At 38.2% G+C, this 220,183-nt stretch overlaps 3 protein-coding genes and 1 pseudogene across 3 annotated transcripts; 3 read left to right on the top strand and 1 right to left on the bottom strand.

Annotated features, from left to right (window-relative positions):
• The first annotated feature begins 15,949 nt into the window (after positions 1-15,949).
• Positions 15,950-106,945, top strand: LOC127650850 (recombining binding protein suppressor of hairless-like). The gene is made up of 11 exons (XM_052136487.1): positions 15,950-16,033; positions 56,700-56,738; positions 81,177-81,272; positions 95,656-95,821; positions 95,965-96,139; positions 96,729-96,866; positions 97,337-97,449; positions 98,991-99,131; positions 99,533-99,688; positions 101,284-101,387; positions 101,823-106,945. The coding sequence occupies exons 1-11, from the start codon at positions 16,014-16,016 to the stop codon at positions 102,157-102,159; spliced, it is 1,485 nt and encodes a 494-aa protein (XP_051992447.1). The 5' UTR covers positions 15,950-16,013; the 3' UTR covers positions 102,160-106,945.
• Positions 106,946-107,292: 347 nt separating this feature from the next.
• cckar (cholecystokinin A receptor) lies at positions 107,293-116,128 on the bottom strand. The gene is made up of 5 exons (XM_052134284.1): positions 115,681-116,128; positions 115,059-115,310; positions 113,648-113,906; positions 111,566-111,693; positions 107,293-111,153 (listed from the first exon to the last, which is right to left on the bottom strand). The coding sequence occupies exons 1-5, from the start codon at positions 115,805-115,807 to the stop codon at positions 110,582-110,584; spliced, it is 1,338 nt and encodes a 445-aa protein (XP_051990244.1). The 5' UTR covers positions 115,808-116,128; the 3' UTR covers positions 107,293-110,581.
• Positions 116,129-125,034: 8,906 nt separating this feature from the next.
• On the top strand, positions 125,035-155,324 carry LOC127645536 (TBC1 domain family member 19-like; annotated as a pseudogene).
• A 6,460-nt stretch (positions 155,325-161,784) lies between these two features.
• On the top strand, positions 161,785-215,162 carry LOC127651626 (stromal interaction molecule 2-like). The gene is made up of 12 exons (XM_052137562.1): positions 161,785-162,358; positions 192,732-192,862; positions 196,060-196,171; positions 199,747-199,858; positions 200,622-200,737; positions 201,070-201,247; positions 202,888-203,065; positions 203,394-203,555; positions 208,203-208,303; positions 208,420-208,658; positions 209,353-209,533; positions 210,815-215,162. Exons 1-12 carry the CDS (start codon positions 162,217-162,219, stop codon positions 211,347-211,349), a joined length of 2,187 nt encoding a protein of 728 aa, XP_051993522.1. The 5' UTR covers positions 161,785-162,216; the 3' UTR covers positions 211,350-215,162.
• The last annotated feature ends 5,021 nt before the right edge of the window (positions 215,163-220,183 follow it).

The following is a 220,183-nucleotide window of genomic DNA, read 5'->3' as shown; positions in this document are numbered from 1 at the left end:
CAGAATATAACTACGAGAACAGAATAATGCAACACTTTACTATTTGTGTGCAGTTGAGGAAATCTTTTTCAGCGTCTCTACTTTCTTCGAAGGCTGAGGAAAGCACATCTCCCAACCCCCATCCTCACTACATTCTATAGAGGGACTATTGAGAGCATCCTGAGCAGCTGCATCACTGCCTGGTTTGGGACTTGCACCGTTTTGGACCGCAAAGCCCTGCAGAGGATAGTGAGGACAGCTGAGAAGATCATTGGGGTCTCTCTTCCCTCCATCAAAGACATTTACAAAAAACACTGTATCCGCAAAGCAACCAGCATTGTGGACGACCCCACACACCCCTCACACAAACTCTTTACCCTCCTCCCGTCTGGCAAGAGGTACCGAAGCATTCGGGCCCTCACGGCCAGACTGTGTAACAGCTTCTTCCCCCAAGCCATCAGACTTCTCAATACTCAGAGACTGGTTTGACACACACACACACACGTGTCCTGAGTTGCACTTTAATTACTGTCACTTTATAACTGTCTGCTACCTCAATAACTGCTATGTGCATAGAACACTATCTCATAGTATGTTATGTTTACATTTTAGAAACTGTCATCTTTTTGCACTACTGAGTACTGGTCGGCGCTGCACTGTCTATTGTCCTGTTCATTGTCAGTAATTTGTTGTACTGTCCTGTACTTTTTGCACATGTTTGCACGTGCACTTTATATAGGTATATATAGGTAGTTTATATAGGTATTTTATTTCGTTGTGTGGTCTCATGTGGTCCTATGTTGGTCCTTTGTTGTTTTTATGTAGCACCATGGTCCTGGAGGAACGTTGTCTCGTTTTGCTGTGTTCGGTACTAACTGTATATGGTTGAAACGACAATAAAAACCACTTGACTTGAAATACCAATGACTAGGGCTGGACAGGACCAAAAAATCTAGAAACAGAAATCTGCTCCTTCAACTTCCAATAATCATCTCTCTCGTCCTATCCCTCTATTTTGATGCATATTGATGATGAACATATATGCAAAGTGCATCATATGAACATTTCCTTTATGCAAAGAATGCCTGACATACACTGGAAAAAACGTTAACCTTAAACATTTTCTTCATATGGTAACATCTAAATTAACTGGTTTGAATAAGGTAAAAACTGTTATTCAGCATCACTGAATAAGCCTAAAAATACTTACTCCAACAAAACATAATAATAGCCCCATAGAAATGGCTCCTTAAGATAACAGTGGCAGGTTATCACGTTACAGTGTGCTACATGCCAAAATGTGCATTACACTACAGTGCACAATGTGTGGCATACTGTATCCCATGCTGTATCTGTTTCTAGTGTGACAACTTATTCAAAAGTAGTAAAATCCATGACTTTTAACATTTCTTTCTTGAGATATTAAAAGTTAATCCATTTTACACAAAGTTGGATACAAAATACCCATCTTTATTTCTGACATGATAACTGGATGCCACTCACTGAATTACAAATTCAATGTAGTGAGGTCATGTGACAACTATGCTATGTAACATACTACTGTTTACTGTTTGTTCTAGTGTTTCTAGTTATTGTAATGTTTAAAGGTGCACTTAAAGTTCCAATTTTTTCCCCATTCAATAAGTTTTACTCTTAAAGAAATAAATAATAATTTTGAAACTTATGTATAAAATCATGACCACTCACGTGAGATGAGGACTCAAGTCATATCATAACCTTGTAAAATCTGTTTTATTCTATATGGGGCAGGGGTGTCCTCATGGGGACCGCCATTTTAGAATCATGTGACCAGTTGAATACTACTCACTTAATGTCTGTAACCGTCTTGTTATTGGACACTTTCACTTTTGGTTTAAAATGAATCATGGCTGATTGTGAATAGCGAATTTCTACAATGGCATCTGTAAATTAAAACAATTGATTTGAAATGATGCTGCATTCACACCACTAGGTGTCACTGTAAGTTCAAGATGCCACAAACAAAAAGAGTTCACCTTTAACATTTATTATATAATGTATACTTTAAATATATTAAAAAAATGGCAGAGGATATTTTCACTAAGTGTAAATAGCAACCAAAACATGTTCTTTGCAGATAGTGTAAGATGCTATTTGCACCCTGGTGCAAACAGTGGCAGATATTAACTAACATACAGTACAACGCCATTACTGCAGTGTGTTTATTGTGTTTATTTAGAGTCCCAGACATACCCTACCCCTACCCCTAAACCTAACTTTCCTTTAACCAAAATAACCATGTTTTTACTACAGTAACCATGGTATCACCATAGTATTTTGTAGTAAAATTATGATAACACTACCACACAATTAAACATGGTTGGTCTATTAACACCATATTACTGTAGTAACACCATGGTTTACATTTACATTTATGCATTTGGCAGACGCTTTTATCCAAAGCAACTTACAGTGCAATTATTACAGGGACAATCCCCCCCAGAACAACCTGGAGTTAAGTGCCTTGCTCAAGGGCACAATGGTGGTGGCCGTGGGGTTCGAACCAAGGACCTTCTGATTAACAGCCCTGTGCTTTAGCCACTACGTCACCACCACTCCATGGTTACTACAATATTACTATAGTAAAACCATGGTTAATTTTACCAAGTTCAAACCTTTCTCTCAACTCTTTGACCTTTACTGTGACCAAATCACTGTGAGGAAATCAACCTTTAGTATTTTTTATGTACTGTATTATTATAAGTAATTTAAAAGGAAACGTTAGGAGTGGGACAAAGTGGGACAAAAGGCGTATTCGAACCTGGGTCGTCTGGACAATAAAAACACATCCATACCATCTTAACACTTCACACCACTGCAGCAGCACTCGGGGATGCACATTGTAGTCAATTTCTGTTTTACCACCAGACTATTTGAGTGCAAATAGCCATGCTGTGTGGCAGGTGCGATTTACACCTAGTGTATATATTCCCTCCATTTAAAAATAATAATTAAGTAAATAATAAATAAAAACGCTAGGCATTATCCAGTGTTTCCTTCGAAGTATAGGCCTACAGTAAGCAACACTAAGCTAGTATTCCATTTCAGTATTCCAAGACACATTATTTCAACACCAATTTTTTTTTAACATACTGTTCTTTATACATGTGTGTGCTCGTGTTTTTATTGGTATGGCAGAGGGTATGTGTGTGTCTGTTTGTATGTTAGGTGTGAGGTGAGTGTTGGTTGGCTTAGTGCCAAGACGTCTCCTGGTGCTCTTCCTGCAACACTGGCACCAGATTGACACTAACTGAGCAACCTGTATTTGTGTGTGCACTGTGCACATGTAGAATCAAGACAGAAATGGAGCATGTCCACTGAGTGTTACAAGCTTTCAGATGGCATATGATGCAATCTCAAGTTTTTCCAATCTCACAATCTAATAAGCCAAATGATTCTATTTCAGACACTCCTCAACTAGACTTAATGGGAGCCAATACAGGAACTGAGCACTAAACTTTATTAAGTGGATCCAGGGAGACAAAGAAAATATTAAAGGAATCAAAACATTTGGAAAAACAAACAGGCTGTATCAGGACTTGGAACTATCCGACTCGTCAAGCTCACAATTTCCACACTTTGGATAACAGGCCGAGAGACCCCCTCCTGATCTCTCTCGCCCTCCCTCCCTCTCTCCCTTATAGACTTTCAGAGGATTGTTGACAGATAACTATTTTTATTCTTCCATTTTCTTCTTGTACTCCTCTTTTTCTTCATTTTGCAAAGAATAATATCATGCTCTATGCTTAATGCTCTGTGGATGGTTGGACTCCACATGTTATTGGTTTTTGTTCATGAGATTATCATCTCTAAAAGGAAGACATAGTGTGCATGATAGGTCTGTGCATCACATTAACCTCATTTAAAAATTATTTATTAAACCACAAAAAAACAAAAGGCTGCAGAAAAGGAGACAAGTTTTAAATGGTGGTAATCCAATGTTTGAGATGGAAAACTGGAGAGTAGAAGCCATAGAAGCATGAAGTTTTATTACAGAAGCATGAACTTTTCCGCAAACTGTCACGAATTAGGCCACCAAGCGTGTGCCTTAGTGGCAAGGATTGGTCTGTTCCAAAACCTGCCGACTGCTTACATAGGCAGCTGCATTCTAAGGCATTACCTTAGCAGAAATGCAATCTCATAAGTGGGTAATTTGGTCCGCTCTACATAGGCAGCAACTTAATGATGCTCAACTCGAGTTTTGATGAAGCTGGTCATTTTCATGCATACAGAAAATCTGCATAATGTGTGCATACTCTGTATACTACAGTACACAAAAAGTCAGAGTAGTATAGTAGTATGCTCATTTCTCTTTCTCTCTCTCTCTCTCGCTCTCTGTTGTTCAGCTGATCCACTAGCTGTTTTTGTGCTATACTGTCTTTAACCTTTTGCCCTTTGACCTTTCAACCTGCTATCTGCTCAGAACACACAGTGTTGATGCTCTTTAAAATGTATAGAGAGACATTTCTTTGAAACATGTCAAATGAAAGCACATGAACACAAACAAGTGCACATGACAAGCTCAATATTTCAGAACTTTATCTTGGTTTCAGATCATATTTTGAGATTGATTTAGGAAAGAAACATCTGTCAAGAAATCGACTATAATTTAAATCATCCCAAACATGATTTTTGAATTAATGTCATATTGAGTTATTGTCTTCGTTAAGCAAATATCAAGACAAATTCCTGAATTCTCCTTATCTTCACATCAGTGGGCAGTTCATCTTACTAATAGCTCAAGACATCAAATCAAAACAAAAAGCTACATAAACACCACTGACTCATACATGATTTCACTGAAAGCTTATTAAGAAAATTACTGTTTCTAAATGGTGGATACAGAAGGGAGGGCCAGACTGGGGATAATTTGTCCATTTTGTTTGTTTTGCCCTCCCAGACGTGGCCGCTGAGAAGATTAAGAGATTTAGAATGAGATTCCGTGGTCCGTCCTCATGCTCCATCAAATGGGCAAATAAGCAGTTTGGTAACAAGCCCACAACAAAGGCTTGCCAAAGATTTTAAATCTGGATGATGGATCGACATGTTTATGTGTTTGTCCCTAGATGGTAATCAGTCCTGTGGGGTATATGTTGACATGCAGGTACTTAATGAATAAAGTTTGTCCTTGAAATTTCTCCAGCCAAAGTGACAAGGCAAAAGCTTGTCTAAGGATGGTCTGATCCACATGGGTGGGTCGTTACATTTTGAGTAGAGTTTTAATTAACCTAAAATGCAGTTGGGATAGACACCCAAACAGTATCGTAAATCATTCTGATTAAGAAAGAGAGAGAACAACAGATGATGTCATTAATGTGGGGAATTGTATTTCTACACATACACATACACATACACATGCATATACACACCATTCCCCTTGATGTCCCTCCCCGCCCACACAATTGCCCTGCCACGCGAAGAGGAGCATGTGTTCATGAGCTTTAAAGAGAGGGATAGGGAGAGGGTGCCTCAAAATATAACAGCACTGCCTGCAACGGCAAGCTCAATTGTAAAGGTGGCTGGATGGCATTTGTAATGTATATTAACTTGTGTCGGTCCTTCACCTGATAAGGCATTGTTCTCCACGACTCGTCGGCCCTCCTCCCTACCTCCACCCCTTCTTTCTTCAACTAGGTTGAGTGTATTGTGTGCAGAGAGACTCACAGAGTTGGGCCATTGTCTGGAGGGGCGGGGTGGGCGGGAGTTACGAGGGTTGAGACGCCAAATCCAGCGAGTGGGGGTGACCTAAGCAGATGGCAGAACAGGCCGTCCACTCAGCCAGAATTAATAACGTGTGCCATGTCACATTGTCTAAGAAAGCACTGCCCCACTCACCCCATATCTGCTCCTGTCCCCTCTCTCTCTCTCCCTCAATTTCAATTCTGTTTAGTGAGCTTAATTGGTATGACAAAAATTTACATTTGTATTTTTAAAGTAGTGCAAAATTAGTAAAAGAACAGTGGTGCAAATAGAATTAACAAATTAAATAAAATAATAGTGAATAACACTAATGAAATACACAGAAGTTATTATATATATATATATATATATATATATATATATATATATATATATATATATATATATATATATATATATATATTTTTTTATATAGCACATATAATTAAAACAGAATAAAAATCTAATTTCACAAGACAAGCTCAATATTTTACAACTATCTTGGCCTTTAAAGCATTTTTGGATATTTCAGTTAAAAAAAACAAGTTGCTTATATAAAATAAATCTAAAATATGCACAAAATATGATAAAATAAAAAATGTATATATGTTAAAAATAAAATAAAACCCTAAGGGCACATGACAAGCTCAATATTTTAGAACTGAATCTTGGCCATTGAAGCTCATTTGGAGATTTCAACCAAGAAAGTTGCTTTAAAGAAACATATGGCAAGAAAGTGAATATAATAGGAATCATACCAGTTCATAATGTATTTTGTTTTAATGCACTAAATAAATAAAATAAAACAATGCACATGATAAGCTCAGTTTTTCAAAACTGTATCTTGGCCTTTGAACACATTTGGAGATATTGGTTAATTAAAAATAGCTTTAAGTAAGAAAATCTGTCAAGAAATTAAACACCTCTGCTCCTGCCTCTCCCCTCCCTCAAATTTAATTCAGTTTAGAGAGCTTTATTGGCATGACAAAAATGGACATTTGTATTGCTAAAGTAGTGCAAAATTAGTAAAAGAACAATGGTGCAAATGGAGTAAACTAGCAGTATAAAATAATTAAATAAAATAAAAGTGAATACAACTAATGAAACAGAATAATTAAATAAAATATAGAATAGTTTAATAAAATACAATTAAATAAAACAAAATTTTGTCTGTGTTTAAGTCATGTTCTTAAACCCAGACCTTTTGGTCAGCGATGACGATGCTCTCTAAAAAGATAACAAAAATGTCACTCCACTTCCATCCACGTTATTGCTATGTCAAAATGTGTTCTACTAGAGACGTTCCTGTTGCATAGTTATATTTCAGTGAAGTTTACTTTCCCCCATACTAGACAAAAGAACAGCTCAGCATCACAATAAAGTGCACAACACTTTCTGTAATCTGTAATCTTTAAATGCACAAAAATGTGTGTTGGCTGTTGATCTTTTTTTCAATAATTTTCTCTTTTCTTGGTTCTCTCTCTCTCCATATCTCAATTTAAGGGGATGTGTTGAATCCACTGTAGAAATTTCCGAGGCCTCATTTAGGATCAGCAGAGCTTCAGCCAGAAAGTACATAGATTGGGCCAGTGATCCTAATCAGCACAGCTCTTCCTGTCCAACATCAGGGTCAGGGTCTTCACAGTATGTGCCATGTGTGCGTGTTGACTTGTGGAAGAAAAAACAGAGCGATATGAGGTGAATGCATTTCATGCATGAATGTGGAAGACAGACATTGCAACAGAAAGAATGTGGTGAACTGAATGTGTGTCTGTCTAGAAATGAGATGACGGTTTTGTGTGCGTGTCTGTGTCAGGGAGAAAGATTTGGGTCAAGGTTTTGACAAGTTCTCTTGGCTGCCTCTTTCCCCACCCTACCTCCTACATGAAGAAATTCTGCTGCTGTCAATGATTTCATGCTGCCTTTGCAAACTCTCTTCTTCCCCCAAACAATGAAGACTGACAGCAACTGAAGAGAAATGCTGCTATAAATCTGGAACTGTAGCAAAACAAAAACTCTTGCTCTTTATGATCTAGAGTACAACATAACATACTGGTCATTAATATTTTTTTATGGAATAAATGCATATCATTTATTTGACTAGGGATGTGAAATGATGTAACAACTTGAGAAATAGAGACACAAAGTAAGGTTCAAACCAATATGATACTACAGCACATGGCACAACCAGTGTTGGATAAGTAACTCTAAAAAAGTTATTGATTACTAACTACTAATTACATCTACAGTGTAATTAGATTACTTTTCTAATTTCTCTGTCTGAAAAGTAATTGCATTACTTTCTAAAACACTTATCAACCTCGACCAGATGAAAAATACAAGGATACACATGAAACTATTCTTTTAATTCTTTCAAATAAATAATATAAAATCAAATATTATTCATGAACAGGCCAAAGAATTTAAGGGGTCAGCATTAAATTAGAAAATATATCTGTTAAAATTAGATGTTACATTTTGATATTAACTTCACTATTGTTTTATATAACATTGTTCTATAATCTGTAAAGTATTTAACACAATTACATCAGAAGTAACTGTGATAACTGTGAAAATTAAGAGTAATCCCTTACTTTACTTTTTCCCAATGAAAAAGTAATTTAATTACAGTAATTAATAACTTAGTAACGCATTACACTCAACACTGGGAACAACATGGTACTCTGAGCTTTGTCTCTCATTGTAATTTCACTTCCTGTTCAATTAATAAAGCAAAGCTTCAGTTAAATATGGAAGGCTTGCATTGTTTTAATTTACTACTTTTTAAGGATTCAATTACATCTAACACTGGTAACTGAATCATAGACTCTCACACTTTAACTTCTTTTTAATCCGTTTACAGAAGGTTAGATGGGAATGTATGATGGGTATTTTTAATGAAGCATCATAAATGCTGGGTTTCGCCCCCCATGCAGACTGATTTTGCAGACAGTGTGCTGTTAAAGAAATGACTGTAGTTCAGAGCATGATATGACACCAGCCTTATTGCACACTTGCAATAGGATGACAAGATAAAAGGCCTGTGCAAGCCTACTTTAATTATTGAAACAGGACAAACATAGCAGAATTAAACTTGCATTGCACAGCTATAACAGCACATTATTGCATCTATGCAAATGACAAAAGTATTTTCTGTACAGGCCTTAACAAGAAATGCTGAAACATTGCATCTGCAAAATTCTAATACAGGCCAATTCTGTTGAAACCTTTAAGATGACTCTTAAGTCAACAAAATCATTTAGGTTTTGACTTATAACACAAAAGATCCAACATTTCTTGGTTTGATCCATTGTTGAATTCTATAGCTTACATCTCTCTTCAAACTGACCCTGTAACCAAACACATAAGCTTGGTTTCCATTTCGCACTATTTTGTTATCGACAAAGTGAAAATGCTAAAAAATTTAAATTTGCCACCTTCAGCCCATTTAAATTCAAATTGACTTTTATCGAAAAAAAATGTTGTGCGTGATGATGTCATGCCTAAAAAAACACTTTGTCGCACAAGTTTTGGTTTAGCTTAAAATAAATCTGCCCTGAAGCCATTTCCATTCAGAAATGTGTGTTTATCGCTAATTCGCCTCCCAGATGTCCCTTATTTTTGTCAGAGTTTGAGTAAAATGGGGAGATTATTGAGACAATTCATTGAAATTACTTACTTACTTACAGCTTACTGTCATTTTAATTAAAAAGTAAAAGCAATCAGAAGAGGAGGAATTGCGATCAAAAGGAGCAGTTACCCTTCTGATAGGACTGTAATATTCTGTCCTGATGTTGCCCATATCGCAGGTTGGCACCGTTTCTGACCCGAAAGCGGATCGTCATGGCCCTGTTCATGCTGGCAACCTGTCGAAAAAAGTAGGGGGGACACTTTCTGTCTCTGTATAGCTAAGGACCATCAATCGATATGCATGCTGTGTGCACAGCTATTAAAGATGGTTAGATTCAAAGTATTTAAACGTTTTAAAATGTTCAAAAGCTTGTTTTTTGAAAGTGAACTCAGGATTGGACAAATAGTTCTGATAGTTTGTCTTGCAGAACATTCTGATAATGTCATTCAGCTGACTGTTTTCATCTACAGAACTTGGTAAGCTAATTTAAGTTTGTGAAAGAAAAGGCATACATAGGTCTAAATATATATATATTTTTCGTTTGGTAATTAATTTTTTAATGTAATGCTTTGTTCTTTGGTAATTTATTTTATTTAATAAAGATAATTTTGGCGCCATTTTTTCAAAAGTAAAACTAAACAATAATATAATACAATTGGGCTGTGTTCCAAAAAAAAAAAAAAAAAAGCATTGATGCTTTTCTCCTATTGTGTATTTATTCTTAATTTAAAACATCTTTATGCAAAGAAATTATATGATTTTGTACTGTGGGCTAATTCCATGACTGCCGTCTATTTTTGGAAATAAATAAACGGATGGATACTGCGATTAAATTAATCTCAAACAGTGGCCATTCATTTGTTCAATGTGAACGAAATATTTGAGTTGACACTCCTGGAAGTGTCACGTTTGCAGATCAATCCAAAATCTGGTACAATAAATTGGCTTTCAATACTGTCATCATGGTAACACAGGCTAACCATTGGGGCAAACTCTGTCATGTGACACTACATTTTATCGACAAAAAAGTGTTTCCAAACCAGTTTTTCGCAACATTTGATGCATTGACATATAGTTTATGTGCTATAGTTAAACGGAAAAATATTATGCCAACATTTGTGACATTTTAGTGATAATGTGCATTTCCATTAGCTTTATTTTAATGCACTAAAACTTTTTTCGCAAAAAATCCTTGGATGGAATCGTAGTTATAGATTTGGGCTGCATCGACCACAATACTGCATATAGATATTCTAACCCTGTTATGATGACAAACAAAATTACATCCACTGTCTTTGAGAAATAAACCATAGTGATTGTAAGCATTTACATGTATTCACTGAACTGTTAAGTTTGTTTTTCCTAAACATGAGCTTGTATTTACTAGAGCACGACAACAAACAATTTGCTACATGTTCTGGTTTTATTCCTTCAAGATACTTGGATTGAGAATTCTCAGTGTTAGCTGGAATCTCATGGTATCTGAAATTCATTGGTCCTTCAGAGCCATACAATGGTAAAAATAAAAGGATACAACATTTTGGAATTCCCTCAAGAAGAGTAGCAGCTACTTCTCTTGAATTAAGGTTTTGTTGTTGATGAAGCTAATCAATCAGTTCATTATCACCAAAGTGTGTAACACTCAACTCCCCCTTAGCTTCAAAAAGTTGCTCATGAATGACATTTTCGTATTTTTATTGTTATTTTTTATCGTTATTGCTTTTTTAATATACTAAAACCTTCGAGCAAGGGTCAAGCAGCTTTTATGGTTCATATGGACAGTTTTAGGGTGCCCCCTTGTGGCCCAAGAGGGAAGGGAGATGCACACTCAAAGTTTTTTTTTATCATCATGAAGCAGACCTACAAGTCTGGAGCGGAAAAAAGAAAATGGAAGAGGAGAAGAAATGCAGTCAGCCCAATGGTAATAAATTAATGTAAACCAGTGATCTGGCTTGATGGTGCTTGTTTGTTGCCATGCATTAAACTACAACAATTAATTAGCTAACATTTTGCTGTTGTGTCCTGTTTTTCAAAGGTATTTTCAGACATGTCTGTTAGATATATAACTAAGGTGTAGAGAATTGACATAGTGAAGCTAGCCAAGATTAGCTCACAGGCTATCTTTGTTTCACTATGTTAGCTAGCAAGCAGATTGTAGTTGCAGCACTGGAGATGATTCAATCAATGATTAAATTTGTCTTGTCTGCATTATTTTCTGGTGCAATGTTGAAATATTTAGGGGCATCAAAGGCAGCTGGGGATTCAGGTACACAAATTCCTTGTAAATAGTCATTTTGTATGTAATCATTAATGGGGGGTCTCCAAGTAGGATTTCACTTAGGGCCCTGATGTGCTCAGAAACGGACCTGGAAACAAGAACAATCCATGTACTTCATAGATGAAGGCTAAAATGCCATGACATTTTTCATGGTATCCAGTGTATAAGCACAGAATTTCATGTGCTTAAAATTTTCACATTTCACATTCAAACCAACATCATCAAACCATGTCCAACTGTTATCATGAACGCTGACCTCTTTTTGATCAAATAATTTGCTTGCAAATTGGCTTTGCCCATCTTCTCTTTGCCACATTATTTTAAGGAGCATCTCATGTTTCATTTCTCAGTGGAGTCACTGGTTTGTGCATCAGTGCTAGCAGCCCAGGGCAAACGTTAAATGCTCTAAAAATAGCTTTGGGTAGAATTGTTGGGAGACCAACCACAATCGTATATTTTTAATCAACTTTCTCAGACAAAACTCGAGACTACAGTCTCTAAAAAGACTGCTGTAAAATATATTTGCAACACGCACTGGGTTATATCCTCTGTGACTAAAAGTGGAAAACCAGACTTAATGCACTTGTAGTTATGGGCTTTAGTAATTGTCACTTTATTTATTTTTTCTGGTTTCATAAGATGTTTTGAAATGTTGGGCATCCATAAAATAGGATTATGATCTGTGTGTGTGAAATTCTCCTCGCATGGAGTCGTCTTAGCTCATGTACTCCCACTAAAAGAAGTAACATTCCAAATTTACATTCATGGATGTGCACTTGGGGACATCACTCAAAACCCACAACCTTAAACTCATCTTTTAATTTCATTTGAGTCTCACTAAACTGTTTTTAAGCTGTTCTCGGACCAACTACAATGATTTTTCCATTCAAATCTCACAATAAAGACAGAGAAAAAGTGATTTGGGCCATGGCAGATGGTAAGGCCTGTGACGGCTGGGTCTTTTGAAGAAGACTCCCTATTAGTCAAACTGCCTATTTCAGTAGGTTTTCCCCTTGTGCTTTGTGGTGTGTGTGCTCCCCCAAGGCGTATACACTCATACAGCTGACTGCTTGAACTTCAGGTCATTCCTGCCTAGCAAAATGTCAATGTGTCTTGTGATGCCTGTTGGCATTCATTATCAGACACAGGGATATTGTCTGATCTCAGGGTATCTGATCCCCTCACTCTTGAGATTATGGGGATTTTTATCTTGATGCATGTGCGATCACATGTCAATTGATGAAAAATATGAATAATGCCCAAAATAAATATTACAACATTTGGTTTTTGAATGTTGTCCCTCTCCACATTAGGAATGTGGCTATCCACATTACTTACATAGGCAGAGCTGAATTTGACTCACCTATCAAGTTAAACACTTCTCAGTGACTACTCAGAGGGCTGTTTCCATTATAAATATGTACTAAATAAACATAAAATATCCATAAGGTGCTGTATGAGCATCACAGGCCCGACCCCACACACTATTAAGGTCCATGGCTAAAATAAAACGTGCATCTGGTTGAGACCTGCCTTCTGAGACCAGTCTTTCTCTTGGCAAAATACAAAGGCAGTCATCAACACTGGATTTATGGGCGGCACACTCGTGGTTTAGTCGTGATTGCTTGAGTTGGCGGCACATGCTGTCTGCTTCATTGAGCTCCTGAGATGGGTCTCTTTCATTTAAAATAATCACTTAAGACTTGTAAGACAGATGAGAGAACAATATTGGAGAGGGAGGGATAGAGAATGAGGAAAAAAAGGTAAATGGGGGTAAAGTGAAAGTTAGAGAAAAAGGAGTGCCATATTCAATGATCGAGAATAAAGAAGAGAAAGTTACACTATTACGCTATGCAAACATATTAAAATTAATTATTTTTTAATAGCAATGTGAAAAATGGTTGTAACTTAGGGCAAAGTTTGGCAAGTTCTCAAACACTTTTCCAACAAACTCACAAGCATTCTGGACAATCTGTATTGTGTACAGGAAGAGAAATGTGTAATGGGGGATTCCTAAAGGAAACATTAAATCATATTTGTGTGTATCCATAAAACATGTTATTAGTTTTATTACACTTCAGGGTCAAAGTTTAAAACCAGTCGTTAAACTTGAAAACACTCGTCCCCTATCATCATTTTACATATCTTGAGGCTTTTCTTACAATGGTTATGATTTTTTTAGGAGGCGCTCAAAGCACTTATATAGTAATTTACTGATTTCATCTGTAAAAGATTTCTAAATCTTTACAGTTATTATAAAACTCTAAGAGTTACTGGAGGTTGCTTTCTCAGATTGTAAAAAGCCAGAGGAAAGGAATGGAAAAATGGCTTTAGTGCAGGAGGCCGCTGAATCCATTGGCTGCAGGCACTGAGCCAGATCGTGTGAAAGCTGTTTTTTTTATTATTTATTTCCAAAACGGTCTTTCTCCCTATCATTCACCCATCCTAGCACTCTTTCTTACCATCATCCTTCTCACATTCTCTTTACTACACTCCTTTTCCTTTCAGTCCATTTGAACTCTTTCCATTTTTTCCTTGCATCACTTTCTTCAAAGACATACATATAAAGCAAAAAATAAATAGAAAATGCATAATACAGCCCAAGGATTGGAAATGTGGATTAATGCCAGTCAGGGGTCAGGGGTAAGGTTCCAGAATCTAGAGAGTCAAGAAGCTATTTATTCATCTCGAACAGTGAACATAGGCCACAAATTACATCTAAATTTAAGTTAAATCTTATTATAGGGATAGATCACCCAAAAATGAAAATTCTCTCATCTTTTATCCACCCTCATGCTATCCCAGGTGTGTATGACTTTCTTTCTTCAGCAGAACACATTTGAAGAAAAAGAGAAATGTATCTCAGCTCAGTAGGTCCTTAAAATGCAAGTGGATCAGACCTTTGAAGCTCCAAATATCACAGAGAGTCAGCATAAACATCATTGATACGACTCCAGCAATTCATTAATGTCTTCTAAAGTGATACGATTGCTTCTGGTGCAAAAAAAAAAAAAAAAAGATTAATATGTAAGTACTTTTTAACACTTCCACTAAGCTTCATGTAACATCCAATATATGTGGAATTTCTTTGTTCTGCTGAACACAAACAAAGATTTTTAGAAGAATATCTCAGCTCTGTAGGTCCATACATTGCAAGTCAATAGGGTCCAAAACATTGAAGCTCTAAAAGCATTTAAAGGCATCATAAAGTAATACATACAACAGTGGTTAAATCCATGTCTTCAGAAGTGATACAATAGGTGTGGGTGAAAAAATATCAATGTTGAGGTCCTTTTTACTATAAATATCCACTTTTAAACAGCCCTCCTGAATGCTCTTCTCTCTTAAGACTTCTTCTACTTTTGTTTTGGTGATTCACAGTCTTCGTGCATATCGACACCTACTGGGCAGGTTGGAGAATGTATAGTAAAAAGGACTTGAATAGTGTTTTGTTTCTCACCCACACATATCATATCACTTCTGAAGACATGGATTTAACCATTGAAGTCTTATGGATTACTTTTATGCTGCCTTTATGTCCCTTTTGGAGCTTCAAAGTTTTAAACCCTGTTGAGCAGAAACATTTAAAAAAAATTTTTTTTGATCAACAGAAAAAATAAAATCATATACATCTGGGATGGCATGATCATTTTCATGTTTGGGTGAACTATTCCTTTAATTTAAGCATTTGACTAAGGAGGGGGTACATCCTAAATTTTAAAGATGCAATGTCCAGTTATATGACATTTGGATCCTAATTCAAAATGCCAGGAAAAGTACATTTTCTAACAAGTGCCCTACTTTATCCATTTTTAGCCTACTGGTCTTAGCTAATTTACCTGTTATGGTTTCTGATTTGTGGTGTTTATATGTATTTAATAGCTATTTTTAGAAAACATATTAAGTGGCAACTCCTGTGTTTCAGCACGCCATTGTTTAAATATGAAAAGTAATGGTCTGACAGCAGACCACGTATCTTGTGAGCAAAGCTTATCAGACCGGAGCCAGGGAACTCTCAAGCTTCCACGACCAAATTGCTTGCCAAATTCGTAGAGAGGTAATTTATAAACGGGTAAACATGTGGGAGTTTCTGTTTCTGCACTGTAAAACATCCATCCAACAGCGAATCACGCCAATCTCGCGATGACACGAGCGTCGATCACTCGGTCGTATGGTGAGAGTTTTCCATCTCTCGCGAGATCTGTTGAGTTTCCCACGCCTGTTGTTGTGGTGTCTGCCCTTTTCTTTCACCCAACCTGCCCCCCTTCTACTGTCATCGTCACCCGCCCCCTTTCTCTCTCTCCCTAGCTCCTCAATCTCCAGTCTGCTTGTGTTGTCTCGGCGGCTGGTAGGGTTTGGGAGAGAGAATCTCGCGAGTCTTGGAGTTTTGGTGAGAGTTTGTGGAAGATGGCGCCTGTTGTGACAGGGTAAGTCTGAGATTCTGCACTGGTGCTGCTGCTCCAGGAGTTCATCTGCTTTTATTTAAATGAATCGTTCTAGTGCAAAGCTCGCGGTTGTCCTTTACATTACGCATGCCAACTGACTCTGTACTTTTAACTCCGACGCTCGAGTTCTTTATAAGAGCATGTGGAGTGTGTATGTAATAATAATAGTAATAATGTATATATATATATATATATATATATATATATATATATATATATATATATATATATAATATAGTGCTCTGTTGTAGTGTGCGCGCACGTGTGTGTTGTGGGGTTGTTGTTTTTATTCAATAAACATCAATATTATTAAATCTACAATTATAAACATTAAAGATTATTTAATAAAGTATGTATAAACTACGTATAAAACGATAACATTATAAACAAGATAGGCAATTATTAATTTAAAGCACACATGTAATGCTTTATAAAATATAAACTTTATAAAGCGCCCTAGTATTTAATGTCTTTATGAGTTGTGGGGTTGTTGATTTGAGCCCATCGCGGACGGTGCGCCTGCATGGAGAGTTGATGGCTAGCCAGCTAACAGTTAGCTAGCCAGATCTTTTTGTATTGCCTTTCTAACCACACAACATACCAAAACATTATTGTTTTTTTTTATTATTATTTGTATTTATAACCAGCTAACGGGAACCCCCATAAACGAATTGTCCCCAACAGTGGCCCGACACATGGTGCAGCAGAGGCTCATTTAATGGTCCTAGTATTGCACAGAAACAGTGGCTTTGTTTCATGCTCGGTTTCGGTTGGGATCAAATTGGAAAACGCATCTACACTGAATATGTGCTTTTGTTGCTCTGTCTATGGTCAGATATTTTATTGATTGTCGGCGGGGAAATATCCGCGCGTGCTCGATAGTGAAGTGTTGTTTACCAAACAGTGCCGCTGGCTCTCCAGTCAGTCGCAGACAAATTATTATTTAATGCCAAGTGCAACTAAGGACATTAAAGCTCCCCGACTGTAAAAACAAGCACGGAAACGTTTAGCAATCGGAGTCTTTTTGTGAATTAAACTCTTGCACAGCAGTGTTTTGGTAGTACTGCTCTTTGGCAATAGAGAACAATGTGTGAGATTATGGACGCTCAGAGATATTCAGCCCATAGCCTGAAGACACTACTGTACAGACTCATTCCACGAGTCTGTGTTTTCGTTCAGTATTCCCCACCCCGTAAAGAACGTTCGCTGAATTACGCAGTGTAGCACGCGGATATATTTCGGGTTTGTTGAATGTCAGAAATGATTCCTCTTAAGCAAATAACTCAATTATTACATAGAGTTCTCTGAAACATTATGACGTGTAGAGCGCAGAGAATCCGGAGGTAATCGCATAATGAGTGTTTTTTGACAGATCGTGATTTATTTGGAAAGAATTTTGAGATTGTTTTCAGCTTTGTTAAATACCCACCTGCATGGGCCTTTTTGTAATTATTATTATTATTATTTTAATTTTTTTTTTTTTTTAACGATTATACACCTGCTTGCTTGCAAACAAAATGCAATTTTAATTAAATGATAAAGACTTAGAATTTTTGCTACCTTTTGCAATCTTTGTACACAGCCAGACAAGTAGGTGACAGACATCCCCTGGCTGGGATTTTTTTCCTTCTCTCTCTTCCTTGTTTTGGGGGGTGAAGGGCGGAGTTGGTGGCAGACTGTTTATTTGGGGGCTTTCCAGTGGACCTGAACAGCCGTCGTTTTGACAGGGAAGCCAAAGACTGGTTGACTGGCCACCTGTCCAGCCGATATACGCCATTGAAATTAGAGATAGCATTTAAGAGGGCATCATCATACCCAGTGGCTTGAGTGATTATGGCTGGCCTTTTACAGTTGAGTGCACAGTCATTGTGTGCTCCCTGTCTGACCCCAAACAGCATCTTCTCCTGTATGCCTGGTGGTAGCCTAATGGCAAAGGGTCTGGTGTGCCAAGGGTCGCAGATTCAATGTGAAACAGTGGTGACCCTTATAAATCACCAGCAAAGTAAATTCCCTTTGACTTCTTCATGGGGATTCTCCCTACAATTATGTACACTGTAAATTGATCGCCATGGTATTGACAAGGGGAATGTGTCATAAGTGTGACTCTGGCATTGGACCATGTTCAATGGGTTTGTTTTGGTCATCTGAAGTTTTACCCCTCGTATAATTTCATTTAGCAGCAGAGCAGATTCAGTTTCCATCTGATGAATACAACTTTTAAAAAACTCTTAATTCTTGGATTGCAGCAAAGTATCACCAAAGATCCCATGTGAGGTTTATGATTTTCTTTTGGTTTTGATCCCATATGATGTTATGGGTTTTAAGGTTTTCGCACTGTTCTCTATCATAAATAAAAATGCCAAAAGATAAACTTTGGTGCTCACTGAAATCTATTTGATAAATTCCATTGTGTTTGTCTTGAACAGAAATATCTTTGGTGTGTGCAGGAAAAAGTCCCTGTATCACATTGAATGATGGAAGCCTGAATCACCATTAGCAGCACAATGCAGCCTCCATCGTGCTCCAGGGAAGGTTTTATTTAACATTACACAGGTCAATCTCACTATCTATACTTTTTTGCCAAACATGTGAGGTAGACTTGGAGTAAAGCTTTACATTTTCTGCTGTGCGTATTATAACATAATAAAGTCTGTCCGCTTGGAACAATGAAAGGTATGTGCCTTGATAAACAGGTTGGTGTGTGTGTGTGTATGTGTGAAAGAACTGTTCCCCAGGGGCGTCTCTCCTTCCCTATTACCCATTATGCAGGCAAGAAGCTTTGCAAGGCAGAGAGAAGGGAAAATAAGGTTAGAAGGTAAGGGCAGACGTGCATTCAGTCTCCAGAGAAAAGAGACAGTGTGTATAGCATAAAAGAGAGCGTTCGTGCTCTCTCATCCACCTGCTCTTGCTTCCTGCCTTTTAGTTGTGCAAAGGTAAGCCACTAAAGACGGGGTTGTTATTACCAATACTAGAAGTCAAATGTTTTATTCTACCCTTCCTACAGAGCTGCCATCATTAATGTGTTGTAACCTGACATATTTAATGGTTGGTTATATAACACTATGGATGAAGAGAAGAAAAAGTCCTTCGGTTAGCATAATAAATTTGGCTGTTGCATAATTTTTTAATGTCTGAATTATATTGTCAAAGTGCACAAACACTTTTCACCATGTTCTGTCATTTGTTTGAAAAGGAAGATCATCCAATTCCAATATTATATGTCTTGGTTGGTTTGAAATATGGTAATTTGAGGTGGCTAAGCCTGGTGAGTTTTTCCTCAACAGCCACACCAGGAGCTTAGAGGATGAAATAGCAAATTTCCACGTAATGTAGCTTGGCTCAGGCTCCGAAACTTGGGAAATGTTTCAAGCCATTGGAAACATTCTTTCTCGATTGACTGGTCAGTTGCTTTACGGATATATCATTTGCAAGAGGCTTATCTCTTTGACATAAAAAGGCTCTTGATTTCATTGGCAAGCTAATGCTGGGAGAGCAAGAAATGTTATTTAGTTGTGTGAGCTTGGAATGTTTTAAATGGTCTTAGATTTGTCTTGGGGATCACATTGCCATTATTACACAGAGCCAAAAAAGCAATTATACTGACCAAAGCTGCTGTGGTTTTTTGAAAAAAGAAAAGAAAAAAGAAATTGGTAGAAAAAAGCAACCCCCTGTTGTGATTACAGCATAGCCAAGGGAACTTTGCTTTCTTCACCATCAGCATTTATTTTTTTTAAACATCCTGGATGCTTCATTCAGAAAACATGGAAGTGATCCCCATCGCTGTTTCGTATTTGATACCATTTCTAATCAGATACTACATGTACAAATTCTGCTGAACATTATGGATATTTCTGAATAAATTCAAAATCATTTAGGGTTCTAGATTAAGGACAAAATAAGGTTTTTCACCAGTGAGGTAAGATTGAATGTCTATGGACCTCTTGGGACTAATTTTCCTCCATATAAAAAATAAAATAAAAAAACTAGACAGAAAAAAATCTCTGATTCTCCATGACAGGAAAATGGCCCCTCGTTGATGAACTGTTTGTTTTGGCTTGGGGAAAGACATCAGTGGATAGACTGACTGACACTATTTACTCTCTAGGGGTCCAACAGTTTTTATGTGTGTGCCCTTTTTGTTGATTCATTTCAAATTGCTTGAATGTGTTGTTGTTAGCCACAAAAAAAGAGAAAAGCAGTCTAATTTAATATATTTTACAGGAATGCATGTACTGGCTGACGATTATTGATGAAATTAAAAGCATCTGCAGTCAGCCATATGAAAAACGGTTGATGGTTTATTAAATAATTTGGCACATTTATTGCATTGTAGAGGGTCTTTAATTGGCTTTTTTAACTTTTGTAATTTAATAAATAAACAAATAAATAAATACCAAACATGAAATCTGGAAAATGTAAAACATGATGTTTCATGCTTCTTGAAAACATTGTTTATTGTTGTGTTGCATCTTGTAGTTTTTTCAACCCAGTCTCATGACAAATTGTATTAATAGTATGAGATTTTTTAAGAAATTGCAAGAAATCATACAAGTTGACTGACTTGAGCACCAACGAACCATGAAATGCTGATTTTTTTTCAATGTTTAATTCCAAATCCGAACCTAAATGTTACCATAAAGTTTAATCCATACACAAACCATATCCTTACCAATAGGAAAAAACATACTGTTCTTTACAACAGATGGAAGAGAAATATTGGGCTTGTGAATGAGCGTTATTAAGATTTTTTCTAAGTTTAACCCTAAAACAACTATGATTTTAATGAGTAAATAACTTTTGTGTACCACAGAAGAAAGAAAACATCAGGGTTTGGGATGAGAAAAGGGTGCATCACACTGAAATGCATCAGTCATTTTTATTGCATAAATATGGAATTTGTTACCAAATTTGGTCACTGGTGTTTCCTTTCCTTTCTTTGAAGTGTTGGATAGGAGGCTAGCTAAAATTTGATGACTGCATTGTACCGATTTGTAATTTTGGTTGTTGATTGATTGGTTTCTATGAGAAAAAAGGTCATATATTTATTTTATTTTGCCATCTTGTACAAATTATTATGAGTGGTCATGAGACTACTGTTGTTTTTTGGCAACTAATAGGCTGCTTTCAATCGGTTGGCCTCTCAAAATAGAGGTGAAGAATTGTTTCTATTTGGGGTCACATGTTTAACATTTTAAATGAAATCAATATTGAGGGCAGTTGAGAGATTGTGTAGCGATAGACGTTCATTGTAAAGTGCAGTAATGCAAACAAGATTTTTGTTTGTTTTTATGAAATAAGGGGCGAGACAGAAGTTTATTCTGTGGTAAGTGACAGAATCTGTGATATGCTGTTGAGTAGCATCTATCTTGTGTTGAACCCTAAACATTCCTTTTAAGCTATGTATCTTTAAAGACACATATTTCTTCACTTTCCCCATATGATTTTTCCATTCTTTAGCCAGATTAACAACTCAAAAGACTGACAGTATCCAGCCCCCTACCCAAATTAAACCCCATAAATTTACATTTTATACTTTTTTCTGTTTTGTAATGACTTGGGCCATATCAGTCCTCTTCTAGTTTAGCACATCAAAAAGCAATCACTAACATTTTATTGAAGTAAACTGTGCAGTAAAATTCTGCTAGCATTTCAAATGTTCAGCTCAAGATGTGACAGCTGATCTGTTTGCTGAGCCTAGAAACACAATAGCTGTTTCCACTGACAGACGGTGAGGAAAGAGAAAATAAAATACATAAAAAACCCCTCGTGACCTTAAGCTCACTTGCGATCTGTAGCTGTGTGAGGGTTACAAGGTCCAATAGACAGGAAGGTGGCGGCGTTTTGCCTACACATGTCAGCTCTAACTCACTGTCTGGTTTCTCTATGCATGGTTGTATCAACAGAGGAAACACACACACAAAGTTTTACCTCTTGTTCCTCTTTCAGCTCACTAGCGTTCTCGCCCCTTCATTCAAGTCATCTGCAAATCTGGCTGAAAGCACTTTTGGAGAGCAGAGTACCATATTAGTCTTACTCAATAACACCATATAGATGCATCTTTCCTCTCTGACCTCATCTATCAAATGGCATGTCCCAGCTCATAACCAAGTAAAAAAAAAAATCAGATCAAGATGAATTGTGATGTTCTTTGATTACTTTTTCTCTAACTTACCTCTCAGTTTCTGTATATATTTGTGTTCTTAATATTATCAATATCTGCACTTGTAGTGGCCTCCAGTAGTGGCCTCCAAAAACTTTTAGAACACTTAAGCCACACCTAAAAATGGATGAATGCCTTTGCATCATGTAAGTGTAACGTGTAGGTGCTGGACCGTATGATCCAGGAGCAGAGGTAACAGTTCCCAAGATATTTATTAATAAAATCAGTAATGCGTCACCGCAAAGAGTAGGGAGTAGTGTGTTTGTCAGTGGAGTTTGTGTGTGTTGTGGAAGTCAGGAGGAGCTTGGCAGAATCCTCCGTAGAAGCTTGGCGATGAGAGAGATGGCCAGCGGACAATGCGAGCAACAACAGAAGTGTAGATCCCAGCACGCGGACATAGAGTGGAATTCCTTTGTGGATTGCCAGGCTGAACTCAGCTAAAATTGGAAGGCAAACCACAACCCGAACAATGCGGGCAAACCAACCGAAAGGCATAACCAAATATTATAAGTGCCCCCTGTGAGTGTGTAAAATCCCATCTTCCACTCATCCCCCCCAATACGGACATGGCGATAAGCATTGTGAAGTTCCAACTTCATAAAGATGAATGCCCCCTGCAAGAGTTCGAACAGTGTTGGTTGACCAATCAATGTGTGGGTTGTGCTTTACCAACCAAGGATGCCCCAATACTACCGGAGCTGATGGAGACAGGATAAGGAGGAACGACAACTGTTCCATATGATTCACAGAGATAAACGTGACTGGCTCAGTGGAATGAGTGCTGACGGACAGTGGCGTCCCGCTCAGGGTATGGCCGTTGATAGGTTCATCCAGCTGAAACGTGTAAAGTCGCCATTTGGATGCCAATTCAAGGTCCATAAAATTACCCTCAGCACCAGAGTCAGTCAAAGCAGAATCCGTGTGCCAGGCCAATCCTAAATGCATTCGACCAGGAAGAAGTGTTCGAAGTCCAGGGGATTTATCCAAAGGTGTTGCACATGCCAGTAACCCCTCTCCAACTGATGATCAATGTCTTTTATCGGACAGGTGGCAGCAAGGTGTGACCCGGGGCAGCACAATACATACACAGCCCATAAATAAGGCGCCACTGTTTCACCCTATGGGAGATTTGGATCCTGGCGACTTGCATGGGTTTATGAACAGGTCGAGTTTCAGGCGAGGAAGCTGGCGAGGCAGAGCGTGCAGGATGATCTATTGCCATAGCAGGTGGAAAGCGGCGTTAGCGGTGATGGCAACATAGAGTGAGGCATTGAAGTAGACAAATCCACCAAATCAACTCTCCTTCGTAGAGTCCAGGATAAAATCCTCACTGCCTCCCGACCTTGAGCCAAGCGATCTAAAACTTGGCGGTGCTCAGAAATAAATGTCTGATATGAAGTGCAGCAGGGATGTCGGTTGTCCCATTCACCAGCCCTACCGATGAGGATTGTAATGACACAAGCCACTTTCATGGTGTCTGAGGCGAACGTGGAGGGTTGCAACATTAAGAACAGAGAACAATGCGCTGCAGTATTCAGTCTCACCTGAATACGGTGTAGGATAGTGAATGTAGGCTTCAAAACGTCCAGAATACACAGGCGTAACAGGGGCTGGTGTGGAAACCTCCCACAGAGATTTAGGAGTCGGAGACGGGCGGAGCTGTTGCACATAGGAGGTGAGATCGGCGAGACATGAGGCCATCACCTCCAAAGCCTGGTTAGCTGCAGTGATCTGGTCTTGCTGAAATCCCAGCATAACTCCCTGGTGAGAAAGGGTGGAGCGAAGAGTGAAATCCTCCGCTGGGTCCATGTAGTGACAGATTATTCTGTAATTTATAAGTGCTGGACAGAATGACCCAGTAGCAGAGGTAACCATTCCAAATATATTTATTAATAAAGACAGTAATGCGCAGAGTAGAGAGTAGTGTGCTCGACAGTGGGGTGTGTGCATCATGGAAGTCAGGAGGAGCTTGGCTGAATCCTATGTAGAAGCTTGGCGATGAGAGAGATGTCCAGTGTGACCAACATCAGAAGTGTAGATCCCGGCACGTGGGCATAGAGTGGAATTCCTTTGTGGATTGCTAGATTTAACTCAGCTAAAATTGGAAGGCAAACCACAATGCGAACAACACGGGCAAACCATAAGAGTGACAAGACAGGACCAGCTAGACGAGAGTAAGTTTCATACTCAATTTAGCATAATAATCTGGCAAAAGATTACAGAGAAATATGAGGGCATATGTAGGGGGTGCAATCATGCTGGAACAGGTGTTGCTCGACAAGCAATCAGTTGCATGATCGAGCGTGCCAGTGAAACACAAGGGATAGGAAATGACATAACAGTAACACGGGCTTACCTAACCCTAACCACATCTATTTTAAAGACACAGTGCACATATTCTTCAAGCAAAACATTTGACTAAAATAAGTTTGTTAGTTTCAAATCATAAAACAATATATTTTTCAAAATGAAGATAAACTTTGTGGTTGTCAGAGTTTGTGGAACAGGACCATAAGTATTGCACTGAACACAGATGAAAACTTCGGTTGTCCATGTTGCTGATAGCTCTGCGCACACTATGTGTGACGCAAATTTCATCATCAGCACAGTCTGCACGGCTCAGATTTTCTAGAACCGCAGACGCAGTCCTCATTTGCTCATCGTCGGAGCATGTGCTGGACATTGACTTTAAGAAAATATCACAAAGCAGCTGTAGTGGGCATGCATTAAACATGTTCGTATTCACTCGCGGTCAGAAGAGTGTACTCCGAAAGGCAACGCTGTCGGCCAGGCCTGCAAAGGCACCTATGTGAACTTGAGGGAACTGACTTCCACTTAAAATCACATTGAGGCCAGTTGGTAAAATGTAATTGCAAAAATGTGAAGTTGGTTCTGAGAAAAGTTGTAGTATAATTTGTTTGCGAATGCCACTTGTTTTAATATTTTATCTAATTCAAGGATTGTCAGACGTATATAAATGTGACTTTAGTGTCCAACACAGTCCAAACACTTTTGGGCCACTGAAATATCAAACATGTCGAGAGATTGATGTGCTGCTATTATAATTCTAACCAAGAGATTGTATTGAGTACTGGAAGCAGCCATCTAAAATGAGTATGACCTCTTGAACTTAAAGTAAGTACAATGCATTTCCTTTTGTCCATTTGACTTTCGTAAGGTCATGCAGACCTTAATGTATGTCGTTCCTGTGTCGATTCCCTGAGGAACAGTGCTTAGCAGCAACCTAATAGATGGCCTTGTACAAAAGCAGAGTTCGGCTTGGCTGCGATGTTACCCAGTGCCTGCGTGACTCGCCATAGACATTAACAGAGAGAAGTAGCTCCGGCTACTGTGTTCTTCCGCAAGAAACGTGCAGTTTATTTATAAACAACGTACACGTCACGCGCATTGCACACTGATGGTGAAACGCGCCAATTCCGAATTCACGAATTAAAATGAAAAGGTCAATTGCTGAATACTTTAAAAAACAAAGAGGAACTCCCGTTCACAAAATTCAAATCAGAAATTATACTGATGAAAAAGAACGGGTTGAATGTTAATCCCACTTATGCCAACGACATGGCCTGTGCCCAATTTATAGGAGTGATAGCAGACAATCTGCGAAAAAAGACGGCTGAAAAAATTTCCTCTGGGGGTTGAACAGCTGTGAAGACAGTAAAATTATATATCAAACATTAAAAAACATAAATGTTTTTATAATAGTTTTTTTGATTTGATAGTTAAAAGATTAAAACATTTTGTTAACATGAGGTCTTGTGTCACTGTCAGTCTTTTTACATCAGTGCAAAACTAGGGTATGCAGATTAAGACCACTATTCATTAGCATGCATTGATTAATCCCATGGCATGTAGCAGAAAAAAAAAAGGTGCGACCAAATCATATGCTGGTGCGACCAACTAAGAAAGTTGGTAGCACCAGTGCAACCAGTGGAAAAGTTAGTCTGGAGCCCTGAAAAGAGATGCTGGTTTAACTGTGCTACACAGACCTTGACTCTATTAGTAGCAGTATTAGACTATACGTCTGACCGAAGATCTTGGTAGTAGTGGAATAAAGGTATTAGAAAGTAATAAGGTAATTAAATGTGATTGGAATTAAGAAATGTAATTACCAGTAGCCATATAAACAAACCTATGGGTTGATACATTCTGATATTTTGTAGGGATGCACTGATCCGTTACCTGGATCGGTATCGGCTCCGATACTGAAGCTTTTGACGGATCTGGTATCAGTCCAATGAGCCTGATCCAAATCCGATTCTCTGTGTTAGGCATGTTCGTTACTGTCAAGCTGCAAAAATTACACAAAAGAACCATTAAAACACCTTTTAAAGCCGTTCATATGCATTTTATTCAAAGCCAATTGAAGGCATGTGATAGCTCTGTGAATCACAAAAGGCTGTGTTTAATAAGTAAATATTAATATTTAATATAAGTTAATACATATAGTATGCGCATCTCCAGCACGTTAGTGAATTGCGCTGCTCTGTTTACACACACTCGCGGCTATTTTTAGCCTTCACAGCAGTGCGCAATATTTGAGCACTACTCAAGAACATCTCAGATGTTTATTACAGGCTTTAAGTGGGGTGCCACTTTGTATTCATTTTGAGATACAATGTTCTGCATTGATTTGGTTTTTGTATCTTTTAAGCCCAGAAATAGCTGTGCACTCAATTTTCTGAAGTGTGTCTGTGACTAGTGAGACTATTCTGCAATTGCCTAAAGTTTTGTATTGCTCTACAAAGGTAGATACTTTTCTATCAGGCATTAAAAACTGAAAGGCTGAGCTTATACATTTATTTTACCATCTCTACTTCCCTGTTAATTTATTATTCAATTTAACAATCAATTAATAAATATTTTTTTATTTATAGAACTTTTAATGTTTGTTGCAAAGCGGGCAAGTTTACTTACATTTTTCTAAAACATTAGCCGTTTACATGGGGTATTGGATAACAGGGTCATGATGCGGGTCTCCTCGATGGTTTGACTTTCAGCACACAACTGAATAACACAGACTACATGAATATGATAAATGAATACTGCAAGAGTTATATTAACATACAGGTGTGAAGGGACTTCAACATTTCTAAATTGCAGAAATAAAAAATACATTTACATATTCGTCTCTGGCTTGCTTTTGCTCGCATGTCAATGATGCAGAGATCTACTTTTATATTTAATTTAATCACTGAGAAGGTTTACCTGCAAAGTAGCACCAAACATCACAAGCAGCCTCAATAATGGACACAGAGTAGCCGTATAACACTTTTCCTTGAGCAGAATATTGCACTGCAGATTGCTAAATTTGTTCAAAGGGGTAAGCGAGATATAGAAAAAGTGCACTTGCGTGCATAGTTGCCAGATTGCACAAAACAAGTATAACATTAGGCAGAATATTTTCAATTTGCGCAAGTATAAATCTCAAAATAGGGGTGTTGCGTCTTGTATCTGGCAACCCTGAGCATGTTAAATGCTTTTTGAGACGCGTTAGGTCCCAATTCAAGTTAACTGAAATATCCAATGAAAAAAAAAAAAGGCTTTTATGATAAATGAGCCGCGGGCCACATTAAACCATGTGGAGGGCCTGATCCGGCCCGTGGGCCGTATGTTGCCCATGTCTGTCCTATAAACTGAGGCCTACAACTGAGTCTCTGATATTTGTTTCATTTGTTTCATTAATGTGAAGAGGAAAAAAAACCCATAAAAAACAAGAAAGCTAAACTGTTAATTCAGCCAACCCTAAGGATAAGTACGGATTAACAAGATATCTAGTTTAATGTACGTTATGTTAGATATTGTTTGGATGTATGGCTATAGATAGCTAGCTAAATCGATGCTCAAAATGCTTTACAGTTGACAGTAACGTACTAGTTATCTTGTTAAACCGTACTTATCCTTAGGGTTGGCTGAATTAACAGTTTAGCTTTCTTGTTTGATTTTTTTTTTCCTCTTCACATTAATGTTATAGCCTCTGCCCCTGCTAACCCTGGCATGAGTAGACCAGAAGGCTCAGGAGATGAAAAAATAAAACCAAGGTTTTTTTGAGGTAATGTTTGTAATCTTGTGGATTGCATAAAGTTGGTATAGAAAAAAAGTATAGTTTAGGAAAGTGTTTCCCAAAACTGTACCGTGGCACACTGGTGTGCCTTGAAAGATTGTCAATCAAAATGATAAAATTCCACAAAATAAATAAATGCATGACAAAAAGTATTTTGGGGATACAAACTCATACAAACCTCATCTTTCAAAGAAATCTGCCATTTTGGAAGCATAATCAGTCACTTTTGTGAATGTGAAGACATTTATACCTGTTAAGGATCTTTCACATGACTCGCGTCAGCGCTGCAGAATACATTGAAGTCTATGAAGTGACGTCACACCAAAGTGTTTGTCGTTTGTGCTTCACCAATTATGTCTTTGAGAGCACTAAGCAACTAGAAATATTTAAAAACTGTCCATATTTGTGAAGAGATTTGAATGTCTCATAATTTATTTTAATTAAATATTTTCTTATTGTTTACAATTATCAGAGACCCCAGTTATTGAACTAATTTAAATTCACCAAGAAAACACTTCGACCTAAACATAAACGAGTCATTTTATTACTTTTTTCTCTCTTCCAAATACATGTTTTCAATGTTTATCGTGCACACCTCACGCTTTGTTACGTGGTAAACTCGTAAAATCGCCCCTCTGTGAAGCTTTCTGCAACTCTTGTCATGTTGAGGGCAATGCGGTGCTTGCCGCTGGGTTCAGCCTCCAGAACCAAATTAAAACAGCCACGAGAAGATGCAAAATCTAATGACAATTGCCTCAACATCAGTCTCCCTTGATGCGTTTGATTGCGCAAAGGCATGCACCCAGTTAAAGTCGATGCGGAACAGGAGGAAGTTTTGAGTTGTTGATTGAGTTCTGTTCATAAATTTTTTACGTGTTTTGTTCATATTTTAATCGTATTTGTTTTTTGTAATTTGCGTTTTTCATATTTTAGTGGCCTCCGCTGTCACTGCGGGGAAAACATTCATCTGCTTTGTGTGGTGTCTCTGTTGTTCATCTGTTGTCTTCATAAATAAATAAATGCATAATCTATTATGCTCGTCCTGTAAGTTCATGATTAAAAATGTTAATGAAAGTAAAAGCTATTAAATGTCTTATTATAATTAAAATATGAAAATTAAAATGACAGGTAATAATAGATTATGACAGAATTTTTACAACCTTGTCCGTCAAAATGATGGACGATGAGAAAGTCTAACGCAAGCATTTTTTTTTTTTGCATAGCTGAATTTCAAACATTACAAGTAAACATGCTACTAAGATGGACAGAAAACATCGCCAAGTTCTTGTAAAGGAAAAATTTAGATGATGGTTAGCCTATGTGGGATAGTGGGGTGCCATAGAATTTTTTATTTACATTTTTATTATGTGTGGCGTGGCAGAAAAAATGTTGGGAAACACTGGTTTAGGAACCGGTATTGAAGTCAAGATATCGGTATCGATATCAAATTTTTTTAAACAATACCCAGCCCTACTTACAACTAAATTTAACAAAAAAGAGATGAATCATTTAAAGTCCAGATGCAAGTTGAAACATTAAAAAAAAAAGGCAAAAATAAAACACTGGTTTCTTTTCTACGGAAGACTTGAAGACTGGAATTACTGTTACTTTTGCTGCTACATTATCCAGTATACTACATAACAATAAAGGTTTTCTTAATAAGCTATATATTTATATTGAAATAATGTGTAGTTAGAGGTTTGTGTTTCATTACATATTAAAGAGTACTCTCAATTAGTTCCACAAAATAATGCAAAGATATTCTAAACTGATTATGTAAAAAACAACACTGGTATCAGCCGATACTGAGATTTCCGTAATCAGATCTGTAGAGAAAAAGTGGTATCTGCGCATCCCTAATAATTTGTCACTTTGCCTATTTAAAATGTTGTCATCAGATCACTTTTTTGCCTTTGAATTGTGTTTTTTGTTCTTATAAATAAACAATTCAATTGCACGCCTATAAAGATCTGCAAGAGCTATATATATTTGTATACTTTATTTATAAAACAGTAAAGGTCAGGGTTTAGGCCCTAGACACGGCACTGAACAATCATACGCTGTCCATGCACAACGTGTTTGCATGTGTTCAAAACAACCACGCACAGTGGAATGGAACAGAATGAAAAGGTTTTTAGTTATTTTGAAAGTTTAACTTCTTTTACTGTAATATACCATCTTAAAACAACCCTCATATCACAAGGGGATGACAAAGATGCTGACATTCTAAGATACTGTTACGCTCATAGACTTTTATACCCATAGAGACCAACCAATCAACAAACTGAATTTCAAATCGCTACAATACAGGCATCAAATTTCAAAATGATCACACAGGAAATTCTTAAAGTTTCAGAACCGCTGGATTGGCCACATACCATAAACTGATGTAATATGACCTGTAATATGCTTCCCTCATCTACAAGCCCTGATGTTGTGTTTCTTCCATGGTACACAAAAGTTATTTTCCTATTTAAATCATGGTTAAGGGTTTGGGTTAATGGTTAATCTTAGGAGAAATCGTTATAACATTGTTTGTTGGCTTGTTTATTTTTCTCAATGGGAGTAAACATCATACATCTTTGTATGCACCAACTTGTATGATTTAACATGATTTCACCATCTCGTACTAATTATTATGACTCAATTTGAGACAGGGTTGAAAGAACAAAGATTTCAAATTTGGATTGGTCTCTTAGTTACAGAGGCAGACTTATTTCTAATTTCATGTCTTCGTTCCTTAATCTTCTCCACTTTCCACTGGTCAAAATGCACACTTAAATTATTTTATACTGAAGAATTGGCACTTTGATTCTACCATGTTTTAAAAGGGGACACTTTTGGGCCAGTGATTAATGATCAGGCGTGTGAACACACAAGTTGCAAGTTCAATCCTAGGTTAAGGAAACATGTCTATTAGAAAGCTTTTTAGGGCCTGTAATTTATTTGTACCTTGGAAGTAGGCACTTAACCTCCAAGGAGTTCAGGTGCCTGCAATTAGCATACTTGACATTTGCTTTGGCTGAAAAACTTCCTCTATGTGATGAGTACATTATATGGTGTTGATGAAAGGTGGTGCTGGATCAAGATTATTCCATAATAGAACCAAGAGTGGCTCACTTCTTGGATATAAACACCAGCATACAACTGCCAGTCAAAGAACCTGCACTGTGTGCCTAGTGAAAAGTGTCCCAATACCAATAGGATATCATTCTTCTCCCTTGTGTGGTTTAGCTCTGGTTACAGCGTGAGGCAAACAAGACTCTCTGGCTACTCTGCCAGACATTTAAGGGGATGCTGTTTTTTCCTTCTACTGTGTCTAGGATGAACCTAAAGTGTACACATGCAGAGATGAATGTGTATATGTGTGCGCATAAGCTTGAATGATTGTTTTAGGCAAACTGCCAACTGCAAAACGGCTCTCCAGAAAGACCCATATGGAGCTTCTATGGACTCTGCTTGATGTTGGAAGTGGTCAGAACAAGAGAAAGGGTGAAAGTTTTCTTTGACTCTTTCCCTGTCATTAAAATATCCTCATGTCAAAGAAAAAGCTGGCGTTGAGAGAGAACCATATGCTCCTTGCCCGAGGCGACCCAACTCAGCCCAACCCAACAACCAAACCAGAGTTACCCTCCCCTGTCCCTCTTCCAAAATGCCTCTCCCTGGTGCTATTTTTGGGCAGGCATTAGGGCCACATCTCAATAGCACCCTTCTCTTAAAACAGGGCCCTCCTGTTTATGTGGTGCAAGGCAATTTTTATTATGTAACATCTTGAAGTTTTGACAAGAGTGATGTAGTGAGGATATTTCTCAATTAGTGAGACGGTTGCTGACATTCCATCTCTCAGCACAGCTGCAATCTCAAAAAAAGTGAGCTCAGGATTCTTTCAAACAGAGGTCCGATCACCCACAAGCGCTGTCAATAATTGGTCCTTACTACTTATAAAACAGTACTGTTTTTATTAAACACAAAAATATATTTTTGTCTTGTTGCTCAAATTCTGAAAAGCTGTGCAGGAAACCCTGTTTCCCACTATGAACCAGACTTGCTCAGTCAAAATAGAATTAACCATGTGTACAGGTCCAATTTAAAAGCACGTTATTCCTGTACATATGGTGTACTTAAAGGAAAGCATATGGCTGGCTTTGGCTCAGTCATTCAATTTTACCACTGTTATCCCTTTTATATGCCCTTCCCCTTTTCTGTCATTTACTGTCTCACTCGTTTAGTCTTGGATTTCTTCTGCCGTTCTTTCTCTTTCTTTGTGCAATCCAGATTTCCTCGGAGGCTTGGCAAACAGAGAATGCTGTGAGAATGTTTCTGCAGAGTCTTGTATCCTCACTAATTTGATGGTTGGCTCCTGGTTCGATAAATTTGGCACATCTCAGGCCTCTCCCTTTACTGCGATGCCACACCACTGGAGCTTTTCAGAATCCTTGTTGTATTTGTACAAGGGTAGCACAATTAATCAAATGAATAATCAAGATTACAATTACGGCTGCCAAAATTATTTAATCTTGAAAAGGGTTGATTTCAGCATTCCATTTAATTATGCTCCTGTTGTGTACATTTTCTTTTTTAGTAGGGGTGGGAGAAAAAAAATAGATTCACTGATCATTGCGTTCCTTTCTACAACGATTCTGGATCAATTCTCAAATATTCTGAATCAAGTCTAAGTTCAATTTAAACCGCGGTAGCATGGTGGCGCTTCTGTGCATGCCAGAGACAGAGTGACATGGTAGAAACGCATATGTTTTTTTTTTATTGTAATCAAATAAACATGTGGATTATGTATAAGAACAGTAACATTGCCCAATTGGATATGATATCCGACAGTGGTGTCTTAAAATGTATTGTTGACTGCGATGAGTTTGTACAAAAGTGGCGCTTTAATGGCTGTAGCAGCAGTGCATTAAAGTACTAAACTTAAAGAATTAAAGAGACTAAATAGATTTTTCATCAGGGAGACCATTTATATATCATTTATCTCAAGAATCGCAATAAAGTCATTTACAAAATCACGGGATAGCCCATTATGGGCAATTGTGATTTTATTTTATTTTTTTGTCATAATCTTGCAGCCATATATTTTACTATTTGAAGATGACACAAATTAATTTAGAAATGACCTCGGCTCTCGGTTACCTGCAGTCAAATGTCAATGTAATTTTGTAGTTTGAGGTAGCTGCTATCTTGATGCAGATGACTTCTGCTAGTTAATATCTTTCTGTTTTCTTTATCATGTATGACTTGTATTTTGGTAGAAAGGAAATCAAAGCCTCAATTGAGCGTTAACTAACAGCAAGCCCATGGCTGACTCTCTTAACAGTACATTAATTCTAAATGAACTACTGGTTGGTGCCACGTTATATGGGAAAGTTAATCCATATGTTCTAACAGGCTGGAAGCTGATCTTCATAGAGGAAGCACCCTTTGTGGGAATGGGCATAGCAACTCACAGACACTGAATGGAGATGATTCAGAACATGCAGTGCTGATTGGGACTAATGGTTTGCCTTTGGACTGTGGTACACCACTGGCATAATGCTTCATCCCCAGTAATAACTAATTGAGCATGCAGCATCAAATAAAACTGGAATACTAGTTCAATTGAATTAAAATGAGATGGGATTGGATGTTAACTTTTAATTTATTGCCAGGTTTTTGATTTCAGTTACACACTGTGGCACAGCAACTGCTTTGGTTATAATATTGTGTGTCAGAGCTCTATAGATAAGGTTGTTTGCCTCTGGTCCTGTCGGCACAATGAGGTTGTTCAGTGGTGTGGTGTGACTATTGTTGCTGTTACTTCAGGAAGATGGGATTTCTTAATAAGCAGACACTGTAAATGTAGTCGTGGGGTTCAGATCTCAGAAATCTATCTGTCTGCCTTGCAGGCACATCAGTGTAGACAGGACACACACACTTACACACCCACACATAGACTAAATTAAATGAAAAAGATGAATCATCACTGTGGTTAGGTTAGTGGTTGTAAGCTTTACAGAAAGAAAGAAATCCATTGTGTTAAAGGTGAAGGGTGCATTTTTTTTCTGTTAATTAAATACTTTCTAGAAGTAAGCCTAATAAGTAGGTTGACTTGCTGATAGCATTGTTCCTTTTGTTTTTAGCGGCCCGACATATCAATATTTAACTGAGCTATGTGCGTGCATGCATACACAGCATAAAGAAATGGTAAAAGTGCAAATCTCAGTTAGAGAACGCCAAAGGCATTGAAATGGTATCTTCACTTTAAATCCTCTCCTGTCTGTTATTGATGATATCAAAGCCTGCAGTCCTGAGGCTATACTGTTGTGCAATTGCTGGTGGTTGTACTTTAAAATAATTGTTTTGAATTTAGATCGTGCCATGTCGTCCACCAGACATGTGTGATGTGCTCCCCCTCTACGTTACACTGCCACTCACATTTTACTAAATTTGTGTTTAGAAATATGTTTGAAGAGACAAAAGCTATTGTGCAACGAGTAGCCCTATTTATATTTTGAAAAAATGCTGATGTAGATTGATATATGTTCATAAAAACACAGTTCATAGGAAAATGAGAAAGAGGTTAAATCCAGGCAGATGCTCTTGAGAAACATGGTTTTAACATCATATTTTAAATTAAAATATGATTGCATGGAGCATGTTTGCAATCCAACAACAAAATAAATAAATGAAACAAATGTAAAATTCAAGTCACTTTCAGGGGCAACCTCGAGTTTAGCAGTCCAACATAAAAATTTCTCCAAAGTAAAATTAATGTTGGACTGTAAATGTTGGAGATTACCAGTTAAGACAGGGCTATTTTTGTTGCAGAATAATGCCCTGCAGTGCACACTTTGTTTCTTGTACATTTGTTTGTGTTTAAGAGAAGACAATTTATTAAAATATTGAAATATTAATGACAAGTTGTTTATATTTATTTTGGGTTAATTAATTGTTATATTAATCAAGAAATAATCTTTAGAAAAATCAGCAAATTAGTCATTAGACATTTCAGTCCGATTCGATTTCGATTCGATTAATCGACTTGTAACAACACCGGTAATACGGTTTCATCGGAGGTGGGGGTGTATAAAATGTTAAAAAAAAAAACATTTGCCAGGAGTTTGATTTACTGGCGATCTGATCAATCAATCATAATATGCCATTTTTGTCCGACAAAGTAGTCAGGAGAGAGAAGATTAACGTCGGTGGATTTGAATTTGAATAATGGATTGTAGGTTACTGTACTGACAACAGTCCTTCTGATGTAGGCTACATTCATGTTTAGCCTATTTGATGCTATAAATTAACCAAGGAAAAGATGATCGGTTCACGAGCAGCTTTAACTGAGGCAATCTGTCACGACACATTAAAGAGCCACAAAATAGTAGACCTATTTATGGTTTAATTTTCTTTGAATGTCCAAATTTGAAAGTTGAGACTTTATTAAATGTTACCTGCTTGGTCCTGTCTGTCAGCGCGTTGTCAGTGTCCTCTATGTATTTTTCACGACATTCATAGCTATAAGCGCATTATTAATAGCTATAGCTGAAAACTTTAGGTGTCGACTAACGTATTATAGCCAACTCCAACATCGAGTGCAAAGTGGGGAGTTGAAAAAAAACTTACGGTGCTCTGTCATCTGCAGCTGCAACCGGGTGGCGCCTCTTCAGGTGCTGGTGCATTGCCGTGGTGCTAGAATGGAAGGCCATCTCTATTTTGCAAAGACGACATATCACGGAATTGTTTCCTTTTAAATTAAAGAATTCCCATACTTTAGAGGAACGAGTGCATGCCGCCTTGCACTTCTGATAGTCTGAGGAGCCACTCGTGTTGCTACTATTCGCCGGCGCCGCCATCTTTGTTTTGGGTCCGACGAATCGACACGCATATTTTGTGTCGACATCATCGATGATGTCCCAGCCCTACTTGCCAGTGGCTAATAACAGATGTTTTTGGTCGCATAGTGCGAAATGTACTCGCATATGCAAGTGATTTACTCGCAATGTAGAGGGCTGCATGGCCGTTAAAGTAAACAGAAAATATAAAATGGCCAAATAACAAAATTAGATGAGGCATGGTGTAAAGTTACATTAGCAGCGGTGCAGAAATTACTTTTAACATGGGGGTGATGAGGAAACATTTAGAAAATATATTTTAAGTGACTACTACTAATAGAATCACGTGTTGTAATACTATATCATGTTTGGGTGGGGACAAAAAGTAAACAGGATTTACGGTGCTGCCGTCTTGACAAGCGATCCGGGATGCTTTCGCTTCGTGTTCATTCATGGCGGTTGTACGGCTGTGATAAGCCATTTCCTATTTGCATATCTTACACAGCACCACATCGTTGGGTCTCTGGCTAAAATACTCAGACGCTTTAGATCACCATGGGCAAGTTTTTTTAGCTGCAGTTTGTTCTTCGGGGAATCCATGCTTAAACCGTGCGATGCATTTTAATTATTCCATTGCGACGCACCGACGCATGTTATGCAAATCGATGTATTTCTGTAATCGATGACGTTGATTATGTCGATTAATCGTCCCAGCCCTAATTGATGTGAATAACAAAAGACATAGGGAAAGCATTTGAACCTCCATTTTCAAAAGTTTATAAACCTATTAATTTGGTTATGATTTATATGGTTAGTTGCCTTCTACTACTTGCATTTGCATTTAGCATTGTTTTTTAGCTGCTGCCCACTACCAAATCATTGGACCTGTGTTCCATATTTTGGCTGCGACCCACCAGTTGAGAAACACTGTTTTATTTGGACAATCCGCTATGTAGTCTGCTGTTAGTGATACTGTGTCAGAAGCATTATAAAGTTGTTTGCTGTTCGTGTTGGTGTGCATTTGTTGCTTCAGGTTTTACACATTCCCCCGTATGATTTCAGTTGGTCAAGGATTCTCAGAACCCATTACTGTCACTGTGGCTTGTGGTTTGTCAAAGAGAAGGGGAAAAATGCTCAGCTGTCTTTCATGCTGTCTGGGGAAGTCCACAAAAACACTAAACGCTAAAGACATTTCTTTTGCATAGCTTCATCTTTATTTTTCTCTCTCTCTAGTCATTAGGCAGCACTTTGGAGTTGAATGATGGATAGATTTGTGGGATTTTCACATTTAATGTCTCATACATTTGCTTTTCCCAGGCCGTTTGCAAAAAATAGTTTTTAATTTAATTTGCAAAGTAGCCTGGAAATTAAAGTTATAATTTAATCCCAAGACAGCTATACATTTAAACATATACTTGCTGGTAAACGATGGTCTAGGTTTTATGTTTGTAAGACAAAAATATGTACATAAGCAATTAACGTAATATGTATCGGCAAGGTCCAATAGGCCAAGGGGCATTTCCTTCAGCTGACCCAAAAGCCTTTCAAAAACGCAGTTTCAATCAATCAAAATGTGTCCTTTTTTGTATCAGTGCTAGTGGTCATGATAATTTTCCTTTTCTGAAAATATACTGTAGCGCCAGGCACATCCATTCTGTTGCATAGAAATGTGTGGCTGCCTGCAGTGTCTAGATTAAAATCCCCACTGATGACTGATGTACTCCATATTGATGTAAGAAAAACCCTCCCTGCTGCTCTGGCTGATGAAACCATTACATCATTCACACTTCCTTTTGGAAAAGAGGGTGGCAATACCTCATCTTTTACTACTTAATAAAGACACTTAGCTCGTCAGCACCTCTCTCCGGGAGTTTTGCAGGGTTAATGAATTCCAAGATACATTTAAATGGATAGTTCACTCAAAAATGAAAATTCTTTTATTTACTCACCCTCATATCATTCCAAACCAAATGTCTTTCTGTTAGGGAATGTTAACAACCTCAGTCACACATTAATTTAAAGGAAAAAAGATGCAATGGAAGTGAATGGTGACTAAAGCACAAAGTATACTTTGGTCAGAAGCTTGGTGTCTGTGTACAGAATGTGTGATGCAAATTTTATCATCAGCAGAGTGCTTGAGCACTGAATGCATGCAACCCGATTTTCTAACTGTGCAGAATGTTCATGCGCCTGAAATTATTTGCACTAAAACCCAAAGTATACTTTGGTTTTGACACGAATGCTTAGTGTCCAGCATGGTCTCATGAAATTTATGTGACCATGACAAAACATTTACGTTCTGTATTACATATTTGGCTGCAGGTTACCAGTGAAATGTCCAGCGGGGGGTGACAAAAGCCAGATAAATGGTGTCATACAGACAAAATTATCCAGGTGGATGCTGCACACTGGTGGTGGTTGAGGAGATTCCTCCTATACTATGTAAAGCGGAGGGCAGGGCCGGGTTGTGATCCTACACACCCGGTCCCGTATTAGGCTAATCAAGCCTCTGAGGGATAAAGGTCGACTGCAGAGGATCGTGCGGGAGAGAGAGATCGTTAACGGACATGTCCGTCATGTGTGTGTTTGTCTTTTAATTTATCATTAAAACCATTATTTATATCGTCAAGCCGGTTCTTGCCTCCTCCTTTCCATTGATCCCTTTACACTGGTGCCGAAGCCCGGAAAGGAGGAGGGATGCCCATCGCGGAGTCCTCGACACTGCCGTCCACCCAGGGGAGCGCCGCTGCCATCCACCGGGGGAGGGAGTAGACCGAACGCCCGGATGCGGTGAACGGCTGCCGTCCGCGAGGCGAGTGGGGACTGGACTCCCCGACAGCCTGGAGCGATGGAGCCACTGCCAGGGTCGGAGGAGAGCCCTGCCATCCCCAGAAACGCGGAGGGGTCAGAACAAGACCGCCGTCTGCGAGGGGAGGAGGGAAGTGTTCCCTGACCGCCTGGAGCGGTAGGGCCACTGCCAGGGGCGGAGGAGTGTCCCCACGAGTCGCCGAGAACGCGGAGGGGTTTTCTGACCGCCGGGGGTCGTGAGTCTGACTCCGGTCCGCCCAGGGAGAAGCGGCTGTCATCCGCCTGAGGGGGTGGAGGAGTGCTCGAGGACCATGCAACGGTGTATTGGAGAACCGGCGAGTAAGAGTTTTTTTTTTTCTCATCTCTCTCTCTCTCTCACTGCCGCTCTGCGTTGGCATTTTCCATCTTTTTTAATCATTTTATTAAAAACATACCTCCCTAACATAAAACTTTTGCCTGAACATAACCAATAGTGTTTTCAAATATAAATGAGATATTAAAAAAGACTTCCTTACCTAATCAATGCCTAAACTTAACCTGTAGTGTTTTTTTTAAATGCAGAAGTGAAATGGTGGTGGCGTAGTAGGGCTAAAGCACATAATCAGTAATCAGAAGGTCACTGGTTCGATCCCCACAGCCACCACCATTGTGTCCTTGAGCAAGGCACTTAACTCCTGGTTGCTCCGGGGGGATTGTCCCAGTAATAAGTGCACTGTAAGTCGCTTTGTATTAAAGCATCTGCCAAATACGTAAATGTAAATGTCATCTTGAGTTCATGGCTGGTCTTGAACCGTGGTCCATCAAATCCAGCCATGGCACTTGCGTTTTAAGTCTAGGCATTCAGTGCGATTCATGCCATTAAGAAAACACAGTTTCGCAATGAAAAAGATGGCGTATGCACATCATACATTACATGGCAGGTTATAAAACTCCTGATGTTGCTATAACTATGCAAAAAGCACTTAACAATTTGCTTGAAGTGAAAATCAGTTCTCCTTTCCTGTTTAATAAATCAATTGCACGATCATGCAGAAAATCTCATGTTTTTAAATCCATAAGGATCTCTTTCTAAACGGCAGTACAAGCAGTGATAGCCGACTCATCAGCAAGATCTCCCACTCTTCGCTTTAATATTACGTTAATCACTTAAAGCGTGATTGCCTCACTCAAGGCCAGCTAGAAGGCCTGGACTGGGACATATCCTAAAGACCACACCCACAAGAACAAATAAATCAATCTGATTGGCTGATGAATCTGACAATCTGACTTTAGATGCTTATTCACTTACACTGTTGGGGGGTATTCTGTGGAAATTCTGAAGGCCTGATGGGGTGGAGCTCAGACTCATGCGCTGCTTCGTCTAAGGAGCATGGCTTCAGGCATTGGACTATTTCTTTTCATGAGTTTAGACCCATAAATATGTCTTTATATTCCTTCAGACTCCAGTTTTACAAATTTAGGTATCTCCTGACCTCCTCACACCCACATTTTTTAATTAATTTTCTATTTCCTCCGCTTTTCTCCCCAATTCCCAATGTGCTCTACGTCCTCATAGTGGCGTAGTAACTCACCTCAATCTGGGTGGCGGTGGATGAATCTCAGTTGCCTCCGCGTCTGAGATAGTCAATCCGCGCATCTTGTCACGTGGCTTGTTGAGCGCGTTACTGCGGAGACGTAGTGCGTGTGGAGGCTCACGCTGTTCTCCGCGGCATCCATGCACTCACCACGTGCCTACCGAGAGCGAGAACCACATTTTAGTGACCACAAGGAGGTTAACCCAATGTGACTCTACCAACTAGGGCTGCCCCCTAATAGTTGATCAAAAGTTAGTCGATGAGAAGAGTCTTGGTCAACCAAGTTTTGATTGGTCGGTTAGTTGCAGAAAAAAAAACTCCACAGGAAACCGAAGAACTATTACTAGGGATGCACCGAAATTTCGTCCGAAAATGGCACTTTCGGTTTTTGGCTGAAAGAGAAAAAAGGCTGAAAATATGAGCCGAAAATATATACCTCCTCGCCCCGCCCCTCAGTGCTCAGATTTAGCCCTTATCACAGCGTTACCAAACAAAGGCCGATCATGTCAGCGGTGTGGAAATTCTTCAAAGTTTCTGATAAGGACATCAAATTTGCGATCTGCAGTGTTTGTTCAGCAGAAATTTCAAGATATATATATATACAGAGTACAGCAAGAGATTCTTCAGGAAAGCGCCCCGATCCACAGCAGTGCCACAACTAGCGCTGCTACACCACAACTTAAGACGTATCTAGCTGAACTACCCATTGCCAGAAGCGACAATCCCCTTGACTACGGTCGCATAAACAAAGACCGCTTTCCTTTGCTTGCGCGGATTGCGCACAGGTATTTATCTGCCCAAGCACCAGCACAGAGAGTGAGAGACTGTTCAGTGCAGCATCTCATGTTCTTGATGAGCTTTCTGACGTTAAATGAAAGAGAGACTGTCAGAAAGTTGAGCAACTTTTGTTCTTGAAGAGAAACCTGTCACTTGTACTTAAATAGAAAGCGGTCCAATTTGATGTGTATAGCAATTACATTACACTTGTTCTTCACTCGAGGATACATCTGTTGTTTACAGTTGAGGTTGGATTTAGTTCAATTACTGCTCTTGCACTGTTGTTTTGCACAATAATTTTCATTTAAAGTGCACATGCGTTTACATAAACAGAATAGAGCACTGATCTATATATATATAATTATATATTATAGTTATATATAGATCAGTGGAATAGAGGCCCTCTGCCATTCTGTGTTCTGCCTTTTTGCATATTTAAACTTTTTGAAAGATGCAAGCTAAGTTCATTACTTGACTGTTGTTTTGCATATAATAGTTTTCTAAAACTTTACATTATTTGGATAATTGTTAATAAAATCTGTAAAATTAGATTTTTACAGAACTGAATGAAGAATAATATTTAATATAGTTTTAATATATTTTTTGTCCAATTTTGGTGTGTTACTTTCAATAAAAGTGTGATTTATTTTATTGGTTTGTAGTTTTTAAATTCAGATTCATTAAATTAAAATTGTCGACAAACATTTTCATTGTCGAATAGTCGATTAATCCGCGACTTATTGAATCATAATATATGCCGCTGTGCATATATTATGTATATATGCATGCTCATTTTTATCATGAAGACAATTGGCAATAAGCAGCATTATTAATAAGAGAGAGTTTGAGTTAAAGATGGATTGAAGTGAACAGAAAGGTGAGAAAGGTTGTCTTCACCCCATTATACACTGCAACAATATATGTTTATGATTTGTTTTGGCTTGTTTTCCAATAAAAATATCTAAAACTCATTAAAAACAATGCACATTTTCTTTAAGAACTATACTGCTGAAGAAAAAAAATAGTTATCTAAGAATGTTGAATATAATATAAAAAATACAAATATTTTTAAATATCTAAAATCCTTTACATATAGATGCATTCACCTGAGAAGCAGCATATAATATATTTAGACTTGCTTTTAGAGAATAGATATTGAATATAAATATAGTTTGTCTTAACTGCACTCGCAGAAGTATAACCATGTGAAAAATACACGTATATACAAAATACACTTACTGTATATTTAAGATAAATTCACTTAAAGCAAGTCTAAATATCTTATATGTTGCTTCTCAATTAAATGTATCTTGTTTTAAGGATTTTTAGACAATTTTAAATGGAAAAACAAGACAAAAACACTTGATAACAAAAGGATTGTTTTTTGCAGAGAATTTCTTTACTGAATTAAACTTAATAAAGAATTTTTTTCCTTTAATTCAGTGAATGTCATTTAGAGGTATTTTTAAAAGATGATTTTTTTCCTCTTTAATGTTAGTAAGCACATTTAATACAACCTTTTAAGTCGGGGCACAAGCCGGATAATCGGTTAAGAGCTAATGATTAATTGTTGCAATAACCGCTGAATAGTCGAATAATCTTTCTAATAATCGTTAGATTAATCGATTATCAAAATAATCGTTAGTTGCAGCCCTACTACACAGTAAAGCAAGACACCTTGTTTTCAAACTATTGACTTTATTTTTTAACCAAAAATTCTAATGAAACTGGAAAAAAATTAAGTGCAATTAAAATGTGTGTTGTTCAACGTTTTGAAAGATGGCTTTACAACAGATGTGAAGGACATCATCTCTCTGGCAAAGAACATAATTCATCCGTGCATTCTCTACCAGTCAGGTATTTTGTTATCCGGATGTGTGTGAATAAATTAATTTTGTTCCATCCTTCACAATATATATATCGTTTACATCAGAAACCCCTGGGCTGAGGGATTGGTGAATATTCTTGCTTTAGTGATTTTGCTTTGAAAATTAAATTATTTAAAAAACGAAAAACTTAAATCAAATAAATTTCTAAATTCAAAGTGCACTCCAAACGAAAAATAAATTAAAATAATGAAGTGATCAAAAAAATAAGTAACCACCTTTCCATTTACCATCAGGCAAGTATCTGTCTAAACATACAGGCAGAAAATTACTTACACAAATGAAGACATAAAAACATTTATTAAGGTAAAAATTACAATTATAATGATGATAATAATCACTGAAATATAAATCATGGTTCGAGGTGTTTTTGTTTTATTGTATATATTTTGTATTATTTTACAGTGTGATCACAACGAACTGCTCTGTGGAAATAAAGCGAAATGTACTCAAAGCACCTCCTGAGCTGAGATGTCTGAGGTCTTATGCAGCACTCATAGATGATACTGTTCTTGCAAAAAAGAACATGCGTGTGTTACACAAGACTGAACACCTCTGAACAAACAGTGCATCAAACATGTGTATAGACAGCTTTTCTGTCATCTGTTCTTAAAATATAATAAAGTGTGTTTTTCAAGTGCTTGTCTGTGTGTCTATGGGCAAATTATTTGTAATAATAATTGCTGGTTTTTCGGACACATTCAGAATCATTACCGCTTTTGCGCTGTGGCTCCCTTCGTGCATGCACTGTTGTGGTTAGTGCCATCTCTGTGAAAAATCGCTCTCAAAGACTTGGAGTTTTTGATTTCAGAAGAATAGACTTTATTATCAGACAATAAAGCCGAGGTGCCTGCAGAACAACTGAAGCATCTCTGGGTTTTTGTTCACTTAAATACATGTCCTCTAACAAGGTGGGGCTAATACATTCCAAAGGTGTCACCATTATCCATCATCCTATTCTTTGACTCCGGTCTAATTATTTTAAGAAGTGGACAGGAGACACCTGTGGAAGAGCCTCACCATATATTTTCTCAGCAGTCATGAGAGCACATATGTGTTAGGAATGCAGACAGCGAAGGCAGACGAGGAGAGCAGATCTAAGTGCAGCTTTAAACTTTATTAGAACACAAAAAACACAAAGGAAAACCCACAATGGGGAAATAAACACAACACCGAAAACACAGGCAGGGAACGCACACCGGGCTAACAACATTCAACGACTGACAAAGACAGAACAAAGAACCAGGGTATAAATACACAAGGACAGGATGATTACAAATGATGAACAGGTGTGAACAATGACACAAAATGGCAGTGATGACGGCAGGTGGATTGTGGGAAATGTAGTTCTAAACAATAGACTGATGAGACACAGAACACAGTGCAGACAACAGGGGAACGTGACATAGCCCCCCCTCAAAGGAGCGGCTTCCTGGGAGGAGGCCACAGGACAGGGACTGGGAGGAGGCCACAGGACAGGGACTGGGTCAGGGGCCCTGGGAGGAGGCCACAGGATAGGGGCCGGGTCAGGAGGCCTGGGAGGAGGCCACAGGACAGGGGCCGGGTCAGGAGGCCTGGGAGGAGGCCACAGGACAGGGGCCGGGTCAGGAGGCCTGGGAGGAGGCCACAGGACAGGGGCCGGGTCAGGAGGCCTGGGAGGAGGCCACAGGACAGGGGCCGGGGGCGGAGCTGAGAGGGGCTCTGGAGACAATGCTGAGGGAGGCTCTGGAAGCTCAGGAGGCGGAGCCGAGGAAGGCTCAGGAGGCAGAGCTGAGGAAGGTGGCGCCGTAAGAGGTTTCAGAGGCGAAGACCTGGCAGTCTCTGGAGTCTTTGGGAGTAGAGCCGTAGGAGGCTCTGGAGGCGGAGCCCTGGGTGGCTCGAGAGACTTGAGGATCGGAGTCCTAGAGAGCCCGGGAGGTGGAGCCGTAGGAGGCTCGGGAGGCGGAGCTGTAGGAAGCTCTGGAGTCTCTGGGAGCAGAGCCGTAGGAGGCTCGGGAGGCGGAGCCGTAGGAGGCTCGAGGGGCGGAGCTCTAGAAGGCTCTGGAGTCTTTGGGAGTAGAGCCGTAGGAGGCTCTGGAGGCGGAGCCGTAGGAGGCTCTGGAGGCAGAGCCGTAGGAAGCTCTGGAGGCGGAGCCCTGGGTGGGTCGAGAGACTTGAGCGGAGTCCTAGAGAGCCCGGGAGGTGGAGCCGTAGGAGGCTCGGGAGGCGGAGCCGTAAGAAGCTCTGGAGTCTCTGGGAGCAGAGCCGTAGGAGGCTCGGGAGGCGGAGCCATAGGAGGCTCTGGAGGTGGAGCCGTAGGAGGCTCGGGGAGAAGGGCCATGGAAGACTCGAGAGGCTCTGGAGGTGGAGCCCTGGAAGGCTCGAGAGGCTTGGGAGGTGGAGCCCTGGAAGGCTCGAGAGGCTTGAGGGGCGGAGCCCTAGAAGACTCGAGTGACTTGAGGGGCCGAGTCCTGGGAGGCTCGAGAAGCTTGAGAGGCGGAGCCCTGGAAGGCTCGAGAGGCTTGAGAGGCGGAGCCCTGAGAGGCTTGAGAGGCAGAGCCCTGAGAGGCTTGAGAGGCAGAGCCCTGGAAGGCTCGAGAGGTGAAGCTCTGGAAAGCTTGAAAGGCGGAGCTCTGGAAAGCTCGGGAGGCTCAGAAGGAGGAGCTCTAGGAAGCTCGGAAGGTGGCGTTCTAGGAAGCTCGGAAGGCGGAGCTCTGGAAAGCTCGGAAGGCGGAGCTCTGGAAAGCTCGGAAGGCGGAGCTCTGGAAAGCTCGGGAAGCTCGGAAGGCAGAGCTCTGGAAAGCTCGGAAGGCGGAGCTCTGGAAAGCTCGGGAGGAGGAGCCCTGGGAGGCTCGAGAGGCACTGACTCTTGGACGGGCATGACCACTGGTGCTGGCTCTTGGACGTCATGGCTACAGGCGCTGGTTCGGGGACGGTCGAGGCTACAAGCGCTGGTTCGGGGACGGTCGAGGCTACAGGCGCTGGCTCAGGGACGGTCGAGGCTACAGGCGCTGGCTCAGGGACGGTCGAGGCTACAGGCGCTGGCTCACTGACCTCTGAAGTGACAGGCACTGGCTCACTGACTTCTGAGGCGACAGGCTCGCTCACCGTAGCTGACGAGGGCTCTGGCTCGTAGACCGGGGCAGGCGAGGGCTCTGGCTCGCTGACCAGGGCAGGCGTGAAGGGACGAACCACGGGCGAATGGAGTACCAACACTGTGGGAGGAGTGGCAGCATCATCCTCCCGTATGTCCACAGTGAGTGGCGATCCGCTGACTCGCAAGGTCTCCTCCACGAAGCTGAGGAGTGTCCAGCAACCATTCGCCGGCGGCAACAGTTCCCTCAGAGACTCATGTAAGTTACCCCGGAAGAATGCCACCAGAGCGTAGTCGGGGAAGTCAGAGATGCGTGCCAGCTCCAGAAAATCTAGGACGTGGTCCTCTAAAGGGCGGTCCTCCTGCCTGAGGCAAAGGAGCCGGTAATTCGCCGAGCAAGCTGCTAGATCCATGTGGTGGTCTTTCGTTCTGTTACGAATGCAGACAGCGAAGGCAGACGAGGAGAGCGGATCTAAGTGCAGCTTTAAACTTTATTAGAACACAAAAAACTCAAAGGAAAACCCACAATGGGGAAATAAACACAACACCGAAAACACAGGCAGGGAACACATACCGGGCTAACAACATTCAACGATTGACAAAGACAGAACAAAGAACCAGGGTATAAATACACAAGGACAGGATGATTACAAATGATGAACAGGTGTGAACAATGACACAAAATGGCAGTGATGATGGCAGGTGGATTTTGGGGAAAATGTAGTTCTAAACAATAGACTGGTGAGACACAGAACACAGGGCAGACAACAGGGGAACGTGACAATATGTGAGGGTATTCCTGTTCCTGCACAGGCCTCTAAAAACACACACTCACATAGTAAAAGACCTGCTTGACCATCAGAAATAATTGTAGAATAAAATGGCATTGATTATACTTGATAACAATACACCACAGGGCTTGTAAAATTAATATTTTAAAGGCTCTTTATTACAGTTTAGTATTTCTCGGTAATGTAGAACTGTATTAGCAATGTTACTTATAACATTCTTTCTCAGCCCTGGAACCCATTTTCTGATGCCCCCCCCACCAAAAATATTTGGTCGAGGGCAGCCCTACTATCCACCCTAGCAACCGGGCCAGTTGGTTGCTTAGGAAGCCTGCCTGGAGTCACTCAGCAAGCCCTGGATTTGAACATGCAACTCATGGCGTGGTGATCAGCATATTTTTGCTGAGCTACCCAGGCCCCCACACACGTGCTTGACATGCACATCCACTCTTGTTGTTTCTACCTTTGTCTCTTTATGTTTAGCAGCGATTACACCTTCTATTGTTTCTTCGTGACAGCAACGGCTCAACTGTGAGTGTTGCCACCATGTGGATCCACTAATTAGTGCAATGAATTCCAGGTGCATACGCATTTTGCAGAGTATATGCAGTTGGAAAAGTCGGGCCGCACGCTTTCAGTGATCGGGCACACTGCTTATTATAAAATTTGCGTCACACATCCTGTACGCAGGACTGTAACCGAAGTACACGTTGAGATTAAGGCTAGCATTCTGCCTTGCGCCACCTTTTGTGTTCCATGGAAGAAAGTAAGTTATATGGGTTTAAAACAACATGATATGGTGAATAAATTATAACAACATTTTCATTTTTGTGTAAGCAATCCCTTTAAGTGAGCACTGGGGACTGTGGCTGTCTATCAGACAGTTCTCAAATAACATCAAAGTCATGTAAAGTGCATCCTCTGTAAACACAGACCACGCCTCTGTGTTCGTGGTAATGAAATATAGGTCATCTTTGTGCTTATCTATGTAGGATAAGAGATTAATCACTTTTTACATATACAAACTGTAAGCAAAAGTAACCACCAGCAGATGAAATGTAGAATGCAAAATGTCATGCGAGTTCATAGGTTGTCTTGACTAAAATCCTTCATTGATTCAGCCGACCTTGAGTCATAGTGAGCTGTCATGGAACAGACAGCAGTGAAAGGAGCGGAAGGATAGAGGGAAGGAAGCAAAAATGGATAACATGCAGAAAAACAGATTAAAACAATTGTGACACCACTTCCTTTTCATTTATTGATCCCCTCACAGGCGTTTGAAATAATTCCTTGAACTTATTCGTTTTTTTTTTATTTTTTTTACATTGCTTTTATCCCTTCTGCCACCCACACGTTGCAGCAGACATATAATAAATTTAAATTTAATAAAAACTTATATTGTTAATACCCCCTTCTTTTTTTGTTTTTGTTTGTTTGTCAGATAGTTTGTTCGTAATATGCCACCAATGCTGTTAAGTGACTGTGACTAGATGGCTCAAGTTTCTAATGACCCAATAGCTGTTGTTTACAGATAAACATGGGCAGTCTTGTGTTAATGTATTTATTTGATATTGTTATTTTGTGGAAGTTTGGAATGAGCTGTGTTTGCAGCTTTGTTTTTGAAAGTTACAGTATACTACACTATGCTTTCATACTACACTAAACTCTAATTTCCAAAGATCATGGAAAAGATTATTTAATTTCTCATTGTATCACCCCATGGTGTGATCTTGTTTTCCACTGTAGCATTGCTTCATAGGGGCCTTCACTGATCATCTGTCAGTGAGCCAGTCCTGTGAGGATGGACATTGGAACATCCTTGGGTTTCATGACCTCACTGAATAAATAGGAAAAGACTCAATCTGAAATCTATTTCTAATCACTGTTTTGTTTTTTTTTTAAGCTGAAAAAGTTGTTGGTTACAATCAACCTTTCCTTGTTACACAAGTAAAATGGAATAGCCCTTCATTTGAGTCATATTCTGACTGACTCATCGTTTCCCTGGGATCAAATGAACATAAATATTGTCCAAAATGATAAAATCTTTGTAGTAAATCCTCTATTTGTTTTCTTATTATATCAAAAGGCATGCCGAGGATACTTTCAGCATGTAGAGTAGTTGGTGCTTCAAAAACATCCAAATTGTGATGGTGTTTTTTGGGCTTTGTTTATTTGACATGAATGACCCTTAGATTCACTGGCTCGTAGTAACACATCTCTGAACATGCTTAGGTTTCTCTCTCTCTCTCTCTCTCTCTCTCTCTCTCTTTCTCTATTAAGAGTTCAAGGAAATGCTGGTGGTTTTTAGTGGAAATTGTTTCTCTTTCTTTTTATCATTCTCACCCTTATTACGCACACTTTTTCTCCATGCGCTGTCTTGTGACCACTCTTTTCCAACATCTTGACTTGTGGCAGGATCTAATTTTGATTGACTTCTAAAGCCTTCATGTTTGTTCTTGTTGTCAGTTAAAGACTCTCTGTCTTGGAAAAGTGATTATTTTTTTTAAATGGTAGTGTTCTCGGGACCAGACACGAATAACCTGATGCATAGTGCTTTTTATGACAAAACATTTTATGGCAAATTAACTCTATAAATCGTAAATTCCCTTTTTTTTTTCTCCATGTTTCCACAACTTTAAGGTTTAAGCACTAGTATGAACTCAAAAGTATAAAGTAGTCATTATTACACAGCATACCATCATGGCATTTCATGATGGAACAATCCTGAAAGTGCAGGGAAGTTAAACGGTAGCTTTTGTATTCATATTGACATTATCTACGACCATGTTTATAACAGGAACATGTTTAACACAATCTCGGGAAGGGTCGAATTCCTCTACTGGTGGACCATAACTTAGGTTAAAAGAAAAATCAGGCACCTGAAATATGCATACTCTATGTATAGCACATTTTGTGTATTAGGCACGGATAATTGTGAAATTGAGTTTTTGCGTTTTTTTCTGTTAACATAATTGATTTGTCATGTAGTATTTCGAAACGTGAATTGTCTTGAATTATGACTGAACAAAGATAAAATTGCTTGGTATTGTTCTGAACTTCCATCACACACACACAAAAAAAAACTTAAAATTAAGCAGTCAGAGAATTTAAAAATTAATTTGGTGATCAATAGTCAATAGAAAATTTTAAAAAAGTGAAATGTAAATAATAAAACTTTAAACCTTTTAATAAAAAAAATGTATGCAATGGACCTCAATTGAAAACAGTTGAAAACAAAGTCCAATGCTGTGTATGAACGCTTCTTACTTTAATACTGTACGTATTCTTGGTCTATTGGTCTATTCTATTTAGAGATACGCCAATACCACTTTTTCTCTTCCGATATCGGAAATCTCAGTATCGGCTGATACCGATCCAAAGCCGATACCAGTGTTGTTTTTCTTGCATAAACAGTTTAGAATATCTTTACATTATTGTGTGTAATTAATTGTGAGTACTCTTTAATATGTAAAAAAAACACAAACCTCTAACTACGTATTATTTCAATATAAATGTATAGCTTATTAATAAACACTTTACATTTACATTTATGCATTTGGCAGATGCTTTTATCCAAAGCAACTTACAGTGCACTTATTACAGGGACAATCCCCCCGGAGCAACTTGGAGTTAAGTGCCTTGCTTAAGGACACAATGGTGGTGGCTGTGGGGATCGAACCAGCAACTTTCTGATTACCAGATTACCAGTAATGTGCTTTAGACAACTACACCATCACCACACCAACTTTATTATCAACTAATATAGGCCTACTGGATAATGTAGCAGCAAAATTAACAGTAATTCTAGTCTTCAAGTCTTCAGTAGAAAAGAAACCAGTGTTTTATTTTTGCCTTTTTTCCACCAAAGATGTTTCAAGTTGTATCTGGATTTTAAAGGATTCAGATCTTATTTTGTATTTAGTTGTAAGACATCAGTCGAATTTTCATTCACACTGTTATTTCTTGGAACCCATTCAACTTAAATATTGTTATAAATTGTAAACAAATACCAATGATGACAATAATAATAATAATAAATGGTTAGTACTATTATTATTATTGACCTTTTAGTTTAATTATAAATACAACAGTAATATATTTAAATCGTGCACTTTTTAAACCCTCACGCTTTTATTTTGACATTCTGAACTCTCCAGGAAGTCCTGTATGTGTCCGTTTGTAGGCAAGTTCACAGTAGTTTAATTCTCTTCTTATTCAAATTCTGGTAAAATGCTCCTCCGGTGCCATTTTAAATGCATATTATAAGTGAACCAAACTATTGAGCATCTGAGATGTTGTTCTTGAGTAGTGCTCAAATATTGTGCACTGCTGTGAAGGCTAAAAATAGCCGCGAGTGTGTGTGTAAACAGAGCAGCGCAATTCACTAACGTGCTGGTGCTGTGCATACTATATATTTACTTATTAAACACAGCCTTTTGTGATTCACAGAGCTATCACACATCTTTAAGTGGTGTTGGTAAAATGCACGAGTCATGTTAACTACTTTAATGGTGTTTTTATGGTTCTTTTATGACATTTTTGGAGCTTGACAGTAACGAACATGCCTAACACACAGTATCTGATTTGGATCAGGCTCGTCGGACCGATACCCAATCCATCTAAAAGCTTCAGTATTGGAGCTGATACCTATCCAGGTATCAGATCTGTGCATCCCTAGTCCTATTGTGCACAATTAATTTAAAGAAAATATAAATCACTTGCTCCTCTGAAACATCTTTCCTTTTCGGCTAATGTAATTTAGATGAGGTACATTTATTGTCATTAATTCATTCAGTTCCTAATTTAATGCTGGTTAACATTATGTAATAACGATTACTGCAATAATGGCAAATTGCTATCTTTAAAAAGAGAGTTAACCTTTAGGTGTATCTTAATGCTCTTGAAGGTGAACTTGACCGTCACCCTCCACATCCCAGTGAAAAAAAAGACCTCATAAGGAGGTGTAGTAGTCATCCACAATCAACTGCAAACTTGCATTCAGGTCTGGCCCCATTTCGGTATGGAACATCTTCCTTTCATGATCCAAGTTTTGCTAATAAGTCCCACTCTACATTAATTTTCTCATAAAATATTTTGTTTAATTTGGAAATATGTCACAATAAGGAAGTCTAATGGGTTGCCAATGCTGTTTCCTGTTAAACCGCTGTAGAGAAAATATTAATTGAGCACAATGCACTGGTGGAAAATAATCTGTTAAGCCTGTAGAAGTTAGTTGCTTGGCATCAATTTATCAGACTTTGCGGTCATAAAGTAATGGATTTAAATGATGGTCTAATAAGGTTATGTGTGATTGAAGTACTGAAGATCCAGGGTAGGTGGCTGGCTTTGTCCTGCAGTGCTGTGGCCCCAAAATGGCCCCTGATTGCGGACCGTGTTGAAGCAGCAGTGTGCTGGAAGCGGGCTGGTGTCCATTATCCTCTCAAACATCAGCACTTCACTCTGGGAAACCTTATTGATCTACAGCTCTATAATTATTCTACTAGCACACATCACTGCTGTACCCCCCTTTATCTATCTGCCAAGCTCCTGATCCTCTTTCTCGCTCTTTTTTTGTTCTCCTTTAATTGCTTCTTTGTCTCTTTCTTATCGTCCTCTTCTCCTCCACACGTGCCTTGTCCCTTTTCCTAATTCCAGCCCTGTCTGTCTCTGTTCCCCCTCCCTTTCTTCCCAACATTATTTGTGCAAAAGTTGGAATTACCTTTTGTGTTCTACTAGAACACAAGGCTTACTCATTGTTGTTTTTATTTAGTCATAAAATGAATAATAAGAAACTAATTTCTCTGATTATGCATTACAGCAGAGCAATTATTAACTCAAGTTTTAACAAGTTTGCAGGTTAACACTTGCACTTTATTTTAGAATGCAACAAAGATCCATCTCCATCTCCAACTCCAACTCCAAACATTATGTTTCCTCATCAGCAGATCAGCAGTTACAGAAATACTCAAACCAGCCTGTCTGGCACCAACCATTAGGCAGGTGGTTTTAATGTTGTGGCTGATTGGTGTATATGTGCTTGCTGTATAGAGTGCTCGTGTCGTGATGACTGTAGCTGGGCACATGAACAGTCAAATGGGCTTTTTGGTCAAAATGCTCCTCTTGACACCTTATTAATTTAAACACAACCTTTAATATACAAGAGTGTTGGCAGACGGGACAAAAATCTTATATCTAAAAAAATATGATCTGTGCGATGTGTAAATGCAGCCTAATAGACCATAATATTAATCAAACAACAATACTTACAATAAAAAGAGAAAAGCACTCATTGTTCTTGGCTGGATAACTTTAGTCCAATACATTTCAGTCTGCTTATCAGTCAGACTCTGACTGCATTGAATCAGTATGTATATATTATAATCACACAGTAGATTATTAGATCTATTAGGTCTACTGTGCAATAATAATCATTTGAAGAAACTTGATTTGAAGCTAAAAGTATTGCAAATTTGGCATGCGTATGAGACTGTTGCTGCGTCCGAAATCATGTACTGTCAGAGTATGCTCTGCATTTGATGAAGGACGCACTTCTCAGATGGTAATAAAGTGTGTTCTTTAGGTATGTATGTGAGTAGTATGAGTAGATTGTGGACATACTTCATCCGGGACGATAGCCATTGTCCTGTGTCCTTAATGTACAGTATGATGAATAACTGGGGCTGTTGATTTAATGCGTTGAACTGGTTATTCTCTTCTGCTGTTGTGATTTTGTTGTGTCCTCTCTCGGTCTGCAGTGGTCTTCTCTGGTCTCGTGGCAAAGGCAGCGTGATTGGATTCGAGATCTTCCTTTAACTCCCTCTGGTTCATTGGGGTTGAATCGGAAAGCTCCAGCACATTCTTCTTGTATTTTAAACCCTCCACAGTCAGTGTCTCCTCTCAGCTTTAGCCTCAAGGATGCTGTCAGTAAAGCCCGAGCCCCTGGGGATCAGCAGGACTGTAAAAACTACACCAAGAGTGCAACTCGCCTCAGAGCTCCTTTTGGGCCTGTTTTGTTTTTAGTCAAAAACACAAAAAAAGCTTATCGCGAAATACTGTCAGTAATGACAAAACATAGTATTTTTCCCTAAATGAAAACACTGATATATTGCTGGTTTATTACACGTGATTCTAATTGTTCAGTTGCATGATTATAAATGGTCTAATTGTTGGTAACAATATTTCATGTCCCTTTGTTGATTTACTAACAAATTTGGTAAATAGTCATGTTTAAGCAGGATAATGTACTTTCAGCCGGTCATTGTTGCAAAAATAAAATAAAAAACCATCAGGTTGATACAGGACTGTCAAAGTTTATGACAGGCCATCTGTAGTACATTACCTTACATATTTGCTCCAAATATAGACACATTGTCATTTATTAAAGGAAAACATACAATATTGTCTTTGCTACCAAAGTCATCTTCTTAGATTTGAAGTAATAACAGTTGTGAGGTCTCTATAGTAACAGCTTCAAACAGATGGGGTCATGACAGTCTTCAGGTTCTTCTGAAATGAGACAAAGGTTTTTCATTCTTTGCCATCTGATGTCACAAGCAAAGGCGAAACCATCTAATCAGTATTCCACATATTACTGTACTCTGATTATCTGTGACTCTACAATTTACTCTGACATTTTGGAAGAAACAAGCCTTCATCTGCCTGACATGAAATATGACATCTGTGAGGACTGGCAGCCACCACAGGGCCTCATATTAAAATTTTAAGGAGTACTTTAGAACTGTTGTGTAGTTTTTCGGATGGGGATATTTTAAGGAATGTTCTGGATTTCAAATTTAAGCTCATATTTCTGATCAAAATGTTTTTTTCTGTGCTAATTGACAGATGATGTTGATTACCATAGAAAATCATTTTAAATCATCCATTTAAATTTGTTTACAAATGTTTATAAATCTCACTTACAATAGAAGTCTATGAGGGTTTAAAAGCAGAACTGTGAAGCTTGTATTTTATTTAAAGCACTTTTTGAACAAAAATGTGTGTTATTTGATCTATAATGTTTTCTATATTCTCCTTCTAGTGGCGGGGCTGGATGGACTCTTGGTTATGTGTTACCAGTGTTCTTCCTGTGGGTGGAGTTTGCTGCTCCATGTAAATATTACTTTAGTAGAAGTTAGTTGTTGACCGATATATTTCCAAGGCTGATAATTCGTCTGATATTCTGACTTTTTTAATTATCGGCATCGACCGATACGACTGAGACATGTAAACGACCAGTCATGGTTCGTTTTGTTGTTATGTCAGCCTGATCTCACATTCTTTAGCTGAAATCGGTATTTATTGACTGAATTTGATAACACCGCCTCGAGGCTAAAGCTGTAAGTGTTTAAGAGCATATAAACAAGTGTGACATCTATTTATATCGAGGAGAGTTTGCCAGAAGCCAGTTAAAAAATAATTGTTTTCAGCTGAACAGTGAAAATTAATGCTTATTTTATTTAATCTATTCTCCAACCAAAACTTAAATCTTACCCTAGCCATTAGTAGAGACAAAATGCAACATTAGGGACAAAAATGCAACCTTCTTATCATGCTCGTGATTGTTTATACAAACGTGATTACTTCCTTGTTTGATTGGTGATTGAACTGTGGTCTCCCATGAAACTGATCCAATGCACAACCACTCAAGCCACGAGGGAAGGTAATTGTTGTTGAGCTGTTCCAAATATGTCCAATGGGAGATAGGGCATGTCAGTGAGTTGGCATACTATTGCTGATCCTAGGGTAATGGAACTTTTGGAAACAGCATGCCGAATTCCCATGTGATCTTGTTGGATATGTGCCATCATGTTACTACATTAGTAGACCGGTGTGCAACACAGTGTCATTTAAACAGTTCACATATCAGAGTCGCTTCAGATGCGATTGAGCTCATAATTTTAAAGTGCTCACCTGTTTCATTCTCCCTCTCTCTCCTTAGCAGTCTGCAAATATGTGCATATCTCATTTAAACAGATGTAATAAACCAACCCCACACAACTTCAGCAGATCCAGCATGCCGTGGAGTACTCATTTATATTTTTTAGCTATTTTATGTTATTTACTATATTAAATTGTGTGATTTATCAGCATTTTATTGGCCTATTGGCCACCCTGCTCTCTAGATATCGGCATCAGCCATTAAAAACCCATATCATCGACCACTAGCTGTCACATTGCTTACTGGTGTCATTTTGCCTAAAATGGGAAAGTCAAATTTATTGTCTGTGCCATAACTTGTATTGAATCAGGAAAATTCCTTGAAATCCCTGAAAAAAATCAATTGAAATGCATGTTTTGCAGCAGGTATTGCTAAACAGTGCCGTTAGACTACTCTTCTGTGTTAGTCTGGTGGATGGAATCCGAATGGGAAAGTGGTGCCGTTTGGCCACCTGTGTGTTTGTACACATGGCAATGTGAGCGTGCTTTCACAAGGTCACTTCAACAGCTGCAAGCCTGCTAATCTCAAATAGTAGGAAGGTGTGTGTTTACTAACCGTTGCGTATTTGAGTGTGTGAATGTGTTTGCTCCAATTGACTGATGGGAAATGGCAGTGTGTGTTGTTCAGTAGCAAAGTATAATACACAGGTTTACCCTCAAATATTTTTTTTGTGTGTAAAATGTTATTGTGTGTATTGTGGTTAACTTTCTGCTAAAATGTTTGTCTCTCTTTACAGGAAGTTTGGGGAGCGCCCTCAACCACAGCGCCTGACAAGGTACGTTTATTAGCTTCACATGTTAATTACAAACAAACAAGCAGTAAAACACTAATAGTTTTCTCGCTCTCTGCTACGGAGGAAAAGTTTTTATGAGTTTTCGGTTATTTGCTATTATTTTATTTGCTGACAAAAGCAGAATGCATTGAGCTTTTTTTTTTTTACAAATATCATGAATTTTTAAGTAAAAAATAATATAAAAAATAAAGTTTTCTCATGGTTGCACCAAATTATCTGAACAAAATTTGCCTTTTCATTCAAATGTAAAAATATTGATATTTCATGATATATAAAATTATCATCTGTTTGAAATCTTCACACACAGTCTTGTGGGTCTAAAGAGATCTTCTCTGTTTTATGATTTTTTTTACTCTGTAACAAAAATTCTACCTACATGTTTATTGCACCACATGACTTTTTGATTTGTTGGACAAACGTTTTTGAAATATCCCATTTTAAAATAAAATTCTTTCACTGCATTTAAAAAATAAATTATTCAAAATTACAAGATTATTCAGCACAACTTTTTGTGAAAATTTTATTTTTTCAAGAAATTCAGCTTGTTCCCTTTACAAAAGGCTTCACTACAATGTTGCGCTGCTAAGCGCTACGGGGGAGACACGTCTTAGTGTGACCAGCTGAATATGTATGCAACACGTCAATGAACATTGACTGGAATTTATAACCTCTGCTGATGTAATCATTGGACGCACCTGGCGCAGTGGCTATAAATAGATGTGTCACCGGTGCATCATCACACATTTCGGTCTTCAGAGCCATTCTGTTATTTGTGCTTTCACAAATCTGTCAAACTTTCTTTCCTCTGTTAGGAGTTAGATTCCGTTAGGCAGTGTGCAGTTGATACCTTTTCTCCTTTCTGTTTCCTCTGAAAAGAAAAGAAAATACAAATATATATATATATATATATATATATATATATATATATATATATATATATATATCGGTCATTTAAAAAAAAAAAAAAAGAGAGAAATGACTGAGAATCAGGGTAAACGATGGGCTTTCACAGGGCTTTCTCCTGAAGTTATCGAGACCATTGCAAGTGCTAGGGCTCCCTCCCTTGGAACTGATCTGGGTAGATTTTACAGGGCAGAAGAGGACCTCTTCGCCTCTGTTGATAGCGCAATGTCTCCTCTACTTCTCCCGAGTCACCCAGTCCCCCTCGGGGGTGCTGTTCAGTGGTGCCGCATACATGGCACAAATCGCCTGCATGCGTTTCCTTCTAATAAGTTCAAATTACAGAACCAGCTAACTGCCAGTTTGCTTCAGTTCTGGATTTTCTGTGGAAAGAACTGTCAGCGGGCACTTGCCTCGCCACTGCCAGGTTCTATGTGGCCTCCACTTCGGCTTGCCACGCCTTGGTGGGCGGGGTGCCCTCTAAGAGGCATCCTTGCTAGGACCTCTTCATAGGGTAAGACCCCCCTTTTTTAAAACCTCTAGAGTCAGCGTTTGGTAGACTTCTGACTCTCAAGATGGTTTTTCATATGGCAATTACGTCTCTAAGGAGACTTGGGTAACTACAGGCTCTGTCTCTTTTGCCGGCCTGTTTTGAGTTGTCCCAGGTAGGACCAAGAGCATTCTTTGCACCCTCACCCTGACTGCCTGCCCAAGGTGCCTTTCTCGACCCTTGGCCAGTCATTCTCTAAGCCTTCTGCTCCCTGCCGTTTGTAAATGCCAGAGCAGCTAAAGACTACTCAGACTTTGTCCAGTCTGTGCCCTTCAGAATTATGTCCACCGCACTTGCTAGTGGCGTAAAGTCAGGGCAGCAGTTCTTCACTTTGAAGCCGTGACCGGGTTGTCACTTTGGGTGAGGGACCTTACTGCCGGGCCTACTAGGCGCGTGGTCAAGCTTAGCCAGTAGGTTTTAGGGCGACTCTACCAGAGGGCTCTCCTCCTATAAAGCCTTTGCTAGAGGTCTCCCTCTGCAGAACGTTTGTGGTCGCGGCAGGTTGGTCCTCTCTCGCACATTCATTAAACTTTTATGGTCTGGATGTTCTTGCCACTCTAGGTTCTTACGCCCTTGAGTTGACACTGAACAAGTCTGTGATCGCGGAAGGCTGGTCCTCTCTGCACACATTAATCAAATTCTCTTGGTTTAGATGTTTATGCTACTCCGGGCTCTTACGCCCTTGAGTCGGCATCTCAAGCTCATGTCTGAGACCTCTGGCGTTTTTGTGAGCACACCACAACCGTAGGGGTCCGGACAGCCCCAAGTCTGGCGGCGTGGGTATTGCGTTCCCGTAGCGCATAACAGCGCAACATTGTAGTGAAGCCTTTTGTAAAGGAACGTCTCGGGTTACATGTGTAACCCTTGTTCCCTGAAAAGGCGGAACGAGATGTTGCGCTGCTTTGCCGCACTGGGACGTCCCAGGACTGCTCTTCAGACGAAATATCTGATGATGCACCGGTGACGCATCTATTTATAGCCACTGCGCCAGGTGCGTCCAATGATTACATCGGCAGAGGTTATAAATTCCAGTCAATGTTCATTGACGTGTTGCATACATATTCAGCTGGTCACACTAAGACGTGTCTCCCCCCCCGTAGCGCTTAGCAGCGCAACATCTCGTTCCGCCTTTTTCAGGGAACAAGGGTTATACATGTAACCCGAGACGTTTTCCAAGCGCCCCTTGTTATGACAAAAATTACCAGCAGTATTAGGCAAGAACAAACAAAATAAGTTGATTACTGGGTGAGAAGGATAACAAAGAGGTATCTAAATATACACACAAATAATGTTTTGTAATTATGTTGCTGATATTAAAGGGGTCATGACATGAGAAACCAAATTTGCCTTGATCTTTTGGTATATAAGAGGTCTTTGTATCATTAAAACGTCCTGCAAGTTTAATATTTTAAGATGTCCTCCCCATTCTAAACGAATCATTTATTTAATCAAGCTCAAAATACAGCTCGTTCTGGATTCATGGTTAGAAGTGACGTGACGGTTAGAAGTGACGTACCAGCGTTTGCATATGACCGCCTCCAGCACAAGATAACTACGCTTTAAGCGCCAAGACAACTCACGCTCATTTCAGTATCGCCGTCGCCTCACAAGTGTTCAGTCGATGGACAGCGAGCTCTGACAGTGACTACTTGTGCACAGGAAAATTACGATGCCACACAGATGTGCTGTTCCTGGCTGTGGTCAAACAAAACCTCTGAATAAGCTGCCGAAAGATCCAGACGTCAGGGAAAAATGGATGCAGTTTATTTTTTGTGGACGTCCCAGTCACGGCAGTGTTAACTTAAGCGTTTGTTCTGTACATTTTAAGGATGACTGTTTTGAGAACAAATCTCAATATGATGCTGGCTTTGCCAGAAAACTGTTGCTCAAAGATAAGTCCGTGCCGACTATTCTGAGAACAACGACGACGCAAACTGTAAGTAATCTATTTTAAACTTTAAACTACTTTTTAAAGCGCAATTTCATTCATTATGAATAATCACAGTGTTTTTACTTAGTTTACTTGCATATTGTTCTGGCTGGGAGCGTCAATAATTGATACATAGGCACTGACGTTAGCCAATCATAACAGTGGGCGTTAACACTGAAGTCTTAAAAGGAAAACGCCCCCAAAACAGACTGTTTGAATCAGAGGATGAGAAACAGGGTGGGAAAAGGTCATAAATCACTAGATTTTAAAAGTTTTTCTTAAAAAAAAATATATTAATACTATAATTGCACCTAAGGGAACATAATAATACAATAACAAAACCCATGTCATGACCCCTTTAAGTCATTCTAAACACGTTATATAATGAATAATTTAATTTATACTAAAATAAATAAATGCTTCACTTACGTTTCACTATCTGATTATAATAAATAACTTATGTTGTGAAGCTTCCCTTGACGTTGTCATGGCAAAAATGCACTGATCACTCGGGTGGGCGGGGTTTGAGCTCCTGAACGTGATTAACTCTGGATACACTTAGCCTGAAAGACCGCTCTGAAGCGGTATTCGCGCTAGTGTGGATTTAGTGTGGGTTAAGTGCACTGTGCTTTGGCATGTTTTAGACATGGAAAACTTCCTGTCGTGTGCATGCGCACTCAAGTGGCCAAGACCGCAAGTGTGGGTATTGGGACAGGGCCATACTCAAAATCCAATGGATGAAGTTCATCCCCACATTGTATTACAGGCATAATTGTGGTCTCTTTTGAAAGGAGACACTTGGAAGTTTGCTGTTAAAAAGTAAAAATTAATACAAGTTATGAAAATAAATAGTTAGAAAAGTGCTCATTTAATGTAAAGTGTTCAGCTATTTTTTTTTCCATAAATAATTATATGAAATTATAAATGCCTCTGGCCTTGTTGATGCATAGAAGCATAATGGGGTGAAGCCACAAGTTTGATAATGTTCCATTTCAAATTTGAGGATGATAAATTTAAAACTTAGTTATATGGTTATATGAATCATTTTCCAAGACCATGTCTTGTGATTCTGGCAGCAAATAGCATTAGCCTATATATATTACTAATATCTATATACAGTATATATATATATATATATATATATATATATATATATATATATATACTATATATATATCATATGATATATACATATATATATATATATATATATATATATATATAATCTTTTATTTATATAGATCAGTAATTCCAATCATATAATGAGGCAGAAATCAGATTATTGGCAGGTGAAGATGATAGCAGGTGTACACTGTTTCCCCTGGTTAGGGGGAAGGGCACTGGGTGCAAGCGATTCACCCGGTCAGATCGTGGACGTTCCACAGAGTTCTACAGGCTCGGTACCTGAGAGAACACGGGACGATACTGACTCAACTCGGAGATTGTAGAATCTCACAAAAGTGTTAGGTGTTGCCCAGCCCGCTGCTCTACAAATGTCTGCTAGGGCAGTGCCCCTAGCCAGTGCCCACGAGGACGCAACACTCCTGGTGGAGTAGGCTCGGACCCGCAAAGGGGGGGGCACGACCTGGGTGTGATAAGCCAGGGAAATGGCGTCGACAACCCAGTGGGCAAGTCTCTGCTTGGAGACAGCATTCCCTTTCTGCTGTCCCCCAAAGCAGACGAAGAGCTGCTCAGAGCGTCTGGTGCTATGTGTGCGGTCCAGGTAAATACGTAAGGCACGTACTGGACACAGCAGTGAAAGGGCTGGGTCTGCCTCCTCCCGGGGCAGCGCTTGCAGGTTCACCACCTGATCCCTGAAGGGTGTGGTAGGAACCTTGGGCATGTAGCCCGGTCGCGGTCTTAGGATCACGAAAGTGTCCACCGGACCGAAATCCAGGCAAGCGTCGCTAACAGAGAACGCATGCAGGTCCCCGACCCTCTTGATGGAAGTGAGCGCGATCAGCAGGGCGGTCTTGAGAGAGAGGGCCCTGAGTCCAACTGAGTCAGGCGGCTCGAAGGGGGGTCTCCGGAGTCCCATAAGGACGACCGAGAGATCCCAGGAGGGAAACAGGTTAGGCCGGGAGGGAGTCATCCTCCGGGCACCTTTTAGGAACCTGACGATTAAGTCGTGCTTACCAAGAGACTTGCCGTCTACCGTAGTCGTGGTGGGCCGCGATAGCGCAACATACACCTTGAGGGTGGAGGGGGACAGCCTCCTCTCCAGCCTCTCCTGAAGAAACACGAGCACTGACCTAACTGCGCACTTCTGCGGGTCTTCGGCTCGGGAAGAACACCAGTCCGCGAACAGACGCCACTTCAGGGCGTAAAGATGCCTGGTCGAAGGGGCTCTGGCTTGGTTAATAGTGTCTATGACGGCCGAAGGTAGGCCGGCTAGATCCTCCGCGTCCTGTCCAGGACCAGACGTGGAGATTCCAGAGGTCTGGATGCGGATACCAGAGCGTGCCCCGTCCCTGAGAAAGAAGGTCCTTCCTCAGGGGAATTCGCCAGGTAGGGGCTGTCATGAAGATCGTGAGATCCGAAAACCACGTCCGGTTGGGCCAGTAGGGGGCCACCAGAGTGACTTGCTCCTTGTCCTCCCTGACCTTGCATAGCACCTGTGCAAGAAGGCTCACTGGGGGAAAAGCGTACTTGCGCAGCCCCGCGGGCCAGCTGTGCGCCAGAGCATCTGTCCCAAGGGGAGCCTCTGTGAGGGCATACCAGAGCGGACAGTGGGAGGTTTCCTGGGAGGCAAACAGGTCTACCTGGGCCTTGCCGAACCTGTCCCAAATCAGCTGGACCGATTGGGGGTGGAGCCTCCACTCTCCGCCGGGCAAGTTTTGCCTTGACAGCGCGTCCGCTATCACATTGAGGTTGCCGGGGATGTGAGTGGCGCGCAGTGACTCCAGTCGCTGCTGACTCCAAAGGAGGAGACGACGGGCGAGCTGTGACATGTGGAGGGAGCGTACTCCGCCTTGTCGGTTTATGTAGGCCACCACCGTGGTGCTGTCTGTCCTGACTAGGAAATGCTTGCCACGAGTCAACGGAAGAAATTTGTTCAGGGCAAGAAAAACGGCCAGCAGCTCTAGGCAGTTGATGTGCCAGCGCAGCGGGCCTCGGTTCCACCGGCCTGCGGCTGCGCGCCCGTTGCACACGGCGCCCCAACCCAATTTGGAGGCGTCGGTTGTAACCAGAACGCGACGGGACACCTGCTGCAAGGGTACTCCTGCCCGTAGAAAGCAGAGGTCTGTCCAGGGTTTGAAGGTTTGGCGGCAGGCGGGGGTAACTTCCACGCTGTGCGTGCCTTGGCGCCATGCTCGTCTCGGGACTCGAGTCTGGAGCCAATGCTGAAGTGGTCTCATATGCATCAACCCCAGTGGCGCGGCCGCCGCGGAGGATGCCATATGCCCCAGGAGCCGTTGGAAATGTTTCAAAGGGACCACGGTGCCTGCGAGGAGGTCAAAATGAGCCAATCGTCGAGGTAATTGAGTATGTGTATGCCCGCTCCTCGTAGCGGGGCAAGAGCCGCCTCTGCGACCTTCGTGAAGACGCGAGGGGACAGAGACAGGCCGAAGGGGAGGACCTTGTACTGATACGCCTGGCCGTCGAACGCGAACCGTAGAAAAGGTCGATGTCGAGGGCGAATTGAGACGTGGAAGTACGCGTCCTTCAGGTCTACAGCTGTGAACCAATCTAGATGCCGTACGCCAGATAGAATTTGTATCTGGGTAAGCATTTTGAACGGGAGTTTGGACAAGGTCCGATTGAAAACTCGCAGGTCCAAGATCGGTCGTATGCCGCCGCCTTTCTTGGGTACAACGAAGTAAGGGCTGTAGAAACCCTTCTTCGTTTCGGTCGGAGGGACAGGCTCTATCGTGTCCTTGATTAGAAGGGAGGCGATTTTCTTGCGCAGGGAGTGGGCATGTTCGCCGTGCACTGTGGAGGAACGAATGCCCACGAAGGGGGGCGGAGACCTGGCAAACTGAATTGCGTAACCGAGTCGGATGGTCCGGTGCAGCCACCGTGACGAGCTGGGCAGTGAAAGCCATGCCTCTAAGCTCCATGCTAGGGGCACCAAGGGGACGAGTATCTTTGACGTACCCGGCGGGGCTTCGCAGCGGTGCAGAACAGATAACGCGCCGTCGGGAGGCGCTGTGGTGTCCCGAGGCTCTGGTGCTGAGAATAAGGCGGGTTCGTGACTGAGGAGGAGGTCTGATGCTGGCGTCCTCTGGACTCGTCTGAACCGGCCAGCCGGGGAACAGTCGTGGGGCTGAGGGCGGAAGCACCGCATCCTGGGCGCCGAGACTGTTGAGGCCTGAAAGAAAAGTGCCGTGAGAACGGCATTTGCGGGCCATGTGACCCAGAGGTAAAGGAAATAACTCTTTTATTGAGAATTTGGGCAAATGAAAAAACAAAAGATTCTCCTCCCAGCCCTCCACCGGGGGACGGAGTGGTCTTACCACCTCCAGAGCTAACTTCTCGTCCTCTGGGTCCGCTGTCTCAGGGACACTTGGGAGCCTTCTGGGTCCTCGAAGGGGTCCGAGGCAGGGGGGCGTACGCTTCCTGCGGTTTGGAAGCTGGGCCCAGGTTGGGGCGGAGCAGAAGGTTGCGGCGCGGCATGATGTGCGAAATGGCCTCCGTCTGCTTCTTCACCAGGGAGAACTTCTGGGAAAAGTCCTCAATGGTGTCGCCGAAGAGGCCGAACTGGGAGACAGGGGCGTTGAGGAAGCGAGTCTTGTCAGCTTCACGCATCTCAACCAAGTCCAGCCATTGCTGACGTTCCTGGACCACCAGAGTGGCCATCGCCTGCCCGAGTGCCTGCGCTGTGACCTTCGTCGCTCTCAGGGCGAGGTCGGTCGCTGAGCGCCAGTTCTTGCAGCGTGTCGGGATCAGGGCCACCCCGTGCATGTTGCGAGGTGCCTTGGCTTGGTGGATCTTCAGGAGAGCCATGGCATGCAGGGCGGAAGTGGCGCGTCCGGTAGCGCTGTAGGCCTTCGCGGTGAGCGAGGATGTTGCTCTACAGGACCGGAAGGGAGTACAGGGCGGCCCCGCCAGGTGGTAGTGCTTCGGGACATAAGTGGAGCGCAACAGCTCTATCCACCTGGGGATCTCCGTGTACCCGTGGCGTGCTCCGCCGTCGAGGGTGGCGAGGGCGGATGAGCAGGTGGCGGTGCGACGAGTGGAGAGGGTGCTCTCCACGAAGACGTCAGCTCACCATGCACCTCCGGAAGAAAGGAACCGGGGCGAGGCTGTGAGCGGCGCCCACGCCAAGAACCAATCGTCCAGCCGTGATGGCTGTGGGGAGGATGGAGGGTTCCAATCCAGGCCCACGCTGTTGGCTGCCCGGGAAAGCATATCGGACATCTGTGCGTCGGCCTCCTCCTGGGCGTGCAAGCCCGAAGGTGGCAGCCCAGAGGAGCCCTCAGCATCAGAGCCCACGTCCTCCGATGTCACGGCGAACTCATCTGCTTCCATCGCAAGAGGGTAGGCAGACTGGCTATGAGGCGAGTCGCCGCCACCTCGAGTGGGGACTGGAATCAACGAGCTTGCCGGGGCGCGGGTGGTCCGAGGGGGCGTACCCGGCGGAGCTGCACCCACTGCCATCCCCGAATCGCCTCCATCGCCAGCCGCATCGTCCTCAATCCCGTGGGAAGAAGGAGCGACGCGGGGGGCGGCTGGAGTGGCTTGCTTACGGTTGTAAGCAAGCCGCGACCGCAAAGTTGTCATGGTCATGTTCTCGCAATGAGAACATGAACCATCCACAAACGCAGCCTCAGTGTGATCACTGCCCAGACACACGAGACAACGCCTGTGGCCGTCGGAAGCGGAGAGTACTTTACCGCATCCAGGAACAACACAGGGGCGGAAAGGCATCTTTATAAAGACGCGTCCTTAAAAGGACATTTAACGCCGCTGTGTTTTTTGCTCTTTTAGAGGAAATTACTCTTTTAAATAAAATCACTCTTTTATGAATGAAAGAATTCGTGAGAGATCTTTCTTATCTGCATCTGTCGATGCGCTCAGGGGCAGGAAGTGCACAGCCGTGCAAACAGGAGAAAGCCGCTGTTGTGCGCCGTAGAATCCAACAGCATGCAGCAGAGGATAGCAGGAACTCAGTGTGTAAAACGCAGCAGTCTGCAAACACGACCATCGGCTCCGAAGAAATTTTCTGAATGAACTCCCGTATTTGCGCCGCTTAAATACCCGTATGTCCGGAGCGGACATGCAAATACTGGTTGCCAACTCTCATTGGCCTTTTTTCATAGTTCAGAGGTGAATATCGGCGCTCAAGAGAGACCCCTAGTGTCGCTTCTCTGACACAACGTGGAGAGAGCGACAGAAGGGGAACATATAGTTTTGTAATCATCTATTTATTTACGATAAGTCTCAAATGTCAACTGATTTGTTTTATGCTTGATCATATTTCCGCTTCGCTTATGTTTGAAAATCACCATATGAAATTATTACAGTGTGTCAGTTGATCGTATCACATAATTTAGTGGAAAATTTACAAATTATCATTCATATTAAGTAAATATGATAATATGTCACTATTTCCGTAAATGTCACACTGTTGGACTAAATGTTCTATTGGATGTTGTTCTCTGAAACACATAAGGATTTGACATAATTGAATAGGTCTTTATAACAGCTTTTTCATAACTCTCTATATATACAAATATTTAGAAATTACTCCTGCAGTAACATTTCTATTGTGAAACATTGGCTAAATATCAAAGCTGAAGTATTAAACCTTTCTTATGGTGTATAGTTTGTCACGATTAAATAAGAAATGAATGTTAATAACATACAGTTAATGGAAACAATACCGATCATATAATCGGATGAGTTAACTCCTTCACTGGCGGGGATCGCCGACGTGACTTTGAATTTTTTTTACTGTCTCCGGACGGTAGCACCACATGACATTTTTTACTTGAAGCCCCAGAAAAAATATAAAAATTTAAAACTCAGTAATTGAATGCATGTTCTTCATAGAAGAGGTGTATTCATCTATTTGTATTGTTTGAACTGAATTTGTTAATAATTTATTATATGCGGACCAAAATATTTGTGTCACGTCATTGACCCTTAAGGCCGAAACATACTTCAAACAAGTACACAAATGCAGACTCAAGCGCTTGGCCAATACATGGGCTACGTATGGTCCTGTTATATTTTATGTGCGCTCTTGCATTGGTCTGGCAGAGTTTTTTTGTAAGCCTCCATGAAACAGAATCACGAAAATGTGACTCTGTGGTCCCGTGTTTTATGAAGTCAAAAAGCCATCCCCAACATGTCCAAAGTGACTAGATATCCATAGCTAGTTGTGGCATCTCCGCTGTGGACGCCTTTCCATTTCTTCCTGGCTTCGACAAATCGGTCCTGTAGTTGTAGTTGTTTCCATTTTTTTTTTTTTTACAGTGTTGTTATCAGAATTTAGGGAAGCTGCAATTTCTTGCCAAGCATTTTCAATCAGAGTTTTATTCGAATGGAGAGGGGACGAGGGGTCGTAAATATGTTTGCATAATCTAACTTATTTGGCAAGACTCTATTCAAATTGCTGCTCCACCATGACAGAACAGAAAATCCATTCTAGCTCCCCTTGCTGCAACGCAGAGCACCATCTTGGTTCCAGATGTACTTTTCCTATTAATAAAAAAAGTCTTTCATAAAAGAGTTTTAAGCCATGAACCAGCTCCGAGGAGAATCACACCATTACAAACTTTGATTTGAAGCAAAAATGTATTTGAAAATCAGACAAAAAGACAAGAATGTGTACTTACCATCTTTCATGACAGCATGAGCTAGTCTCTCGAAGCATTGCGAATGACAAATGATGGAAAAATATAAAGCTAAATATCATAGAAACTTGGGGAAGTGCTCTTTTGACTTGGGTCAATAAGTAAAATGACCTAGCAACAACTAAGAACACCCATGTCAAGGTCCTGCCCTTAGTTTGCTTTTGTTTACTTTTGTGGCAGAGCCCTGACACTTATGTGTTTGTTTCTGTCTTGTGTCTGGATTCAGCTGTCCTGCTCCAGCCCAGCACGTCAACATGTTTGTCGCCCTGGACTGTGTTCTGCCCCCTTCGGGGTAGTGTTTATTGTTATATTGATCAATAAAAGCCCATTATTCACCATCCATTTGGGTCCTCTCTCCTAGCTGCTAGTGATCCTGACAACCTTAGCACCCTCATAACAACATCCTAAACAGCACTCAAGACCTTCGCATCAACATTCTGGTAACCGACACACAACACCCTATATAGCGTTGTGGCGGCAAGTTTTACATGGGCAATGTTTCTTTTCAGAAAATAAAAAACGATTCCCCATTTTTCTCAGTAGGTTGTTATCCAGAGAACATAAACTTGGTAGTTCTGAAGTTTCTTATATCCTTATTGTGTGATTTAAAAATTGGATCTTTGGCCGAGTTCTTAATTTTATTTTTGGTCTAAAACTAAAAGGGCTTTTGGCCCAGAACAGTCCAAACCATAATCCCCACTGAGGTTTGGTTTTAGTGTCCTAAAGTCACAGCTGTGGAAGTTTTCCTTCGTTATTGTCCCCTATTTGTCACTTTCTCTCTCTCTTTTGCCTCTGTGTTCACTTGCTTTCTCCCTCACTTTCTTTTTCCCTTTGTCTTCGTTTTTCTGTTTAATTATCTTCCATACATCCTTCTTTGAAGAGTCAAACTTACAGTTTGAGGTTCACTCAAGAAACATGGACTGAAAGAGAAGGTCCATTCTGTGAAGCAGCTCCCATCAGTGGCTCTTGTTTTCAGCAGGGGAGTGAGGGATATGGAAAATGATAGAGAGGAGAGTTCAGTGCTGCCCGCTCAGCCCTGGCAGAGCTCTGCCACTGCTTCACGGCCCCTGTCTGTGTGGTGTCCCTTCACCTGTGAATCTGAGTAAACAGGAAAGAGTGCAGTATAGTTAGATAAAGCATGATGTGTGTACAGTGGCTCTAAACATTTTTGGATTATTAAGCCACCCTTAAAAAGGTTTTAATGTCTTTGTATTATATAACAAAAGGTAGCAAAGTAATATAGCACAGACGCACTTTTCAATCAGTTCAGTTTGAAACAGGTTTCATACCATAAAGCAATAGTCTGTTCAAAATAAAGATGAAAATATTTGGACACTTTTTGGTTGTCATATTTTGTGGAACATGTTAATGTGATGAAATATACCTATGGTTAATCTGCTAGGACACCTGTTTGAACATTAGGGAAACTGACTTCATACAGCCACTGAGAAGCACCTAGACACCAATTGGTGAAAAGCCATTTAAAAAAAACAAGTTCTAAAAAAAGCTTTAGCATTGTTTGTATACAGATGACACTTGCTTTGATATTTTATCTGATGCAATGACATTGAGACAATTTTCAGTGCAACCGAAGCATCTAAATACTTTTGGTGCAGATGTGTGTTCTCATTTAGATGTGCTTGATTGTTGTTCAGTTACAGTTAGGAGCAGATTAGTCCAGATTCATTTGGACTGAACTGATTAAGATGATGCCTCCTGTGTACATCGGTTATTTTTAAAGAGGCGTGCATCGTGGTGAGTCTCAATTAACCGTTGTTTTTGTCCACGTTTTTTTTTTAACTATTGAGTACTATCCAAGCTCTCTCTCTCTCTCCCTCCCTCTCTCCCTCACTCTCTCTCTCTTTTCCCGTGCACATTCTAACATGCAGCCTTGGCACAACTAACCGTTTTACTAATTCTGCGAAATGTGGCATGAACTAACTTGAGCAGTGTCTCATTCAAATGCAGTGTCCTTTTGTGTTCTGTTTTCGTTAAGTTAGCCCTCGTTTAGTTACCTATCTGTCATTTGATGCTTTTTATTGGCCATAGTGATTTAACGGCTCACTAATTTCAGGGACAATCATCAGACGAGATCCAGGGGTTAAGCTACTTGTTCCAGTTATGTTTGAGCAGTTGACTAATTACATTCCTTGCGACACCCCTTCCTAGGTCTTTTGGAAAACACTTGGTAACACTTTACAATAAGGTTCCACTAGTTAACATTAGTTAACAATATTAGTTAACATGAACTTACAATGAACAATACTTTTACAGCATTTATTAATCTTAGTTAATGTTAATTTTAACATATACATTTTTAACATTATTTGTTAACATTACTTAATACACTATGAACTAACATGAAGTAATGGACAGCTGAATTTATATCAACTAACATTAACAAAGATTACATAATGCTGTAAAAATAGATTGTTCATTGTTTGTTCATGATACCTAATGCATAAGCTAATGTTAACAAATGGAACCTTATTGTAAATTGTTAAAATGTTGTTTGTTTTTTTAACCATTAGTCTCTGCAAGGGCTGGGCGATATATTGATCATATCCAATGTATTTAATATTACTTTGGTGATATGTAAACAATCAACATATCTTGTTTCACGACTAATTCGTATGAGAGCTTTAAGACAGATATTTTAATAGCATGTCTGATTATTTAAACCTCAGTTGCAAAAATGCAGAGAAGTTTTAACAAATCTGTTTTAAAACATTGATTCAAATATTAGGTTGGCTTATCCCTCAAAAAGTGTATTGCTGAGTGTTTATATGCACAATCTTAAGCCAATTATGCTTAAGCCGACAACATGTTTGGTCTCTTAAATGTCTTAAACCATTTTCCTTTATTGGGGTAAGCTCAAAAATGGTTTTGACATAAACCAATCAGCACACATAGATTTTTGCCCATTTCTCACGACTTTGCTCTGCAGTCTGTAAAAACCATTCCAGCTTATCCAGTGTGCACATGTATTGTTTATGTTTTGATGTCAAAAGCAAAATATAAATTAATGATTTCAAATCTCATGCAAACATGTTTTTCTATGCATTGTCAGATCTTTTGATTAAGCTATTTGTTTTGCATATAAACACACTCATTGTGCAATTGGTGCAGATATTGTAAATAAAACTGACTAAATATAATTGGTCCTTCATTTCGTGAAAACACTTGAAAACATGCCTTGAACACTACATTTTTACTGCTGTACTTCTTACTTTAAATATTTTAAATGTACTCTGTAACAGTGACATGTGGATGAGAAAAAGAGAGATCGCTGTACAGATTTTTGTCTTTAGTTGCCCACTTGTTGTCATTTTTGTTCTCCCAACATAAAGTCTGTTTGTGTCTCTCTGGTCATTGTATTTAATTTGTCGTTTTCTCATTCATGTCCTGTGGTTTTATGATTTATTTTATGTGTCTAAGCATGTTCATTTGTTCCTTTACGTGCAGGTGATGACAAGTATGTCTCTGCTGTTGTGTGATTAGAATGTCAACAGTGGATGCATGTGTGTTGTGGGTTTGCTGTTTCGTGTTCAGTGTTTGAATGCGTGTCAAAAGCTCTTCCTGTTGAAGTGTCCATATTTGTCATGCTCAAAATTTGTCATGCTCAAAATTGATGACTCACTAAAGCTCATTCACTGCTTCCCGCTATGTGTCTTGTACAAATGTGTGTGTCATTAGTTGCTTGTGTTAAAATGTAAAAAGCGGATCTTCTGTTTGTCTCTAGCAAAATGTAATATTTTACATTTTTGATCAGAATTTTTCCTGTTGCACTAAGGCCAGGTAAATTTGCCTTGGATATCTATTTGAAATGAGATCTTTCTCTTTCACTGCTGTTTTCATTTCAAACCAAATTTAAATGAATCTAGATTTATAACCTACGTTCTTCATTCATACATGTGTGTGTGCATGCAGGTGTGAGTGTGGGAGGTAAAGCCCATCAAAATGTTCTGCATAAGATATTGTCCCATGAAGTAGAAACTTCATATATTTTCCATTTTATTTTTCAGGTGGCATTGTGTTTAAAGCTAAAATATTGGATCATTAGTGTTTGATCCTTAAACACTTTTTATATGCACGTCTTGGAGAACCATTAGTTGGTAGGAGGCATATGCAAATATATATATATATATATATATATATATATATATATATATATATATTTGCACTTTTTCCACATTTTGTTATGTTACAGCCTTATTCCAAAATTGATTAAATTCATTATTTTCCTAAAAATTCTACAAACAATACGTTTGGTTACGTATGTAACCTCCGTTCCCCTGAGGGAGGGAACGACATGTTGTGTCGGAGAAGCGACACTAGGGGTCTCTCTTGAGCGCCGATATTCACCTCTGACCTATTGAAAAGGGCCAATGAGAGTTGGCAGTCAGTATTTGCATACCCCGCCCCCGCATATGGGTATTTAAGCGTGGCAAATACGGAAGTTTAGTCAGGATTTTTCTGAGGAGCCGGAAATGGTCCGGCCACAACAGTGGCTCGGTTCAGCGACATGGCGGAGGAAAGACACAACGTTTGGTTACAAATTGGGACCATTCCAATCTTGCCATGTGCTGAACCGTGTACGTGAACTGCCGATACAGAGGCGGGCAGGGATTCATCCAGTGCCGCGCATCGTCTGTACCTGGCTGCACGTACCCTTCCCCAGTGCCCCATATGAACATCGGGATCCTTCTAGTTACCCTGAGAGGGGAACAAGGCGATGTTTGCCAACATGGGAATGGGCCAGCCTGGCTGGGCCTCTTTTCTCTCTATGTTTCACGCATAGAGCAATCACGGCCGGGGCCCTTACACGCATATAGGGAAGGGGGTCTTACCCAGACCCTGCGGAGACCACACCTGCCCTTTTTCTTGGGGAGGAAAAGTGGTAGACACGTCACACGGCCGTCTTAGGGCTCGTGTGGAAAGTATGGTGCGGTGGTAGATCCAGCCTCGAAAGGGGGGAGTTGCTACAGCATGGCGACCGGGGCAGCTGTAACTGCCTAAGGGAGACACGGGGGTCCGCTCGTAAGGGGACAGAACCGTGGAATTACACACAGGGGGAGTCCGAGCAGGAGGCCTTACCTGTGGAGCACCTATACCAGTACAGGGTAGCCGTCAGGGTACCCGCAGTGGCTTGGGTCGGCGAGTTCCTCTGCTGAACCGCGGACCCGGAGGGCTGGGGAGGAATCGACCAGGGTCCCGACTCGGAGTGGGACGCCCTGGGAAAAAAGGCGCACTACTTAACCTTGACGTCAGGAAAAGGGCGCTGGGTGCAAGCGATCCACCCGGCCGGTCAGTCTACGTGTTACCGAGTTCTATGGGCTCGGACCTGACAAAACACGAGATGCCACCGACTCAACGCGGAGGTTGTAAAACCTTGCGAAGGTGTTGGGTGTTGCCCAACCCGCGGCTCTACAGATGTCTGCTAGGGAGGTGCTCTTGGCCAGTCCCCACGAGCACGCAAAACCCCTTGTTGAGTGAGCTCGGACCCGCAAGGGTAGGGGCACGGCCTGGGTGTGATAAGCCAGTGTGATGGCGTCAACAACCCAGTGGGCGAGCCTCTGTTTGGAGACGGCATTCCCTTTCTGCCGTCCCCCAAAGCAGACAAAGAGCTGCTCAGAGCATCTGGTGCTCTGTGTGCGGTCCAGGTAAATGTGCAGGGCGCGCACTGGACATAGCAACGAAAGGGCTGGGTCTGCCTCCTCCCGGGGCAGCGCTTGCAGGTTCACTACCTGATCTCGGAATGGTGTGGTAGGAACCTTGGGCACATAGCCCGGTCGCGGTCTTAGGATCACAGACGTATCCGCCGGACCGAACTCCAGGCAAGTGTCGCTGACAGAGAACGCTTACAGTTCCCCGACCCTCTTGATAGAGGCGAGCGCGATCAGCAGGGCCGTCTTAAGAGAGAGGGCCCTGAGTCCAATTGATTCAAGCGGCTCGAAGGGAGGTCTCTGGAGTCCTGCCAAGACTACCGAGAGATCCCAGGAGGGAACTAGGCCTGGCCGGGAGGGATTCAACCTCCGGGCGCCTCTCAGGAACCTGAGGATCAGGTCGTGCTTACCCAAAGACTTGCCGTCTACAGGATCGTGGTGGGCGGCAATGGCGGCAACATACACCTTGAGGGTGGAGGGGGACAGCCTCCTCTCCTGTCCAGCCTCTCCTGTAGGAACAGGAGCACTGACTTGATCGTGCATCTCTGCGGGTCTTCAGTTCGGGAAGAACACCAATCTGCGAACAAGCGCCACTTTAGGGCGTAAAGGTGCATGGTAGAGGGGGCTCTGGCTTGGTTGATTGTATTCACAACGGTCGCCGGTAAGCTGGCTAGCTCTTCCGCATCCCGTCCAGGGACCAGACGTGGAGGTTCCAGAGGTCTGGGTGCGGGTGCCAGAGCGTGCCCCGTCCCTGAGAGAGGAGGTCCTTTCTCAGGGGAATTCGCCAGGGAGGAGCTGTCGCGAGAAGCTGGAGTTCCGAGAACCAAGTCCGAGTGGGCCAGTAGGGGGCCACTAGCGTGACTTGCTCCTCGTCCTCCCTGACCTTGCACAGAACCGGTGCAAGAACGCTCACTGGGGGAAATGCGTACTTGCGCAGCCCGAGGGCCAGCTGTGTTCCAACGCGTCTGTCCCGAGGGGAGCCTCTGTTAGGGCGTACCAGAGCGGGCAGTGGGAGGTTTCCTGGGAGGCGAACAGGTCTACCTGGGCCTTGCCAAACCGTTCCCAAATCAGCGGCAGGGCATGATATGGGAGATGGCCTCCGTCTGCTTCTTCACCGCGGAGAACTGTTGGGCGAAGTCCTCGACGGTGTCGCCGAAAAGGCCAATCTGGGAGACAGGTGCGTCCAGGAAGCGGTTCTTGTCGGCCTCACGCATCTCGACCAGATTGAGCCAAAGATGGAACGTTTTAATGGCGTGTAACTCGCAGCAAACTGCAGACAGACCATGGGCTCCGAAGAAATTTTCTGACTAAACTTCCGTATTTGCCCCGCTTAAATACCCGTATGCGGGGGCGGGGTATGCAAATACTGACTGCCAACTCTCATTGGCCCTTTTCAATAGGTCAGAGGTGAATATCGGCGCTCAAGAGAGACCCCTAGTGTCGCTTCTCCGACACAACGTGGAGAGAGCGACAGAAGGGGAACCCCATAATAACAACGTGAAAGAAGTTTGTTTGAAATATTTGCAAATTTATTAAAAATAAAAAACAAAACAAAAATCACATGTACATAAGTGTTCACAGCCTTTGCTCAATACTTTGTTGACGCACTTTTGGCACCAATTACAGCCTCAATTCTTGTTGAGTATGATGCTTCACACCTATTTTTGGGCAGTTTCTCTCATTCTTCTTTGCAGGACCTCTCAAGCTCCATCAGGTTGGATGGGGAGCGTCGGTGCACAACCATTTTCAGATCTATCCAGAGATGTTCAATCAGGTTCAAATCTGGGCTCTGGCTGAGCCACTCAAGGACATTCGCAGAGTTGTCCTGTAGCCACTCCTTTGTTTTCTTGGCTGTGTGCTTAGGGTCGTTGTCCTGTTGGAAGATAAATCTTCACCCCAGTCTGAGGTCCAGAGCGCTCTGGAGCAGGTTTTCATCAAGGATGTCTGTGTACATTGCTGCATTCATCTTTCCCTTGATCCTGACTAGTCTCCCAGTCCCTGCCATTGAAAAACATCCCCACAGCATGATGCTTCCACCACCATGCTTCACTGTAGGGATGGTATTGGCCAGGTGATAAGAGGTGATAAGATAATTCAGGCTAAAGAGTTCAATCTTTGTTTTATCAGATCAGAGAATTTTGTTTTTCATGGTCTGAGAGTCCTTCAGGTGCCTTTTGGCAAACTCCAGATGGGCTGTCATGTGCCTTTTACTGAGGAGTGGCTTCCGTGAGGACATTCTACCATACAGGCCTGATTGGTGTAGTGCTGCAGAGATGGTTGTTCTTCTGGAAGGTTTTCCTCTCTCCACAGAGAAACGCTGGAGATCTGTCAGAGTGACCATCTGGTTCTTGGTCACCTCCCAGACTAAGGCCTTTCTCCCCTGATTGCTCAGTTTGGCCGGGCAGCCAGCTCTAGGAAGAGTCCTGGTGGTTCCAAACTTCTTCCATTTACGGATGATGGAGGCCACTGTGCTCATTGGAACCTTCAATGCTGCAGACATTTTTCTCTAACTTTCCCCAGATCTGTGCCTGGATACAATCCTGTCTCTGAGGTCTACAGACAATTCCTTGGTCTTCATGGCTTGGTTTGTGCTCTGACATGCACTGTTAACTGTGGGACCTTACATAGACAGGTGTGTACCTTTCCAAATCATGTCCAATCAACTGAATTTACCACAGGTGGACTCCAATCAAGTTCTCAAGGATGATCAGTGGAAACAGGATTCACCTGAGCTCAATTTTGAGTGTCATGGCAAAGGTTGTGAATACTTATGTACATGTGATTTATTTATCGTTTTTTATTTTTAATACATTTGCAAAGATTTCAAACAAACTTCTTTCACGTTGTCATTATGGGGTATTGTTTGTAGAATTTTTGAGGAAAATAATGAATTTAATCAATTTTGTAACAACAAAATGTGGAAAAAGTGAAGCGCTGTGAATACTTTCCGGATGCACATATTCATTCTACGAATCTCCCATTCTACCACATCCTAAAGGTGTTCTACTGGATTCCAGTCCAGTGACTGGGAAGGCCACTGAAATACAGTGAACTCATTGTTGCTTTCTTGAAACCAGTTTAAGATTACTTTTGTTTTGTGACATGGTGCATTATCATGCTGGAAGTAGCCAATAGAAGATGTGGCCATGAAGGAATGCTAATGATCGGCAAAAAAAAACTAAAATAGGCTGTGGCATTAAAGCGATGATTGATTGGTATTAACAGGCCCAAAGTGTGCCAAGAAAACATTCCCCACACCATTACACCACTGCCTCATGCCTGGACTATTGACACAAGGCAGGTTGGGTCTATGGATTAATGTTGTTGGTACCAAATTCTAACCCTACCAAATGTGTATCTCAGCATGTGTCCCGTTTTGGAGTGGTTATCTGAGTTACCATAGCCTTTCTGTCAGCTTGAACCAGTCTGGCTGTTCTCCTCTGACCCTTTCATTAACAAGCCGTTATTGCTTACAGAACTGATGCTCGCTGGATGCTTTTTGTTTTTGGCACTCTCGAGTAAACTCTTGAAACTGTTGTGTGTGAAACTCCCAGGAGATCAGTAGTTACAGAAATACTCAAACCAGCCCATCAGGCACAACAATCATGCCTTTGACGAAATCACTGAGATCACATTTTGCCCCATTCTGATGGTTGATGTGAACATTAAATGTAGCCCCAGACCCGTATCTGCATGATTTTATGCATTGCACTGGTGCCACATGATTGCCTAATTCGATAATTGCATTAAAAAGTAGGTGTACAGGCATTCCTAATAAAGTGCTCAGTGAGAGTAAAGTTTATAAATGTAGTTAGACTGGTTGCATGGTGATGTTCACTAGACACTTATCCGATGCATTTTTCAGTAATATATGGATGCCAAGTGAAGCCCATCCATAGGGTTACTGACAGATATTCAACCTATTAACAGGCTAAATAATTGTTAGATTTTATTCACAAAATTGTCATAGTCCTTAAACAAACCAATATTTACAGATTATGGATAATAAATATTAAGATAAACTCACTAGTCTACCTCACTAAATTAGACGAATAATCAACCATTCCGACCCATCTCTAGTTGGTAATATAAAGAAACAAATGGCGTTGTGGAATTTATTTAGCTAATGGCTATTCTCTCAGATCTTTGATTACAGCGCCAACAGAAGATGTGTTATGTTTTTTTTATAGGATCCCTTCTAATCTTGGAGGCAACCAGCAAACTGCCTTCTGAGCTGCTTTATAAACACTGCTGGTGTGTTTGTGGATTTTTGGGTTGCTGGATATCAAAGCTGAACCCTGTTGACTCAAAAACATTTGTGTATGCAAGGAAAATGTCGAAAGCCTCGACTGTTCTTGCTGTGGTGCCAGTAATCAAGAATCGATGTGTGCAGCTGATTTCATGTGCTTTGCACATGCTCTTATCCGTGCTTCTGGGTGCTGTGGGAATTCTATGGTATTTTGTGAAATTACTTGATTTTATACAGGGGTAGTGGAGGTCTCTGCTCAACTTAAGCCCTCCATCAGTCTTCTGTGAGGTCCACAGTCCAAATCATTGTAGGCTATACAGAAATCTGATAAATATATCTGGAAATATATGTAAGAAATATATGCAAGTAAGTATGCTCAGTTCAAAATACTACAAAAATTACTGGTTTCATTCATGTAACATATTTTCTCAAACAATTGTGGAATTTGAATATGTACATATACAGTACTCACAAATGTATAAACTATAATTTGTTATATCTGTTCACATATGGCCATCTATCAGATTTCTGTATAATTTTTTTTTTTTTTGGAACATATACTGTACACTTCAGGTTATTAGAAGTATCAAAGCTATCGGATGACATGGGCCTGAGGAAGATGACCTCATCAGATCTGCAGGAATCCAGTGAGGCCAGGAGGTGTTCAACACTCGACAGTTCAATATTCAGTTCAACATGGTTCAATACTCATTCTGTTTGAGAAAAATGTCCTTAATGCAAGATGTTAAAGAAGCTGTTGACAATAAAACCATTTGACTCCATAAAGGAACCTCAAAGAAATTAAATGTTTTTCTTTTAAGCGTTATTTTGTCAATTTAAATTTGTTTAGCGTCAAGAAAAACAGATTAGGCAGTTTTTAGACCTAGGTTTAGACCTAAGACTCCTCTAGTTTTGATTAACACTGTATCTTAACCAGGTTTGATGTGATAAAGCAGCAAAAGCTATCTTCCATGACAAGGGGCACTCACACTGACATTTGTAGCGACAGAGCCTATGGAAGTCAATAATTTTAATGATTTAGTTTAATTTCTCAACCCATTGAGTAGATTGAGTCTAATTTCTCACCATTGATGATGCATCAACAGTTGAGCAGAGTGCTTTAGCAGAGTGCTGGAACTACACTATATGCACATAAATATGTAGACCCCTGAACATCACGCCCGTGTGTCTGTTCCAAAACATAGTGAGCTGTCTCCGGAGGTAGTACTTCAAGACATTATATGCGCGATGCCAATGCAAAGGCTGTTCCATAAGGTAGGTATCTGTATTATGCTGCCTAGTAAGATATCTCATTTTGGCAACATTTTAAGGTAGTAAAAAAAAAAAAAGATCTCTGAATGCAACATAATGAGTTTGGTGGAAAGATAAATCCTTTTCTATATCTGTTAGCCGCTGGATGTTCCAATTTCTCCCATTCATTTTAATACAAGTGGTCCATCTTTGCTAAACGGTCTCGTGTGTTGCACAAGATCAGAGAATGATGCATGGAGTTGCCGCCTTTTGTAGAACGTTACTTCAGTTAGGATGCTGCTATAGAAGTCAGCTGCCAATGTAGGTTAGAGACAGCAAGGTAGCTAGCTATGTTTTGGAACAAATATGTGCTTCTTAAGCATTTCATTTCAAAACCACTGGCATTAATAAGGAGTTGGTCCTGTCTTTACTACTACAACAGTTTCCACTATTTTCTGTAAAAAACGTTTGCCCCCATTCACACACCAGAGCATCAGTGAGATCAGTCACTATGGGGTGATGGGGCCAGGCTTAGAGTTGGTGATCCAATTAATCCCAAAGGTGTTCAGTGGGGTTCAGGTCTGAGTCATGAGCAGGCTAGTAATTTTTTTCCCTACCAAACTCAGTAAACCATTCTACTGAACACTTTTGGTGAATGTTGCCAGAGACTATTTAGCAGAGATGGACCACTTCTATTAAAAATTAATGGAGGAAATTGGAATTCCCAACGGTCAACGGATGTAGAAAAGGAATTCCTGCCTTAAAGGTGAAAGAGCCAATCACATTTTAGATGAAGATATCACTTGCCATAACATCAATTATATTTGGATTGGCTGTGACTGTGTGCTGTCACACAGAATTGTTCCTCTCAGTGTGGACGAACAAATTACTTACCACTTGAAACTTGGAACACAGTAACATTTATTTTGAACGTCAGTCCTCCTTTTCATGTGAGATTTTTGTCAGAGCACAACCCTTTCACCTCTCTTTCCCTCTCATCCTTCTCCTCCCTCCCTTGCAGGACCCCATAACAAAATCTAACTTGAGCGTGTGTGGGACATTTGCCTGGCAAAGATAAGCTGTGTGTGTGTAACCTGCCCCCAACACTGACTCCATCTCTGTCTCCCTCTGAGCATTTTGCCGTGTCAGGTGTCACTGACATCTGTGCAAATTGGCGTTTTTTGTGTGCGTGAGTGTCTGTGTAAGTGAGCATTTTTAGCTAAAATGTACAGTCTGTTACACATCATGACCATTTTTTTTATCCTCCTGCACACTTCTGTTAAACATTCTGTCTGTACTATCACATATTACAAAAACCTTGAAGCAAAGTTTTTTTTTAATGTTTCCTTAAAATGCATCCTACTTCCACTGCATCCACAGTTTCTGAGCTTATTTAAGTTTGCACTTGCTGGGATATTATTTGTTAGCTAACTGAGGTCATTGGAACACTATCACAAAATTCTTTGATTATGAGCTAAGATAATTTGTGATTTTTCCTTCATACACACACACACAAACACACAATTATGTCCTTTTTCCCTTTTTCTAACCCCCCTCTCTCCCCTTCTTTTTTATTTTAAAGACCCCCAGCTGGAAACTTTAGTTTTTTGGACACAGTGTTTGTGTGCTTTTTTGCAAACAGCACAGTTGCACTCACCAGAGAATTGGCTAATCAAACTTGGGCCTGTGTTTCTAGTTGAGCTCTGGAGATTTTGGGTTTGGGTTTTAAAGCACATACAGACCTTCAGCAGGCTTTCTCTTTAAAGATTCACACACACAAGTGCTATCACCAGGGTCCTCTACAGTAGTGCTTTTAAAGTGGTTTTACAGGTCTGAAACATGAGGGCTTGTGTTTAAAAGCTCAAAACTGCAGCATTGCATTTAAAACAAAAGTGCAGTGCTGTTTTATAAATGTTCATATATCAAAAATTGCAAGTTTAAAAATAAACTTGCCTATTTCAGTAATCACATTTAGATTTTTGATTTTCTATGATAATGCAATACTGCTTCATCAGTTTGACGTAGACACATTTTTGATCAGATATATTTTCCTCCTTTTATTCTGTTTTCAGAGAAGCCATGCGGAATTACCTGAAAGAACGAGGAGACCAAACTGTGCTCATCCTACACGCTAAAGTTGCACAGAAATCATACGGCAATGAAAAAAGGTAAATCATAGCTGTGAATGTTCTGAATTCAAATGCAAATGAATTCAAGAGCTGAAAGAGGAAAAAAGCCTGAAAATCTTTTGAAATTTTAAACAGAAACTGTTACTTTAAAATTCAGTCATAGAAACACTGACATGGAAAAAAAGAAGTGTTTAAGTGAAAAGATCCTGGTTTACTTGCATTAAATGTAAACCACGGCTGATGGTGATATATTGACTGTGACAAGCTTGTGCTTACAGTTGAGATGCATGCACCATTGTCATGGAGCTTTTTGTTCTGTAATGATTTGCATATATTAGCCAAAATTCATTTTTAGAGTTGTGCTATATTCTAAAGTAGTTTGAGCCTAAATATTATGCAAATTAATATAATATAATAGGATTAAGAAATTAAGAACTTATTCCAAATAAAGTACAGTATTATTAAAAATGATTATTTAATTTTTTCCAACTGTGTGGAGAATTTTAGGTTTCGGCCAAGAATGTTTATTTCGTGGCATTACTTGCTTTTTCAACTCTTTGAATTTCACACAAACCTGTCAGGAACATGTCCGAGTCACTGACATTTTGTTTTAAGTAAATGAAGCCTTTTGCATTGTGATATTAACTATTTGACTTATTATTATTATTATTATTAGAAAACTTTGTTTGTAATACAGTCATTATGCAGATTCTAATATAAAAACAATCATAGTATTACAGTACAGTAAAAAAATACTTTATTATTGCTGTATCTCTGAATCTCAAATGTAAATCGTATTATGCAGATGTAGTAAGATGTAAAAGTAAAGCTAAATGACCCATGTGAATGAATAAGTTTAATTTTCTTTTAGCAAAAATATAACTGATTTATTTATTATTTATGTTTGGGATAAATTTGACCTGAAGTCACAATTTTATACGATTGAACTAGACAAGAACATGAGGTTTAAGGGAATAAAGAAGAGAGAAAAGAGATGAGGTGAAAGTAAAAGAGAAGGAAAAACATTTACAAATAAAACACAGTGCGAACGAGAGAGGGGGAGGAGGATGAGCTTGATAAGAAACCAAATAATGAATGGAAAGGAAAAAAACTAATGATTAAGGAGGAGAGTTGATATGAGATAGGGAAGTAAAGGAGAGAAGGTCAGCGGAAAGAGAGAAGAAATGATAACTGTTAAGCAGAGATGAGGGAGGGAGAGGTGATCACAGAGTGTCTGGGGAACTGATGTAACTGCTACATTTGGCCGGGAGACAGCACTGTTGTTCGTCAACACCACAGACAAAACCTGGACACACACCAAGAGCAATAAAATGCCAAATGAAAAAAAAGTGTGCATTTCATGAAATTATATACATGTGTTCTGTAATCAGAGCTGAAGTGGATCGTTTATCTTAAATTGAAAATGAATGTGAAGCACTTGAGATTATTTAGCATAGATGGGCCATTTCTATTAAAATGAATGGGAGAAATGGGATCACTCAACCAAGGAGCTCTGAGCGGTCAACGGATCTAGAAAGGAAGTCCAGGGTTCCCGCGGCTCTGAGCGGTCAACGGATCTAGAAAGGAAGTCCAGGGTTCCCGCGGCTCTGAGCGGTCAACGGATCTAGAAAGGAAGTCCAGGGTTCCCGCGGATCCTTAAAAGTCTTAAAATTTCTTAAATTCAGTTTCCCAAAATGTAAGGTCATAAAAAGTCTTATCTTAAATGATACAACAAAAGTCTTAATTTTTATTTAAAGGGGTCTTAAATTTGGGGGCGGAAATACGGGAATCGTGATATGACCTAATGTGATTATTAAACTTAAAAATAATTAAATGTAGTTCATTAAATGCATGCACTGCGTCCTGCAGAGTGAAAACTCAGACATTGTTGTATTTCTCCAAGCACGTAGGGGCTTGAGAGTGTTTTCAGCTTTTGCAGAGCGGTTCACAATCATTAGGCCATATCAGAAATTTATGAAAAACTATCACTTAAGATTAACTGTTGATGATGATATAGTGTTTATAATATATGCCAATGTTTACTTTATATTGTATACATTGTAAGATGTAGATTATTGTAGGAGTGCACATTTTATATCCCTTATCTGTTGGAAAGCGCAGCTGGAAACAGACATCGCCTGTCAATCAACTCTAGAATGCATTATCTATACAAGTTGGGAAAATTTTTGTTTTTAGTGTAATATGAGGTTAAGTATCAGTTTATGATACCAGCGTTGTCAGATTTTATTGCTGATTTGAAATATGTTCTTTGATTATAATCTTTAGATTTTGGTCTTTTCTCCATTTCACGTATATATGCGCTGCACTGGCATGACTGGAAAATAGCCTCCTGAGGCCATTCCAAAGATGGCTGACAGTGGACTGACTTGCTAGAAAGATTTTAGTTGTTGCACCAGTTTCTTCTTTGAGTTACCTTGTGACCCTGTTTACTTTTAAAATAATTAAAGTGTGCTTTTGGAATGACTGCTGATTTTGGCTGTATGTAGAGTAAGTAGATCTCTATTGTAGCGTCTGGAGGAATCAGTGAAGGATAATCATTAACTCAACCGGTCCCGAACAATAAAGAACCCACTGTTAAAACTCCCCTAATTACTGCAATAGCACTGACTAGTCTCCACAGCACAATGCGCTATTGACAAAGAGACAATGAACTATTGACAGGAAATCCTAGTGCCTGCTAAGCCCCCCCTTTCCCATACGACTCGCCTCACACCGCATGTTTTACCATGTGAGATCTTGAACGTAAAACTGTGTGTGTGTGTGTGTGTGTGTGTGTGTGTGTGTGTTTCAGTTTTAAACTTAGAAATGTATGTCTAATGAAATATGTTTTAATCCCTGTGTATTTGTCTGATGTTAGATCAAACTAGTAAGACTGTTTAGTTGTGTAGTAAAACTCGGAGGCCGTATATTTAATAGCCTCATATATGCTTCTCATATATGCATATATGAGGGTATATCCCCTTTCTAAGTGTACTAAATACACGTTCCTTGGTATCAAATTAAACCTTACGACTTGTCCTAGCTGAATATAAATATAAGATTACCTTAGAATGGTGTTCTGCTAGGTATTACCATCTTTTGAGTTATTCAAACCAAAGTCCTGACCCCGAGTCATAAAGGATGCAAATGAGCCTTGACAGGACAAAGGAACTCTCTCATGCCCAAATAAAGTAGACTTTTATGACCTCCAAAGGAATGTTCAGAGAGTGCTGAGCCTCGTGCTCTCTTACTGAGAAGGAGAAATGAACCCTTTTAATCCTATATATTCTATCCATGGGATAAATGTATTGACATGTATCTAATGTGCCATCTCACGATTTCCCTTAAATGTTGTGTGGTCTATGTTTTCTTGCAAACTCTAATGGGTTAATGTTTCAGACTTTGCATACTATGGTTAACCGAAATCATATGTGTGTCATGTTTGGTCTCTATAACTTGGTATTTTGAAGATTGAAATGACTGTGTACATGATATGTCGATAACAACAACATATTAGTATTACAAGAATATTTTCTAGTTTCTTCATCAGCTACCACCCCTCCAGGGTGCACATGCAATGAGCAACCTGAGAACAAAGGGCAATAAACCAAATTCCTGCTTGGAACTTCCACCCTTCTTATTGGTCGAGCCAATGAGAGGTGGGACATGTTTTCTAAGGTTATAAATTGCTCCTCTCTCTCTTGGTTCGCTCTCTTGCTTCCTGTCTCTCTTGCTTCCTGTCTCTCTTGCTTCCTGGCTCTCTTGCTTCCTGGCCCTCCTGCTTCTTGCTCTCTTGCTTCTTGTCCTCTTGCTGAATGATGCTGAACTAGAAGGCCCCCAAGGACTCCCAAGCTTGCGCCAGGCTACGGCCTTGTCTTTCCATTCACCAAAGATCCTTTGACTCCCACTGGTTCTCTCTCATCAAGACAACATCATCAAAGATCAACTGGAGCCTCAACAAATTGCATCAGGACAGTTTAATTCAAATGGGACATGCAAGTATCAAACTTAGTCTCATTATTTGATACATTAAGTATCCTTACCCCTTTCTAAAAAGGGCGTGTCAGAACTAATATGATGGTTTGCTCAGGCTGTTGATCTGCTGAACTTCAAACAATGCTATAACTTCTTGCCTTCCTGTATTCTGCTTCAGCCCTCTTTCCCTTGGTAAACTGTATGCATGTATGTATATGTATGTTAGAGTAGTTTAAATGTTTAGTCTAGTTAATAAAGTCTTGTTCATGTCACACGTAAAGTTGTCTGTGTCTCAAGCTCATATCTGAAGTCACTAATCATAGATTTTGACTACTTGCTCTTAATACTTAGTAAGAAAGACATTTCCCATGCCCCGAAATGTACATTTCTATTAATTAATTAATTAATAACCAATATTGAGTGTTCACGGGATGAACCGAGTATTTGGTTGTAATGTTAATGTAGCTACATCAAGTTAACCCGATTAACTGATCCAAATATTCATAATCGATTATAACAAGTTATGATTGATTATTAATATTTCATAGAGCTGATTCGCTACATAATGGTGGAGAATGCGGGCATGATTAAACAAAGGTTATAAGCTTGAACCACTGTCAACCTAAAAGTGTGCATTGAATAATTCCGGTCAGAATAGGACACGACATGCGAAACGGCATTTGCTTCACTGGTTGCTGGCTTGTTTGGATGCGGATAAAGTGATGGCTTGAATTGACATCTCTACTGTAATTGAAAGAGTCTTAACACATTTAAGCATATTTTCAAAAGGTATCAGTGTACGAGTAATATGATTTTAGCGGAGAAACCCTAATTTCAGTATTAAAGTGTAAGTCTGTTTTGATGAAGGAATCTCAGCTCAGCGGCATGTAAACTGTACCAGAATTGATTGCTTAACCTGTTTCTGATGAAGAAATCTCAGTACAGTGTTATATAAATGTAGATTTGGGTGATGCTCCCCTTTTCACAGTATAAAGGCCTTACAAATTATAGTTAGATTGATGTCCTTCATCTAAACTATCTGTGCATCTAAGAGGCTTAGCCCCCTGGTGATCAAAACTGTGTTTCACTCACTGAAACTCTGAAGTGCATTGGTTCCCATGACAACGACTTGTCACAGGAAGTGCTCACTCCAGATAGCACATGTCACCTTCCGACGCCATTTTGTAAACAAACCAACCTAGGTGGCTAAGCTAATCCAAACTTAGCAGCCCCTCAGCTTAGGCTAAGCTAACTAATAGCTTCAACAGTTAGCTGCTAGCACAATTTACATGAAGCCTTTATCTACAGCTTGTGTGTATGCAGAGTGAAGTGATCTAAACCATTTTCCTTTAACCCCATTTCTGGTTTCTGAATTTTCACTTTCTCTTTCCTTAATATTAATTCTTCTCATCTAACTTCACCTGCACCTTTCAGGTGCATCCCTTACTGAACGCTGTTCAGCTAAATTTGCAGTTACTTTGTTAATTAAATCTAAAAACTTAATTACATGTAAACTGTTTAGATAGAGAATAATTTTTATAGTTATTGGGAACTTTCAATGGCACGTTGACTAAACTTTATAGAGGGACAAACACATTGTGTGGTCTTGAACACGTAACAGCTGTGACCAACTATAGAATGATGTCCAAAGCAAATCTAATTGTTGATCATAAGTGCTATTGATTATTCCCAATACAAGGTTATTCTGCTATTTTAATCACTTCTTCAAGTCTTTTTATTATTTTTACTAATATAGAAGTCAGCTATTCATTTTCCCATTTAACCCTCTTGGTCTAGTGTGGTTTTATTTCCCCATAAAACTGCAAAAGTAACTAGACATACTTTTCTTCTCGATTTTGTGTTTATTTGCAACAAGTTGCTTAAATTTTATGAGCCAGCTACACTAGTAATCTAGACGATTTCTATGGCATAATTTTGAGCACCACTAATAGACACAATCTAATAGGAAAGCTCTTTTCTTCCTCTTTCTTTCTCTTCTTCATGTGTTCAAAGATCAAGCCTGTTGTATGCTATCAGTAAGTGCTGATAAATAATTTGACCCAAAGAAACATCTTAAGTCATTTATTAAATCTAGGCTCACGCTCTTTTAGCAAAGCCACTCAGATCCACACAAATCTGAGCATCCTGCTATTTGCAGCTAAGATAGTAATAATCAGGAACACATTTCACTTGTTAACCACACCTAGCAAAACCTAGCTGTACATTATACACCTTGCTGTCTCACTTTGCCTTTAGCTCCAAATTCTGTTTGATCTTGCATTAGTCTCTTGCCCTTACTCTCACCAGAAGTGTGCCAAAATGTTGCAGATGCTCAGCCTAACTGCCCAGATGAAAGGCCAAAAGGACTGGCTAGGTGTTTTGAGGAACACCCTTTTATCCATGGCTGCTGACGACCTTCAGCAACAGAACAAAAAGCAACTGGAAAACGAGGAAAAGAACTAATGACAGGCGACTCAAACCAGAGGTATGAGCACAAATATCTGACTGAGGTTATCGTCCTGGCCCACAACCTCACAGGTTTGAAACAGGAGGTAAACAACCTCAAACGCCAGATCACTGAGTCCCAAACGGAGCTGACACATGCTAAAAACCGCATAGACCAGCTAGAGATGGAGGCTCAGGACAGACACAAGGACCCTGGCAGAATGGAGTCACAGGAGGTAATCCACAGACTTCAAACGGCTCTGACAGCTGCTAAACAACAAGAGCAGTTGGAAAAGACAGCCAGAGAGCACCTGGAAAAGGTACTCTTTCACAAAGATTCACTGTTAAAAACAGCAAATTCTGAACTCTTGGACAATGATGCCAGAATCATGGCCTGTGAAGGTCAACTGAATGTGTCCAGAGCTGGAGTTAAAGCGCTGACCCAGCAGCTGGACAACACCAAAGATGAACTTGACATGGTCCAACGAGAACTGAGACACTCATACCTGCTGCAAAAGGAACCACAGCAGGAGAGACATCTCACTCCCCCACTTGCAATCAGCAGAGAAACCTCCCACAGCCAAGCACAGAGTTACAAAGGGGGGAGACAAACCCCTCTGCTTAACACGTCATCGGACAGTTTCCTTAAAGCGTCTGCAGCCGCGGAAGGAAAAGGATTGATTCAGACGAATCTTGAAACGACACGTGTAGCAACACTCAAAGACCTCAACCGAATGGCCAGACATATCCCTGCATTTACACCAGAGCTTGCAGGAGACCACGACGTCCACGCTTACCTGCGAGACATTGACTTTCACCTGCAGTCTTTGATGAGTGTGAACCATCAAGATAGACTTCATCTGATCTGGATCACATCCAGCCCAGAGTTGCGACGCTTTCTGGCTCAACAGCCAGAAAACATCCAGTCTAACTACCAGCAGCTGAAACAAGCCATCATAAGGGAATTCTCAGAGTCTAAAAACGGACTGATCGCTGCCCTAGACACCAAACAGGGTCAGCACGAAACTCCCTATGTTTACTACCACAGACTCAGACAAGCTTACTTGAGCTGCATAACAAACCTGGGATGGAGGAGGACACCAGCTTCAAGAGCCTTTTCCTCCGAAACCTCCATCCTATGGTAAGTCACCATTTAGGCATTATGGCCTGCCCCACACAATGCCTATCCAACAACTGCGTGACCTGACACAGAAGGCCTTTAACAAACACAAGGCCTCCTCAAAAATAGTTTGTAAGACCCCAGTGATTCTGAACTGCAAAATCCAGAATCCAAAGCTGGTACAAGAAGGCACCCAGCATTGCCACAATGCAAGAGCCTTCAACGAAACGTTACTAGCCAGCAGAGGGCAGAACCTTCACCATGGCCATAGATCTAGACACAAGATCATCCGCTGGGAGAAGCCATGGAAAAGAACATCCTCACCCAGCAAACACCACAGGACGTCCCACAGCAGTCTACAACAACATCCTCCTGTACACCTTTCAAACAGGTGCCAAACAGAGGCTGCACAAAGACAGCTAGAAACGCCTGTTTCTGAGTTACAAGAGCTGCTAGCACTAGCAAAATAGCTCCTGGAACAGAACTCCCCTGAGGAGTACTGGGAAGAACAAACCTCTGACTCTTGCCCAACACCACTCAGGCAAGCTCACGTCAGCACTGCTGCCAGAGCAGAGTATCACTGCAGACTTCAGACACCTGGTGACTGGGTGCTGAACCAAGGGCGAACGGCCACCTGCTGCCCTTTTTCTACCAGTACTAGGTCAGTCTGAAACTCTCTCCACACTACACAATGCCCATAACCACTCCCTGCAGCCACAAACAAGCACCTGCCTCAAACGAACTGACTTCATAATGACAGGTGACACACTGTCAAGGCACCTGCTGCCTCTGCACCTGCTGCAGAGACCTGGATTTGGCTACTGTCTACATCACCCACCTACAAAAACCTCATGATTTACCTGCCATCCGCCATTGTGATGATTTTCGCCCGATGATGTCTCCAACAGGGACATCACCTGGCGAAAAGGGGGACTGTAGCGTCTGGAGGAATCAGTGAAGGATAATCATTAACTCAGCCGGTCCCGAACAATAAAGAACCCACTGTTAAAACTCCCCTAATTACTGCAATAGCGCCGACTAGTCTCCACAGCACAATGCGCTATTGACAAAGAGACAATGAACTATTGACAGGAAATCCTCGTGCCTGCTAAGCCCCCCTTTCCCATACGACTACGCCTCACACGCATGTTTTACCATGTGAGATCTTGAACGTAAAACTGTGTGTGTGTGTGTGTGTGTGTGTGTGTGTTTCAGTTTTAAACTTAGAAATGTATGTCTAATGAAATATGTTTTAATCCCTGTGTATTTGTCTGATGTTAGATCAAACTAGTAAGACTGTTTAGTTGTGTAGTAAAACTTCGGAGGCCGTATATTTAATAGCCTCATATATGCTTCTCATATATGCATATATGAGTGTATATCCCCTTTCTAAGTGTACTAAATACACGTTCCTTGGTATCAAATTAAACCTTACGACTTGTCCTAGCTGAATATAAATATAAGATTACCTTAGAATGGTGTTCTGCTAGGTATTACCATCTTTTGAGTTATTCAAACCAAAGTCCTGACCCGAGTCATAAAGGATGCAAATGAGCCTTGACAGGACAAAGGAACTCTCTCATGCCCAAATAAAGTAGACTTTTACGACCTCCAAAGGAATGTTCAGAGAGTGCTGAGCCTCGTGCTCTCTTACTGAGAAGGAGAAATGAACCCTTTTAATCCTATATATTCTATCCATGGGATAAATGTATTGACATGTATCTAATGTGCCATCTCACGATTTCCCTTAAATGTTGTGTGGTCTATGTTTTCTTGCAAACTCTAATGGGTTAATGTTTCAGACTTTGCATACTATGGTTAACCGAAATCATATGTGTGTCATGTTTGGTCTCTATAACTTGGTATTTTGAAGATTGAAATGACTGTGTACATGATATGTCGATAACAACAACATATTAGTATTACAAGAATATTTTCTAGTTTCTTCATCAGCTACCACCCCTCCAGGGTGCACATGCAATGAGCAACCTGAGAACAAAGGGCAATAAACCAAATTCCCGCCTGGAACTTCCACCCTTCTTATTGGTCGAGCCAATGAGAGGTGGGACATGTTTTCTAAGGTTATAAATTGCTCCTCTCTCTCTTGGTTCGCTCTCTTGCTTCCTGTCTCTCTTGCTTCCTGGCTCTCTTGCTTCCTGGCCCTCTTGCTTCCTGGCCCTCTTGCTTCTTGCTCTCTTGCTGAATGATGCTGAACTAGAAGGCCCCCAAGGACTCCCAAGCTTGCGCCAGGCTACGGCCTTGTCTTTCCATTCACCAAAGATCCTCTGACTCCCACTGGTTCTCTCTCATCAAGACAACATCATCAAAGATCAACTGGAGCCTCAACAAATTGCATCAGGACAGTTTAATTCAAATGGGACATGCAAGTATCAAACTTAGTCTCATTATTTGATACATTAAGTATCCTTACCCCTTTCTAAAAGGGCGTGTCAGAACTAATATGATGGTTTGCTCAGGCTGTTGATCTGCTGAACTTCAAACAATGCTATAACTTCTTGCCTTCCTGTATTCTGCTTCAGCCCTCTTTCCCTTGGTAAACTGTATGCATGTATGTATATGTATGTTAGAGTAGTTTAAATGTTTAGTCTAGTTAATAAAGTCTTGTTCATGTCACACGTAAAGTTGTCTGTGTCTCAAGCTCATATCTGAAGTCACTAATCATAGATTTTGACTACTTGCTCTTAATACTTAGTAAGAAAGACATTTCCCATGCCCCGGAAATGTACATTTCTATTAATTAATTAATTAATAACCAATATTGAGTGTTCACGGGATGAACCGAGTATTTGGTTGTAATGTTAATGTAGCTACATCAAGTTAACCCGATTAACTGATCCAAATATTCATAATCGATTATAACAAGTTATGATTGATTATTAATATTTCATAGAGCTGATTCGCTACACTATAAAGTAGAGATTGGCTGATCTTGTTTATTTCAGACCTAGAAGGCTAACCATTACTTGAAGACTTTACATTACAATAATGTTTTATTTGTTAACATTGGTTAACACATTAGGTATCATGAACTAAATCTGAACAATCGTTTATAAGATTAGTATGTGCTGGAAATGTATTAATCATTCTTAGTTTGTGCTAACTGATGTAGTTAGCCAATGTTAATGTATACAACCTTTAAAGTGTTATAAATTTGAAAGGAATAGTTCATCCAAAAATGTGTATGACTGTCTTTTATCTGCTGTCTTACCATGCAGCGTTCCATACAATGCAAGTGAATGGGTGCCGAAGTTTTGAAGCTCCAAAAATCACATACGTCAGCATGAAAGTAATCCATAAGACTCCAGTGGTTTATATCAATGTCTTTAGAAGTGATATGATAGGTGTGGGTGAGAAACAGATCAATATCCAAGTCCTGCCTGCTCAGTCAATCTCCACTTTAACTTTCACTTTCTTCTTTTTGTGTTTTAGGTAATTCACATTCTTCATGCATATCGCCACCTACTGGGCAGGCAGAAGAATTTCTAACAAAAAGGACTTAAATATTGATCTCTCACCCACACCTATCATATCACTTCTGAAGATATGAATTAAACCTGTGGAGTTTTATGGATTAATTTTATGCAGCCTTTATGTGTCTTTGGTGCGTAACATTTTTGGCACCCATTCACTTGCATTGTAGGGACCTAGAGAGCTGAAATAGTCTTCTAAAAATCTTTGTTTGTGTTCTGCAGAAGAAAGAAAGTCATACACATCTTGGATGGCATTTGAGTGAGTGAATGATGATAAAAGTTAATTTAGTTGTTGACACCATTGTTTACTTATGTTGTTAGGTGGCTGCTGTTCTTTAGCGACCCATCATATGGCACCAGTAATATCGGTAGACCTGGCATAAAAAAAACAATAACCGATTAAATAATCCATGAAATGACATTAAAGCAAGTGACACATTTTCATTGCATCATCTCAGTAACAAATTGCTAAGAAATGAATCTTTCACTAATAGGATGTGAAAGTAGACATCACACAACAGCAAGAACCAAGTTTAGAGATACATTTTTCCTTTTTCAGAACAAAGACCATCAATACGGAAAATTCTAAACAAATCACAACTAAAAACGTGTCATACAGCCTGATTCGTGGGTGAAACTTGATTGGGGTTAGGTCTGTCCCCCTCACCCGTGTCTACAGCATATTTCAGTCTGACTGGATGGTGTGTGTGGGTTTGCTTGGATGTGGAATTGCAGTTTTTCCCCTTTGTTTTGCACCAGTTACATGCTTTCTCAATTATTAGTTGCAATTTCTGTGTCATGATTATTCCCCAGCCTCATGTCTTGATTAGCATTTTTTTGCATATGTGCTGTGATCTGATAACGTTACCCACAGACATCACAATTTAATGTCAAGTGCAGATTTCATGCTTCTGTGTTCAAGGTCGTGCTGTTCTCTCCAAAATCACTTTGCTCATCTGGGCCGCAAAACGCATAGATTATGGAAAAGATGACAGAGGCCTCAGAGTATGATGGGCCCTTGGATGTGGTCTAAAAGTGTTCCTTAAGTGTTGTTCTAGAGGTGTTTTGTAATTAGATAACTTAGTGAGGTCTGTGATTTTATTGGCTGAGTTGTTGGGTGTGCTTACTTAGATTTTTTAAAGTTTGGATTTAATGGGCCGTCTGTTTCTTGGCTTGAACTTGTAAGTTTAAGCTGTTTAAACCATACACGTGTTGTGCTGTCACCTAGTGCTGAATTTAAGTATTTCACATGGGACTAGGGATTCCTACATGGAAATCATTATACATTTAATGTCATTATACAGTACATACAAATGGGTGGTTGATGTTGGTTGAACAATTAAATCTATACACACAGTGTGTGTGTGTGTGTGTGTGTATATATATATATATATATATATATATATATATATATATATATATACACACACACACACACACACACACACACACACACTGGCAGCCAAAAGTTGTACAGATTTTTCTGTTTCGGAAGGGAATTGGTACTTTAATTCACCAAAGTGGCATTCAACTGATCACAAAGTGTATTCAGGACATTACTGATGTAAAAAGACAGCACCATCTCTATTTGAAAAAATTCCAGCATTTTCAGCAGCCATCACTCCAACACCTTATCCTTGTGTAATCATGCTAAATTGCTAATTTGGTACTTGTAAAATGGAAAAAGTGGCCGCATTATGCATATATTGTTTATTTTGCACAGACGCGTTTCGGCGTGTGCCTTCTTCAGTGTGCAACAAAATCACAATGTACCAAGTCTTATGTTGCATATAACCACACCCATTACCACACCCATATTAACACCAGCCTATAATATAGGATAATAATCAGACCAATAATACCAACAGTACACAGATGAGGCTGTTATACATTTGCAAAAATATTTAAAAAAATTAATACAATTGTTCCAATTATAAGAAACAACTTAATGATAGATCATCATTCATCCCACACGGGATACATGTGTTTAAGTTAAAGATATACCAAGCTTCTCGTTGTAAGAGGCGGTTCTCACGGTCTCCCCCTCTTGGAGCCTGATCAACACATTCTAAGCCCATAAATTTGAGCGTATTGAAACAATATATGCATAGTGTGGCCACTTTTTCCATTTGATATGTTATCTTTTAGGCCAGCACTCTTAAAATTCATTATATACACTGAGTGAAGCCTGCTCTCATCCTCACTTAATTTGGTACTTGAAAATCACATTGTGTTTGTTTTTGAGTTGCCACAGTATGCAATAACCTGGCATGTCTTAAAGAAACAGCTTTCAAAAAAGAAACAGCTTTCTCTAGAAACTCATCAGTCAATCATTGTTTTGAGGAATGGAGGCTATACAATGCTTGAAATTGCCAAAAAACTGAAGATTTTATACAACGGTGTACACTACAGTCTTCAAAGACAAAGGACAACTGGCTTTAACAAGGACAGAAAGAGATGTGTAAGATAAGATGTACAACTAAACAAGAGGATAAGTACATCAGAGTCTCTAGTTTGAGAAATAGATGCCTCACGTGTCCTCAGCTGACAGCTTCATTGAATTCTACCCGCTCAACACCAGTTTCATGAACAACAGTAAAGAGAAGACTCAGGGGTGCAGCAGGCCTTATGGTAAGAATTGCTAAAAAAAAAAAGCCACTTTTGAAACAGAAAAACAAAACGAAAAGGTTGGAGTGGGTAAAGAATCACAGGCATTGGACAACAGATAATTGCAAAAGAGTGTTATGAATCTTAACCCCAATGAGCTTTTGTGGGATCAGCTAGACTGTAAGGTGCATGAGAAGTGCCCGACAAGACAGCCACATCTATGGCAAGTGCTACAGGAAGCGTCTGGACAAATTGCCAGCTGGAATGTCAAGTACCTGCAAAGCTGTCATTGCTGCATGTTGAGGATTTTGTGATGACAACTTTTTGAAGTAGTTTAAGAAGTTCTGATATTTTTTTTTCAAATTGCAATATAAATTTTTCACATTATTAATGTCCTGACTATCCATTGTGATCAGTTCAGTGCCACTTTGGTGAATAAAAGTACCAATTTATTTCCATAAGAGCAAAAACTGTACATTATTCCAAACTTGTGTAGTGTGTATATATATGTATGTGTGTGTGTGCAGATATGCATATGAGTCGACACATGCAAATAAAAACTTAAGGCATTCTGGATCACCTTTTGGTGGTAAATTTTAATTTGAAAATAATTGCTTACATCAGATTTAATAAAAGCAGTTCTTAATGAAGATTTCAGCTACAAAAATCAGTTTTATTGACTTGCCTAAGCCATTTTTTCCTCATAATTTGTGCATATTCTCTATAGAAGAATTCTTATCTAAGAAATCTTATGTTCTAACTTTGTTGTTCTGTGTTTGTGAAGGTTTTTCTGTCCTCCTCCATGTGTTTATCTGATGGGTTGTGGATGGAAGAAGAAGAAAGAGCAGATGGAGAAGGACGGCTGCTCGGAGCAGGAGTCCCAGCCCTGTGCCTTCATCGGCATCGGCAACAGCGACCAGGAGATGCAGCAGCTGAACTTGGAGGGGAAGGTAATAGACAGATGCACAGATGTGGTGTTAAAACTGAAGCCAAAATGAAAAAAGGCGAGGAAATGTAGCACACAGAGCCAAAACAATACAATTAGCATGCCATTCATTTTCTCATGAATACACAAATCATGCCTCCCCTACAGAACTATTGCACAGCTAAAACATTGTACATCTCAGACTCGGACAAACGCAAGCACTTCATGCTGTCGGTGAATATGTTCTACGGGAACAATGCAGACATCGGAGTCTTCCTCAGCAAGAGGATCAAGGTCATCTCCAAACCCTCCAAAAAAAAACAGTCCCTCAAGAATGCCGACCGTGAGTCTGTCAAAAATCAACAGTTTACGTAATTAATAAACTTTCATGGGTATATATTAATCCATGATGTGGAAGATGTCACAGAATGAATGATGTTGTTCTATTATTGATGATTTATTTTTCCTGGAATGGGAAAAATTGAAGGGATAGTTCACTCAAAAATTTAAATTTTGTCTTTTTTGACTTTTTTCTGTTGAACACAATAGTTTATTTAGGGGAATGTTTACATTGCTCTTGAACATGAGAAAAAAAAGCACCACGAACAACTTTTGCTCTATGTTCCATGACTCCATGTTCCACAAGATTCTTTATTTGCTGGCAAATAATGACAGAATTTTCATTTTAGGGTGAACTTTCCCTTTATTTAATTTACTTATTTTGAGTTTACCTAATAAATATTGCGGTACACTGAGCATATCCTGAGAACTGCATTAACATCCATTTTAGAAAGTATTTAAATGGATATTTATGTACTGTATGCGTTTATCTTGCACTTTAATATGCACTTTGAAAGCAAAAATGTTAGACTAAAGTGCCATTCTACCTTTGTGATTACTTTGTGAGAGTTTTGTCTCTCTTTTGTGTACAGTTTGTATAGCGTCAGGAACAAAAGTGGCATTATTTAACCGGCTTCGCTCTCAGACAGTCAGTACACGTTACCTGCACGTAGAGGGAGGAAATTTCCACGCGAGTTCACAGCAGTGGGGAGCCTTCTTTATCCATCTCTGTAAGTTTAACATGCACCTCAATTAGATAGTCACACTCACACTTACACCTCTGTGAGTTACACATAGTTGCACACATTTGTTAATAACTCTTATTCTCTATGCTCTCGTACACTCTTACACATTTATTCACATGGTGTAATGTAGATTGCCTAATGGTTTTGGAACTGTGTTGGTAGATTCAAACATACTATTTATAAATATGCAGCTGCTTTTATCTCTTTTGATCATTCACAATATGTATGAGTAGGCCTGTATGGCTTTGTGCTCTCTATAATATATAATCTTAAAATATAGTTATATTCTTTGGATTACAAAGTGCAACCAATTTTTTTTGAGCAGGATGTTGAGAGAAAGCCCTTGTCATTTCTATGTGCAATATGCATCAAATAGTCCTTGAACAGTGTGGGCATGCCATCTGAGGCAAAGACTAAATACCAACGTAAGCAATTGTTTTACTGTTGTATTTCAGTGGATGATGAGGAGTCGGAGGGGGAGGAGTTTACTGTGCGAGACGGCTACATTCACTATGGCCAAACTGTCAAACTTGTGTGCTCTGTGACAGGGATGGCTTTGCCTAGACTGGTAAGACCCTGTCATTGCATGTGCTCTGTTCTAGAGGTCGAACGGAGCATAACCGGATTAATCGGCTTATAATTTTCAAAATTGATTTATAGAATGTAAAAAAAAAAAATTATTTCCTTACTATGACAGCACAGACATAGAGGATACAAGAGACCAATATGCATAAAATCTAAGATGCAGTTTATTGTTCAGCCAAAATCCCAATAATAATCCAAAAAAATATTTGGTGCATAATGCAGGTCTTTTAACTGCAAACAAGCCCAAAGCACTCTTTATTTTGAAATGACAGAGACTTGGCTCCGTTATATTGCATTATATTTCAGTTTTTACCAAATTAAGCTTTTTATAGTTAATATTCAGTATATACACCAGATAAATGTTTCTGTTTATACAGTACTGTGCAAAAGTCTGTTTAAGATAAGTTTACATAAGATGTTTCTCAAAAACCTTTGTCATAAGATGGTTATTTATCTGCTTCTTTAGTGTGTCAATAGGAATTATAAATGTTAGACTCCCAAACATTCATTTTGCGAATCGAATAGAAGAACAGGGAGCCCTGCAACATATGGCATGACACTCACAGAGCTCCCCACTGAACATCGGGTCAGTCTGGGATTACACGTAGAGACTGAAGTTATTGACAGTCTACATAAATAAAAGATCTGTGGCAAATTCATCTGCCAACAACCAAGAAAAACTGTGTTGAGGTGTAAGTAGGAGAATTGGTGCTGTTTTATAGGCAAAAGTGTTCACACCAAATATTGATTTAGCTCTTTTTCTGTTTACTGGACTTTGTATGACATTAATTGATTCACATAAATTTTATGTCATTTGTTTTAAGTAATCCTCATTTTGAAAATTTTCCACAAGTGCCTAAAACTTTTGCACAGTACTGTATATACAGTATTTTTTTTCACCAGATGAGGCATATTGAGGAATAAGGTGGAATACAGGGGGCATTTTCATATAGTTGCATTTTGGTTTATTCCTCAATACAGGAATACAGGGGGCATTTTTATATAGTTGCATTTTTCCTTGCATGCACTTGGTTCAATTAGAATACTTGATCTAATCAAAATAACAAAACATGCATTGAAGTGAGGATAAAAATATGGATGAATATTTTCAATGATGAAAGATTCTGCAAATGTATTGTTTTAATTTCACCTCTAGAGGCCACTGTTTTATTGTATAACCAAGCTGTTATAGCTGAAGAATCCTCCAGCACCGACCATAGAGAACATAGAGAAATAATAATTGTATTACAAAAAACTATCGGCATAGATTTTTGCTGATACCCGATAGTTTAAAAAAGCAACTATTAGCAGATATATTGGTTGATATATAGGTCTACCTCTATTCATTTGATAATTTGCCATTTTATCATGTGTTTTTTTTTTCTTTTCTCTGTCAACTTTATGAAGAAACACTGCTTAGAGTCATAAAAACAAATAATTCCTGATGTTTATGTCATTTTTGTGCTGATACTCTTTTCAACCCTCATTCCATTTTATTTCTCACACTTTTTTTTTCATACACAGATCATCCGTAAGGTGGATAAGCAGACTGCCTTGCTGGATGCAGATGATCCAGTCTCTCAGCTGCATAAGTGTGCCTTTTTCCTGAAGGATACGGAGAGGATGTACCTGTGCCTTTCTCAAGAGAGGATCATCCAATTTCAAGTGAGAGATGTACACTTAAATGTACATAAAATTGTATTATAAGTGATAAACCGATATATGTGCCAGGCCAATATTTAGCCATTTTGATATTTAAATGCATCAGCTTATAACGGTGGCTGATTGGCCGATTACACAAGTGGTCATTCCGACTAGTGTCTTGTCAGTAGATAGTGCACATTTTCTGTTTTCAAATGTTTTGTAGTAAACATTGTTAAGTAAATAAGTGTTTATTTAAATTCAGCAATTCTGTGTAGGTCAAATTTGCTCTCATGAAATTGTATTATTTATAAGATTTAAGATACAGTACCTTTTATCACTTGCAGCTTTATGTAAATGTTGGTAGATAAGGTCATGTGGAAATGTGTACCCTGTAAAAGTGACTTATATTTGTGCTCTTGTAGGCCACTCCATGCCCAAAGGAACCAAATAAAGAGATGATTAATGACGGTGCCTCCTGGACAATCATCAGCACTGATAAAGCAGAATACACCTTCTATGAGGGCATGGGCCCAGTACACACACCCGTAACACCTGTGCCTGTTGTCGAAAGCTTACAGGTAACACACAAGTTTAGCTATCTACAGGAGGACATACACATACCTTCATAGACCACAACATTCAGGATCCAGAAGTAAAAATCCCATTTAGATTTTAGTGATAACTTATAAACCTTTAAAGACAGACCTACCATGAGCTCCAAGGCTGTTTGTTCTTTGATGGTACAGTATATGCTCCTGTTGAAGCCATCTGTCAGCGTTATTTCGTAGAAATCGTGTTTAATAAAGGAATTCCTTATGAAGAACTATGCTACCCATGACCCAACAGAAAAAATCCACCAATCAGAGAACCAACAATGCCCACCAAACGAGCCCAGCAGTGAATGCCCACTTCTATGATGCACTGTGAATGACGCAACTGAGTCTCTGTTCAGGCTCAACCTACTAGCACTAGCTAGCTCCTCTAAATATTGCTAAAAGATAATATAGAATAAAATTAGCCTTCAGTTTCAAAGCTAGCTAGGTATGGGTACTCTATTGCTAGTAACAAAGCCAGTTACTGTATAATAATCAATTAAATGAAGTACGACACAAAGCCATCATAAATACAGAAATGTTTTTGTTATACTATTATTATAATGATATGAATTAATAGCGTACACGCAATAAAAAGTTTGCTGCAAAGCCGTAATCAGTCCAGTCAGTTCTGTTGATGGAATCTGATAAAAGTGAAGCCCTTGGTTTTTGCCTTTTCCTTTCTGATGTTTTAAATGTTTTATTTATTTATTTACAGCCAAGAGAGCAGCACAACATTTCATTTCGCTTAACCAGACAATCTAAATGTGTATACTGTATACTTATAATCAACAACCACAACGCTTTTTGAATGTCAGTTGCTTTTTATTCTTATGTAAAGGGGCGGATGTTGGCTCAGGTGGTAGAGTGGGTCGGCTGCCAATCGCAGGTTTGGCGGTTTCGATTCCCGGCCCACATGACTCCACATGCCGATGTGTCTTTGGGCAAGACACTGAACCCCAAGTTGCTCCCAATGGCTATCGCCTTGCATGGCAGCTCTGCCGCCATTGGTGTGTGAGTATGAATGGGACACAGTGTAAAGCGCTTTGGTAACTTCTAAGGTTAAAAAAAGTGCTATATAAGTGCAGACCATTTATGTCATTCACAATGCTTCATGGGCTTGTAGTTTGTGCTCTCATGATTTTTTTGCTTCAAATCAAAGTTTGTAATGTTTTGATTCACCTTGGAGCTGGCTGGTTTGGCTCATTGCTTACAACTCTTTTATCAAGTACTTTATAACAAGTCTATTGTAATAATAAATAGGAAAAATACTTTGGGAAACCAGCTGGATGAAAATGTGGGTGGGCACTCTATTGTTTACCTGTGAAGCTAATATACATTCTGTACACCAATCCTACCCCTAACAGTAAACCTGTTCCACTTTTAGAAAAAAAAAAAAATCCTAATGACGACGACCCCAATTCTTTCCAAAGAGGAGGTTTTTATCTGATTTAGCTAACTTCCCGAGACAAAGACACATTTAAACACTGAAAAACACCCAGATAAATCTGGCAACTCTTACTCACATTATCATGTCTACAGCTACATCTGAGAATTTCTGTGTGTGTGCATTTGAGCAGTTAAATGGTGGAGGAGATGTAGCAATGCTGGAGCTAACTGGACAGAACTTTACTCCAAATCTGCGGGTGTGGTTCGGCGATGTCGAGGCTGAGACCATGTACAGGTATGATACCAATTTGTACTCACACATTACAATAAAATATATACATATAGGACACTGGATTACGTGTCCAGGAGGATTGGTATGTGTAATTGTTCCTTCTTATATCATTGTGGGGCTGAATACACTTGCTCAACATGCTGTATTTATATCAAAGAGTTTTAGATCTTTGTTTATAGGCATGATTTAGATCTTTGCATAAGCATGATCTTGAAGCCACATAAACTTGTTTGATGCAGCAGTAAATGACTGTGTTCAGTGAAGTGCTTCAAGCTAGTAAAAGCCAAGTGAACAGGACCCCACACGTACTGTTTAACCTGAGCCAAAGCCTTTTGCGGTCGTTAAAAGCAAATATATACTTTCATTACCAGCGTCAGTTAAATATATTGCAGGCATTGAGACATACTGAAATATTAACAGACAATATTTCCTCGGTAGGTGCGGAGAAAGCATACTCTGTGTAGTTCCTGACATTTCAGCATTCCGCGAGGGCTGGCGATGGGTGCGACAGCCAGTGCAGGTCCCGGTAACGCTGGTCAGAAACGACGGTATCATCTATTCCACAACGCTCACGTTCACGTACACGCCCGAACCCGGTCCACGCCCACACTGTAGTGCAGCTGGGGCTATCCTACGATCGGGCAATGCCGGTTTGCTTTCAACGACTGGTAACAGCATGGGAGATAACGGAGAAACAGCACCTTATGGCACCAACAGCACGTCCAATGCCGTTGCAGCAGCGTCGTCTAATGCAGCTGCAGCTATGGTGTTATAACAAATGCAGCAGTGCTCACAAACTCGCAACATGCTATGTGTGAAAATAAATTCAAAAAGACTACATTACAAACTTTGTTTTTAAAAGTGCTGCATATTGATTTCAAGAATAAAATCCTTTGACAGAGGAGACAGAAATCAAGGATTTTGCAAATTTACAGGGGAAAAAACTGTGGCAAGGACAAAATATTTGGTAGAAGGTTCTCCTGTTTCCTCTAGTGGATTTCTCTAAAGAGGTGGTCTGGTGCTAGCAATACAGTTGACAATGCCTGAGAGCAAACTCCATATTGGCAGAACACCAGAGAAGAGACCACAGCAGTGATGCATCAGCAATGTAAAAATGTTCCATTTAGTCTCATGTTTCTTCCTTCTGGTCTGTATGTGTGATTGGGTGAGACCTATCATGAGCTGGGAGGTCTGAACACTTTGAAAAGGGTCACATTTAAATTGTGAGAATAACAGTTTTTATGGACCAAGGATATTGTATAAGCTTTAGTTAAGGTACATTTTTCTCCATACCTTTTTTATATCAAACATATAGTACGCTGTTTTTACCAAATAAGTTCTATTCCTCCTCTGAGCTTTCACCTTTGTGTTCTTTGTCCGTTGTCTGTTTTCTCGACTTCTGTATATAGCTGATTTCATGTAGTTTGACAATCATCAGTTGCTCAGACTCTTTCCGTTTTGATACTTTGTATTTTGTAATACCATTTTTTGTGTTTATGTGTGTGTGTGTTTGTGTGTCAGTTTGGTTTAGTTGTTGAAATTTTGCATTTGGGAGAAACTCAGAGGGCCTATTTTTTACCATTGGTTTTATGAAGTCTTTAAAAGAGCTTTAAGCAATGCCTCTGCCTTGCCTGCATTACATTATGCGCTATGCTTCCATTAAGCATTTCTTCACATCAAGATCTCACAAAAGGAACCTGCCATCTTCCTATGTCTTATGTGGGAATCTAATCCAGAAACCATGATATACACAATATAAAGGCCTTTTATAGGTATTTCATGCAATGTTCCATCAAAACGGTAGCAATTGTGTAGTATGTCTTGTATGTTACTTCTTTTTGAAAAGAAAAAATAATAATTTTTGTCTTCCAAACATCCATTTGCGTTTTCTAAAATAGTCTCAAAAACGAGTGATTTGGAGACATGCTCTACCATTAGATGTGGCCTTAGTGTAAAGGTTCCAGGTTCAGCTTACCCCTTAAAAAGGAGGTTTTCGAACATGACCGGTGGAACCAAGCCTTGCATTTTGAAAATTTGACATGTGATTTTTGATATTTAAACGTTGCTCCCTAAATGTTCGTTCTTTGTCGTTCAAATTTAAATGCATTATAGAAATGAACATACCCAAAGATATTATATTGCATTGTGTCTCTTTTTTAATATTTGAAGATTATGTAGAGATTTGTGGCCTCTCGCATACCAAACGTAAGAAGCTTTACTCCTTTGGTCATTGATTTGTTTATCATGGCCTTGGTGTCTCACCAACTTGTAGACTAGTAATAATGACAAAAAGAAAACTAGCCACAGTTAACTCATCAACCAGCACTAATAGTGTTTTGTGACTTTCTTGTTTTATGTACAGTAATTTAACTTGAGGATTGTATTCGTCCATTTGTAAAGAAGAAAAATCATAAAAGAAAGAAAAAGAAAATCCAACTTCAGCTATTTTGTTATTCTTTTTCGGTGTGTTTGTGTCTATGGCTCTTAACACAGTTACAGTATGTCCTTTCGGTATACTGTGTCTTCTCGAAACATTAGGGTGTTTGATGTCCAAATTTGTATTAACTTTTATGTTACTGTCCTTATAGTGAATGGACATCGTGAGACTAACATTGAAGATAAATGCATAGTTCACCCAAAAATGTAAATTCTCTCATCATTTACTCACCCTCATGCCATTCCAGAAGTGTATGACTTTCTTTCTTTTGTAGAAGAACATCTCAGCTCTGTATGTGAAGGTCCAAAAGGGACATAAAGGCAGCATAAAAGTAATCCATAAGACTCCAGTGATTAAATCCATATTAATATTTAAGTCCATTTTTACTGTAAATCTACACTTTCACATTCAGCCACCTACTGGTGGGGGCAGGTCAAAAGTGGAGATTGATAGTAAAAAGAACATAAATAATGATCAGTTTCTCACCCACACCTATCACATTGCTTGAGGAGACATGGGTTAAACCACTGGAGACATATGGATTACGTTTATGCAGCCTTCATGTCCTTTTCACCATTCACTTGCGTTGTGAGGATCAACAGAGCTGAGATATTCTTCTAAACATCTTCATTTGTGTTCAGTCATACACATCTGGGATGGCATGAGGTTGAGTAAATGATGAGAGAAATTTCATTTTTGGGTAAACCATCCCTTTAATGGCCTTTAAATGTGTGTGTCTCTAAAAGATGTAAGCATACAGCAATACTGTATAGGTCACTTTGTGTGGAAGTAGCCACTGATTTTCACCAGCCTGATCCACAATGTATGTGGTCATGAAGAACAGCTGGCACAACTGGAATCATATACACTTTCTATACACTTGTTCATATTCATTTAATTAGACACCTTTTTGGTAGATTTTTAGACCTACACTGTCTTCCTTACATGGAAAATCTGTAGTGTAGTACATGTAGGTGACCCGTCTAAAAGGCAATACTCCAGCATTGTATAATGTTGTACATTTCGGGAAAAAACTGTAACGTGAATGTTTTACAAAAAAAAAAAAAAAAAAAAAAAAGTTCACTTGTTGCCTCCACTAGACTTTTATTTTCAATGTAATTGTCTGACTTTCCTGCTAAAATGTCTTTATCCTTGGTGGCTTCTGCAAAAATGTAGTTTTCACTTCTGAAGTTTTGAAGATGCCCTAAAACTCTTGCACTCGGTTTGCCAGAATTATTTGCATAACAAACCATTTTCAGCTTCTATTTTATCATATACTCACAATTGAGTAATACCAATTGCACGCTTCCATTTTGGGGGAAGTTTGGCATTTAGACTGAGCAAAAGAATGGACACATTTTTACCTGTGTTTTCCAGTTATAGATCATTTGTCAGCAGTGAGGAGGATTGTGTTTTGTCATTGCTTACCATACAATGTGGTATTGTATTTTTCTATTGTTTTATTTTTTTAATCATTATGAAAATGATTATATGGTGTCCCCACCCAAAAAAAAGAAAGTAAAAAGTGCTTTAAGCCTGTCCGCCTTGAAATGTGACAGCATTGTTGAAACATTTCCTACATAAACTAAAGAAAGCTATTAGTCTTTTTAAACCCATGTATGCCCTTTGAATTCATCGTGTTTTTGTTTGCATAGCACAATATATCGTCATTTCCACATTTATAATGAGAACATTTCTGAACCGTTTGGTCACTTTGAATGCTGCCTCTGTTCCACATTTTGTTTACATTGTGGATTTGCTCCGCTCTACTCTTCACTTACTATAGTGTTGAAGTGGTTGTGTGTTTTGTTGCTCTCAGAACAAACCAATTGACAATCTTGCTGTTTTTTACTGTTTACATTGATTTTTTTTTAAGGTGTTGAGCTTTAGAATGAAATATTTGTTCAATTCCATATCTGAAACTGACATTGTTGAAATTTGTATTAATTTGATTGGATGAAACTTTCTAACAAAACACATGTGTATAGGGGTTATGTACCAAGCCTTAAAACACATTGAATGGCAAACCTGAGTGAACAAATAATCTGTTTTTATATCTAAGTGTGTGATGGATTTTCAGAGTCAGCTGGTGTCCTTTCTGTGTTTCTGCTCTTTTATATCTATTGTTTAACTCTGCTCTTCCAAAAGAATTATGTTTTGTCCTTGATGAGTTCTGATCAATGAATAGGTGATGATAGGTGGATGTCTTCTTATATGCCAAATGTCTTAGATTAACATTATCATGTTCTGCATATCAAACTTGGCACAAGAGGCAACTTTTCAAAGATATCAAGGGTATTACACTGAAAGCTTACACTGTACTGTAGCAGTACATCCTTGTAATTGCAAACCTATTCTTTTACAGAATTTGATATCCTGTTCATATTCCATACTTCAAGAGCTTGAATTGGTCATACACTCAAAACATATTTTAACCTATTTTTAAGATATTAATTCAACAGTCAAAAATTGTCATTCAATTAATTTAGTTAAAGATTACCTGTTTTAATTTGATGGAATTTGCATATGAAAATGCATCATTTTATAAATAGGCTAAAATATATTTTTGAGTGTAACGTTATCTTGCTTTGACTTTTGCACAATTAATCAGCTAATCAAAGGCTTAATTAGGTCATTACTTTTTCCTGTTTGCCATGAATAAATTATTGTTACTGTTGTGCAGAGTTACCATTTCATTGCAAAGTTAGTATCCCAGTAGGGCAATTTTAGTTCAGTAATTCACCGTCTCTCCACTGGCTTTGCAATTAGAGAAAAACAAATTTGTCTACAGTAGATCAGCTGCTTAGTGTAAAGTTCACTTTTCATGAAAGCAATCCTGGTGTGCCTAATTGCTTTATCTGTAAGTCAGTCATTTGTTTGTATTTCTTTTTTGCTCTTTTCTTTGTCCTCAGTCTGTTGTAGTTATATTATTCAGAGGTGTCTGTATAGTATGTCCTTCATGGGCCCTGACGTTATGATCATGTGCCCTAACGTGAAACAAGGGGGCAGTTTTTTTAGTTTTTTTTTTTTTTTTACATAAGATCTGTTTCATTTTCTGTTTGATTGATTTTGTACATATTGCACCTGCTCAGTTCCATATGTCATTAAAAAATAAAAATGCAATATTGGCATAAACACTTTATTTCCTTTATATTTCTTCCTGTTCTGTGCTTTTACTACAGCAACCTTCTGATGACTTCATGCTTTAAGGCTGTAAAGTTATTTGAAAGAAAAAAAAAGAAAAACTTATTAATAATAATAATTATATATATATATATATATATATATATATATATATATATATATATATATATATATATATATATATATATATATATACAGGTGCATCTAAAAAAAAAATAATATTGTGGAAAAGCAAAAGGAGCCCCACCCAGTATTGAGTGCATAAATGAACATACTTTTCAGAAGGTCGATATTTCTGTATTATAAATTCTTTATTCTAATAATTTGATATACTGAATCTTTGATTTCCATGAGCTGCAAGCCATAATCATCAAGGTTACAAAAAAAAGCCTGAAATATTTCACTTTATGTGTAACAAATCTAGAATATATGAAAGTTCCACTTTTTGAATTAAATTACGGAAAAATATGTTTTTATAATATATAATATATATATATATATATATATATATATATATATTAGTCTTCATTTCCTTAGGTTTCCAGAAAAAAAAGTTATTTTCTAGGTAAAACTTCACTCTTCACAAGAATATACAGATAAAATATGAAAAAGTAAATTTTGGTTCAACCCCCATGGTGTATTTTTGTACAAAGCACTTCATAAATATTAATATGATGTGAAGACATATGTCAATCTCCTCAGGGTTATGTCATGGAGCCATCTATATTAAAACATATTTCTGTTGTTAGGAAGTCAAATTTGTAATATTTTATGTGGTTTAGTGTACAATTGTATACAATTAAATTTCCTGCTATAGACATTTGACAACTGATGATGACTTCACATAATTTAATGTTTCATTCATTGCCAGCAAGTATAGACAGCTTGTCAGACGTGTAATCTCACTGTCTGAATAAAAAAATAATGGAACACATGCTGAATCATCTTATGAGTGTGCTGTTAAATTAAAACAGATTTGTTAATTTTAAAGAAAGCTAGAAATACAAATGGTAGTTTGCTGTATACAAAGGCTATAAACAAACTTTACAATAGTCAATGACCTACTATGTGTACTAAGGTGAAAATATCCCAGATGTCAGCAGCAGCCTTGGGTTGGTCCTTTGAAGTGGGCAACAGGTGTGAAAAATCCCATTGCAATGATAAGGATAGACCCTGTGTAACAGCATACAAATAGTACAGTTGGCCTAAAACACAAGATAAAGAAATGACTTTGTGCATTTATGGAAGAAAAAGATTAATGCTACATTGAAATACCCTAACTGCTTATGGAGGTCACACAAAGGGACAATTTTAAATTCCAAACTGAGTTTACATATTTTTGTATAACCTGAGCCGAAGAGCTCAGTCATGGTAAAGATCTCTCAAAGCATGAACAGAACTTTCTCAATTAATTTGGACAATTGCTTTGTTTGTGCCACACAGAAATAAAGTTAAATATAAAGCAAACCAAAGGAATCCTTCTCTCACAGGGAATAGTAGGTTGGCCAGAAAACTGGAGGACAAGATATGTCTTGTGTCTTATTGTAATACCCAACATTAAAGGGACAGTTCACCTAAAAATGATAATTCTCTCATCATCTATTCACCCTCTTGCGGTCTCTTGTATGACTTTCTCTCTTCTGCAGAAATCAAACAAGGATATGTTGAAGGATGTACAGTGTGATGTGTTTTTGTCCATAGAATGCAAGTCAATAAGGTCCAAAAATGTCCAGCTCCAAAAAGCACATAAATGTAGCATAAAGGTAATCCATAAGACTCGAGTTGTTCAATCCATTTCTTCTGAAGTGATATGATCACTTTGGGTGAGTTACCGACCAAAATTTAAGTCCTTGACATCTGACCTAATTGGAACACAGTGAAGGCTTCAAAACAATGATTCTTTGACGCTGCACGCGGATGCCAGGTACTCAATCCCGGTATCATTATACATCAAAGTTGCATTTTTATTTTCTAGTGTTTATCATCAACCTTTTGGCAACCACCGTACATTACAAAAGTATGCCAAATAAACTAACCCCCAATGAAATTTAACTTGCGTCTGCATTTTCAAAATACCCCCAACTGGCTGTGAAATCTACAAACCTGGCAACACGGTGTGTGATTTGTGTACAGCACTCTGCGCATGCATCAGGGGTGTGGAAGTGTGTGAACGAGGTTTTCTCATGACAAGCCAAGGAGACTGCGGATGTCAAAATTTATAGTGAATAAGGACAAATTTTGGTCAGTTTCTCACCCAAAGTGATTGTATCTCTTCAGAAGACATGGATTAAACCACTCGAATTGTATGGATTACTTTTATACTGCCTGTATGTCATTTTTTGAGCTTGAACATTTTTGACCCCACTGACTTAGATTATATGGACAAAACACCTCAAACACCCTCATTCACATGCCTGAAGCCGAAATAGCATGTGAGTCTGAGCTCCATCCCATCAGGCCTTCAGAATTTCCACAGAATCCCCCCAACAGTGTACGTGAATAGGCATCTAAAGTCAGATTCATCAGCCAATCAGATTGATTTATTTGTTCTTGGTGGGTGTGATCTTCAGGATATTTCCCAGTCCAGGCCTTCTAGCTGGCCTTGAGTGACGCAATCACGCTTTAAGTGATGCGTGTAATTTGAAAGAGAAGAGTGCAAGATCTTGCTGATGAGTCAGCTGTCATGAGAAAGAGATCCTTATGAATTTAAAAACATAAGATATTCTACATGACCTTGTGATTGCTTAATTTATTATACAGGAAAGGAGAACTGATTTTCACTTCAAGCTAATTAGTTAGTGCTTTTTGCATAGTTATAGCAACTGGAGATTTCTAAGTGTAAATTATGCTGCTTGAGCATTCAGTGTTGGATCAAGTTTTGAAAAGTAACCGTGTACCCAGACGAAACAACATTTATTGCAAGCAACATATAAATCGCAAATATTATATAGCTTTGTCTTTATATTAGACCTCCTTGGTTCCGGCTTTCTTGCATGGACATGTTTTTAAAATGTCAATTGGTATTATTAGTTGACTGCCACATAATGTATGATACGCTGTCTTATTCATTGAGAAACTGTGTTATCTTAATGGCATGAATCGCACTGAAGGCCTAGACTTAAAATGCACAGCCCACCGCTGTATTTGGGTGAACCATTCCTTTACGTCAGAGCCATAATGGGGACTGGAGTCTCTCCCAGTGCCACATTCCTACTCCTGATTATTAAACAGTGACGAATATCTAACATAAAGCACTGAATTTTGTCATCAATTCCTTGCTATTGCCAACCTTCCTCTGTATGTTTTGTACTCATTTGTCATCAACAAATCTCTTTCTTCAGATAGGGAACTGGTCATTTGTTTTTCTTTTATACTATTTGCAAAGGCTTCAAACTATTCAAACCCTGACTGTTCACAGAGGTTTTAAATTATTCAAACCAGCTTGGCACCAGCATGCCAAATTTCTCATTCATATTTTGTTACTGATATCATATTTTTCAGACTTTACCCAAGATAAAGTCCTTGTTAGAAGATGTCCTTTCAACTCAAAATGGGTTCCTCGCTGAGAACTTTTTCAGGGTTCAAAATCAGGGTCACTTCCCATTGCTTTCTTTAATTATGATTGTGCAGACCCTCGAATATTGGAATTGGTCAGCCTGGTAAGTGTTCCAGAGGTTTCTGTAGTCCCGTTAGCCTGTCTACCTCCTCCTGTCCCAAACAGAGTTCCCAGCCCTCCAGCTGCTCCAGCACTGCGCCGGCTGCTGCCCCTGCTCACCTCATCGTGATCAGCCCTGCAGCAGGGAAAGGTCGCCAGCACACCTTGTCTGAACCGCTTGTTCATAAAACAGTAGACTATAGGGTTGACACAGGCGGAGGTGTAGGACAGCAAGTGGATGAAGGATATTGGTGCTCCTGAGAGGAGACGATCAGCTGAACGTCTGTCAAAGGCCCGCCAGGCGTTAACTGCAAAGATCGGCGTCCAGCAGAGAAAGAAAAGCCCTACGATAACTAACAGCATGCGTATGACACGTTTCTTGGCCATGAGATTTGCCGTAGGGCTGTTGCTGCAAACCCTACTGAGTTTGTTTTTTGTGCTGCTCAAACCGGAATCTGAGCGCTTCCTCTTGGACGCTTGGTAGCAGCCATCACTTTCTCCATGTTTTAGACTTGCAGTGCTGTATTCTTTGTCTAGAGAGCAAAGAAAGGATGGAACTATGATTATATCATTTCACAATTTAAAAGGCTCACTTTTTTAAAGGCGATGTGTGATGTTAAAATACTTTCTATTTTCCCAGCTTAATATGCAGAGAAAACTAAGTAAATTGTAGGGAGATTTGCCTGAACAGTGGCTCTGTGACACTGTATGTTTGTTTGAGAATCCCAACGGTCTGATATAGCAACATTGGCTCAACCAATGGTGAGAGTTTTGGGTGAGACGATCTGTTTGTCTGATCAATAAAATATAGGGGAGTGTTTGAAAACTGTCCTAATTTTTGCAATTCCGTTTGGTGATGCCAGTGGTGCAAAAATGTCACACTTCACCTTTAACAATTATTCCACGAAAATGTTATGGTTAAGTAGTCTGGATATTTTTCCATACCTCTGCTTGACCTCCTATTAGCCATTTCAAATTGAATTCCTCTGTAAAGTTCGATTGAGGTGAGGCCATAAGCTGTCATCATTATGATCCCGGGCACAAGGAAGAGTGTCAGCAACAGGAAAACATACCTAAAAAACTCAGAGAAGTCAGATAAAAAGTTGAACTTTGGATAACAGTGAAGTCTTATTTATAATTCTGCATTGAACCTACGCCGTAGCCTCTATGGGGTGGTTTCACATTTATAGTTCGTCATTAGTTTGTTTGCCTTGTTCTGCAAATATGCTGCCATAGTGCTAGTGTATTGGGAGAATTTGCCTTCACCTCTGAAAAAAATTATAATTTTAATGTAATTTATGGATTCAAAAGTACATAAACATTGTTAGTAGCATTAAAAAGCGAGTTCATCAAAGTACATGAACATGTTGAGATTTAGGTAAATATTATGTATGTATTATACATGTTGAATATATCAGGCATATACTGTATGCTTGCTTTTGAGTTGCTTAATAATATATACATATTTTGGCATATTTTTACGTTTCACATACAAAAAATAGTGATTTTACATATATCCTATCTGACAAGGCTTTTTAATTTGCTGACAAATAGAATTGTCCCACTTGTGAAATATGATTAATGAACAGAATATAAAAACAGCAGATGCTACCGAAAACAAACAGCAGATGCTACACAAATACAATTTGATATAATACATATTTAAATATAATCTTGAAGAAATTGAAAAGCTACCTCAGATATCTTTTTAATCATTCTGGGGCACAGTCTCTGGTTACAAAGTGGACCAAACACACATGTTGTGTTCTTGTGTAGACGCAATGCATAGTTATATTTTTGGAAAGGTGCACATCGTGCTACGACGACGGCTACACAATAGTCTACAGAACAGGTTTGACACAGAAGTATAAATCAGCCTTAAAACCCCAAAAATCTGTAAAACAAAATATACATTTTTCAACATGCATAACTCCATTTACAGTATTAGTGTCTATTTTAAGAGCATGAGTAACTATAACTATATTTTCTAAATATAGCTTAAATTAGGTTACATTTTTTCATCCCACTGGCAATTTTTTTTCTCCTTTTAATTATATATATATATATATATATATATATATATATATATATATATATATATATATATATATATATATATATATATTTATTTATTTATTTATTTATTTATTTATTTATTTATTTTTTAAATCAAATTTAGACAGGCCCCATTTCTATCAGCCATCACCTCAAAACTTATCCTTCAGTATTCATGCTAAATTGCTAATTTGGTACTAGAAAATCACTCGACATTATATCAAACACAGTTGAAAGCTATTTGGTTCATTAAATGAAGCTTAACTTTGTCTTTGTGTTTGTTTTTGATTTGCCACAGTATGCAATAGATTGGCACGTCTTAAGGTCAATATTAGGTCAAAAATGGCAAAAACAAGAACATCTTTCTCTAGAAACTCTTCAGTCTATCCCAGGAATGAAGGATATACAATGCTTGTTATTGCAAAAAAACTGAAGATTTCATACAAAGGTGTACACTACATTCTTCAAAGACAAAGGACAACTGGCTCTAACAAGGACAGAAAGAGATGTGGAAGGCCAGATGTACAACTAAACAAGAGGATAAGTTCTCTTATTTGAGTCTCTAGTTTAAGAAATAGACACCTCACATGTCCTCAGCTGACAGCTTCTCTGAATTCTACCCGCTCAACACCAGTTTCATGCACAACAGTAAAGAGAAGACTCAGGGGTCATTGCTGCACATGGAGGTTTTTTTATGATAACTCTTTGAAGTAGTTTAAGAGGTTCTGAAAATTGTAATAGTAATTTTTCACTTTATTAATGTCCTGACTATACATTGTGATCAGTTCAGTGCCACTTTGTTGAATAAAAGTACCAATTTCTTTCCATAAGAGCAAAATCTGTACATTATTCCAAAGTTTTGACCTCAAGTGTATATTTATTTTTTTTATTTTTTTTGCAGTATAGCTTGTATGTTTAAAAACTTAGCACCTCATCCCCAGAATAAAAGATAATAGTCTTAACAAATCTTACCAGGCTTGCATAACATCACTGGGCCAAACCAATCGACACATGTTACCAGTGCTATTGTTATTGCGCATGAAAGGCACTAGGGTGCTGCCTATCGGATACGGCAACATAAGCAGAAAAGATACGACCCAAGTGGCTGTGATGACTTTTGCGGCGTGGGACTTTGTCTGCCAGGTGCGGGACTTAAAGGGGTTGCAGATAGCACTGTAGCGTTCCAGAGAAATTGCCACAAGGTTAAATGTGGATACGCTCACTGAAATACCTGTGAATTTGAACAAACAGAAATATATTTTTGGATTGGTAAAGCACTGATCCTCAGGAGTTATGATGTATATGCTTCCGTAAACATCAGTAAACACAAAAAAGGAGCCCTGATAACAAAGGTGTAAATTGTTTGTAAAATTCATTGCTGCTGGCATAGTTTAACATTGCATCCTTTAAGAATACTGCAGCAAGACACAGATTTAAGCCCCAACTCGTCTGAATAATCAACACAATCTGGTTCTTATAACGGTTAACATACCCACGCAGTAATGACAACAGTCTGTAAATTAAGCCAGCTTTATCATGAGCAAGTATTACAGAATAGCACATTACAAACACATAAAACATGCTGAGGCATCAAATATGAAGATACCACACCGTGGCATCGTCTCATTGTGTTTAAACTTCACAATAGCTACAACTGCAATTGGGCAACCAACATGGCAATAAACTGTCAATGTTAAGCTTGGAAATGGTCTATGGAATTTAACAAGTCATAAATATGAATGCAAAATACAAGTGCCATGCAATAAATGGTTTAATTTTAATGGCCTTGCCCGTAAGAGTTAGGATTGAAACAGGTTGCCAACATGTATACTAATAATAAAATGCATTTAGTACTGTTAGTGCAATCTACTCTGTCTGTGGTCTGTAAAACAAACAAGGACAGACTGTTATGAGCTTTTAGCCCCTTTTAAATAACGAGTATCTAAATCAGCTTTCCTTTTTATTAGCCAAATTCAAGATGGGTATGCAACTGTAACATGAAGCATTGGCCACTTATACATTCTTGCATTCTAACTCTCGTTAAATATATAATATATATATATATATATATATATATATATATTATAACATATTGTAATGTCATTAGTTTTAATATTTCTAAAATATTATATCCAGACACACAAATGTTTGTCCCATCAATGAATAATATGCAGGCACCCCCTTACGAGCTATGGAACAATGTTCACTTCAGAGAACAAATTGTCATTACCAAAAACAGAACTTGTGAAGCCTGTGTGAAGAAGAAAAAGAAGCAAAAAAGAAAGTTCTTCTACTTAATGGAAGAAGGGGGAGATTCTAGCTCTCAGGAAACTCTAACACACTCTCAAGTGAAGTGAAAACATTAAACATCATTGTGACTCACCCATGAAATAAGTGGCAACTTTGCACACGCCATTGCCGAAGATGAAGTCCTTCATGAGGTTGGGGATGAGGGTGAAGGGCATGCAGAAGAGACACAGCATGAGATCACTGATGGCCAGAGACAGCAGGAACAGATTGGTTACTGTACGCATACGTCGGTTCCGCACCAAGACAGCAATGATAAGGCTATTGCCTATGACACTCAGGAGGAAGATGATAATGTACATCACAATCCGCACCGTCTGGTTTATATCTGAGACAAAGGAGAAGAAAACCACAAAAAGTTATTTCTCATGATGTACCAAACTAACATGCATACTGAGTGTATTTAAACAATCACTGAGCAGCTACACAGAGCTGTACCCCAACTAAATATATCTGCCAGAGAGTTTTTTTTTTTATTATTATTTTTGTTTTTATGGAAATAGAATGTTTTTTAAATTGTGCACAATGGTTCCACTAACGTTCCTCTTACAATTCCTTAACCTATACATTTCTACAACCATAATGCAACATTAATTAATTTTCATTATGGGAAAATAGTGCAAATTCTTCTCAAAGACTATATTATACATTATAAAGAATACATTATTTCACTCATTATTAAAAATATGAATAATTACCTTTCGGTTCGAATGTGGCGTCACTGTCGTTTTTGCACTCAGACATATTCCCGATTCCCAGTCCACATAATATTTTATATATATCTGTGGAATTGATGAGCATATCCTGAATGGTAAATGTCTCCATGTTTGCTTTTTTTAATCTGATGGCTTCTTACTTTCCTTCACGATATTGATATAGCCTACAAATCTTTCCAAATGAATTCACATTAATCTCTTTCAGGTAAAAGAACAGCAACATTTGCTCTGCCATAACACGACAGTGAAGCAGTCTCTAATAAAATACATGTTTTTATCTTAAACCATAATAAACGTTCAAGACAAAACTGTAAACGTTTTGAGATTACAAAAAAGTATCCTCAGAGAAAATAAATGCTTAAATTACATCCAGTAGCCTATATCAAGAAGTCTGAATGTTCATGAACGAGAGATGTGAAGCAATGCACTAGATCAGCATATTCTCTCCAGCACACATCCACAGACCCCGCCTTGACGTTCTCACTTACTCTTTTTATTCCTCCTTCACTGACACACACAACCAACTGAGTGTATGAGCTCAGACACATAACAGACCTTTTCTCGCAATTGTAAGTAACCCCAAATCACCCCCAGTAGGTAGGGTTTTGAGACTTTATAGACAAAGATGAATTTGTTGTGAATTCTCTTTTACAAGTCATATTGTTTGGGTACTCTTGGATACCCTTTACTGTGTTTGCGATCTTGACTACATGGGATACTTCATGTGCCACTGCTTGAAACTTGCACTTAGGATCGACCCCACCGAACCTCACCGAAATGACCTGCCGGTTGAACTGCGATGCACCTCATTGATCTCTGCAGGCATCATCTTTGTCTATTGATGGAATACACTCTTGAAAGAGACTATCAATTAATTGCCAACAAAACCCTTCATCAGCTTACTAACAAAGGACAATGCATCTATGTGAACTTCTGCAGTTAATCCAGGATGGACTTCAAAGACATTGGTCATTAATCTTACTGTTCAAACAAAATCTTTGTTTAAACACTGACTCTTAACACTTACTTAGTTTAATAATTTTAAACCATGACTTACATTATATATAAGTAATATTGCCATTATATTCATGATGTTAGCCAGAGGGGAACTGGCCCCCACAGTGAGTCTGGTTTCCCCCAAGGTTATTTTTCTCCATTAACCAAAATTTTATGGAGATTATGTTCCTTGCCACAGTCAACTTCAGCTTGCTCACTGGGGTTCTAAAGACAATTATTATTGAATTATTTATTTTGTATACACAATTTACAATCATATTTAATCAAACTACACAATAATTACTCTAAGACTTCATAGATATTACAGTCTCATTTTCTGTTAATGCATGAGTGTTGTGAAAAGCACTATACAAATAAAAATGACTTGACTTGGCATAGGTTAATTCTGAGAGAGAGATACTTTTAATGTATGTTAGGTCTATGTTAGGGCTGTTTAATGACCACTTCACTGAGTAAAGCATTCACACATTCAAAACACCCTGACATATGCTTTCTGGTTTTGGTTTGGCGAGAGGGGACTAACATATATTTGACCTGCACACGTAGCACGATCATAAAATGCTTATAAGCATTTGTGTAACTTGTAACTAAGCATAAAAAACCATAACTTCTTGAATAATTCCATAGTGTTGTTGTACACCACAATGCAAGAATGCTCTAAATACTGTGTAAAAGCTGATAGAAATAATAAGCAAGAGGGTCATATCTGTATATTTAAAAAATATATTTTGGTCCATTAATGACATTCTGTGTGAATCTCTCCAAAGAGAAATGAGAGCTTAGCCTTCATTAATCTAACACATCTACACCGCAAGCAAGTGGTGCCACTAAAGAGCTGAATATAATTGAAAAATGTGTATTTAAATTGCTGTCTTTTTTGTAACCCCTGCCATGTGTATTGTTCTGCAATCAAAAATAATTAAATACATATTAAAAAAAAATAAAAATGTGACAACCTATTCACATTCTTTCCATCAATTAGTTTAGCTTTAACTCTATTAATTGATATTCTTACATTTCTTTCTTTACAATTACTACTACATTATTGTTTTGACCATGACAGGTTTTCATGTGTGAAGAGGGCAAGAACTCAGATGTTACATTTTTGTGACAGTATGCAATTATGAACTAGAAATATGTGGAAGACAACCCCTGTAGCCAGCCTGGTTTGTCCCATTCTGGTATAAATCAGTAGTCGTGCAGCATCTATAATGTGTATTAATATTTTGGCAAGTGTTCACTTGTTTTTACTTTGACAATAATGCTTATAAATAAATAAAAGATGAAGCTGAATATGATGATCACTCTCAGCTACCCTAAAAAGCCTTGTCAGTAAAACATAGTAGGCTTCAATTGGTATGTGATAAAGACCACACACGTTTTGTTATTGTAACTAAGAATAAATCTCCACTGGCAGAAAGCTTAAATTCCTGCTTAAACTGATTCTGATTACTACAGTACGTTCAGACAGATTTGTGTATGATAAATATTGTCAGCAATCCTGCAGAGAGAAACAGAATCTGCTCTTGTTCATGTAATTATGTTCTTGTTTAACCTGTTCAAATCTAAGCAAAATATGAAGGATTACTAAACTTTTTACATAGACAATGAAAGGGTCACAACCAAGACCATGCTAAGCTGGTTCAGCTGGTGACAGTTTAAGTTAAAGCAAGTTGTGCAAGTTATCCATGCCATGGGCACTGACACACACCCATACCATGACAGACACAGGCTACTGGACCCGATGCTGATAACGGCTTGATTGTTTTGGCCTGGAGAATTTTTTTTTCCAAAAATCTATTTGAAATGTGCCACATACAGGATTCCACTGTTCTACATTCCATCTCAGATGAGACCTAGCCCAGAGAAGTCAGCAGCGCTTCTTGACAGTGTTGACGTATGGCTTCTGCTTTGGATGAAAAAGCCTGAACTTGCATCTGTGGATATAGGGGCAAATGGTGTTGAATGACGAAGGTTTCCCAAAGTATTCCCGAGCCCATGTCAAGACATCCATTACAGAAGAATTATGGTTTTAAGACGTCTGAGGGATCCGAGATCATGCGCATTCAGAAGTGGTTTTCGAGTAGGACAACGCCAAACCACATACTGCCCAGATTACAAGTGTGTGGCTGTGTAAACAGAGATCGCAGGTGCTAGATTGACCTGCCTGCAGTCCAGACCTGTCTCCAATTGAAAATGTGTGGCACATTATGAAGCGCAAAATGCGGCAACCAAGGCCCTGTACAATTACACAGCTGAAGACCTGTATACTGGATTAATGGGGGGTAATTCTGCTTCTAAATAAACTTGTGTCTTCAATGCCCAGACACTTAAAATGTGTTATTAGAAGAAATGGTGGCGTTACTCTCGACTGACCCAACTTTTTTGGTGCAACATGCTGCAATCATCTGATTTTATATGAGTGCATATCTTCACAAACAAAAACTAAAACAATTCAATTCACAAGGTAAAACATCAAGTAATGTGTATTTGTAGTGCTTACAATATAGCACAGGATGAGTAGAATTTACAAATTATTCCATGCACTTTCTTTAAATATGTTGGGATATAATTATGAATTCAGAAATGTAACCAGGTTGACACTTTTCATGTTCAGTTATACATTACTAGTTATGCTTATTCTACAAGGTGCTAAAGAATTTAATGTTAATATTTATACCAATATCCACTTTTCAGTTATCGATTCTTTAGTAGGCCTAAACAAAACAAAATATTATAACAGGGTTGACATTATACAGTTGTGGCCAAAAATATTGGCACCCTTGGTAAATGAGCAAAGAAGGCTGTGAAAAACATGTCTTTATTGTTTATCCTTTTGAATTTTCATTCAACCTTCCTTTGCCAATATAACAGCTCTGAGTCTTCTCCTAATGCATAAAGAAGTTGAAGAACACATTACAAGGGATCTGAGACTATTCCTCCATCCAGGGTTCTCCAGATCCTTCAAATTCCAAGGTTCATGCTGGTGGACTCTCCTGTTCATTTCAACCCACAGGTTTTCTATGGGGTTCAGTTCAGGGGACTGGGATGGCCATGGCAGAGCATTGACTTTGTGGTCAGTGAACTATTTTTGTGTTGATTTTGATGTGTGTTTTGGATCATTTTCCTGCTGGAAGATCCAACCAGGGCCCATGGCAGAGCCAGTCAGGTTTTGGTTTTATATCTTTTGGTGTTTGATAGAGTCCTTTGGGGGGATCTAGGACCTTTGGCATAAAAAACAGCTCCACAATGTTAAAGATCCGCCATCATATGCAACCATGGGCATGACGTACTTTTCCATATGGCTATCTCTCTATGTGCGCCAAACCCATCTCTGGTGTTTTCTGCCAAAAATCTCTTTATTTTTTTTGTTTTATATGGCCATAGAAATCGGTCCCATTTGATGTTCCAGTAGTGTCTGACAAACTGAAGACATTTGAGTTTGTTGTTGGATGAGAGCAGGGGCTTTTTTCTTGAAACCCTCCAAAACAACATGTTGTGACGTAGGTGACGTCTGACTGTAGTTTCAGAAACCCCAAGACCCAACTAATTTCTCCAATTCTCAAGCTGTGATCGTTGGAGAATGTATGGCCACTCGAACCATCCTCCTCACCAAACGTGGAGACCATATAGATTCTTAACATCTCCAGTTGATTGGAAATTCTTAATTATTGCCCTGATTATGGAAATGGGCGTAATCATAGAAAAAAGAAATTATGATCCAATGTGAATTTTCTTGATAAAAGAATATGATTGTGCCTGGTAACGTGCATGTAAAATTGCTAAAAATAGCATTTTAGCTTAGCGTAAAGCTGACAATTTACACAAGGTTTATTTCTATTTCTTCTGCTCCAAATTTACTTCAAACTTACTCCTCTGTCTGCTCGTATGAATGTAACACATCATGAGAAATTGTTTCACCGCTGTTCAAATGCACTTAGGATCACATCATTTATATGTATGTTTTCCATCTGAAAATATTTAATATTAAATGAAACAAATGACAATAAAATGCAAAGTAATCTCTTCAGTAATCAAAATGCTTTTTGTATTCTAATTAACAATAATTTAAATTGTTACTGTAGTGGAATACAGTTACTTATATTTTGTATTCTGTTACTCCCAACCCTATATATATATATACAGGTGCTGGTCATATAATTAGAATATCATCAATAAGTTGATTTATTTCTGTAATTCCATTCAAAAAGTGAAACTTGAATAATGTATACATTCATTCCACACAGACTGATATATTTCAAGTGTTCATTCCTTTTAATTGATGATTATAACTGACAACTAATGAAAAACCCCAAAATCAGTATCTCAGATAATTAGAATATTGTGAAAAGGTTCAATATTGAAGACACCGGGTGCCACACTCTAATCAGCTAATTAACTCAAAACACCTGCAAAGGCCTTTAAACGGTCTCTCAGTCTAGTTCTGTAGGCTACACAATCATGGGGAAGACTGCTGACTTGACAGCTGTCCAAAAGACGCCCATTGACACCTTGCACAAGGAGGGCAAGACACAAAAGGTCATTGCTAAAGAGGCTGGCTGTTCACAGAGCTCTGTGTCCAAGCACATTAATAGAGAGGCGAAGGGAAGGAAAAGATGTGGTAGAAAAAAGTGTACAAGCAATAGGGATAACCACACCCTGGAGAGGATTGTGAAACAAAACCCATTCAAAAATGTGGGGGAGATTCACAAAGAGTGGACTGCAGCTGGAGTCAGTGCTTCAAGAACCATCACGCACAGACGTATGCAAGACATGGGTTTCAGCTGTCGCATTCCTTGTGTCAAGCCACTCTTGAACAAGTCACAGAGTCAGAAGCGTCTCACCTGGGCTAAAGACAAAAAGGACTGGACTGCTGCTGAGTGGTCCAAAGTTATGTTCTCTGATGAAAGTAAATTTTGCATTTCCTTTGGAAATCAAGGTCCCAGAGTCTGGAGGAAGAGAGGAGAGGCACAGAATCCACATTGCTTGAAGTCCAGTGTAAAGTTTCCACAGTCAGTGATGGTTTGGGGTGCCATGTCATCTGCTGGTGTTGGTCCACTGTGTTTTCTGAGGTCCAAGGTCAACGCAGCCGTCTACCAGGAAGTTTTAGAGCACTTCATGCTTCCTGCTGCTGACCAACTTTATAGAGATGCAGATTTCATTTTCCAACAGGACTTGGCACCTGCACACAGTGCCAAAACTACCAGTACCTGGTTTAAGGACCATGGTATCCCTGTTCTTAATTGGCCAGCAAACTCGCCTGACCTTAACCCTATAGAAAATCTATGGGGTATTGTGAAGAGGAAGATGCGATACGTCAGACCCAACAATGCAGAAGAGTTGAAGGCCACTATCAGAGCAACCTGGGCTCTCGTAACACCCGAGCAGTGCCACAGACTGATTGACTCCATGCCACGCCGCATTGCTGCAGTAATTCAGGCAAAAGGAGCCCCAACTAAGTATTGAGTGCTGTACATGCTCATACTTTTCATGTTCATACTTTTCAGTAGGCCAACATTTCTAAAAATCCTTTTTTTGTATTGGTCTTAAGTAATATTCTAATTTTCGGAGATACTGAATTTGGGATTTTCATTAGTTGTCAGTTTTAATCATCACAATTAAATGAAATAAACATTTGAAATATATCAGTCTGTGTGTAATGAATGAATATAATATCCAAGTTTCACTTTTTGAATGGAATTACTGAAATAAATCAACTTTTTGATGATATTCTAATTATATGACCAGCACCTGTACAGGGTTTCTGCATGTTTTAGGAAGCTAAATTTAAGACTTTTTGACCAACTAAAAAAAATAAAGGAATCAATTTTTGTGTGTGTGTGTGTGTGTGTGTGTGTGCGTGCGTGCGTGCGTGGGTGTGCGTGTGTGTGTTTAAATGAGGGATCATAAAAATTGCATTTTGTTTTTATTAGTAGAAGAAGCTATTTGACATAACACATCCTCACATATATTATACATGACAAAATATTAACTGAATTTACACACTTAATAATTGTTCATGAATCCTTGCTTTGTCCTGAGCAGTGAAGATGTCCAGTAGATGTCCCAACTACTGTAAAATTATTTGGTTTCTCAGCATATTCTGCAGATTTGAGTTCTTTCCAACAGTGACTATATATGAGGTACAGATTTTGACAATTGAGGGACTAATACACAACTATTACAAAAGGTGCAAACATTTATTCATACTCAAGAAGGCAACATAAGAAAAACCAAGGGGTGCAACATTTTTAACAGGATGATTTGTTTAAATAAGAGTACATTATGTGTTATGTAGCTTTTGATGGGCAGTACTACATAAAAATATAATCTCTTATAGGCTATTTTTTTTTTTTTTAGAATCCTTTATTTTGGTCACACATTATACACACAGTTTTTTTGCATATATACAGTGAAATGTATTTGTTTTCACATATCCCAGCTAAGCTGGGGTCAGAGTGCAGGGTCAGCCATGATACGGCGCCCCTGGAGCAGATAGGGTTAAGGGCCTTGCTCAAGGGCCCAACAGTGGCATCTTGTTGGTGCTGGGGCTTGAACCCCGACCTTCTGGTCAGTAACCCTGAGCCTCAACCGCTGAGCCACCACTGCCCCCTATTTGTATACATTCTGAAAGGGGTGTGCAAACTTCTGCACTTAACTGTATAGGCTATAGTTTGTGAAAATGTATATTTTATTTTAGATTTCATTTTTCATGATTTAACCACATTTACCTTTTTATAATGTACAAATTCCATGTAGCCTATTTTATCCATATGATGTCATATTGCATGTGTTATTATGAAATGACTTAACAAAAATTCACAACATTGTAACCAAAAATTCAAAATACAACCCCCACATCTGAAAATACAAGTGCTTGTTCTATGTAAAAAGTGTCTAAATGTGACATTGTCTGATTTACTTCTGTGCTCATGGGGAAATGAACATTCACAGCAACAGAAAAATACTCGCTTACACATTCACGTACTGCGTGAAGAGATGTATTGGCTTCTTTCAGCTCATTGATTTTATTTGTGCTTTTCTACTTGTGCTGACTGACAGGACGACAAAGAGTGCGCACCAAGCATATAACGTCATTGCCATGGTAACCAGATACATTTCAGCAAATTTGCAGAAAGACTTGAATGAAAGTATCGTCAAATCAACATGCAACACTTCGAAATTGCTTCTCTTCTCTGTAAACGATTCCAAAGACAATAGCAAGAAGGAAAATTAGTACATCAAATGTCAGTAGAAAAACATCAGTGCAAAAAAAATCCCCCAAGCAGAGATGCTGTCAGCTGTCTGAAGATCAGCTTTCTCTGTGGAAAATTAGCTGTCCAAGTGGGGGTATTTCTCCCTATTCCATGGTAGCCGGTGCACAAGAATCTTTCACTATAGAAACTGCTATGTTTTGCACTATTGTAAACAGTGTGTCCACTCCAATGTGGAAAGTCTGATAAGAGGTAAGCACCTTCAATTTGTGTAATTAATCAGTCTGTTGTGTCTCTCAGCTGTGATGAGCAGTAATACTGAAGTTGTTCATTTAAAACCATTTAAAGCTATTTCCTAGCTTTAGTAATATAGTAGTAATACAAGTGCGCTGTATGTAAACACTTGCTGATGCTGATTTCACGTCAACTAACTGGTTCATATTATGCATAAAAATGTTTTTTTTTTTTTTGTCACCACCTGCTGGCTAACATATATAATGTAAAAAAAAAAAAAAAATACTAACAGTAGGTCTTAACACATCTGCACTGCTTATACACTATCATTTAGAATGGCATGAACACAAGCGGAGGGATACACACAGTGAAGCGTAGGAGTGCTGATGGTGTCAGACCATCAGTGCTCATGGAATGTCTCTCAGAACTTAGTACATATTATATACATATATATATATATATATATATATATATATATATATATATATATATATATATATATATATAAATAATAATTACAATTTCTAATTTCTCTTTTGATTTTGGGGTGAAATATGACTGGTATATACAGTATTCTTGTAGGTTTTGTGGTGCTGACCTATAAAAATAAATATTTTTAGGCTATGTAAAGTCTGGCACCAAATACGAACATGCTAATGCAGTTTATTTGCCAATAAAATTTTGTAGCACTCGTTATTTTCAAACGCTTCCATAAAGGCTAAATAAAGCTTGGACTCTCGGAACCATGTGGTCAGGATCATGTTTCCTGAAGGGTTTGTTGACATTTGCCTGGAAACCTTTCTGATGCTGCGCTAACAGATGATCACATGACTACATCACTGCTATTAATGGACATTCAAGTGTGACAGTGATGGACAAGAGAACAGACGCTCACATAGTACAGTGGCTCAAAGGGACTCATTTACACTCTCAGCTGGAGAAACAGGCCAAGGTAAGTGGCTACAGCTAACAGATGCTGCAGAATGTGCAACACACGGTCAGTAGTATATATAGGCCTATATATATCACCAGGTTGCGTTTTCTCTACTTTTTCATTGCAGACATTTTCTTTTCTTTGTAGGAATATTTGCACAGAGATTGCACGGAGATTAAACTAGAATCCCTCAAAAAAAATGTGAGGAGATTGTTAAAGTCGTTAGGTGAAAACACTGAATTACTGTCATATGTCTCTAGAGATGCATTGCTGTGTGTGTTACTGGTGAATTAATTTGTTTATTCTTTTAGGTTGGGAGAGAAAATTTCAAAATGCAGTTTACAGGGAATTGCACATGTAAGTGGAACGTCTATCATTCCATTTTATGTACATCGTGTTATTCTTTTTGTTGCTCATCATTAATTTTCTTGCATTTTCTTATAGAAAATATATGTCATAATTCCTGTCATTTTCATATTGTTCCTACAGGAACAAACTGAGACAATCAGCAATAAAAAAAACAAGACATGAGATTAGACAAGATGAATATGCCCGCTTTCACACATGCATTTAAAGTGTCCAGATTGTTCCTTCCTGTGGTTTGTTTATACAGTTTTATGGCAGGAACTCTTTTGGCAAAATGTAAAAATGACAAGAGACAGAATTCATTCATTAAGCTACAATGATCCAGGCCCAAATACTTCCAGGAGTATGTCCTTTAAGACAAATCATTTTACAGAAGAAAGGCCATAAATCTGTATGAGCTGGACATTGTCACAGAGAAAAAAAACAATGAAACTAAATGTATAACTTTTGAACATATGACCCTTGTCATATGTTCAAGTCAAACCACTTGACTTGACTTGACTTGATTTGAAAATAGACAGCATCATCCTTTGTTTTGTGGATACAGGTTCTCTGTCATCTTTGAGGTGATGTGTTTATCCTAAAGTTGGGTCATGTGACTGAAAAGAGGTTCTGAAAGGACTAGTGTCATAAAGTTTGATAATTACTAAATAGATGAAGTTGATATGAAGTATCTGGCATGGATGAAGTCAGAGGATGGTTTTATGGTACAGCTGTCCCTGCTAAATGTCTTTTTGTGTAGACATTTAAGTGAAGGTCTGGTGTATGTCTCAAGTTGAGAGCGGCAGAAGCCTTTAGAGACCTTAAAAAGGGTAGATGGCATATTTAATGTTTCCAGGGTGTAATCTGATTACAAAATAATTAGTTACAGTTACATTAGTACTTTAAAAAAAGTAGTGTAACACATTGCATTGTATACACGTTGCATTGCATACACACTAAATATAGCAGGAATGATTAAGTACTTTTAATATTGAATAAGTTAAAGTATGAACTTGAAAATATTAAGTAAATTCTACATTTGTACTCAATTCAAACATGTAAAAATGAGTGCTCTTGCTTATAAGTATGTATTATTTAGGATAGTTTGTTGTCTTTAGAATTCATACATCATGACGCATTGTGAAGTAGAAAACCTTCTCGTATTAATTTGCTATAGTTTGAGTACATTTCACAGATAAATAAGTCAATGTTACTTAACTTCGCAAATAGAGTATTGCAAAATAAACTTTACTTGTGAACTTCTAATGAAAGCCATCAAGAATTGTGTTTAGTCTTTACTTGAAAATATGGACTGTTAAATTTACTCAACTACAGTTTTTTTTTCTTTTCCCAGTGTACGGTTACGTTTATTACTTTGAAGTACATTAATTTGGGTTATTTTTAATATTATTTATGTAGGATACATTTAAATTAAATATTGTTAATATGTAAGTCTGATTGTGTTTCTGTGACTGCTGAAGGGACAGAGATGATGAACAAGGAGGAAATATAGACATTATTTTTGAAATTGTTGAGTAGAAAAACTAAAACTTTTCTGTTAAAAGCTTTTAGAAAGTAATGTAAAAGTAAAATGATTAGTAATGTGGTTACTTTTTCAAAGAAGTAATCAGTAAAGTAATCTTACTTCAATTTTAGAGAAGTAATTGGACATGTGTAGTGGATTGCTTTCTTTTGAGTAACTTTCCCAACGTTGAATGTTTCATGGAGGCTGTGAGGGAAACATTTATAGTCTGTTTAATGGATTGTACTGTTTAATACCTTGGCGTTAAAACCGATAGAACACATTGATCTATCCCGCACAGCCTCCTTTACAGTTGCTATTTATGGCATCTACCCTGACTAAGATCTACAGTATATATAGTTTGAATACAAATGTTTAGGTTGAAAGTGGATCAACCGACAGTAGTTACTTTCTTGTCTTCACCCAAATAAACTGTTTAAGTAATAACTTGTTTTGACCGTTGCTTGGGTTTTTACATTTGTTAAGCTAGAATAATTCAATTTGTTCTAAACCCCTAACTATTACACTTACACTTACACTGCAGTTTAATTTAATTCAGCCCAAATCGTTTAACGTACTGGGTCCGTTCCGACTTTTTTGTAAATGATTTCATCCTGATCTATGCTGTTTTGTTTTTTTAAAGTAAGCTTTATACTTCTAAGCAATCTAAGATTTAAAAATCTCCCTTGGTGACTTACCTTTAGACCTGTCGCAACTATTAAATAATTTTCTGATTATTTGAGATAACAGCGACTATTGTGGACTTCAAATTTGAATGCCCAAATAAGAGAATTCTAAGCCAAAAGATAAATGCCATCAACAATGCGTTTTTGTGCCATTCAGTTGAACTCCGGGCGTCACTGAGTCACACCGCGGATATCAACCAGAGCTTTCAAGAAGAGTGCGTGAAGTGCTTCACAAGTGCTCTGATGCACGCACCGGCACCAAACTCCTGTAAAAATGTAAATGATCCAGCCAACCTTGATAGTGAATGCAAAGCATTCCTACATCTCTTTAAACGATTGTGTAATGTCAAATATTCCAGATCATAGCAGGTTTGTACACCCAGTATTAATGACACGCAGTGACACAGAGGAGAAGCATGCTTACTCTATTTCTTTGGAGTGATAAATTATGAAACATAATTCCTAAGGTTTTGCTTCCTGAGAAATAAGGGTTTTTGGGTTTAATCAAAGAGCATTAAAATAATGTTTGAAAGTGAAGAAATTAGTACAGAAATATTTTACTACATCCTAATATAATATAATATAATATAATATAATATAATATAATATAATATAATATAATTTAAACTGTAATATATACACACACACAGTTGAAGTCAGAAGTTTACATACACTCAGGTTGAGGTCATTATGACACATTTTTTAACCTCTCCACAGATTTCATATTAGCAAAATATAGTTTTGGCATGTCGTTTAGGACATCAACTTTGTGCATGACACGATATATTTTTCGAACAATTGTTTACAGACAGATTGTTTCACTTTTAATTGACTATATCACATTTCCAGTGGGTCAGAAGTTTACATACAGTAAGGGGGCTTTCACACTTGGTTCGATTGCCTGTTCCGGACCCGAGTTCGATTGCTCCCCCCTCCCCCCTGCCCCCGATGGACTGTGTTCACATTATATATTTGTATCCGAACCGCGGTACGCTTGCGTCATCAAGCTGCAGATGGTGCGTAATCGTGTTGCTTGATAACCGCGAAATGAAAAGGCGTCAAAATTCAATGAATAGACTTGCTCGGTTCACATTTGTTCTTCTTTTTTTTAACCTTCGGTTTTGTTTTCAACATCAAGATACAGAAAAACACTTGCGTCTGTCTGCCGCAAAAATACTGAAATCGTTCAAAAGACAGCGGGCTGTCCGCCGAAGACAATTTTTGCGAAGGCAAGCAGAAATCATCTCTCTGCTTGCAGTGCGTGTGAGTGTGCGTCAATCCTGCTTTTCGTCAAGGTAAGTGTATACACACACGCACGCACGCACGCACTGCGCTCATTTTGAAAGTGACGCGTTTGAGACTGACGACCACATTATACGTCATCAATAGCGGTTCACTTCCGCGGGTTGGTTCGATTGCGTTCATATCAGCAGCGAACCGTACTGGAGTTCACATAAACCGTACCCCAGACCACCTTTTTAAGTGCACCCGAGTTCGGAAGACAGCGTTCACATCATCCAAACGAACCGAACTCTGACGTCATTCGAACCGGGGTGCGCACCAAAAGTGCTAGTGTGAAAGCCCCCTAAGTTAACTGTGCCTTTAAGCAGCTTGGAAAATTCCAGAAAATTATGTCAAGCCATTAGGCAATTAGCTAATTAGCTTCTGATAGGAGGTTTACTGAATTAGAGGTGTCCTGCGGATGTATTTTAAGGCCTAACTTCAAACTCATTTCCACTTTGTTTGAAATCATGGGAAAATAAAAATAAATCAGCCAAGACCTTATCTTTGGGAGCAATTTCCAAACACCTGAAGGTAACACGTTAATCTGCACAAACAATAGTATGCAAGTATAAACACCATGGGACCATGCAGCAATCATACCACTCAGGAAGGAGACGCATTCTGTCTCCTAGAGATGTACGTAGTTTGGTGCGAAAAGTGCAAATTAATCCAAGAACAACAGCAAAAGACCTTGAGGGGGATGCTAGAGGAAACAGGTAGACAAGTATCTATATCCACATTAAAATGAGTCCTATATTGAAATAACCTGAAAGGCTGCTCCGCAAGGAAGAAGCCACTGCTCCAAAACTGCCATAAAGCCATACTACAGTGAGCCTTCTTGCACGGGTGCTGTGCAGGGTCAGTGAGGACGTGAAACAAGTCATCCCCCTACTGGCCCACTCGGACTTGGTTCTCGGATCTTGTGCTCCTCGTGACAGCCCCTCCCTGGCGAATTCCCCTGAGGAAGGACCTTCATTCTCAGGGACGGGGCACCCTCTGGCATCTGCACCCATACCTCTGGAACCTCCATGTCTGGCCACTGGACGGGATGCGGAAGATCTAAGTGAAAAAACTGAAAAAAGAAAAATGTGCGCATTAACCCAGTGCACGACAGTCCCAACTGGCGTCCATCCCTCTAATCTCAAGCAGTACATGTATGCCTACAAGAGCCCTGTTACAATTTAGCCATCAGATTGCTCAAGTCTGGTGCTTCTATACAAATTTTGTGAGACAGAATTACAAAACATAAAATAATCTATAAATCAAACTCCAGACAATGAGGCATAAGCACAAAGAGCGTGTAGATTTATCCACATAACTGTACTGAAAGTGTATTCCTCCACAAAACAAGCTCCAGCCGCTAGTGGAACCAGCATACACACAAAAAAAGCCTTTGTTTTTCCTCAGGCAGTCTAACAAATGTTCAGTGAGCCGGCTCATTCGGCTGTTACATGAGTGCAACAATGACCTAAGCAATCCTACATGAAATATTCCACAAAAAAAACTCCAACTGATAGCAGGCATAAGCACAAAGAACGTGCAGATTCATCCACTACAATGTCCCGAAGAAGTGTTATTCCACAAAACAAACTCCAGCCGCTAGGCAGACCCAGCACAAAAAGAAACAAAAAGGCGCTCAGTTCTTGGGACAGTTAAGTGAATGTTCAGTGAGTCAGGCCCACTCGGCTGCAACGTGAGTATCACACAATGATTTATTCACTCCATTGACTTTATGAAGGACTATGCTTGTTGCAGACATGTAAATAATTTGTGGCCATGCTTAGCATGTAAGGATTCTCAATTTGGCCAGGATCATCAGTGCGACCTTCCGTTTATGTAAGAGGTTCTTGCATTCCTTGAATCGATCACGTTTCTCTTGTCGAATTCGCAAAGTCTGGGAACATGAAAACACTGTGGTTCATCCAAGAAAGCCTTCCTTTACTCCTCGCCTTGTATAACACGAGAGCTTTATCAGATTATCTCAGTAAACTGGCCAGAACTGATTGAGGCCTGTCTCCCTCCACTGATCTCTGATCCGGAAACTCTGTGAGTTTGCTTGATTTCCAGCTTATGGCCTGTTATATTCGAGCAGACTCTGGAAGAGCCCGTTTACGAATTTCACCATATCTCTGCCTTCTTCGTCTTCAGGAATTCTAACAATTCAGATGTTGTTTTACCAGTTACGATTCTGCATGTCTTCCAACTTTTCCCAGATGCACTCCAGATCTGCCTTGGTCGCTAGTCTTGGTCAGGTTGGCAGCTAATTCCTTCTCCAATGACTCCAGATAATCACACTCTTGTACACACTCTTGTAACAATCTCGGTGAATTTCGTCTCCATGGCAGTGATCGATTGATGTATTACAGCAAGATCCTCCAAGTCAGCAAAGACCTTCGTCAGCATTGCCAACACGTTCATCAATTGATTCCGAATTTCCTTCACTTCACCGTCCAAATTGAATCCTGGGGTTTCGGACCGCTGCTCTTTTATGCAATCATCTTTAGCTGCTGTGGCCTTTATCCCTCACGGAGGCTTAATTAGCCTAATACAGGACCGGGTGTGTAGGATCACGACCCGGCCCCGCCCTCCGCCCTGCCACAGCTGCCTTTACACTGCAAAGATGGCGTTGCATAGTGTGTTGACACATACTAAGTATTGCGACAAGCACAAATCCTAAAAGCTAAAAATGAACACTATTCCTTTGGTGCCTTGCAAGCTCTGTACTACTTTCAGGAAATGCAAATCTAGTTTCCTCATGCTTTTTCTCTTTTTATACATTTTCTCTTTCTTCAGTCTTATACAGTATAATTATTGTATGTGTGTTGTAGGCAAGCTGGGAGAAGAGGACCTTGAAGAGTTTGTGTACAGAGTTGGGAATCCCACTGGCCAGAAAGGTAAAAGATTTTATTTGTTGTCCCATGTTTCTCAGAGACCGGCCCCAGAGCAGAAAGAGCTGACAAATAAATGGAATGAGATGGGAACCGATGAACCAGGTGATGCACACACTCACAGTCTGTATACAGATTTACACCCTGACTGATGTGTATTGAAGGCAACGCCTGTTTCTGTGTGTGTGTGTGCGCATGAATTGCAGATTGTTTACACACAGAGGTTTGGCTCGTTCACAGAAATCCTGAGCAGTATAACAGCTCCATAACAATGCTATCAGTTTGCTGTGTGTATGATAACATTTACCGCTTTCTGCAGGACACTGGCATAAACAGCCCTTCCTGTGAAACCAGAGCATGTCCAGACCCTTGGATTGCATCCCTATAACTAATGCTAACACCCCACATAGCTGCCTGCCTCTTTCTTTCTTTCTTTCTTTCTTTCTTTCTTTCTTTCTTTCTTTCTTTCTTTCTTTCACTCTTTTTTTGCTCTTTCACTCTCTTTCTCTTGCTCTTTCTTTCACTCTTGCACTTTCTTTTGCACTTTTGTACTTTTTATTCTTTTCTCTTGCTCTCTTTCTTTCTTTTGGACTGACTTTCGCTCTTTCTTTCTTTTCTTTTGCTCTCTTTCTTTCGCTCCTTCACTCTCTTTCTTTTGCACTTTTGCTCTTTCTTTCACACTTTTTTTCTTATTGTCTTTCACACTTTTTCTTTCTTTATCACTTTCTTTTGCTCTTTCTTTTCTTTCGCTTCACTCTCTTTCTTTCTTTTGCTCTTTCGTTCATTCTTTCTTTTGCTCTTTCACTCACTTTCTTTCGCACTTTCACACTTTCTTTCGCTCCACTCTCTTTCTTTCGCTCTTTCGTTCATTCTTTCTTTTGCTCTTTCACTCACTTTCTTTTGCTCTTTCACTCTTTCTTTTGCACTTTCGTTCATTCTCTTTTGCTCTTTCACTCACTTTCTTTTGCTCTTTCACTCTGTCTTTTGCTCTTTCGTTCATTCTTTCTTTTGCTCTTTCACTCTTTCTTTTGCACTTTCGCTTTACAAAATGTTTTATTTCTCACTGTCTTTCGCACTTTTTCTTTCTTTCTTTCCCTCTTTTGCACTTTTTCACAGTTTTTCTTTCTTTTGATCTTGCTTTTTCTTTCTTTTGCTCTTTATTTCACTCTTTTTCTTTCGCTCTTTTTTCTTTTGCTTTTCGTGTCTTTCGCTCTTGCTTTTTCTTTCTTTTGCACATTTTATTTTTTTCTTTCTTTCACTCTTTTTATTTTGTTCTTTCACACTTTGCTCTTTCTTTCGCACTTTCACATTTTCTTTCGCTCTTTCCTTGCTCTTTCTTTCTGTAGCTCTTCCTTTCACAATTAATTTTGCTCTTTCTTTCTTTTTCTCTTTCTTTCATTCTTTATTCCGTTATATCTTGCTCTTTCTTTCGCTCTTTTTTTTTCTTCATTTTCTTTCGCACTTTTGCACTTTTTCTTTAGTGCTTTCATTTGCACTTTCATTATTTCGCACTTTAGTTGGGAAATTATCTCACTCTTTCTTTCACAAATGTATTTTGACTTGCCACCCCCCCCTCTTGTATAGAAACAAGACATAAGGAATATGTGTTAGCATGATTTTAGTGTGATAAAATCACTTAACCTTTTCGGTGTAAAGTTATAGCCTGTTACCACAACTAAATTGTCATGACAATGTAATGTCAACATGCCCTAAAACCCTTAAACGACCGTAAATATGACAATTTAAACAACTTTACTGTACAAATAACACATGCGTTTTAACAGAAGAATGAATGTAAGTTTTTGCATGCTTTCTTTCTTACACACTTTCTTTATTTAATACTTTCTTTTATACTTTCTCTGACCCCTACCTCCTTTATTCCATTCTTTTATATCTTTCTTTCTCTTTTGTTCTTGTTCTATTTTTCTTGCAAGGTTGGCATGATATAAATTTATAGTACTGCCAGGAACATTTCACAAAAAAATTATAACCTTGTAATATTTTAATAAAATCATTTAAAAACCCATATGTCACAAAAGAAGTGTTTAGGAGAATGTCTGGCTGCTCTTTTCTATGCAATAAATGGATTGTGATTTTCCGTCAAGCTTCAAAAAAGCATCATCAAAGAAGAGTGTTGTGTGGGGAATAAACTGAAATTTAAGTAATTATTAACTAAAACAAGTTTACATACTCCATTACTTTATTTATTACCATTTTTGAGCCATCTGTACGTTGTCACTTTTGTTCCAAAATTTCTATTACCAAATGAAGCCAGAAGAAAGGCAACCTTTTAAACTGCTGTTTATCAATATCAATCACTGTGGCATGCTTGGTGATTTAAAGGGATAGTTCACCCAAAAATGAAAATTCTCTCATCATTTACTCACCCTCATGCCATCCAATATGTGTATGACTTTCTTTCTTCAGAACACAAATTATGATTTTTAGAAGAATATTTCAATTCTTTATAGTAGTTCCTTTCAATGAAAGTGAATGGGTGCCAACATTTTGAAACTCCAAAAAGCACATAAAGCTATCATAAATTAATCCACACGACTCCAGTGTTTTAATACATAACTTCAGAAGTGATATGATAGGTGCGGGTGATAAACAGATCAATATTTATGTCCTTTTTTGCTAGAAATTCTACTCCTTGCCCAGTAGGGGGCAGTATGCATAAAGAATGTGTATCACCAAAAGCACAAAAAGAAGAATGTAAAAGTGATCCGTTTCTCACCCACACCTATCATATCGCTTCTGATGATATAGATTTAACCACTGGAGTCTTATGTATTACTTTTATGCTGATTTGTGTGATTTTAGGAGCTTAAAAATGTCGGCACCCATTCACTTGCATCATATGGACCAAAAGAGCTGAGATTTTCTTCTAAAAATCTTAATTTGAGTTCAGCAGATGAAATAAAGTCATACACATCTGGGATGGCATGATGGTGAATTAAAGAAGAGAGAATGTTTATTTTTGGGTGAACGATTCCTTTAAGCCCAGTGAGTGGATAACAGATAACAGTTAAAATTCTGAGGTTGTTTATTAAACCTGCTGTTTCTTGCAGAGCTGGTATTGTATGTCCACTATATTATCAATATCGTGCAAGCAGCACTTCATCCATGCAGTGTTTAGAATATTCACAGCTCTTCCACTTTCCTCCATTGTGCTAACGCAAAGGCTTTATTATCTGAATACTGGACCCCACACACCCCTCACACAAACTCTTTACCCTCCTGCAATCTGGCAAGAGGTACCGAAGCATTCGGGCCCTCACTGCCAGACTGTGTAACAGCTTCTTCCCCCAAGCCATCAGACTCCTCAATACTCAGAGACTGGTTTGACACACACACACACACACACACACACACACACACGTGTCCTGAGTTGCACTTTAATTACTGTCACTTTATAACTGTCTGCTACCTCAATAACTGCTATGTGCATAGAACACTATCTCATAGTATGTTATGTTTACATTTTTAGAAACTGTCATCTTTTTGCACTACTGAGTACTGGTCGGCGCTGCACTGTCTATTGTCCTGTTCATTGTCAGTAATTTGTTGTACTGTCCCGTACTTTTTGCACATGTTTGCATGTGCACTTTATATAGGTATATATATAGGTATTTTATATAGGTATTTTATTTCGTTGTGTAGTCTCATGTGGTCCTGTGTTGGTCCTTTGTTGTTTTTATGTAGCACCATGGTCCTGGAGGAACGTTGTCTCGTTTTGCTGTGTACTGTACTAACTGTATATGGTTGAAACGACAATAAAAACCACTTGACTTGACTTGACTGGACAAGTTTTAATGGCATTTTAGGGCTATTTTAAAATGTAAATATTTGCCAGCGTATTCTTCCTTTCCTCTCTTTTTCTTCATCTAACTTGAATATAAATCTTGTATTAACCTGACATGTCATCTGATTGATACAAAAAGCACAAAAAGTAAACAAGAAAGCTTCTCCGTAGAAATCTGTTATGTTACCCGTGTCAGATCTCAACCAAGTTCTGGTTTTTAACTCTAATCGATAGGACACTGTTCTCGTATATCTGTTTTTTGCAGACCTAAGCAAATTCAGGCCTGTGTATGCACCCAAAGACTTCCTTGAGGTAGGTTCAGTCTTGCTTACATAATCTAATCAGTTTATCAAAAACATCCGGTCCAAATGAGGAAGATATGAAGCAGCTGATTGGATTCTCTCAGGAAATGTTCGGCTAAATTACCAGAATTGTCCGAGAGGTTGTTTAAGTGATTTACATGAGCTGATGTTGATGCTGATCTTGATTCATGATCAGCACAAAAACCAGTCAGCCCATGTCTTCAGCACATCTTTTTACCACTTTTAGTGAGTCTCCTTTGTAATTTGCCAATTACACTGAGATAAATGCAAATAAAGAAGTGACAGTGAGAGTATGGAACTTTTCATAGGTTTTCAAATCTATTTTGGAGTCAATGGTTAGTTGTTAGCCCACATGCTCTAGACATATAGAGCATCGATCATATATTTAACAAATCTGTGTTTAAAAAGTAAAGGCTTTATAGTGGTGTGGTTTGTGTAAAAGTAATTAAAAAAGTTTGATTAGTTAATTTTGTTGAAGGTATTTTACAGTGTGAATTTTGTCTGATTTTATTTCTGTCTTTGCCAAAGGAAATGAAATATTGTTTATATTTGGAAATGGAAAACTGTGTGAAGAAACGGTTTTTATTACATTTTGATAACATAAAGTGCATATTCCCCCTCATATATATGAAGTGAAATGTTTTCTTCCAGGTGTTGATTGGTTTAAGGAACTCTAATAATGAGCGTAGTGAAGAACTCTCAGTCAGATGGCACTGGGGATTAATCCAAGTTTCCCTCAATGTCTGTGACATTCCATAAATGGTAAATCTCTTCTGTGTCTCCCTCTCCTTTCTTTCTCTCTCCCAATGTTTTTATTTTCATGTCTAGACATGAACAATTTGTTGATAATGATCTATAACATTTTCTGTCAACAAATTAAAGTAATTAAGAGTTACTGTGGTTTAAAAAAATGTAAATGACAAATTATCTTGGTGCTCAACCACAAAGTAACCTTCATTTAAACCATCTTTTGGCTTATTTTAAAACCTCTGCATCACATTTTATGGTTGTCATCCAATTACATGTCAAAGTAGTAGTTGTGAAACCATGAAAATGATTTATGTTAATGATTGAGGCCTAAAAGTTTCCATTAATCACTTCATTATTTTATATGACTTTGAATGGGTGAAATATCATTGAGTTAATCCACTTCGTCTATTAGAAATATTTATATTCTGTCAATTGTCTGGGTTGCAGAAAGAGACGTATCCAGAATTAGGTCTTTCTTATGGGCAACTTGGTATTGATGATCACACACACATGTTCCTCCAGGTAGTTATTTACTCATTTCATCTAACCCTGCATCATTAATGGAATATTATGTGGTCTAAACTCTACTTGTGCCAGATGTAAGATTCCAAGGTCATTCCATGCTGTGCGTATGTGTGGTCCAAAGTGTTGGATGCTCCTGTATTTCTTTTTTTTTTTAACGGTGGCTTTTCTCCTTCCAACACGCTGGAAGTAAACAGAAGTTTCACCCCCACTCACCAAATGTAATATGTTCCAACTCCCTAAATTCTGTATTAGAGACCAGTTTCAACCCAGTCTCATGACAAGTTATAATTATAGTATGGGATGGCAAAATAGTAAGAAATCGTACAAGCTGGCTCAGACAAAAACGTTCAACTTTTACTCCCATAGAGAAAAATAAACGAACCAATTAACAATAAGATTTTTTTTTTTTAAAACCCGGACCCAAACCTAACCATGTTTGTAATGGGAAAATAACAGTTATGTACAACGTAAAACAGAAACTGTGGGGATTTACAGGTTTTTGACACTCATCAGTAATTTTTATTGCATAAAAAAATATGGAATGAGTAATTAAATTTGTACACTAACATTTCCTTTCTTAAAACAAAGTGTTGGAAATTCTGGTTGTTGATTGGTCTCTATGGGAATAAAAGTCATACCTTTTTATATGAGCCAAGTCATTCAATATCTTACAATTTTGCAATCTCATATAAAATATTACGAGTTTTAATGATACTGTGTTGACCAATTTAGTGCTACTGATAGTAAGAGTCTAACCACTTATTGTTAAGTTATTTGTGTTGCATGCTCTGTTTGCATTGTCACGCTCTTATACTATCTCTCACTATGTTGTTCTTTTTCTCTGCTGTTTCAAGAGATTTGTTTGAGAGCGAGCACGTTCACATTGGAAAAAAGGTACTTTTTTTTTTTTTTTTAGCACTGTGATTTAGTTCCATCTCGTTATCATGCTTTCTTAACACCTCTGTATCATTATGTCTTGAGGAGAATACTTTTTTACTGTCTGCTGTTCCATTTTACCTAAATAACATAAAACACGATTGAAAAGTATTAAATCATCTTTTAGTCATTATGATCCCAGACAACCTGCAACCAGTTGAGTCATGTAGCACTTATAAACAAACAATCAGAACTATTTAAACACTGTAACAAAGAAATTTCCCCTGTGTGGATGATTCTATTCTAAAGAATTTCATAGCACACTAGTTTACTAGGGATTTTCCTCAAGCAATTTAATTCTCTAACATTGTAATTTCTCAAATGATTTTCATTTCTATTTATTTTCTTATTTCTGTCTTACTCTTTTGTTACTATTTGCTTGTATCACCTTGTATATGTGCATACTGGATATCCTTCAGAGACCCAAGTATAGTGATTTATGATGTAATTTATTTTTCATCCTTGAACATATTGTAATTCAATTTTTTATAAAGCCACTGATTATAATTTTTTTAATTTTTAAGCATACTTTGTTTTCAGAAGTGACACAAAATTTACCACAAAACAGTGACAATCCACTGGAAAATTGTGTGTGTGTGTGTGTGTGTGTGTGTGTGTGTGCATTTTATAAAAACAAACAAACTTTTAAAATAGAAAAATTGGGATACCAATAGATCAAAATTATTAATCTCATGATGTTTTTAAATTAATCTCGTGTTTGTAACTATGTAAATATATTGGGGTACAGCTTTGCCTTTAAAACAGTTACAGGGTTGACAGTTTTACAGCTGACAGTTTTACAGCTGTCTTAGCCGTCACTAGATTAATGCTCAAGGTTATGACACTACAAGGTGTTTATTAAAACAGAATTTAGTGCTGATTTTTTTTTTTCAAATCAGACATCCACTTTTTAATTTGTTGAGTTGTTTTCTCACAGTAACAAGGATGACAATTTAAAATCGTCCCCCTTCTGAAAACACCTAACAAAATATAAGATAAAGTGATAAAAGGAGACATGTTCTTGTATTTGTAGATTTCACATCCTGAGAGTTTTTTTTTATTATTGTTATTTAAGTAATTGTACAGTTTATTAATAAGTGAGCATTGTGTAGTAACATTGTTGACAAATGACCTGGGGACTCAACTTAAAATCTTTAAAAATGATCATGTCCAATAAACAATTAAATATATATGGCATCTGGAGAGCCCATTTTGAAAGTCTGTACAAAGACATACCAATAAATGAAATAAATCCAGATCAAAGCATTATAAAAGATAAACACTTAGGAAGAATTGACCACCCATATAAATTGTCTCCAGCCAAAGAAAGCTTGTGGTTCAGACAGCATCCGGAATGAAATGCTCAAATGCAGCACCCCACAGATGCAGAGGGCCGTGTTGAAGTTGTTCAACATTGTATTACAGTCAGGATACTTTCCTGACATCTGGTGCAAAGGACTCATTTCCCCCATCTATAAGAGCGGGGCCAAATTAGACCCTAAAAACTACCATGGCATCTGTGTTAACAGTTGTCTAGGTAAGCCATTCGGCAGTATTCTTAACAAAAGAAAACTTAATTTCCTTGACAAACACTCCATCTTGTGTAAAAATCAAATTGGCTTCCTTCCAAAACGCCGCACCACCGACCATGCATATACCCTTCACACTTTAATTAACAAACATGTACACCAAACAAAACATTTTAAAATATTTGCTTGTTTTATTGATTTCAAGAAAGCTTTCGATTTTATTTGGCATGAAGGGCTATACTATAGACTTCTGCATTGTGGTATAGGTGGCAAAATATATGATCTGTATGAATCAATATATTCGAAAAACAGGTGTGCTGTTAAAATTGGAGACAAACAAACTGAATTCTTCACCCAGAGAAGAGGTGTCCGTCAGGGTTGCAATTTAAGTCCAACTTTATTTAATGTATATATAAATGAACTTGCTGTTCAGTTGGATCAATGTGCTTCTCACCCTCTCCCCCTCCTAGATAGAGAGGTGAAGTATCTGCTTTATGCTGACAACCTTGTTCTACTGTCTCCTACTGAACAAAGACTACAGCTGCAGCTGGACATAGTCGAAAAATACTGTCAAAACTAGGCTCTAGCAATAAACATGAAGAAAACTAATGCCATGATTTTTCAGAAACGGCCCAAGTGTCAAGAAAACAAATACCACTTTACTATAAATAATCATATAATTGAACACAGCATGAGTTATACCTACCTTGGTATAATAATAACAGCATCAGGGAGTTTCAGCATGGCAGTGCTGCCCTACAAAGGCAAAACGCCGTAACATCATGTTTGGTCAAAAATGAGTTAATGTCATTTTTGGGGTATTCAAGACCTCCTTTATCATGTGAATAAATATCGTGAGTCAATTTGATTGTTTTAACGAGAAATTAAAGGGCTATGACAACCGTAACATCCAAAACCATACGAGAAACCACAGCAGAACGCCGTAACAGTTGTTACGGCTCTTAGCCTTTGTTCCGGCACGCTGAATTTGAGTTTAAGGTGTTCTGACTTTGTTTCGCCGGGCATCAAGAGAGATGTTACGGTGCCGCTGTGATGTTACTGTACTCTGGCTTTGTCATACTGTCAAAGATTACCGCTCTTTTATTGTCACCAAACCGCGTAACATACACACGACACATCCATACCTGCAAACTTGTCGCTTTTCGGCGAAAATCGCCGTTTTCTTGGTCAATTGGGTCATTTACGTGAATCGCGTAGAACCGGAGAGTTTTTTTATGTGGGGGAGGGGGGTATGCTGCCCGCCCTTCATCTGCATGCCATGGAGGCTAGAATTGAGAAACATTATTGGATAATTCTTATAATTGACATTTCTCTGAGCCAATCGGAATCTTAGCACTTTTTCTCTTGGCCAATCGGAATCTTAGCACTTGCGTCAGAATCTTGAAGCACACAGCGTCAACCACACGAGTCTGATGGAAACTCATAACGTGTAGGAATCGTATGTGAAATTCGAGGTAAGTCAAGCTTTTTGGAGCAAAAACAAAAGCTATTTGTTTGCTTGATTCAAGTAACGTTAGCTACCGCTTTTTATGTGATATAATTTACAATAATATTGTATTGTCTATGGGTGGAACGGTACATGTAAGTTATTCGTATTGAACCGAAACTGTACGGGTGTCACGGTTCGGTGCACGAATTTGCACAGAGAATACAAGGGGAAAAAAATAAAAATAAAACTCTAGATAGCGATAAATTTAGCTCTATTTACGTTTGGTGTGAACGCAGCATAATAAACAGGCTGCGATGTCAAGATTGTAATGCTGTAGTGTGTGTGTGTGTGTGTGTGTGTGTGTGTGTGTGTGTGAGCATGTATTTATCACTTTGTGGGTACCAAATGTCCCCATAAGGATAGTAAAACCCGAAACGTTTGACCTTGTGGGGACATTTTGTCGGTCCCCATGAGGAAAACAGCTTATAAATCATACTAAATTATGTTTTTTGAAAATGTAAAAATGCAGAAAGTTTTCTGTGAGGGTTAGGTTTAGGGGTAGGGTTAGGTTTAGGGGATAGAATATAAAGTTTGTACAGTATAAAAACCATTATGTCTATGGAAAGTCCCCATAAAACATGGAAACACAACATGTGTGTGTGTGTGTGTGTGTGTGTGTGTGTGTGTGTGTGTGTGTGTGTGTGTGTGTGTGTGTGTGTGTGTGTGTGTGTGTGTGTGTGTGTGAGTGAGTGAGTGAGAGAGAGAGGCGCGCGGGCGCGTTCGAACATTGGAAACAAAAACATACTCCATCATTTTGTTAATACAGGACATCATTCAAACTGCAAAGTGTTTACTTATTTGTGTACACTCGCAATCAAATACAACATTGTGCTTTTGTCACACTCTAAACTCTTGTCAAACTGTAACCTACAACTGTCACCCAACCAAAAACACACACACACACACACAGTTTTAAAAGCAAAACATTTATCCAACCCCATTTCAAAACAGTCTGTGGGTTCTATCTTTTGGACATTCATCATATCGCATTGGTTTTCATTTCTTGTCCTCAGAGCACTAATCTGTTTATTTTTAAGTTACACATTCTACGTTGCTTAAAAAAGAAAATCAAATGTGTTTTTAATGGTAGTATTATATTATACGGAAATCAATTATTTATAATTCAGATGAGAATAAAGTTAGGGTTAATTAAAATTAAGGAAAACAAATATATTGATCTGAAATATAGCAAATTAATTTTAAATTCATTCAGGTACAATTACCAAACATATCTCAAGGTCTTTTTATTAATTTTTATTAATAAACTAATTGTATAAAACTATTGTCAGTGCACTACAAATAAACTGGTTCTAAGCCTTTATTAATAAAACTCATTTAAAAAATACAAGGCTTAAGACAATGATAGGTGGAAAAAGAGGTGGAAAATGAGCTTAATTCCCCAAATGGTGGAATATCCCTGTAACGTTAGCTAGGCTTATCGTTAGCCGGGTATCCAATCATCCACCCCCCAAACATTTCTTCTGTATAGCAACTAGTTGTGAAATTTTGGGAGTCCTACCTATAATACTTTTGTCTGGACAAAACAGAAACTTTAAAGTCATTTTTCTCAGTTTCACACTCTAGTGAGTTAAGGTCTTTTGCTTTTGCAGGGCAGTGTGAATGCACTAAAAGAAAAATCTCGAAGAGCCCAGAAATGCACTTCCTCCTAAAATGTGAAATATTTATCTGAATGTTTCACATTTTAGGAGGAAGTGCATTTCTGTCTCAACCTCACCTGTCCAACAGTGACCACATATTCTGTTTTCTTTTGGTTGCCATGATTTTTTGTGTCTTCCTGTTTCAATTGCCAATGTGTGGTCACTGAGCCTGTACTTGGTTAGGGTCTGTCTCTGTTTTCTATTAAACAAGTTTAACTCTGAAACTTCAGACTTTAAAAATCTAAATGACCTCTAAAAATTACAAATACTCCTAGGAGGAGACAGGGCTCATCTTGCTGCCCAATATGTATCAACATGCCACAACCCAAGGGACGGTGAAAGACTCACAATGTGATATGGTCAAATAAATAATAATAACAATTTATATATTGCTGTTATTTATATATTACTAATAATTATATATTATATACTGTCCAAGTTATTGGACAAAATGTATTTTGCTTTTATTTTATTTATTCTATGTGATGCTTTGGCAACATTGTTTTTGAAACTTTCATGCCAATACAGCCAATAATTAGAGAGAGAGAGAATGTAATACTAAATACTAGATTTTATCTCAACATGCACATTTGCTCATACCCAAGAAGTTGAAAACACAGGCCAAAAGGTATCCTCGTGAAGAAAGATGTAATACAAAATAAAGTTACAAAATTTTTGAAAATGACCGATAATAACATGTTATTAAAGTTGGCCTTTACTATTCATATTTCACAAAATTATCCTTTTGTACATTGGTATATTACATTATTAATGATAACATTAAATTATATTTAGTCTTTGGTACACATTTTTGTTTGTGTTAATAAAGGGTTACTTTTGGTGCTGTGGGAGTACTTGTGTCAGAAAATGTTGGGAAACACTGGTTTATAGTGTCAGCTATTCATTGCTTTTTTTAACCATATTTAAAATAAATAAATAAATAAAAAGGAACCATTTAATTGCTATAAACAAATGTTGCAATTCTGCTGCACTGGTTTTGTTTTGATTGTTACATGTCCCCTATAAAGTACTTTATAAACACATTTTTAAAAGTATTATGCGAGTAGATTTTTACTTGCTTGTTTTCTTAAATAATACAGTCCTTTATTGGTTACCAAGATGAAGACCATTTCTTTAGAAAGAGGCTGCATATCATGAATGTCATTGAGCTGTGAGTAAAACTCAAGGAAAAACATAAACTGACCATCAGTGCTCTGACGGAAGTCTGTCTGGCCTCCTGTGTGACAAATGTGTTTGGATTTAGCCATTCTGAACGTGAGCGAGCATCTCGTCTGTCTCAATGTCTGTGCCTTTAAAAGCTTTTATACCTGCTCCAATATTGTGAAGCATACGAAACTAACGTACAGTATATGGATTAGCTTTGGAGGTTTTTTAAGTCCCTCTGCTGTTTCGGACAGCACAGCAGTACAGTAGACATGGCTGTCCCACAGATCTCCGAGCCCAGATATTGACTCTCATAATGAACTCAACGGACGATCCTGAGGTAACATACACTCTCTCTCTCCCTTTCACACACTCGCAGACATACACACATCCTCAGATATACATAAACTCACCATAAATATTTGTACATCCAAACAAATGAAAGTATTTGTGTATCTAAACATTTATGGCAGTTGTTGTGTACATGTCCCAGAACCAACATTTAATGGTTATTTATTTGTACTTATCAGACACACTCACTGCAGAAATGTTCCATATGCTGTGCATAATAATACACTGTGGTAAAATAGGTAGTAAAAGTGCTGTGTAGCAGTTTGGCTCTAGGTTTGAAATGGTAACCAAAAGAGAAAAACAGATGGCTTAAAAGGTGCAAGGTTTTAGCTAGGTACCGCATAGATGTAAAAAAAGTGTTAAGTTGTATAAAAATTAATTTAAAGCTGAAGTGTTACATTTCTGTCACTGGTGCCATCAAATGGAATTAAAAAAATAAACATAGTTTTCAAACAGCTTAAATCTTATAAATCTTATTAAATATTATAATTATTAAAGATTTATGAGACAGATGCAATATGTCAGAAAAACTGTATTTTAAAATTAAAATGCAGTGTCAAAGCATTATCAAAATGACATTAAAGCCCAGAGACATTGTTTGAAAATGATAGAAATCAAAATCAGTAGTGCAGTATAAAAACAATCCATACGACTCCAAAATCCATGACTTCAGAAGTGATATAAGTGTGGGTTAGAAACAGATCAATATTTAAGTTCTTTTTTTTTTTTAAATAAATATTCACTATCTTGTGAATTATCGCTAACTACTGGGCAGGGAGGAGAATTTATATTAAAAGAAAAGGACTTACATTTTGATCTATTTCTCACCCACACTTAATTAGATTGCTTCAGAAGACATGGATTAAACCACTGATTCATTTCATGCTGCCTTTATGTGCTTTTCAGATCTTCAAAGATCTGGCCACCATTCACCTGCATTGTATGGACCTACAGAGCTGAGATATTCTTCTAAAAATCTTCCCTTGTGTTTAGCAGATGAAATAAGTCACACATCTTGAATGGCAAGAGGGTGAGTAAACAATGAGAGAATTTTCATTTTTGGGTGAACTATCCCTTTAATACAGTTTTGAGCTTCTTGTGTGGCAGAAATGATTGAGCACCCATGTAATTATGCACCCAAGACGTCTTCTGGCTGGCGCTTTCAACACTAAAGCAATGTCTCCTAGTTGGTTGATTGGTACTTGTGCCTCCATTAAAGCAGTGAAACGGCATCTGGAAAGTGTACCCTCTCCATCTGATAACAAGAGGACAAACACTCGATGTGGGGCGACAATTTTAAAATAAGCAGAGTAATCTTTGACTCTTTGAGCTAGTGTTATAGATGTGAGCAGGACAGGAGCCAATGGCATGACAGAGGGAAAAAGGGGAAATCGGAGTCGGTTTAAATTTTCAGGTGGAACAATTATGTAACTGCTGATAAAGTGTTGATGACAGTGACCAGGCCAGTTCATCCCCTTGTCCTCCAAAAACATGCCACAAATTCTCTTGGACAGAACTCCTGTCCCTCTGGAGAGGAGAATGGGCCTTAAGAAAGGCTACTGATCTGAGTTTGTTTTGTGGTGAATGTGTCCAAATGGGGAGGTTAATAAGAGTTCATTAAGATTGAGTGTGACTGAAACCTTTCTTAAAGTGACTGAACTGAATTTTTGATTAAAATGTCTCTTAATGACAAAGAAAAGTTGTCCCCATGCCAATGATGCTAACTTGACAAACTTTTATTTATTTTATGCATTTGGCAGACGCTTTTATCCAAAGTGACTTACAGTGCACTTATTACAGGGACAATCCCCCCAAAGCAACCTGGAGTTAAGTGCCTTGCTCAAGGACACAATGGTGGTGGCTGTGGGGATCGAACCAGCAACCTTCTGATTACCAGATTACCAGTTATGTGCTTTAGACCACTACACCACCACCACTCCACAAAATGGTCATATTACAATAGAAAGCAATTTAAGTACAATTTAATTTTTTTTTAGTGAATTCTTAATTTTAATGCAAGTATATTGTTACATTTTGGGAAGGATTCGCTAACTGTTCTTGTAACTGCCATGAATAATTCAGTGACTATATTTCATAATTTCATAAATATTTTTTCGTTGTTGTCACATTTGATCATCTTCCTGCCACTGAGTATAAGTTATAAATATTAATAATGAAAAGGGTAAATTACTTGTGTTAATTTGATTAAACTATGATGTACATTCAAAATATGGAAAGAAATGTTTAAATGGATGAAATAGATCATGATGATAGATGATTTGGGCCAGATGGGTGTAATTATCATCAGTGGTTTGTTACAGAACAGTGTTTTACTTTACTTTATTAAGTTCTGATTTACAGAGACAATGTACATTAATAAACATTTATGTAAATCCACCAGACAACTTTAACTAAGTTTCCACTGTAGTAGTCCCAGATATTGCAAAATGACCCAGAAGAAGACGAATCCCATAAAAACAGAAATGAGAATTTGAAGTTAAAGTGTGACATTTCTGCACCTCATGTTTCACCAAACAAAATTGCAAAAATAATATCTGTTTTTAAACAGGTTTCCCAAACACCCCCATCTTCCATTGGTCAGACAATCTTCAACAGACAGCGTTGATTGAGCCAATGTTGCTCAAATAAACAAAGAAAAGTTTTTCTGTTACGTCCAAAATCGCAAATGGTCAAATTTTATTCTGTATATGATAAAGGATGCACTTCTCGACCCGTAAAACGGTACGTTCTTTTTGGTATGCATGCGAGTAGTATGAATAGACTTGGGTGTTATCCCCTGACCAGAATATATGATGTAATAACAAGAACCGCTAAAATAATCTACACTGGTTTTGTGAAACAAGCACCATTTAAGCACAAGGAACACATTTCTTGGTATATAGCACTAATAGTTGAAAAGAGTTGTCCAACTCGCGGTTCAATGCCGTTCTTTTCAATCCAGCATCTTGAATGTGACGTCACCTCAGCTCCTTAGAGATTATGGGATAGTAAAGTGTCCAGTCAATCCGCACTTCAGAATCTCACTGTAAACAGTAGGTCTTCCGGGTATTTCTCACTTACTCTTTTATGAATACTGAGGATTCTAACATACTGCTTCAAGGCATTCGGTTTATGGCATACTATATAGGGAAATCTGGATATTCGGATGCAGTGAGTTCTTAAGGAAATCATCCTAAAATGGCTTACTTGCCCTGCACGTTAAACTGGGATGGGAGAATGTGCTGTGTTTTACACACTTTAAAGCTTTTGAACAAGACATTATCATACAAACATGCACATTAATAGCGATGCATAAAGCCACTTTTGACCCAGACACTTTCAAGACTCATTCCCCATGAGAACATGAGAAAATGATTCCCAGAAAGTGAAAAGTGATCCTAGTGAAGTGCTTCTTTATTTTCAATAGCAATTTAATTCGCTTATTGATTAATATTTTTTTTTGAAACGATAATTGAATTTGCTCTAATAGCCTGAGGTAGTTTGATCTATGTTCCTAAGTGTCTCTTTATCCATTTATCTTTTGGTTGATTCAATTCAGCTGACTGAGATGAATTCACTTTTGCTGTTTTTGTCAATTTATTTGTTTATGATTTATGGAACAGGAAATAACACATTCCGGACAGCTGAAGGCTAGAGTGATTCACCATGCCCTACTGGTGGAAAACCAAATATATAAGGTAAATGCATTCTTTATACACAGATGTATAAAGAAAATGCAGTTAATTTAAGTAAAGCTCTCTTCCAAGATCTAGCTGTCCTTATACAGATTAAATGAAAAGAGGATCAAAGCATTTTGTTTGCAGTTGTTTATACAGTGACTCCATTTGGTTTTTGGACACCTGAGCCACACTTAAAAATTCTGTGAATTGCATTGCATTATATATATGAAAACATATGATGTTAGATATTGTCTCAGAACTAACATCAGTTTTCTTAGCCATTTTTATTTGCTATTACTTTGAACCAACTGGTCTCAATATCATTTTATGTGGATGTATGAAATACATTCACACAGGTGTCGTAGCAGAGAAAAAACAGCTGTAGTTCATCAAATTAACTATGGACATGTATCAGTGTTTGATATTGTATAATTTAAAACCTAACAAACGTTTTGCTTTATGTTTTGTTTGAAATGTGCTTGTGCTGTCTTTAAAATAAATGCCGTTTGGTCTGACATTTTTGACATGCAATGACATTCTTAAATTTTAAAGTGTGGCTTAAAATATTAGTCATTTAAAATGACTCAATTCAATTTGTTGAAATTTGTCATGAAATGTGTAAACCGTACAAATATCTTTGGAGTGTCATTTTTTAAAAAGTGTCCTGTTTTTTTAGTACATCTAGTGCACCTTTAGTGCAGACTTTCCAATGCACCTGTTTCTGATTAAAATGCCTGTTTTTTTGTAATTCTCAGGACGTGAAGCTCACTGCAAGTAATGCCGATTATTAATTTGTATTTGAGGACTATTCGAATGCTAAATCTAAAACATTTACAAAACAACCTTTCAATCAGCTGATTATGATCAAGAATTGTTCTCAATGAGTCATAAACAAAGTAGATTCTCAATGTAGATTCCCGATGTTATTTTGGAAATTACAGTGATTTGTCTTTTAGTAGACTAAACTATTGCGAGAGCATTGCCCTTGCAAACTCATGTTCTTTGGCTTCATATACCGTACCTAAACCAGATAGATACAGAAGGGGCTGAATTGTATAGTCTCACAGATAGACCTCTCTAAACAACACTCCTTTTGCAAGGTATTTATCATACTCATTTCTTATTATATAAGGGTCTTGTATTTTCAGAACTTGATATTCAATTCTTCAACTTCATCATTGGACTCTAGACTCAAAATGTTCCTGTTCATCATTTCATTTTTCAAATGGTACAAAACATGCTGAGATACACTTCTTTTATTAGTGGTCATTATTAGATGTTGTTTGCGAAGAATATTCTCTTTCTCTTCTACGTGCAGAAATAGCTGTAACCAACATCAGTAATTTAGTTTTTGAGAGGCTCCAAACCACACTTTAAATTTCATAGTTGTTTTTTCACGTTGGTGTTTCATTGGCTGGTATCCCCTGGACGACCATCAATGTTCCTCTATGCATTCTTTCCTTGGGCCGTTTGTGTCTGCGTTTTCTCTGGATTTTTATGAAAGACAACTGAAAAGCCCAGTGGTTTTTAGCTTCACAGGAGCACATTATTTCAGCACGATGGAACTGTGATATGGGTTGCAGGTGTGAAGTGATAAAAGAAGCCAGGTTGCTTGTAAATATTGTTTTAGTGTGAACTCTCTGGGCAGTTCAAGAATTTCACTGTCTGAGGTGTCCGACCTTAGACACTAGGTGGTCGTACTATGTTGATTAGAAAGCTGAATGTAGTAGAAATAATAAAAAAGAATAGGTGAATGGTTTATAATTTATAATACTATCAAGGGCACAAACCTGTTGTAATTAGAAAGCTAATAGAGATCAGAGATGTATTCAGACAAGATTCCATATTTGGTGTCTTGTTATCTTATTAGGGTTTTCAGTGCAGTGTTTACACTCTTCATGTGAATCAACCTAGCTTACATGTATACATGTCTTAGTTGTCTTTTTTGTCTTTAAATAAAAAAAAAAAAGATAAGTAACACTTCAGCTTTTAAGTACTTTATTTGTATTGTATTATTTTGTATTATGATAGTGTAAAGAAAAATACAAAACAATGATCATATTTGAATGTTTGAAATATTATTAAACATTTGAGCAACATCCTGAAGTGACAGATGTTAATGCAATCTATTATTTTAGAGTTTTTAGGTTGCTAGGATTGTAGTTAGCCAATTACGGTTGGAAAGGAAAGCTTTCGAAATCCATTAAAAAACAAATTAAGAAAACAAGGTTACAGAGAAACCTGCATCATAGGAAGCAGATACAAATACATTGGATTGCTTTTCTTTTAAAATGAATTACATTTCCATTATGGGAATCTGTAATAAAAGAAAAAAAACGCACCTGTTTGTCCATGGCATGCTGTAGCTCTAAAGTGGCTCTTCAAATGTGATTGTACCAGGATGTAAGCAGTTTACCAAAGATACAGATATGTTTTGCAATACAAATCTGTGTGGCACTTATTTGTGCATTGTTTTTCTCCCCAGGTCTTGCTATGTTTCTCCGGAGACACTGCAGTCCTGGAACATTTCAACTACAACAGTGCTACACCACCTAAATCTTGCATCCAAAGTAACGTCTTTTCATGTCTTTCTTTGCTGCTGTTACAATGTCTCCCTCACCTTCTCAAGCAAATCTGGTTCAGAGCAGTTTGCTGTGGTTTACCCCCCAAATGGTGAGAAAGCAACATTCCAGCATGCACCAGTCAGTATCTTCATTTGTTGAATTCTCTAATTTTGAATCTTTCAAAATCCTCATTCCTTTTTATTAGTTGAAAAGTATCACTGCAACACTTTCGTTCCAACAGAAATAGTGTGCTGTAAATGTATATACCCTCTCTCTCCCAACGTGTCAATCCATTCCATGCTTCTCAATGTATAGTGAGTTTGGAACATAAAGAATACAGCACACAACCTTATTTTCAATGGACAGTTCAATCTCTTTCTCTTTTTTTAACAGTCAAATGAGACAGTTAATTAACATAGATATAATTATCTCTTTTAGTTGACGCAAAGGCAAAATAACATACAACAACATGAAATTTTGAAACATGAAAAACATATTTTATGTTTTAAAATAGCTGGTATACGCACACCTGCCCACAATTAAAATGGATTTGTATTAATGCTTTTAATCTTTTTCATTGTTGTTTGGCAACTGTGAAACGCTTACAGTTAGGCTAAGGAAATATATAACTTAGTTGAAGAATTGTTTGTTCAGATTTTTATTAGTATTGAATGTAACAAGCCTTGGTAACTAATGAACATATGGTCTCTTTTATCATATCACTGTTGCCACAGTTTTATTAAAACAATAAACTGTCCCGCACGGAAACTGTCCATGCAGAAATCGACAGAAACTCAAACCCCTGTTATTCTCTCATCCACGAACCCTTGTGTTTTTACAATCCTACATAATATTCCCCCAAAATTAAGTGAAGAAAATTTTAAAAAGGTCTGCAGATTCCATCTGAGCCTAAGCCACAATGTGAAGCAGAGAACATAAAACCCCCTAAACCATGGTCAAATCACACATGGCCTACGGTGTCATATTGCTTTAATAATTTCCTGAGAATGTTTTTTTTTGTGGTGCAGTGGCCCATGTATTTGTAATATAATGAGCTGTCCATGTTGTACAACGTGTTCAAGGAGATGTATATTCGCTACTTCTTCAAAATGCATTAAGTCTCCTCACATCCGTCTGTAAGTACATTTGTTTGTGTGATTCGACATAACATAACAGATTGCCTGAGTGCCAGTTTGTGCAGGATGATGGTTGTCTCTGATCTTACCAAGCCTGTGTGCGTGCGCGTGCGTGTGCGCGTGCGTGCGCGCGTGCGTGTGCGTGTGTGTGTGCTTGCAATTTCAGAGGTTACTGCAGACCCACCTTCAACCTCAGCTTTTCTACCATCTACAGGAGATAGGAGATTTTTTTTTCCCCTCATATTTATTGGTTATATATCATTTAGTTGTCTCTTAAAATTATGTTGCTCCTGGTCACAATATGTTGGTAGGTGATCTAATGTATGTAATTCTCAGGGTATTTTTTTATTTATTTTTTTCGATGGGATGCCCCAGATCTGGTTTCGCCCCTTAGTCCAGCGGACACAGTCTTTTAAGTTAAGAAAACCTTTAGTGATAATATAAATATTAAATTAAAATTATGATTAAATTTTTTGTTTAGACTTTTGTGTGGTTTGGTGCAATTAGGCAAGGATCATTTACCAATTCACTACATTACCACTCACATTTGTAAAGATCTAGTTGATATTGGAGTTTTAATGAGTTATTTTCATGTGCACATGTTTGTTCAGACCACATTTATAATAGATACTGGTTATGTTGCTTTAGCTTCTAGCTGAAATTAACTTTTTATAAAGTCACTTTCAGTGCATATTGAAAGTTCCATTATGTGTGCTGTATTGTTATAGAAGAGCTCCATCTAGTGTCTGAACTATGCACATAAAAGTCTCACGATTCAACATTTTCATATAAGCAGACAATATTATTGTTTAAAAAGGACCTTAATGTGTACTTGTGGCACTGTGTGTATGGTTTCGTGTCTTTTCCTTAATGTGTGTGTGTGTGTGTGTGTGTGTGTGTGTGTGTGTGTGTGTGTGTGTGTGTGTGTGTGTGTGTGTGTGTGTGTGTTCATCTTCCTTAGATTGCATATTGCCTTTAAGTGGATTATCCGAGCCTTCTCTGAATACCTGTCCACCAATCAGCTCTTGTTGTTATGGGACCGTATCCTTGAATATGATTCCTTAGAGATAGTGGCAGGTGGGTCTGTCCTCCCTAATGCATGACCTTCTGCCAACTATTTTGAACATGGAACAAGGAATTAAGTTACTTAGTCAATTCACAGTTTTAGGTCACTGTTTGATTACAGCTGAAGTCAGTTCTTAATTACTCAGTATGTAATAACTGATCATAGGAGATGTTAAACTGTAACTAAATTACCATCAGTGTTTCAAATTGACTCCTTAATTAAGAAGGTTAAAGGTCAAATGATTAATTCCTGTGCCAACAAATGTAATATGTCACCAAATAGAATTGCAAAAATAATCTTTTCAGACAGGTTTCCCTGATCACTTGCCCCATCTTTAAAGAGATAGTTCAATCTCTCTTAATTTACTCACCCTCATGCCATCCCAGATGTGTATGACTTTATTTCTTCTACTGAACACAAACTTGATTTTTAGAAGAATATTTCAGCTCTGTAGGTCCATACAATGCAAGTGAATGTGTACCAAAATATTTAATCTCCAAAAAGCACATAAAGGCAGCATAAAAGTAATCAATATGACTTCACTTATTTAATCCATATCTTCAGAAGCGATATAATAGGTGTGGGTGAGAATCCTGCCAATATTTAAGTCCTTTTTACTATCAGTATCCACTTTCACTTTCATATTCTTCTTCTTTTGTTTTTGGTGATTCGCATTCCTCGTGCATATCGCCTCCTACTTGGCTGGGAGGAGAATTTATAGTAAAAATCACTTAAATATTTATCTTCTTCTCACCCACACCTATCATATTGCTTCTGAAGACATGATTTTCATATGAATAACTTTTATGCTGCCTTTATGTGCTTTCTGGAGCTTCAAAATGTTGGTACCCATTCACTTGCATTGTGAGGACCTACAGAGCTGAGATATTTTTCTCAAAATCTTTGTGTTCTGCAGAAGAAAAAGTCATGACAGGGAAATGCTTTTATAAATGGCTTAGTTGTCTCTGCATTTTAATCTGGGATGGGTGAAAGTATTTTAACATTAAATAACATTTTACCTTTACATAAGTCATTTGTAATATAGAAACTTCCTGCATTTGATGCATCTGTTCATTTGTTTCAGTCCTGGCCACTGCAGTTTTTGTCTTCTCTGCCGAAAACCTAATTGAAGTTACATCATTGGCATCGGCCAAGGTTGTTACATACAAGCATGCATGCATGTGTGTGTTTGTGTACAGAAATACAAGAGCCACTTTTAAAAGTGGACCACGTTCCCCACACCCCACCCCTAAAATGTTTAGACTATGTGATATCAAGTGTGATGGGAACATTAGCATGACAGCTAACTGTAGGAACTCTATGGGTATATGTGCTATTGTTTGCATTATAGTTTCTAAATCATTACTTAAGCAAAATCAAAAGCCCTTTATTGCACTTCGCACATGCATTGTCCGATGTTATATAGTTTACTTGGCATATTGCGGTAAGATTTCACAGTGTAGCAATTTTATATGCATAGGCCCAACATATTCACAGTTTATTTCCATACTTCCAACTTTTATTGAAGCATCCTATGTCAATTAAGAGGATTGCACTGTTGGATGCTGTTGCATGCAACTGCATAATTGACAGCTGTAGTAAAAGCGCATATGATCTGCAGGCTTTAATTCTGGCTGAAACCCGCAGTGACGCACGGCCTGGGCCCAAAGGCGCTGTGAAGATGCTGCTGGACAGTATCTGCTTGCTTCTGTACCACCTGGCCCCTACTGGAGAAAATATCATAACACGTTGTATTTTTAGCGGCCTGGCCTGGTCATGAAACGTTAGAGGAGACGTGCTAACCTGATAGGGGCCTCTATATTTATTTGCTTCCAATTCTATAAGGACAGAAGCTTGAGAACACTTGATTCCCTCTGAGGGCCCCCACTCCTTACAGCTCCTGTGAGACAGATGCACCTTCCAAGATATTGAGTTGCATCAGAGCAGGCCAGCGTACGCCATTTTGAGATTAAGGATTGGTGATCATGCATTTTTTTTGTTTGACTAGCTGTCCAGTGCTTTTATTGCCAGACAATCTAAATGGATGTGAATATTTACTATGACATGCCCAACACTGCCCTGAATCTACTTCCATCTTAACAAAAGATCCTTCTGTTTTCATTTCTTCATATCTTGCAGGCTGTTCTTGCTGATCTCTCAACCTTGAAGGTAATGCCCCTGCTGCAGAACTTCCTCTTTGCCACTGCCATCTGAGGAGCTTGCCTTTTATGTTTGTGTGTTGGTGGCTGGATGCCCCAGTCCAGCCAGATTGCTGATTAAAAACCCCTTTAAATTAATATAAATTGACTTTGGTATCTTTTTAGTCCATGTCTGTTAACTTTGAGGACATCTCTATTCTAGTATTCTGTTCAGGGGCATATACTGTTTACATTTTTAATAATACCTCCTGAAACTAGCTAGCAATAGAAAACCGTAGTTCAATCATGGCTGTGATGTACACCAAAGCCTGTTGGCTGTAAAAAATGTAGGATGACCCCTTCTGCCCAAACCTTTTTCAGTAGGAAATGCTTCAACACAGGAAAGAAAACTGCACTTGTTAAGTCATTTTATGGGGTCTAAAAGGGAAAATTCTTTCATCATTTTCTCACCATCATGCCATCATTTCTTTCTTCTCCAAAAACAAAGATTTTTGAAGAATATCTTAGCTCTGTAGGTCCATACATTGCAAGTGAATGGTAGGTAGAACTTTGAAGGTCCAAAACCTCCAGTGTTTAAATCCATATCTTCAGAAGCGATTTGATAGGTGTGGGTGTGAAACAGATCAATATTTAAGTCCTTCTTTACTATCAATCTACTTTCACACAGCCCTCCCATGTTTAATGAGATTTCTTCTGTTTTTGCCAATTTGCATCCTTTGTGCATATCACCACCTATTACACATTACACCACACATGTATTACATCACTTCTGAAGACAAGGATTAAACCACTGGAGTCATATGGATTACTTTTATGCTGCCTTTATGTGCTTTTTAGAGCTTTAACATTTTGGCCTCCGTTCACTTGCATTTAATAATAGACCAAAAGAGCTGAGATGTTCTTCTTAAAAATCTTCGTCTGAGTTTAGCAGAAGTCATACACATCTGGGATGGCATGAGGGTGAGTAAATAATTTGAAAATCATAATTTTTGAATGAACTATCCCTTTAAGGCTTACAACTGTAACCATGGCAAAAGGGGAAAAACAAGATTAGATATTAGATTATATGGGAGTTAGGAAACTCATATATGCTGTATCAATTTGGTCTTTAGTAGCCTGACTTTTAAATATATGCCTTTTAAAATACTGCATATTCCTATTTATGAAAGTGAAGCATTTGCTGATGGCAATTAGGTAAAATATATTAGTAGATTTTAATGGTATCTGTACTAGTTGAAAATATTGTGTATAATGACATTTGTAGCTGTAGTGTAAGTTTTTCGAGATTCAAAGATGAGACCTTGCAAGGATCTTGGGGACAATTGTAGGCTTGAATTGAATGATAGAGGGGACATCTACTGAATGTCTGAAGATTGAGTCCATAACTGTCACAAGTGGGGAGGGCTGTTAAAGTATATTCGGTGACACTTTACAATAAGGTTCCATTTGTTAACATTAGTTAACATGAATTAACAATGAACAATAATTTTACAGCATTTTTAAAATCTTAGTTCATCTTAATTTCAACATATACTAATAAATTTTTTAAATCAAAGTTGTATTTGTTCATATCAGTTAATGCATTTTGAACTAACTGGAACTAACAACTCTTAACCAAAATGAACAGAGACTAATAAATGCGTAAAAATATATAGTTAATTATTTGTTCATGAAAGCTTATGCAATGTGAATAAATGGAACCTTATTGTAAAGTGTTAGATATTATTCTAATTCTAAATAACATACAGCACCCCAAGTTGCTCTGAGGCCCTTCAACTGGCTTGTGCCAGTAAATTCGAATGATTACGCTCATGAAGTGGTTGCAGCATTGATGGATATGCGTTTTGACTTCGTTTCCATATTGGATGCTTTGCCTAATCCATTTAATAAGCCCAGATATAATTACACTTATCAGGATAAAATCATGCATGTGAGATAAATATTTGAAAAAATAATTGATTATCTTAAAGATACATGAACATAATTTTGTAATATCTTAAACGCACACCCTCAAAATGTATTGTATTACTTTGGCTTTGGATTGTATCTCTTTGAATTGAACATTTGGGCATGCTGATTTAAGTGTGAAGGACACTTAGACATATCTGCATGCATAATTATGTAACACAGGCTGACATTTCTCTATATGGTACCATTTTGTACTTCAGATTGCAACTATTTGATGTTTCTTCTCTTTTGATTGCTAAAGATTAAGATGGTTTCAGCTACACTATAATATGTCTTGTAATTCTTTACTTGATAGTAAATTGTAATCTGAAGCAGATTAATTATACATCTATTTTAAAACAGTAAATCAGAATATTCAATAAAACAGTTCAGCCAACAAATTGTTTAATGCCATAACTGGTGAGGACAGTAATGCCCTAGGTTCATATGCATCACACGATTTTGCTTTAACCTCCATAAATATTCCTTGCATAATATAGATTTCATTACTATATAATTATATTTCAGATAGATTTTTTTTTTCATATGGCCATTTTGTATCGGTTGTACAATGCATTGAGCCCCGTGAATATCAGCATCATTCATGACCCTACAGGTAGGAACTCCACCGACCATCTGACATCTGCTCTGTCTATCCGCCTGCCTCTCTCATTCCCACAGCTCCTCAGATCAAATTATGCCTCTCGTCAGTTTTCTGCCCTGTTCTCCCTATCGCCTCACGCTGGTCTCTCTGTATATCTGCCATCTGTTTACACTGCTTCCCACGCCCTGTCCCAGTTATTATCGGACTTTCAGTCACCGACTTGCGCCAAAACTGGGGAACAATAGTCTGTTTGATGGGGGGAAGCAAGGAAAAAGAAGGGGGAGGAAGGATGAAGAGGAAAAAAAAGTGGAAAAGGAGAAAACAAAATGAAGAGCCCTCTGCAATTTTTATGCAATTTTGTTAGACAAATAGTCATATTTTACTAAAAAAACATATTTTTTGGTTCATAGCGAAGGTTTTAACGCAGACAAGGACAAGGGTTCGAGTCACACCAAACAAAAACACAACATTGAAATCACAACTAACAATATATATATATGCATATAAATAAAAATTATTCCGATAATTAAAATGCATTACATTCTTGTGGCAGAAGAGTTAATTATTGATAAGACAACACAAAAAGCGGCTTTAGAGTACAATGTATTGTTTACTACCATAAGCCAATCATTGGCATACAGTTCACAGCAATCCATTTCACAAGGGAATTTGTCAATCAGTTGGAGATTTATTATGAGGGCTTGTTTAAGGACCCGCCAATGTACACCTGCGTCAGACATGCTTGTGTAGCGTCTCGGATGCGTTGCGTCAAAAACATAAAATTTGTAGGTCACTGTGTCAAGTTAAATACAGTTAAATACTTAGAACACATCTTGAGATCCCTTAGTTCGAATTTGTACTCCATCAAGTGTTTTGAACGCAAGAACATAACGCATGTTTGTGTTGTGCTGCCTGCTGAAGGGTTGTTTTGTTCACTGTATAAACTGTGCGATGCTCATACAGCTGAAGTTTCAATTACTGCCCTCTGGAGTAAACAGGTGGTACTACAAGCATGCATTTCTTAAGAATCTTCCTTATGACTGTCCGGGGGCATTGCGATTAATTGCGTAAATTTTTTTAACACGTTATTTTTAATCAAATGAATCGCACTGAATTAACATGTTAAATCAACAGTCCTAATATATATACAGTACTGTGCAAAATTCTTAGGCACGTAAGGTGCTTCACAAAAACATTTGTTTTTGATGGTTATTTGGTTATTTATATCTTCAGCTTTAGTGTGTCAACAGGAAAAATACATTTTAGAATCCCAAACATTACTTTTGCAAATAGAATAGAAGAACAGGGAGCCCTGCAACAGATGGCATGGTCCCCTCAGAGCTCCCAACTGAATACTGAGTCAGACTGGGATTACAAGAAGAGACAGAAGCGTGTATTTAATATTTTATTCAATTGTTTACATTTACATTTGGCAGACGCTTTTATCCAAAGCGACTTACAGAGCCCTTATTACAGGGACAATCCCCCCGGAGCAACCTGGAGTTAAGTGCCTTGCTCAAAGACACAATGGTGGTGGCTGTGGGGTTCGAACCAATGTCCTTCTGATTACCAGATTACCAGTTATGTGCTTAGACCACTACACCACCACCACTCACCCTACACCACCACCACTCACCGTTTACTATTTGTTTACTATTTGAATTATTAGATCAATGTCATTATGATTAATTTTCAAAATTTGACTAATTATTTCTATTATATTTATTATTATAATGTATATATACTGTATATGCCTGAATGGTGCTATACAAAAGTAAAGAAAATGTTTTATTACCCAGGCTCACAGAGGTCTGGTTACTGAAAAAGGATGGTGACAACATTAGCAAATGGATTACCTACATGATCAATCATTACAAAAAACATACACCTACATAATATCATATACTAAATGATACAATGTTATTGATACAAAACTGAGTTAGGTATGAATTAATCACTGTTTGTGTATTTATAATTGAAACGTATTGCCGAGGATTACTCGAACCCCAACCAAATATACTTTTGACTGTGAGTACATACAGTACAACAACAATTGTATTCTATATTTAAGATTGATTTTGTTGCTTTTCCTGTAGGCAATATATTTACATTACAGTATAACATTTATATAATTTTTTATATGTAAGATTTACATTTGAAAATTATTTGAGATTTACCATTTAAATATTAATGCATAGAAATTATATATATATATATATATATATATATATACATATACACACACACACACACATAGTGGGGCAAAAAAGTATTTAGTCAGCCACCAATTGTTCAAGTTCTCCCACTTAAAAAGATGAGAGGCCTGTAATTTTCATCATAGGTACACTTCAACTATGAGAGACAAAATGAGAAGAAAAAAAATAATTTGGTCAATAACAAAAGTTTCTCAATACTTTGATATATACCCTTTGTTGGCAATGACAGAGGTCAAACGTTTTCTGTAAGTCTTCACAAGGTTTTCACACACTGTTGCTGGTATTTTGGCCCATTCCTCCATGCAGATCTCCTCTAGAGCAGTGATGTTTCTTGGCTGTCGCTGGGCAACACAGACTTTCATCTCCCTCAAAAGATTTTCTATGGGGTTGAGATCTGGAGACTGGCTAGGCCACTCCAGGACCTTGAAATGCTTCTTACGAAGCCACTTCTTCGTTGCCTGTGCGGTGTGTTTGGGATAATTGTCATGTTGAAAGACCCAGCCACTTGCTGATGGAAGGAGGTTTTCACTCAAAATCTCACGATACGTGGCCCCATTCATTCTTTCCTTTACACGGATCAGTTGTCCTGGTCCCTTTGTAGAAAAACAGCCCCAAAGCATATGGTGCAGGTGTACAATTTTGTTTCTGGTGTCCTTTGACAGCTCTTTGGTCTTGGCCATAGTGGAGTTTGGAGTGTGACTGTTTGAGGTTGTGGACAGGTGTCTTTTACTGATGACAAGTTCAAACAGGTGCCATTAATACAGGTAACGAGTGGAGGACAAAGGAGCCTCTAAAAGAAGAGGTTACAGGTCTGTGAGAGCCAGAAATCTTGCTTGTTTGTAGGTGACCAAATACTTATTTTCACCCATAATTTGCAAATAAATTCATTAAAAATCCTACAATGTGATTTTCTGGATTTGTTTTCTCAATTTGTCTCTCATAGTTGAAGTGTACCTATGATGAAAATTACAGGCCTCTCATCTTTTTAAGTGGGAGAACTTGCACAATTGGTGGCTGACTAAATACTTTTTTGCCCTACTGTATATGTTGTTATAACATTCTTATTTATGTAAATCTGGGTATAAAATGTACAGTTTCTTTTCTTAATCTGACAAAAATTGATCAGTTTTTATATCATGTTTTATTTTACAAACGCCTTTGGTGTGTAGGGCATTCCACGTCCAGAAAAACAACGAAACGCTAATGTGCTGCCTGCTTGTGTTCTCCCGCGGTCCGCCTTTTCAAAGCTCACATCGCGCTGCCGGTGTCAGCCAATCATATCCTGCCATGTTGGGACAGTTCAACCAATCACTGTCCACAGCGAGGAGGAAAACTTGGATCACTTTCGGCTGTGAATTGCGTGTCACCATGGGAGAATTAAAAGTGGGAAGTGATGAACAGTAGCTCGGGCCGTTTCCGGGAGGCGCGAGCATTCCAAACGAAGAACTTTCTGGTGGTTGCTCTGCTTGTGCATGCTGATAGTCAAACACACGGCTCACTGTTGCTTTAAACAGCCTTTTCAGTCAGCACTGTCTGCTGACTTGGTAGCTGCTAATAAAGAGACGTGTTTTTGTGTCAAATGAGAATAGACGACAGCGCTAAAGCGCGTCTTTACAGGAGAATAACACTGCCAGCGTCCTGTTGTTAAATGATTTGCATACGGATTTCCGCCCCCTGAGTTTAGTTTCTGCATCAACTACCAAAGGCAGTGGGCAGACGTGAGCCCTCATGCCAGGCGTAGTCATGCGGACTTGACATTTAAACTCGGTTTAATATTTGGACATGAACGGCGGACGCGTTTGTTTGGGGTCGTCCGGATGGATTTGGATTAAACGGCACATTGGGATCTGACACTTACATTCTCAGAGGTGGTTCACTATACTGGATATCTTCCGACTGTTTGTGGATGTACCGTGACGGTTTTCTTTTTCATCCGGAGAAAAATTGGGATATGGCACCTTAATAAGCATTGGTATTTTTCACTGGGGTGGGGGGGGGGGGGGGGGGAGGGGGTGATTTAAAACAGGGGATTCCTCGTCAGTTTGCACTTGTCTCTTTGGATCCCAAATTAGGTTTCAGCCTCACGCGATACAGCCACATTCTTCAGTCCACATTATCTGATTTCTAAATTGTCAAATTAGAAACACCGGAAGAGTTGACCATCTCTTCTGGATGGAGTTTTGCCTCTCAGTCTTCTTTTGACGTCTCGGACAGCCTTGGTGAATATTTTGGATCGTTTTTAGTCTACAACGGTTGGATTACCTCTTTTTGAAATACATTTTATGGTATTTTTTTTTCAGGGCATTTAAACTCTGTGCTTTACATGTAACCACTGTTGAAATCAGACGCTGAATTCTTTCTCGTGATATTTTCATAAGGCACCCGGCTTTATCCCTGTGTGAAAATACTGTGATATCTCTCTATTTATTTGTGCTTCTTTAAAAGGCAGTTCACAGTTTTTGCACACCATGACTTTCTTGTCCGGGGCAGCGGTTCTGTTGCTGCGTGGACTCGTCATCTCTGCGGTACTGGTCTTAGAGAGTTCATACACGAATAATCTGTCGAACCGAGTCACTCCGAATCCAGCAGCAGTAGCTGTTCCTCCTACAGGTAAGCTGTGCCACAACGCAAATATACCTGTTTTTTTTTCGTTGTGGATTAATAAAGAATGTCAGACACGTCCGCTATTGTCATTGATGTTTTGGTGAGTATTAAGTGGAGAATATCTGCACGTATGATGCCCACCGTGGGTCCTGCTGCTGGGCATGTCATACCCACCGTCACATCACTTCTGGATGATTCAAGAGAATTCAGCCTTTGCCCATTAGAGTGACGAAGGTAAGACGAAATTCAATCGGAATCCCCACTGTGACACCAATAAATGCTTGGCAAAGAGCTGGAGCCAGGAGGCACTTCTCTTTTAAAGGAATAGTTCACCCAAAAATGAAATTCTCTCTTCGTTTACTTACCCTCAGATGTATGATTTTCTTTCTTTCGCAGAACACAAATTAAGATTAATAGAAGAAAATCTCCGCTCTGCTGGTCCATGCAATGGAAGTGAATGGTGGTCAGAAGTTTGAAGCTCCAAAACACATATAAAGGCAGCACAAAAGTAATCCATAAGAACATGGACTAAAAACAAATGTATTTTCATTTCGGTTCGTTCTGAGCAAAAACTGTATTTTTTCGTTCCGGTTCAGATGTTCCGCAGCCTCCTTTCCCAATGGTTACCGGTTAGAATGAAATAAAAGAAGGGTTAATAATGTTCTTTCAAAAATAACAGTACTCTACGCTAAGGGGTGGGTGAAATACCCATTGCTGTGTTGCCAGATCTCGCAAGAGAAACAAGCAACATGGTCTGGAAAAACAAGCCCAAAATAAGCCACTTGCTAAAATAAGTGAAAATTCGCAATTATTATTTCTTTTTTCCTGTGTGGTGGATATATCAACATAGAAATCATAACTGCATACAGTTAATAAAAGTTAAGTATAATTTGAATTACAGATCTGCTTCTCAGTCAAAACCCGGCAGTATTAAATCTATTTTGATGCATCATATGTAACAGTAATTCAGTGAAGACTTTGAAACAACTGAGACATTTTCTGTTAACTTTTAATAATGTTTAGCTTGTATTTGGATTAGCTGTGCATGTATATGTAGTATTTATGCAGTTATTAAAAGGTCATAATTCAGAGAATACGACATCCACAACAGGGAATTAGGCAAAGACATGTGTGATGCAGCAGGTTCCTTTAAGCACGTATCCTTTAAGTTCAAAGCATGTTTAATTTTTTTTAGGCAACATGAAGTGGTTTATTTCCAAAAATGTACTGTGATCCCTATAAAAAAAATATTAGAATTAAATTAACTGTGTGAGAATTCACGTTCGTGGGCAATGAAGGAGTCATGAGACAACAAAGCAGGTTCAAGGTCAGTCACATGTAATTGCTTGTTTTCAGCACACAATCAACGGTAACCGGCGATAACATAACATTACTTGTTAATAAATGAAAGCACTCTCAATTAATGACTTTCTTAGTCCGGGCTGTCATTCTTTCCGGTCACTCTCTCCTCCACACTGATGATCTGGCATCACTAGAATTAGAGACTTGTGTTAGTGTACTTACAACCCATGTGACAAGCCTTACCCCTCTCCCTCTCCCACAGACCGGCACATGACCACGCACCCCCATGCACAAACCGGTTACCAGCATTAAAAACTTAAATTTTCAATCCGGAACAGTTGAAAAAAACTTTGTTTTGGTTTTCGGTTACATTCTGCAAAAAAAAAAATTGTTTTTTTGTTGCAGCCTTGGTTCTTTTAATCCATGAGTGAAAGTTTACAAAAACAGTGTGGTTAATGAGAATAAGCAAGTATAGTATTTGGCTGGTCATGTGATCCTAACATGGCAGCCCCCATAAGGGGACCCTTTCCATGTAGAATAAAACAGCTTTTATAATGTTACTGATATGACTGGAGTATTTCTCATGTGAGTGCTCATTTTATACATGGTTCAATATTACTATTCTTTCTTTAGGAGTAAAACGTTTTAATGAGAAAAAATAACCGAGTGCACCTTTAACCACTGCAGTTGTATGGATTACATTTACGCTGCCTTTGTGTTTTTTGGTGCTTCAATGTTCTAGTCACCATTCACTGGCATTGAATGGCCCAGTAGAGCTGAGATATGTTTAAAAAAAAAAATCTTATTTGTGTTCTGAAAAAGCAAGCAAGCAAGTCAGTCATACAAATCTGGGATGGCGAGAGGGTGAGTAAATGATGAAAGCATTTACATTTTGGGGTGAACTATCTCTTTAATACTAGGATCAGCAGGCAATGAGAACTACCACCTTATTTCTAAGTTTAACTAATATATACTAGTGGTTGACCGATATGGGGTTTTCCATGGCTAATATAAAGCTGGTTGGCAGAAATACTGATATTGCATATAAACTGTACACATAATGCAATTTAATGACAGCAAATGAGACATACTGAATTTAAAAGAACCATTATGTTACTCAGTATTTCCTAAAACATTGAAAACCCTAGGATTTTGTTTATTATTTATTGATGGGACTGTCAGTAGACTTTGGCTCTGACAAAAGGAGGAAGTACCGCTTCTGTGTATTGGCCAAATTGGCACCACCATCCAATCAGTTCAGGCCAGGTCAATTAGTCATCAGATTTTGAGATTATCTGAGATTATCAACCTAATTGGCCTGCCGGATATATAGGTCTATCCCTACTGTATACAGTAGAAATCTCTAAGAGGACACTACAGTAAATTAATCTTGAATCACTTTACAATCAGGTTGTAGTGTTAACATTTGTTAACTATATAAATTAACATGAACTAACAAAGAACAATAATTTTACAGCACTAAATCACAGTTAATGTTAATTTCTTAATATACTAATGCATTTTTTTTTAATTAAATGTGCACTCACCTAAAGGATTATTAGGAACACCATACTGATACTGTGTTTGACCCCCTTTCGCCTTCAGAACTGCCTTAATTCTATGTGGCATTGATTCAACAAGGTGCTGAAGGCATTCTTTAGAAATGTTGGCCCATATTGATAGGATAGCATCTTGCAGTTGATGGAGATTTGTGGGATGCACATCCAGGGCACGAAGCTCCCGTTCCACCACATCCCAAAGATGCTCTATTGGGTTGAGATCTGGTGACGGTGGGGGCGATTTTAGTACAGTGAACTCATTGTCATGTTCAAGAAACCAGTTTGAAATGATTCGAGCTTTGTGACATGGTGCATTATACTGCTGGAAGTAGCCATCAGAGGATGGGTACATGGTGGCCATAAAGGGATGGACATGGTCAGAAACAATGCTCAGGTAGGCCGTGGCATTTAAACGATGCCCAATTGGCACTAAGGGGCCTAAAGTGTGCCAAGAAAACATCCCCCACACCATTACACCACCACCACCAGCCTGCACAGTGGTAACAAGGCATGATGGATCCATGTTCTCATTCTGTTTACGCCAAATTCTGACTCTACCATCTGAATGTCTCAACAGAAATCGAGACTCATCAGACCAGGCAACATTTTTCCAGTCTAAAATACACCCCTAAATGCATTGAAGCAACTGCCATGTAATTGGTTGATTAGATAATTGCATTAATGAGAAATTGAACAGGTGTTCCTAATAATCCTTTAGGTGAGTGTATATGTTTGCATTAATGCATTATAAACTAACGTCAACTAACAATGAACAATTACATTTTCCTAAATGAACATTAACCAAGATTAATAAATGTTGTAAAATGTTGTAAAATTATTGTTCATTGTTAATTCATGATACCTAATGCATTAATGTTAACAAATGAAGTCTTATTTTAAAGCGTTTTACAGAATCTTGTATTAAAGATAAAAACCATCAAACAAGTACATGATAAAAAAAAGTTTAAAAAGGGCTTTTAATCTGTATCACCATACTGATAGTTTTGTATAAGCCAACGGGACTGATTCAATCAGCAGGTCAATTCAGTTTCATGACCCCACAGCTGTTTTCGCAATATTAGTCATGCATTTAATGACAGTGTATCGTTTCTGACAGGCAGCAGTCTGGTCAGAGCGCTTGCTGAGGACATGGATCAGGGTGAGATGACAGAGTGCTGTCTGTACAGACCTACAAAGCACTGTTAAGATAAATGCAATCCAGATCTGTGGGCATTAAGGAATGCAAAGTAATCAACAGGTTATAAAAAAAACCTCTGTGCAAATGCTGATTGACTCATCAGAAATTAAATCCCTTGGTAGCTGGACAAATTATTTCTGGTGTTGTTGTAGTTTAGTGAATTCAGATAGACACTTGGAATGTTTTAAATATAGCATGCTTGCTTAAAGACAAGCAAGTGCACTTGGAGTAGCCCATGTGAGCATAAACAGATTTTATTCCTCACTAACATATTGACTAGAGGTATATACAGTAAACCTGATTTGGTTTATATACACTGTATTCAAAATAACTTTGCATTCAAAATAAGGCTCAGAGCTGGAGGATTTTCAGCATTTAGATTGACATTCATCAAAGTCACATTTCAGCTTTCACTTCTCTTAACTTATAGCTCATATAGTAGGTAACAGTGCAAACACCATTTAAAATGCTAATAGCATCCAATACTGCACCTCAAATATGAATATTATACAGTACTGTGCAAAAGTTTCAGGCACTTGTGAAAAATGTTGCACAGTGAAGATTTTATCAACAATAATGGCATAAATAGTTTTCATTTGTCAATTAATGCCATACAAAGTCGAGTAAACATAAAAAAATGCTAAATCAATATTTGGTGTGACCACATTTGCCTTCAAAATGGCACCAGTTCTATTCATTTCTATTTGGAAAGGGAATGTTGAAATCTAAAATTGATATTTCCCTACTGATACACAAAGCAGAATATATAAAATATAAGTTTTAAGACAAATGTTTTCTAAATGAATGTTATTGATCTTATTGTGAACCCCATGCATATGTTTTATATAAAAAAAATTGGATCTCTTAATCTTTAATCAAAATGTAATAACTCGATCTTGCGGTGAAACGACAGACTTCTCTCTGGTGATGTATGCAGGAATTCTCCCAATCATTTGGTCCACTTAAACCATGTCCCTTTCTTAGAAATACCACAAAATTGAGTAAAGTTGAACGAAGCATCAACCACATGTTGGTGAAGATGGCAAGGTGTATTTTCGTTTGTTTGCCTTCAAAACTACAGTTCCTTAACTCAATCTTCCTTGGTTACGGTTCAGCTGGCTTAAGTTGACATCGATTGAGGAGGAATGATAGCGAATTCGTGGTTGTGTTCAAGACATTTCATGCCTGAATTGCTGAGGTGATCACCAATGCCTAGGATGCTCCTGGAGTTTAATTATTTTTGAATGCAGTTATCGTAGGATGCACAGCAAGAGTAAGTGTTTTTTTTCCTATATATTTAGTGTATTATGATTCAAAACATAAAAATATGATTAACTTTTACTCACTCGTTTTTCAACTATACAGCCTCTTCGTATAAGCAAAGACTGTGATGTGCTGGTCCGTTAATGTTGTCAGTTTGATCATAAATGTGTTGAGAACACATTGTACAGCACATTGGTCAACTGCTGTTGTTTTTAAATTGTGCTATATAAATAAAATTGAAGTGCAACAGTGGGTGAAAATCTTAGGTGCGGTTCAAAGTAACATAGCAGTATGGCAATTACAATAAACACCTGATTTACACATAACACAGTTTACACATATGTTACACAACACAATATACACCTAATAATATACAGTACACACAAAATAAGAAGAACATATACAATAAAAATACACTGTGTATCAGTGGACATAAATATGAAGGATCAACTCTAAATCATGCTTCCGGTGAGCTGTGGTATGCACATGTGGTGTAACAACATTGGCATTTGAAACGCACGAGAACTGACGCATGTGTGTCAACCGGAAGGGCAGCACTGTTTACAGGTGAGAGGGAGGAACATTGTACAGTAGCTTGGTTGGTTTTGACTTAGATCTGTTTCTTTACTCACAATGGAGCGTTTGTGTGCTCACCCTGGATGTCTCAAACGAGCGGAGAACGTGAGATTACATCTTTATCCATGGCAACACGAATACTTAACACGAGTGACCGCTTTGACTCCACCCTCTCGTGGATCATTGAATTATAGTTAAAAACTACTTAAATATAGATTTTTTTTGGCACCAAAAGCAATAGTATTTTTCTATTTTTCTTCAAAAGTGTTAGGGTGAAGAAAGAAAGTAATACACACCTGGGATATCATGATGGTGAGAATATTCTTTTTGGGTGAACAATCCCTTTAAGACAATAATGCACTGCACAAAACATGCTGTGGTACGCACAAATTATGTTTAACCTCACATTAATTGAACCCATATTTTATGTAGTGTGGATTGACCAATTTGCTGTCTTCACAATGCAAAATGATATGCTTAGTTGCAGTTTAGTATTTGTGTTAGCATATTTTTCCCTGTTGTCCATGACCCTATCTGAACAGACGTGTTGAGTGATAACAACATAAAATTATTTTTTTTCTAAGAGCTGTCTGACTGTCAGACTCCAAATGTGCCTCTGGACAGACATTTATTATGAGGATATGAGAAATGAGTTGGCAGTATGTACAGTATTGCTTTAGTTTAATATTAGTCAAGTTGAACTGAAAGTTAAATGTCGTTACTGAATATGTAGTGGTTTTGTGCCATATTACTTTTAAGTCCAAGTAAATATTTGTGTGGTTAGAATTGCTGTCTCATACTTAGAATGATAAGCCGAGAAGTGGCCAAGCAGGTATTCAGATGCCAACACATGAAGTGTGCAAATTGTGTTTTGTTCATTAGCTTACATGTACAAACATTAGTGGAAATCACATTAAATGGCAGCACTCAAACCTGAACAGCATATCCGAGGCCTTGAAAACAACAGAGATATTCTACCTGCATCCAGTGATGGGCAAATTCTTGAGATCTGATTTCTCAAAAAATGTATAGTTATAAATAAAGTAATTCATTTAATACATATTTACACAAGTTGCATTTAAACAGTTGTGTGTACTTTGGTGAGCGTTCACTATATCAATAAGGGTGCAGTCATGAGGCATTAGCTTGAGGAATATTAAGGCTTGTTGGTATTCTGTGTGCTGGTTGGTGGGAGACCGTGCACAGCTCTTTTGTTACAGTTCTAAAGTCTTAAGACCACTTGTGGGGAAAAAATATATATATTTTACAATTTTTGTAATTCATTTTCCCCGCCCCTCTCAGATTATATTATTAGCATAACAATTTGAATGAAAAGGTGAATTGAAAAATGCTTAATGAATTTCAGAATTCCTTAGTCTTTATTATGTACCACTTTTGCTTTATTGACAACATGTACAGTACTGTGCTCGATCTAGCATGGACCCAACAAGTTTGTGCCAAACTTCAGTGCATCTTGTGTGCTTCAATGGAAGCAAAGACATTTTACCTTTTGTACAATGGATTTAACATGGTGGTCAGTGTCATTTTTGCTTATTTAATTAAATTATCTTAAATATTTCTTATTCCTTTAGGACCAGAATGTTTTAAATTTGTCAATGTTAAAAATCATTTGGGGTCTTTCTCATTTCCAGGTTTAAATTAGATTTTGAATGGCATATTTTCGATGCAGACTCAGAATTTTGCACGACAATGTTTTTGAAAGTTGGATTGTGATCGGAGTGTTATTATACTTTTTCTCAGGGTGGTTTCAGACCATTCTGACACCCTTGCATGTGTGCAAGCAAGACTAAGCAAGATGGTGTGAACAATGTTAAAATATATCATCAAGAGTCAGTGAAAGGAAAGAGCATTGCAGAAATGCTCTAGGAGTAGGAGAATGCTTCATGTGTACATGAGAGTAAAGCCCTGCTTGTGGTTGTGTGTCGAGTGTGCATATGTTAGGTTACTTGTTCAGTGAAGGGCTCCCAATTGTAAGCAATGATGGAATTTCCTGTGTCACAGATGGCTATCATAGCAAATGTGCTCTGAGTGAAAGGTCAGTCATGTGTGACCTACTGGTATATGGATTTGTGTGTCCTTTAGCTGACTCTGTTTGTTTATCAGCCGTTTTGGACTGTCCTGGCTTATGGGCTCTCATATTGGATGCATGAACTCGTCACTTCAGGTCATGCAAAAATATTTCAGGCTTGGGGTCTTTCTCTTGGTAAAGCCAAACTGAACTCATTGACACAAAACCATAATACTTCACCACCCTGGTTGGGACAAAGTTCTGCCAGAAATAGCAATAATTTCTTCTAAGTATTCTCATTTTGGTTGTGTCCATCCACAATACATTAATTCATGCCTGTCCGGACAAACTTGAAATGAGTGTTGCTGTTTTCTTTGGAGAGCATTGGTTTTCTCCTAGGTGTCCTCCCATTCACATCACTATTGTGGTGTGTTATTATTATAGTAGACTGTCAAACACTATTATCCCAATCGGATCCAGTACCCATTATATACTATGCGATTCTCTGTGAAATTTGTTAATTCCTACTGGCCCCAAATCTGCAGATTGTCGTGCAGTGTAATCCAGCTTTAAATCATTCATTATTGCCATCCTACTGACGGGCCACCCACATTATCCGCAACAATTAAAAAATGTATATTATATTCTCTGAGGTCCACACGTTGCACCAAAATTATCATAATTTAGTAACATGCAAATTTTTCACCTTGTCTCTGGCCCTCTGTCTGAAATGCTTGGTTTTGGCCTCAGTGTCTCCTTCAAAATTCAAAATATAAAAGACCACTGCTATAATTGGCTAACTTTGCAGCCCCTCAAATACAGAGATATGTATTTTAAACTCAATCAGAAGAGAATGAACCATTTTCACAAACATACAAAACTAAATTTCAGGATTTACACAAAGCACATCCAACACTTTGCATGTGAATGTATCAAACTGTTTACTCAAGCACATCTGCACCTTAAATTATAAATATCAAACAGTCATGACATTTCAAACATTCACGAATGGTATTGGTTTCTTACAGTGTTGCTGTCAGGTCCAATAGTGTTTTTAACGGCCCCATCCTTCTATAAATGTTCATTTGCAAAGCTTGAAGTATTTTGTGACTGGATCACAAGCAATTAATATATGCTTAAATAAGCCAAACACACATTCAATCCACACAGAAATGTTGTAAATATACAATCCAATGCACAGTGAAACATAACGCTTAGACATGTCATCACGCCCTGATACGATCAGGAACAGTGGCCAATGCAGATGTGCTGGTCTTCACAGGCATGACATATCACATCTTCCATTGTCTGTTTTCTCTAGACGAGACTTGTTTCTCCCAGCCAGCAGCAGAAGTGGAAATGTGTAGAACAAACCCGTTTTTATAAGTTGAGCTTGTTTCACTCTTGAAACGTGTCACCCATTGCTGCAAATGCATCAACATTTTAAAGACTTCCATTTAGTGTGTTTACATAGTTAAAAATAGTTAAGAAAAGTGCAAGAATGCGTCTATCACACGTTTAAAATCAAAACTGCCAAGACACAGAACGGTGGTGTCCTTGTAAGATTGTATTCTTATCTGACGTGACAAAGAAGGGTAAATCCAAATTAGACTTTTTTTGCAGCTTGTTTTAAATAAATGCTCTTTTTGAATTAAATGAATATTCCTGGTTCAATACAAGTTGAGCTCAATTAACAGAAGTTGTGGCACAGTGTTTATTACTTAAAAAATAATGTAGACTCATTCCTCCTTTTCTTTAAAAAAGCAAAAATCTGGGAAAGATGTGTATATTCATTATTTTAGTGTTGTAAAATTACTTACTAACCTTTACTTTGTAAAGTTATATCCGATTTTACAACTTCATTGCCATGCTGATTTAATGTAAACAAACCCTAAAACAACTGTAAAAATATAATATTAAACCACTTTACTGTTAAATAAATATGTGAGTTTTGGCAGAAGAATTAATGCAAGTATAAAATTATAAGCTTCAAATTTCTGCTTTTAAGCCTTCCAAAAATGGTCCCCATTCACTTCCAGTATAAGTGCCTTACTGTAACCTTGATTTTTGCTTTTTTTAAAGAGAAGGGACTAGTTGAAATTATTTTTTTTGTGGAAATCAACATTTTGCCACAATTGCTGTCAATTGAGCTTAACTTGTATTGAACCCAGAATATTCCTTTTAACATGCAGAGCAAGTAAGCCGTTGTGGGCTAACTTCTTTAAAAAGTGTAAACACTCACTGCGAAATCCATTATAATGACATACATGACAATGGATAGGCTTAAATTATATATTTATTTGACTCTCCAAACACAAGTCTGGTGAAACCAAGGAGTTCTTGGGTGAGTTGTACCTGTCAATCAAACATGCTAAAACAAGATTTGTAAGATTTATTTATTTTTATTAAGATTTTTGGTATCTTGCGGAGGTAAAAAGGAATTGATTGATTGATTTATTCAACAATGATCATAAACATATACAATCATGCCCGAGGCAATTCATATAGGCCTACATTTAAATACAATTTGTTGAGGATAAAATACACAAAAAAAGCCTCAGGCTTATTTCCATTGTGGTCCTCTATATGCATAAAATGAACGAACAGTTCCAGTGGGAATAAAATCAAAAACAAGCAACTCACACCTTACAAATTCTTATGTGATCCTAATTGGAAAGCCATTTTTTAACTTTTCTTCTAAAGGGCCATGCCTCTTGTAATTGTTTTAAATGATCTGGCAATTCTTTCCAAGCAACTGCACTCGAGTACAAAAACGAATTCTTCCCAGCTACACTTTTAAACCGGTACAAATATATATTATTTATCCTTGCCCTTGTAGAAATACAATGAACTTCTCTCACAAAAACATAGTAGTCATACAAGTATTTAGGAATAGTTCTCTGAATTATTTTGTACACCATCATAATTTTAATAAAAACTACTCTTTTATCCACTTTTAAAATACCCAATTCCCTGAAATGGTTATTATTTAGTTGCATACGAGGATGTAACCCCAGAAGGATTCTACACAACCTGTTCTGAGCAGTCTGTAATTTATTTTGAACATGTTTTTTAGAGCCACTATACCAAAAGGTTACTGCATAGTCGAAATGTGGTTGCACTAATGCACCAGCTAACATTATCATTGTTTGTTTATCTAAATAAGCAGCCTGTCTTGCTAAAAATTTTATTCGCTTATTTATTTTCGATAAAGCTACAGCTGCCATGCTATCCCCAGTCATTTTGTTATCAAGAATACATCCCAAAAATTTCACTTCTTGTTTAAAAGTAAAATACTCATCTCCCACCCTTATTTCTGAATTTGGACATTTCTTCAATTTTGCAGCAGAACCGAATAAAATAACCTCAGTTTTCCCTAAGTGCAAAAATAGCTTATTTTGAAAACACCAATTGGACACTTCTACAATTTCTCTTCTTAACTTGTTTTCTATTGTTTCTTTATTTTCATCAGTAACTATTATTATGGCATCATCCGCATATAAAGATAAGTGGCTAGAACAGGCCATCTTTAAATCATTTATATAAATTAAAAAAGTAAGGGCCCTAATACACTACCTTGTGGTACTCCACAAGAGATCGGCAAAGAGTCTGAGCACACTCCATTTATATCGACCATTTGACACCTATTCGTAAGATAGGATTTGATCCATTTACATGAATTGGAGTCGAAACCCATAGCATGTAATTTTAACAACAGAATACTATGGTCAACTGTGTCGAAGGCTTTTCGTAAATCGAGCAATACCATCCCACTTAATTTACCTTTATCTATTCCTTTCTTTATATAATCTGTCAAATATAGAATAGTTGTCTCTGTGGAATGCATCCTTCTAAAACCAGACTGAAATTCATATAAAATATTAAATTTGGAAATAGATTCTTCAATTTGGTCAAATAATATTTTTTCTAAAATTTTAGATAATCGAAGACAGGATTGACACAGGCCTATAATTATTACACTCTAGCCTACTCCCTTTTTAAAAAGGGGAAAAATTTTAGCTTGTTTAAATTCAGGCGGTACCTTATTCTGGCAGATAGAGAGATTTAAAATATGAGTAACCATAGGAGTTATAAAATTAGCAGCGTCTTTAATAAACTTAGCCGGAATGTTATCCAACCCTGTGGCTTTATTGCTCTTCAATTCACTTAGTTTCTTATAAACTGTCATCTCTTTTACTTTATTAAATGAAAAACCTCCTAAGGCAACACCACAATTATCATAATATTCTTTAACCAAATTATCATCATATAAGTCTGATTGTGCTGGAAGCTCTTTTACTAAATTTTTGCCCACCATAGTAAAAAACTCATTAAAACAATTTGCTATTTTTTTCTGATCTGTCATCAATAGACCATTAATTTTGAGACTGATTCTTGAATCTTTACTTTTAACCTTTTGCCGATAGCCTAAACCACTCAAGATTCTCCATAGTTTTTTAGAGTCTTGTTTAGCTTCACTAATTTCATTCGTCAAAAACATTTTTTTAGCCTCTTTAATCTTGCATCTTATATGATTTCTTTTACTTTTAAATTTGTTATAATTATCATTATTTCCATCTTTTTTGAAAGATTTTAAACTATTATTGCATTCCTTTATATCTTTTAAAATACTATCTGTCATCCAGTGTTCTGTTCTTTGTTTGATTCTTATTTCTTTGCAAGGTGCAACTTTATTCAGAACTTGCACAAATCTCTTTTTAAACCCGTCCCAAACTATATCCACATCATCAAACTGCATCACTTCTTTCCAATTAGCCTTGCTAAGTTCTTCAACAAAAATTTGTGGACTATATCTTTTAAGCGATCTAATTTTTAATGTATTATGATGACTTATAGCCTCTCTCTTTAATTTCCTAAATACATATACCATATTATGATCACTTAAACCAAGCTCCCAAACACCACTTTTATATATCCTAGAAATGTCTGAAACCAATATAACATCAATAATTGTACTGCTTTTAGAAGTAATTCTGGTTGGGTCACTGATAATTTGTTTCAATGCATATGATTTACAAAATGAACGGAACTGCTTAAACACTGATGAATCTTTCTTCAACATATCTGTATTTAAATCGCCCAAAATAAGCAATTCTTGACCTAAAACATAATTTGACATATTTAAAACCTCATCCAGACTCTCATAAAAATCACTTTGATCCGGAGGACGATAGCAAATACCAACCAAAATCGGTTTACTCTTTGGCAACAAAACTTCAAGCCAAATCGCCTCCACTGTAGAGTTTATAAAATCTCTTCTCTCATTACACCCCAAATCTGACCTTATATATGCACACACACCACCTCCTTTCCGATTTCGATCTCGTCTGAACAAACAATAATTGTCAATTTGAATCTCTGCATCCAATATAGAATCATCAAGCCATGTTTCACTGCAACTGAACAACGCCACTTTAGATTCTTGACATAAATAACGTAGTTCACTTATCTTTGGAAGAAGACTTCTGACGTTGAGGTGAGCCATATGCAAACCTTTCATTGATCTAAAAGTTCTATAATCACTTATCGTGGATGTCGTCGCATCCTTGAGTAACATTTCTTCCACATCCTTCACAGTAGATTTAGTCAATTGGCTCCTCTGTTTCATTCCTTCTTTCTCCGTGATCGAAAAAATCTCAGACACACCGTAGTCCGTTTGATACACATCTCGTGTTTCTTGACAAGGATGCAAATCACTCCACTGATCCGCCATCAGGTTCCATGCAGTCACAACTTCCGAACGCCGACATTGCTCCATAACCATGTTCCGACGATTCTCCTCAACAAAAATCGCATTAACTCCTTCACCACCTTCACATGACCCCGGCCCTGGACATTGATGTATGTCTCCCGACACCAGCAAACACATTAAAATGATTAACAATCACTCAAGTGTCTTTTATAGCCGTGTCTTTGGCTGCGTCTTGATTTTTTAGAACATGTGATCCATGGGCGATAGATCAACGTATAAATAACGTTCTTTCCAAAACCAAGATGTTTAAATCCTGAGGTAGGTTGCTGAATTTCATTATTTAAAGTAAAAAAACGATTTTCAACTTCATTAAAATGCCATAAAAACGTATAAAATTGTGTGAAGATGCATAGTGTGATTAGCACTCCACACCTGCCTGACGCCATTTTTATTGGGGTCTGGAACGAAAAGAATGTCTAATCAGAAAATATGAATATGCACATACAGTACAAGCATGCACAATTTCATATAACTTTTTCAGTGTGCTTAATTAAAAAAATTAAGTATTACAGATGGCATTAACCCTCTCCTCGAAATCCAACTACAACTGGTCAAAAAAGAGACTCGTATATCACCAGGTGTTAATGGTCATGCCACCTGTTAATTGGCTATACATTTTAATACCAGGCATTAAACAGGGCGCACACACACACACACACAGTGGGAGTGTATGTGTGAGAGTCAAATTTGAAGCACTACGTTAAAATGTTTTTCTGAATTATTTAGTTTTTTTTGGTCAAAATTACAAAAAGCGTTTAAAATGATCTGTCAGTGTTTCAAAAACTGGTAGATGACGGACAATTTACTTTTTATGCAACTCCTGGTCATGACCCATTTAAGAGACTAAAATTAAAAAATGGCTGACGGCTAATTTGGCTAAACTAATTTAGTCTAATTAGCCACATTCACCAGCACCCAGTGTCACAGGAGTTAATCAATTAAAGTAAATCTCACAATAGGAGGCAGATTCATTGGAAATTGTCTGTTTGGGGCTGTGTCTCTTGAATGGGTTGGCAGGATAAATCCCCTCAGTAATACAGACGTTCACAGGAATTGGCGCATGCGCCTGCCATTGACTGTACCAAAATAGTATCACAAAGCAGTTGTAGTCTGCATGCTTCGAACGCATACCTATTCGCTCTTGGTTAAGTGTATACTTAAAAAGGCTGAGAGCTTGTGTTTGAGACGACCCACAAAGCGGAAGAACCAAGAAAAGTATACCCATGTCTTGAGACTAACATAATTGCAAACATATCTTTGTTCCATGGAAGAAAGGAAGTCATATGGGTTTGGAACAACACTTGAGAATAAATGCAGAATTTTAATTTTTGGGTGAATTATCGCTTTAAGGATTTGAAGGGTCACAGTGACAGTGGTTTATGTGATCCACATTATATTGTAATGTACATTTACATTTTAGATACAGACATTCTTTGTGTGTATCTAATGTTTATAGTCCTATAAATATGTGACTTGTCAAGGACAAATTTTCAATAAAAGTGTGTAACATACTTTTTGACACAATATGTTTCCTCTTTGTACTTATGAGATTTTGGGTTGCAATAAATTATTTTAGCAGAAGTCTATAGTTGCACTGTAGTGTTGAGGACGTCCAGTACAATCACATTTAAGAGCAGAACTAGACTTGTGCTCTAGAGTGCTCTGACAGTATTTTTATGGGACCTGGTAAAGCTTTCCGATTAGATCTAGTGGAACATACTCACGTAGATCTGCTCAGATGGAATACCAGATGCCATTAATTCCATTGGTTACTCAGTCACAGCTTGGGAATTTTATTTGCGTATCTGCCTCCTGCCATCACAGCGAGATTATGACGAGTACATTCTCTCTTGATGTATTAATTAATCTATTATGCTTTGGTGGATGACATAGTGGGCTAAAACACAGAACTGGTAAGCAGAGGGTTGCTGGTTTGATCCCCACATCCACAAAAATTGTGTCCTTGAGAAACACACTCCAGGTTGCTCCGGGGGGGATTGTCTCTGTAATAAGTGTATTTTACTGTAAGCCGCTTTGGATAAAAGCATCTGCCTCATGCATAAATGTAAATCTGAGTTGAAAATAAGCATATAGCAACCAATAATATGTTTATGTATTGGTTAATGGTTTGACATTTGTAATGGAAGTGGTGCTTGACAGTGCAAAACTATCAGCCATGAAACTAGGGTGTAGTGGGTGGTTGCCAGCAGTGCTGGGTGTATTGATTATGATTAATAATAAAGTTATTAATGATGGTAATCTAATTACTATTTTAGTACAAAAGTAGTTTAGCACATTACATTTCAATTTCCTTTAATCAGTTACAGTTAATTCATTTTAGTTACTTTACTTGGGCTAGTATTACATTTCTAAAATAATACTGTATGTGTAGAATATATTCAAAACATGAAATATATTAATATGTACATCTGTTTGCATTTTGTGCCAGCTGAATGGCATGCACCCCCTGAAGATTCAATGAACAATGAGGAAATATTAACTATTTTGAATTAATTTAATGGAAAAACAGAATCTTTTCTGTAAAAAGTCTTTTAGAAAGTAACTTTAAAGTAGTTAGTAATGTGATTACTAAGATGTATGTGCTGTAATATGAATGTCAGTATTTGCCGTGGAATTAGTACTATCGGGGTGTTGATCTATTTCTCTTGGGCCCCTGAAACCTGTCCCCTTTTACCCCCTTATGGGTGGCATGATGGTAATAGTGATGTTTGCCTTAGCTAGCACAACTATCAACATTCATTTAGACCAAGGAAAAAAAATTCCTTTATTAGAAGTAAATGTGGAAATATGAAACAGCCAATGAAGTATGTTCATGTAGCCTGCTGTTTACATATTATTTAAATTACACTTAAGAAATCCGAGTATCGGCATGTTCCTCTTAATACATGTTTTAGTTAAATGTATTTTGAATACATTTAGGCTTTGTTTTAATTAAACCAGTCACCAGCTGTTTTGTGTGCTGGCCACCCAGCAAGGGAGGCTAGTGTGCTGGTTACCCTACCAGGCTTTTCAACTAGCTTAACCAGCTTCATCGGAAAGACCATGTTGGTCAACCAGCTTCAACAGCAAGGTAACTGCATGCTGGTTAAGCTGGTGTCTGAAGGTCTTTTTTGCTTCAAAGGAATCTTAAAAAAAAAACAAAATCTGTTCTTTTAATTGAAACAATTGTCTGAAACCCTGCATCGTCCAACTGGTATCTGAATTCAGTCAGAAAATTGTAACCAATGAAAATCTACTTTACTTTATTGCGTTGGACTGCACAGCTTGTTTTGTGTCTGACTGAAGGAGTTCATTTGATCCACTGCATGTTGCTTTGTTTTGAGGTTTACTTGTCATTTCTAGTAGACATTTTGTGTGTCTGTACATACTGACTACTTAAAAGAGGCTGTAGCCACATTTAAAATACTTGATGACTGTAGATACACTTTAGTACAATTACCCATTTTGTAAAGGAACAAAAAAAAGATTTGATGAGAAGTGAAAACAGAAAACAGAAACCTGATCTAAAGACATGGATAGGTTTTCAGCCGAATAAACGGATACAAACATGCTTAAGACAGGATTTATTCACAGGTTCTATTTGCAATGTAATTTCGGAGATGCTGTACATATATAGGAAGGCTACTTTTTCATTATTGTATACTGTGTGATATATTTACCACAATATATCACAGGTGTCACAACAGGGAGCCAGACGTCCAATATGCTCAAATATAACTTATGTTGGTATGGTGCTAAAAAGGGAGTCACACTGAGGTGCTAAGGCCATCTATAGAGCAGAATAAAGCCACACATAGCCCTTTTGTTCCACGAATTTCCACTGTAGAAAAGGCCGTTCCGGGGCCAAAAACCTGGTTCCGCACCAGCACCGAGAGCTTGCTGGTCTCCACACAGGAACCAATAACGCCAGGGGACAGAGGGTGGGATATTGTTTCATCACCAAGGCAACAAAACGAGTGTTCTACTTGCAAAATGGTATTTATAAAGATCTGAGAGAAACTACTAGAGAGATCACAAAGAAACAAAAATACTCTACGAGAATGAAGCTACAGCACGAAATGATGCACAACGGCTTCAATGTGAAAATTTACCAAATCATAAAAAAAATTTAAAAACACTTAAGTGAGTACAGGGACCATAAAAAGGATATAAGCAAAAGTAACTGTGGACTGAGCAATGATGTTTTGGACTCGGACACTGCCCAGCCTGCTAACTAACTGGGGTATAATTCAGCCAGTATCGCTCGTGATAAACAGTGAATCAACAGTAATAAACAGTGTCCTCTGCAGCTGATCTCAGTAAGCTATTATTTTTGCCAACTTTGTTAGCTTTTCTTACACTGTTGTCATCTTATTTTTTGCATTATTTTGTTCAGTAAGGAGATTTTTAACCAGCTACTCACTAAGTTTGGATGATCGTGGCAATCTGTTAAGTAAAATATTGGGATTCTCAATCAATAATATTATATGCCATATAAAAAATCTAAATATAACCATTTGCTACACCAATGTTAGCCATGATTCCACTGTAATAGATTACAAAATTTGGCAAGTTAAGCCATAGTTCATACAATATACATGTGAAACTCGAAAAATTAGAATATCGTGCAAAAGTTCATTAATTTCAGTAATTCAACTTAAAAGGTGAAACTAATATATTATATAGACTCATAAAAAGCAAAGTAAAATATTTCAAGCCTTTATTTGATATAATTTGGATGATTATGGCTTACAGCTTATGAAAACCCCAAATTCAGAATCTCAGAAAATTAGAATATTGTGAAAAGGTTCAGTATTGTAGGCTCAAAGTGTCACAATCTAATCAGCTAAACACCTGCAAAGGGTTCCTGAGCCTTTAAATGGTCTCTCAGTCTGGTTCAGTTGAATTCACAATCATGGGGAAGACTGCTGACCTCACAGTTGTGCAGAAAACCATCATTGACACCCTCCACAAGGAGGGAAAGCCTCAAAAGGTAATTGCAAAAGAAGTTGGATGTTCTTAAAGTGCTGTATCAAAGCACATTAATAGAAAGTTAAGTGGAAGGGAAAAGTGTGGAAGAAAAAGGTGCACAAGCAGCAGGGATGACCGTAGCCTGGCGAGGATTGTCAGGAAAAGGCCATTCAAATGTGTGGGGAGCTTCACAAGGAGTGGACTGAGGCTGGAGTTACTGCATCAAGAGCCACCACACACAGACGGGTCCTGGACATGGGCTTCAAATGTCAAACGTCTTACCTGGGCTAAAGAAAAAAAGAACTGGTCTGTTGCTCAGTGGTCCAAAGTCCTCTTTTCTGATGAGAGCAAATTTTGCATCTCATTTGGAAACCAAGGTCCCAGAGTCTGGAGGAAGAATGGAGAGGCACACAATCCAGGATGCTTGAAGTCCAGTGTGAAGTTTCCACAGTCTGTGTTGGTTTGGGGAGCCATGTCATCGGCTGGTGTTGGTCCACTGTGCTTTATTAAGTCCAGAGTCAACGCAGCCGTCTACCGGGACATTTTAGAGCACTTCATGCTTCCTTCAGCAGACAAGCTTTATGGAGATGCTGACTTCATTTTCCAGCAGGACTTGGCACCTGCCCACCCTGCCAAAAGTACCAAAACCTGGTTCAATGACCATGGTATTACTGTGCTTGATTGGCCAGCAAACTCGCTTGACCTGAACCCCATAGAGAATCTATGGGGCATTGCCAAGAGAAAGATGAGAGACATGAGACCAAACAATGCAGAAGAGCTGAAGGCCGCTATTGAAGCATCTTGGTCTTCCATAACACCTCAGCAGTGCCACAGGCTGATAGCATCCATGCCACGCCGCATTGAGGCAGTAATTAATGCAAAAGGGGCCCAAACCAAGTACTGAGTACATATGCATGATTATACTTTTCAGAGGGTCGACATTTCTGTATTTAAAATCCTTTTTTTTTTATTGAATTCATGTAATATTCTAATTTTCTGAGATTCTGAATTTGGGGTTTTCATAAGCTGTACGCCATAATCATCCAAATTATATCAAATAAAGGCTTGAAATATCTTACTTTGCTTGTAATGAGTCTATATAATATATTAGTTTCACCTTTTAAGTTGAATTACTGAAATTAATGAACTTTTGCACGATATTCTAATTTTTCGAGTTTCACCTGTAATGTAAGTGCATTACCTGTCATCTTTAGGGTAGATGTTGTATCTGACAATCTTGTTGAGCAATGTAATAATGATGTATTGCATTGCTCCGTATTTTTAATTATGTCCTCAAAAAGACGTAAAATCTGTTTACAAACTCACGTGAAAGTAACATGTAGACGGTAACGCGTTATGTCTCCTTTCGGCACTCATGTCACTGGAAAAATGCGGCCGGTTTACGATAGGCTCCAGATTTCTCTGACTGTGAACCAGCAGAGCACAGGCTCGGCACGAGAACCATCACAATTTTGGTGGAAAAGGGCTGACATTAGTCTAGCTGTGGACACTAGATTACGTGCCCTTGATCTTCTTGCACTTAAACACACTCCTTTGCACACTCTCACATTTAAACTTTGCTTTAAGTGTTTGTTTTATGTAGGCCCAGATGGAATCTGCAGATTTATGCACTGATTAAAGGGTTAAAGGTTGGGTGTTAAAGGGAGCTGAGAGTATAAACACTCTTATTGGTAGCAGAAAGCAAACTGTATCAAATTAGCAAAAATATTAAGTAAATAAAAATGTGACAAATTAATGTTACGTTCATGTCACATTAATCTCCACCCATTCTTTTCAGTATTTACTGGTGCAACAAAATATCTCAAATATTAGTCTCATGCAACGTCTCTTGTTGTATTGTTATACCGTGTTGGCCAAACCAACACTTCTGAGTTATTGTTTTAATGTACTATAGGTGGACAATGACATGGTATTTTGGATGAAAGGTTCTAAATACAATTATTATTTAATCATTTATTTTTATACACATTTAACACTCATATTTAATCGAACTACACAATTATGACTCATAAGACTTTTTATAGATATAACAGTTCAATTTTCTGTTAAAGCATGATTTTCTGTAAAGCTGCTTTGAAACTATGTGTCGTGAAAAGCGCTAAACACATACAAATTAACTGACTGAATAGCAGCAGCCTGTCATTTCAGGGACTTTCCCTCTTCTTCGGAGAGAGAGTTGGAGTGTGCACTTACTCTTGCTCTGCAGGTCTTGCATAGTGCAGCTCTGAAGAAATAGAAAGAGCTCTTAGGATGTTTTCTTGACAAGGAAAAAAAGCTTTCACTTTTCTGTCTCTAGAAAAACAAGAGTGTGAAAATGTCACATTGGCATGCAATAAGATTTTTATCTCTCACAAATGAGTGCATCTTAGACATCAATTTCTCCTGCTTTTACACTACACAGTGTTCTTCAAAACATCTTACATTTTTCTTTTACTGCCTGCAGGAGTGGCTCTGGGGTAATCTTGACTCTAAAAATGCATACATTTGCACCTCAAATGGAGATAATTGCATATATACAGTATACACCTATATATTGAACTCCTGTGGTTCAGCAGTTCTCAATGAGAAAAAGTAAATCAAGTCATCATTTATTGAGATTACTGTGCATTGAGGGTCAAGTGGGCTGAAGTACTAGATGAATCAGCATTAGCTGTGAGGTTAGTGGTAATCCAGCTCTGTAGGCCCCCAAAACAGGTGTGTTCTCAATAGATGCTTATCTGGATTCACAAACCGCTTGAGTTACACTCTCTGTAGATGTAGAAAAATGCCCTCTGTTGTTATGAGCTGCAGTTTTGGTTGAACTTTGTTTGGATAATTGATTGTGGATAGAGGGAAGAGCTTAATATTTCCAGTGGTCCCTTTAACATGACCTCAGTGGTGGTCTAGGGTTGAATATAGCATTCTCTGAAGTCATCTTGTATGGTGGTGTTGCGGTTTGCACCATTGATCACATGCTTCTATAAAGCAGAAGTACTGCATGTGTCAAAGTGACGCTTTATAAGTCAGATCAATCTACTGCTGTTTTCATATGTACTACTGTACATGTTACCTACTATATGTGTAATCTGTAATCTGTGTACTGCATTCTGTTTTTAAAGTATTAAGATCTATGAAAATGCATGTACTGCAGTACACTGGATACTGTGTCGCAGTCATTTAGGTTACAACCTGACCCAGTCACATTCCCATTGAATTAACACTGTCAGATATGTATAATGCTGTTTTGGCACATTTACCTGCTCATTAAGCTTTAAATGTTGTGTTAAATGTTTAAATGTTGAGGAATACTTGCCATCAGGCAGCTGATGAAGTCGTTTAGATGAGTGACAAAACAAGTCTTCAACAAATGGAAAATAAAGCTCACATGCTCTTGAGGATACCTTTTTACCAGACATTCCTGGGTGGAATCCTTGTTTTAAAGCTGAAATGGAAATTTGGAAATAGAGTTTCCATTTCTCTTGTTTGGACCGTTTAGTATGAGAAGTACTAGTTTAAATTTGAACACCTCTTACTTTGCCTATGCCATGTGTGTCTTATTTTGTAGCTTTAACATTTTAGAGAACCTGTAGGAGAGTGAAGAGGAGGTAGTTCCAGACAATCAGGAAATCAGAGATCTTGTACAGGATGTTGAGAGGGTACTCACATATGCATGATGTTACTGAAATCAGCAATTATGATGCTATTTTCAGTAGGAGACAGACTAATGAAGAAGATTTGTATCTTTTATGGTATTTAGTTTGGAGGAATGTCCAGAGACCAATACAGTGCAATGCTGATTTGAAGGCAAATATCACAATAACCAAATGGTTTCATTGTTGGCAAACATTTACCAGATTTTGAAGCTGATGATTCTTCTATTTGAAAATAAATTATTTCTGGTATTCCAGCTTAATTTGCAAAGTCAGCTGTAGTAAGCCATTTGTTGGTTTTAAGACTAGTTTACAGTACTAGTCCCAGATGCTTCAACAGTTTTCAAAACCGCTTTATATCTACACGTCTTGAAATCAGGTGTGCATACAGTCCCTACAAGCAAGAGCCCGATAATGAGCCACAGCCAATTAAATATACAGAGAGAGTGCAAGAGGAGGGCAAGGTATTAGGAAGCAGAAGACAAAAAATAATTCTAAAATAAAATAAAACCTCAAACTCATCTCCCTACTTGTTGTCTTTATTATTTTCAGCTGTGTTATATTTTTCCCTCTGTATATTAGCTCAAGTAAGCGTAAGAACTTATGTGAGCCATTCTTTCATGTTTTTTTAAAACATTACCACAGGAAAGATCTCTGTGTCTGAGCACATCAAAAGATGTATATTTTACAATCAGCTCTTTTTATAGCTGATAGCGGTTGACATGTTATCGAGATTAAACTGTGTGAGTTTGTGAAGGAATTTCATTATCATAATTTTAAGATTTGTTTTGGGGGATACATTTGAAATGGGACGACACTAAAGGCAGCTGTAGTGGCCAGTTTTTTGCCTGTTATGTGCATATTTAAAGGGAAATAAGCATACAATCAGAAAATAAAACAAAAGCAAATGCATGAACATACAGTGAATCCGGAAAGTATTCACAGCGCTTCACTTTTTCCACATTTTGTTGTTACAGCCTTATTCCAAAATGTATTAAATATATTTTTTCCTTAAAATTCTACAAACAATACCCCATAATGACAACATGAAAGAAGTTTGTTTCAAATCTTTGCAAATTTATTACAGATAAAAAACAAAAAAAATCACATGTAAATATTCACAGCCTTGGTTCAATACTTTGTTGAAGCACCTTCAGGACCAATTACAGCCTCAAGTCGTTTTGTGTATGAAGCTATAAGCTTGGCACACCTATTTTTGGGCAGTTTCTCCCATGTTTCTTTGCAGGACCTCTCAAGCTCCATCAGGTTGTATGGGGAGCGTCGGTGCACAACCATTTTCAGATGTCTCCAGAGATGTTCAATCGGGTTGAAGTCTGGGCTCTGGCTGAGCCACTCAAGGACATTCGCAGAGTTGTCCTGTAGCTACTCCTTTGTTAGATGAACCTTCGCCCCAGTCTGAGGTCCAGAGCGCTCTGGAGTAGGTTTTCATCAAGGATGTCTGTGTACATTACTGCATTCATCTTTCCCTTGATCCTGACTAGTCTCCAAGTCCCTGCCACTGAAAAACATCCCCACAGCATGATGCTTCCACCACCATGCTTCACTGTAGGGATTGTATTTGCTAGGTGTTGACATGATGCTTGCCATTCAGGCCAAAGAGTTAAATCTTTGTTTCATCAGACAAGATAATTTTGTTTCTCATGATCTGAGAGTCCTTCAGGTGCCTTTTTGCAAACTCCAGATGGGCTGTCATGTGCCTTTTACTGAGGAGTGGCTTCCGTTTGGCCACTACCATACATGCCTGATTGGTGGAGAGCTGCAGAGATGGTTGTTTTTCTGGAAGGTTCTCCTCTCTCCACAGAGAAACACTGGAGCTCTGTCAGAGTGACCATTTGAAATTTGATTGGCCGCTGGCGGACATTTTTGTTATTTTGTCAAATACATATTTTAAGAATATGTTAGCATTTGAACCGAAGTAATATTTATTTTGAACTTTGTCGCTCAAATCCTTCAAAAAGTGATAGATGGAAATGAAATCAAAGATATACATTTTGTAGGGCTTGATTCAAGGAATCAGAGGAAAAAAATCATTTGAAATATTCTATCCCTTACGGTTGCAGAGATATGAGCCAAATCTTTAAATTGTTTAGTATAGCGCCACCTAGGGTCAGATGGTTGTGCGTTTGTGCGCATGAGTAGTGGAGGGATTTGAGATCATCCTGCCAAGTTTGGTGTCTCTACAATTTACGGTTACTGATGCCCAGACACTTTATGCCAGGAAAAAAAAGAAGAATCAGAAAAAGATGAAAATCAGTACAATTACAATAGGGTTCCAGCAGCTTTGCTGCTTGGACCCCAAAAAGCACTACAAATACTATAGGGTTCCAGCAGTTTTGCTGCTTGGCCCCCTAATTAGTCAACATTTGAGTGTCAGTGACACTACTTCTGCTTTTGTCATTAAGCCATGGAGACAAGTAAGTGGACCTCCTCCCCTATTTCAAACAGTAATCTTATCAGATATGTTCCCTCATAGACATTGGGGTCCTTGAAAGGCCACTGGATGTCCTGTCTTTGTATTGGATTTTTCCTAAGTGTATAAAAAAAAAGCCTGTTATAGAACCACATCCTGCTCTACAAATATCAAGACGCCTGAGCAATTACTTGACAAATGTAGTAATTTGTGCAAACAATTAAGTTACATTTTAAAGAACTTGTTAATTTATCTGTGACTGTGAATTAAAGGACCTTTACTGATATTAAAGAACAAATAACTGATTAAGAGTGAATATTGGTATATTATTTGATTTGTAATTTAACTCTTTCCCTTGTCCAAACACTTATCGCTGTTGTTCCTAGATGATTATCTGCCCTAATTAAGACACTCATCGACTCCCTCTCGACTTTGGTGGTTGCCCACTCATGTCTTGAGATTCAGCTTCAATCTGCACATTCCTACTGTAAAGGCACACAAGCTCTGTCTCCTTTTCTGGAAATCTGAACTTCTGGTTTGTGAGCCTTGTCAGATTTTGAAGCAATTTTCACACACTTATGTAACATAATAAGTAAAGGATTCTCTGTGCCCCTGTCTGTGGAGGAATAATATGACTTTTTATGGAGGTGCAGAGAGACAGAAGCAAAAGGTCTTTAATAGAATCTGTGAATTGGTTTTTAAAGCCACATATTCAGAAGTATTTCCATGTGCTGTTACAATTTCGTGATCCTGCTGATATGAAACAGCCAGCCTGGGGATCTAGAGAAATATAAAACAGGTCAAGATGTGCAGGTATATCAGGTAATATGCTGTTGTTTTAAAATCAGAACAATAATGTATTTGTGATCATGCACATATGGTCTCGCTGTATACAAAGACTACACCTTTAGGACATGGATAAGCATCTGTGTTTACGTTACTAGTGAACTTAAAAATCAGAAATGTGTCAGATACAGTATGATGACAGTACGATGAGTGTGGTGTACAAAGTCTGTGGCGAAGTCAAAGTGATGTGCATTTCAACAAACATCATTATGTTGTGGTTTAGAGTATGTATTCTGTAAAACTAGGATGCAAAAACAATGCAAGCGAATGTACTCAATTTTTGGATGATCCAAAATGCATATTTAGGGTGCCTCAAAATAATCCACACAACTCCAGTCGACAAATAAAGTTCTTCTGAATGCAAACAATTGATTATTTTGAGCAACAAAACAATACTTATATACTTTTTAACTACAAATGTTCTCTTCCGTATATCTCTGTGATGTGCGCGCTCATGAGAGGGATGATGTAAGCTCGTTGGTAAGGTCACATGGAGTAGGAGTCAGGAAGCACGTCAAAATAAATCAAAAGTGTGTAATATTTTAGCATCTTCAAAGTAGTCACCCTTTGCCTAGAAATTGCAGACATGTACTCTTGACATTTTGTAAAACAAATTCTTCAGGTATCACCCTGGGATGCTTTTTAAACAGTATTGAAGGAGTTCACATCTATGTTGGGCACTTATTGGCTGCTTTTCTTTATTACTTGGTCCAAGTCATCAATTTCAATAACTTTTTTTTATTTTTTTTTATTTTAGTTTTATAATTAAATTTATATGGTGGCAGAAAAATTTGTTTTGTCTACAAAACGAATTTTAAACATTTAAGCATACGCCTTCAGATCAAAAGATTTTTAAGATCATGAGAAATATTTCAGTCAAGTGTTTCAAAACTTTTGAGCGGTAGTGTATTAAGGAACCTGTTCATTCACATTAACTATCAGAAAGAACTGATTCACTGAATTTATTTAGATTTTCCAGCTCTACAAGAGAGAGATGATCCATTGTTGAACAGTTATATTTTAGTTATTGACTCTGCAAAAGGAAAACAATTTAACATGATTGTTTTAGTTAGGATTGTTTTAGTTAGACTTGAACTAGCCAACCAGGACACCATGTAGCTTAGATTGCATGCTTCAGTGTCCTTTCCAATTGTGGCAACTCTCTTTAAATGCAATAAATAAATAAATACAAATTCTATTTTATTCCATGAAAAGTAGGTGGCTTCTCTCTCTCTGTGTGTGTGTGTGTGTGTGTGTGTGTGTGTGTGTGTGTGTGTGTGTGGTGTTTCTGGACATTTATACAAATTGTAAGCATGGCTCTGATATAGAGATCGAGAACTAATAGAGATGCTGGTATTATGTTAGTACCATGACAGCATCTTGAAGCAAATTCTATTGCTTAAAGCAAATTAACCATTCCTCTTTCTCTTAGGAAAAGTGTATCTGAAGGAGTCTCTTTCTCTCTCTTTCTCTGAGGAAATGTTTGCACCTTTTAGCCTGATCCTCCTTTGTACTTCGTTCTTTCTCTTTATTTCTTATTTGACTTTGCTTCTCACATTCTCACCTTACAGTGTCCAGAGGCTCAGCATAGGTGTTGGACAGGGAGACACTGTCTTGCGGTAGCCCACCAGCCTCCCTTGGCTCACATTAGTCTACACACTCATAAATTCATAAGGCCAGAAACATAATTTATTGCAAGGTTTAAATGAATATATCCCAGTTTTTCCATGTGGTTTTGACTTTAAATCCCACTCTATGATATGCATGTTTGTAATTGTTAGACGCTCATTCTTGTCAAAGTGTTCCTGAGGTGGTCACCCATCAGCACAATTTCGTTCTATGCAAAAAGCCACAGATGGAAATGAGTGTGGACAGGGACATCTGGTACACAAATATACTTAGGTAATCAGATGGGAAACACATGCAAGTCATAATGCAAATACTAAGAGAATACCATCTTTTGTTTAATGTTGTTTAGCAGCATTTTCAGCTTGTTTTCAGCCATACAGGGACAGAGTTCAGTCACTTTCTCTCTTTGGTGATACCCTTCTCTAGCTACACCTGATGGATTTCCCTTTAATTTAACATACAAAGTGATTCTATTTGATTTAGAAGGGTTAGATTTGCCTTTTCAAAATTCAACATTATGTAAGAGAAGCCAACATAGCAGATGGAGACCGAAGTGATGTGCTGGCTGTGATGTTTCGTCCAGTCAGGGCTCTTTTCCAATAATAGTTTTGTTAAGACTGGATGGATTCTTCCCTCACACTTCTCTTCTTATTTAAGAGCAAGTATGTGATCCAAGCAAATACCAACACCATTTGCCATACCAACAGCCTGCAACATAATAAGCTTGTCAATACTGGTCAAAGCATGCCATTGTAAACAGACCCCTAGATGCCCAGACACGCACACACACACTCACACACACACTAAAACCTTGATGAGTAACATTTCTTATTAACCAATTTTAGGAACACTTGTTGACATACTGTAAGTAAGGCCTATTTTGTTTTATCATCTGTGTGGATATTTAAGACTAAGGATAAGTGCAATTAGCTGTTGGGGAGACCTATTGCAAGTGTAACAATTTTCGATTTAGTTTTCACTTTGTAAGACTTTTCCAACACAGTGATTTTAAGAACTTAAAATATTTTTTGATGTCTGGTATTTTTCTTCTGCTCTCTAAAGTTTTGTTGTCTTTCATTTCAAACTAATATCTATTTTATCTCAAGATTGTTGGTTAAAAATAAAAGAATGACTCTGTATTTTTACACTGTTGCTGGTATACCATACAGAATTTATTATGGCTGTAAATTTGGGAGCAATTGGAACACTAGATATGACATGAACATTTTATGACTGAATTTAGTTTATTTGAATTAAAATAATTATAATGTTAGCACCACACAAGCACCACTTGAGTTCTGCTTTAAACACATAGGACACTATTTTAAGAGCACTTGCATTAAGCGCAGTGCTATTTCACAAGTCATAAGTGCAAAGTCTGGGCATGGCCATGGAATTTTGCCATTTTCGTGCAAGCACACACTAAGTCTAGGTGCAAGTAGTTTTGTCGAAATCGCAAGTGCAATGTACAAATGGCTGTATTAAGTGCAATTTAATTCTGAGGTTTTCTCTTGTTATTCCACCTTCTGCATCCTTTTATATAGTCAGTTCCCTCAAGCACCAGCGATAAAAACCAAGACCGCACATTTGTAAGAAGTTGGTAGTGTAAATGGACTGTATGCAATGAATTAGAATTTAAAATTATGTTCTTTGGTGATTATCTGAGTCCTTGATGATTGTCAGGCACATTTCTATGACACACAAGGAAAATGTGATTCTTGTCAGAATTTTAATGTAGGCTCCATTAAATTACAGAGAATGTAAGTATTATTAATAATTTTCATCTACTGACACCAATAATTGCGAGTATTAACAGTGATTGTATTGGCACACAAACTTCATTTCTGAAAATATAATCAAAATAATGAAGTGGTAAAAAAAAATCATAGCCTACCAATTCCAAACTTTTTAGTCTCTCTCTCTGCCTATTTTGCAGTGACTTAAAAATCACTACGACAACAGGTGGAAAAATACCTTTAGGCCTACAAAGTACACCATAAACACAATTGTAAATTTAAACATAATAATAAATATATATATATATATATATATATATATAAATATATAAATATTTTATGTTTCAGATAAGCTGGCTACAACTCTGATCATCAGGGACATAATTTGATGTACCACTATATTTTCAGAGTCTGGGCATTAACTTTATTTCCACCTGCTGGTGGAATCTCCAAACTTAAAATGTAGGAACTGAATTAAGACTTTACGCTGAAACCAGAGGTGGTATTAAAACTTCTAGTGCAATTATCTATTTCTCAAGAAAATAGCAAATTGCTCTTGGCACCATTTCATTACCATACAAAACAACCCTCAGTTTGCGTGCATACACCCACAATAGCACAGACACTCCTACCCACGGCCACTTGCGCTTTGCCCTGGCATGAAAATTGCACTTAGAATTTGCACTATACACTATATACATATAAAAGTTATCTTTTGGTATAAAAAAAAATGTATACTGTATGTATGTATGTTTGTATAAATGGTAGATATACACCGATCAGCTACAACATTAAAACCACCTGCCTAATATTGTGTCAGTCCCCCCTCGTGCCGCCAATACTGCACCAACCCGCATCTCAGAATAGCATTCTGTGATGATATTCTCAGTACAATTGTACAGAGCGGTTATCTGAGTTACTTTATCAGTTTGAACCAGTCTGGCCATTTTCTGTTTACCGCTCTCATCAACAAGGCATTTCCATCCACTGAACTGCCGCTCACTTGATGTTTTTTGTTTTTGGCACCATTCTGAGTAAATTCTAGAGACTCTTGTGCATGGAAATCCCTGGAGATCAGCAGTTACAGAAATACTCAAACCAGCCCGTCTGGCACCAACAAACATGCCAACAAATATTTTTTCCCCATTCTGATGGTTTATGTGAACATTAACTGAAGCTCCTGACCCATATCTGCATGATTTTATAAATTACACTGCTGCCGCACTATTGGCTGATTAGATAATCACATGAATAAGTATATGTAAAGGTGTACCTAATAAAGTGGCCGGTGAGTGTATATACAGTATATCTAAATTTTTCTTATACTAAAAGATGACAGATAGATTTGTGAATTATGGAGAAAATGCAACAATTGTGCCCGACTAAGGAGAATTGATTGTGTCTCTCTCTTTGTAGATCCATGTTCGACAGTCATCCCTCCATGTGTGAACGAAGCCGACCGCTTCAGTTTAGAGGCACTGCGGCATATTCACAAGCAGCTAGACGATGATAACGATGGAGGAATTGAAGTCAATGAGAGTGTGGAGGTGAGTTTTTAGTTTTGGTCTGGGGGGGGGGGGTGACCAAGGACCTCAAAGGGCAAAGTTGACGGTTGTTCTTCCTTGCAAAAGAAAGAGAGAGAGAGATATGGAAAGAGAACATTGATGAGTACTTCTCCCATAGGGCTACTCTATTACTTGTGAATGTGCAAATGTGTGAGTGTTGGTGTATACATAGCAAGACATCTAAACATATTCATCTGCACAGATCAAAGCATATGTTCATCATTTGTTGTTGTTTTGTATTTTGATTAAGTTGTATGCGTGGCCCAACAGGTGTTTAATAGTGTGAAATGCATTTTTGTCTAAATGTGTTCAAAACATGCAATGCACGCTATGCCTAAGAAAATCTTTAGCTGTGAATTGATTTTGGTGACTATGCTTGCTATTTGCCATTTTTTCTCCAAAAGTACTTTGTGTATTATTATCTGGTATTATTATTGTGTATTATTGTATAATGTTTCATAAAACAAAGAATATTCATGTGGCACTAAAAGATTATCTGAAGTGTTTTTGAACCGTGAACGAGGAGTGTTTGAAGTTTTGAGGCTTGTGTGTGTTTACGTGTGGTGATGGGGTCAAGTTTGACATGTCCTCTCCCTCTCTCTCACTCACTCACTCACTCACTCACTCACTCACTCACTCACTCACTCACTCACTCACTCACTCACTCACTCACAAGTGGAAGGTTCCATCTTTTCTGAAAACTGACACCACCACAAAAATGTAAATCCCACAATGCACCTCTCAGCCAAAATCCCTTGCCCCCTGTCCTACTGTAGCTGACACATTTACTGTTGAACTGTACTGATAAAACAAAACATATTTGATGTGTTTGTTTTATTGCTATTAACATCACAAATACTATAAAATTATTATAATAGTAATATGTTGTAGTAATTGTATACCTGTAATAACTATTGAAAATCACCATCAGCCTGTTATACCACAACATGCTCATGAACCATTGTCCACTACAAAAAATGTTATGAACTAGCACAGGATCTCTGTTGGTTTTGCTTCAGGACCCATATTTTACATTGAACATCAAGTGCCAATCCAAGATAGTAGCAGAATTATTTATTGTACAAAAGTAAACAAATTGTTCTTAAAATTAAACACTGAAATGTATATTACTATGAACTTCATAGGCAAACTATACAGTATGCAAAATCATTATGAAATTTGATAAATTAGATGTCTGTCTTTTGATTTTTCAATGGCTTCTTCATGCTTCTTTTAGCAGCCAAAAATGCACAGCACAACAGACATTGTGGTAGGCACAAACCATGTTTATCCTTACTGCATTTGAACCCTTATCTAATGTAGTTTGGGTCATATTTTCTTTCACCTTGCATAGTTTTGTTTATAATTTTCGAACTAGGTGATTCTCACAAACCCTAACAAGAAAACCTGGTCATGTTTAACCCCAAATCAATATGAAATAATAATAATAATAAATGTATAACATTTTTCACAACAAAATTTGAAGCCGACATTTAGGACCAGTAAGAATTTTTGCATTGTGACATTATTTTTTAGGACACAAAATTATTATTAAGCAATGTGTCCAGACGTTTCACTTTTAGTAATTATTTTATTTTCAAAGATGATTCTTATTACAGTAATACAATTTTACTATATTACATTAAACAGTGCTATTGTACAATAATTGAAGAGAGAACTTCTAAAAAGTAATTTGTTTAATGTTATGGTAATAAGAGGATCATAATTTATTTTATTTTTTTTTTGCATTCTGGTAATGAAAACTGGGAGCTAAAATGTGTGTAACTGTCATGGAGATAATGTCACAATCTTAATGGCCCTAACAATAGGTTTTGTTTTCTACATGCAAAATATTATTTCTTATTGTTTACATTTTTGGAGTAAAACAGGACCAGGACATTCATTTGGCCAGCTTCTACCAATTGACTGATGAATTTGCCTTGAAATACCGTTATATTTGGTTGAACAACAAAAGATGTCTGAAGTGTTTTCTTGTCTATTTAAAGTATTTATTTTGCTTTCCTTACTGTGCTCAACTATTTCGTTTATCTGGCCAGTGACCCATTTTCTCAACCCACCAGTTGAAAAATCAGCGATCTAGCAAATGCGTCCTCTGACACACATTGTTTGCCCACACGTTACCTACAGACGTCACCATCGACATAGAGTGGGCGGAGACCCTCACTATTTCCTTTTGATTCACCCGCTACCTCAAGACTGAGTGAAACTGCCTGTATAGCTATCCAGTGCCGCCATCATGGAGGTTCAATGTGATATAATCTACTCGTTGGGCACAAGGAAGGCAGGCCCACCCATACAACTTTTGTCCCGGGCCCTGTGAATTTAGCGATTCCCTGCACACTCCTGTTCTGTTAAGATTTGTTGCACAGGCAACTTTGATATTTCAAATGGGTGTTTGTACATATATTTATTCTTTTGTATATTTTGTGTATATGTGTATGCTTAGTTGGGTCATGGTGTGTGTTTTGAGGATTCTTTCTGGTCATGGCAGGTGCTTCTGGTCCCAAGAATTTCTCCTCCTTACCACCACTGAAAGTTGGTGTCCTCTTTCAGGACACAGCAGATTCCTGTGTGTGTGTGTGTGTGTGTGTGTGTGTGTGTGTGTGTGTGTGTGTGTGTGTGTGTGTGTGTGTGTGTGTGTGTGTGTGTGTGAGAGAGAGAGAGTTGCTAAGTAAGCCTACACGCCTTCTAAAATGCCTTATCCCTCATTAGTTGGATAAGACTGTTGAACACAAGGGCCATTTTTACAAAACCGGTTTGCTCCATTATTTATGTACTGCATACAAATCGGAAGAATCACAGATAGATATACTGTTTATACAGACTTTACCACAGTGAGCCAAGCTTCATTCTTATCTAGAATGCTTGTAATATTCTTCTAATATTTTACTGTGCAATAAAACCCTACCTTGCATTTGGATGTAAGCATCTGCTTAATAAATACATGTCATGTGATGCAGTAGCTCTAATATGCAAATTTGATAAGAGGTTTCCCTTCTGCTTTATATATAAATATGTGCATGGTATTAAAAGGACATTTTTGAATCTATTAAAACCTCTGTTTGTTTCTGAATGCCATGATATGACATGAGCCGAATTCATTAGAAGTCATGTTCCTGTGGTGTGTGCGCTAATGTTGTCTTGGTGTTCATCTGCAGTTTATTATAGAGGACATGAAGCAGCACCAGACCAATAAACACAGCAATCTTCACAGAGAGGACCAGCACATCACAGTGGAGGAGCTGTGGAAGGGCTGGAAGAAATCAGAAGGTAAAGTACTAAAAAATGCTAAAAACAACACACGAGCATGTGTGCGACTGTGAACAAGCTTCTCTTATGTACCAATGAACACGCATCGGAAGCGTGTGTCTTCTAACAACATTTACATCAGTAGAAATGTTAATATAACTCCATGTGGTGACATATGTGTAATATTCCTCACAGTAAGGCACCAAAATGGAAACATGAGGAAAACAAGCACTTGTGTCTTCACATTTTTGTGAAGAGAGTGACTCATCTTGAATAATTCTGCCAGTTACACAATGACCTGTGCTGTTTGCCACACATATGCAAGGGAAAAGAGCTTAAGAAGCCCATTGTTATACGGACAAGGGAAATCAAATGGAAAATGCAGTTTCATGGCCAGTGAGAAATGTACAGTAGTGTGCAAAAGTTTTAGGCACTTGTGAAAAACAAGCTGCTAGCATACACTAGTGGGGTAGTCCTAAACAGTGGATGATGTCATAGATTGTATGAATAGTGTTGTCACTGAAGTAGCCAAACTTGCACACAGGACTCTAAACAAAGACAGTGTGTTACCCATTGAAATGAAGTGATGACATCTCACAGCATCATGCACTGTGAGTATCTCTGAGTAACCTGAGAAGACACTGGAGCACCCCATTGTGTAGATTACTATTAAGTAGTGTGCATGCTGTTGTTTGGATCTGGTTTAATATCAGTTTGAGTAAGGAACATTATAGCAGAGTCATTAAATATTGTTTTGAAATGGATTGGCTATAACTAATAAAAGTAATCGTTTCATTCACCATGAGTGGGCACCTGCATACTGTAGTTCCCTGTACAATACCTGTGCAAGGTCACCCTGTTTTTTTCATGTGTTTGTCAAGTCAAGTCAAGTCAATTTTATTTGTATAGCGCCTTTCACAACACACATCGTTTCAAAGCAGCTTTACAGAATATCAGCATTAACAGACGATAAAACTGTAATGTCTATAAAGTCGATTTATCATCATTGTGTAATTTAGATAAAATACGATTTTTAATAGTGTTTAAAAATAATTAAATGATAATTGTATTAATAACCCCAGTGAGCAAGCTGTAGGCGACTGTGGCAAGGAACACAAAACTCCATAAGATGTAGATTAATGGAGAAAAATAACCTTGGGAGAAACCAGACTCACTGTGGGGGCCAGTTCCCCTCTGGCTAACATTATGAATGCAATGTAAATATTAATTATGTATAGGTAAAATCATGTTTGTATATGAGTTGTGAAAATAAAATAGCCTCAAAAATTATTTGGACACTTAAGTCACTATTTAGTCATTATTTAGACACACATTTATTTGTTTTTATACTTCTTTGTAACTCGTTTAAATATATATGTGTATATATACCACAGTTAGTTCCGGTCCTCGAATCTGATTGGACGAGAAACGTTCCATGAGCACTGATGGTCTGACACCATCAGCACTTTTTTCGCTTCACTGTGTGTGTGTATCACTCCGCTTGTGTTCATGCTGTTCTAAAATAAAGTGTAAGAGCAATGCCGATCTGTTAGGAGTTTCTGTCTTTTTTGTTTTTAATTAGCCAGCAGGTGGTGGCAAAAGATAATTTTTGTGTGTAATATGAGCCAGTTGGTGACGTAAAGTGAATCCGTTAGTCATTGTTTACATAGAACAGCGCTCCGTAATCGCTCATATTTCTAGTACATTACAAAAGCTAGGAAATAGCTTTAAACGGATAACTTCAGGATTAAGGCTCACCACAGCTGAGAGACACAACTGATTTATTACAGAACTCAAGGTGCTTACCTTTTATCAGAGTTTCCACATTGGATACATACTGTTTAAAATGGCGGAGAACATCGCTGTTTCTATAATGAATGATGGCTACTGCGAAATAGGGAGGAATATTCCCGCTTGGACGTCTATTTTCCACAGAGAAAGCTGACCATCAGAAAGCTAACGGCACCTCTGCTTTGGTGTGGCAACAGATGATCGCACACGCGCTCTCTCTCTCTCTCTCTCTCTCTCGCTCTCTCTCTCACAGACACACACATCCATCCGTCTATCCTTGTTTATCCAATGACTTGTTAGAAACAGCACAAGCCATGATTCTATTTCTGAAGTGACATTTTTGAATTACTAATGAAGGCTTGTTCGCATCATTTGTTTTGAACCAGCAACGGCAGATTCTGATCTGTCACGTAAGAAAGTAGTTCCATGCACAAATGCGTTTTTATGACTGTACTAGGTTTTACCTAATTTTTAAAAATTGACTTGTTAATTTAACTGTTTATACAAGCAATATATTTTGCTGTATTCATTTGCATTATGAAGCAAACTTGAGTTTGTGAAACATGCTATAGAAATGAAAATATGTTATTGTTATTATTATTGTGGATATGTTCCTCTAAGTTTGACAACCACAAGGTGTCCAAAACTTTTTTTGTCTTCATTTTGAACAATAAGCCGATAACTATTGTTTAATAATTTTCTTTATTTTGCTTGAAAAGTGTACTTGTGCTATGTTTCTTTAGAATAAAGGTCACTTGATTTGATATTTTGCTAGAGTATCTAATGCAATAACATTTATACATCTATAAGTGTGGGTTAAAGTGATGGTTCACCCAAAAATTTTAATTCTCTTATAATTTAATTGAACTCAAATGAAGATTTATAGAAGAATTTCTCAGCTCTTTTGGTTTATACAAGGCAAGTGAATGGGAACCAACATTTCGAAGCTCCAGAAATCACATAAGTCAGCATAAAAGTAATCCATCCAGACTCAAGTGGTTAAATCTATAATATCTTCAGAAGCTAAATGATAGGTGTGGGTGAGAAAGAGTTCAATATTTAAGTCCTTTTTTACTATACATTCTTCCTGCTCAGTCAATCACAATTTTAACTTTCATTTTGATATTCTTCTTTGTGTGTTTTCATATTCACATTTTTCATGCATATCACCCTCTACTGGGCAGGGAGAAGAATTTCTAGCAAAAAAAGGACTTCAAAATGTATCTGTTTCTCATGTATTCCTATCATATCACTTCTGAAGATATGGATTTAAACATTTAAGAGTTGTGTGGATTACATTTATGATGACTTTTTGATGGTTTTTGGAGCTTAAATATTTTGGCACCCATTCACTTGCAGTTGTATGGACTTAAAGAGCTGAAATATTCTTCTAAAATTCATAATATGTGTTCTGCAGAAGAAAATCATACACATCTGGGATGGTATGAAGGTTTGTAAACGATGAGAGAATTTTCATTTTTTTGGTGAACTATCTATCCCTTTAAGTGTTCAGCTTTTTGGGGTCACTGTATAAATACATTTTTCACATATGTTTTCACTTATTACACTGACCAAAGACATTGAAAATAAACATAAAGCTGATGTGTGTATCTTTTTCAATGTGAATTAAAAAAAAATTCACGTCCATCTGAACATGTTCTTAAAGCTCAATAGCCATACAATGCTTTTTTCCCTTTTGTGTAGGTCGTTTTATAGGCACGTTTATAAAGGTACAGCTCAAATATAAAGAACCAACAAGTTTTGTTCATGTACCTCCTCTGTGTCTCTGTCTCTCTCTTTCTTAGTGCATAACTGGACAATGGAGGATGCAGTCCAGTGGCTAAAAGATTCAGTAGAGCTTCCTCAGTACGAAAGAAACTTCAGAGATTTTAAAGTAGAAGGCAATACGCTACCTCGGTAACCACACACACTTATTATGTGAAAGCAGCAAATTGTGATATGAAATTAATTGAAAATAGTAGAAAATAAAAGTCATACCTTTTTATTTGAAGTAAAAAAAAATACAAGTTTGTGAATTATTTATTGAACATTTAATAAGACTGTTATTAAATGCTATTACACCAATAAAGCAAAATGCATGCAGAAAGGTTACAGGCCTGGTCATTCGTGAAATTTCATCACACATTACTTTTTAGCAACATTGCTTCCCCCTAGTGGTTATGAGGTGTGGGTGCACAGCCTGTGGAGACGTGCATGTGTGAGTGTGGGGGTTGAAGAAAGGTTTAGAGTGTTCAGTTTCCTCTCATTGCCACTTCTCCATGACTCATGAAATGATGTCACAGCTCCAGATCACCTTTCACCTGCAGCTATGCCCAGTATGTGTGTGGCAGCACATGTGATATTTCAGTCATCTAGTACTTGCTGCTTAAAATCAGTCCTTTCAGCTTGAAGTTGCCATTCATATGCACAGATAGATACATAAATACATGCTCTTCCCCTAAACCAATGTATACCAGTGCATATTTAATAAGGATGTGTTTTTCATCCTGGCATTTTCTCAGACATTTACCCCAGACAAAATTCCAGACGTACTTTTATTGAGCTACACTTGACTCTGACATTCAAAGTCAATCTTTTTAGGCATTTAATTGGAAACAGACTGAGTTTGAATGACCATGACTCACCCTCTGTCCTCCTGTGTTTTTTCTTTTTGTTACAGAATAGCAGCCAATGAACCGTCATTTATGTCAATGCAGCTAAAGATATTAGACCAACGACATAAACAGAAATTAAATCTAAAAGCATTAGATGCAGTCCTTTTTGGGCCTCCATTACGTAAGTGTTTCCACGTAAGCTTGTATGTTCAGTGTTTTATGCTGATTCAATTTTTTAAATGAAGCGACATTTTTGGTAAAACATTTAAGGGTCGCTCGCTTCTGACAAACTTGCTGCAAATTTGCCACTTGTTATTTTCACATGCAAATGAGCTTGTGATTCGCTGCAGATGTTTGCCAGAAGTTTGCAGCTCTTCGCTGGTAGTGGTGAACCTGCAGCAAAATAATCAGTGGAGAATTTGCATCAAGATTTCAGCAAATTTGCTATGAACTCTAGATTTTTGTAAGAGGAGGTATCATAACATTCCCTCTTGTTCTCTCTTCTTCCTCTAGGTCCACACCATAACTGGGTGAAGGACTTTATTTTGATGATTTCCATCATCATTGGCGTTGGGGGCTGCTGGTTTGCATACATACAGAACAAATCATCTAAAATTCACATCTCTCAGATGATGAAAGACCTGGAGAGTCTGCAGCATGCTGAACTGAGCCTGACAGAGATACAGAGCCAGTGAGTGTGTGTGTGTGTGAGAGAGAGAGCAAATAGCAGACAGTGAAAGAAAGACTTTGCATGTTTGAATAAATATATGGAATATTCAGGCTAATCATATCACCATTTCCATGAAAGTAAGTTTTATGGAGTTTTAGAGTTATGTGGCTTAATCCATGTGTGTTAACTTTGAGGCCATCTACATGGAGGCGTAGTCTTAAAGCCCAACGTATACTTTGGTTCCGACGTGTACATTTGAACGCTATCCTTTTAATGTATGCTTAATTTGACGGTGTGCGCATACACAGGCTGTTGGCGCATGTACGCTATAAATGCTATGAGATACTGGACTACTTCTCTTCAGGAGTTTAGACATATAAAGATGTCTTCCTTGTATTCCTTCAGACTCCTGACCTTCTCACACATGCATTTTTAATATTCACATCCACTGTTGTTGTTTCCACCTTCGTCCTCTGATGTTTATTGGCAATTACATCTTCTATTGCTTCTTTGTGACTGCAGCGGCTCAAATGTGAGTGCTGCCAATTAGTGCAAATAATTCCATGCGCAAACTGCACATTCAGAGTATGCTCGGTTAGATAAACAGACAGCATGCTTTCAGTGCTCGAGCACTCTGCTGATGATGAAATATGCGTTGCGCGTCCTTTACACAGACCCCTAGTGTTCGCTTCTGACCGAAATGTACTTTGGGCTTAAATGTGTACAAAATTTACTTCTAGCAGTAATACTCATTTAAATTTTGTAGTATTTATTTTCTGATAAAACATATTGATACACTAATGGGTGTATCCAAATAATTGTCAATTAAAATGATCGCCAAAGTTATAAATGCCACCTGCATGCCTCCAACTAGCAACAGCAAATCATGATTCATGGCTATTATGTAAGTTTAAGTCTTTTGGTTATTTAAAAAAAGATTGAGTCCTTCAATATGTCCTATCCCAATTACCTGTTTCAATAGGAAATATGTCAACAAAGGAAAGAAAACTGCACTCGTCAAGCCATTTCATGGGGTGTTTAAAGGGAAAGTTCACCCAATGAGATGGATAAACTAGCCCAGTGTTTCCCTACCTTTTTTTCTGACACGGCACACTTTTTACAATTAAACAAATTCCACGGCACACCATTATTGCTCTGTCCCACATAATCATCGTTGATCGTTTTCCTTTTCAAGAACTTCCATGCTTTCTGTCCACACTAGTGTGCATCGTGCTAGTGGTTGGGAAAAGCTGAACAAGCCAGTAATGAAAATGCTTTTACTGACCCTGAAGTTGTCTGTCTTTCTGCAATGGAACCCAAATGGAGATGTAACACAAACTGACAGTCTCAGTCACCATTTCACTATACAACGTTTATTGAATGGATGAAAGATTCTCAGTGTGAATGGTGACTGAGGCTGTCATTCTGCCTAACATCTCTTTATGTGTTCGACGGAAGTCATGCAGGTTTGAAATGACGAGGGTGAGTAAATTATGTCAGAATTAACATTTCTGGGTGAACAATCCCTTTAAGCTTTTATGTAAGTACCTTTAATTTACCACTGCTTTTATTGGCTCTTTAAGGTTTTGAGTTTGGATACAGGACACACCAGATTTCAGAAGTGACTTGAAGTCTGATTTAATACTCTCTGTTCTTATCAGGTTGGAAAAGGCTCAGGAGGAGAACCGGACAGTGGTGGTGGAGAAGCAGAACCTTGAGCAGAAGATGCGCAATGAGATCAACGGAGCTAAGAAAGAAGCCAGCAGACTGCGAGAGCTGCGACAGGGGGCTGAATGTGAACTCAGCAGACTCAAATATGCAGAGGAGGAGCTAGTGCAGGTAGAAACCTAATCACACTACACATGAGTTGGTCTTAAAGGGCTAGTTAACCCAGTAATATGTTAATGAATTAATCAAATTACAAGTAATAGGTATTAATTCATAGCTTTTCAATGTGCTAATATTTGTACTAATGTCCAGCAATCACCAGCAGTGTTCAGTACCAATGGTTGTCTTTAGCCTTTCCTTACAATGTCATCTTCTTATTTTTAGCACATAAGCCACTAGATGGCAGCAACGTTCCTCAAGTAGTTGTTTTAGTTAGTCATCCCACATATCTGACATGTAAAGCTAAAAAATATCATAATCTGATATTGGGTCTTTCCAGGTGCGAATGGCTCTGAAGAGAGCAGAGAAGGAGATGCAGTCTGAATGGTTGGTGCCTGAAGCTCTGCAGACGTGGCTACAGCTCACACATGAAGTGGAAGTACAGTACTACAACATCAAAAAACAGCATGCCGAGCTGCAGCTCTCGGTCGCAAAGGATGAGGTGAGCTGTTTAAGTTGTCACTTTCTAAAAGGAAATACCTGATTTACCTCACAACAGATTTTTCTATTGGAAGTTGCCTTTTTTAAATGATGGCAATGGACCCTTTTCACAGACTGATGACACATTTCCATCTTAATTTAGTGGATAAATCTAACAGACTTTTTGTAAATTTTTGCTTATAAATGATTAAATGTACATGTATTAGGAATGCCACAAAATATTGCTTATTGATCGGCATGTTATTCTCTCAATATGTTTTTGAGGCATCGATTTTTCTATATTTGCCGACATTTAAATTGGAAGCCTAGTTTGTTTGCTTTCCAAGTCACTGTCAGTTGGCCTTCCGTTTAATGTAGTCTTGAGTAATAGCTTTGGGAGACCAAAAGTGGGAGATGCCGGTCTCTGGTATGACAAGGCACAGGCATCACACACAGGACACATCAATATGGTACAGGCTGGTGCAGTCTAAACTTTTTAATCTAGTCACCATATGCACAAAAGTTACAAAGTCTTTTGCACTTCAAGAATGAACAAATTGACGTTGATGAGTTTGCAGGCAATGCAATTTCTTTGTATGTAGCCTTGATTAGGTTTCATTCAAGTTGTCAAACCACATAAAGACATACTTGTAACTGAAAATACATTGTGTAGGCTGTATGAAATATGCAATATACAGTTGAAATCAGAAGTTTACATACACTTAGGGTGAAATCATTAAAAAAAAATGTAACCACTCCACAGATTTAATATCAGCAAACTATAGTTTTGCCAATCATATAGGACACCTAATTTGTGTGCATGACATGAGTAATTTTTCCAACAAATTACTTGAGTTTACAGACAGATTGCTTCACTTTTAATTGACTATATCTCAATTCCAGTGGGTCAGAAGTGTACATACACCAAGTTAACTGTGCCATTAAAGAATACCTATTATGCCCCTTTTTACAAGATGTAATATAAGTCTCAGGTGTCCCCAGAATGTGTCTGTGAAGTTTCAGCTCAAAATACCCCACGGATAATTTATTATTCCATGTTATAAATGCCTCTTTTTGGGTGGAATCAAAAACACACTGTTTTCGTGTGTGTCTCTTTAACTCCAAGTGAGCTGTTGCTCCCCGCCCCCTTTCCGGAAGAAGGCAGTGCCTTTACAGATCGTGCTTCGGTTACTACAGCAACATTAAATCAGAACCAATATGACTGACAGCTTTAATACTGGAGTTCAGCCATATATATATATATATATATATATATATATATATATATATATATATTATATATATATATATATATATTTATATATATATATATATATATGTATATCTGGTCTCCGTGAATACAATCAGAGACAATGGTAACTTTAGCTGCATTAGCCGTGGAATCACCTATAAAGCACATTCGGAAAGGCGATTAGCAAACATTCACAAAATATAAAGAGCAATACTTACATCTTCAGGATATAAAGCTGAAACGCGAACAGTTGGTACTGATCCATGCTTGAGAATCAAATTTTTGGAAAATCCTGCTTTATATTGACACATTCACAAAACAGTCCGGTGTAAAATGATTTGCACAAACATAAAAACATTTTTGTTTATTTTGGGGCACATTTCCTTCAAAAACAAAACTTGTCCACTGCGTCTTCAGTGGCTCTGATGCTGGAAGTACATTATGTTCACTTTTACAGCCAACAACAGAACACTAACAAAGCTGAGACATTATTCTTCTCACTGTATCTGCTCCAGCAGAAAAAAATGTCGGACTGTGTGTAGATCACTCAGTTGAGGATCTATGATAATAGGGTGGAGTCCGTCACCAGTTGTGGACAAGGCTTGCTCTAACGTGACGTCACTTTAGAGCAGAAACGAAAACCATTCATTTTGACACACTGTTTTTGATTAATAGAAATATAAGAAAGAAGAGTGGGTGGACTTTTAACATTGTAGGGTGGTTGTGTACACACACAGCCAACTCACATATATGTACAAACACCATGTAAAAGTGAATTTTGCATAATAGGTCCCCTTTAAGCAGCTTGGAACATTTCAGAAAATAATGTCAAGCCTTTAGACATTTACCCAATTAGCTTCTTATAGGAGGTGTACCTGTGGATGTATTTTAAGGCCTTCCTTCAAACTCAGTGCTTCCTTGCTAGACATCATTTGAAAATCAAAAGAAATCTGAAAAAAATGTGGACCGTCACAAGTCTGGTTCATCCTTTGTAGCAATTTCGAAATGCCTGACGGTACCATGTTCATCTGTACAAACAATAATGTACAAAAGCCATCATACCGCTCAGGAAGGAGACACATCCTGTCTCCTAGAGATGAACGTAGTTTGGTGTTTAAAGTGCAATCAATCCCAGAACAACAGCAAAAGACCTTGTGAAGATGAGTCCTATATCGACATTGGGGCGGCTGTGGCTCAGGTGGTAGAGCGGGTTGGCCACTAATTGTAGGGTTGGCGGTTCGATTCCCGGCCCACATGACTCCACATGACGAAGTGTCCTTGGGCAAGACACTGAACCCCAAGTTGCTCCCAATGGCAGGCTAGTATGTGGGTGAATGAGTCAGTGTAAAGTGCTTTGAAAAACACTAAGGTTAAAAAAGCACTATATAAGTGCAGACTGTTTACCATTCCACCAAAACCATCATAAAAAGCCAAACCACAGTTTGGAAGTTCACATGAGGACAAAGATCTTACTTTTTGGAGAAATGTCCTCTGGTCTGATGAAACAAAATGGCAATAATGACCATCGTTATGTTTGTAAGAAAAAGGTTGAGGCTTGCAAGCTGAAGAACACCATCCCAACGGTGAAGCGTGGGGGTGGCAGCATCATGTTGTGGGGGTACTTTGCTGCAGGAGGGACTGGCACCATGGGGGTGGCAGCATCATGTTGTGGGGTGTTTAACTGCAGGAGGGACTGATGCACTTCACAAAATAGATGGCATCATGAGGAAGGAAATTATGTGAATATATTGAAGCAACATCTCAAGACATCAGCCATGAAGTTAAAGCTTGTTGCAAATGGGCAATGACCACAAGCATACCTCCAAAGTTGTGTCAAATTGGCTTAAGGACAACAAAGTCAAGGTATTGGATTTACTATCACAAAGCCCTGACCTCAATCTGATAGAAAATCTGTGGGCAGATCTGAAAATGCGTGAGCGAGCAAGGAGGCCTTTAAATCTGACTCCGTTACACCAGTTCTGTCTGGAGGAACGGGCCAAAATTCCAGCAACTTAATATGAGAAGCTTGTGGAAGGCTACCCAAAACATTTGACCCAAGTTAAACAATTTAAATGCAATACTACCAAATACTAACAAAGTGCATGAAAACTTCTTATCCACTGGGAATGTGATGAAAGAAAGAAATCTGAGATAAATCATTCTCTCTACAATTGTCCTGACCTATCACATTCTTAAAATAAAGTAGTAATCCTAACTGACTTAAGACAGGCAATGCTTTCTACGATTAACTGTCAGGATGAAAAACTGAGTTTAAATGTATTTGGCTAAGTTGTATGTAAACTTCTGACATCAACTGTATTATTCAGTGATGGCTAGAGTAAATAATCCCTTTTGATAATGATTTAATTCAAATTTATTGGAAAACTAAGCAGCCTCCGGTTTTTTTGCTTGGCCCAGCCGGTATGTGTACCTTCATGGACATTTTTCTAATGTTTCTAATTTTAGAACACACCATGTCTACTGCCAGATGCGGCTGTTGTGCGACCCCCTTTAAGTTACCTGCTGCTCTCACATTACCAAAGTTGTGTTAAGAAATACAGTTTTTATAAAGAGACAAAAACCATTGTGCAATGAGTAACTATTTATATCTGGAAAAAATGCACATATAGATCGATAATCAGCTGGAAAATTTTCTGATTACCGATGCATGAAAAAGGCATAGATTCCAAGCCTAAAATTTACTATATATTACTATTCTTTGTGTTATATTACTCTGGCATTAATTGTACTTTTTTTGTCACATGGGTCAATTATTGTAGTATAATTTAATTCAGATAAACTTGTCCCTATACTGCAATGGTCAGATGGTCTCTTCCTGTCTAAGTGGGTTTTTCTCGGCCAGAATAAACTGCAATGGACTATATGATGTTTGTAAAAACTGTGGCTACATGAGACTGCCAGAATTGGAATTGGTTCCTAGTGTTTTATAAAACATTTACATTTAAATATCAATCATTATGCACTTAATGATGTCTGTAAGTTAAAACAAGCGCTAACCAGAGAAGGGGTTAAACACTTTCATTTTACGTTAATTCAGATTTTAACACTTTTTCAGTTTAAAATAAACACTCCATTCACCCCGTTTACAAACAAACACCCCTTTCATTTTCTCTCTCTGTGACTAACAAAATTACAATGAAATTTTCCCCCTCTAATTTAGATTTCTAATGATGCGGGTAAATTACTTTTTAACTACATAGTTTGTTTTGCCTTTTGTTATTTGCATCTGGAATGAGTCATCAAGCCTTTATGCAAAAGCAATTAGCAATAACTGCAGTGGGAGGGATGAGAAAGTGCTCCGTTCATTCCACAAATGTGTAGATCCCACTTATTTAGTGTATCTCCTTGTAATATTGTATTTTCATTATTGATTTGTGTACGTTGTTTGGTTTTCAGGCAGAAAAGATCAAAAAGAAGAGGAACTCTGTGTTTGGCACCTTCCATGTTGCTCACAGCTCATCTTTGGATGAAGTAGACCACAAAATACTTGAGGCTAAGTAAGCACACGCATTACACAAGCATTCACCAACCACCTGCACATGCACACCCCAAATAAAAGAAGATGATAATGGGTACCTGTATTACATGAATGCTTATCTGTGTTTTTGTTTAGAAAATCACTGTCAGAGGTCACAGCATGTTTGCGGGAACGTCTTCACCGCTGGCAGCAGATAGAGAAGCTGTGTGGCTTTCCAGTGGTTAATAACTCTGGGCTGCCCAACCTCACTGCCTCGCTGTATGCAGACCATAGCTGGGTGGTCATGCCGCGGATGTCTGTGCCACCTTATCCTATTGCTGGAGGAGTGGACGATCTTGACGAGGATATGCCACCTATCATTCCACAGTTCACCTGTAAGTTCCACTCTGTGACGCCAACATTGGGAGAAAAGCAAGGACATTTTCTCTTTAATATTTAAACATTGGACTTTTTATTGCACACTGGTACACTCTTGTACATTCATACTGTACATTCTTATGTTGCCTTAATATGCTATTATCCTAAGTACAAGTTTCCTACTCAGAATTAGCGCATGAACGCCCCCTCAAATAGTAATTACAACTGGGAAACTTTAAAAATAATGTTGATACCCTAGGTTCGTAATTGAAAGGAGCCATAAGCTTTCAACATAGCAGAGGAGAGTACAGTTTCTATAGTGACTGTTACTAATGTTTATTTTTCTAAATGCAGCTACTTTGTTAGCATTTGCTTTTTAGGTCTTGTACATTTATTTATATCAGGAACCATTTGATGCATATTGCATTTTATACACCGAGAAAACAGCATGTGTTTGACCAAAATTCATACGGACTCTATAACAGCTATCTGAACATGCATAACGGCATATGCAAGAGTGAATCTGCCGTCCTCAATGTTTCATATTCTCTCTGACAACAAAGCACTTGAATGTGAAATACGCATACTTATGACTTAACAAGGGGAAGTAGGATAATTCCAAAGAAGGCAGCATTAATGAACTGTCTTGGTTAAAAAGACACAAGTTTTTTTGGGTGAGATTGTACTTAATTATCTCCTGTTTCTTTATAGCTACAATGATTCGACCTCCTCTGACCCGCAACAGCAGTGTTTGTCGTTCTCGCAGAAGTCTTTTGTCTCAACCCTCGTCCCTCTCAGCTGACCCTGACCTTTTATCCATGGCCTCTGCCTCCTTGGCCTACAGACATGAAGGAGACGATGAACACGTCATCTTCAATGTGGAAAGGAAGGGGTAGGACATCTACAGCTTCTATATTCCGTATGGTTAATTATATAAATGGCAACATGTTAAAAAGATTACGCAACAAATCACGTCTCTGTAACGTAATTACCCATGGTGGTAACACTTTATTTTACGTAGTCCTTGATACAGAGTAATTACTTAGTTAATTACTTAGTAATAAACGTTGTAATTACATGTACCAAAATGTAATTAACATGTAACTAAGTTATGGTACAGCCTGTACTTACAGATTGTAATTACACACATGTAATAGGCAGCTACTGTTACACATATGTAACAAGCCGAGTCTGTTACATACGTGTTACAAACTTGGTACACTGTAATTAGGTAAGAAAGTACTTAGTACCACACAATGTAACAAGAAGTACTTAAATATATTAGGCTACTAAGGTCTGCAGTTACACATGGCAAATGTGTACGTTTTGTAGCATTACATGTATGTAACATAAAATAAAGTGTATCAAGATTGTACTTGAGTGCAATTCATGCGTATCTACATACTTTATCCATCTTAAATAACCCACTAGTTCACCGCTAAAATACATGCATTAGCTTCTTTATTACATTGAAATTACAGAAAATTACACAGGTATAAGCTACGTAAAATAAAGTGTATCAAGACTGTACTTAAGTGGACTTCATGTGTATCTACATACCTTGTCCATATGTACCTTAGTTTGAATTAACTCTCTAGTTCACAGCTTAAATACATGCATTAGCTTCCTAATTACATTGCTAATTATATGTTGTATTTGAAGGGGGAAAATAAATTTACAATTTGACTTGTCATTTTGATGATGTCACCTTTTGTGTGCAGGCAGGTGGATGGAAAGGGTAACCACATCAATTCAACTCGACACTATTGAGTTAAAATACAGTATTCTGTAATTGTAATGTAGTTGGGAAGCTACTGCTTGTATTTATGCAGTAGCTTCTTAGTACATATGTTTATTGTTAGTAAGCACGTTTAATACAACCTTTTAAGTCGGGGCACATGCCGGATATTCGGTTAAGAGCTAATGATTAATCGTTGCAATAATCGTTAGATTAATTGATTATCAAAAGAATAATTTGTTGCAGCCCTAATACTAATTACATTTTTAAATAAAATGAAAAGTTGTATATAGAAGCATTATGAACTAACAATAAAAAAAATAATTATACCTAATGCATTAACTAATGTTAATGAATAAGTACGTTATTGTACAGTGTTACCATTTTGTATTGGTATGATTGTGTTAAATTCATGTTTGTGTTCCTGTTATACAGGGAAACTCAGGACACTTGCTCAGACTCGGACTCTCTCAGTTCATCTTTGGGCAGAAAGCAGTTCTCTACTTCCTGTGCTCAAAGCATCGGCGTTACAGGCACGGACACCCCGCCACGCAAAATCTCTCATGAGGAACTTTTTCTCTTCACGCAAGAGGCCCAGGCTGTCGCTCTGGAGAGCTTGCCATCTTCCACATCCTCCCCTTCATCTCCTCTTGACTCAGTTCACAAGGGATCTCCAGACCTCACTCACTCCGCCGTCCTCCCAGAGTCTCAGAGTTTGACCTTTCACCCTGGCACCAAAGCTGTGGCCTACAATGGCATCCTGGAAAAGTCATACAGCTTGGGGCAGCTGCCAGCTGTTGGGACGCCACCAGAGGGGCAGTATCCCTCGATTAGCTCACTCAACATAGAAGGCAAAGCTATCAAGGATCCCAAGCAACTCCAATCCACCTCCTCCCAGGACTCCTGCGATAATGGGGAGAAAAAACGCTCCAAGATCAAGAGCTTGTTTAAGAAAAGCAAAAAGCTGTGAGGAACAGTAGAGGATGAAATGGGGGGGAAGAAGCCTTAAAACAAAACAAATAAAAAAAGAGGGTGATGCTGTCAACCAGAAGCCAAACATTTTTTAGTTTCTCAAATTTGTAATTCTTCATTTAAATGGAATGTAGCTCCATCTAGGTACAATCCTGGATTGGAAAGCTTATTATGATGATTTTTTTAACCATCACACATATGCCTTTAAAGGCCAATGTTATGTCAGGTTTTTGCAGAACATGAGTCATGACCAATTTGCTGTCTTTATTTGGGTGAATTCTCTGTTTTCATAAAGTGCACCTTTATGTTGTCATCAGGAAGTAGGGGAGATCGGGGCTAGTTGTCACAGTTTTTACTCCAGTGAATATTTTTCAGGGTATTTTTTTAAAGATAATTTCTGGATTGGCATGTTCCTTAATGTCTTGGCTACAAAAAAGCTTTTGAACATTTGTACAGTTGTTTCCAAGGAAAAAAGATACAGTTCACTGAATATGAACGCTGACCTTTTGTGACCCCCTGATGCAGTGCATGGTGTCACTTTTTATGGGTTAAGTTGTCACAATGAAAAAAGGCTTTTCAGCTAAATTTAAGCCACAAAACAATTATGAGACACAAAACATATCATGAAACAACAAAACTGAAAAAGGTAACATACAAAAACATTAAACCATCGTTTTATCCAACAAATAATAATTTAATAAATTGTATACAGTTATTACATTTAAACATGTGACAACTTGCCCCAACCCAACATTTATGAAAAATACCTTTGTCCTGAGAATACAGTTCAATCTTCAAATCTACATTTATTATGTAGTTTACCCTTGCCTGGATGTATGACAGTGTGTTTTTTTTTTTTTTTTTTTACCCAACAGCTATAGCAATAATATTATGATAGTGGAATGTTAGTTTGGAGGATAGAAATCACACACACACACACACACACACACACACACACACTGAATAGTTTTAATTGAAATTTATTTTAAACTTGGTGTTTTAAACAAACTAATTTTAATAGTGACAACTTCTCTGTGTGACAACTTGCCCCAGGCTCCACTATAGTAAACCAGGTAATAATAAATAGCACAATGCTATCCAAATCTCCAAATTCCAAATAAAAAATTGGCTTCCTGGAAATTTGTCCTAACTTGTAACAATAACAATGATGTCACAATAGTTTAAACGGCAGCTGTTTTTTTGTTTTGTTGTTTTTTTAGATATCTCTACCTTTTGATATCATTACAAGTGTAGTATTTAATATGTGAATAATCAGAAATCCACATTGAGGTCTCCCTATGGTTTGAAAACCATTAAAATCCCTTCCTTTAAAAGGCCCAGGGTTAAATCTGAGCTTTCAGCTTGATGTCACTTTCTGTTGACTGTCACAGAACACCTGTTCTTGACAAATATTCTATATATAATGGTAACACTTAACATAAAGCAGCATGACAGAACACCTACATTGTAAAATTATTATCTCAAGTCAGTTATCTAACCACAAAAGGACATGTTGGGCAGAATGTTAGCTTCAGTCACCATTTACTTTCATTGTTTGGGGAAAAAATGCACTGAAAGTCAATGAGGCTAATATTCTGCATAATATTTCCTTTTGTGTTCCAATGAAGAAGTCATATTGTTTTGAACAACATGAGGTTGAGTAAATTATGCCATAATTTTTTTTATTTTGTAGACAAATAAAGATTTACTACTAGACAATGCCTTAAGTACTAAGTACTTTCATTAACCCTATATTTCAATAATCATTATACTTTTATATTAGATAGATATACATACACATACCAAAAGTTTGGAATAATGTAAAGATTTTGCTCTTATGGAAAGAAATTGGTACTTTTATTCACCAAAGTTTCATTCACCTGATCACAATGGATAGTCAGGACAATAATAACGTGAAAAATTACTATTACAATTCGAAAAAAAAAAAAAAAATTCAGAACTTCTTAAACTACTTCAAAGTAGTTCTCATCAAAAAATCCTCCATGTGCAAGCAATCACAGCTTTGCAGATCCTTGGCATTCTAGCTGTCAGTTTGTCCAGATACTCAGGTGACATTTCACCCCACACTTCCTGTAACACTTGCTATAGATGTAGCTGTCATTCTAGCTGATCCGACAAAAGCTCAATGGGGTTAAGATCCATAACACACTTTTCCAATTGTCGGTTGTCCAATATCTGTTTCTTTGCCCACTCTAACCTTTTCTTTTTGTTTTTTTTTGTTTCAAAAGTGGCTTTTTCTTTGCAATTCTTCCCATAAGGTCTGCACCCCTGAGTCTTGTCTTTACTGTTGTACATGAAACTGGTGTTGAGCGGGTAGAATTCAATGAAGCTGTCAGCTGAGGACATGTGAGGGGTCTATTTCACAAACTAGAGACTCTGATGTACTTTTGTTTAGTTGTACATCTGGTCTTCCACATCTCTTTCTGTCATTGTTAGAGCTAGTTGTCCTTTGTCTTTGAAGACTGAAGTGTACATCTTTGTATGAAATATAAGTTTTTTTGGTAATTTCAAGCATTGTATAGCCTTCATTCCGCAAAACAATGGGGCCTGTCTAGATTTGATCAAAATGACTATTTTCAAATAGCGATGGTGCTGTTTTTTTTTTACATCAGTAATGTTCTGACTATACTTTATGATCAGTTGAATGCCACTTTGGTGAATTAAAGTACTAATTTCCTTCCAAAACAGCAAAATCTCTACATTATTCCAAACATTTGGCCGCCAGTGTGTGTATGTATATATAATATATAACTAGTGGTTAAAATGTAGGCAAACATTTAAAGATTAATGCCAACATATTGTTTTGGCAATATGGAAGGTTCACAGCTGACCTATACATAAAAAAAGAAATTTTATTTTTCAAGATTTACACATTTCAGTTTCATAACAAAATTCCATCAAATGAGTAATCCTTGTATCAAATATTTGTAGTAATATTATATAGTATAATAATAGTAATTTGTTAAAGCATCACAACATGCAATTTGATGAAATTGTGTTATGTAATTAAAAAGCATACATCTTTTTTTCTTGGGGTGTAGATATGTTTTGAAGACATGGCCAGGTGTTGAGGCGTCATGACTAACTGCTGCGTGGAAAGCGCTACTGAATTATCCTGCTAAAGGTTGTTGCACTACTGCTTTCCTTACCTGGAAAGAGCTGCTTTTGGTGGCATAAGAATAAGTTATGATAGTTAGATCAAGGAGAATATTTGTAAAGATACGTTTTAAAGCAATTGAAACGCTTCTTACCACATGTATTCTCTGAAATATATTTTTATTTTAGTTTTTTTCATCATGAATATGTTTATTAGAAGTTATTCAATTGTAGATATGTGATTTCTATTGGGTAACTGAGGAAATAAGTTTTTCTGAGGAGAAATATACTGTATATGACTTTTCCCCAAAATCCCTCTCTCCTGGTCTGAGTGCCCTGTTTCAAGGGCGTTGCCATCACTGTGATCATTATATCTCGACACTAATGGGAATCATCCACAATGGGGCACTAAACGGATTCTATTTTGGCAAAAAATTATTCCAACTTTTTTAAAGTGCAAGACCTTTATATGCCGATAGGACAGCGAAACATCGGTGCCTAAATTTGGTTGTCTCAGAACTCACTCACTTAGCATTGTACACGCTGCCACACTGATGAAGGATAAAAGAGACAAACATTACATGCACATTATGTGTGTGTGTATATACACAGTGACTGATTGTGAGATGTTTGAGTTGAGTTATTTTTTGTGTGTGAATATTTGTATACAGTAGAACAAATCAATAAAAAGAAATGTGGCAAAAATCGTATCTGTGCAATCACTTCAAAGGCCAACTGTGGAAAAACTGCATCTGTGAATTAGTTCTCATCCAGTCTAACCTAATTGGAGTGGAGTTTTAAGAGTTCTGATATTTAGTATAACAGCACTGGGAGGCTTCAATGTTTGTATTATTCAGTGTGTCTGTGTTTTATTTGTGTGGCGTTCAAGGCCACATCCACATTAGTTTTAAATTTTCTAAGTGTGCGGTAATGGAAAGCGTTATCAAAACGCTTTATTTTAAGTGGATGATAAAGTCATTCTAGTGTGGATGAGAGGCATTCATTTATTTATGTGTTTTCAACAGAAAACTTTAGTTGATGTGTGGATGTGGCCAAAGTCTCTTTCAAGGCAAGTCAGTCCACTCAGCGGCCATCTTTGAAATGCTCACATGCAGGCTGGACAGCTATTTTCAATGTAAACAAGTTGCATAAAAGTACATCTCCCATCAACTTTTCACCTGTAAGGAGGGACTTCCTTTTCCAATTTCTCCCATTCATTTCAATAGGTTTGTGTCTGTTAAACTATCTCCCTGTGTGGCCCTAGCCAGGCTGTCAGTCATCATCAGAGATGTGCAAAAGTTGATCCTGCATTGGCTTTGATTTAAACTCATTTGAGGAGACAAAATTACTTCCCATATTTTGTAAAATGCAAGTTACATGATATTAACTTCTTGTTTACACTTATATAAATGTAATATCAAATATTTAGATAATAACTATATAACAAGAAATTCTATGAACGCCAGAACTTTATAGTCAGCTCTGAGTTTCTGTTCTCCAGGTCGTGTCTTGGAATAACTTCAGCTATTCTATTCAAAGCAGTTTTTTTTTTTTTTTTTAAACAGAATTTAGCTCTCCTATGTGAAAGTCAGACATTCACTTTGTTGGAAAAAAAGTTAGAGCAACATGAATTATAAAACAGTGGAAGCTGTATTAAAAACCAGCTATTTGAAGAATATTTGTCCTGTTTTTTTAGTCTCTCTCACTGTCTCTTTCTGTCTGGCTGGTTGAAGTATATACATTAGTGCAATAGAAAAAAAAGCAAAAAATGTGTTTGTGTGACACTCCATTTATCTTATAAGTGGGCACTGGTGACTGAAGGAGAAACATGCTTGATTGCTTTATCAATATACAGTGAAAGTGAAGAGAATTGTGTTGATGTTTCATCAATTCCACACTGAGATACGCCAAGGAGATTCATAAGATGAATGTGTTATTCAGAGAGGGAGAGAAACTAAGAGAGATACAGTGCAAGAAGGAGAAATGCTAAAACAAAACACAACTCAACCTTATAAAACTTTTTTTCTTTTCTTTTTTTTCTTCTGTATGGCACACACAAATGCTAAATTCTCCTTTAAATGATCCTGCTCAAAGCAATAACCGTCTTTGCACTAGATGGCAGTCATGTAACACTGAAGTGTGAAGAATAGAGTAAAAGCCCACAGTACAACTCCCAGCTCAACCTCACAACTTTCTTAGCATTCATTGAAGGCATTGCAGGTTTAACACGTCCTATGTGTATGTGTCAGTGTATGTTATTTCACTTTCAGTTCTGTAACCCAAATGACCCCATTTGGTATCTTGCAAAAGTACACAAAAAACCAAAAAGCTTGTGAAAAAACGTATAGATTGTGTTTAATAGTTCAATTCATTGCATATGCAATCAGCATAAGCACATCATCACAATCATCGTCATTATCATTATTAGTGGAATTGTGCACACCTGCAACGTCAGCAGTAAGACATTGCAAGAAAAAGACTGTGCATGTCTGTATATGTGTAAGGTAAAGCAAGATCATAACAATAAATGGTCCTTGTTGTTCCTAAGAAGGGCCAAATTCCTCTCGGTGTCCCTTGAATGTGTGAATATGATCTGCAGCAGATTTTCACCGACACCTTATGACACTTCTTTGTGAAAGAAGAGGACAAGTGAAAGGTGAGGGCAGTAGTTTTCAAGTGTAACAGTGGCTCATATTCCTTCCTCTTGAGAGAAACAGAGGCTAATGTAGCATAGACGTCAGAGGGAGGCATACTCTGTCTGGAGATGCACACAAATATAGTGCTTATGCAGCCTTCAAAAACGTGTTCATCACTTTGTGAATTGTCTTACTCATTCTGTCAGTTTCTCGCACATTTGCTTGTTCTGTCCCCAGTGTGCTCAGCACACTTTTTCCCCCCATACTTCTTTTACGCCGTCCTGCTTTTCTGAGGTGTAGGGGAATATTTATGTAAGTGATATGTCACTGCGAGCCTATGCTTATTTGGATGTTGCACAATTGGTATAACAACCTGGGGGTGTGTTAGTTACATTCTTAGTGCACGTACACTACCAGTCAAAAGTTTTGAAACATGACTGAAATGTTTCTCATGATCTTACAAATATTTTGATCTGAAGGCATATGCTTAAATGTTTGAAATTAGTTTTGTAGACAAAAATATAATTGTGCCACCATATTAATTTATTTAATTATAAAACTAAAATGTTATATATAAAAAAAAAGTTATTGAAATTGATGACTTGGACCAAATAATTAAGAAAAGCAGCCAATAAGTGCCCAACATAGATGTGAACTCCTTCAATACTGTTTAAAAAGCATCCCAGGGTGATACCTCAAGAAAATGTCAAGAGTACATGTCTGCAAATTCTAGGCAAAGGTTGACTAATTTGAAGATGCTAAAATATAACACAGTTTTGATTTATTTTGTATTTTGTTTAATCACAACATAATTCACATAGTTCCATTTATGTCATTGTATAGTTTTGATGAATTTCCTATTATTATATAATGTAAAACAAATAAAATTAATAATAATAAAGAATGAGTAAGTGTTTCAAAACTTTTGACCAGAAGTGTATATGCTGTCTGCATGCCTCAAGCAACCAGCAGGAAATTGCTTCACTTCTCTTGAGAGCCACTTTGCTGAAAAGACCAGCATAGATGATCACCAGTCCTTTTCACCAGCATCATGTTTTAGGTCTCGTTCAACTCATTCTACACTGATTTTGTTTTACATTGGTCATGAAGTGGAAAGGTAGCATGCAAATTGTTTATCGTACAAAAGTAGAAAAAATGCACTTATCAAACACTGAAATTTAATAATATTACTATGAACTGCATAGGCCCAACATTATGCAATTATTAAAATTCCGCCCCTAACTGATGCCATTGGTTAAGTCAATAGTTGGACGTGCCATTCAAACTAAGGATTTTTATAGCACCACAGAGACACAGTGTTTACAGATTATTACAGAAAATTGACTTTTGAATGGCTTACTTATACAGTAGTTATCTCTGCATATTAAGCTGGAGAATGTATTTTAACAAAGAAAAAGTAGCAATTACGATTTAATTTATTTTTATTTTCTGCATAGTGTTCATGGTTTTCCAGGACTGGGGCATGCCTAAATCTGCCTAATTTGGCTAACTTCTATCAAATTACAGATGAGTTTCCCGTCAAGTTTGTCTAACTATGTAGAGGTTTATCAGATGCACAGCCTTTGACATCAACAACAAATGACATGAGAAGCATTTTCCTCTCTCTTTTAAAAATTTATAAGCCTATTTATTTTGCTTATCTGACTTTGCATGATTTTATGGTAAGTTGCACTTCATTATGTAAGGGATAATATACAGTCAGCCTGTTGTTATCGCAATATAAACCCTGACCGATGCAAAACAGCTGGCAGATTGTACATTATCCTGCTAATTACACTGCTATTAACCAAATAAATACATGGACATTTGATATTTATTTGCATTTAAATTACGTAATTATGTGAGAAGAAAGAAAGAGCTGAAATGATAATATCCACCTCCGGAAATCAAACCAATAAACTAATAAAGAGCAGACAAGGAGGCAGGGTGTGACATAAGACTGAGAGACATGTGGCAATACAGAAACTAAACAAAGCCACAGGCTCTCACAGACACAACACCAGAATAACACAAGCACATATCGCCAGAGACAAAGGCAACAAAAAAAGGCGGGAGCACAATGTTGTGAGAGACAAACACGAAACAACTGACACGAGTGCATGCCACAAGAATGATATAAGAGCAATGCACTCGTACCAATAACCAACAAGACAAGAGAATGCATGACAACGGCAAAATGGCAAGCCATGCATTCTCACATAGACTAGACAAAACACTAAACGTGGGTGTCAGAGCTCAGCCACAAAGACAACAAGAACACAACCGACATAAGTAGCTTAACTCTGACATGTGGTTGTTACAGAGAAATATCAGACTATTAGATGGCACCATTGACAAATTAGAATGAAGAATTCCAGAGAACCATATAATAATTGCATTAACCCTCTGGGGTTATTTTCGGCATTACAGCAGAAACAACTTAAAATACTCTGTCATTTTTGGGTATAAAGATAAGTGTAAGACATCATTAGAGACTATAAAGGGTCTACTTTTATTTGTGAACACTCACAATAACAACAAAATCTTGTGCTTTTGTAAAATAAAGCAATTAAAAAGGGTGAGCTTTCAGCAGTCTCTGTGTTCATGAGCATATTTCTGAAACTCTGCGAATATTTATCACAAAAACATGAAACATATGTTTAAAGAAAGCTTAAAATGTCTACTTTTAAATAAAACAATTCGAATTTAAAACAAATATTCTCCAGCAATGTAATCTGTTTGAAACTAAGCGATGTACAGTTTTTACAAGGCTATCTAATTATCTGTAATGTGATCCCACCCACCAGCAGAGCACGCCATTCATACGCTAATGTGCTGAGACGATCAATGCAAATATACACGCCCCCGGCTGTGAGGTTTAATGTAAACACAACACAACTCAACTTTTCTGCGTGTTTGTAACGATACACAGGAGACTGTGAGGTTTGATTTAAACACATTTCATTTATTTTTCTGCGTGTTTGCAACGATACACACGAGAAAGCTCCAGGATATTTTGGAAGAGTTAAAATTTTCCTCAGAAGAAGAGCGGGACTCCGATGAACATTTGTATTTTGAA

The sequence above is a fragment of the Xyrauchen texanus genome, chromosome 1, assembly GCF_025860055.1.
Source record: "Xyrauchen texanus isolate HMW12.3.18 chromosome 1, RBS_HiC_50CHRs, whole genome shotgun sequence".
Classification (NCBI taxonomy): domain Eukaryota; kingdom Metazoa; phylum Chordata; class Actinopteri; order Cypriniformes; family Catostomidae; genus Xyrauchen; species Xyrauchen texanus.
Note: the sequence above shows the minus strand (reverse complement) of the source record. Positions and strands in the feature narration are given on the sequence as shown.

Excerpts from the sequence above, each read along its gene's own strand:
- LOC127650850 (XM_052136487.1), top strand. The coding sequence starts at position 16,014 with ATGGCGCCTGTTGTGACAGG. Across the intron at positions 96,140-96,728 it reads GTCCCTCAAGAATGCCGACC|TTTGTATAGCGTCAGGAACA; the intron begins GTGAGTCTGTCA and ends TTTTGTGTACAG. Across the intron at positions 101,388-101,822 it reads GAGGCTGAGACCATGTACAG|GTGCGGAGAAAGCATACTCT; the intron begins GTATGATACCAA and ends TTTCCTCGGTAG.
- cckar (XM_052134284.1), bottom strand. The coding sequence starts at position 115,807 with ATGGAGACATTTACCATTCAGGATATGCTCATCAATTCCACAGATATA. Across the intron at positions 115,311-115,680 it reads CGCCACATTCGAACCGAAAG|ATATAAACCAGACGGTGCGG; the intron begins GTAATTATTCAT and ends CCTTTGTCTCAG. Across the intron at positions 113,907-115,058 it reads AGTTGCCACTTATTTCATGG|GTATTTCAGTGAGCGTATCC; the intron begins GTGAGTCACAAT and ends TCAAATTCACAG.
- LOC127651626 (XM_052137562.1), top strand. The coding sequence starts at position 162,217 with ATGACTTTCTTGTCCGGGGCAGCGGTTCTGTTGCTGCGTGGACTCGTC. Across the intron at positions 200,738-201,069 it reads CCTTTTTGGGCCTCCATTAC|GTCCACACCATAACTGGGTG; the intron begins GTAAGTGTTTCC and ends TTCTTCCTCTAG. Across the intron at positions 203,066-203,393 it reads CAGAGGAGGAGCTAGTGCAG|GTGCGAATGGCTCTGAAGAG; the intron begins GTAGAAACCTAA and ends GGGTCTTTCCAG.